The sequence below is a fragment of the Gouania willdenowi genome, chromosome 9, assembly GCF_900634775.1.
Source record: "Gouania willdenowi chromosome 9, fGouWil2.1, whole genome shotgun sequence".
Classification (NCBI taxonomy): Eukaryota; Metazoa; Chordata; class Actinopteri; order Blenniiformes; family Gobiesocidae; genus Gouania; species Gouania willdenowi.
In genome coordinates, this window is record NC_041052.1 from 4,523,865 (window position 1) to 4,737,494 (window position 213,630).

A 213,630-nucleotide genomic window follows, 5' to 3' on the forward strand; every position below is an offset into this window, starting at 1 on the left:
CACGGAATCCTTATTCAGTCTACACCAGACGTGGGTTGCTCCAAAATACACAATATTACAGAAAAATTATATAATTATAGCAACAACAAAAAACACGACGACAAAAGCACAAAAACATTACAGAAAAATATTAAAATACAACACAAATACAAAAAAATGACTCATCACACACAAGACAAATGCACAAAAAACACCCTAAAAAGACACAAACACTCCAAAAACACACAAAACGCCAACAAAAACATGCAAGATGACCGCAAAAAATAACAGAAGAATGAAAAAAAACAAAAAATAACTCATCACACACAAAACGACAAAAACACCCCCAAAGAGAGGCACAATTTTACTCGTATAACACCCAAGACTATGAAAAAATAACAGAAAAATATAAAAAGACGCAAATACAAAACAACAGGAAAAAATGCATAAAAACAGCAAAAAGACACAAAATTACTCCAAAATAGACAATTTTATAGAAAAATAGTCAAAAGGACAACAAAAAATGCACAAAATTAACAGAAAAATATAGACAACACAAATACAAAAAAATGACTTGTCACACACAAAACACCAAAATTACACAATAACACCTCAAAAAAACACAAAATAGACAATTTTATAGAAAAATATCCAAAAAGACACAAAATTACTGCTTAAACAAACACACAGGACTACAAAAAATAACTATATATATATGAATATATATATATATATATTCATATATTCCATGGACACAAAACGACAACAAAAAAGACTCCATAAACAGAATGATTCCAAAAAAACACAAAACAAACCCATTGTTTTTTCCTGTATTAATGCTAATGATCCTTGTGATCATTTTAAATTAATGTGAATCTTGATGTAATAATTAATATCTCTCCATCCTCAGGTGTGGAGTCTAGCGACTCAGTCTCTTCTCTTCACCTTCGCTAACGAACACGCCCGTCAGTCTCTGTTCAGGAACCTGGGCACGGGCGTGATGCAGGTCGAGGTGGGACCGACCAATCACGTGTTCTCCTGCGGCGCCGACGGCACCATGAAGATGAGGACCCTCCCCAACCGCTTCAGCGTTAACAACAACAATCCCCTTGGCAACATCAAGAACGACGTCAAGTTCTTCATTTAGAGCCGAAACAGTAACGCAACCTGAAGACTTTTACTTTCCTCCTGTTTTTACTTCCTGTTGTTGGAGCGTCACATGGAGGACATTTAAAGCACACTCACACTTTTTATTCATTGAAACGATGAATTTTGGATTTGCACAAAGCAGTTAAGCTAATTTCTACGACAAAGCCAGTGAAGAAGAAGAGGTAGAAGAAGGTTCAGGAGGCTCATATTTCACCTCGTGGCATCAAAGTGTCCTTAAAACTCGGAGAAGTAACGCTGCCAACGTAGGAGACGGAACGTGGACCACCTGATAAATCACATCCTGTTGCACAAAGTGATAATTATTCCAAACCCTTTGATAACTTTAAACCATTTGAGCTTCAGCGTCGATGAACCTTTCATTTTTCCACACGGACTGGGATCGATTGCTGCCTTTTTAAACGGAATTGACTCCTCCCACTTCTTCTTTGTTTTTCTTTTTTTTTTCACGAGTGACGAACTCCACCTCATGTGTTTATTTTGATTTCTTCCAGCGTGTCCACCTTCGCTACAGGCTGGGGGGGGCAAGTAATCTGAGTAAATGGACTTATTGATGCTTTTCCATGTGAATAAAAGAATCAATTAAACTAAATATATATATTTAGCAATAACATCCATTTATTAAGGAAAAGCTTCCTTTCATTATGAAGCAGCAGTAGATGAATTATATATATATATTTATGAATATTAGGGATGAACGATCAAACCAATGTGTTTTAGTGACGCCGACGTTTCCCACATAACACGATGGAGAATAAACAGTTGATTGGTTCTTCATCAGACTGTAGCTGATGATGATGATAATGCTGCAGTCGACACATCCAGTTACTGGTTTTTTTTCTTTACTTAGTTCAAATGTGAATTTGATTTATTATAATTTTATAAATGAAGATATGTAAAGTGATATAATTTATATAGAGAGAAACTGATGTAATAATAAAAGAGTGGTATACAGCCAGTGTTTGTTGTGGGTTTAAAGCAACTTTTAATCACTGCAAGGGCCAAAAAACTGTGATTGTAGCTCATCTGAAGGTCACATGATCAACATTAGATTAAAGACCAATCAAAACTTCAACAAAGACGAAGAAGAAAGGTTTGTGTCTATTTTTGTGGTGGTAATTTTCATTTTGTGTATTTCTGCTGTTGATTTGTATTTTTTGTTGTAATGTTTTTGTTTTTTTGTCGTCATTTTGTTGATTTTTTTTCCTTTGTAATTACTTTGTATTTTTATTGCTGATTTGTCATTTTTGTGTTTCTGTGAGTGATTTGTATTTTTGTTGTATTGTTTGTCTTCGTTGTAATATTTTTATAGTTATCGTGTGTTTTTAGAGTCACTTTTTATTTTTCCCATATTGTGTTTCTGTTTATTTGTATTTTTGTTGGAAATTTTGTTTATTTTTGAAGTCATTTTGTGTATTTTTGTTCAAAAATTTTAAACACCTGAAAGCAGAGGTAAGGCAAAACCAAAAATCACCCCAAATCGAAGGTAAAGCTTTAGTAAGGCATATTTTCCAAAAAAAAAAAAATTGAGTTAATACTATTAGACCCTGAAAACTGCTGAAAATATATTGCACTTACTTAAACAGGGCTAAGAAAGCAGTATGGGACAAAATATGACAAAAAACAAAAATCACCCAAAATCAGAAGTAAGGCTATAGTAAAGCATATTTTTCAAAAATTAAAAAAAAAAAAGAATTGAGTTAAGATTCCCATTATGCCCTAAAAACTACTACAAATGTAATGAACATACTTAAAATGGGCTACGAAAGTAGTAAGGCACAAAAAATTACGAAAATCAAAAATCACCAACAATCAGAGGTAAGGCTATAGTAAGGCATATTTTTCAAAACAAAAAAAAATTGAGTTAAGACCATCATTAGACCCTAAAAACTACTGCAAATATAATGCACATACTAAAACAGGGCTAAGAAAGCAGTTAGGGACAAAAAATGACAAAAAACAAAAATCACCCAAAATGGGAAGTAAGGTTATATAGTAAGGCATATTTCTCAAAAAATTCAAAAAAAAAAAAAAATTGAGTTAAGACCATCATTAGACCCTAAAAACTACTGCAAATATAATGCACATACTAAAACAGGGCTAAGAAAGCAGTTAGGGACAAAAAATGACAAAAAACAAAAATCACCCAAAATGGGAAGTAAGGTTATAGAAAGTCATATTTCTCAAAAAATTCAAAAAAAAAAAAAAATTGAGTTAAGACCATCATTAGACCCTAAAAACTACTGCAAATATAATGCACATACTAAAACAGGGCTAAGAAAGCAGTTAGGGACAAAAAACAAAAATCACCCAAAATGGGAAGTAAGGTTATAGTAAGGCATATTTCTCAAAAAATTCAAAAAAAAAAAAAAATTGAGTTAAGACCATCATTAGACCCTAAAAACTACTGCAAATATAATGCACATACTAAAACAGGGCTAAGAAAGCAGTAAGGCACAAAAAATGACAATAAACAAAAATCACCCAAAATGGGAAGTAAGGTTATAGTAAGGCATATTTCTCAAAAAATTCAAAAAAAAAAATAATTGAGTTAAGACCATCATTAGACCCTAAAAACTACTGCAAATATAATGCACATACTAAAACAGGGCTAAGAAAGCAGTTAGGGACAAAAAACAAAAATCACCCAAAATGGGAAGTAAGGTTATAGTAAGGCATATTTCTCAAAAAATTCAAAAAAAAAAAAAAATTGAGTTAAGACCATCATTACACCCTAAAAACTACTGCAAATATAATGCACGTACTAAAACAGGGCTAAGAAAGCAGTAAGGCACAAAAAATGACAAAAAACAAAAATCACCCAAAATGGGAAGTAAGGTTATAGTAAGGCATATTTCTCAAAATATTAAAAAAAAAAAAAAAATTGAGTTAAGACCATCATTAGACCCTAAAACCTACTGCAAATATAATGCACATACTAAAACAGGGCTAAGAAAGCAGTAAGGCACAAAAAATGACAAAAAACAAAAATCACACAAAATGGGAAGTAAGGTTATAGTAAGGCATATTTCTCAAAAAATTCAAAAAAAAAAAAAAATTGAGTTAAGACCATCATTAGACCCTAAAAACTACTGCAAATATAATGCACATACTAAAACAGGGCTAAGAAAGCAGTAAGGCACAAAAAATGACAAGAAACAAAAATCACCCAAAATGGGAAGTAAGGTTATAGTAAGGCATATTTCTCAAAAATTCAAAAAAAAAAAAAATTGAGTTAAGACCATCATTAGACCCTAAAAACTACTGCAAATATAATGCACATACTAAAACAGGGCTAAGAAAGCAGTTAGGGACAAAAAACAAAAATCACCCAAAATGGGAAGTAAGGTTATAGTAAGGCATATTTCTCAAAATATTCAAAAAAAAAAAAATAATTGAGTTAAGACCATCATTACACCCTAAAAACTACTGCAAATATAATGCACATACTAAAACAGGGCTAAGAAAGCAGTAAGGCACAAAAAAAAAACAAAAAAACAAAAATCACCCAAAATGGGAAGTAAGGTTATAGTAAGGCATATTTCTCAAAATATTCAAAAAAAAAAAAAAAATTGAGTTAAGACCATCATTACACCCTAAAAACTACTGTAAATATAATGCACATACTAAAACAGGGCTAAGAAAGCAGTAAGGCTCAAAAAATGACAAAAAACAAAAATCACCGAAATGGGATGTAAGGTTATAGTAAGGCATATTTCTCAAAAAATTCAAAAAAAAAAAAAATTGAGTTAAGACCATCATTAGACCCTAAAAACTACTGCAAATATAATGCACATACTAAAACAGGGCTAAGAAAGCAGTAAGGCACAAAAAATGACAAAAAACAAAAAACACCCAAAATGGGAAGTAAGGTTATAGTAAGGCATATTTCTCAAAAAATTAAAAAAAAAAAAAAAAATTGAGTTAAGACCATCATTAGACCCTAAAAACTACTGCAAATATAATGCACATACTAAAACAGGGCTAAGAAAGCAGTTAGGGACAAAAACAAAAATCACCCAAAATGGGAAGTAAGGTTATAGTAAGGCATATTTCTCAAAATATTCAAAAAAAAAAAAAAATTAAGTTAAGACCATCATTAGACCCTAAAAACTACTGCAAATATAATGCACATACTAAAACAGGGCTAAGAAAGCAGTTAGGGACAAAAAAACAAAAATCACCCAAAATGGGAAGTAAGGTTATAGTAAGGCATATTTCTCAAAAAATTCAAAAAAAAAAAAAATTGAGTTAGGACCATCATTAGACCCTAAAAACTACTGCAAATATAATGCACATACTAAAACAGGGCTAAGAAAGCAGTTAGGGACAAAAAATGACAAGAAACAAAAATCACCCAAAATGGGAAGTAAGGTTATAGTAAGGCATATTTCTCAAAAAATTCAAAAAAAAAAAAAATTGAGTTAAGACCATCATTAGACCCTAAAAACTACTGCAAATATAATGCACATACTAAAACAGGGCTAAGAAAGCAGTTAGGGACAAAAAATGACAAAAAACAAAAATCACCCAAAATGGGAAGTAAGGTTATAGTAAGGCATATTTCTCAAAATATTCAAAAAAAAAAAAAATTGAGTTAAGACCATCATTACACCCTAAAAACTACTGTAAATATAATGCACATACTAAAACAGGGCTAAGAAAGCAGTAAGGCTCAAAAAATGACAAAAAACAAAAATCACCGAAATGGGATGTAAGGTTATAGTAAGGCATATTTCTCAAAAAAATCAAAAAAAAAAAAAAAATTGAGTTAAGACCATCATTACACCCTAAAAACTACTGCAAATATAATGCACATACTAAAACAGGGCTAAGAAAGCAGTAAGGCACCAAAAATCACCCAAAATGGGAAGTAAGGTTATAGTAAGGCATATTTCTCAAAAAATTCATAAAAAAAAAAAATTGAGTTAAGACCATCATTAGACCCTAAAAACTACTGCAAATATAATGCACATACTAAAACAGGGCTAAGAAAGCAGTTAGGGACAAAAAATGACAAAAAACAAAAATCGCCCAAAATGGGAAGTAAGGTTATAGTAAGGCATATTTCTCAAAATATTCAAAAAAAAAAAAAAATTGAGTTAAGACCATCATTAGACCCTAAGAACTACTGCAAATATAATGCACATACTAAAACAGGGCTAAGAAAGCAGTAAGGCATAAAAAATGAAAAGAAACAAAAATCACCCAAAATGGGAAGTAAGGTTATAGTAAGGCATATTTCTCAAAAAATTCAAAAAAAAAAAAAAATTGAGTTAAGACCATCATTAGACCCTAAAAACTACTGCAAATATAATGCACATACTAAAACAGGGCTAAGAAAGCAGTTAGGGACAAAAAATGACAAAAAACAAAAATCACCCAAAATGGGAAGTAAGGTTATAGTAAGGCATATTTCTCAAAAAATTCAAAAAAAAAAAAAATTGAGTTAAGACCATCATTAGACCCTAAAAACTACTGCAAATATAATGCACATACTAAAACAGGGCTAAGAAAGCAGTTAGGGACAAAAAACAAAAATCACCCAAAATGGGAAGTAAGGTTATAGTAAGGCATATTTCTCATAAAAATTCAAAAAAAAAAGAAAATTGAGTTAAGACCATCATTAGACCCTAAAAACTACTGCAAATATAATGCACATACTAAAACAGGGCTAAGAAACCAGTTAGGGACAAAAAACAAAAATCACCCAAAATGGGAAGTAAGGTTATAGTAAGGCATATTTCTCAAAAAATTCAAAAAAAAAAAAAATTGAGTTAAGACCATCATTAGACCCTAAAAACTACTGCAAATATAATGCACATACTAAAACAGGGCTAAGAAAGCAGTAAGGCACAAAAAATGACAAAAAACAAAAATCACACAAAATGGGAAGTAAGGTTATATAGTAAGGCATATTTCTCAAAAAATTCAAAAAAAAAAAAAAATTGAGTTAAGACCATCATTAGACCCTAAAAACTACTGCAAATATAATGCACATACTAAAACAGGGCTAAGAAAGCAGTTAGGGACAAAAAATGACAAAAAACAAAAATCACCCAAAATGGGAAGTAAGGTTATAGTAAGGCATATTTCTCAAAATATTCAAAAAAAAAAAAAAATTGAGTTAAGACCATCATTAGACCCTAAAAACTACTGCAAATATAATGCACATACTAAAACAGGGCTAAGAAAGCAGTTAGGGACAAAAAATGACAAAAAACAAAAATCACCCAAAATGGGAAGTAAGGTTATAATAAGGCATATTTCTCAAAAATTTCAAAAAAAAAAAAAATTGAGTTAAGACCATCATTAGACCCTAAAAACTACTGCAAATATAATGCACATACTAAAACAGGGTTAAGAAAGCAGTTAGGGACAAAAAACAAAAATCACCCAAAATGGGAAGTAAGGTTATAGTAAGGCATATTTCTCAAAAAATTAAAAAAAAAAAATAATTGAGTTAAGACCATCATTACACCCTAAAAACTACTGCAAATATAATGCACATACTAAAACAGGGCTAAGAAAGCAGTTAGGGACAAAAAACAAAAATCACCCAAAATGGGAAGTAAGGTTATAGTAAGGCATATTTCTCAAAATATTCAAAAAAAAAAAAAAAAATTGAGTTAAGACCATCATTACACCCTAAAAACTACTGCAAATATAATGCACATACTAAAACAGGGCTAAGAAAGCAGTAAGGCACAAAAAATGACAAAAAAACAAAAATCACCCAAAATGGGAAGTAAGGTTATAGTAAGGCATATTTCTCAAAATATTCAAAAAAAAAAAAATTGAGTTAAGACCATCATTACACCCTAAAAACTACTGTAAATATAATGCACATACTAAAACAGGGCTAAGAAAGCAGTAAGGCTCAAAAAATGACAAAAAACAAAAATCACCGAAATGGGATGTAAGGTTATAGTAAGGCATATTTCTCAAAAAAATCAAAAAAAAAAAAAAATTGAGTTAAGACCATCATTAGACCCTAAAAACTACTGCAAATATAATGCACATACTAAAACAGGGCTAAGAAAGCAGTTAGGCACAAAAAATGACAAAAAACAAAAATCACCCAAAATGGGAAGTAAGGTTATAGTAAGGCATATTTCTCATAAAAATTCAAAAAAAAAAAAAAATTGAGTTAAGACCATCATTAGACCCTAAAAACTACTGCAAATATAATGCACATACTAAAACAGGGCTAAGAAACCAGTTAGGGACAAAAAACAAAAATCACCCAAAATGGGAAGTAAGGTTATAGTAAGGCATATTTCTCAAAATATTAAAAAAAAAAAAAAAAAATTGAGTTAAGACCATCATTAGACCCTAAAAACTACTGCAAATATAATGCACATACTAAAACAGGGCTAAGAAAGCAGTAAGGCACAAAAAATGACAAAAAACAAAAATCACCCAAAATGGGAAGTAAGGTTATAGTAAGGCATATTTCTCAAAAAATAAAAAAAAAAAAAAAATTGAGTTAAGACCATCATTAGACCCTAAAAACTACTGCAAATATAATGCACATACTAAAACAGGGCTAAGAAAGCAGTTAGGGACAAAAAACAAAAATCACCCAAAATGGGAAGTAAGGTTATAGTAAGGCATATTTCTCAAAATATTCAAAAAAAAAAAAAAATTAAGTTAAGACCATCATTAGACCCTAAAAACTACTGCAAATATAATGCACATACTAAAACAGGGCTAAGAAAGCAGTTAGGGACAAAAAACAAAAATCACCCAAAATGGGAAGTAAGGTTATAGTAAGGCATATTTCTCAAAAAATTCAAAAAAAAAAAAAATTGAGTTAAGACCATCATTAGACCCTAAAAACTACTGCAAATATAATGCACATACTAAAACAGGGCTAAGAAAGCAGTTAGGGACAAAAAATGACAAAAAACAAAAATCACCCAAAATGGGAAGTAAGGTTATAGTAAGGCATATTTCTCAAAAAATTAAAAAAAAAAAAAAAATTGAGTTAAGACCATCATTAGACCCTAAAAACTACTGCAAATATAATGCACATACTAAAACAGGGCTAAGAAAGCAGTAAGGCACAAAAAATGACAAAAAACAAAAATCACCCAAAATGGGAAGTAAGGTTATAGTAAGGCATATTTCTCAAAATATTCAAAAAAAAAAAGAAATTGAGTTAAGACCATCATTAGACCCTAAAAACTACTGCAAATATAATGCACATACTAAAACAGGGCTAAGAAAGCAGTTAGGGACAAAAAATGACAAAAAACAAAAATCACCCAAAATGGGAAGTAAGGTTATAGTAAGGCATATTTCTCAAAAAATTCAAAAAAAAAAAAAAATTGAGTTAAGACCATCATTAGACCCTAAAAACTACTGCAAATATAATGCACATACTAAAACAGGGCTAAGAAAGCAGTAAGGCACAAAAAATGACAAAAAACAAAAATCACCCAAAATGGGAAGTAAGGTTATAGTAAGGCATATTTCTCAAAAAATTCATTAAAAAAAAAAATTGAGTTAAGACCTTTATCAGACCCTAAAAACTACTGCAAATATAATGCACATACTAAAACAGGGCTAAGAAAGCAGTTAGGGACAAAAAACAAAAATCACCCAAAATGGGAAGTAAGGTATATATATGTAAGGCATATTTCTCTTACTATTGCCTTTTGTGTATTTGTCGCTTTTAGAAAAAAAAAAAAAATTTCTCATTTTTCATGGCTTACTGCATTTTCACCCCAGTTTAAGTGTGCACCTTTAATTTGCACTTAGGGTCTCGTGATGATCTTATCTCACAAAAAAAAAAAAAAAAATCAAGTTTTTCACAAGGATCTTGTGATAATCTTATTTAAAAAGTAAAAAATTTTTTAAAAATCCATTTTTTTAATATTTATGCCTTACCTCTGGTTTGGGGTTTTTGTCACTTTTTTCTCATTTTCCAATTTTTTTCAGATGTTCTATGTTTACTGCATCATATCCGCACTTGTATTTAGGGTCATGTGATAATCTTATCTCACAAAAAACAAAATAAATCCAAAGTTTTTCATTTTTTATGCCTTACTATAGCCTTACCTCCGTTTTGATGCGTGTTAAATTTTTTCGATGATTGTTATACCTTACCTTCGTTTTGAGGAGTTTGAAATTTTTCCTCCCGTATTTAAGCCTTACCATAGCCTTACCTCCGTTTTAAGGCGTTTGAAAATTTTCCGCCATTTTTTATGCCTTACCTCCGTTTTGATGCGTTTTAAACTTTTTCAACGATTTTTATGCCTTACCTCCGTTTTGATGCGTTTTAAATTTTTTCAACGATTTTTATGCCTTACCTCCGTTTCGATGCGTTTTAAATTTTTTCAACGATTTTTATGCCTTACCTCCGTTTTGATGTGTTTTAAATTTTTTCAACGATTTTTATGCCTTACCTGTTTTGAGGCGTTTTAAAAAAAATCTCCCCCGCCCTTGAGGCCTTACTAGAGCTTTACATCTGGAGGCATTTGAGATTTATTTGCCTTTTTTTTTTACACTTTACTATACCTACATTTTTTGACGTTTGAAATTTGTAATCCGTTTTTATGCCTTACTATAGTAATACCTCGTTATTCAGCGTTTAACATTTTTTTCTCCAGTTTTCATGTTTTTTATTGTTGTGTTTTTGGAGTTTTTGTTTTAAAAAAATTCTTTCATTTTTGTGTATTTTTTTTTATTGTTCTGTAATTCTTTCATTCTGTGTTTATGTTGTCATTTTGTGTATTTTTCTGCCTTTTTGGAGTTGTGTAGTGTAATACAAAAGATGACTACAAAAAATATAAATGACCAAACACTATAAATACTAAGACACACAATATAACTACAAAATTACACAAAGAATACAAATGCGCAACAAAAACAAAAAATTTAAAACAAAATTATATAAATAAAATGACTAAAAATACATATGATGACTACAAAAATACAAATGAACAAAAATACATAAAAAATGACTCTGGAATCATTGTGTATAAATTGTGTTTTCAAAGACATACAGAATTACTTCAAAAACAAAAAAAATGAGAACAAAATAAACAAAATATTGAAAATCAGGGTTTGGACTCTGTCACCTTGTGTTTCAGATTTTGAGGACAAAATAAAAACACTGACAATGTTCAGGAAAAAAGATCACAAATACACATTAATCAATCACTTTTTAATTGTTTTCCTCCTTTGAGCTTCATATCAAAAACATTCGTCCACACACTGTCAGTTTTTATTGATCAGATACAATGAAATGGTTTAAGAGGAGTTATCATGAGATTAAGATTGAATAATAATCCAGGTTTATTGTAAATGATTAAAATGATTCTCTCACTGATAGACAGGTCAACCCTGCCTTTGAATTAGAGTGTAAACAAACATCAGAATGTGTTAAAATTACAGATATTACTGAGTTTCAGCTCTTTGAATCATGAACTACATTTAATGTTAGTCTCACTGGAACATCTGAAATATTTTTTTGTGCAGATAGTTGCGATGGTTCTTCTATCTTCTGATTGGTCAGCTGAGTTCACAGCTTGGCATAGTCCTTGAGGATGACCTCCAGCTTCTGACTCAGCATGATGTTCCCTTTGACCTTCAGCTTCCCAGAAAAAAAAGCCTAAAAAAAAAACAACAAAGCAGAGACTCACACACTTGTTGATGTTGCTTTTTCTTCTTTTTAAAGCGTCTCTGAAAGTGTTTGTTTCACGTGTGTTGAGGAGAGACACAAAGACACTGAATCATCAAAAAAGACATGCACCTAAATAATGTAGAAAAAAGACATTGTCTCTATGAAATCAGACCCTCCAGAATAACAGCACAACACGACTCCAATAACGCACAAAAAGACAGGATAATACAGAAAACAAAGGCAAAGATACATAAAGTTAATCCAAAAACAGACAACTACAAATACTGAAAGAATTACTGAAAACTATACAAAAGATAAAACATTTACAAAAATGCCTCCAAAACACACAAAATCAGAGAAGATTTAACAAGATATGTTCAATATCACAAAACAAGAAATTGCAAAAAATGACTCCAATATGAATAGATTACACAAAGTGACTCCAAAAACACATAAAACAAGAAAGAAAGACACAAAATAACTCCAACAATACACAAAATAACTCAAATAATACACAAAATGACAACAAAACACACAAAATTAGAGAATATATAATGAAATGACTTAAAAATCACAAAGCAACAACAAATTACACAAAGTGACTCCAAAACAAGTACAAACTACACAATTGACTCCAGAAAACACACAAAACAATAAGAAATTACTTAAAGGAGACATATCATGCCTTTAAATTTTTCCTTTTTACATATAAATCATACAGTTGTGGTCTATATAAAGCGGAACTGCAATGCTTGGGTCTGAATTCCTCATTATTATAGCTCCACAGACCCCTTTTCTACCCCTTTTCTGATGTGCTTCTGAGAGCAACTCGTTTTGGTGCGGTCTCTTTAAATACACTTCATACCCCGCCCCCTCTCCAGGTTGCAGAGGTGACACTTGGTTCAACTCCACCCTGTTCGGCCATTTTTGTAGTTTGATAGAAGAGATACGATTGTCTAGCGGCAGAAACTTTTCATTCACACGTTATTTACAAAATGTCAACAACGAAAGACTTGTCCATCCAGCTTTACATGTTCGAGCCAGAGTCGGACCCGGCGGAGCGAGATGAAAATGAAGATGATGAACCTGCAGAACCCTAACAAGTGAGCTAACACAAGCATCGAGCTAACGCAAGCGCCAAGCTAACGTCATGAAATGCATTTTAATAGTCTTCAGAGACACAAACGGCAAAATGAAATGACTAATGAAAACTTTAGACTTAAATTAAATCGCGTAGGCCATATCATCAAGGATCTAAAACGAGCACACAGCGCTAACATATGAAGACGGTGCAACTGCTAATGCTAACAAAACAATGACAGGGACGTCTTATCATCACACTTTTTAGCGTTATTTACAGCTTACCAAAGTGCTCTGTTTGTCGTCTCCAAAGATAGAAGGAATTGAACCCTCAATCAGACAAAGTCTTTCGGAAAATCCTTCTTTATACTGGTGGAGGTTGATGAAGCAGTCATCCTTGAAGTGCTTCGCGCGCACAAAAATGTCCTTACACACAGATGTGGGTACATTTCCATGAAAAATAAAACTCAACCAGGCACTTTGAAAAGGTTCTGATGCTGGGAGACGGTGTAATGAAGCGTGTGGGTTACTACATCCAACAACCCAACATTTTGACTTATCCTCTCGTAACTTCGGCATCCTTGAGCTTGGACTACAAAATAAAAGCGAGAAATAAAAATGGCGGATTGCTCGAAGTGTTGGGCCTGGAGTCTGTGTCCTAATTTGGCAGTTCCGCTGCAAATACTGTGTATAAAAATGTAATAGAGAATAGAAAAATCAAAACAGATTGAAAATAATGACCAAAACAGAATATAAAGATATCTACAGAGCACCTGAAGAGACTAATTTGAACTTTTCTGTGCTTCTAAACACTCTAAATATACAATAAAATGCATTTAAGGGCTAAAAAAGTGAATTTAGCATGATATGTCCCCTTTAAATTGACTCCAGAAAACACACAAAATACCAACATTTCACAGTTTAGACTTTCTACAAAAACTGCATTTTTAGACACTGCACTGTGGAAAGAAGGAGAAAGTTATTTTCGATCTGTATTAGTTTGACCTTCTGAGGGTTGAGTTTTCCCTGAACGACCTCCATGAAGTCCTCGTCTGAGACGGTGAAGGTGACGTCTGCCGCTCCGCTGTAAGAACCTCTCTGTAAAGAACCAGCACCGTTCTTCAGATCTATGGCTGATAGAGAGGAAGAATAAAAGATGAACTCATGGATTTAATCTTTTGTTAAAATCTGTGTCTGAACTTAGAGAGCTGGTTGCATTACTTTTTTCTTTTTTTATAAATTCATTTTAAATTCTACATATGTAAAATATTCAAACTAGGGCTGGGACTAAATTATTTGTGTCGATTCAACATATTTAGCGATTCTAGTATTCAACTATTGAGGTTTCATTGTATCGATTATTGTGAATTTTATTTTACCATTTACTGCATCAAAAAAACTGAAATTGAATCATGCACGTCTAGAAAGTTCCAAAAAGTCACTACACAATATGTAGTATTAAGCTAGGACGACATGCACAGATATGAGGAAAATAAAAAATGCAATAATTTAAAAATAAATAAATAATGAAAGCATTCTGGAAGAAACATGGTTTTATAAAATGGTTGTAAAAAAACGTAAATGTTTTTCCCACAAATCTCCAGTGTAAACACTGTTATTGACTTCGTTGGGATGTGGAGTACTGTAGACGATGCATAAAAGTGTTTTTACTTCATTCTTACTGTGATTTCTTGGGACTCCACATCCCACAATGCAATGCAGGAAACTTTTCTGAAAACGTCAATAAGAGAGTGCTTACAGTGGAGATCAAAACAAACTTTTAAGCAGCAATTTCTACCTTTTACATCTTTTATTTCGAGTAAATGATCTTTGATTAAATTATCAATGAGGTCTACACTGTCTTTATCTGATTAAAAAAAGTATTATGTTCACTAGCTGTCAGGAAAATCGATTTTTCAAAACGCCATAACTTTTCCAGGAATTTCATGACTGTGGGGACCCTGAAATTTTGTAAAATTATGTTTTTCCAACAATGCAGCAGAAGTGTGGTTTTTTATGTTTATTTTTTGGTGAACTTACTCCACTGTGCAGCAGTTTTTCCGTCCTTGGTGATCTCCCAACCAAACACAGCGTTGACCTTTTTCACCAGCTCAGCTCCCATTTCTTTAATCCTCCGACTGATCTCTGCAAACACCAGCTCACTGTGAAGACCGCTCCCCTGCACACACACACACGCATAAACACACACACGCATACACCCACACAGTGAGCGGGTCGACACATTACAGCTTTAATTATAAGAAAATAAAGTTCAGATGTGAACTTTGCAGGGGTTGAATAAAGTTTTAATTGAATATTTTTCCAAATGTTGTTTTCTGATGGAGGTTTTTAATCCCAAACAAAATTCTTTGGGATTAATATTAATAATAAACATCTATAAAAGCAGTGTTTTTCAACTTGGTACATCTTTTCATTGAAAAAAAATCCCAAGTCACACCACAAACCAAAAAAAAACATAAAACTTTGTAGCCTTTATTAACAATAAGTGCAATTAACAATCTACAGTAATTCTTCTTAGTGTTTTTAATAGGAATCAAATGAACAACAACAAAATCTATAATGATTTTTTTCAAATAAAAAGTGCAAATAACAATATGCAGTCATTCTTATCAGAGTGTCTTGAATGCAACTCAAACAAACAAAAACATATTTTAATCAACTTTCATACATATTTTGCATAATTAATACACATCGTGGGAGGAATAAAAGTATGTTTAAAAAAACATTATCTATGATTAGAACTATAATTGAATTGTGTTCTGTTGAATATCATTTTGTTTTACATAATGTAATTTTTACATTATATTTATATAATATACAAATGTATAACAAAGGAAAAAACCTGCGTGGGGCTTTCTGGAGACGCCTCAGATGGTCCGTGTAAATCTACGTAGGCTCCGGCTAGCACGATGGCATCCGTCTCCTGGACCTGTAGGAACGCACACACACAGCTCATTTATAAACACACAGCGATGATGTCTCTGAATCACTATAATTCATTATAATCGTCACTTTGCACTGCAGGTGAACTCTGTTGCCTTCCTTCCACATCTCGGTCTGTAGAGACTGACCCGGAAACACCGGCTTCACGAAGCGAACCTGAAGGAAAACCAGATGGATTGTTGGAAATATTACACACATTTAATTTATAGCATTGGTAAAAAAAAACTTTTAAAGTCAAATCTTTATAAAAAGAATACCTATAGTGAATTTTAATCAAAAACACTATCAAAAGATCCAATATAAGAGTAGAGGCCACCATTTTGCTTGGGACTGTCGTAGTAGGTGTTGTAACACCATCTGTGACCCAGAAAAAGGTCATGTCATTTAAAAAAGTAGGAAGAATTTGTTTAAACTGGCAAATAATGGGCATGACAAATTGTGAATGTGGTTAAATTGGCAAACATAAGCATGAAGTATGGTGATAAGAGGTTAAAAGTGACAATAATGGGTCAACATATGTGACATGAGGTGAGAAAAGTGAGTTGTAGTAGGTGTTGTAACACAATCTGTGACCAAGAAAAATAGTTGTTCTAAGCCTTTGGGGTCGACAGACACTGAGAGGGGGTCGCAAAATTCCTTAAAGAACTAAGAATTTCATTTCTTTTAGCAATTTGCTTATTTTTACCTTTTTTCTGCATCTACACCAAACTTGCCATATTTCAACCTATTTTCATCACTTTTTTGCATTTTTTATACATTACTCCCATTTCTGCTACTTCTCCATCAAATTTCAATGCTTTTTCCTGCACATTTTCGGGCTTATAAACCCTTGTAAACCCTTTCTGCTGCTTTTCCACCTAATTTTGCATATGTTCACCCATTATTGTCACTTTTAACCTCTTTTCACCATATTTCATGCTTATTTTTGTCAACTTAACCACATTCACGATTTGTCATGCCCATTATTTGCCTGCTTAAAATAATTGTTCCTACTTTTTTTTTCCTGCCACTTTTAAGCCAATGTTGACACTTTGAACCCTTTTTACCACTTTTTCTTTCCATTTCTGCCCACTCCATAATTTGCAACTTTTAACCAATTTCGCTCATTTTTAAAATCCCATTTCACCAGCTTTTGCACCATTTTTGGTCACTTTTAACCCATCTTATTTCTGATCAAAACAAGGATTTACCGGTAGATAATTATGTACTATGGCACAAATAATGATAAACTTCATGGGTAACGGTGGATATTATTCAGATAAATAAATAAATGTGGTTATCACAGATGCATTTATTTATTTATTTAAGTAGGGACAGTATATATGATTACAAACATTCATAAAAATGTAAATATGCCAGAATTTCCATCTGTTGTCCCTAGACAGGCTGATGTAATAAAATGTCACACTTAACAATGAGACATGGTGAGACACAAAATATACAAAAGGATTACATACAGGACAAAGAACATAGGGATCATAAAATACAGTAACTTTTCATTTAAATGGAACACTGGGATCAGAACAACTACACTCTCACGAGAATAGACAGGATGCTGTAGGTGAAGAAAAGGACAGGGGAAAGAAAAGCAGTTCACTTCCACACACTCAGAGTTGGTCAGTCACAGGAGTGCAACAATAAATTTACATTATTGAGTTTCATTATCATAATAATTTATTCAAAGTGCCACTGTGCATTGCAAATAGCCCTGAATTGCCTTTTAAGAAAAAAAAGAATAATAACAACAAAAGTATATATATTTAAAGCGCTATAGTGCATTGCACACAGCCCTAACGTGCTTCCTTTTCCAGTTTTGTTTATTTATAGTGCATTGCACATAGAGAAAGAAGCACATTGGGGCTAAGATTTTTATTCAAAGTGCAACAGTGCATTGCACATAGCCCTAAGGTGCATTATAAAAATATTAGTTTAAATCACTTGTGGTCACAAGTCTGGGTTGATCTGAGCCACTCCTTTAAATGACTTTTAAAAGTGTTAAAGCTGGGGGTTCCCCGCACTGTGGTTGGTAAACTGTTCCACTGAATGCTGCCTTAGGGTTAGCCTAACCCTAACCCTAACCCTGTAGGACAGGGCGTTTTGACCAAAGGTAGTTTTTCTCACAGACACCTGACAGTCACCCCTGCTTATGGCTCTAGTGGTCCTCGAGGCAGTTGTTCTGTATTTAATGTAATTATTAAGAGGCAGTGGAGCCAACCCATGTAAGCTTACATTGTTCATAGAACAACGGACCATTACTTTGCTGACTTTATGGACGGGCCCACCTTCAGATACAGTGGGGTCCCCAGTCTCAGGAACCTTTATTTTGGGGGTTGCAGGTTGAAAAGATTGAGAACCACTCCTGTAAACCACCATTTTTCACACATTAGACATTAAACTGATACTATAAGCCATGATTTAATGACTGAACTAATTATACTTGGTTGTAAATATGAAACTATGTAGAATATTTCTCCGTGCTGGGATTGATGATGTATCGTGCACTCACTGATACAGGCGAGGATATGAGATTAGATTTGACTGTTGCAAAATTAGCAAAACACTTCCTTACAAAGTATATTAACTCATTAAATGTAGTTCCTTTTCTGATAAAAGCCGAATAACTACAACTCCCAAAATGTCAATTATACAGCAACAGTTTGTATTGGAGTGTTGAAACTATAATGAACTGCTTCCAAATGAGCAATTAAAATGAGTCGTGTGAAGCTATTTATATGAGCTTTCTCCCTTACAGCACTGGGCCGTTCTGTTACAGACACTCTGCTACAGTTAATGTAAATGGTTCATTAAAGGCTCTTAAATGGTCCAAAGGCTCCAATGTGTAGTGCGTGTTAACCCAGTAATAAAAAGCAACCATTTAAATATTTACAGCACAGATGGGTCACTTTTATCACAGCAGGGGCCACAAAACTGTGATTATCTGATTCAAGGGCCACATTATCAACGATCATGTCAGCATTTAGAATAATGTCCAATCTGAGCACCGACACAGGAAAGAAGAAAGAGTTCCTGTGAGTTCTTCATGTTTTGTGAGTTTTTGGAGTACCTTTGTATATCTTTGTAATTTTGTGTGTTTTCCTTGTTGTATCGTGTCTTCTTGAAAAAATGTTGTGTGTTTTTCGAGTCATAGTGTGCATTTTTGGAGTGATTTTATTTGCTTTGTTGCTGTTTTGTTCCATTTTGGAGTCTTTAAGTGTGTTTTTGTTGCCGCTTTGTGCATTTTTGGAGTCACTGTGTTTTTGTTGCCATTTTGTGTTTTTAGAGTCATAGAGCGTATTTTTGGAGTGATTTTGTTTGCTTTGTTGCAGTTTAGTGTGTTTTTTTGAGTCATTTTGTACATTTGTTCTTTTGTTTATTTTTCTGTCGTGTTGTGTGTATTTGGAGTCATGTGTGTTTTTGTTGCCGTTTTCTGCATTTTTGAGTCATTTTGTGTGTGTTTTTTGCTGTTTTGTGTGTTTTTTTAGTCATTTTGTGTATTTCTGTTATTTTGTTTAATTTTCTAACATTTTGTGTGTTTTTGGAGTGATTTAGTTTGCTTTTGTTGCTGTTTCATACATTTTCTGGTGTCATTTCTTGTGTTTCTGTTGTCATTACGTGTGTTTTTTTTTAGTTATTTTGGGTATTTTTGTCATTTTATTTATTTTTCTGTAATTTTTCATGTTTTTAAAGTGATTTTGTTAAAGATAGATAAAACTAATGAGGACATGAAATAATGACGTGAGAAGAAAATTGTTAGAAAAAAAAATATAAAGAAGAAAACCATAAAAAATGAAAAAAATTCAGTTCCATTTAATTTTGCACTAACAAGTTGCATCATGGTGGAGTTAACATTAGATCTGTCTGTGCACAGTGTGAGGGGCCAGATTTGATTGGACACTAAACACTTGCTCGTCATCCATGTGTGGACTCAAAAAACATGTGACAGGGTTTAAATCAGCACGGATGCTCACCTTGATGGCCTTGAACCTGGACGGGTCATTGTCAGCAAAGTGCTTGAGCACGTGTCTCGCAGCGAAGCCAAATGAGCACAACCCGTGCAGGATGGGCGTCTTAAAGCCTGAGCAGAAGGAACATTTTAAGTAATCTCACCCTTAATTAATGCTAAACGACTTAATCGTATCAACATTGAGGTTTTCACTACTGCGATAACCTAACCTCAGATGTTCAGGTTTTTTTCTTGTCTTCATAATTTGAGTGATATATATGTTCACCAATCAAAACTGCTGAGAACCGCCTTCCTGAGCTGCTGGCCAATCAGAGATAGTGAGAGAGAGACACAAGCTTGTATGCACTACAGCAAGTCTCAGTGAGTGCGCTAACAGCAACGACTAGGGCCCGATGAAATCCACGTTAATGGAATCGACTAATCAATCAATCAATCTTTTATTTGTATTGCGCCAAATCATAACCAATGGTATCTCAAGACACTTTACAGTAGAGCAGTCTTAAGGACGGACTCTTCATTTTATGGATACACACATATGCATATATAAGTATATACACATACATATGTATCCCACACCCAACATGAATTCATCATGGCGGCAAGGAAAACCTTCTGTTAAGCAGCAGGAACCTTGTGTGGATCCCATTCCTATGATGAACAGCCATCCACGTTATGCTGTGTTGGGTGTGTGAATGAAAACAGAATCCACTGTTGAACGCGAAAATGGACAGAATTGGACAGTGAGGCAAAGGAAGTTTTTTTTATGAGGAACTGTTTCTAGGGACCACTCATTAGGTGCACCGCCCTCCCCCCATCCCGTCCTGGCCGCTTCAAACACCGTCTAAACCACACGAAACACCGTCTAAACTGCCAAAAAAAAAACAACGCAAATCATCACTGACTGCTGCAGCGCTCCGTGACAACATGATCAGCTTTCATCTGCTCAGTGTTTAAACAACATCTAATCAGAGATACAGAAGATCCGCTTGAAAAGTTGCGTGTTGTTGTGGACGAGACCATCGATGTCAGGGATTGTAGAGTCTGAAACATTGTAGATAAATGATAACTTCTGATACTGTAAAATATTCTGACCTCTAGCGGTGAAATAACTGATGATTCTTGCGCCCATTTGTTTTTGTTTAATCATTACAGTCTGGAATGATGTCATCGAGATAATTTAAATCCACCGAATTTAAATTAAGTGGATCAAAACGTAATCAATAAACCTGCTCAGATTCAACAAACAATTGATCCCTGAGGGGATATTGGGTAACAATGCTGCTCTGATACATCTTTATATGACATATAAATAATTACAAAGGAACAGTCAGAATAATCCATGTCAGTACAACATATATACTCATTATTTTAAATTATATTTTTATTTTTAACATACATATTTGTTTAATTATAGTTTTCTTTTTTATTAGCATTTATTTTGTTTCCTCACAGGAGTTCAAAACAAAAGTTTTCTGAAAAAATGTATTTATATTTCTAAAAAAAACAAATTTTAAAAAATTAAAGTGGAAAACATGGAATTTGGGAAAAAATAAAACGCATATGCATTTAAATGTATAAAATATTTTTTAAAATCTTAAATCGAATCCCAATTGCAATATCTGTCGGAAAAAATAGCAATTCGTTTTTTTTTGGCAAAATTATGCAGCCCTACCCTTAATGTTAAAAAAAAGAACGTTTTCTTGGTGGTTGACGTGAACTCTGACCTCCCATGGCAGCAAAGCTCGGGTCTATATGAAGAGGGTTCCAGTCTCCACTCAGGCGGTACAGAGCAGCCTGTGAATGAAAGAGAAACCCTGAGTTTACATCAACATCTAACCCATAATAAACCATGAGCTTCTCTCAAATTAAATTCTTATGAAGGCAATTGAAGAGACACCTAAATTAAGAAGGTCTTTGAAGTGATGACGATTAAACAATAGCTGAAGGGATTTAATTCTGTTCTCTGCTCATTTTGATACTTCATCGCACACTCAGCATGTTTTATTTTATCTGAGACGGCATGAAAACCCCAGTCTAGCTGCAACTTCATCGGAAACTTTTACCTTTCTGAACCCCGGCAGATAAACACTCACTTGGTCTTTGGTGGTTGAATCGATCGCCACAAAGTCTGGAGCCCGTTTAGGAGGAGGCACAGGAGACTGAGGAGTGTTAAAGGCTCATAAAAATAAAGAAAACACACACAGGGTGAAGTGTTTGTGGACGTGGAAACCTACCTTGGCTTTCTCAGACGTTCTTTTACCTCCGAAGCCTCCGGCACCAACAACAAACACTGAAAACTGATTAAAACACACCAGCTCGTTGCCACTGTAGGTGTTTACTGTCAAAAAAAAAAACACCAATGGGGGGATTAAGGACAGATGTGTAGGATTTTACAGCACATGAAAAGACTAAACCTTTCAAAGATTGATTTATCATCGCCTGTCGACTATGGACTGATGACAGTACTGAAAATTAAAATAACAAAAAATATGAACACACTTGTCATTTATAACGGACATAAAAAACTGACATGCAGGGATCCACATGTGGCCCTCCATCCAATTTTTTGTGGCCCCCAAAGTAAACGCAGAAAATGACAGAAAAAAACACAAAATAACAGCAAAGGTACATAAATGGTAGACTAATACATATATACAAAAAAGAACTAAAACATACAAATCAATGTCAAAAACACAAAACAACAACATGAAACAGTAAAAATACACAAATGACTGCAAAAAACACACAAAACGACTATAAATATACACAAAACTGTAAATTAAACAAAATACACATAAATGTCTCCAAAAACACAAAATGACAACAAAAGCACACAAAACGACAACAAAAATACACAAAATAACTCCTAAAACACACAAAACAAAAAAATACACAAATGATTCCAAAAAACACACAAAACGACAACAAAAATGCACAAACAAGATGACTACAAATATACAAAAAACTGAAAAATCTACAAAACAATACCAAAATACACATGAATGACTACAAAAACCACAAATGACAACAAAAACACACAAAGCAACAACAAAAATTACACAAAATCACTCCCAAAACACAGAAATTCAGAGAACATTTTCTCTGCAATCCTGATACACTGTGAGTTCATGGTCATTATTATTGTAAAGAATAAATAAAAAGATTTGAGGAGGTCTTAAGTGTTCCATGTCTTGCATTGAAGCTGACTGATAATAATAACATTGTAATTAAATTTAATAACTAGTAGTAATTAACTAGCTATAACGATCAGGTGGGACAATAATCATCCTCTGGTACAACAGCAGCAGCTGTCAAATCTGTGTTTTAGAGCAAGCATGGGCTGGTTAATTATGCTCGGCCAGATAATCATCAAATAAACTGAGGTATTAAATAGTGATTAATGAACTTTCATAGAGCCTGTTTGTGAGTTATAGTGAATGTGTGAATTATTACAGCAGAACATGAATATGCAACATGGCAAAAATACACAAAATTATTCCCAAAATACACAAAACAACTACAAAAACACACAAAAATATCAAAAAAATATACAAAACGACAATAAAACTACACAAAACGCATCCAACAAACATACAAAATGAGACAAAACGGACATAAAAAAAACAAAAATAAATAAATGACAACAAAAGTTGCAGAAAAATATACAAAATGACAAATAAACTACTCCAAATACCTCCAAGAAACCTAAGATTAAACAAAAAATACAAAAAAGTTAACAAAACTACATAAACAACAACAAACATAAAAAGAAAAACGCAATGACAACGAAACTATGCAAAGTACCTCCAATAAATTCACAACACCACCAAAGTAAACAGAAAAATATACAAAAGACAACAAAACTATGCAAAATGCATCCGAAAAACATGCAAAATCAAATAAAACACAAAAAAATAACTTAAATAAACAAACAACATTAAAAAATATATAAAGAGAAATACAAAATGACAACAAAACTACACAAAATGCCTCCATAAAACATACAATATTTGAGAAACATACACAAAAAGACTACCACAGTAAACAGAAACATATACACAATGATAAAAAACTACCCAAAAAACATATAAAAATGACACAAAATTAATTCATAAAACATACAAAATTTCAGAAAAATGCACAAAACGACAACCACAATTACCAGAAATACAGAAAAATATTCAAAACAACAACAAAAACACATAAAATGACTTAAAACATAGAAATGCGGACAAAACCCTTTGTTCTTTGCCGAAATAATGCACTGATTGGTCATTATTCTAAATACATGAATATTGATAATGTGGCTCTAGGATCAGACAATGACACTTTTGTGGCCCCCTCTGTCATAATAGTTTCCCGTCTCTGCATTATTTTAGGACGGATTACCATCTTTTCTGATCCGTATCATCATTTAAACATCTTACGTCATGAGATCTTTGCACAAGACACAACCGTTCCCTTTCATTAACTCAATGCTGAAAAAAACTACTTTTATTAAAGGGAATAAACAAAAATATGAATATTTTACCGTCCAAAAGGAGGACAGCTCCGGATCCTTTGTCCAGAATATCTGCTATGCTGGCCTCAGAGACCAATTTACCTGTAAAAGAAGTTCACCCAAATGTAAACTTTCACTACATCACTCCCAATGCTTTATTTCAAAGAAGAGTTATAGAAAATTATATATGTATGTTAAACAAAAGGAAAATACAGAATATATTTTGCAAAAGCATAAAGGTGCTGCTAAACGACCTCCTGCATTTCTGATTCATACTGCTGTGACAAGAATATAAATATAAAACACGAGGCAGCGACTCATCCATACGAGAGCGTCTGTTTATGGACACAGCTGAAAACATCAAGCTGGCACAGTTTGTTTCTACACTGAATTAGCAATCCAATCCACACTAATCTCATTTATTTGTTTTGGTATGTGGAGGAAAATTAATCCAGAAGAAAGCGTTTTTATTGCATCTATAATAATATAAGCGCTGAGGTGACTGAATTGGGTTCTTTGGTGTGTGTGTGTGTGTGTGTTAAATACCTGAAGTTGGCAGTGGTTTGTACAGCTCCAGATACTGTTCTCCGTGCAACACCTGACAAAAAACAATCCAACAGATGTGATGAATAAACATACGGCTCATTAGCGACGTGTCTGCGGCTCATGCTCACTGTGCATGTGCACGACTGTGTGAAGAATACTCCGTACGGAGCCGGAGACACATTAACATATGAAGAAACTAATGATTGCAGCTGCTGTCTAACCTGTGTGAGATCTATGTTGAGTCCAGGCACTGAGCTCAGCCCACCATCCATTAGGACTGACTGGGAGGGAATGACCCCAAAGGTGGGGAGGCAGCTGAAGTCTTGGTCGCCTTCGTAGAGAAAACTAGAATAAAACAACGTAGGCATTGATTAGAGAAGAGAAATAATAAAATATCTATAGACTTCCACTCTGTTCAGTTCATGTCACACTGCACATTTAGATACCATAGGACAATGCTTCTCAAACTTTTTTGGGTGTTTCCCACTTTGAACGTACGTGAACTTTCAAGCCCCACCTGCGCCAACTGCAGCAGGGAACAAGCAATATTATATTTCATAATAAATCAAAGATTTTATTAAAGGCACACCGTGGACTTTTTGACCTAAAGAGTTGACCCATATGAGTTATTTTAAATGACTCCTCAGGCCAATATACAGCGCTTGACAGTATCAATGCTCCGAGCGGGGCTTCCCTCTTGAAATACGGACTATGTAAGTTTGGAGAGACGGACCGTCTTTGGCCAACGTTTCACTTTACTGCAGTCACGTGACCACAGGCTCGGATATATACAGTTCCCATGTGACGTCACAACATATGGGCATTTCCCGACCCGACGCCATTGCTGTGGACAGCTGAAACGAGTTAGCCTCTGTTTACAGCCAAAACAGCACAGTATGGTAGTTTCGTGTTGGGTTAATGGTGCACTAATCTCTGCAATAGTTCAGTTAAACATGGATTCTTTAGTAAGGGAAGTTGGCAAGTCAGATTCGTAACTCGCGGCTACAGTCTATGGCCTGGAGTATGCGCTGGAGGTGCAGCCTCCACCGCCACACTCCTCTCCCCGCCGCCGGAGACCCGGTGCTTGGCCTGCCTCGCGGCCCATACTCCAGCCCATAGACTGTAGCTGCGGTGTTAGCCCAGCCCCGCTTCGCACCCCAGCCCTTAGAACCAATCCTTATCACAAAGTTAAAGGTCAACTACTGTCTGCATACACAATCAAAAGACAAGGGAGGCTGGCCCGACTGACTGTTTGTTGATTTTTGCGACAGTGCTGCCACGCTTGTGACCACTAGGGGCACTTGATGTGAAAGCTACCATTCTAGCGCCCCTAGTGGCCAAAAGTTACACAGCGTGCCTTTAATTACCTGCATAGAAAAAACAAATGTAAAAGTGCAGTAGTCAAAAATACTGGAAAAAAAGAAACATTGCTTGCAATCTGTGCCAAAAAGCTTAAGAAAACAGAAAGGGAAATTATACATACATTACCCCTGCCCCAAACATTAGGGCAGGGGTTCCCAACCTTGGGGTCTTGACCCCATTTGGGGTCTCCAGACGCTGGGAGGGGGTCGCCAGATGCCTTCAAGAAACTAAAAATATTATAAATAATATAAAAACATATTTTGGTTTAGTAACGTTAACTGCCAAAAACATCTAAAGATGTTAAATGCGTTTTTCAACTGGGGTTGCAAGGAGACAGTGTGACAAAGCTCTCCTGTGAATATCGAGCTTGTATCATGATGTAGTGACCAACTGGTGCCATGTAGGTGGCAGCAGCGCACTTTTGGATGAGAGATCACCCATGTTGGGCAGAGCTCAGATGGAGAGGAAAGGAGTTTGCATGACAGAAAATGGCACTACGAGAGAAGCAGCTCACACTCAACCAGAGCATGTGTGGAACTAAGTGGATTATTGAGAGTGTCGTGATGGTGAAGGAAAACAATAAAAAAAAACGGGGCAAGCGGTGAGACTCGACATGTCCAGGATGAGGAGGAAGTTGCGTGTGGGGAGAGACTTGAAGGATGGCCAAATTACAGTAAGAAAACCATTCAATTCTGACCTAGACAGCAAAATAATAATAATTTTGTCATCAAAAGCCCAGTCTCAGTTTTTTTTATATAGTTTTATAGAAGGAAACCAATGTTGAGGTATCACTAAAGCAAAAAAAAAAATTGCTTCAAAGTCATTAATAATATTTTCCTCAGCTTTTTGTCACAAACTGGCAATTTGTGTGAAACTTGCCTCTATTCAACTGCTGATTACGGAAGAACAAAAGACAAGCTTGAAACAAAAATATTTTTTCTGATGAAACTAGAGAGTCTAATCATTGAGAATCTGGTGTCAGATTTCAGATTGTCATAGTACAAAATATTCTGTGGGTCTTAAAAAAAAAAATCAGGGAAAATCATCTAGACCGCCTGGCAATATGTGGTTGGCAGCTCTAAAAAGCGCTGGCAGTGAATGATTAAAGATCATTATATAAAGATGATTGTGGTTTTGACAGCTACGTGAAGCCGTAGAGAGATTCGCAGAGAGATCCGTCCTTGCTTAAACTCTCCTAATTAACACAGAAAGATGGAGATGCATACCGGAGATGGTCTGGATCCTTGGTGGACATGCCGACCCCCAACGCATATAGGATGCAGTGGGTGTGGTCAAAGGTGAAAGTGGATGGTGGCATTTTCTGTCCTACTGCCAGGGCCTGTGAAAAAAAGAGGAGCGAAGACTGAAAAGATTACAAACCTGTTACAAGCTAAGTCTTTGCTTTTAATTCTTCATATCAGAAATTAAAACATTTTTGAAAAAGCTTCCTCAAAGATTTCGTTCATAATGACATGACCATACGGTTCATTCAGAGTTGAGAGTTAAGAGTCATCCGACGATATCCACTCAATCAAAAGAGGGTTAAACTGCAGTTACTGCAGCCATTTGTTTCAGAAAGGCTGTGACATTTAAGTATTACTCAATGAATAGAAAGGGCTCCGAAATGGCCAACATAGTCTGTCTAGCCGCATCACATCATTACTGCTCACCGGTACCATTGGACAGGATGAAGCCCAGCTTAAATATCGTTCACAAACTGAATATCAGAGCATTGACCAGAGAATGTCACTTTCAGATCTCAGTTGCTTGATTTTGGTGAGCCTGTGCAAGCTGTAGCCTCAGTTCCCTTTTTAGCAGAAAAAGTACGATGCACCAGCAAAGATGGCTGAACGTGGAAGGCAGAAACAGATGGTTTCATCCACATCTTTGTTGCAAGTGTAGAATTTCAGTTGGTTTCTGTACCCTTTGACTGTATGATTTTGACAGTGTAGTTGCCTTAAATACCAGAGCTCAATGGAGAGCAAGCCAGATCAGACAGTTCTAGGCAGAGGTGTAATGAGTTCCAATACATCCTACTCGAGTTGAAGCAGGGCCGACCTTCCCGACAGGTAACTCAGGCGGCCGCCTAGGGCGCCATCTGCTATTGGTTCAAAGGTGTCCAACGTCAGATCTGTTTGGACTGCAATAATACTGTAGATAAATAATTTCATAAAATTGTCCACTGCCACTGGAGTGGAGCCACTAGAGTCACGTGCACATCAGAGCCAATCGCTGCACGCCGTAGCCACGTGCACGACAGAGCTAATCACTGGAGAGCCAACTCCCACTTCCTGGTTTTGAGCGGAGCAGCAATCCGCTGTGTGTGTGTATGTGTCTAGCGAGGCTCTGTGACGGGGTAGCAGAGCTGAGACAGGGGGGCTCGAGGAACGGTGCTTCACGGCCACCCCGTGGCGTCCCGGCTGGCAGAGCACCAACACTCCGCTGTTACTTCACTTTTGCAATAATAATAATAATTTAAAAAGGTATAATAAACGTGAAACACACCCTTTACAATCATTGTACAAGTTTTCTCTTAATTAAATATTAATATTAAACATTTGCAACTATACCAGCTGATCTTCTGCCCATCTGCCCATATTTATGCAGATTTGGTTATTTATTTTATTTTAATTCTTGTTCTATTCCATATAATTCTATTGTGTTGTTTGCACATTGTGATCTTTAGTTTACTAGTCAGTAACAAAAATCTTGAAACCAAACAGGTAAATAGAAATCTGCTTGCACTGAAATGTATATATTTTATTTTAACTTTTGATTGCACTGTTATGCATTTCTTTTAGATTTTGCACCATTGTTGTTGTTCCTTGCTGTTTTGGCACGGTTCATTACTTAATCCGGTTAATCGGCTATGATGTGATGCATTCGAATGTTGTCTGGTCATTTCATTTTTTGTAGTTTCACAATGTCTGCTGATCATTTCAAAACAAAAAATAATAATTTACTCAATAACGGTTGGGTGTAGAAATGTAACAAATTACTTTAATTCTCAGAAAACGTACTTAAGTACAAGTAGAATTACTGATTTAGAAATATACTCAAAAAAGTACAAGTACCCATAAAAGCAACTCAATTACAGTAACGTGAGTACTTGTAATCCGTTACTTTCACCTCTGGATATAGGTACAAAGGAGCCTAAGGTAGGTTATAACATAGGACACTAACAACTATTGTAGAAAAAAGGTTCTATACTGTAGTGGAATTAAGTTTTGGTTTGCAAAAACAAAAAGAACAATTTTTCCCTTAAAATGAACTAAATTACCAAAATACAGTCCTTTTCAGTGTGTGTAACCAGTCGGGCTACAAGCTACCAGTTTGCTTGACTCTCTGGGCTAGGGCTCATCATCTAGTACTGGAAAGATGATCCTTTGATCTCTGCACGTCTTCAACTTTTCAACTCCAATCCTACATGAAAAACCTGACCAATGCAGGGTAACAAATGCTAACTAGGCTACGGGGTCTCTCAGCACTCAGCATAAGGTAGAATGCTGAAACAACCGCATTCGTTTTCACAACCACACAAGTGAGGAGGTCTCTGGTTAGCGTCTAGATTAGATCATCCTTTATTTTATCCCACAGTGGGGAAAATCACACGCTACAGCAGCCAAAGACACAAAGAGCAAGCAAACAAGAAAGCTAAATACAAATACAGAAAGGAAAAATTAAGGCAAAAAATTAAAAATAAAATAAAATAAACCAAAATATTGGTCAAGATAACAGTACAGAAAAAAAAATCTATACTCAGTAATATTGCACATAGTAAGGCTCTGGAGGAACATTATTATTTACAGATGAGAGAAAAAAAAAAACTGAAAAATGATGGGAGAGTGAGCAATGCGAAGGGTGCACATGGGCGAGGGAGCATAACCTTGACCTCATTGGCTAATGTGACATCAGACCAAAGTGCTATTGATCGCTTAAGTCTGTCTTTTTAAACATACATATACATTTATGTTTAAATTATTTTATTTTCCAATATTTACATTTCCCATTGTAATTTTAACCAAGTGTCATCACTATTTTGTTTTTAACAAGTCTTTTACTTTGTGTTGTTTTTATATACTTTGAATTCCTCATTAGTCTCTATAAACCTTTGCGGTTCAAGAAAAACTAATTTCCCATTATAGAAATGCATCTAAATCCTTTTTTATTTACATTTTGATTCTTTGTTTGAATTTTAACAAGCCATCCTAAAATCGTCTCCAGGCTAAAGCACATAAGTGATTGTTAATTAGATGTTTAAGTTAATAAGCAGTTCTTCACAGATTTAGCATTGCAAATTAGCTTCGGCACACAAACAAATACAAACTATTAATCACACGTGCGTTTAATCGATCCTCTGATGAAACACTTTCTTTTTCATTACAGTGTTAACAAATACTACGTCATACGTAGGATGTGAAAATGATTCAAAGGAGGAATTCATTTTCCAAATGGTTCATAACTTCATTATTCAGGTGTCTTTTCCTCCATTTCTACTGCTTTGTTAAAAAGATCATCCCTGATTTGCTTTACTGTCACTTATAAATATTCATGCACAGACTGTTTCTATTCCAAAAATGCACTAAGACTCTTCTCTGAGGATAATATGATACTGCAGATATTAAACTGTATTTAATCAGATGGGCTATTTTATTGAATTGATGTCCACCATGGAAAACACTGTAGAGAAACAACACAATAGGAAATCTGTCCTGTGCCTGTTGTGGAGTTTTTGTCAGCATTTACCAAGATTCAAAATGTGTGTGATGCAACACAATGTCACATCAAGGTGTGTGCCCCAAGAAGTCGAGAGCAAAATGCCAAGTTTCAACTTTGTTTGTGATGGTGATCCGATGTGATACAAGGGAAGAATCCACCACGGAAAACATGGAACAGGTTCACAAAAGAAAATGAGTGACAACCACCTTCATCTGCAGTGAAAGCAGGGAAGACGAATGATAAAGGTTATCAGGCTAATGCGTTCTCAGAGAAGCTGTGGACACACATCAGGGGCAAACAAACTAAAAATAAGCAGGTGGATGTTAATAAAGAATAAGCCAATCTGATTAATATTGGTTTTGTTTTGGAATTTTCATAAACAGGCTCTACCTCAACCAAAACCACACGATGACAGAGTGTAGGCCTCATAGATCAATTGCTTGGAAAAAAACGTGAAATCGTCGCAATCAAGTTTGCTTTGATCTCTTCTGTAAACAGTCTCTTATCGACAGTAGCTGCGTTTCTGAAAGCACTTGAATTTTGAAAAAGCACGCTAAAAAGTTTTTACGCTTTCATGAGGAGGTTTTTCAGACGTTTCGATATTGAAATGTGTTGCAAAAGCACCATGAAAACATTTTTTCCGCAAATCCATGTCACAGAACTTGACCTTCCTGGTCACATGACCACTTCTCTCCGAGAAAACATGGCGCAGTACATGTGGACAGAAGAGGAGACCGGGACATTGCATAGCATTATACTTAAAATTATTACTGCCACATTAGACGTGAAACAACAAAGGAATACGAAGTGTAAGGAGGTTCTGAGCGTCCGTCTCTCTGCAGCAAAGTCTTGCGGGATGAGATTTCACAGGATAAATTAGCCTTCTGCCCAAAACAAAGTTCAATGAAAACACGTTCAAAGCGCAATTATACTTTGTCGACATTTAGAAATATCGCTTTTATTTGCAAAACCCAGCTATTGTCGGAAAAGTTTCATGCATTGCATTGTGGAATGTCGAGATAATTTTAACATTTTACATGCTGGGTCCTTTGATGTTTGTCTCCAGCCAATCAGAAGCTAGCAGAGGGAAATGACAGCCTTTGATGTTTGTCACAAGCCAATCAGGAGCTAGCAGAGGAAAATGCTCACCCCTGATTTTTTTTTTAGCAAATGATCTTTAATTTATTGATCTATGATATATGCATCTATTGAAGTTGGTTGCAACACGCCAATAATAAAGAAAGAAGAAAGAAAGCTTTAAGCCCAGAAGTTTCAACATGGAGGCACAAACCTGCAACTGAGCTTCAAACTAAGGGACTGATTCATTAAAAGGTCCATGTGCCTAAAAATTGTGTACAAATTTAATAGCATGCTCTAATACATGTTGCAGTGATATAAGGTCTGCGTCTGTCGAACGGGCAAAATAACACGAGCAATCTGGGATCTGGGCGACAATCTGGGCAACTCTGGCAGAAGATGCAAAAATATTGGTAGTAGGAGATTGATTTAGCAAAGCTGGAATGGATTGTGTATCTATTTAGTATGTTTGACAGGCAGTTCCTAAATGCCACAGCTTTATGCACAGAGGAAACAAAGGCAAAACGAAAGGTAACGGAGAGAAAATATATTTTCTTCTCTGTAAAAATTATTGAAATGAATGAATTACAAATAACTGAAAATCTCTCATTAACTACTCTTTCCTTTGTCGTTGCTGTTGTTCTTTGTTCTTGCTATCTTTTCCTGACTTTATCTGCTTTTCTTCTTCTTCTCCCCAGAGCATTAACTTCTTCTGTTTCTTATATTCCGATTTAAATAAAAACAATTTTAAATGAAGTATGTTTATTCGCTTCTTCCACTATCATTGTCATTATTTCATTTAGGACTTGCTGTTTGTCTGCTTGGCTACTATGTGATCCCACAACTATTTCAAATGGGGCGTTTCATTAACTTTTGCACCTGTTATTATTTGCGTTGGCAATCTTAGTAAATCACATGCAACGGGTGAACAAACAATGTGTGCAATCTATTTGCACTGGCACCTAATTTAAAAACATAGTTAAACTTAATAAATCAGGCTGTCCGTGTGAAAAAGTATTGATAATAGTATTTAAAAAATAAAATAAAATATGTATTGAAAGCATCAATTTGGTAAAACAGTTATAATATAAGCATTTTATTTTATTTTTTAAGAGTTGAGATAAAACATCATTAACACAAGTTAGTGTGTCGATGTTTAAAGAAAGAGACATTTAAAATAATATTACTGATGTTGCTTTACATGACTTAATCTTATCTTCATTCACGTTGTAAACAAACCTTTAAATGTGTACATTTTTTAAAATAATTTCAGGGTCATCAATAGCTGAAACTAACCTGAATCCATTTATACATTTGTGTTGCCATGGTTACTCCTCCAAGCTCTGTCAATACACTTCAAGGCTTTAAGTATGAATAATGGACAATAGCTTCAGCTTTTTAAAGTGAGGAGGGCCAAAATTTTATCCGATTGCATTTGAAGAAAAATGGAAATCTCAAACCGTCAGTAGTTTAACTTTGAAGAATTACCAGAAATCAGCAGGTAAGATGAGTATTCCAGGGCAAAGTCATATGGATGCACACAGACTTTTAGGAGCTCAGCATGTGTTTTAAACACATCTAAACTTTGACTCGTGGTCAGAAAGTGAGAAGCATATATAATTTGTAGAGTCACTACTGCAAACCAGTAGCTGAAAAACATTTTTCATAGCTCAGCGAGGTTAAGCCCTAAGCAGTGCTGAAATGTTTTACAACACTCTTTAATGGCAGCGCGAGTACGTTCAGCAAAACCTTCAGAAAACCCAAGCCTCCATTATAAATCTGCAATTATTAAATTGTTTTTAATGAGTCCACATATTAATCCTCCTTCTCGGGGTTTGTCAGATTTCTGACATCGAGTGGAAAATGTATCTAAATATCAATATCCAACAAAAAAATATGGAACAGTTTTTAATGAAAGTTCAATAGCAGGTTTATATATTTAATGTAAAGGTTAAATTAAAAATAACATTAAAATAAAATGTTTATAGGATTTAATAATAAAATGTTTCTATGGTTACAAACGTCTTGGCTCCATGGCAGCGGGAAGCTAAGTTTAGCTTTAGCAAACATTAATATCATTAAGCTTTCAGACAAAAGCAGCTACATGCTGCTGATTTGTTAGCTATGGTGTGGAGAGGGTAAAAATGGAGACAGGGAGCGATGACACTAAGAAAACATGTTATTTAGTGATTGTTTGTAAATTCCTATATTCATCTCATTTAAAACACAACAGCAATCTGATGAGCTCTCTGTCACACAGAGACGGTGAACCGAGTGGAAACTGGAGGTGACAGATACACTTGTTACGTTAATGTAAGTGCAATAAATGTAGTAAAAGTATTAAAAAAAAAGAGGATAAGCCACGAAAAAAAACTAGTGGTTATTTGAATCAAAATAATAATTTGAATCAAAAGATTCAGTCATGAGATAAAATTTTTCTTTAATCCCCAAATATGTAGTGTCTACAAATCTTAAGAAAATGTAAGTTTTCCATTTAGTATGCCTTCTCAATACAATAAAGATCAGTGCCTGTATCCTATGTGTTTACACAATGTAGCCAACCAGATATTTTTTTTCCATTCTACAACTTTTTGGCTTGATATAAAACTCTCAGCTTCCCCAGCACCAGTGTTAAAGTGAGACGTTGAGATGAGTTTTATTCTTGCATGTTGTAAGTCTTTTGTTCAAATATAATGAAAATTAACAACGATTATTGCATTGCATTTTTTCTCACAGGTCTTATTATTTTATCAAGAGTAATATGGAACATTCTTAGTTTAAATGACCCAACACAGTTAAAAATTACAGTATAATAATTACAGTCTACTATAAATACAGTATAACAAAACTATCTATTTTATCTTATTTTTTCAAACTAAAATGAGACTAAGACTAAAACTAATTTCCACATATTTAATTTGACCTTAAACAAAAGACTCAAATGTGACTTTAACTCAATCTAGTCTTTAGTGAGTAACTACGACTAAAACGACATGAAAAATTATTGCCAAGTAAATCAAAGTTGAGTACATGTACTCCAAATTTGAGTACCAGTAGAGCTCAATTTGTTTCGGCTTTGCATAGTTTATTACTGATGCTGAGATGAGCTGCTAGTGTAAAGCACTAAAAATGATACTACATTAACAGTGAAAAAAGTTTAAAAACACATGCAGACTTTTTTTTGGTTAGATTTCATGCATTTCTTAGTCATAGCATGACTTCTTCTGTAGCACAAATCTTGTGTTTATGATTGTGCAGGAAGTTGCTTTGCAGCCTTTACAGAGTGTAATAAAACTCGACAAGGCTAAAACATTAAGAGGCTGAGCTAAATAGAGCAGAAAAAAGGTGAAATATGCAGCTCAGGCAACTCCCAAAGTTAACATATTTAAATTACAATCGTTTTTTAAAAGAATATTCTGCTAAAAGATACCTTGTGGAGTATAAATATGCATCTATGGCAATGTTAGGAGTTGTAGGAGATATATTTCCTCTTCACAGCCCCTGTGCTCAGCTATTGTTCAGAGCAATAGTGCAGCATGGTGTGATTCACTCGCCGCATCACCTCCTCTCAGCTAGTGGCGAATCATCATAAAGCCGTCCCTCTGGAGGCTTATACTTAATTAAAAATGCATTTAAATGCAGGTGAGGGAAATATGAGATTTTCAGGAGCATTCGAATGCACTTTTATTGAGAATGTAATATAAAAAGGTCTCAGGTGTTCACCAAGTGATAAACGCTCCATTTTAGAGACTAAAAAAACCTGTGTTGTTAAATCTAAAACAGCTGTAATGAATCAAATAAGCCTTCACTCCTGCAAATGCTGGAAGAATTGAGATAGATTGTTTCATTCTGAAGTAATTAAAATTTCCTGCAAGCCACGAGAAAAGGTAAACTACTGTTTGTTTGTGTGCATCATCTGATTTACTGCCTTTAACCTGGTTCCTGTCCAAAGACTTTCATAAATACATTCACTTACAGTGAGTGTCGCTGCATTTTCTTCAATAATCAATACAAAAAGTATCCCATCATACCCGTTTATAATCACTAAACTACAGCACCACATGTATCTAAATGGACTTTGTTTCAATGTTCATCCTACCTTAAAGTAAAGTAATAATTTGGCATTTTATGTTGACTACAGAAAATGGAAACCAATAAAAGTTGATTACGCTGATTCGTATAATATCATTAGTTTTTACTAGCAAATACATTGAAGATCGTACACAGTAGTCAGTGGGGTAAAATATTTGGTAATGCTTGATGAGTTTGTTGGATTCCTGGCATATTAAATTGTTCCCATTTGGATCATTACTGTTAAGTTACCGATATAGAACAATGGATATAACATCCCAGAGAGCACCTTGTGAAACCGTTTAATTTCAGTGTCCAAAGAAACAGGAAAAACACGGAACATGTAGAAAAATGTCTTCAACCAGCAGCTTTCAGCAACAAAAGACAAGAAACACAGTTTTCACAATTTTTCCGCTGTTCTTTACAGCAGGGCAGACATTAGCAACGGGCGGCCCGAGGTCAAAATTTTGTACGGCCCCAAAACAAACAAACAAAATTACTCAAAAAACGTATGACAGAAATATAATGTACGCAACAAATATATAAGAAACTTATATAAAATCACAAAAAAGACACAAAATGACAAAAGAAAAACACAAAATTAATCAAAAAACGAATAAGATGACTCAAAATACACAAAAATAACAGAGACATTTTCAAAATGACAACTAAAATATATAGAATGAAAAATTTATATATACAAAATGATTCCAAAAATGATTTTTAAAAAATTACAGAAAAATAAAAACAAACAAATATAAAAAATGTCAACAGAAATACAAAAAAATTATCAAAAGTGGCACAAAACAACTAAAAATACACAGAAACAATAGAAGTATAAAAAAAAAAATAAAAAATGACACAAGACGAGTACAAAAACAACCAAAAAGTAAGTAAAACCATAAAACAAATACACAAAAATGACTCCAAAAACACACAAACCCTTTTCAAAATATGGTATCATTATTATGAGGCCATTATTGTCTAGTGTATAATGAACTTTGTCCGTCATCCCATCCCTAGACACCAACCATCCCTGTGAACCAGGGCGGCCATAGCTAAACTTTTGTTAATATGTTTTAAAATTCAATCACTATTTGACTCGACTGTCTCATTTTTAACCAACATGAGGAGAAAGGTTTTACAACTTTACAGAAGATGGTGGCTGTTTCAGGGAGATAACTTTTTCATGTCATGCAATTCTACATCTCGCTCAATGATTTATTCAGGAAGCTCAACCATACGTGAGCCGTTAACTAGTTCACTTTCAGTGACGGGGAACAGAGCGAAGGGAAGGAGCACCTATCCAGGGACTCGTAACAGTCCTGTTGTGCCCTGACATCTTTTGTACATCGCATTTCATATGCTAATTAAGGCAGGCGCTTGTCTAGTATGTCATCATTTCCTATTTACAGGAGACACGGAGTACTTATGTATGTTGAAGGGAGCTCTGCACAGGAAGTTATTATTGTCACACTGTGACAAACAGTGTGATGTATGAAAGAGTCATGAGTTGCCGTGTTTGAGAGTTTACAGTGCCATGCTTTCAAAAGTCATTATCAACCAACCATTACGGACGCTAGCGTGGTCTCAATGGGGCGTGAGATAGAGTGCAAGGAAATCAACTGGAAGCAAAACAGATAGATGCGAAGGAAAAATGTGTTGGCAGGTGGAGGCGAGTTACACTCATTCAGTTTAATATTTGCCGATATTAATAACACCTTCGTTTATTGCGGCTTGTAATCGGAGAATCGCCGGTTCGAGTCTCACCCGGACCAACACTGTGGAATGTTGATCAAGTCCCTTAACCCCAATCCAACTGATCCCCGGGAACCTGCAGTTGGCAGCCCACTGCTACCCCTCGGAGAAATGAGAAAAATTCAGAGAAGATTTCACTATGGTAACCAATAAAGGTTACATTATTAGCAATGGAATGGGAATTATCAGCTTGCAAAGGAAGATTAACAGCAACTTAGAGCACTTTAAAAAAGCAGCTCAAAAACAATGACTCTCAATAAGTTCAATAAACAAAGTGTCCACAAAAGGATGTGACTCTTCTATGGCTTTATGAGTTTTTCATTGAACATGAAGTAGACTGCATCTACTGAATAATTATTATATTAAATTTGGTCTCAGACAGAATTGTACTTTTATTGTATTTCTGCTTTTCACACCATCCACCAAGTCACATTCCTTGTATTGTTTTAAACTCTTCTTGGTCAATAAAACTATTCTGTTTGCTGTTGCCGTTCCTGTTCTTACCGACCACTGACTGGGTCATGATGACTTCCACTGCACAGAAGCGCAATGGTATCAAGTAGACACTCTGGTCCCAGCTTGACGACGTGGACTATGAGGATGATCTAGCTCTACTATCAAATCCCAAGAGCCGATGCAAGAAAAAAATCAGTGTATACAATACAAGTTGGGCCTGAATATTCATTGAAGGAAGGTCAAGGTCCTCAAGATGAACACATTTTCAGTGTTTTTGTGGTTGTATATATTGTTTTTGGAGTAATTTAAGTTGTCCTTTTCTGTATTTTTATTATTATGCATATTTTCTTAGTCATTTTGTGCATTTACTTTTGGGGGCCGAACCAAATTAGGAAGCGGGATGCCAGTTTCTTTTGTCTGGATTAGAGGTAAACATGTACAGTATATACTATGGGAGGTTGTTGAAGGCAACTGATCCTAAATATTTATGGGATAATACCAGTACTAGTGTACTAGAGTTTAATGATGAGCATTCGATTAACTGATTACTGTGTGAAGAAGTAATTTTTGGGTCAAGTTGGCATGTTTTTGATAAAATTATTTAAAAAAGAATTCTGCAGAAAGCCAAACATGGTTAACACAGGTTAGAGATAACAGAATTGTGTTTTGTAAGTAACAGAAATCCGTACAAGTTCATTATAAAACATTACTGTTGATAAAAGAAGGCAGTAAAAGGGGATTTACTTACAGGATTTATTCCTGAATCTGACGTCGCCATGGACGCTGTTGGATTGGCACCAACTTCTGTCTCTGACTCCACCTGAGACAACACGCTGACCATCGACTGCAGAGATTCTACACAGGAGAGGGAGAAGAAGTGGTGATAAGCTGTTCACCATGGAAACTATAAAGTCTAGTTTCACAACTAGTATTTTCACCCTATCAAAACCTCAAGCGACATGTGGAGATGAATACGTATACCATGTGTGCAGAGCTTGCACGCTGTCAAAGAAACAAGAGCGACACTCTCCAAATGAGGGCGAAAGCTCAGCCAATCATCGCCATCTCTCTGTGGCAGGCAGTTACAGAACAGAGGTAGCAACAAGTCTCTGTAATAAGCTACAAATGAGGAGGCACTACAAAGCCATGCAAATAAGACCAGCGAGAGCCCAGTGGGACAGCCACTCCCACTCAGTGCATGTTAACACTGCCGCCCTCTCTTCAAATGTACTGTACATCTGCAATATCACTGAGGATGGAGGAGGCAGTGAGAAATAGAAATCAACATTTTCTGCCTAACCACTTAGCAAGAGACCTTTCTCTGTACTTGTTCTTATTAGACACTATTCACCAAATATCATTTCCTCCACCTCACTCGCTTGATCTTTAACACCAACTGGTCCTTGCTCTTTGTTATTACAAAACTCAATATAAATACCAATGAGCTGATGATTTAAAGGCTTAATGCTAAAGGTGCGTTCACACTCACATGATTCCAGCAACTAGATCACACGATTGAGTCACCTGACAAGTTACTCAAACCTGAAAAATGTTAACTTTTCAAGAGCCTTCGAGTGACGCTGTGTCGCGACATCCAATTGGCAATGACTTTCCCCATACGTCACTCCCCCGGTCAAAGAAGGGTATGTCTGCAGAGCTGGAGGCTGCACTGACAGGGATGTAGACTTTCTCTACGGCCGCACGTTTACAGGCTTTTATATACTAAGTATATTTTGAGTGAACTCATCCTTTAGTAACGCCGTAAGTTTAGCATTTAAACTTAAGTACATGCCACTGTAGAAGAAGTGTGCAGCCCTCTCAGTGCAACTATAGTCGCTGAAGTCGCATTTGGTGTGAGTTTGACGTCAAAATGATTATGCAGTGCGTACACAAAAGTATGAAAAGATTGAGTACGCAACAAATACCTGGATGTATACTATATCGGGACATTTTTTTTTATATGGGACAACCGCCCCATGATGCATTGCAAGCAGAATGTAAAATCCAACATCACCTTTTCGTTTTTGTTGCCGTCTTGTCCTTGTTGGTCTTTTATATGTTTTTGCATTCATTATTTGGAGTTATTTTGTACGTTTCTGTTGCTGTTTTGTGCAGGAGTCAGTTTGTGTGTTTTTGTGGCCGTCTTGTTTCGATGTTTTGTGTTTTTGTAATTGTTTTGTTTATTTTTGGAGTCATTTTGTGCAATTGCTTTGTGGGCTGCACAAAATTAGACCGAGGGACGCATGTGGCCCCTATCTGCCCTGGGGGTTAAACAGAGACTCATCTCTCCTATTGGTCGAGAGGTGCAAAGTAATAACACTGGTGCAACTAATCTAAGACCAGTATATGAAAAATCTAATCATTATGTATTGTTTTCATTTTTCAGGTGTCATCTTTTGCAATTTTTTTTTATTTTCCATAACTGTATTATTATTATTTAACTGTATTATTTTAGTATTTCTTTTTTTGCATGTCCAATATAAACTTTTGTGTCCTGAGAATTCAAAAAACTCCACAGACACGAGAATATTAAGATTTGTGAAGTTACAGAAATCTAATAAAACAAAACCAAAATGTGTTTGTGCAGCAGGGAGTTGTATACACTCCTGTGTGCGCGCACGTGCGCAGTATCTCTCCCACAATAACTCTCACCTTGTATACCAACGGGCTTGGTGACTTGATTAAAATCACAGATTTTGTCCCAGTGGTCTCTGACAGCCTCAGGAGTCATGGGTTTGTTTTTTTGTCTCACAGTGTGGCCGTGTGTACGCTCCCAGCGCACTGCACACATGGACACACAAAAATAAAAGGGTCACTGCAGTGAAATTTAAGAAAACAACAATAATACATGCTTACAATTCAAGTGAACCAGCGACTAATGAATGTCACAAATGCAAAGAGACATTCCCTCAGGGGATGAAGCAAAAAATGTAAAAAAAAGTTTACTCACATTTACCAATCCAGCCTGCACCAACCTACAAGGAAAGAAGAGCAGTAGAGTAACACACAAAGGATTTAAAAAAATATTCTCTGAATGAAAACTGACTGAGTGTTGCCTTTCATCCTTCTTCATCATCAACATCCCAAAGGACAACATTATTACGAAATGTCCCCAAAGCGGGGGGGAGGGGGTCACGGACGGACGAGACTCAGTTTGTCTTAATGAGAAGAAAGAAGATTGATTTTTTTCCTGCCTACCTCAAACAGTCCTCCATTTTCTTGGCATTGTTCATGACAGAGCCAGAGGACCAAAGGGGCAACGTACTCAGGCTTCAGAGATGCGACAAGATCTAAACAAAACACAATTTATGCACATATATAAAGTACAGCTTCTTTTTCTGGCCCTGCATCTGTTCTAAAGTGTGAGAATGTCAGTGAACAACAAAATGTTGCAAGCTTGCTTTATTAATTTATAATGATAATAAGGAAAATGTCTGTTACATGAGTTGTCAAAAAGTTACCATTAAATGCATTTTTAGGCCCATTAGTGATGATATTTCACAATAAAAAGGCAATAAGGTACAATCAGAGACTGAGAGAGAAAAATTTCAGACAAAACCAGTTTAAAAATGCAGCCTAAATAAATTATATACAAGACAACAAGCAGGGTTAGGGTCAATTATAAGCATTATAATAATTACAATTATGGCGTAATTATAATAGTAAAAAAAAACAGTGTTTGTCTTAACAATTTAATTGTAATTGAGTTCAGATAACTGACTTCGTAATTGTAATTAACATGGACATTTTATAAAAATAATTCATTAGAATTCAATAAAACACAAACCAGGTGAAAACCATCTTACAGTTATCATTTTTCCAATTTAGAAAAAAATTAAATAAAGGGGTATACTGAGAAGAATAAAGCTCAGACCCCCACATTTTTTCCAATTCCAAGTAAATTCCAATTATTATTTTCCCCTGAAAGTCAATTTCAATTATTTTCTCAATTACAAAAATTCAATTAAAATTTTATTAACTTTTATTTATATAGTGCTTAAAAACAGCTCACACGGGACCTAAGAGCATCACTAATGATCTTATGTAGTATGTATTTTGGTAATAATAATATAATACATTTTATTTATAATACACTTTACATGTTTGTAACAAAATCTCAAAGTGAAACAATGGGTGCATAGGAATAAAAATGTTGGTATATGCTTGTCATTTATAGGGCTGTTGTGATTGTATGTGTGTGTATGGTGTCATCATTATACTTACATTTTAGCGCATTGCTTATAATATCTTATGTAAAAGCCCAACTAGGGACAAAAACAGTTGGAATTTAGCAATAACTATAAACTCTTTGTAACAAAATCTACAACAAAGTGACAAACTACAGGATTCTCTCCCAGACAATCAAAATATTAGAAAAATAAAAAACTGAAACACATTCCAGTCCTCAGGTCATTGTTGCTGGTTAAACTGGTGTTTTATTCACTCCTCCTCTCAGATGTTTCTATCAAAGAAGGAATACAACCTATAAATTTTGACTCCTAAAAAAAGAAAAAAAAGAAACTGTAAACTCCTTGTACTAAACATCAGATACATTTACGCTATTTGTACTATGTAAAAGTGTATGTTCCTAATTTCAATAAAATTATGAAGAATTTTCTTGGCAATTACAATTACAACAACAGATTTTTTTTTTTTTTCAATTACAATTAAGTCATAATTGTAATTAATAATCAATTATGCAATTACAATTATAATTGACCCCAACCCTGAAACTGACATGTTATCATAACAGATGCTAACAGAAAGCTAACACAAGAGTTACGTTTTTGGGGGTTTATTTATTCAAGGCTCAGTAATTGTGAATAATTATAAATGAACTTTAGTAATTGAGAATCTGACTGAAATTTACGGGGGCTCCATCGAAATTTACAATCAGGGGAAACATATTAATTTTTAAAAATACCCATCACCGTAATTGTATTTGAACATGGATAATTGAAGATGTAATTGAAAAATGTAAATGACTCCAAACCTGAAAAAAAGCGACACAAATAAGCACAGGTCATCCCCAGTGAAATCATTTTCTAAGACAATTTTACTGAGTCAGAATTTGCAGGCAGACGCTGAATATTTTTTTTTTTTTTTACTTTCCTCAATGAGCTGCTGAAGATTTAATGGCAGGTGCCAGCTGGGAGCTTAAAATATACGCACAACGGTAGAAAGACAAAAACAGTCTTTCTGCTTTGCTGCACTCACCTGTGTTTAGCACGAGGAGTTTTTACTGTTTGTCTCTAAAGAGTCTGAGTCACACTGAGATAACATATGGAAATGCAGCAGCGCTCGCTAAGGTGAGGCCGTCCTGTTACAGTCGGCACTGCTCAGCATGGCACAAACACAGTTCTTTGATTTGTCTCCAAACTCACAAGGCTGCAGTTACAAATAATCTAATGTTGACTTGGACAATGAATGGGATATACTGTATATATATATATATATATATATATATATATTTTTTTTTAATTTATTTTTTATTTATTTATTTATTTGGTTTTTTTGGTAGCCAGAACATCACCAAAATGTAATCAGCTGTTTCTTGTCCCATTATCAACATTTTCTGAAAATGTCATCAAAATCCGTTCATAACTTTTCAAGTTATCGTGTATTCAAACAGACAAACACACAAACAAACAAACTGATCGACATACTTTCGTAAGTAACGAAAACCGTTTTCCTTTACGAAAGTAATAAAGTTGAATTGAATTGAAAATGAATGGTTGAAACGAATGAAAAGACTTACTGTACCCTGTCCAGTTTACTGGACCCTGTCACAAAAACATCACCTTGTTCTTGTTTAAAGGGTCCATGTTAAGCTAAATCAACTTTTCTGTGCTTTAAACATGATAAAGGTCTATTAGGGCTTCATACAAATGCCCAAAGTGTTTTTTTAATTGATTTCCTCAATCGTTAGTTAGAGGGTGATTTGCTCCTTTGTTACTGCAGGGGGAGCCCAAACACCTCGCTACAATTTGATGACGCGTTCCCACTTTGATGATGAATTTTACGCGGCACTGAGCTGGAGAAGTCACGCCTCCAGGAAGCTCTCTGCCGTGATTGACACGTAAACAGACACACCCACAAAGGTGAGCATTTCAGCGTCCTTCGCGCAGTGCTATGTACTGTATGTATTTTCTACAGTCTATGTATGTACCAGCAAACGCCCCGCCCCCACGCTCTGTCTTTCATGTATGAACACAGTATTATTTTGTCACCGTAACTTGTTTCATGCACTGCTGCTTCACTTAACCAGGACACACTTGTAAAAGGGATTATTAATCTCAATGTGGTTCTCCAGGCTAATAAACAAAAAAAAAAACTATTTGGGTCAATGACGTAATTTAGGGCAAGCCAGGACTTTTATTATTTTTTCCATTTCAGTTCATTTGTTTGATACAGTCAAACAGTTTTTAGATTTAAAGTGCTCGTACCACACAGAACTACTTTTTTCTGCTGAAAACAAATGTACAGTATATGTTGATTCTTGTTCAACTCTTGACATTAGTCAAAGTATTTCAATTTGGCGTATTTTGTTGTAAAAATGTCAGTGTAACTGCAGTACATTTGTTTAAACCAGGAAATTTAAGATCTAATTTTGCAATTGACTGAGATTGGTGATTGGTGAAGTTTCAGGGGCTTCTTTTGTCAAGTTTAAAATCTACGATTGTCAGCCCTGACCTGTTCTGGAGTCCATTATCTGGATTAATTCACTCTAAACACACCTCAGACCACAGGATCATCTGATAGGATAATCTTATCAGACATAAAATAATTTGGCGTTTGCTGTCCTTGTTCAGGGAGCGGGAAAACAGGACGAAAACAGTCCGATTGTTTGTGTGTGTACATTGCCATTAATCTAACAATATGATTTATCATGTACTATCGCGATACTAAAAAATACGATATACATCGCAATATCAATAATTACAAATTTCACCTTCACAAGTACAAAATGGTATGAAATTAAATGTTTTTTTTAAAAAAAAAAAATTACTTTCGAGAACAATTAAATAATAAACTGAAATTCAAGTACTAATATCAAAAAATATAAAAAACAAGTGGTGTGTTTGTCAAACTGTATAATTACAGTAACTTTTGCTTCTACAACAGATTCTGATTCTGTTTTCTTAAAAATGATGTGGTTCACTGACACCTAGTGACCGGCGTTTACATGCATATGTTAGCGCAATTAAATGTTTTAATTTGTTAGAAAATATGATTTAAAAAATCGATTTGGACATTTTTTTTTTTTTTTAAATCTATAGGATAATCGTCGGTGAAATATTGCGATAAATCAGCAAAAAAAAAATTTTTAAGCCCTAAAACCTTAATTTAGGTTCAGTTATTGTTAACAATTAATGATGGTCCACAGTTGAGAACTACTGTGATACGCTAACATTTATACAGTAAATAACTATAACTACAGATTAATGCAGACACATCTTGTAAGCTAATTTATCTAGTGACTTTAAATCAATTAAGTTTGTAAAAGTATCAAACAAAAGATCTAAAGTCTGAATTAGTACCTGGATTCACTAATTAAGCCTTGATTAGCCTCTGGCCACTCTGTGTAATAAAGTCATTTTCTGCATTTGAATCTGCAGCCAATTTATATATACTCTGTAATCAATTCAAATGAGTAGCAAAATTACCAACTTGTGTGATTATTTGCAGGCGAAGCCTAACACTGAAGTGAGTTGAAAAGACAAGAGTTTTCCATTTAAATTCTGCTTCCATAACTAACACATCACAACTTGTAAAAAGCCTCACAGGGTGTACGAATTCATCACGGCTCTTAGAGAAGCGCAGAAACCAACCGTGCTTGCAATGTAGATGCAAAATTAGCATGTCAAAGAGTTGTGCTGTTGCCTCAAATTTTCTAACCCAAAATGACATGACCATCATTTTATGCAGCTGCTATAAAAAAAATAAAAAATGTCTGAGTAGAAATCCATCATGACGTTTAAAAACAAAGATGTGTTGTGTGTGGCGTGAGCCAAACTTCACATTACCTTAGATGATTTATGTGTCTATGACAATAATCTATGTTGTTGTTCGTTTGCTTTATGTACTCAGCTTACCCGGAGGCATGACGGTCTCTGTGAGGCGAGAGCCGGCGACGGGAGCAATAGTGTTGCAGTAAATGTTGTACTTGCGTCCCTCGATGGCCAGGGTGTTAGCCAGGCCCAGCATGCCCAGCTTGGCAGCGCTGTAGTTGGCCTGGCCAAAGTTTCCGTAGATGCCTGCGGCCGATGTCGTCATGATGATTCTGGTCGCAGTCGCATACAGACAAGGCAATTAATCAGTGGGAATGGAAAACTATGGCTTTGGATCAGTGTTGGGGTCAATACGTCTTCAATTATCCATGTTCAGTTACAATTCAATTACTATTACAGTGAATAGCATTTTTTTTTCAATTACAACTAAAATTATATTATCATTTTCCCTCTGAAAGTGACTAAAATAAAATCCCAAAGATGAAATTACAGATGTATACACAAAAGGACAACAAATATAACAGAAAGATGTGTAAAAAGACAACACAAATGAACAAAATGATGACTAAAAATACACAAACATCACAGAGAAATTTACAAAAATACACAAAATGACTCAAGAAAAAAAACATACAAAAAGAGAGAAAAATACACAAAGGGCCTGTACTACAAAGCTGGATTTACAATTACAATTAATCACAATTACTGAGCCTGAAATAAATTAGCCCATAAAACTTAACCTTCAGCGTGTGTTAGCTTTCTGTTAGCATCTGTTATGATAACGGGTCAGTTTTGACCCATGTCTTCAATCAGCTGTAAAATACACTAAAAATATTAACTTAACTATGAAAAAATTGGTATTAATATTTTTGCTATGGGCGTCTGAGCCTTTTGTCTGTCAGTATACCCCTAATTTTTAAAAATAATAATAAATCTCTTCTTTTTTTTTTCCATACACCCCTCAATTTTATTTTACTTTTTAATGCTGTAATGATCCTGAAAAGAAGTGGCAGGTAGTGGGAAAACTTGAAATGAAACATATTTTAATAATTATTAACTAATTGTGTGTGTGTGTGTGTGTAAGCCATAAAACTGTAACTGACAATTTTTAAAGCAATTTCCATGCCAATTACCAACTAAATTATCTGAACTCAATTACAATTAAATTATGATTAGAACAGCAACAGATCTTTTCCAATTAAAATTATGTCATATTGTAATTATTTACCAATTACACAATAACAATTATAATTGACCCCAGCCCTGCTTTGGATACAGATAAATAGATTCTCTTCCAACAGAACTTACAGTATGTGCAGCATGTGTGGCTGCATGAGGAAATAAACAGTTAACGTACCATCTGCCACTTATGCTATGCTATGCTAGTAGCACGCATAGTGTTGACTTCAGTGAGGCAGCATTAATGAGGTTAAACGTCATCTCTGCATTAAGCGCGGAAGACATCTGAGACGTTCCGTCATGCAGCTCATTAGAAAACACTGATCCGTGTCACTGCACGCACATACTCCGCACACTGCTGCATGCACCACGGGGGACTTTTTCAATGATGAAATATTTTCCAAATCAATAACTCTTATGCACTCAAACCTCTGGGTCGATCACCAAGGGAACCTTTCAGACCATGTGTTATCACGGAAAGCACTTCATCAGTTACACTAGATCGACACATGATGAATAGATAAGAGTGTGTGCATTTGTATGAGAGAGAGGAATATTAAGTGTGAAAGATGCTTTTATACAGTAATAAAAGGGAGCTGCTCTTTTTTCATTTCTTTATACTACAGCTTAGGGCTAGGCAAAAAATGGATTTCATCGATTTATCGAATTTGTAGATAAAAGGATTTTCTTAAAAAAAGATAATTTTTTATTTTATTTTTTTTATTTATTTTTTCCACCAGACTTTTTTGCGTTCCGTCCTTGTTGGTTACCGTATCGCAATGTGAGCCAGCCCCCGCTTTGTTTACATATGTTTACCCTTTGAGTAGGCTGTATGTGTGCCACAGGCATGTTTAATTTTTTATTCACACTATGCTGAGATGCTAAGGGAAGAGTTTATTATTATTTTAATTGTAATGTCACATGTTAGAAAACATGTAGTTATCTCATTTCATAATCAGAATACTTAACCTACAGTGAAGTTGCTGGTGCACTTTTGCTTAAACCTGGGTTAAAGCTTGAAATTGTTGAATGACAGAGCCTCATTTACTTTTTATTTTGGGATTGTTCTATGCATTTTAACTCTTGAGGACAATAAAGTTGCACTTATGACAATATATCTCATGTCTGCAGTCATTTTTAAGTGCATTGAAAAAAATAATCGAAAAAAAAAAAATCTATTTTTTTTTTTTTTGGGAAAATCGCCCAGCACTACTACAGCTTTACCTTTAAATGAACTATTAACTTTCATAAGCAGTTAATAAACACAACGATTCAAATATAAGTGCCTTCAGGCACTGGTAAACACATACAATTCAGTCCATATCTGAAATAATCATCTGTTTGACAAATCCAAACTGACTACAAATAAAATCTTAAATTATTGCAATAAAAGTATGCTTTAAAAATATTTTTTAAATCTGAATTTCTATGCCTTTGTGCAGTTTTGTTTAAACCATATATGAAAAATATTCAATTCCAGTTTTCCCACTCAAACACTGCCAATAGCATTTCCATAGACAGTCCTTAAAAGCCAAATGATGATGAGCATGTCAAACTGTTCAAACTTTACATGCAAAATTTCATTAGTTTATATTGTAAATTCTGTCTTTTTCCTTTTCAAATTGATGTTGCACTGTGGTTTGAATACATCAGGCAAGGGCAAAAGACAGCCTGGGAGCCATATGCGGTCCTCGGTCTAATTTTGTGGGGTCCTATAAGAAAACAAACAAAATGCTTTCTAAAAAAACCAAACAATCATAAAGTTACAGATGTATACACAAAAAGACAAACAAAAGTAATATAAACATGTATGACAGAAATAAAACAAAAAGACAACAGAAATAAACAGACAACAGAAAAAACAGACACCAGAAATACACATTACAGAAAATATACAAAAAGACAACAAAAATAAAAAAACAAATATATAAAATGACAACAAAAATACACAAAATTAACCAAAAGTTGCACAGACTTACTAAACTACACAATATTTAAAGGAAAATTCTACAAATGACAACAAAACCACACAATTTCCCCCAAAACAAAAAGACAACTGATTAATAATAAACCACAACACAAAAACATTTTTTAAAAATTACAAAAAAAAACCCCAAAAAAAACATAAAAAACAAAACTCTTTGTTCATTGTTGTCAAAAAAAAAATCACAGGAAAATACACAAAGACTTTAAAAACAAAACAAAAAATGACAACAAGAATACATAAGACAACATATAACATGCTCAAAATGAGAAAAATACACAAAATGGCCACAAACACACCAAAAAAAATACAAAATGACAACAATAACACACGCACAACAGCAACAAAAACACAAAAAAACAGACACAACCCTTTGTTCTTTGCTCTATAAATGCTCAGATTGCTCATTATTCTAAATACATGAATGTTAATGTGGTCAATTAATTAATTAATTTCTTCCTATAAACCCAAAAAATAAAAAAAAAAGTAAATTCTACCAACAGGCTTCTTCTTTGTGTTTTCTACCTGCCAAACTTTTGGTTTTTCATGTGATTCCAGGCAGCACGTGTCACGAGGAAGGAGCCCCTCAGGTGAACTCTGTGAATCAGGTCTGAAATATGAGACAACAGAGTAGGAAACTTGAGCAAATCACACTTTTTACTATTTAACACGGAACAAGGATCAGATCCAGCCAACAGACGGATATTTCTCCCACAGACAATCTGCTCTAGTGACACGAGACCCATACACATGGTGGAGAGCTAACGAGATGGACTCTGGATAAAGATTGAGACAGTCTTAGTGGAATTTTTTTTTTAAAACACAGAATTTGAAATAAATTGCTTTCATTACTTGTTACCTTGTTTTGACAATGCAAATTATGATCATATCAGCATCAGTTTTATTTGGATAAGACAAATAAAATCTATGGCATTAGAAGTCAATACAAAGTAAATGTGAAAGAAGTCGTTAAAGAATATTTTGGTGTTTTACAGTAAATTTGTGTCTTTTTGTTGTCCTTTTCTGCATTTTTCTTTCATTCTTTGTTTTTTGGGAGTCATTTTGTGTATCTTTGCTGTTTTGTGTATTTTTCCATCATTTTGTATGTTTTTCCATTCACATCATCATCAGTTAGATTTGACTGAGAAATAAAATCTACAGCAATAGACATTCATAAAAAGTATATAAAGAAGTAGTTAAAGAATCTGTTTCTGCCAACGTTTCTAATGTGTAAAGACAAAAGTTTGTCTGTTTATGTTGTCTATATGTGTTTTCAGACTAATTTATTGTATTTTTGTGTCATTTTATGCATAATTTTGGTGTCGTTTTGCATATCTTTATGTAGTGTTGTATATTATTTGTGTACATTTGTTTTTAGAGTAAAATTTGTGTCTTCTTGTTGTCCTTTTCTGCATCTTCTGTTTTTTGGGAGTCATTTTGTGTATCTTTGATGTCGTTTAGTGCATTGTTTCCATGAATTTGTAGTTTTTGCAGTCAGATCAGCGTCAGCTTGATTTGAATGAGACAAATAAATCCATGGCATTAGACGTCAATAGAAACTATTTCTGAAAACCTTCTAATGTAAATTATAAACATAATTAATGTTAAGAGCAGATGTGAGCTAATTACCCCAGTCCATATCACTTGTTCTGGCAAACGATCGGTCCCGAAGAATCCTTGGCAAAGAAAATAAGAAAATGTTCAGTGTTTTTCAGCCTATGAGCCAAAACGTATAGTTTTTATTATATTAGCAGATTAATGACTAAAAGCAAGGAATAGACATCACAAATAGCTGTGAAATCACTTACCCAGCATTGTTTGACAAGAACATCTGCAAAGAAAGACATCACAACATTAACACCACTGGCATTGACTAATCAGGACGCATGAATAATGCAGTGGGTGTGATATGAAGCACGGCTGCTGTCAACAGGACATCTGTGCAACAATACACACCTATTCTTCCAAACGCATCAAGTGCTGTCTGAATCAGCTTTTCTCCGTCTTCCACAGAATCTGTGAAGAAAAAAACTCATTTGTTTTGCTTTGACATTTCATTATGTGATTGATTTAAAAACCATTTCTTTCTAAAAAAAAACAAAACAAAACAAAAAAGATGTTATATCTGCAAGTTTCAGGTCCATTTACAACTCAGTCAGTTGTTTACAATATAATGGGAATCAGTGAAAGGTTTAGAGAATAAATATATTAAAAAGAAGGAAAAAGTTTCAGGATGAGAAATTATTTGTATTTTGGTGTCACAGTTTCCAACTAAAAATGTATCTGTCACGGTAAAGAATTACCAGCAAACTACTCCAGTCAAAGCTTTGTGTAGGGGCTACGATTTTCCGTTCAGGGTTTATTAATTTCTGCGTCACGTCTGCATTACATTACACTTTTTCGTTTGGTTCCCGTTTCATCATTTTTCCCTGTTTATTTTTGTATTATTTTTTCAAAACTCTTTATATTACACATTTTTGGCACTCAATTAACAACGTTTTCCACATTTGGTACAGTAATTACATGCATTAACAAAACAAAAAACAGGATCAGGGATAAACGAGAAAAAAGAAAACTAACAATAATAACAGTAGCAATGACAGTAATAGTAGGAATATTAGCAACAATAGTGTTAAACAAATGATTAAACAAAGCAAAGGAATGGGTATTGGATACCCGTAAGCTTAAAAATAAAATAAATAAACAAAGGTCCGGGGCTACAAGGAATCACAGTAGTAGCAGTAACAAAATTAAAATGTATGCATATTTATATAGACACACACATACCCAAAGATACAATATATGCACGTATACATGTAGAAATGAAATGAACAAAATATACAAAATAAATTGAAAGTTAAAAGATAAATACACCAGAATAGCATTACACACACATCATACAGATATTTAAAATAAAAATAAACAAATATAGTTTTATAATTAAAAAAAATTTCCCTATTTAAACGACTTATTAAACTTCCCCAAATCGCACCAAACAGTCAATTTGTGACTAGTTTCTAAACCTTCAATCACCTGCTTTCCATGGGAAAAAGCAGATAAATGCATTTAAGTAGTCCCAAAACATGCACGCAAGGCATTTTTGTGTTTTTAAATAAAGATTGAAAAAGAACAGGAATTAAGTTTTTTTTTTGTGCATTTTCCAGACAGTAAATTTTTTTCCCCCCAATATTTTGAAACATTACCAGTAGTGAGAGAGTCAGCCTATTGGTCTAAACTAAAGTAACATAAATAAAAACTTACAGGTTGAAAACCAAGTAATGGCAATAAAAACCATTAAAAAATGTGGAACTTCTCACCATAGTTGGCCACAGGCCTTGCCCCCCCTTGGCTTTTTATCTCATCCACCACCTTATCAGCTCCTGCAGAACTCTTTCCCACCGCCTTTGGTGTCTACCCCAAGGTCGTTCACTGCATGAAAAAGATAGAAATAGATTATAAATAATGGGGGCAGCTCCACTATTCTCCACTAGTGCTTAAGTGAAGAGAAAGTGCTGCCAAGAGGGATCTCTGCCTGAGTTTGAGAAAGTAGGAAATTACTGATTCTTGCCAACATCAGGGATTTTGTGTCTAAAGACTTCACAAAGACACACACCTTCCAGGTGGACCATGGGGGCCTGTGTCAGATTCACACTTGAAATCCACAAGAAAATTGAATGAAATTTCCATATTCTAGTTTTTGATTACTTCTATTATATAAAGCATTTGTATTGTATCAGAGTGTCTAAAAGTGCAACATAATTATACTTTTGCTTGCTTGTGCTGCATGTGTATGTATTTAAGGGTTTTTATGGAATATTTACAGCTCCTGTATTAATAACAGAATGTTATTTCTTTGAAAAATAAAAATGAAAACTTCTGCATGTGGGCTTCTACTATCAGACAAAGTGCCACAACAGCCAAGTTAACATTTAACATAATAGATTAGAGAGTACAATGTGTTCTGAACGAGATGGACTCTGGATAAAGAATGAGACAGTCTTTTAAAGAAATCACTTTCATGTTACCTTGTTTTGACACATTGCAATTAAGATCACATCGGTTTTACTTGGATGAGACAAATAAAATCTACGCCATTAGACGTCAATACAAAGCAAACGTGGAGGAAGTGATTAAAGAAACTGTTTCTGCCAACTTTTCTAATGTTGTAAAACAAAAAGTTTTGTCTGTTTTTGTTGCTCTTTGTGTGTTTTAAGACTAATGCATTGTATTTTTGGTTATTTTTGTTTAATTTATGCTTATTTTGGTGTCAGTTTGAGTATTTTTCATGTTGTTTTGTATATATTTCAGTTAATTTTGTGTACACTTGTTTTTAGAGTAAATCTATGTATTTTGTTGTCCTTTTTTGCATTTTCTTTCATTATTGAGTTTTGTCTGTTATTGTTGCTCTTTGCGTGTTTTTAGACTAATCTATTGTAGTGTTTGTGTGTATTTTGCATCATTTATGCACCAGTTTTGTATTTTTTGTCATTTTTCGTTTTCGTGTGTCGGTTACAGTTTAAAAACAACATGTAGGTTGTTTTATCGCAGCGGGGGCTACAAAAATGCGATTGTCTGATCCAAGGGCACATGATCAACATTAATGTCAGCATTTAGAATAACAACAAATCTGAGCATTCATATTTGGAAAAAAGATGAGTCTGTTTTTGTTGCTCTTTTGTGTGTCGTTGGACTAACTTATTGTCTTTTGTGTCATGCATAACTTTTTGCATTTCTCATGTTGTTTTGTATATTTTTCAGTTATTTTGTGTATATTTGTTGAGTTGAGTAAATGTGTGTATTTTTGGTGTCCTTTTCTGCATTTTTTCTTTCATTCTTTGTGTCTTTTTTTTAGTTTTTATTTTTTTGTCATTTTATGTACTTTTGCTGTCGTTTTGTGTATTTTTCCATCATTTTGTATTTTTAAGCAGTCATTTTGTGGGCTTAGCTAACTAAGGGAGCAGTACAACACTAATCCGGGCTCCATGCCAGTTGCCCAAGTCTGCTGTACAGAATAAAGCAAAGACCAACAATGAATGGATACGGGTTAAAAAGAAAATGTTATATTCACCCACTACTGAGGCTCCTCTCTCAGCAAAAGCCAGAGCATATTCTCTGCCAAGGCCTGTGAAGACAGAGAGAGAGAAAGTCAAGCTTAGGGTCAATTTAATCTCAGAAAAACCAGACCAGTGAGACCACTAAAACATTCCCATAAAGTCATATTCAGACACCACAAAATTCTGTACTGTTGCAGTGTAAAATACTCTGAGAATCTGTTTCTTTAATTATATTTTTAAAAAAAAAAGTTTATTATACACTGTATATAACGTTGACTGAATGAATAAAACAAACACAGTGCTGTGATGTTATGAATTGTGCCCTTTTCACACACATTCAGTGCAGTGACAACACTGTACTTTGCTCCATTCGCCCTTTAAAAGTAAGCCATAGTCAACCTTGTAGCTGTGTTGGTGATGTAATAATGACATGTTGACCAAGTTTGCAAATATATTAACAACCAATAAAATACTCTGGGAAGCTGGGTCCTCATGCAGTCACATTATTACGCTGTCTTAATCCGTTTTTCACTTCACAAGTTTTGTTTTTTACACAAACTCCACAGCTAGCAGGCTGAGCATTCGGAGCTAAAACAAATACATGCTATTAAAAGCGGGACATTACCTCCACCAGCCCCGGTGACAAGCACGACTCTGCCTTCAAAAGAAAGAGCCATATTCAGAGATATATTCCGTCTGTTATAAATCAGTACTGACACAAAGAAACACACTGGAGAAGATACACTGACAGCACAGCAGGCTGGAGCAAACTAACACTTCCGGGAATAGGGGGGACGTCTTCAGCGGTAGCCAATCAGAGAGCAGGAATTTATGGAAGTTTTAAAGACAGTGAAAGTGGATCAATCAAACTGTCAATTCCTAGAAAATAATTATAATAAATAAATCAATGTAATGTCTTAATGAAATGTAATACAATACAATACAATAACATGAAATAAAATAAATTAAAAACAAAAGTCCAGGGGTCAAAATGTTTTTAACTGCTAATTTTAATGTATTTACGGCTGATTGTAATGTTTTTACTGCTGATTTCAATGTTCTTATATGGTTAGTGGAATCAAATTTAATTGAAACGGCAATAACCTTTTTGAATGTGGGTAAATTATGTAAAAGAGAGGTATATTGGCAATCCAATGTGAATATTTATCATTTTAATTTATTTTTCTCTACTGAGTATGACTGAAAGGGAAATTCTTCATCATATAATTGTTGATTTTAACGTTTTTACTGTTTGTCTGCATATTCTGTTTGAAGGTCAACGCTACAAGAAGTTTAATCTTTTTGAAACCGCAATGCATTTACTGCTGATTTTATTGTTTTTTACTACTGAGTTTAAAGTTTTTTCCCTGACGATTTTAAATTTGATAATTTTGTAATGTTGTGCTTCTGATTTTAAATGTTTTACTGTTCATTTTAATGTTTCATACAGCAGATTTATGTTTTTACTTCTGATTTTAAATTGCTGATTTTAACATTTTTACTACTGCTGATTTTAAATTGCTGATTTTAAATTTTTCTGATTTTAAATGTTTTTACTGCAGATTTCAAATGTTTTTTTTACTGCTGATTTTAATGATTTTGCTGCTGATTTTAAATGTTCATACTGCAAATTTGAACGTTTTACTTCTGATTTTAAATTTGCTGAATATTTTCACTGCTTGATGTTGGCTGGGGTTGATTTGAAATGGGGGTTTTTCTGCTCATTTGAAATGTTTTTACTGCAGATATTAAATATTTATACTGCATATTTTAATATTTATACTGCATATTTTAAATATTTTTACTGCTGAGTTGAAATTGTTTTTACTGCAGATTTAAAATGTTTTTTACTGCTGATTTAAATGTTTTTTTACTCCTGATTTTAATGACGTAGGTTGCTGCAGATTTTAATGTTTTTACTGCTGATTTTAAAGTTCTTATTGGTTTTTAAGCTGTAAAAAATTTTGTTGCCTTTTATTCCTATTAAAGTATGGGTGTGTGAGTGAGAGAGAGAGAGAGAGAGAGAGAGAGAGAGAGAGAGGAGAGAGAGGAGAGAGAGAGAGAGAGAGAGAAGGGATGCTGATGCTGATGCTGATGCTCAGTAGACTCTCGGTGGAGCTGTGATGGAGACAGGATGTACCTTTGGATGTATTTCGGAGGAAGAGCATCTGGAGGATCATTTATCTGGTGGCTCTTCCACGGTCACAGGCTTATTATTCTGTATTTTTGAGGAAAGAGGACGTGTGTGTTACCTTCTGCTGTATGTAGTGTGAGGATTAAGGAACTCAATCATTGGGGACTGACGACACTCAAATCGGGGAAACCACGTTTTAGTCTTTCCACGCGTTTAAAGCAGGAAAGACTAAAGGCTTTATCTTTGAACAAAGGTTGGATTTCACATGTGAAAAGATGTGTGTGTGGGACTGTTTTGTGTCCTGGGTGATGGACTCAGATGGACCAGTGGACAGGAGCATCCGTGTGTCATCAGCATGAAACAATATTTGGACACAATCCTTCTTATTTCTGCTGTTCCGCTCCATTGCGCATGCCTGGTGGAGGGTATCGACTGCTGCCCGACGCCACTTGGCTCCGTCCTGGTCGTGATGTAGTCGGAGAGAGGTAAAATAGAAAAAGTGAAAGGAGGGAGTGGAGGAACCGACATCCAAAAATAAAAAAAATAAAAACACACAAAAATGAGAGCGGCAGCGTGGCGTGTGCACGATTCGAGCCGAAGATTTGAAGTGGACATCGGCACGGAGTGAAGAATATGTCCGGTTCACCACAGGCTGTGGCTGAAGGACAAGTCTCCAAAGGGAAAGTGAAGAAGGAGATCAAGACCATCGTGGAGAATCTGGAAAACATTCTGGGAGACCTCAAGGATGTGGCCAAAGAGCTCAAAGAGGTAACACACACTCACACTTACCTTCGGATGCACTTTCCACCTGTGCACGCACATACACCCACAAGTGTCTTTCACATAATCCTACCATAACTACCAATAAATAACAACAAGTTGACTTTTGTTTATTTATGTATTAGTTAATACACATTCATGAACATTTAAAGCATGGTTATTCAACCTTGGGGTCGGGATCCCATGTGGGGTCGCCTGGAATTCAAATGGAGTCCCCTGAAATGTTAACCTTGAATCCCTCCTAATCTCCTAGTATTATTCAATGTTTAATACATGCGATTAGTCTGGAAGCCATCACAAGGCTATGAGTTCTGGGGGCGGGACAAACACGTGCACAGTAACCAATCAAATGAAGAGCAGACGTGACACCAATAGTGACGACAATAGCCCGACAAGCGTAGATTTTTTTTCCCTAAACGGAGCCGGCAGAAGAAAATGGCATGTAGTACGGTACAGACTTAAGAATTAAAAATACTCGGGCGGACCCTGCCCACAATGGACTCATCGTGGACTGTCCGCTTTCCTCAGAGCATACATACTTGGGCGCACCGCCGCATAGTAGTTTCCATTAAAATCCTACATGTCCCATGATTCTTAGCTCTTCTCTGTAGTCCTTGTACTCCTGGGATGTGTTTTAAACTTTTCACTACTGTCGTAGATTGTCTGCCATTTTCTCCTCTAAACTCGTGTTCATCTTTCCAGATCTGTTTCACCATGAGGGTGAAAGGCAGGTCAGTGTTACATTTAATGCGGGTTGATACAATGCTGTGTGACACTAACTACACGGAGAAGTCAGCGCGGTCTTAAAATCTGAGCTTTGCATTTAATTGGCCCCGTGTACTCTGCGTGACTGCCCTTTTTAACTTGAAAAATGCACAATCAGATTTTGTTATTGGCTTAGAATGTTGCTTTGTGACGTTTTGGTGGCTTCCTATTAGGGGTGTCCCGATCTGATATTGATATCGGATATCGGTCCGATATCAGCCACAAAATGAATATCAGATTTGATCGGACTGCACTTACAATCTCCAATATATATTATATTATATTTATTGAATTGCAGAATACTGTAGATATTATGTTGAAGGTTAAAATTGATGTAACCAATAAATGGATCAGTTTTTCTCATCCCTACTGTTGCTGACTATTGTTCTCTGTTTGAGTAACATCACTTGATCAAACCTTTTCTAACATTCTACACTACAAAATTAGTAATAAAAGTATGTATGATTCGTACTGATATCGTATCGGATCAATATTGGTATCAGCCAATACGCAAGGCTGCAATATTGGTATCTTATCGGAAGTGAAAAATTTGTATCGGGACATCCCTACTTCTTACATCACGAACCAGCACTATTGGCCCCGCCCCTTCAATAAAGTTGGTTGGTTTATCTAATGAAAAGCAATTATTATTGTTTTTTTGTATGAAGTAGTGTTGTTGACTGATTCTATTACAACTGTTGATATTTTATTAAAAAATTAAAAAATTTGGTGTATTATTATTTTGTTGTAAAGATATAAGAGTGACTGCCCTCTTTTGTTTAAAACTTTACTATTGGCTGAGAATGGTGGTTTGTGACGTTTTGGTGACTTCTTACGTCACAAACCAGCACTATTGGCCCCGCCTCTTCTGTAATATAGGTTGGATTGAGATAATTGTGAATAATAGAGAGGTGTAGTGACACAAGTATTGCGTAGACTGTTAGCATAGCATAGATTGTTCTTTGGAAATTTTATATTGTAGACTGGCCGTGTCTTAACTGAATGTAAACATGTGAGATTGTAGCTTATGGTTCATTTTCATCTCTAGTCCCTTGGCAGGTTGATTTAAAACTGTAGGGACATTTAATAATTCAAAATATTAATGCAGACAAATACTTATAAGTACGTAAAATGTATTTGTGACTGTTGTCTGTGAGACGCGCTATACAAAGTGCTTCATAGTAGTAGTAGTTCTACTAGTAGTCGTAGTAAATAAATAAACAGATAAGTATAAGAGCATGTAATCATGTAAATAGTGTAAAGTCACAGTTAAATCAACATCATCAAATTAAGGGTGTACGAAAAAATCAATTTGGTGATATTTTGCAATATTTCAACTCATGATTATCATATCGATCCAAAAAATGTATTTTTTAAATGATGTTTTTTTAACGAAAAAAACAATGTAATTGCGCTAACATATGCATAGCACGGAAACTCCCAGTCACTTTTATAGATGTATGTGGTTACTTAAAAAAAACAAACTAATTTAGGAACTTAACAGAATCAGACTTTGTTGTAGAAGCAGAAGTTAAACTTTTTTTAAGAATGTAATTTGACAGTTTGATAAACACCATTAATGTTGTTGTTTTTTAAACTAACAAGTTACCATTACTTGTACTCGCAAGTTTAAAAAAATGAAATAAATTGTATTTCATACCATTTTGTACTTGTAAAGCTGAAATTTGTAATTATTGACATTGCGATATATTGTGATGTATATCATATTTTTTAGTATCGGGATATATCGTATTGTGACATGCAAATCGTGTATTGTATCGTCAGATTCATTGCAATGCAAACTTGGGTACAAGGTTTATCGATATTGAATCGCAATCGAGGTTTTGACTACTGCATTAACGTAACTTCAAGAGACTGAGGTGTTTTTCCTCTGAAGGGACTGTAACAGATAAAAAATCTGAGTTTCCAAAAAGCAGATACTAAAGTGTTTAGACAGGCGTGGGGCAATTTGAGGAAGAATATGTTGTTTGACAGTCTACAAGTAACATGACTTCCTTCACTTATCATTTTCCCAGTTTATACATTTAAATGTATCAAATATGAAAATCGCAAATCGAATCGCAATCTCAATATTGGTCCGAAAAATCTCAATTAGGTTTTTAGTCAAAATCGTGCAGCCCTAATGCAAACCTCTACTTCAAATACAGTCATGAAAATGCTGATACTCGTGCTTGTTATTACACATGTCCAAGGTACTAATATGAATTTTCCACTCTTTAAGTTTTCAACAAATATCCACATTAATTACCCATTAAGACCTAATAAGATTCACTCAAACAGAAATCAGATTTGTATTGTTTTGAAATAATAATATCGAACCATTGTTTGAAATTTAATTATGATAACATTTGGCACTAAAGTCATCAAGTTGCCACTTGAGCGTAATTCCTGTTTCACACCCCCTGCTTAAATGTGTCACACATGCTCCCCTCTCTCCCCTGCCCAATAATGATTATCAGCTTCAACATGAAAAGATGACAGACACAGGAGAGCGTAGGTTTGATATGACAGGCGCGCCTCGCTCACTTTGATGAAAGTGAGAAAAATTTAATCGTGGTTAATATTTAATAGACTTTTTTTTTTTCCTTTTTTTTTTCCTTTTTCAGGCAGACAGGTGGCATTTTGCATCATGTTTCATCATTTGAAAAGCTGACTGTTAGGAGTGATCTACAAATAATAGAAAGTTAAGCTTACACAGTAAATCCCTGGCAGTTTTTCATAAAATTCTTCCTAATCTTCTTCCTTTTTTTCACCACGTGTCTATACTTCTTGCAGTCTGTTATCCGTATCTTCTTGTCATCTGCTCGGCTCGAGGATGAACATTTTTTTCAAGTTTTTTCAAGTGAAACACAAGGATGCGAATGTGTTCTGGGTTTTCCTTTTCAGTCGTTGTCATTCTTTTCCTTTGTGCCAATCATTGAATCCTGGTTGTGCCTCATTTTTGATAAGGAACAGTCCTACCCTTCCTTTTTCTTTGTATTTAGCAGCCACTTGACAAACACCCCACTGTGCCCAACCACTAACCTTCCCATGAAAAGCTGTCACATAATAAATCTCTTCAGTTAGGCATTATGGGTAATCTAATCAGAATACATGGCCTCGATACTTTCTTTCTTTCAAAATATTTTTCTAATCTGAATTACACTTCTTTTCAGCAGTGTACGTCGTCCTCACAACAGCTATAGATACAATTGTTATTTGTCTACAGGATTTTTTTTCTTTCCCAGTAAAATGGCCTCTGTGTGCCATTCTTTTCTTTCTCGCTCGCAGGGAATTGTGTAGAAGATCAGTAATTCTGACACCGCACACACTAAACACGTACCTCGAGGGGTGTTACTACCAAAGCCAGTGTTTGGGGGTTTAATCCATTTGAAACACAGTTATCTGTTATAGCTCACACAGTCGGGGCTGGAGCCCAGTCTGGCTCTGCAGAGGAACCCTGTCCAGATGTTTGGCCCGGCCGCTGAACTAGCTTGGCCTACAGCTGTGGCTGCACGCGGAGAGGCTGGTGTTACCTCTTGCATGTGTCCTAACAAATTATCCATTGAAAGAAATCATGGAGAGTCAATTTCTCCCTCCTTTCTGTATCCGTGCCTGTTTATCTCTCCCACTCAGTCGTAACCTTTTCTTTATCTCCTCTTTGTTCCCTTTTTAAGCCACTGTTAGGACATGTTTTATGAACTCCAACACAAGTCTTTTTGCCTCATTTCATTTTAAATTGTGTCCTTATTATGTAATGCTTTTGGTTTTTTGTTTCAAAATTTTGCACAATTTAATTTCAGGGTTTACCCATTTCTACTTCATTTTACACTTTTCTGTAGGGCTGGGTGATATGGACCAAAACTCATATCTTCATATCTTATCTCAAAATAGCGATATATATGATATAAATCAATATTTTTAACTCAATAAAGTCTGATTTGCTAATGCGAAATACCACACAGGCACATTTATTAATAAACAGCTGCACAATATGTGGCACTTTTGGCTTTTTCTCCTCTAAGAGACAGCACATGTGACTAAGTTCTGAAGTGTGGCTGATATGATAGAGTTAATAGAGTCAACTACTGCTGTTATTAATTTTACATTAAAATTCTTCTTATGGCTGTGTTCAAAATGTCACACTCCGTACTATACACTACAAACTCAATGAGTATGTCTACTGTATACTATGAATATGATTAGGATGACCGTTCCCACTGAAGTAGACTTCCAAGTTTCCCAAGATGCATTTGGAACCTACAACTACAAAAACCTGAAGGCTAAATATCTCTGTTTATTCTCCACCTTTGAAAGTTCTGAAAGCAAAAGTGATCAAATAGAATATCAACATGTTCTCATTTGATCCATAAAACTAAAACCGACATTTTGGAGATTCCATATTGTCCGCCATTCACTAACTTCTGGTTAACTTCAAAACAAGAGCCCTATTTAAAGAAGACAAGAAGATATGCTTTTATTTTGAAAGGGGGACGTTCGATATTTAACTTGAAGCCGGTCCTAGGACCATTTTACATTCTGCTTGCAATGCATCATGGGGCAGTTGAGTATGACTAGCGTGCTCATATAGTATACATCTGGGTATTTCTTGCGTACTCAATCTTTTCATATTATCTGATGTGAACGCACTACATACTAATTTTGACATCAAACTTAGTATGAGTAGTACATTAGTGTGACATTTTGCATTTTTGTTACACTTAAATCACGCAAGACTACATTGCAAGAGCAATGTTAGCAACACTGCTAAATGTTGGGGTCCAATTTTAAATAACGAGAGAGAGGGAAGAAAATAAATCAATTTTTTCCCCATTTTAGAACATTAATTTCATTTTTTTCATTCATTTTCCGCGATCATGGAAAATTGGAAAGCCGTTATTGTTCCGAATCCGGTCTTTCAGCTCTGACATGATAGCTACTTAGCAAGCTAAGATGAACTCATATTGGATTTAATTCATATCAGATCATTAATAGCTTGACAAACTTTATTATGAATGTCCAACAGTCCTTTGGTTGCTGTCATCAAAAATGAGTATCAGTGGAGCCGCTTTTGGAATTTCCTTCAAAAACAGGCCGAGGAACAAAGACACTATTGTTACTGAATTCCAGGGTATTAGTTCCCAGCAGAGGTAATCTTGGATATTAATCTTGATCTGTCATGCCAATGATACCACAGATAGTGTTCATTACAAGGAGATGTAATGTATGTAACATGTTTCCAGCCAAAGAAGTGCAGACACAAACTTCATGAATGTGCCAACACTGTAAGTCATGGAGATCTTTGGTGGGAAAATTGTCAAAATGAACAAAGACAGAAAAGTGTCTAAACTGATTTTCCCCCCCATCATCTCCACTCCTTCTACCTGACTGACAGTCGTCATATATGTTTACATTTATAAGCTTTCCATCAAGTTTTACAAACTCAAGAAATTCAAAAAATCTACTGCTCATCGCCAGACTTCCATCTCACATCAATCCATTTCTTCCCATCATTGCCACTTCCAAATACAATACATTACTACTCACCTATAACCCATATATGAGCTGCTGTGTACTATGAAAACCCTTTCTATTAAGAACGCTACCTCACATGGTCGTTTATGTCTGGTCACAATAAAAGGCCACTCTAAAAATGTTCAGTTTAATCACACAGCACAATGCCACAGATGTTGCACGTTCTGAGGGAGTGTACAATTGGCATACTGACTGCAGGAATGTCCACCAGAGCTGTTGACCATACATTGAATGTTTATTTCTTTACCATAAGCCGTCTCCAAAGGCGTTTCAGATAATTTGGCAGTACATCCAATCGGTCTCACAACCGCAGACCACGTGTATCCACACCAGCCCAGGACCTCAACATCCAGCATATTCACCTCCAGGATCGTCTGAGACCAGCCACCCGGTCAGCTGCTGCAACGATCGGTTTGCATAACCAAAGAATTTCTGCACAAACTGTCAGACACCGTCTCAGGGAAGGGAAGCTCATCTGCATGCTCGTCATCCTCATTGGGGTCTCGACCTGACTTTGTCCTCGTAACCAACTTGAGTGGGCAAATGCTCACATTCAATGGCGTCTGGCATGTTGCAGAGGTGTTCTCTTCATGGATGAACCCCAGTTTTCACTGTTAGGGCAGATGGCAGACAGCGTGTGTGGCACTGTGAGGGTGAGTGGTTTGATGTCAACATTGTTGATGGAGTGGCCCATGGTGGCGGTGGGGTTATGGTATGGGCAAATCATGGCTATGTTATTACTGTGGAGTTTTGCCTCTTTTTGTTGTGTGTTTATTTAAACTCATTTATCAACCTTGAATGGAATCACAAAATGAAAAATACTAACATGTCTCTCAGCTTCTGTTTCCCACCACCATCAATCTTCCTTTTTTTTGCTGAGGTCGTCCTCTCGAGCTACGCTGACACATTTCTTGTTTTTTTCTGCGACCTCAGCTTGTCACCCTGACTTTGTGTCTTTTTGTCTCCAGGTTGTTCATGATATCGACACCTTGACTTGTGACCTGCAACTGGAGGAGGACGGGCTGACGGACAGCTCCAAGACAGACACGCTCAACTCCAGCTCCAGCTCCACCACCACCACCACTACGGCGTCCAGCCTGGACAAGATGAAGCTCTTTGCCGATTGCTGCATATTCAAACCCACCACCCCCCCAGTCCCTGTGAACCCTTCAGCAGTGTTGACGGTACTGAAGAAGCAACACCCGCCGTTACCTCCTCCGAGACTCACCCCGTCCAGATCCGAGGACCACAACATTAAGAATCTGCCTCATCCGACATTGGTGTTATCAGGGAACGTATCGAAGGCGAACGGGTCGCTCGTGAGGAACGGTGGGTATTTCCCGATTAAACACAACAGGGATTTATTCTCCTCGACGCCGTGCTTTATTTCTAATGATGGTGGGGTACCCGAGTCGGGGCTGGTTCCAACCTTACCCAGGCCTATGCCCCTTCTACGCCACGATAAGAACAAATGCCCCAAGGCGTCTGGGCGAGAGCGGGAACGAGTCCGTTTCAGCGAGAAGGTGCAATACCACGGCTACTGCCCAGACTGTGACCTCCAGTACGATGTCGACGACATGGAGCTGCATCTACAGGCCGAGCTGTGTGAGCTGAAGCTCAGCCCAGTGCACTGCTGCTCCTCCTCCTCCTCTTCCTCCCCTACTCCCATCCCTCACGCACTCTCTCACGAACTCATGTTGGAAAACGGCGGGCTCTCACTTAGCCACAGTTTTCCACCAACCACTAACACTTCTTTACCTTGCGTGCCTCCTCCTCACACACCCACCCTCAAACCCCAAAAAACTATTTTACGCAAGTCAACCACCACCACAGTTTGACACCAAACCTCTCATGTTTTGTCTAACTTCAACATTCCTGAATCATTCATAGTGTTTTCCACTTTATGAGCACTTGCTGAACTTTGGATTTTTCCAGAAGGAGGAAGGATTTGGCAAAAAAAAAAACAGGAAATGGATAAAGTGAGTGGAACAGAAAAAAGACATGGCCACGGGGGCTGAGACCTGCACAGAGGGGTGAGGTGAAAGCGGTAAGTGTTTGTGTGCACAGTGAAAGTGTGTTTGTCAGGAAAAGAGAAACATGGTGAGAGAGCAATCACACGTGTGCACATGAGTGTGTAATAGTCCATGCAAAAGTGAAAGTGTGCAGTTTGAATGAGGACAAGGGATGCACATTATTGGATTTGTGGCCAATATCTTATATGCTGATATTACATATACAGCTCATTTGGCCAGTAACCGATTATGGTATCCCCCCCCTTACCCTCCACACCTGCTTGCAGAGAGAATTATTCTGCAGACTCTTTATCATGTTTGCCCGCTGGCAAATACAGACACAAGATAAAGCTGAAAATTATGTAACATCAGTAATCATTCCTTGTGCACAATAAGAAAAAAATGCTTCAACTTGCATTGTTCTGTAAAACGTATATCATATTTATTCATAACAATGTTTTAAATCAAACAATGAAGATACTTACAGGCTATCCTACTTAAAACAGTTTCTTTCTTTCTTTCTTTTGTTCTTTCTTTATTTTCTTCTTCTTCTTTGTAAATCCCACTTTTCATGAGTAAGCAATCACCAAATTTTGCACATAGGTCCAGTACCATGCAAGAATGATCAAAAATTGAGCCTGCAGTGCCTCAAAATGTTTGACGTGCTATCAAGATATACAGTTTTTGTAAGAAAAAGAAAAAACTCAACTAATCTACATGAACAAGCATTAGCGACAGTGGGAAGAAACAACTCCCTTTTAACAGGAAGAAATCTCCAAAAGAACCAGGTTCAGAGGTGGACAAAAGAAAGAGAACAGAACGAGAGAGAGAGATAGGACATCAGAGTGTCTCAGATTAGTTGAGCCATTGCCATCTGTTTAATTAGACAGAAGAGGAGGAGCTTGGGTTGGGGTGGGTTGCGAGGCTGATGAAGCGTGTGGAAGTAGGCGTGTTTCCGGTGGTTTAAATACGCGCCGTGACTCATTCGAACCAATGGGAAGCATGGAACATGATCAGCTGGATGATTAACTGATTATGGAATTGCTACTGTCAGCTGGTGGGGCTGGCTAGCTTGACTTCCGTGCCTGCCTGAACTAACGCAATGCTCAATTATTAATGGTCGTTCAAAAAAAGACACCATTTTTAGGCGTGGTTGATGAAATATCAGAATTTTATCTCACAAACTGAATTTTTTTACTAAATTTTATACAAATGTTTCTCTCGTGTGAACATTTTTCAACTTATGGAGCCAATAAATCATTGTTAAAAACAAATTACCAACATCTCCATGCTGTCTAGATGTAATAGTGTATTTATGGATTTTTGTCTTGATAACTGAAATTTGAAATCTGCCTTTAAACGCTAACAGCTGCTGTCTTGTTTTGCCAAACATAGTCTGACCCTGACTTTTGCTGCACAAAATTTTTATGTTGGTGAAATGGCTGATATCCGATACTTTCTTTTGAAGCCGATATTGATAACGTAATACATTGCATTACTAATAGGACCATACGTTTTTCAGTGAGGATCGAGTACATACAGTGTCTCATACAAAGACACCTACGTATATGTAAGAAGCTCCAGATGAACTACTATGTAGTGCATACAGTATAGATACATCAAAGTCGTGGAAGACAAATGATAGAATCTACACTTCCAGAAACACATGCCAAAAAAAACGATAGAGATTGAGAGATAGACGAGTGAGTTCACACTCGTCTCTTTCTTCATCACCTCCCAAGTGGCATTTTGCTGACGTGTCAGACTTAGGATGAAACGAAGGGACAAAAATTGAAAAAAGGCGCAGTGGGCAGAAGAGATGAAGATGTGTTAGATGACACCACTGTCATTTGGATTTGTGTTGGCGGCTATAGCGTCACAGCCAGTTCTAATTGAAACATGTTGTGCTTCATTTTCTTATTAAATAAACAACCCGTCATAGAATACAGTCCTCAAATCCCACTTCCACCTACTTTATGTGACATCTTTTTAAAACATATAAACATGAAAGGTAATGACATCAGTTCTGCTTCAAAGACGAGAGAATAAGCAGACGGCTTAAAGTAGAAATATCAAATACACATTTTGTCATCCCATCCAGTTAAAGCTGCTGGAGACGATCATTTTTTAAAATCAGATAAAGACGTTGTAGATCAAAAAATCAAAGATAATTTTCTTAAAAATAAAAAAAGATCAAAATGGCAGCTCGAAAGTTTGTATTTACCTTAACTGTAAAAACTTCATTTGTTTAAATTGTCAGAAAAGTTTCTTGCATTGCATTGTGGGATGTGGAGTCCCATAGACCAGGGGTTCTCAACCTTGGAGTCAGGACCCCATTTAGGGTCACAAGACACTGGAAGGGGGTCGCCAGAGGCCTTCAAGAAACTAGGGATACTTTCTAAACAATTTAAGCCCATTTTTGATTATTTTTACCCTTTTTCTGCAACTACACCAAACTTCCCAGTTTTAACCTATCATCACTTTTTCTTGTCTTATTTTTGCTACATTACTCTCATTTCTGCCACTTCATCAAATTTTTTTTCCACTTTCAAGACATTTTCAGCACTTATAAACCCTTTCCACCACTTTTCCACATAAGGTCTCATATGTTGACCCATTATTGTCACTTTTAACCTTTTCAGCATATTTCATGCTTATTTTGGCCAGTTTAACCATGCTCACCATTTGTCATACCCATTCTTTGCCAGTTTAAACTAATTGTTCCTACTTTTTAAATTACATTACCCCAACCCCCCCTTCACCCATTTCTGCCACTTTTAAGCCACTTTTGGTCACTTTTAATCCATTTTATTTCTGATTAAAATATTATTGACATGCCAAAATAATAATAAACTTTCTAGATAACAGTGGATATTAATCAGATAAATAAATAAATGTGGTTATCACAGATTCATAGAACAATGGACCATCATTTTGCTGACTTAATGGATGGACCCCAAAAATCTCTCCCCTTTATTCCCCCTTAGAGATGGCCCTGTCGCCACATGACTGTTCTTGAATGTTCATGTTTGTGTTCAACCATCTTCAGGTACAATGGGGGTCCCCGGTCTCTGGAACCTTTATTATGGGGGTTGCAAGCTGAAAAGGTTGAAAACCACTGCCGTATACGGATAAATAGAATTGTTTTTATTTCATTTTTACTGGGATTTCTTGTGTTTTCCCCAAAAACTTCCTGACACATTTCTGGTGTTTTCATGAACTGAAAGCTGGGGAAAACAATGGTGGATGTTTCATTTTGGTGTTAAGTGAATCACTGTCCTCTTTGTTTGGTGAAGAAACACAAGAAACCCGTCTATGGGACTCCACATCCCATAATGTATTGTGTGAAACTTGTGTTTAAAGTGGTGATCAAAATAAACCTTTGCAGCATTTTCAACCTTTTACACCTTTTTCCACAAGCATTGGATTTATTGATCCATGAGGCTTACACATATTGTTTATTAACTTCTGTTTGAAAGCGTGTGATGCATGGCTAATTTTACATAGACTTATGTTTCCTTTTGTTCTTGCAAAAGACTTTGAGAGCAACGCGTTGATGCATTCTTGCAGGTGTTTGGGAAAGCAAACGTCAGATTGGCAGAGAGCGTACCCTGGAGATAGATGAAAATAGTAGCACCTCCCCTCCAGCAATGCGCTTAATTAGCTGGATTAGACTAGAGAAGATAACAGCACTGACTCAGAGAGCCTTTGTACTAACATTAGCCTTTACAAAACTTTGAACTGCTGCTGCTGCAGACATTTCAAGGATAAACAGAGGGGGAACAAGAAGGTGTTAAAAGTCTGTGCGGATAGAGTTTCAGGTTTTATTTGCACAATGATTATACTTAAGGCTAGCTACTTCAATGTCAAAATCAGCATCCTCTTAGACAGTAGATATTCAGTCATGAGACTGAACAATCCAATTCGGCCCACAGAAGAAAGTAAGAATGTCAGAAAAAACATAAATTATTGTGTAAATTATCAAATATTCTAGTTGTAAATGGATCAATTCAGCAATTTAATAAAACTCCACTCTATTTTTAGGGGTTTTCATGTTTCCTTTGTTCATACCACATGCATGCAGTCATTTTTAATTACAATTGTGGAAATAACTCTGAATTTTTCCACAAATCTTGCGATTTCTCACAAATAACGACTCAAAACTCCTCTAAATTAGACAAAAATTGGTGACAAAATCAAGAATTATTAAGTGAATTGAACTGATTTTTAAAACTAAGGCAGAATAATGTCAAAATGTTATTAATTCATTGAATTTTAATCGTGATCACAGTTCTGGTTGCCACGACTAAATTAATATGCATTTTTTTCTATTAGTCTTTGGAACATTTTAAATTCTTGGGTTAATTTTCTGAAATTTTTTTTGGGTATACTGTACACATCATTTATATAAAAGTATTGTGATAAAAACAGATTTTTTTTCCTAACATAATGAATAATTGTGATTATAATCATGATTACAATATTGAAATAATCGTGAATACATTTTTTACCATAATCGTGCAGCCCTACTTGAGATCAAACTGGTCCGTATTTGTAACTAAAATGAGTTTGATACCCCTGACATAGAGAGAGAAGAACTTATGGTGACCACAAAGAGAAAACGCTACTGGAAGAGCAAGAATGCCGTTAAGACATCGCTCAGTATGAGCGCATGCATATTTATCCTCTGGATGACTGCTTTGGTGTAGGATTTTTTAAAGTACATTTATTTTGTATAAAGGATTCAAAGGAGCTTGGCAGCAACAAGAGTCGACTCGCATTGTTTGTAGCTGAGCAGAATCAAAAGCTATCACCATTAGATGCTGCACTTGATGCTGCACTCTCCACCGAACAAAGGAAAACTGACTCAGCCCACTTGGCATCATATATTTAACTCAACACGCCATAAAGGTAGGAAAAGAAAACACTTTACTTCCTTTGTTCCCAAAGTGCTCTTCAAAATAAACTAAAGGTAGACCTCTGCTATTTTCAGCTTATTAGTGTATTTATCTCAGCAGTAGTGTTTCTGGGTTTTTGTTTAGCTTTTTTAATCAAGGATGTTCAACTTGGGGTGGCTTTATTTGTGCCCACGGGCGAATTTATTTCGCAGCGAAATAAAGACAGCTATTTTTATTCACTTTACTAACTAATGTGGCGACAAAGTAGACGGTAAAAATGCACAACTGCCAAAAGTTAAGACATCGAGACAAATCAGAGGAGGACATCATTAAACTAGAGCTCTTGTAGAGCGCAGCTCTCCGCTAAGTACAGCTCAGAGCGGAAGGTTATGTCTTGCGTCTGTCTGTTAGCAAGATAACTTGAAAGCTTATGAATGATGAAATTTTCAGGAAATGTTGATAATGGGACAAGGAACAGGTGATTAAATGTTGGTGATGTTCTGCATTACCATAAATGGGAAAAGACCAAAAAATAGGAAAATAGGAGCTGTGCCTGAGCCTGCACCTTTAAGCGTGGTGGCTTATGGGTAATGTAGTAGTGACATGCATTGTGTGTATGTCCCGCCCGGTACTCATGCTTCACACTTGGCGGAGGTAATAATAATTAAAACAAATCTACAGAAAACCCTACGGCTACTTGGTGAAACAGCGGTAACGCTACCAAAGACCTGACCAGAAATTACCTTGCAAATGTGGGCAACTGTTGGCTCAAGACACACATGCAGCCCTCGCTCTAATTTTGTGCGGCCTCTAAAGTAAATGCACAACATTTCTTCAAAAAACTTACAAAATTACTGATAGATACCCTCAACAACAAGAAAAAAAATACATAAAATCCCTCCAAAAACACACAACAAAATGAGATAAAATATGCAAAATGACAGAAATTTACAAAATGACAACAAAAACATACAAAAAGTCAACAAATACACACGAAAATGACAAATAGGGCTGCACAATATTGGGGGGAAACTGATTTTGCGATTTCAATACATATCGCAGTCTGAAAAAATTTTGGAATTTTCACCATATGACTTCAGTTGCACTTTATGTTATACTACACTGCGGTCATCTTGTGGGACAATTAACCTGTGCAGTGTTTGTATGTGCAAAAACATTGCTGGACGCACTACTTATAACACACAACAAAATCAAACAAAATGAAAGGAAAATACACAAAATGTCTTCAGAAACACATTAAATCACAACTACAATACACAAAACAACAAAAACACAAGAAATCATTGAAAAATACACAAAATTATACCAAAAACACACATTACGACAACAATAACACACAAAACAACAACGAAAACTGACTAAACTCTTTGTTGTTTCTTGTATTAATGCTGAAATTGGTCATTTTAAATGTTGACATGAATGTTGATAATGATTTTTGTGGCCCTCAAAGTTATAACAGTTGTACAACAAAACGAGATTAAGTATTCTTTCAACTTTCATTTTTTTAATTTTAACGTAGGTTAAAGTTTTTTTATGCAGGATTATTCCTGCTTCATTTATTCAATTGACAGGCAAACACTCCTTAGAGAAGAGAAATATATACTGTGCAATGCAAATGATCTAAATAACTCACAATGAAACTACAGCAATAGTTGCCGTAACAAATCTGTCTCCGTAGCGACCAGAGGAAGATGATGAAAGTGTTCGTATTAAATCTGAGAGTCAGGTGTTACAACTGTGAGAAATCTGCTTCCCGCACGATTACAGATATTGAATTTTATTTGCCACCAAGGATTTACACTGACTGGTAAGTAAAAAAGCACACAACTACTCGTAAAAATGTAAAAACAAAAACATTTTATCTTTGCGCTTTTACAATTTCTTAGTTTGTTGTCTGCAATAACCTTTGCTTCAGTGGCAAAGGTTAATAAGGTTAATAATCCAACAAATAATCAAGTTAATCAATAGTTTACCAGACGAGTGTCCGGTGTCAGATGTCTGGAATGTTTATAGTCAGAAGTTTAGATGTTATCACAGACCCACTTATGCTTAACTATATAATGTGAGGTGGTAAACCTTAAAGCTGCTTAACCACATAACTCATATTTTTAAATAATCTCCATGTTTATGTTTCAAAGTTTGTTCTCATAAATCCTCTGATAGGGACTCACAAATGCCAAAAGTAGAAATTCCTGCTCAAAAGTGTTTTTTATTGACTCAATCATAAACAAATAAGTTATTAATAAATGGTCATGTGACTTGAACTTCAGTAAAGTTCCGTGTGTTGCATTGTGGGATTTGGAATCCCGTAGAAGAATGTAAAGTATTTGTACTTCATTCTGACTGCAGTTAGTGCATTACAAATAAAATGAAAACTGCAAATAAAAACAAATAAGTGCTTTACAAATAAAATGTATTATTAATATTATCTCTGGGAAGTAGGTAAAATTTTCATCATCGTTTATTTATTTGTTTGTTTGTCTGTTAGCGGGATTACGTCAAAATTACTTAACAAATTTTGTCAAAATTCAATTCAAAGACCTTACGCCATGGAAGATTCCATTACATTTTGAAGGGGATCTGGATCTATCTGTTTATTCTGGATCAGTTTTTAAAAATGAAATGAATGCATCCCTCTACTCATTGGTGAAATTTAAAAAAAAATTAATATTTCAATTTATAATTGACCGATCTTTATGAAATTTGACTCAGTTAAATCGGGTTGGTTTTTCAATTATCCACAGATCAGATCCAGATTGCACATTTTATCGCAACGTTTAGAAAAAATGTGGTTGCCCGTACATTTGGACCTACTGTATGGTTATTGTTGGGGACATATATATTTCTTTCAAGCCTTTATGGTGTGAATGATCACGTACCATGACCACTATTTGGCAAAGAGGAGATTTGACGCTTGGTGTAGGTTTGTGCTCTCTGGTTGCTCTCGTTTATTGTGTTTCTTTTCCAAACAACGAGGACACTAATTCGCTTGGTGCTATCGATCGTATTTGGGTGTTTCCGTCAACATCCACCGTTTTGTCAACAACTTTCAATTCATGAATACAGCAGAAATGTCCCTCTGGCAGAGTTTTTGGGCTCCCACTGGCATCAGTAGTGGATGAGAACAACGTTTGGATGAAATCCAGGCACAGTTTTAAAAATGACAGCTTTAGGTGTTGTCATCGTTTGTTTGCTACTCCCTGTCTATACATCTACAGCCTTTTCTCAGTCCATGTAAGAAGAACAGCTCATCCATCCGTTGGTGTAGGAGGTCTTTTTTTTTTTTCACTGTCTAAAGTTTGAGCGCTTTAGGCTGTTGGAAGTTGTATTGGAAAGGGAGGAGGTGTATATTTACCGCCCCCATCATGAGTCAGGACTGAGTCAACTGCATTGGCCTACTCCCTACAGCTCAACACATTTAACTGAAAGCCTACCTCTCTCTCTCTCGCTCTCTCTCTCGCTCTCTCTCTCTCTCTCTCTTGATCATATATCGATACCTCACTTTCTGTTGAATGATGCTGCAGTCCTACGCCAGTGGTTCTCAACCTTTTCAGTCTGTGGCCCTCCAAATAAAGGTTCCAGAGACCAGGGACCCCCACTGTACCTGAAGGTGGTTGAACACAGACATGACCATTGAAGAACAGTCATGTGGAGACAGGACCATCTATAAGGGGGAATTAAGGGAAGAGCTTTTTGGGGGTCCATCCATGAAGTCAGCAAAATGATGGTCCATTGTTCTATGAATCTGTGAAAACCACATTTATTTATTTATCTGAATAATATCCATTGTTATTTAGGAAGTCTAATATTATTTGCACTATAGTATCCTAAAGATGGAAATCCTTGTTTTAATGAGAAATAAAATGGGTTTAAAGTGACCAATAATGGTCAATATTGGCTTAAAAGTGGCAGAAAGTAGTAGGAACAACTAGTTTAAACTGGCAAATAATGGACATGACAAATCGTGAATTTGTTTAAATTGTCAAAAAAAATAACCATGAAATATGGTGAAAAGAGGTTAAGAGTGTGAAAAGTGGCAGAAAGGGTTTATAAGTGCATTGTTTAAAAAACACTCTTAGTTTTTTTAAGGCATCTGGTAAGCCCCTCCCAGTGCCTCGGATCCCCATTGACCCCAAGGTTGAGAACCCATTCTCTAGTAAACTTAATAGTAGTACTACATTTTTGGGTGTACTATTAGTATGAGTGACACTTTTTACTTCACTAGTTAAGTATACTCATGCACTAGCAAATTGTGAATATGGTTAAATTGGCAAAAAATAGACATGAAATATGGTGAAAAGAGGTTAAAAGTGACAATAATGGGTCAACATATGTGACGTTGGGTGTGAAAACTGGCAGAAAGGGTTTATAAGTGCTGAAAATGTCTTGAAAGAGGAAAAAATGTGTAGAAAAGGCATTTAAATTTGATTGTGAAGTGAAAGAAATGAGAGTAATAGAACAAAAATGCATTAAAAGGAGCAAAAATGTGGCAAGAAAAAGTGATGAAAATAGGTTAAAATATGGCAAGTTTGGTGTAGTTGCAGAAAAAGGGTAAAAATAAGCAAAAATTGGCTCAAATTGTACAAAAAATATTCTTTGTTTCTTGAAGGAATCTGGCGACTCTGTCTCTTGTTACCCCAACCGGGGTCCTGATCCCAAGGTTGAGAACCCCTGTCCTAAGCAGCATTTCCCTATCTGGACATGCATCTCCACTCTGTCACTCTTCATAGAGCAAACAGGTTTTTTTTCATCTTATTGGTTTTGAGCTGCAGCAGCTTTGTAACTTTGTCATTCTCACTAATGTGTTGTGAACAACCTTGAAGTGATTGCAATATGGACTTCCTTTGTGTATATTATTTCCAGTATACCACCCTTATTCATAGTGAATGTGTTTCATCTGACGTCATTGGTGCATTATTGTGTCTAATATAGTAAATGAGCAAACCTGCTGCACCACTAATGTATTCAGAACCTCTCAGATCTGAAAGCATTGATCGCTACAGTTACAACAAAAACCTGTTACTCCGACAGTGCCGCGCTTACATTTGTGCTTAAAGTGTCTCCACAATCCCTGTGTTTTCTTTGTCCCAATTTTCAAACCTGGCGAGCACACGGCGTGCAAACATAAACGTGTCAGAGTAAGATGCACATTTGCAACTGAATATTAATCAACTGTTGTTCTCCTGTCTGAATTGTTGGCGCTGATCGTTCGCCAAGAGCCAGAGCTGTCTGTTTGCTCACTCCTTGTTCTGCATGCTTCGTTTGCTTTGATTTCAGTTTCCCTCAGTCAACAGCATCTTATTATGATGATCGTTGTAAATGAAAATGTTTGCAGGAAAGCATTCAACGAAATGAAGAGCAATCATTGCAGTGTTTTGTTCCACCTGCATTACATCTGTAATAAAGATAATGTAGGCAGAGTTCATTGGAATACAAAGTAGACCTGACCTACATTGGCAAACACCACAGCACAGTGAAGTGAAGCTGGCACAGGCTCGTCTTGAATAATGGCTGATCTTGGAACTTTTTAAGCCAGTGACTCAGACAAAGTCATAATGTGGGAAAGTGTGTGGGCATATGTGTTTGTGTTCTGCACGTTGATCACGATGGATGTGCTGCGTTTCTGGTATTTTAAAAAATCAACATTCCTGTGTTTTAAGATAAAGAGTCAAAAGTCAGGAGATGGTTCAGTGCCTGTCAGTTAGCTTTGGAGCTAAAGCTAAATTAAAAAGTAACTAAACTCTGAGGTTTTGCGGACGTGTCTAGGACAGAGGTTCTCAACCTTGGGGTCTCCAGATGCCTTTAAGAAACTAAGAATATTTTCTGAACAATTTGAGCCAATTTTTGCTTATTTTTACCCTTTTTCTGCAACTACACCAAACTTGTCATATTTTACCTTTTTTAATCACTTTTTCATGCCATATTTTTTACCCTTTTATTGCATTTTTGCTACATCACTCCTATTTCTGCTCATTTTTTCCACTTTCAAAGACATTTTCAACACTTGTTAACCCTTTCCACCACTTTTCCCACCTAATGTTGTATATGTTGAGAAAACAAAAACATGCACATGGTAGTTGCACTCTTATTTTTACTGCACTTGTGCGTATTGTGTGTACTTTCTTTCTTTCTTATTTATTTCTATCATTTATTTCTGTTGTTTTATGTTTATATTGCACTATATATTTCGGTTAATATTTATTTTCTTCTTCCTTTCTTGTCTGCGAGAAACAGATTACATTTTTATGGTAGCATGAAAATGACAATAAAAAACCATGAACCCTGATTATTGCCACTTTTAAACTATTTTCACCATAATTCATGCTTATTTTTTGCCAATTTAACTACTCTCACCATGTGTCATGTTCAATATTTGCCAGTTTAAACTAATTGTTCTGACTTTTTAAATGACATATTACCAAGCTACCAGGTACAGGTATTTTGGTGGTGAAAAGGTTGAGAACCATTGGTCTAGGACGTCAAAAAATGTTTTGAGTATGAGCCGTGCACCTAAAGCAGTTAAGACTAGGGAGTGAACTGAAATAAAGATTCTTGGCAAAGATCAATAATGTTAAGAGTTGGACATGAATCAATTAACAAATGTGTTTGTTTACAGCAGAAACAGGTGGTTTCTCTGTCTTTTAGTTCCTCTTTAAATTAATAATGTAATGCTCTTTTATAAGTTGTTCAGGCAGCGGCACCTGGCTAAGAAAAGGTAAACAAAATTGCAATAACTGAAATGGGATCTTTAAAGCCACTTTGGCCCAGATGGGCTCCTGTGCTCATTGAAGTGTTCAGTATACCAGAAAATGGTTAGCTATTTAAGGAATTACACAAGGCAAGGCAATTTACAAAAGATTTTTTTAATCCTCTGAGGATATGCAACAGATGGTTCAGGCCTATTAACTATGATGACTTGTGTATGTGTGTGTATGCGCGCGTGAGTTGTGCCGGGTGCAATAATACCTTGGCATATTTTCATTTGGCTCAATGAGAAGCTATTGTCAGCGGTGGGATTGCTTTGTCAAGTGGTTCTACTCTGAGCGCTCACATTCTCACACTAATACCGCCTCTCTTTCCTCTGCAGGCCTCGTTGAAGATACTCGTGATACGTGTGAGGGGCAATGCCCACTTCTTACACTAATCCGACGAAAAGGGAGGAGCTAATACGGAGGTCCGTCATCAGCCTAATGGCTTCCAACCCAATGCAAAAATTACTGCTTTGACTCTTCGGCGCTACATCATAACCTTCATGCACAGCTGTGTGTGAAATGATGAGTTTATAGCTGTGGGTTGTTTTTTTTTTTTTTTTTTTAGTGGTCGTTTGGATCTGAACACAAGGTTGAGGAGTGAGTGGCGTTGAAGCGTTACAGGATGAGGTGAAACGATGTCAGCTAGGATTTGATTTGATGTCTAAAGCAGACTTTACGCTCCACTAAGGTGGAAATCAATAGTCCAGCTCGAGCGTAGGAATTTGCCTTTTTAAAAAGTGTAATTGATTGCTTTTGTCTGTAGAGCCCAACAGGTTTGTCTGCTCTGCTGGATCCCAGATTAAAGGGAGAATCACACAGTGTGCCATATATGCACGACGATATGGGGGACGGCATACAGTACTTTGAGCATTTAGCTCACTAGCCTCACATTTAGCTCATTTAAGATTTTCATTTGGGACAAATTCATGTAAAACTATGGAAGCGTGTTGCATTCACTTGAAAAAAAGAGAAAAAAATTCTGAATAATTTTTTTGGGGTATGTTTTTTGGGCAATTTTGTTCTGTTTTTCTGACCATTTTCTCTTTCTTCTGTTTTTCAGAGTAGTTTTTTTCTGTTTTTCTGAGTAATTTTTTCTGTTTTTCTGAGTAATTTTTTCAGTTTTTCATGCATTTTTTTTTGGAATTGTCAAGATATTTGGACACACCGCGAGAACATGTTTTCCCTCAACAAAAGAAATAAAAGCATTTGTTGTTTCAAATGCCCTATAAGCTCAGAAAAAAAACTGTCCGAAAAGCAGGGGAAAAAATTAGCAAGAAAAACAGAAAAAAATCAGACCAAAAAACAGAACAAATTTGCGTGGGAAAAAAAAAAAAAAACTCAAAAAACAGAAGAAAAAACTTCTCCAAAAACAAGAAAAAAAAGCCGAAAAACCAACTAATGGAAATAAATTATTCAGAAAAAAAAAGATTTTTTTTTTTTAATGCAATACGTTTCTGTATAAAAGAGCATGTTCTATATTATTGTTAAAAAAGTGTAAACTAAATCTAGATGTAAAATGTTAAATATAAATGTTAAATCTAAATATAAATGTTCAGAAATTATACAAAGTGGGCAGATTCACATTTAGATGTATTTTTTTTTATAGAATAATGATATAGAACGTACTGTTTTACATGAACTTATGTTTCAAATGAAAGAAAAATGAGCTTAATATGTCAGCTATGAAAAAGTGACCAAGTTTCTACATTCGGCCCCCCATACAATGACCACGATTGAGAAGACCAATGTTTCAACGTTGCTATCACTTTTGTCTGTTTCCAGACATGCATCATCATTGTCTGTCAAAGTGTGTCTCTCCAATGGATGCCGTGCAAGTTATTGTACGTCGTTTTTTTGTATTCAGAGGTTACGTCCACAGTGGCAGACGCAAAGCTTTAAAGGTGTATCGAAGAAGAATTAATTTGCATCAAATTTTCTTTGAATACAAATATACATGTACATGTTTAATATATTGTTATATTTCAGGCATTTTTCTACTACAGAGACTTTAACATTTAAAGAGAGGATATTTTTGATATTTGTGTTGAATGATTGAGGAAAAGTGACATTCCCTCAAGCTGCGTGTGTGTGTGTATTTCAGATATGGCATTTACAGTTCAGTGTTTATGAGTTTAAAACACCATCGCACCAATAAAAAAACACTTGACGGCAGAGGCAGAGCTGAGAGAAGCCAGATGTGTGAGGAAAGGTGTCGCTAACCAAATACCACGTCGTGCTTTATCAGACAGAAATATGAATGCACGACTGATTCCCTTTGTCCTGCCATCGCTGTGTGTTTCTATGCATTTGTGTCGGGGAGAATGTTGGATATGCAGGGGGCTTTGTTTTCAATAACACACAGAAAAGTCAAGCTCCGTTTTTTCTTTTATTATTCTGTCCTTCACTCTTAACCAGGTTAGACTTTAACTTCTTTAGTAAATTATTATTTCCAAAACCTAAGGCCGTAAAAATTTGATGTCAGTGATATCAACCATAGTTGAGTTCTACTAGTACAGGGGTTCTCAACCTTGGGGTCAGGGCCCCATTTCACAAGACACTGGGACGGGGTTGCCAGATACGTTCAAGAAAAAAAGAATATTTTTTAACAATTTGAGCCCATTTTTGCTGTACATTTTTTCCTCTTCCAAGACATTTTCAGCACCTTTCCTCCACTTTTCCCACCTAATTAACCCATTATTGTCACTTTTAACCTCTTATCCAAACATAAATCTAGTTAATAATAATATTAATCATAATGATAATAAAATGCAGTTAAAAAAAACCCTGAGCTAATGCTGGCTACTCTGTATTTGTAATACAGTATAACAAGCATGATCAAAAAGTAATTCTCACCATCCAAAAAAGGTTGGGAACCACTGAAGTAGAGTTTGTGTAGAGCTTAACTATGGTTGATATCACATCTCTGCTTAAATTGTTTTCCATAAAAACAAACATTAATAAATGTTGAATGAATAATGTAAATCACTTATTTACTACACACTACTTCTCATCATTCTCGATCAGAGACACCACACTGCTGTGATATCCATGTTTTTTTATTCATTTTTCCCCGTCACAGGCCACTGATACTGAAGGAAGTAATTGCAAAAATTCTGAATCAATGAATAAAGACATTTTCTGATGTCTCCACAACATGCTTTTGTTAATGTGTGACCACAAATTGTTCAGAAAAATGTGAGAAGTAAAGAGTTTGCACCTGATTTCAGTGTTGTGTGTGTGCATTTATCTCTTCTTGTAGATTTAATTTCCACAAGGCCAAGCCCATGAGTCAAAGAAAGGACATGATATTGAGTGCACGTGTCAACAACTGATTAGCCAAAGCAGCACGGGGCTAACGGTAGAAATAGGAAAAAATGCATGAAATGGCATCATAAATGGCATCAGTTAATTAAAGATCAGTGTGACCAGATAGCACAAAGCTCAAGGTGCCTCAGGCGATCTGCTGTCAGAAAAAAAAGGGTTTTGTATGAATTCATGGGGGCTTGTCATGGTCATACGTGCAGTGATGCAGCAGCAGCAGCAGCTCCATAAAAGTGAAGGACATGGTCACAGCAATGGCCCAGAGCTGTGATTTTCCAACACACCTCGTGCATTGAAAAGACTCCCATTAAAAAAGAAAAAGACTAAATATAGTATAAATATAACATTAGTCACTTGATATGTGTCAATTGAGTGAGTGTGAAAGCTGTGGGTTGCTTTGACAACCTCCTGTATTAAAAACCTTTTTTTCTATTGTTATTTTGAACTTGAAAAAGTGAAAAATTGTAGAATAAAAGGTTGGGGTCGTGACCCGAAGTGGAGTCGCCTGGAAATAAAATCGGGTCGCCTGAAAAGTCTAGCAATAATAGAATAAAATGAATTACCGATTTATTTATTTATTTTTTATTGTATTTATTTATATTTATCTATTTTGCACAAATACAAAAACAATACATAACATATTCTTTGTTTTGATTTTGTGCATTAATGTGAATTTGCTTATTTTCGTATTTATTCTATTATTGTTTTATATGTTTTCTTGTCATTTTTTGCATTATTAGTTGTTTTGTTTGTTTTGTGTATTTTTTTTATTGCCGTTAAGTGTCGGTCATTTTATGTTTTTTCTCTCTCATTTTATGTTTTTGTTGCTGTTTTGTGTGTTGTTAGAGTCCTCTTGTGCATTTTTGCTTATACGCTTATTTTTGTTGTCATTTTGTGTGTTTTTATTTTACTAGTTTATTTTGTTAGGACAGTGCATCTTAATGAACATGCAGTACACAAATGTAACATTGTGTACATATGCTAGATTTAACTTAAAGCTCATTTCTATTTTATAGTCCCACAACATAAATGGACATACATGAACATAAAAAAATAAACTTACATAAAAGTGAACAATATAAAAACAACAAATAAACAAAATACAGTCAAATACATTTTCAATAGAAACAATAAGAAAATAAGAGACCGTTTACAATCGTCAAGTAATTTTTGCATTTTTGTTGTTTTGTTTATTTTTGAAGATAATTAAAAAAAAACAAAAGACACTGAATATGTCTCGAATGATTGAATGGGTGTGAAAGCCGTGGGGTGCTTTGACCTCCTGTATTCAAGACTCTTATTTTTCTTGTTATTTTGAACTTGGGAAAAGTAAAATATTGTGAAATAAAAGGATGCAAATTTAACCCCAAACCAGGGTTTCTCAACCTTGGGGTCATGACCCCATGTGGGGTCACCTGGAAATAAAATGGGGTCATCTGAAACATCTAGTAATAATGCCAATTAGAAAAACAATACATAACATGACAGAACTAGATATACAGTGCAGGAAGTTAAATACCACACACTATCTCAAACAACTGTATTCAATACTTTCACTCTCAAATGTAAATCTAGTTCAAATAAAATGCAGTATAAAAATATCTGAGGTGATGCACACATTTTTAAATCTAATTTTAGAGAAAAAAAAAGTCTGTAAAAATGGGGTCATGATTTGAAAAAGATTGGGAATCACTGCTTTAACTCATATAAACTTGAGGAGAAGGTGAAAGTTAAACCTCCAACAAACCTAATCTGTGTTAAGGCCCAGTTTGAAATCATCTCAGTTTGTCTTTCCTGCTCCACTTGTCCTTAATTAGGTTGATTATCATATTTATCTTACCAGTGCCACCCACTGGAGCATTTAATTACCTGTCACTGCAAACTTTAAATAAATGACTTTCTTCAATATCAAAATAAGTGGCAATTAAATGAATAAGTCATTAAAATCAATGTGTCCACTCAGCCATTGAACACTCCACAACCTAAAATAAGTCTAATGTAAAATTCAACTTTTTGAAAAAATGTGCAGTATTTATGTCAAATGACTATAGAACATTCCTTGATCACAAAAAGGTGTGTTCTCATATTGTGTAGGATCTCAAAAGTTGTTGTTAGAGCATAGAGAACATTTATCTTAAATAATACAAATATGGAAAGAATAAACAATGTAAAATATACAGTTACATACAACAAGTCAAGTAAACCTGAACCAGATCTGTAATTAATGTCTAATGGAACTTCTATCCTTTACATCAGACATGGGCAACTGGTGGCCCAGGGGCCACATGTGGCCCTTGGTCTAGTTTTGTGCGGCCCACAAGGTAAACGTACAAGATTACTACAAGAATACACAGAATTATTCCCAAAACACATAAAACGACTACAAGAACACACAAAACTTACACATAAGTGAACCAATATAAAAACAATTTCATTAACAAAATTACCGTATAATACATTTTCAATAGAATTAATAAGAAATTAGGAGACCATTTACAAATTTTGATAGTTTTTCTTTTTTCTCATTTCATTTACTTTTTTGCCATTTTGTGTGTGTTTGGAGTCATTTTTCTGTATTTTATTGTTGTATTGTGTGCATTAGGAGTCATTTTGTACACCATTCTCTGACTGAATGTGTTTTTGATGTCATTTTGTGTGCTGTTTGAGTCCCTTTTTTTTATTTTTGTTGTATTTTGTATGCATTTAAATCATCTTTTGTATTTTTGTTGTATTTTGAGTCATTTTGGTATTTTATTGTGATTTGGAGTGATTTTCTGTAGTTTAGTGGTTATTTTAAGTGTGTTTTCAGTCATTTTTTAAATTTTATTGTCTTTTTTTGTGCGTTTAGAGCCATTTTCTGTATTTTTCTTGTAGTTTTTGGATATTTTTGTGTATATTTGTGAATTCTGCAGCTGTAAAACTGGAGTCAGTGTAGATTACATTTCAGCTAGGAACACTAAGTTAAAACTCTGTGAGAAAAGAACAAAAATACTGCTGTAGATCAGATGTGAGGACGTGGTTTTCTCATACAGCTGCAGCAAAGTCTCCCCAAGGACACTTACAGGGTACGCTTCTTTTTATTACCTGCGTGTCTCCACTATAAATACTTCCGTTGCATTTCTAATCCCGCCCAACAAACCTGTCCCGGTACAACTCAACAAGCGTCCTACTAGTCACGTGACCACAGAAGAAAATGCAGCGAAAGAAAAGAAGAGAAGAAAAAGTCGGAAACTGAACCAAGAATGGCTGGAAAACGACATGAGACGAGGTAAAAAGCTTCTCCTAAAGGTATCTCCGTGTTTACGTGTTTCCCATTGTTACTGTCCCAGTTATTTAAGATTAACAGAGGGCTTTGTGTGCACAAACTCTGCTTGATGATGGACGTGTACGCTAGTGTAATGGGTCGAATGGTGACCAATTTACCTGGTGACCTATTTCTTACGTCTGTTAACGTTAGTTGTTAATCCATGTATAACAGTGGTTATCTTTACTATAAACGCTGTTTTGTCAGTCCAAAATAAGACACTATGCATGTACTTTACCTAAAATGTGTATTTAAATGTCTCTATTCATGTTTAGCTGTAGTAAGCTATTGCAGTCACGTTCCGTTCGGGTTTATTTTCGTAAGCTTTATTAGTCACAAAGTTAGTCATGGCGACCAATCCCCAACATAAATGAAACCACTTCTTTCTAAGACTAAGAAATTAATGTTAGTTTCTAATTTTATTGCCCTCTGTCACGAGATAAAATGCTCACCAATTTACCTGGTGACCTACTTCAGAAGCTTTAGCTGTTAATCCATGTATAACACTTGTTATCTTTACCATAAACGCTGTTTTATTGGTCAAAAAGAAGACATTAAGCATGTAATTTACCTAAAATATGTATTTAAAGGTTTCTAATTATGTTTAATACCCACAGTAACAATTTCCGTCACGTTTAAGTTTATTTTTGTAAGCTTTTTTTAGTCATAAATTAGTCATAGCGACTAATCCCCAATATAATTTAAACCACCTATTTCTAAGACTAAGGAAAAAGTCTTGGTTTCTAATTGTATTCCCCTCTGTCACGAGATAAAATGGTCACCAGTTGAACTGAAACACCTGTCCTCAGGCAAACGAAAGTAGCCTCAGTGGATGATTGATGTGTGTATTTTCCTAAATCAGGTCCTGTTAATGTGCTGATGTGTCAAATGAGTCTGAATCATAAGAGCAAACATGATGACCAGCTTCCTGAAGGGGCGGGGCCAAATCAGCTAATCTGCTGGACAAACACAACAACACACACACACACTCATGACCGACTTGGCCTATTTTACTGGACATCTAACCAGTGCGTAACCCTTACAAAGTCTGTTTTTCATAGTCTATATTTGTAGGTGATGAAGAGTGGAATGTAGGACACCTCCAGATGTGATGGAAACCAAAGGGCTGAATATTCTCTGGTAATAAAATAAACAAGTAAGTAAACAGTGGCTTAATTTGCAACAATTTGTTGGAAATTTGATGTGTTTCTTTAGTTGTGTTTGTCTAGCTTGGAGATTTTTTCTACTTTTTGTTGCTTTAAGTCTTTTCCTAAATGTCTTGGATTATTCTTTTATTATTCTTGGTTTATTGACATTGTGAAAAACTTTAGCATGTTGCATTGTGGGATGTGGAGTCCTGTAGACCAGGGATTCTCAACCTTGGGGTTGCTAGACGCCTTTAAGAAACTATGAATATTTTTTGTACAATTTAAGCCAATTGTTGCTCATTTTTACCCCTTTTTTTGCTACTTCACCAAACTTGTGATATTCTAACCTATTTTCATCACTTTTTCTTGGCATATTTTTGCTCCTTTTGATGCATTTTTGCTGCATTACTACAATTTCTACCACTTTTTTGTCAATGTATAAACCATTTCCACCACTTTTCCACCTAATGTCACATATGTTGACCCATTATTGGTACTTTTAACCCTTTTTATCATTTTTTGCCTATTTAACCACATTCACAATTTGTCTTGCTCATTATTTGCAAGTTAAAACTAATTGTTTTTACTACTTTTCAGTTTTGTTTGTTTTTTTGGCCACTTTTTCTGTCTGTTTTTGGCTGATTTGTAACTTTTAACCAAAATCTGTGGTTTTTAAAATCCCATTTCACCACCTTTTCCACCATTTTTGGTCACTTTTAACCCATTTTATTTCTGATAAAACAAGGATTTATTTTTAGGATGACTATATATTAGGACACAAATAAAAAATATTTTTCCTGGATAACAGTGGATATTATTCAGATAAATACATCTGGATAATATGGTACCTTTATTTTGGGGGTCGCGGGCTGAAAGAGTTGAGAATCGCAGCCATAGAGGATGTTTCTTGTGTTAGAAATTGTGAGTTGAAGCCTCGCCTGATGTAAAATGCGCATTGGAATGCCAGCGTGTTTTTAATTTTTCTTTCTCTGTTTCTTGCTCTGAATTGCTTAATTTTGCCCAAAATTTGCTTGGCCCCCGACCATTGATGCACAGCCACTATAATGTTTAGTGTGTAACCTGGTGGTGAAACTTGGGAGATAAAATCATAAATACATTGTTGTATCTTTCTTCAGTATCTTCGGTGAAAAAGATGAAGCTGAACGAACGCAGCGTGGCGCATTACGCCACCTGTGACTCCCCGCCGGACAAAACAGGCTTCCTCTTCAAAAAGGGCGAACGCAACACGTCGTACCATCGACGCTGGTTCGTACTGAAGGGAAACATGCTTTTCTACTTCGAGGAGCGTGACAGCAGGGAGCCGATTGGCGTCATCGTCCTGGAGGGCTGCACCGTGGAGCTGTGTGAGTCCGCAGAGGAGTTCGCCTTCGCCGTCAAGTTCGACTGCGCCAAAGCCCGCGTGTACAAGATGGCGGCGGAGAGCCACGCGGCCATGGAGTCGTGGGTGAAAGCGTTGTCCAGGGCCAGCTTTGACTACATGAGGTTGGTGGTGAAGGAACTCGAGGACCAGCTGGAGGAGCTGCAGCAGGCGGTGGCCGGAGCAGCAGCTGGAGGCTCACAGGCAAGCCTTAAGTCCACCAGGAGGAGTCAGCGAGCGCAATCCAGATCTGACGCATCATCATCATCATCATCTATCACATCCATCACCATGCCTTCCCAGAGGAGCCAGCACGGTGAAGTCCAGCTGAGCTCTGGCTCTTCCAGGGAAAACGGCGTCGCGTGGAGCAAAGCAGCTGCTACAGCGGCTCTAGCCAACGGCTACACAGACGTAGCGTCGCCGTGCGTGGCGTGGAAAGGCAAAGCAGACTCTGATGGAGCAGCTCCTCCTCCTCCGGTACCGCCGCGGAGACAAGGAGCGTCTCTGGAAAGCACTGTGTCCCCAGGAACAGACTGTTTCTATAAACTACACCAGTGGTACGGCAGAGATGTGGAGGAGCTGAGGGAGCAGTGGCTGCAGGGACAGTAAACAAACACACACACACACACACACACCTGCCAACTTTCCTCTGTTTGCTTTTCTCAGCCTCGGAGAAATGCAGGAAACAAAAAAAAAAAGGAGTTTTTATGACCAATCAACAAAAAGATCCAAAAAACAGTGTTTATTTCAAAGCACAACGCTACATGCTTTGTGTTTATTTGTCCTAAAACAGAAAGAAGTGCAGCTTCTCTGTTATTCCAGTGTATTTTTTGTTTTTTTTAAAAAAAATTTTTTAACCTTGTCAAGCGTCTAAAATTAGAGCAATGCTTTTGGCTCCTGTATTAAAGCTGCAGTTTTTCCTTCTTTTTTTGCTTCATTTGCTCAAATCATAATAACCTTCGAGCGTATTGTAATTCAAAGTGTTCTGAGAGGAAACTGGAATTTTGCTCCTTCTCTTGGCTCTGTATAAGACCTTAAGAAATCCAGAATAGTGACGTGACCCATCAGCCAATCAGAGAGGGAGGAAACCAAACTTTATCAACTTTGAATGAGACTAAAGGAATGTATAGCACTGTAGCAAAACCATTATGAAGTGAATGTTTCATAATACTGCCCCTTTAAAGTCCCAAACATACTCGGAAAGTATGGACCACTTTGCGTCCTCACGGATCTCCGTGACTGCACATGGTCTGCCCTACATAATGGCTTCAGAGGAAGAGTGAGAACAGATGGGATAAATCGTGTGTAAACCTAAGAGAGGCTTATCCAAGGTGGAGAGAACATGCACAATTGATTTTACCGTCTGGATGTGGAATGATGGTTGTTACTCTGCTATGACCTACAGCTGGGGTCACAGTCGCCTTGGGAACGAGCTGATGGCCAGTAACTACAGAGTAGTACAAGCTTTAATGTCCGAGTCTCTGAAACACCAGAAAACTCTCCAATCACCAACCAGAGGTGGCAAAAGTGCAAGTCTTCGGTACTTAAATAAAAGTATAGATACTCAAATTAAAAATGACTCAAGAGTATTGCAGTTGCTCTCTTACTTGAGTAAAAGTAAAAAAAAAGTACATGCTACTAAATGTACTCAAGTAAAAACAAATGTCCCTTCAATAAGAAGACAGGGTTTTTAAACCAGCAAATTCCATTTTTTTTTTTTTTTTTAAGAATTTGTAGAAAACTGGTACATTGAAATAAATTAAATCTGTTACCCTTTATGAACACCTGGATAATCACTTAAACCCAGAGCACCTTTGAATTTAACAGTTTTAAAAATTTGAAAATGTAGGCATCTTCTTCAGAAGTCTTAAAAGTAACGAGCTCATTTTTTTCAAATGTAAGGTGTAGAAAGTACAGATATTTGTTTAAAAAAGTAAGGAGTAAAAATAAAACGTCGCCAAAAAAATAAATGCTGAAGTAAACTACAGATACCAAAAAACTCCTTAAGGACAGTAACGAAATATTTGTATTTTGTTACTTGTCACCTCTGCCAACAACACTAGATAAAGTCCCTACATTTGTCACTAATGCTGCGTTCACACCGGAGGCGTCACAAAATGTTTGCGCGACCAAATTACATACAAAGTAAATGTGATAGACGCGGTGAGCGGCGCGGTTTGATCCGCTCGGCTAGAGCGTTGGCCACGACATGCACGCTCCCGATTTTCCGTAACGTTCATCATTTGCCTGAGTTGAAAATGACGTCAGGCCGTCAACACGGACACTGGTCTTTTCACCCATTTCAGCGTAGAGGAGAAAATAATAATCGTGGCGGTGTGTGACAAACCAGGAGCTCTACGACACGGCCAGTTTTTTTACCGGGACCGGACCAGAAAAGATTTGGTGCTGCTCCTGGAGAAAACAGTGAATCTCACTGAGGTGGATGCGTTGCTGGTTAACCTGGTGAATCCAGGAACGCCGGCGTCAAGCGTTTTGACGGCACTTAAGCTTCCACAGAAGGTAAAGATCAGCGATTTTATTGGGGTCCACCATAGTTGATGGCGAAAAGAAAGGGAGTCTGGTTAACGGCGCTTTTATATTCGCTTCAGATGCGCATATGAAGCAAATATGGGGAACACATTTTTTGATCCGTTTTTTGTGCCGCGTCCAGTGTGAACGCAGCATCAGCGCTCCACAGTTGTGCACGTTCACGAGGGACAATAGGTTTTGAAACGGGGAGGGTGGAGCGTGGTTGTTTATATACAGGTCTCACAATTCTACATACTGCAGCATTAGCATTTATAAACAGTTATTTATCACAGTTTTAGCTGATTGTATATTTACATTCACATACTGTTAATGCTGCCAACAGGTGAGAATGAATCAGTGAGATGATGGAGGAACACGAGATAAATGTGTCACACTAACAGAAGCAGAAGGGATGAATCACGCTCCTTGAAAAAAAAAAAAAACACATTTGAAGCCGATTTCAGCAAATATGTGAATAATGTAGGATTTAATTTATTCTATAAATACTGTCTATATTACCAGAGGAACTCAGTCCTCGTCTTTAATTCTTTAATGATGGCGAGAACTTTAAAAGATGAATCCAGGTTCTCCTGTGTGGTTACTGATGTTTCTGACACTCACAGGGGATTGTGGGAGGAGCTTAATGTTTCAGCTACACACACACTCACACTCCTTTTTTATTTTTAGTGCTTTTTATCCAGCAGGCAGATGAGGCTGCCTCATACGAGCGCTCGTCACTTCTGTTTTAACTCTTGGATTTCGTTAGAAGAGGCTTTTTTTTAATCATCCATGTGTGTTTACTTTGTGTATCCAATTATTGTTGTGATTTTAGTGTTTTGGTTCACCTGATTAACCAGACTGAATATAGCCGTGATAGGTCGGTACTGTAAGTGTAAACTTCTAACCAAGAGCCGCGCTCTAATTTTAAGTTGTAGTACAAAACAACAAAAAAAAGCAAAATTATTTCTGAAACACACAATATGACAAAAAACACAGAATAACATAACCTATACAAAATAACAGACATACACAAAAATGACTTCAAAAACATTTTAAAAATAAACAAAATGACTTCAAAAACATTAAAGTACATGGAAACATAACTGAAATACGCAAATATGACTAAAAAACACAACACAAACATTAAAAAAATCAACGAGAATACACAAAATGACTCAAACAGCATAAAAAAACAAATACAAAAAATAGATAATGTGCAAAATGACAATTGAAATACAATATAATGATTCAGAAATATACGGAATTATATTAAAATGCAGAAAATGACTTCATAAAACATACAGAATTACAGAAAAACACAAAAAGGATATTACTGATTACTACAGTAGTATCACAAATATACTGTACAAAAGGACAACAAAAATACACTGAATGACTCAAAATATCTAAAACAATAATTGAAATACATAAAAATGACTTCAGAAATATACAGAATTACATAAAAATACAGAACATGACTCCATTAAACATAATTACAGGAAAAAAACCTGCACAAGGGTAAAAGACCAAAATGACTAGATTACCAAATTACACAAAAATTGCATTTAAAACTACAGTTATACATGAGATTACACAAAATGACTTCATAAAACACACAAATCTACATAAAACACAAAAATGAAATGGCTGTTAAAGTATCCAAAAAAAAAAAAAATACAAAATGACAATGAAAATACACATAAAATGACTGAAAAATATATAAAATGACAACAAAAATACTGATGAACAGATAAAGCAGTCAAAACCATTGATCTTTCCTGTATTAATGCTCTGATGCCTAAAATCTGCTATAACTGTTTTAATATTGAATGTTGAATCAAACACACTCTTCTCTTATTTAAATGATTGCTTTATTTTTGCACCTTTCACAGTTGTTTACATATGCTCAATGTGTGTCTTTGTGATTTTTTTTTTTTAATTATTTTTAATACTGTGGTGGCATCTAACGTCTGTGGTGGAAATGACTGACTGACTTTCTTTCTAATGTTGCTGCTGCTGCTGCTCTTTTCTTTTTGTTGCCAAAGGCTCGTCACAGAACGTCACTTTTGGACATTAGCTCAGTTCCTTCAGTTCCTTCAGTCTGCATCATTGCACAGAACCGTCATTACTCCTGCACTCTAGGCTTTACATCAATATGGAGAGAAAACATGACAGTGGGGGATGTGTTTTCGTTTTTATTTAAAATTAGTTTGAAATGTTGCTCTGTTGGCTAATAATATTAAAAATTCCAATAATGGTTGAAAGAACTAAAAATAAGTGTCTGCGTGATTTACAGGCCGTGAGACTGTGTTATGATGCAGAATTACATTTATAGATTATTTTTAATACATTTTTGTATCATTCCATGACCTTTTCCAACTTCATTGCTCAGAATAATTACTGTTATGGTACAACTTTATTGTGAAACGCTCAATAAAAAGTGTTCATATATAACATTACTATGTGTTTAATTATTGTGTGGTTCATTACACTGCACGGTATTTATTCCAGAAAGAAAAGAAAAGTGCACTGAAGAGGAGAAAATACAATCACATTTTAGTCAGTTTTTGAACCCTCTAGCTCTAAACAGTGTTTTAATTTTCTCTGAAGTGATTTTGATTATTGAAGGGAGAAAAAAAATAATTTTTGTAATGGTTTATTTTTCACAAGCACATAATTTTACATGGGAAAAAATGAAGTTTGACAATGTTTGAAAAAAATAAATAGTTGTGTGCAGTGTTAATTTTAACAGCAAAGTTTATTTAGTTTTAACCATTGTTTTGACTAAAACACAATGTAGTTTTAGTCCAAATTTAGTCATCAGGACTATTTCAGTTCCTAATAAACTAATAAATTACATTAATATTGTAGTCGACTAAATATGGTACAGATATAGTCGACTAAAGTTTTAAGCAAAACAGTTTATGCATTTTTAAAGCTTATGTTCCCATTGATCTACCACCTGATATTGTAAGTAAGTAAGTAAGTAAAGTTTATTTACTTACTTACAGTTTATTTATATAGCGCTATATATAGCGCTATATATATATATATATATTGGATGGTATTAATGTTCGTAAATACACAGACATTTGATGTGATCAATGCATAAAAACACATGATCACATGAGTTCCGATTGGAGTTCATCTCACGACTAAACATTACAGTCTTGCTTTTATTAGTATAATATAAATATATTTTGATGCAGTTTTCGTTCCCTTTTTTTTGTGGAAAATTAGTCATAGTTTAGTTATTGTCACTCAAAAAAAATGTAGTCAACTAAAACTATAACGGAAATGTTTTGTCGACAAAATTAACACTGATGATGTGGTACTTTTGTACACATTTATTTGTAGAAAAAATCCAGAAATGAATTGCACTTACAGGGATACATTTTATTAAAATATTTGTACTAAGTGAAATTTGTTTTGGTTACTGTTCTATTGTTTCTGAATAAAAAGGTTTATCATGATGATTAAATATTTTATAGTCACCTACATACTCTCCCCTAACTTTTAACAAAACAATCCAAAGTAAAATGACTCCATGTAAACATACAAAATGACAAAAAAAAAAAAAAAAAATACACAGAAGACAACTAAAATATTCACAATTACTCCAAAAACAAAACAGAAAAATATACAAAAATGTACAAAGATGAGAACAAAAATACCAAAAACCTTTTGTTTTATGTTGTATAATTGCTCAGATTGGTCTCTACTGTTCATTAAGGCTCCAGTTAACACAAAATAAATGTTTATAGGATTAAAACAAGTGTAAAAAGCAGTTTTTAGCTACTGTAGTGCACTTTTTTCGCCATGAATGATGATTTTCTGTGTGAATTCCAATGACGCACTCCTGGTGTTGTACACCATACATGTCGCCAGGGGGCGTTGTTCGACGGGGCATTGGAAAATCATCTGAATTATCACAGAAATTGAGCTTTTTTTTTTTTTTTTTTTTTAATGTATATCAGATTTCATAGAGATGCTTTAAAAAATAAAACTGGTAATCTCAGATCGATTGGAAGTGTAGTGACGCACAAATATTTGAGTAAAGTGTAAGAATAGACGTAGTGCTAGTGAATTAAGTAAACTCAGCATCTCAGGACAGTTTGGACAGCATGTCTATGTACGTGACCAGGACTGGACAGGTAAAATATCAAGACCCTAAAAAGAAGTTGAAACCATTAAAATGTAAAGATCCTCTCTGTCAACATTATTAATGAGTAATTATAACGACTTTGTGGGTTTAAAACCGCCCAGAAGAAGAGGGGAACAGTCCCGCCTGGCAACGCTGATCCAGGAGACCCTCATCAGTCAATAAAACAACACACGGACTACCTGTTCCTCTCTGGGATTTACAAAATAAGACAATACGAAAAAAAAAAATATATATATATATATATGAGTTTATCGAACAAAACGTATCAGAAAATGATACAAAATGACAGTGAAAATGGTCAAAAGGACTACCAAAATGTAAAATTTACAAAAAAGCTCAGGTTTGACATTTGCAATTTGCTAAGGTTTTATTTTTTAAACTCTAAAATAATAAATAAACTAAGTTTGTGTCAGTGTGTAAATTGCGTATTATATTCTTAACGTTTTGTAAATATTTGTGGTACTTTTGAGTCGTCTTGTGCCACTTTTGGTTAATTTTGTGTTTTACTGTTGTTATTATTACTATGTACAATACATCACTGTTTTTACTTTAACCTGTGTGTGTGTGTGTGTGTGTGTGTGTGTGTGTGTGTGTGTGTGTGTGTGTGTGTGTGTGTGTGTGTGTGTGTGTGTACATGGTGTGGTTTTAACAATGTAAAGCACCTTAAGTTGCATTTTGTATGAAAAGCGCTTTACAAATAAAGTTTGATTGATTGATTAAATAATATATTAGTGGACATGTTTTTGTAGTTTATTGACCTGTTCTGTATTTTCATGTAATATTGTAGGGGTTTTTTTTTAGTCCTTTTGGCCAACTTTTCTGGTATATTTGTGTATTTTCTGTAATTTTGTCTTCTTTTGAGTCATTTTGTGTAATGTTGTTGTAATTTTGTAAATGTTTCTGTTGTTTTGGGGGTGTTGTCTTGTTTTAAACTCTAAAATTAAGATAAAATAAGTTTGTATGAGGTGGTATAAAGATATTTGACCCAAAGGGAGAATGTCAATAAATATCTACTTCTAATTGGCGGATGTTTTATCTCGCTCACTGTAATTTGGTCTGTGTCATATTTTAGTAAACTCTAAAATAAAACTAAAATAAATTTGTAACAGATTGTATATTGAGTACATTTGTTATAATTTTGTAAATATTTCTGGTATTTTTGTGTCGTCTAGTTTAACTTTTGGTTAATTTTATGTTTTACTGTTGTCATAGATAGATAGATAGCTTTATTTCAGACTCGGCATTCATAAAAACCAAACAAACAAACAAATTATAAGCATTAGTATTAGTATAAATACATTAAATAATGTATTAGTGAATTTTGATGTCTTTTCTTGTCCTTTTGCACATTTTTATGTAATATTGTATGTTTTTTTAGTCGTTTTGTAAAATGTTCTGGTATATCTATAACTTTTGGTTAATTATCTGTGATAGTTATTATATAATAATAATAATAATAATAATAATAATAATAATAATAATAATAATAATAATAATAATAATAATAATAATTCTTTAAAAAAAAAGTTTGTACCGGTGTGGATATGCTATCATTTTTGTAAATTTGTCTGGTGTTTTTGTGTTGTCTTGCTCAACTTTTTGTTAATTATCTATGATAGTTACTGAAATAAAAAACATAGTTTGTATCAGGCGGTAGAGCCTTCAATTTGCCCCAACGGGCGACTGTCAATAAATATCTACATCTTGATTGGCGGATGTTTTATCCCTCACTGTAACTTGTCCCGTATCTTATTTTGGTGAACGAAAACCGGATGTAGATATCGCAGTTCGTGTCCGGCTGACTCGTGAGGTCCGTGACACTTTTTTTGACAGCGGAAATAAGGATTCGTCTCATTTTTTTCCCCCGTCAACTTTGCTCCTGTCTGAAAGTGTTGCTGTTTTTTTTAGCAGAAGTGTTGCACTAGTCCTAGTGAGTGAGAACCGCTAACTTTAATAAGGCTGTGACGCTGCTGCCTGTGCTTCGGACTTCACTTTCAGACGCACATCAACACATTTCCGTTATGCGAAGTCCAACTCGGAGGCTGAACGTCGGAGATAACGGAGAACGTGAGTAAATGCTGTGAAAACACCTTCTGCTTCTCAAACTACGTTCGAACCCCATCTTTAACTCACACTGTAAACACACAGAAACTCGCTGAAAACGCAAAAAATGCTCCAGTGTTGACAAAGAGTTCAATTAAAGTACATTTTTGTCCTTTTAATTGTCGTCGGAAAATGTGCTCAGGGTGAGCCTTTAATTAAAGGGTCTCTTTCTCTCTGGCGCAGATATTGTGAAAAAAAAAAAAAAATGCAGTTTAATTTACATCCAGCGGTATTTTTTAGTCCCATATAGGATTATAAAAGCTTCAAACTGTGCATATAACGCGTTTTTACGTGTTTTATTTCGATGTGGAGTGTGTTTTCGTGCATTTAAGTGACTTTTCTGCAGCTATTTGGCACAATTCTGGCTGCGATGGTCGCTATGGTGATGACGCAATACTGAGCCCATCTTAATAGAGGTGTATTAATTATTGCAAGTGTTTTAAAGCAGAGATATGTGTATTATTAACTGTTATTAGCAGTTTGTAGAGGTGATGCTGGTTGAGGAACACTTTGTGTGAACATTTTTTCACTTGTAGCTGTAGTTTTTTGATTGATTTCGCCTTTTTTTTTCCTTCTTTATTTTGTCCAGACATTAGTGGAGATCAGACATTTTGTAAAAGTTTTCTGGTATTTTTGTGCTGTCTTGTGCAACTTTTCATTAGTTTTGTGCATTATTTTCAATTTGTATTTTATAATCTGTGTATTATTGTCATCTTATATAATAGTTTTATTTTTCTTTAGTTGTCTTGTTTTGTATGCTGATTTGATTCACTTTGTGTTTATTTGTTGTCATTTTGTAAACGTTTCTGACATTTTTTGTATCATCTTGTGCCACTTTTGGTTAATTTTGTGTAATACCATTGTCATTAAACAATACATTAGTTATTTTCTAATTATTTTTTTTGTCCTACTGTGTATTTTTTTTTTTTTTGTAATATTTTATGTTCTTTGAGACATTTAGTAAAATTTTCTGGTATTTTTGTGTCATTTTGTGTAGGGATCGACCATATGGATTTTTAGGGCCGATGCCGATACCGATGTTTTTCCCATCCACCTTAGATCAACATGGACCGCCGATTTTCTAGAGCTGATATTTGGAGTCGATACCACTTTTGCTCCCTCAATTTGCATCATAAAAATTACGCAATGATGAATGGTGCAGTCTCAATTTTTAAAATAGGAACATTTATTGAAATTAACAAAGGTGAGGTAGAACGACAACAAGTAAAACATATTTAACAAATATTAAAAACAGGTGACGATTTTGTATTTGTTTGTGGTCCTTTTGTGTAGTTTTGTTGTTGTATTGTATTTTGTTATCATTTTTTTTGTTGTTTTCTGTCATTTTGTGTGTTAATGGAGTTATTTTGTGTGTTTTTGTTGTCATTTTGTGTAACTATGGAGCCATTATATGTGCTATTAGAATGATGTGTTTTTCCTGTGTTGTACCGTAATGTTGTGTATTAGTCCGTCATTGTGTTTTTGTTGTCTCGTTAGTTTATTGAGGCATTTTGTGTGTATTTTTAGAATAATTTTTGTTGTCTAAGAATGTAGACAATTCACTAAGGATCTTTTTTTTTGCTTTACAACCATAGCAAAGCGTCGCCTACAGTGTCTATTTGACATGTGGAGTGCAATCTACTAATTAACAGTAATTAGATCTAAACAGAGGAGTTGACGTGCCTCCCTACATTGCATCATAATGTCATCATTTGGCCACACCGTCACATTACTGGAGCTTTTAGAAGAAAAAAAGAAAAGTAATCCTGCTGAGGTTTGCATGCTTGTGTGATTCAGTCATTTAGATATGATTGTTTTCTCTGTCGTCACTAGAACGCACACACGCACGCACACGCACACACACACACACAAAGATCCCCTAAGGGTAGATAATCTTATGTTAAATGTACTCAGTCTACTTAGTACCGTAGTAATGTGATTTTATATCTACATTTTTTCTTGTCTTTTTGTTTATTTATATTTTTTGTGATGCAACTTTGGGTTAATTTTGTGTAATATTGTCATTTTAAATAGTTTTATTTTTCTGTATTTTTCTGTAATTTTGCTTGTTGTTTTGATTAAATGCGTGTATATTTGTTGCCATTTTGTAAATGTTTGTTAGTTTTGTGTCGTCCTGTGCAATTTTTGGTTAATATTTTGTAGTGCTGTTGTCATTAAATGTTACTATTATTAATAGAATAAATCAGTGGATTTTTTTTCTAGTTTTTTTTTGTCCTTTTGTGTAATTTTCTGGTATTTTTTTTTTTTTACTATTTTTGTGTATTTTCTGTAGTTTTTTTTTTTTTTTTTTTTTTTTTACTGTTCTTTTAAGCCATTTTGTGGATTTTTGTAAAATTCCTTTTTTGTGTGTTTTAAAAAAAAAAGTCATCTTGTTTTATAAATGTTTCTCTAATGTTTGGTCTCCTTTTGTGTATTTTTCTGTAATATTGTACATTCTTTGAGACATTTTGTACATTTTTCTGCTATGTTTGTATTTTTTTTGTAGTTTTTTTTAATATCTTCTTTTGATTAATTGAGTGTTTTTTGTTGTCTTGTTTTATAAATGTTTCTGTAATTTTTGTTGTCCTTTTGTGTATATTTCTATAATTTCATATGGTTTTTTTTCCACCTTCGTCAGCTTCAGGCAAAAGTCAGTCAAATTTTTAAAACATTTTACCGTAATTTGTGTCCAGATAGTTGAGCACTGTTACTTTTAAACTTTAATCTCTTCCTGTGTGTAAATATTGTGGCGTTCAATAAAAGTGGTTTTTTTCACCACTGAGGAAGCGTTGGGCTTAGTGTGACACTTGATCAGCATGATTGTACCAGCATTCTTTCCAGAGTGCTATAATGGGTTAGTCTGGGTGGTGCTGTATGTGGACACTGGTCGTAGTTACAGAGACAAACTCATCGTTGTGAGCTCCACATCAGACAATGTCATGGTTCAATGTTTGTTAACTCAGATTCTTTCCTCTGGGCTTCTAAGAAATGTTTCTGATAAGACCACGAGAGAGGTTTGACCTGGAGGAGGAGGAGGAAGAGGAATGAGCTGTGGGAGATAAGTTGGCAGACGGACAGGAGAAGGATTTTAGAAAGAGAGACGATTACATAGCACACGGCAGATATGTCAAAAAGATGTTCACTTCTGGAAGAAAGCATGAAAATTTGTACATGGGTTTTTTTAGTATGCTAAATCCATTTTTAAAGGATCCACGCTGGCAAACCAACTGTCAGTGCCCGATCCTTTCACAGGCCTGATCCTTTCAGATCCTGGGACGTGATATTTGAATGTATACCGACCATATGACGTTTGTTAAATATTTTAAGAATACATATGTAAATATGCGACTGTTTTTGTGGTGTTTTTAATTAGGGATGTCCCAATACAACTTTTTCACTTCCAATGCGATACCGATATTGCAGCCATGGATATTGGCCAATACCGATTGGGGTGTCCCGATCCGATATTAGCCTGAAAACGAATATCGGATATCGGATAAAAATTTCCGGATTTAAAAAATAATTTTATTCTTATTTCAATTCATTTTTTATTTATTTTATTAAATTGTAGAATACTGTAGATATTATGTTGAAGGTTAAAATTTATTTAACCAATTGATTAATAAAAATTAACAAAACTCCAAAATAAGTAATAAAAGTATGTATGAGTCGTGCTGATATCATATCGGATCAATATCGGTATCGGTCGATACCCAAGGCTACAATATCGGTATCATATTGGAAATGAAAACGTTGTATTGGGACATCCCTACTTATTTTGTAGTGTGGAATGCTAGAAAAGACTTGATTAAGTGATGTTACTCAAACAGTGAACAATAGTCAGCAACAGTAGGCATGAGAAAAACTGACCAATTTGTTATTAACCAATTGGTTACATACATTTTAATGTTCAAAATAATATCTACAGTATTCTACAATTGAATAAATATAATATAATATATATTAGAGATTTTAGATGCAGTCCGATAAAATCCGATTTTCGTTTTCTGGCTGATATCGGACTGATATCAATATCGGATCGGGATACCCCTATTTTTAATTGTTAACTTAAAAAAGACCGAAAGATGATATATACAAAAACGGATCACGACAATACACCACATTGACAATCAAAAACCAAACAGAAAAATAAAATAAAAAACAAAATAAATTGGAATTCACTGAAAACATTTTTAAATAGCAGGGTTTTTCCAACCTTTTAAATAGTACATAAACCGCCCTGAAACCGGCCGACCGGATGTAGACGTGTTTGGCTCTAGGGCTGGGCATTATGGACCACAATTCATATCTCAATATTTTTTCTCAAAATGAAGATATACGATATAAAACTCAATATTTTTAACTCAATAGAATTAACACATCTTCAATTTTCTGATTCAAAATGCCCCACAGGCACATTTTTTACCAGCTGCACAATATGAGCCACTTTTGTCTTTTTCTTTTATAAGGGACAGCACGTGTGAGTGAGTTCTGTAGTGTGACTTGTTTGGGTTAGGACAAACTCAGCAATCCATCCAACTGCTTGAAGTAGCACAAACAGTTCATTTTGTCTTCTTTTTTAAATAATATATTAAGGTTTCATTTATTCAGACAAACTTTTTTCAGAAAATTTACTTTGATCTTCTAAAACTAGTATTTTGATGCAAAATCAGCTATAAAATAACAACTCAGATATCTACATCTAAAATTTGATCTGGAGTTTAATCATTGTACATGTTGGAAAGTGCTGCAACATAAACATCAGATTAATGCTTATGCATGAATGCACCTTCATGCATGTACTCTTCCTGAGAGATAAATGAAAATATTTATAATAATTCATATTTTTATGGGGATTTAAATCAAATCGTTAACCTTTTAAAAGTCGTCTTTGTCATACATCGCAGTTTCACTCTTTCCAATGCGTAAAGTGTTGTGGTAGCCATCTTATATCTTGCATCGCTGGATGCAATTTACAGTATTTCAAGCTATTGTATGACAATCCCTGTCCCCAAAAACCTACATTTTGCCACAGAACCGAAGTTATGGTAAGATTAATGGTGGCCATCGTGGATTTTGTTCTGAGCACAATTTACAATAATTTAAGATATAATATTGAATTCCTTGACCCTGAAAACCTATGATTCTCCACTGAGATTAGTGGTGTCCCGATCCGATATTGATATCGGATATTGGTCCGATATCAGCCAGAATACGCATATCAGATTTTTATCAGGTTGCATCTAAAATCTCCGATATCAATATCAGATTGGGACACCCCTATAGAATACTGTAGATATTATGTTGAAGGTTAAAATATATGTAACCAATCGGTTAATAATAAATGGGTCAGTTTTTCTCATACCTACTGTTGTTGACTATTGTTCTCTGTTTAACATCACTTTATCAAACCTTTTCTAACATTCCACACTACAAAATAAGTAATAAAGGATGTATGATTCATGCTGATATTGTATCGGCTTAAATATCGGTATCGGCCAATACGAAAGGATGCAATATCGGTATCGCATTGAAAGTGAAAAAGTTGTATCGGGACATCCCTAACAGAGATCATGCTTCTATGTCAAATAGAACCAAAGTTATGACAAAATATCCAAATTGGCAATATGGATTGTAGCCATCTTGGATTTCTTGATTTTGAGTGGGAACCGTTGGTTTTCCAGCATGTATCCCATTAAAAATTGATTCAACATACTCAAAAACCCCCCATGTACAATTTTAATGATTTCTTCTAGAAGTGAACATCTTAGCCTAATATAGAGACATATCTGTCAGGCTAAGTCAGATCTCTGCGCTTCAAAGAGATCAAAGACGTTGTGTGCAAAAACATCAGTGACGTGCCGTCAGGGTAGGCAAGGTAGGCAGTGCCTACCCAAGGGTGAATTGATATTTTGATTATTTAATTATGATTTTTTTTTTCAATTATCATATAATTATAAATTATTTATTTTTCATTTCCAATAGCCTACAGTACCTATAAGTTTGAAAGTGTCCGCATTTTGTGCGTTTCATAGCCCAAATTACTAAACAGCGCTATTTCCTGGAACAGCTCTCTTTTTTTTTTTTTTTTTCGCTCCGCTGTAAGGCAGAGGGAGGCCACGCCCCCTCCCAAAGGCACGTTGCTCCTCTGCCTCCGTTCTCATTGCGTGATTTTACGTGTTTGCGCATGCGCAGTCAGGTCCCCAAGATGAAAACCATTTACGTACAAAGGCAGTGTAGAGAGCTGCCTTTAGACGCAACCGCGCTATGCTAAATGCTATACGTAAGTTCACAGTACATTAGTGAATAGATACCACGTGACCGCTGCTGCTACGTTCTCTAGCTAGTGGGTGGGATAACGCTACAGTGTGGATGACAGCGCTAGAGACAATTGAGAAACTTTGTTTTGAGGAAAAACGACAGCTTTTAAAAGATGGGAGACCAACACCTGAGCTACCAGAGCTTCAGCTAAGGTAAGGTCAGAACATGTTTCATACTTTTCACAGTGAATGGAACAAAAGGAAGGATTGACTTTGTGGATGCTCCATGTTTCTGTGTTTCCAACACAAACAACAGATGTGCTGCCGTGTCATGAGATATATGTTGTTGGGAGAGTATGGAGGCTATAATAAATAATTGTTTATGTTTCTTTAATGGTGTTTATGATGTTGATTTTGTTAGATGGCTAAATGCTTGTTCATGTGAATCTTACTGGGTTTTTTCTTTCTTATTATGAATTTTATATTTTGATAAGCGCATTGAGATTGCTTGTTGGAAATTGCTTTATACAAATAAAATTGATTTGAATCGAATTAACACTTGACAGCAGAAACATATGAAATTGTCATTGGTGGTCTCGGTTTGCAACGTGCCTACCCAACCCTAGTGGTCACGGCACGTCACTGAAAAACATCATCATACAAATGCAGATCTTTGAGGTCTAACTTGTGTTCTTGTTTGGGTTAATGCTCCATCATTGCATAAATTCATTTATGCACTAATTGTTCTAATTATCCACGATACGGATCCTGCTCTTATGAATGAACTGTTTTAAATTTACTCAAGCAAAACTCTTGAAGGAAAAGCAATAGTTTGTGTTTTTTTGTCATTAACTCTTCCTCCGGATTTCAGGAGTGTTGCAATTTTTTATACTGTTGGTCTGTGGTCAGCACCAGAAAACAAAACGGATACCCCTCTCACGTAATTATCAAATAAATATATTCCAAAAAAATGTTGTATGTCATGTTTGATATAAAAAATGACGACAACGATGACACATCTTCAATAAAACAATTTGAGTTGCTTTGAAACCTATTTTGGCCGTCAGATGACAAAAAGTGACAAAATAATATAATATATAACTTTGGAAATAATTTTGCACAATATTTTCCATAACAGAGTATTGTTTAAGGTCTTAAAATCATCCTAGTTCATTCTAAATTTCGGTTAATTTTAAAATTAAAGGGTAATGTTAGTTAGGGCAGGGTTTTTTAACCACTGTGCCACGGCACACTTACCGTAATGTGCCGTGAGAGATCATCAGGTGTGCTGCAGGAAATTAATCACTTTCTCCTAAAAGGTCTCAAAAACTTTTAAACTAATTCATCATTGTATGCAAATATGATATTATGCATTGCCATTGTAATATATTTATACATTATATAAATATAATGTAAAATTATATAATACATAAAAAATACATTGTATAACGAAACAATATTTAAGAGAATAGAGTTCAGTTGTAGTTCTAATCATATTTAATGTTTTTTTTAAACTTTTATCCATCCCATATCATGGATCAGATTATACAGTAATTATTTCATAATAATTACTATATATTGTTAACTGCACTTTTTTTTATTTGAAAAAGAATCATAAATCATAATAGATTTTTTTGTTGTTCATTTAATTCCTATTAAAAACACCTATAGGAATCCCTGCAGATTGTTACTTTTTATTAGAAAGACAATATATTGTTAAAATAGGCTGTAAAACATTTTTACATTTTCAGTTGGTGGTGTGCCTTGGGATTTTTTTCAATGAAAAGATATACTTAGACTCAAAAAAGGTTGGAAGCCACTGAGTAAGGGGACTATATTCACAATTATTGTTTCTTCTTGCCAAAAGTTTTAATTTTATGAGCTTGGGGAATGGACTGGGATGATTTTAAGACCCTAAACAATACTCTGCTGTGTATATTGACGATGTTAAGGACAATTTTGCGCAAAATAATTCCCTAAGTCAAAATATTTTTAACTGTTATTTTGTCACTTTTTGTCATCTGATGGCCAAAATAGATTTAGAAACGACCCAAATTGTTTTGTTGAAGATGTGTCACATCATTGTTGACGCTTTGGTACCAACTATGACATAAACAAATGTTTTGAAGTAAATTTATTTGACAATTATGTGTTTTTCATCAATCGCAAAGATCTTCCTCAGGGTATATCACTAAAATGTGCTCAAAAACTAAATTTCCGGTGTTCATAAGAATAATTTTCTTACTTCCTATATATCATACTTTGAAAAAAAATAATACAGTTGTGTTTTGTTCTACCATGGGGAGGGGTATCACCCAAATAATGCCCTTTTGAGATATGGCTGTTAACTTGTTGGTGATCAAATGAGCAGCTGCACCTTCAACTATTTTCAGCCCACTTTAAAGCAAACATGTCTAAATATATCCTAACATACACCTCCGCAATACTTATCATCTGTTATACTTCACCTTTGGGCTCGTACGTGTATGTGATCCGTTTGTTTGGGAGAAAATACGAGTCTGATATATAGGTCAAATCTCCTCGTTTCTGCAAGAAAACGCTGAATGCACAAGCAGAGTTTTTTATGAACTGTAGAAAAACTAGAGATATCTGGAAGAGTTTTTCCTTTGCAACAATGAGATGGTTTGCATGTGTTTTAGTGTGAAAAGTCAGCTGGCTCCCAGATTGTCCTGATGTGGAAAGGTATTCAACTCCAGAATTAGCTTTAGCTTTCCAAGAAGTCAGATGCCTCAGCAGATGATTCACAGCCGATGAGAAAGAATGAACACACACATAGACACGCGCACACACACACACATTAGAGCATCACACGTTCCAGTATAATGACACGTGTATTCATCATTTCACAATGAATCACATCCACATTGAAAGCACGTCTGAATCATTCATGAAGTATAAGTGGAGTTCATCGACTGTCGTGTACTTTCCAAATGAAACAAAGTCGTCTTAAAGTGGCAGCGTTTTATCGATCAGATCAATCTTTTTGCTTTTGGTTCAAGTAACAAACTGATGGTAGCAGAGATAATTTATTAAAGTTTTCCATCACGAGGCCTTGTTCTTTAACATTGCGCAATCGCAGATGAATAACACTCACACGGACACAGATATACACAATTTATGCTATAATTCCTCCAATACGTTTTTTCAAGTAGAATAAGACAGTTTAATAATAATACTGTAATCACAAATTGACAGACTGTTTTTTTCATCACGGTTCTTTTAAATGGGTCATTCACAGTCTTTCGTATGGCTTTATTATTGCAAAAACAAGCTTAAACAATAACAGAATATTAGGATTTTTATTAAATGTCACATCTGCAGTGCTGCAGGATGGCATTAAACAAGGTTAGGGGTTCTCGTCATTTCTCTTTTTTACTGTTTTTTTATTAAGAAAAGGCAACATGTTGACATGCTCTGGGTTCAGCCTGGTCTGTTAATCGTTAGTTGACATGATAATGGAGACTAAGGGTGTAAGAAAATAAATTTCAATGTGCAGTTATCGCATCCATCCCAAAAAATGTCCAAATCCATTTTTTTAACTATGTTTTTTTTAATGAAAAAAACATTTAATTGCACTAACATATGCATAGCACGTAAACGCCCTGTCACTAGGTGTCAGTGAACCACATCAGACCTTGTTAAACTACCTCACTTTTCAATGCATTTAAAGTAATTTAAAAACTTAACAGAATCAGAATCTGTCGTAGAAGCGAAAGTTTTTTTAAAAAAATGGAATTTGACAGTTTGATACCATTTTGTACTGAAATACGTAGTCATTGATATTGTGATGTATCGAGTTGTATATCATATTATTTAGTATTTGGATATATCGTATTGTGACAAGCAAATCGTGTATTGTATTGTCAGATTCATGGCAATGCATACCCCAAATAGGGATGCCCCAGCGCCCACTACTAACCTAACGTGGAAAAGAGTGGTAGTCTAGAAATCTGGCAAGTTTTGGTTTTTTTTAAGTAGGGGAGGGCCCAAATCTGCCCCCACATAGATGGTGCAAACACACACACTAGAATTTGTCTTCCTGACCTGCTTTAGACTTATTTGCGCATTCACACGGACCAGAATTTCCCAGGCAAACAAATCCTGGAGTGTTTTTACCACTTTAAGATTTATCAGTGTGAACTCACCTTTAGTGATATTTTGGGAGGAATCCAAACTTTGTCTGCCCAAACCAAAAACCTGTCTTGACAAAGAAGAACAGTGGGTTTTTGGCCAAAATCTTGTATCAAATATTGTATTGTCAAGCTTGTTTAGAACAACCAAAACAAAGTCTTTGTCTTGTGTAAACTATTCCTGGAAATGAAATTAAAAAATGGTGCTTCATTTGTGAGCGTGACCTTAAAGTTTCTAAATTGCCAGCAATGCCAATTCAACAAACAAGAGCTCACTGAGAAGTTTAAGGACCAATCACTGCCAGAACAGTCGGGGACTTTCCCCCTATGCTGCTCAATCTCCTGGGCGTAGTCACACACTCCTGTGGGATGTTACTCAAGATCCCATAGATTTTTGGAAAAAGACTAAAGACTTGACTTAACCTGATTACCGTAGTTATTGGGTATAACAATGTTGTCACTCACTCTTTATCATATCAGCAGCATATATACTGTAGAAGGTTACCCTTCATCTCAATGTGGATAAAGCCAGAAACATGGCTAAGGATGAGGATTTTATTACAAAGACAAATTGGACAAATGGGTCAGATGAGCACCTCTAAAACATGTCATCATTGGACAGTTTCTATCAAAAGGAAGGAAATGCAGTGAACTGATGTTAATTCGCAATGCTTGACTTGCTCTTGAGAGTTTACGTGGCTAAAAATGGTAAAGAAGTTTTAGTTCAGGAAGAAAGAAGTCAAAATATAAAGAGTTTAGCATATGGTGCACCTGGACAGTAATGTAGGCTTTCAAAATGTTTAGATTAGTGAATGTTTCCCACATAACCAGTATTATTGATAGATTCTGCCTGACACTTTGCATGTGAAGGATGTCTGCTACATAAAGTACTCCCCCATGCATGATCATCTGTGCAAGTCTCACTTCCCCTTTCTTAGTGGTTCACTTCACAAAAAATCTAAGGATGAGATTAAAGCACAGTCAAAGGTTAGCTTGCAAACGTATAAACAGGAAATTATATTTCTCATCCTCCACCCACTTAAAAAAAGTCAGTTTCCTCTTATTTATGCTAAAATGTTTAATGGTTTTTAGCTCTTGTAGTATTTAGGATTCCTTGTGAGTTACTAATTATACTGGAAAGAACTCTGGTCCTTGTTTTTCTAAAGCACATATGTCAAACTCAAGGCCCAGGGGCCAAATCAGGCCTTTTGGACTCGGAACATCCAATTCGGCCCACAGGAGAAAGCAAAAATGACAGAGAAAACATGAATTATTGTGTAAATGAAACAACAATATTTTCAGGGGCTCCCAGTTTCCACAGTGCTTATATCGCATTTTTAATGTTAAATTGTTGAAAAAAACCCCTCAAAATTCTTACAAAATCTTTTAATTTCCCTCAAATTATTACATAAAATTGAACAAAAATTGGTCACAAATCTAAGAAATGTAAAGTGAAGACCCTGTTGGGCCTGATATTCATCACTTATTGCTTATTATTGTTGATTACATATTAATATAAGTGTAAACTAGTACACAATAATGTTGAAATTACTTGTTTTCCAGCGTAATATCTGTGGCCCTCTTGAGATTAAACTGGTCTGTACTTGGCCCCTGAACTTAAATGAGTTTGACACCCCTGTTCTAAAGGGTTATACAGTTATTTAAGGGTTTCATAAATTGATTCATTTAAAGACAGCATGCTGGACAATGTGGTTTTAAAATGCAAAGTGAACTTCAGAAAACTACAAATGTCATTATCACTGTGTTTAATTGCAATATTAGATTTTGACTCAATGTTTGGGCATTAAACTTAAACGCAATGCTGGCTTTGCTCCAGCTCTTGAAGTTGCTTTTCCAACTTGCTTTTGTCTCTACGTTCACAGACTGGAGGAAACAGCCGGAGAGTGGCTCGGCTTTTATTTCTGTGTGTTTTAAGAATAGCTGCATTGTGTAATTGTTGTGGGAATGTCGGAAAAGGCTCGAACCCAAACAAAAACCACATGTACTCAATAGTTTGTCCCAAGAATTACTAGAAAAAATATTTAGTTTTGCGTATTTTTCCGCTATTTGCCACTTCTTGTTTTGTGTCCTTTTAGAGTTACTTGACAGTTTCGGAGAATGTTTGATGTTTTTAAGCAATTCTTTCTGTTTCCAGAAGCTACACTGGGAATTTTAGCCTTGAATACCACACACTGAGTGCTAATCACTTCCCATGCCTAGTTCCTTTTTTCTATAATCTAGCCCTCAGAGTTTTGACAAATACCAAATATAAAGCCCCTCGATTTTCCGTTTCAAAATTTCTCCAATTCCATTTTGGAGTTCACTTTTTTTCCATTTTGTTTCCATTTCAACGGCTTTTTGTAATCAGATGTCATTACAGGCTAATAAACATCCTAAAATCATGCCAAAAATATGCTTAACATGGTTAATATAGTTGCCTATTGTCATTAAATTCATTTTTATACACAACAGAAATATGCTAAAACAAGCATGTGAGATTTTGCTTGGGATTTGACATCCATCTACACTTGCTATTCAGTTTCATATTGATTTTGATTTTGTAAAAAAAAAAAAAAAGAATAAATAATGATTTCCTTTACGTTTTTTATCTCCATTTTCCGCGATTATGAAAAATCGGAGGTCGTACTCTAATTAACAAAAAATGATTAAGAGCGCCACAGATTATTTATTTTAGCTGCACAAATATTGATGCTTGTTTTCTGACATTTTGATCATGTTGCGCATAATGAATTTTAATTGCAATTCATCATCAGTCCTTGTAAGCAGCCAAAGGTACTAAATATCTCCTCCGTCGGCAAGGCTAGATCATTTTATGGCCACCTTTCCGCTCAAATCTTGAGATCGAGCAAGACTATGGAGTCTCATGAGATTAAAGCCTGGTCTGATGCCTCATGTGTTCCAAACACTTGCTAACCACCTGCATAATGGGGAAATATGGTGAAAATGTGTAATTTTGTGATTTCCGTCCGTTTTCCATAATCATTCAGTTACGCTCATTTCATCAGAGTTACTACAAGCTAAAGTATATGTTTTACTTCTACGTACCCAAAATCAACCACTCTACATCACATTTGGCTGAAAATGGCTGCCCGAGTTTTGTCCCAAAGAATAAAATTGCCTTACTTTATTTAAAAATAAATGTGCAAGAATTATGTACCATAAATACATAATGCGTAAAACTTAAAGGAAGAAAAAGAATTGGTTAAAAACTTTTTTTTAACCTCACTTTTTGGTTAAAACACACAAGTTTAGATACCCCAATGTTGTCTATAAACTGTATTAGAACACTGTTACAACATTAGCCTATTGGCAAAACCTTGCAATAGTAAAAGCTACCAGAAAAACCTAATTTGCATCTATTTTTTAAGTATTTACTTTGACAGAGAAAAAGTCTTTGCAATTGATATTTTTGTCCTTGTTACTTCTCAGATGTATTACTGTAGGCGTGTGTGTGCGTGCGTGCGCGTGCGTGCCTGCGTACATTGTCTACACATGTTTCACTGGTCTCTGCTCACTAGGGCAGGGCTTCCTGGTGGTAATTGAAGGCTGTGCAGAGATCGAAGATCCTTCAGCGTGTCTCACTCTAGCACCTTGACCTGTACGCACTAATGCAGTATTCTAGTGTGCCTCCCCCCTCCTCACCTCTCCCCTGCCTTACTTCCTGCCTGCCCTCTCATTATCCCTTATCTCTACTTTTCTCTGTCCGTGTCATCTTGCTTTCTCGGTCTCCTCCTTTTGCTTTTCTTCTCTGACGCTCCCTCACTTCCTTCTCACCCCCTCTTTCTCTCTCTCTCTCTGTCTGTCTTTCTAATAACTATCATGTCTTTGCTTCTTACTCCAACACCTTTTTATGTAGTCAGTCATTCACATTGGGGGAAATTTCAGGGTTGTTAGAAAATGAAAATGTGTTTTTTATTCCAGATCCTTGGATGCACAGTGCACACATTGCATTTTGCTGTTCCAACGAATGTTTTCCTGGAAACGTTGGATGGAGTGTTTGATGTCTCAATGAGCTTTGATGCCATGCAGATTAATTGAGTCATAAGATGGGATGCGTCCGATTGCCAGGGCTACATAAAGGGCAGACGGATGTGGGTTTTTGTAAATTACATTTTACCTAATGACGATGACAATTAGGAGCAAGGGCTATTTCAGGGGTAGGAGGCACTTGAAGGTGCACGTGTGTGCACATTCTCAGACGAGTCGCTCATGGGACACGCATGTGCACAGCTGTTATTGTGTGTGTGTGTGGGGGGGAGGAAGAGTAGAGCTCATCCTCGCTCAGCAGTGAACCATGAGGGCATGGCTCAGTTTGACTGTACAAACACACAAAGGTCATGTCTAGGCATGCATAGTTTGCTTCAAGGGAAGCTTTAAAAAATTATCTTCACAATGTCCGGTTTGTGTCCACTTTTGTTTAGAGAAAATACAACTTTGGCTGGAATGTGTTTAGGCAATTATTAGTGTCTGATTCAGTTAATTTAAGATTTTTTTTAGACCTTCCACATCTAACAAAAATCTGAAACATTCATACTAAATGTTTTGTCAATTTTGAGACTGGATAACCTAAAAATAACTGAGGTGACTCATGCACCCACGGGCAGAATGTATGAACACTGCAGAGTGAGATCCACATCCTAATGGTGTAAGGCAGGAATGATACCAACACAACAGTCCATGATAGGAAATGTAATATGAAATATGAAAAATGCATGATAACATTTTTTTTATCTATAGTTTCTAATTTCTTAAAGTCATGCATAACACAAATCTTCATCCACTAAACAGTCTGCTTACACCAGTGTTTTTCAATTTAAATGGGATCACCTGAAATGTCTAGTAATTTATAAAATGAATTATTGAATAGAAAAAAAATATTAAATTTCGAAAAAAAATATTTAACACACAATGTTAAACAACTGTATTTTGTACTTTCACTTTCTCAAAAATATAAATCTAGTTTAAATAAAATGCAATACAGAGAAAAGAAGAAGAAGAGAAAGAAAATATATAAAATACAGTGTGAAAATATCTGAGCTGGCATATCTTGTGAGTTTTTGCACCACTCCTGGTACTCTGTATTTGTAACACAGTATAACAAACATGATTAAAAACTAATTAAAAAAAAAGTTTTTTGGGGGGTTGCCAGAAATTTGTGATATAAAAATGGGGTCACAATCCAAAAAAGTTTGGAAACCAATGGCTTTTGCCCTTTATAAGCTGTCGGTAATTCAGGGTGAACCCAAATGGAGACATGTTATTTAATCAGGGTGTCCTGATCTGATATCGTGCATCGGTCCGATATCAGCAAAAAAGTATCAGATTTATATTGGCCTGCTTCTAAAATCTCCACTACAAGCCGGCGCCGTCCATTCCAGACTTTTTTAAAATCATATTTTATCATTCTGTTGCTGACTATTGTTCTCTGCCTGAGTAATATTACTTGATCGATACTTTTTCAACATCCCACACTACAAAATAAGTATTTAAAATATGTATGATTCATGGTGGTATTGAATCAGCTCAATACCGATATCGGACAATTTTTAAAGTTGCAATATCGGTGTCATATTACATCTTAGAAGTGTAAAAGTTGTATCAGGACACCCTTAATATTTACTTATTTTGGTAGTTTAGGGTTCAGTGTTAACATTCATGTTTTCAGACATCTAGAGAAAGAATAATGAATGCGAGCTCATAGAATTCATGTTGCTGTGTGAAGCCAAGTCAACAACCTTTATATGGTTTTTATTAACTTTTTCTTGTGTACTATTAAGCCACTTAAACCATTCTGGGGAAATTTACCACCTACTTGAGATAAAACAGATTAAAAAAGCAAAGTAGGAGCATTATTTTTTTACCATCTCAGCACAGACTATGGGTAGTATAGAAAAAAAAATGAGAATGCATTGTTTGGCAACAGTCATGGAACTGATTAATGCAGGACATTATATCAGAATAAATCTGCACAAGAATGTGACAGACAATTAATAAAATAATAGAAAGTTCATCAACATGCAAGTGTGTTTACAGCAAATTGTGAATTTGGAGCACCGTAGTGAGTCAGTGTTCCAAGGCATCATGTGTTCGAAGTGACGGCAATAAATATTTACTGAGACACACAATTTGTTATGTAAAAAGGAAAAAAATAATTCTAAGTTTAACTTCAATTTATCAGATAGTAATTCACAAATATTTGTTATAGGAGCTGTACTAAGACAAGATAGATGGTGGTGATGTGGTTACGAACAACCGTCTTATCAGCATTCAGTTAAATTTGTGCAAGTTGGGATTGAATTATATCAAATGCAGACAGTTGGTATTCATAAATTTATGAGATTACGTACAATAAAGAGATAACGCCCCCTGACATCAGCACAATGCCTGGGGGCATGATGTATTTTGATAAGATGTCAAAATAATTTGGATTTTGACTTTTTAGAGTAGGTATGTACAGTATATTGCATTGAGGAGTATTAAAAATATTTAATCATTGCCTCTCACAAAAGACTAAACCAGTGTGTCTGAGTTGCAAAAATCCACTTCTTTGTCATTGGTTCTGCTCAGGTAATAACATTTTATGTCCATCACCTTGTGGTCCTGATGCATAGTGCACGTTTACTCCCGCTGTGATTCGTGATCTTAAGACCATTTTTTTGTGCGTGCCAAATGCATGAAACAAACTGTTCCAAATTGGGATAACCGAGACCGCACAGTAGTGTGTGTGAGCTGATACCAGTCACTGTAGATATAAATAGGGCCTCCCTCTCTAGTCAGGTTTAAACCAGCGAGACTGATTGTTATCTATGTTTTGTGTAAGCTTAAAGGTCATCACAAGTTTAACTTCTAATGTTTGCACCACAAAAAAAAAGCGATATATGTGATATTTAAATCAGATTTCTACCAAACCATGTTGAGCAGACTACAGCTGATGCCACTTAACTGCTCAACATACTTCATTGTTGACATTATTTGAAGGGAGTAGTAAGTAACACACATGGACATTATGTCAAAATGTTTTGTGCTTTTATTCAAGGATGCTTGTTACAAATGAACTGGCTGAGCTGACATGAGTCATGGGACTACTGGTGCTGAAAAGATCAATTCACGAGTGTGTTTCACACATCCTGTTTCCTTCCTGTTCGATTAAAATCAATTTCAGTTCATTCTCATTGAAAAAGAGGGGTTTAGTTCCACTTTTCGACTCACAAAGGCATAAAGTAAAGGTAGGAGCTGTGATGGTGGCCTTAATTCTTCTACTTTTGTAATGTTTTATAATTTACAATGTAGACTGGCTTGTAGATATGTAGATTTTTTTTCTTAAATTCAACAAATACATTTTATGTATAAATGCAATATCAGAATCAGAAGTACTTTATTTATCCCTGGGGGAAATTACTTGTGTCACAGAGGCTCGAGAAATATTACAAATAAAATGCATAAACACTAAAAAGGACAGAAAAAAACTGTTAATTAAATAAGGATTAAATACAAGTGCACACATTACAGTAGGAAAATAAAACAATAATAATTATACAAATGTACTATACAGTATATATACTGTAAATAAATAGTATAAAAGCATGACTAGACATCATAAGAGACCTAATGGGTACATTTTTCATGGCCTCTTGGCAACTCTTTTGTTAGATAATTGTGCAAAAATCCAAAAATGTTCTATTTGTTAATACGCTGCAGGTTTGGAGATCTCTATTTAGCTTTAAAAAAATCTCTTTATAATAGGGCTTACCGTCTAAAGTAGTAAACATTGCTGTTTCCCAAAAAAATATGAGCTTTTAATAACATTTGCTTTGTTCTACTGACAGAAAAGCTGCAAAAACTGTCAGTGCAGGAGCAGCTTTTGCCAGATTCCTGCCTGTACGACACAAGAAACAGAGAAAAACACAATCAACGGCCCAGTGTGTCGCAGAGAAGAAGAATGTCGGCATTGTATGGGAAATGTTAGCCTGAGAGATGATGAGTAAGATGAGGAAAGAAAGCAGAACAGGAATGCAGGAAGTTGTTGAATGTGTGAGTGTTTTTGATTTCCAGCCTGGTGTGCTTGAGTTGGCCTTCACCTCTGCTCTCCTGCTGCGAGTCTTCCCCTAGCACAATGATAATAGAATAACTTTGCAAAATGAAAGAACAAAACTTTTTAGAATTTCTTAAATGGCCCTCGCTGCTGGTGAAAGTAAAGAAAGGAAGCCGGAATCACAAAAACATCCGTCCGTCCTCGGCCGGCCGAGCTGGCGGACGGAGAGGACAAACAGAAAGATGAGACCCTGGGAAAACAGACGACCAAACCCCCCTGAGGAAGTGCGTGTCTGTCTGTCTGTCTGTATGTGTGTGCATGTTTTGTAGGCAGTCAATGCTGAGTCATTGCTGAGCTGGCCACGCAGATAGAAACAGACTGCTGTGGGGGGGGCAGCTGGAGGGGCAGGAGTGGGGGCACACACTGAGCATGCTCCATAAAGCACAGGAAGAGAATGAGTTGCGACAGGAAACTCAGGTATTTTTGTCGCATTCATTGTCGTTCAAACCCAAACCCCCATCGACCCCTGACCCCCACCACCTTGAGCAGAAAACTACTTATTAAGTGTCACGACTGTCACAATGGAGCGCGTCAGTTCAGCACATGGAGGATGGCGTGAGATGCATATCAACAGATAGCGGACGAGTCGCTCCATGTTGCCTCCCCACTGCTAACATCTCCCCCATTGGTTGGACAACCATAACACACACATACATTCTTACTTCCTGTACAGCCTTGTCTTCTACTCTGGAGCAGTGGTTCTCCAAGCTTTTGGGCTCAAGTACCTCTCTCTTATTTCTGATTTCAAGTACCGCCTTTGTACCATCTATTTCTCTCAGAATACAATGAAAAAATATCTATAGAGCGTAATGATGGAAAGAATGAGTGATAACACATTTTAAAGGATCTCATGAATGAAACAGTATTTATTGTCTCATGAATAGATTTATCTCTTTAGTTCTTATTATTTATGGTCATCTCCCGCCTATTGTGGGACCAAAACTGACAAGATCAATATCATCATCATTATTATAAATAGAATTTTTAACTAAAAATAAACCAAAACCACATATTCTTAATGCTTTAATTTGCTAATCCTTCGTGCTTTGCCTAACCCTAGAGGTACACGTACCCCCATTTGAGAAACACTGCTCCAGAAGATAAATTTTGGAGTTTAAACACTTACGAATATTCCATTAAGTTTTAGAGAGGATCCGGATCAATATATTGATTTTGGATCAGTTTAAAAAATTAATAAAATCCCCATCTCTCATCATTGGTGAAATTTGAAAAAAGCCTATCTTGGTTTGTAAGTTACTGATCTTTATGAAATTGGACTGTTATGTTGGGTTGATTCCTCAATTACCCGACAGAGTTTCATCTAGATCAGATTGCACATTTAATTGCCAATTTTCAAAAAAAAAAAAAAAAAATGGGGATGTGCATACATTTGGACATACTGTATGCTTATTAATGGTGACATAAATGTCTTCCAAGCCTTTTAAAGTGTGAATGATAATAGTACCATGATTAGGATCATTGATCCAGATAACTAGACATTATCTGGCAAAGAGGAGATATAGCGCTTGGCAGAGGTTTGGTTCTCCGCTTTTGTTTTAATTCAGTAGTGTTTTCCTTCTTTGTTTTGAAACATATTTTGGGTTTTATAAGAATTTGTGTTCATGTACATGACATCAATGTTCATATTTCATATATTGGTCAATAAATCAGATGATATATCGGCTTTTTAAAACCCTAATATCAGTGTCGGCATCAGCCCCCAAAATACCATATCGGTCAGGCTCTAGAATAAACCCTAATCTATCCACATCAGCCACTCCCTCATTGTCATAGTGTGACCAGGACACTTTTCCTCTTGTTGTTAGGACATCAGTTGCCTTCAAGTTCTTATTTTTACACATTCAGAAGCCAGTGGAATCACTCCCAGCTGCTCCGATTGCATAATGCAGTCCTGCAAACTACGGTAGTTTTAGGAGCCTGTACTCTTGCTACAAATATTTATTTCAACTAATGGTTTATTTATAACAGCAGTAGTGATTTGTTGGATGTGTTGACTGAGCCAGAGCATGTTTCCAGTTGTTCAGAGTAACAACACAAACTCAAGGCACACAAGAAAAGTCTTTCTAAAAAGCATGTTTTCCACCTGAGTGAGAAAATAATTAGACCAACCCTCTGTTCACTTGGAGATTAACTCTGACTGTTAGATTGTATCAATTTAGTTCAGTTCTAAAGCACAACGCACACAGAGCAGACCGTCAGAACTGACGCGATACAAAATAGTAAAATCCTGCTCACTTTTAAGTTTCATTTTGCGATGTTACGATCCAAGAACTATCCAAATAAACTGACAAACAACAGATGTTGGAAGAGTTTTGATGAATTACTTTTACAAAAACAATAACTAGGGATGTAACGATTCACTCAACTCCCGATACGATTCGATTCACGATACTGGGTTCACGATACGATTCTCTCACGATTTATTTTACAAAATGGGACTGTACATAAATTACTGAAAAATATTCCTTTATTTTTTTTTGGGAAATTCTGTACTATTTTCTTTTTATTTTTCATTGTCAAAAGAATCCCTTGATAAACTATTCAAAACAATGCAATTTAACTAAAAATAAATCTTGAATGAAATAAATAAAGGAATAATACAAATGAAGAAGAAGCCTATTAATTTAAATTCTGGTTCTATAGTAAACAATACAAAACTGCATAATAGTTATTTTTCTTTTTAAAAGTGCAACTGAAAATGTATTTTGTGCCTTAACAATTAGACTTTAAAAAAAAAAAACAGTCTGCACTGTATTTGCGTCAGATATTTGTTTGGACCAGCAGAGGGTGCTGGTAACCCAGTGGTCGGTTGGCATGCAGATATCTTGCAGTGAAGAAGAGATGCTACACTAGCAGACAGAGCTAATAGAAAAACATGACTTTTACAGATATTCACGTAATATTACAGATATTCTTTCGGTGCTAAAGGGGTAAGGAATCATTTATGAACATGTTTAAGAGTAGAAGGCGGCCAGAAAGAAAGTAGTAGCAGATTCCGCACGCCGCCAACACTTCTGGATAGCGCCCTCTGCTGTTTAAAAAAAGTACTGCATTTCAATTTTCACAGCATCGATGTGAATCGTGATACCTATGAATCAATTTTTAACTGCCTTATGATTAATCGTTACATCCCTAACAATTACACAGCTTTTGTGAGTACAGTGAAAAAAAAATTCCCATATGTTAATAGGTAGCGTTACCAATGTAACACACACGGAAGTTGATCACAAGTTGATACATAACATAAGGAACTCTGGTTCCTTTATTCAGATATGTTTAAGTGTTTGTCGTAATCTTCAAATTTTTTAAATTTATTCTTTAATAAATTTGTAACATTCCACCAGTCATGTGACTTTATGCATTGCTCCTATTGGCCAGCGAGCTATACTGATATCCGAATCCGTCCGGAATGGACCTTGACCAAACGGGCAAGAATGTTCCGGTACCATCCTTGATCAGACATCAGAAAATCAGTCCTAAAAAAATCAATATTTAAGGAGAAAACATGCTCAGAGGTAAACAAATCCTATCCACTTATCACATGCTGAGTGGACACTCTGCCCTGTTCTGTTCTGCGTGTAACGGCCTTTAGATATCATCCCAACTTAGCAGACTTTTGTTTGTGTTTTACTACTACTTAAACTAGCTGTCATTTAAACAACTTTATTTTAGTAGTTTTGCTTTTCTCTTTGGTTTGAATGACAATGCCAGTGGATAACAGTTATAGTTTGATCATAAAAGTTTTTTCTGTAAATAATAACCTGAACTGTAACAATACCAGGCAGAAAATTTGTTTTATCTATGACAATTTGCTTCCTACCATGGCTTATTTATATGTATTTCTCAGTAACAGAAAAAGCAGAAGCGTTGAAGCATGTCACGTGTAAACAAACACCCACTCGGATGTCCAAGCAGCCAGTGCAATTCACTGAGAAAATTGCTAACCATACTTCCTCTATTCGTGACTCATTCATTGTCTCTTTTCATTCCACCGACGACTAAAAATCTCAGTCACTCCGTTTAGTGTAGTTTAGAAATGATTCATTTTGTCTTTAAATGAGTTCATCTCACTGTCGTCATCCACACTGTATAATAAAAACACATCGTCCACATGTTGTCTAGTGTGTATTGGTCCGATTCAGTTCACTTTCCCCGCAGTCTGAATAGTAACTCCCTGTCTTATAAGATAATGGCGGCCATTGTTGTCTGATGATATTGCAGTAGGCGTTTATTACCACATATTGCCTGTGTAATTCAAATGTGTGCAAAGATGAATGTAACTTTTGACCATGTTTTCAAAGCTTTAAGCAGTTTGGAATATTTTCTCCTTGAAGCTGCTACCCATGATAATTATTTAGCAAATAAAATTATACAACATCTGCATTGTAAATTTCATCTTCAATCCTGGTGTCAAAATTAGTATGTAGTGTGTTCACATTAGCATGCAAAGATTGAGTATATGAGAAATAGCTGGATATATACTATGGGCACATTTTTTAAGTATGCACGGTGGACACACTGGTCATACTCAATCGCCCCATGATGCATTGCGAGCGGAATGTAAAATGGTCCTGGGACCAGCATCAACCTAAAAATCAATCATCCCTTTTTTAAAACAAAAGCGTCTCTTTTTGTCTTCCATTAGTTTTTAAGTAAACCTGAAGTTTTGTCAGTAGCACAATGGAGGGTCTTTGAAAATCTCCGAAATGTTGGAATGAAATGTGTTTTTCCCGTGAGTTTTATGGATCAAATGACCACATGTTGATATTCTATTTGGTCACTTTCTCAATTAAAATGCTCTCAGAACTTTCAAAGGTGGATAATTAACAGAGATTTAGACTCAGTGTGCTTCAGGTTTTTGTTGTAGGTTTAAAATGCATCTTGGGAAACTTGGAAGTATGCTTCAGTGGGAACGGTCATCATCCTAATCATACTTATAGGATATAGTACAGTATGTAGTATTTATTATTGAATTTGTAGTGTATAGTATGTATGGAGTGTGCCATTTCAAACACACGTGTAGGCCTCATAGATCAATTAATACTTTTCTCCAAAAAAAAAAAGGTTGTATTGCTGCTTGAAAGTAGTAAATATTGAGATTTTGGGAGAAGTTTTACGCATTGCATTGTGGGATGTGGGGTCCCGTAGACGGTTGCCTAGAAGTGTTTATTACTTAGTTTTTAGTGTGATTTCTTGTGTTTGCCCCAAAGAATTCTGCCAAAGTGAACTCCCAACACATTTCTGGTGTTTCTATTTATTGAAGGTTGTGGCAAAATAATGGGGGATGTCTATTTTTGGGCTTACAAGGAAAGATGCTATTCTGGCCAAAATGGAATGTCCCGCAGATTGAGGCGATATCACTGGGAATACCAGGAACAAACTAGAACATTTCTAGCTTTTTCCTTTCATTTTGGAGTCAATGTTTGTTTCACTATAATTTAATTTAATCAAAATATTATCCTGGGTAGCATTTTCAATCTTCATAATATCTTCATACCTGTACATTTTTATGTCTCTCAATCTGTCATGTTTTGAAATCAACTCTTAAATCCTGTCTTTTTCCAACCCCTCTTTTGTGTTTTTGTAGAAGTGATTCTCAGCCAGTCTGGTTACTGCAATGAATGGTAACACTATCCATCCAGCCAACACCACAACAGCTGGAGGAGGCCCGGCGTTAGCGGCGCCCCCAAGAGGCTGGAGAGAATTCTGCGAGTTGCATGCAATTGCTGCAGCCCGACAGCTGGCCGGACACTACCGAAGTTTTGCTAGAGAGTGGCCACAACACGATGTGCTCCCACCGGAGACCTTCTCCAAGCAATTCACAGACCTCTTCCAGCACCATTTCTGCTGCGAGGTTGATAAAGATGGTGTCCCGCTCATCCAGACCACATACTCCTCCACCTCAGGTCTCCCCTCATCCACAACCACCCTGGCCTCCGCTCTCTCTTCACAGACTGTCATTGGTCGATTAAGGATTACGTCTTGGCCCGAGGTACAGGATTATCGGGAAGCAGGGCGGCCAAGCGGGGGAGCTGCTCCATTGGCGGTGTCGCAAAAAGTGGAACCGGTGCATGTGAGTCGAGAGGTGGAGCAGCCACTTCGGTGCGCCGCAGGAAACTCTTTTTCGTGTTCTCGCAGCATTGCTGGCGAGTCGCTGCGGATCCGTAGCTGTAGCAGTGAGGACGTTTCCGGTACTGCTCGTCGTCGCGTGTCTGAAAGATACTCCTTGGACTCGTCATCCTCGAATTCTACACACGCCGACGTGACACACTTCTCCGTCAGTCAAATCCAGCAAAGTGTGAAACGGATTTTAAAAAAAGGGCCTGTCCCCAGCCCGCGCACATCCCTGGACCTTTCTCCTCCCACCAACCCCACCAACAACAACAACCCCCTAAATATTAGCCACAGACTAGGTGGAATATCCCTCACCACTGACGAGGGCTCATCGTCTTCCTCCTCCTCCTCATCGCACGCTTCTACGTGTCTAAATTCTGAAGCCACACCCCCAGCGGCCTCACAGTGGCCCGTGCCTGGAGTAGTGTCTCAGTTCCTCGAGCGGTTTCGATGGTTACGCAGCCGAAGCTTAAGGCAGAGGCGCTCCGAGGTGAGTGGATGCTGTAAGGAAGGCCAACTGAGGTACTTTCCAGTGGACGACACTATCTCAGACTCTCAGCCTCGCTGGCAACGCTGCCGCCTGCTGGTCAGGAGGATCAGGGACACGCAAGAAGGAATAGGAGGATCGAGACGAGGAGTGGAGAGGTATCAGCTAGAGCTCTATGATCCTCCAAAGGTAAAAACCCTCACTCACATATACGATCTTTTTTGTTTTAACATATTCTTTGTTCTTAATTCATTACCTTACCTTATTGTTCTGATTATCATCAGTGGCTACAAATTTATTTGGAAAATTTTGCAGAGGCAAAGATGCTTGAAATTTAAAAAAACTTTTTGTTTTTATTTGCAAATATTGTGAGAGGCAATGCACTTTCCTCATTGTCTGTGTTAGAAACACAAGAAATCATGGTAAGAATGACGAAAAAACACGTGTCTATAGTTGAGATGAAAACTAACTTTTGAGCGGAAATTAAGCTTTTTATGTTAAAGTTTTCATTGTTGTTAATTCATAAAAAATAAAAAAAAAACACTGTCGTTGCTTTACAACCTAAATAGACAAAATAATTCTGATTATCGACTTGAGTCAGTGGCAACGATTGTATTTGGAACATTTTTGCAGCGGTAAAGAAGCTTGAAATTTCCAAAACCCTAACCCTGCAAATATTGTCAGAGGAAATACTCTTTTCACTATAGTTGCATGTTTACAGTACTACTACTCCTTGTAAATTAATGGAAAAATTACTTCAGAGCAAACTTTCAAATACGTGTATGTGCACAAAATCCATGTGTCAATAAGGTGGAGACCTACTGTAGCCTTTTCAGGGACGCTTGGTTACTGTGTTTGCCAAGCAGTTTCATAAACCTTAAGTTGGCAGGCATACACAAACAAACTCAAAGGCACAACATCATTTCCTGTTTCCAGCTGTTGCAGACGCAGGGGTTTCCCCCCTCGATATCTCTTCATCATCTCCTTTTTTCCTTTCTTAAGATGTTTTTTGCACCACTTCTAAGCAGCTCTTTCTTGTTCTCTGTACTCACCACTTGACAAAACATTACAGAAGCTCAACATGATAAGACACGGGATGCTCTTGCATTGCAACGATAGGGCATCATGGGCTTCTTTAAAGGCTGCTTCCCTCAAAGCTGCTTTGTGCTTATTCATTGATCTACTGAACTGTGTTCGTCATTTATTCATTTGGTTTAAAACGAACTAGCAGATTACATTATGTTTTTAAATTGTGAAAATAAACTGTCTTAGTGACACGGTTACATGATTTTCGTTTTTAATTTGGAATTAAAGTATTCTGCTTTGTGTTTACATGGAAATAGTAATTCTATGGAAAAGCACATTTATTCGCCTTGATTTAAATTCCGCTTTAGTTGGGAAGGGTCCTGATTGGACAGGGGACGAACATGACGTATTCACGTCTACAGGAAAAAAACACAAAACCATACTTTGCTTTTTGGCTACAATGTAAAAAGACCTCTTATTTAATAAATAGTCTTAGCTCTAGTCAAACGCTCGCTTCGGGCGGCCATCTTTGATTTATGTTGTCACCAGCATGTCATCGCGACAGAGCGAGCATGCGCAAAATTACTGGAATTAATTCAAAGCAGAATGAACGTTTGCAAGATCGAGGAATTATTCAATTCAGAATTAAAATCGAAATGAATCAGTCACTTAATTTGCATTTAAGTTTAATTAGAAATTGCAATTTTTATTTGAAATTAGGTGTTTACGAGGTGATTTTTTAAATTTTTTTAAACATGATTTAACTTTAGTTCTCAATTAAATGGGAATTAAAGCTGTCATGTAAACGTAGCAATGGGCTACACAGTTAATCAAATTTTGATCGTGATCACGATTTTGGTTGCCACGATTAAATTAATCTGATCATCTGCAATATTGATATTTAAAACACGGGCTCTGCACTTTATTTATATTTATTTCATTAGCCTTTGGTACATTTTAAATTCTTGAGGTTTTTTTTAATTAATTATTTTCTTAGTATAATTCTTATTTAAAAACTTAATTTTGCACTGTAAACTGTACACATATTTGTTTAAAAGTGTAATAAAAACAGATTTTTTAACCCTAACATGATAAATAATTGTGAATATAATCATGATTAATATATTGATCAAAATAATTGTGTTTATCATTTTAGGCATAATTGTGCAACCCTACATCATGTTGCTTTTTTTTTTTTTTTACTGCTCTGAGCCAAAATGACACAAACAACACCAGAAAACTCTGAGAAATATTGAAGCAAGGGGAGAACATGCAAACCCACACTCTGAAAGGGTCTCTCAGCACGAGTTTTGTGCATTCATGTCATGTCGTCACAACCGAATAGATTCTCATTCACCATTTCCTGTTGAACATTTGGTTCGTCTCAAACTCTATGGAATTCACCTTCTACCAAGATCAACTCCTTCACTCAGTAATCGAGGGATCTTCATTTGTTTACTGGTTTTTAAATCAGGAGCCCAATATTACTTTACATTGATTTTGCTCCTTTGATTGAGATTATTTTAATTATTTTGTCTGATGACCCAGCAAGGCACCATGTCTTTCTTCTAGTTGGAATTTTAAAAAACAAAAAAAAAAAAACAAAGAAACATACTCAGCTGTCTACAAAAGCTCATGGCATGAAACCCTGGAGTAATTCCCAGATGGAAGCAGCTGCAAGCATGTGCATGTGTGTTTGTTTGTACACCATGTCCTCCTTTAAGAGCCACAATCCAGCAAATCAGAACAGCAACATTCTGAGCTGTGTGTGCGTGTGTGTAGCCCTCACCATGTGCTTGAGCTTACTTGTGATGGGTATTATTTGCATGTAAGGTTTTCAATGGTGTTGGCAGGGCCTCTGAGGGTGGTGGTTACTGCACTCTATTCGCAGCGCTGCATTCATGATTTCAAATGGTCTCCCTCTTGTGGATGTGTGTGTTTGTGCATGTGTGTGTAATCTTGGCAGGACAGAGAGCTCAGTCCCCGAGAATGGCCTTAAAAGGAAGGAGAATGTTGAGTTTGCATGCTCAGCGCCATACAGCACATTGGTTTAAAGGCAAAAGGAGTTTAAAACATCGGTGTGTGTAATGTTCGACATTGTTATGATGCTAATTCCTTTTTTGTGGATGTTGAGTGTTTGTAACATTAACAGTCCTGTTTTTAACTGCATGTATGTTCCAGCTAATATTTAGCTGAGCTTTTCTTTGCTGCAAATGAAAGAAATCCGTGGAAGAGTGGACGTGGATGCGTTTTTATCTCATGCCTTTATTTGCTTATTGTCTTTTTTATGTGAGAAATACAAGTAATACCAATGAGCTCATTTAGAATAAAGGGGCAAGTTGCATGGAAGCTGATAATAATGCATTTGCCCAACTTATTATCAAGGTAGGGTGGCTTGAAAAGTGCAAAAAGCCTTGAAGAAATAAAGTTTATAGATTGTAAAATGTGTTTTCTTTTTAATAGTGTAGGTTTTTGTTCAAATAAAGCTTAAAGGGTAAAGAGTTTCACATTTCACCTTTTTTTTTAGCGAGATTCACAACAATTTAACTTCCACTTCATCGGAAGTTCAGTTGAAGAAGTTAAGGAAGTTCTGCATTACCTCTGAAATGGATCTATTGAGAAAGCTGCCTTATACAATTTATAGAAACCAGGAACGGGTGTCGTGGTATTTTTGGTTTTTGGTAAGACAAGAAATGTGAAATCAAGTTTAGTGCACTTCTGTTTGAAGTTTATTCTTTTTACTTTTTCCAAAGGCTTAGTAGTATACTTGGGAGACTTAAACTGTTTCCAACAGGTTTTATATCCAGAATAACAAAGCAGAGTCCACGCAACTCGGTTTTCATTTGCAGAAGTGATTCTTGTCTCGTCAGCTGAAAAGAGCAGAAGTTTCCAGTGTTGTCTGAGGCTTTATCCTCACATTCTTCATCTTGTCTCTGCTCATGATACCAGTTTCTAGTAGCCTGATTGGACAAAGTGACACTGCAGCTTTGTAGTATGTAATTTAAAACAAACGGGAAAAAACAACAAATTCATGTTCTAAAAAAATTGTTAAAGCTATTCTTTTATTTAATTTCTGTTTTTATTTAAAATTGGGCCCCAAAATAAACACCGAAATGCCTCACATGCATGTTTTGGGACAAAAGCACGCATTTACACCCTTCTAGAATCTAGATATGGTGACAGACACAAATGTCCAATAATGCTGTTAAAAAAAACTTGCTTTAATGTTCAAGTAGTGACCATGTTATCCTGTGATTGTAGAGCAGGGGTGTCAAACTCATTTTAGTTCAGGGGCCAAATACAGAGCCACAGCTTTTATGCTGGAAAACAAATCATTTCAACATTATTGTGCTTTTTACACTTACATTAAAAATCGACAATAATAAGCACTAAGTGACAGATATCAGCCCCAACAGGGTGTTCACGTTACATTTTCTACATTTGTGACCATTTTGTATTCAATTAAGGAACATTTTATGTAAGGGTGTGCGATCTGACAATATTAGATCGTTAAGGATTACAACATGACAACGATCTCCTAAATCACGGAGATTGTAGAACCGTCTGTAGTTCACATTTTAACCCTTGCGGTGCCGTGTCTGCGTCATACGTCTGTCGTCCATACACAGAACATCCAATGGTTTTTTTCTCTGCCAAATCACACCATTTGCTAGTCAGCATGTCAGCATAACAGACATTACAGATATTAAGAGCTTAAACAGAGCAGAAATACGCTCCGCTCCCCCTCCCCCCAGTGCACGGACACACACAGTTAGCTGTGCTGCATCCTACGTGCTCGCGGCTTGTCCTGTCAGAGGCTCAGTGCAGATGTCTGTCTGTCTGTAAAACTTTGTCAGTTCTGAGTGTTGAAGCACTGAAATATGTGCTCTGCATGTGTTTCTCTTCTCTAACTAACTCTCTGTCGCTGCGCTGTAGCAGAGATCTGCTGTAGCTCACGGAGCTGTTTCCATATTCTTAAAGAGACAGTGTCCTGAATGTGATTTACTTTAAAAACGACGTTCAGCTGCCCTGAAAAAAGCAACACTACATAATTTAATCACATTTCAGCCTTAATGAAGGAAAAAGTCAAAAGTGATTCAAAATGTTGATATTGTGCTGTTAGTGATTAATAAAAAGGTCTCTGTGGCATTTTTCTCCAATGACTTTGACCTGTTATTGTTTTTCTTGTAAATCTTTTGAAAAAAATAAATAAATAAATAAATGGAGTTTATATCACCTATTGCCATTTTGAGGAAAAATATAGAGATATGAATATTGGTCCATGTCACCCAGGCCTAATGTAACCAAAGCAGTAACGTTTTATCTTGTAAACGATATAGTAAGTAGGTGATTTGGTTTGTTTTATTGGTAAATAACTTTAAAATAGTCTAAATGATTTGAATGAAAAAAATCGTGATAAAATCACGATCGTGATTTCACAAAGAAAAAATCGTGATATATTTTTCCCATATTGCCCACCCCTAATTTTATGTAATAATTTGAAGAAAATAAAAATATTTTGTAAGAATTTTGAGTTTTTTTCAACAGTTTAACATTAAAAATGACAGCCATCATGCAATATAAGTACCGGGAAAACTGTGAGCCCCTGCAAATACTATTGAGTTTCATTTACCCAATGATTCATGTTTTCTCTGTCGTTTTTGGATACTCCAAAGAGCCCAATTTGGCCCCCGGGCCTTGAGTTTGACACGTGATGTAGAGCTTCATCTGAAGTGTTTTTAATGTGTTGTGCCTAACAAGAGATTCAGATTATATTTTATGACTGTATTCAAATGTCAAAAGGCTCTGGTACAAAGACCGGGTCAGCTGACGGTGTATTAGCTGAACTGGTGGTGAGTTTAACTGGTGATACTTAACAGCAGAAGAAGCATTGCAACTCTAAGCACATGGCTGCACGGGATTTTGTGCAAAACGTGAGGGTAATTCGCCGGTTGGGATCATATCACACGGAAAACAAACGGATTTTGGGAAATTTTGAAATGTAAAATCAGAGGCCCTATTACCTGGATCTGGATTTATTTCATTTTTTTTTACTCTTCTTCTATTTCTACCACACAGCTGCTGCAAGGCCAAGTGTTCCTTTGATGTGATGTTTACTAATCAAGGTGTGCAGGATGAGAGGTTTACCAGGAAAACAAAGGTTCTCTGCCATCGAGAGCGAGTCCTTTCAGACTTCCTGTTAATTTACCCTAATCATATACCCTTTTGATCTCAGTGCAGATGTGCACATATGAGTGTTTGTTACAGTTTCTCTTCCCTTCCAGAACAACAAATACTCATCATACTATGCCTTTATTTGATAATATTTAGTTTTTTTAATCCTTTGTTTCCTAATTGTCAGTTAGTAAAATTAATGGAAAACGCCTTTTTTACAGCTGGGCCCTGATGTCCATATGTTCTACGTTAGTAGCTGTGCTTCAGACTCGTATGGCAACATGCAGCGTTATTTGGCTCTTGTTCTATACCACATCTGAAGCCATGGGTCTGAGTCATCTTGACAGGAAATAGAAAATGTTAACAAGCAGAATGTTAGACGAAACAGCAGGAGTTTTAGTTGAAAGCAAAACTGGTAACGAGATCTGCCACTTTGAAGATAATATTTACCAACAGTATATATGTATCTATCAGAGGTTGTATCAGATTTAAATGAGTTCAATCCAGGAAGTGCAGGTATTTATCTTATTTAGAATATAAATTATGTAAGTCCTTGTTTTAATCAGAAATAGAATGGGTTAAAAGTGACCAAAAATAGTTGAAAAGGTGGTGAAATGGGATTTTAAAAACCACAGAAATTGGTAAAAGTTGAAAATTAGAGAGGCTAAAAAAATGGGCATGGCAAATCATGAATGTGGTTAACATGGCAAAAATAAAGCATGAAATATGGTGAAAAGAGGTTAAAAGTGATAATAATGGGTCAACATATGCAACATTTGGTGGGAAATGTTGTGGAAAGAGTTCATAAGTGCTTGTATGTCTTGAAAGTGGAAAAAATGTGCAGAAAAGGCATTGAAATTTGATGGAGAAGTGGCAGAAATGGGAGTAATGTAGTAAAAATACATTAAAGGAAAAAAAATATGGCAAGAAAGAGTAATAAACAGATTAATCGTGTTGCCCAGATCCTGAACAATCTTGGCTCAGAGTCTTGGCATCCAGCAAATAGCAAAATGGCATAAATAGTCAGGAAAATGTACATAAATAGTCAGAAAGTACAAGTATAGATAAGAAAGCATAAACACTAATAAGAAAATGTAAATGCAATAATATTGGTATATAAATACAGATGTTCTTAAAAAAAAAAAAAGGTACAAGGAGTGCCGGGCTGGGGGAGGTAATTCAGGGAAACACTGTCCATGTATGTGTCAGGTACTTTTTGTGTTCGGCTGCACACTAAAGTGCTACAAGTTCATTATTTCATTCTCCAGAAACTAAAGCCTTATTCTGTTTGAATGATAATTTGTATTTGTCTCGTGTTGCCATTTACCGCGCTTGCCTTTTGGTTACTATGACTTTTGACCTAATGCCATCGTGCAACGGCTGAGTCAGGTTGGTCTAATCAAATACTTGATTTCCTCTAGCTGACTCAGGACTATCCAGTTTCTCAAAAGGTTTCATTTCACATCACATCAGTTTTCATATCTTACCCACAAAGTGAATGTTTTGCCTCTATTCAGAGATTGACTGTCAGAAAACCTAGAAATAATGTTTCAAATTGACTCAGCATGTCATATAACAATGTGTAGGTGGACATGAGATATCGTGCATTCATTCACTGAATACGTGTTCATCACCACACGCGTATAGTTCTCCTGTAAGATAGATAGATAATGGACATATTTCAATACTACAGTAAAAACCACAAAATTATGACTGTCTAACAGAGGGACACATTATCTGAATTTAGAATGACCAACATGATTAATAATGAATACAGAGAACAATAAAGGGTGTAGTTGGTCCTTGGTCTGGTCTTGTAAATTTCAGTCATTTTGTGTATATTTCTCATATTTTGTGTGTTTGTGTGTGTTGTTGTAGTCTTATGTGCATTTTTGTTGTCATTATCCCCGTCAAGGAGATACTATTTTCATGTGTAAAAACATGTGTTTATTTTGTTTATTTACTTGTTTGTCTGTAAGCAAAATAATGTCAAAAGTACTTAATGGTTTTTGACAAAATTCCATTAAATTTGAGAGGGAATTTTAATCAATATAGATTCTGGTTCAGTTTTTAAAAAATCTGCTCTTAGTGCTTTTTTTTGTATATTTTTCTGTATATTGGTTGTGTTTCTTTTGGGTTAAATTTGTATATTTTACTTTTGTGTAGCTTTGTTTTCCCTCTGTGCAACTGTTTGTAATTTTGTGCATTTTTATTTTCCCTTTGTGCAATTTAGTATGGTTTTTCTCTCAGTAATGTGTGTATTTTTGCTCTTTAGTGTGTTTTTGGAGTAATTTGGTGCGTTTAGGTACTCCGGACAAAACTAAACCAAGGACCGCATGTGGCTCATCAAGTCCTGAAGGGTTGTTTATAGATTAATAATATTAAGGTAAACGGCAGCAACAATTTTTTTCTTTTGGCTGCAAGATTAAAAAGTATTAATAACAGTCCTCTGTGCGTACGTGTGAATTTGATTCAATCTTGAGAAAGCTAAGTCTGAAAGTGACCGTGACGTGCCAAACATCGAAACTATGAAATCAACAGAAATAACAAGGAAATCCATATTGCAAAAAAATCTTTCCTTTGGGCCATTGTTTCACTCAATTTAAAACAAGTAAAATCCCCATGAAAGATTTTCCATTTGTTTTTAACTCTCAGCCACACAGAAATTGGTTTTGCCCCATAAGTGTCAGCCTTTTTGTACATTTTATTGTCAGCCATCACAAAGTTATGAATAACCGCAGGACAAAAAGCAAATTGCAGTTGTTTGGTACCAATACTGGCTTTAGCAGGAGCAGCCATAGTTTGACAATCATCTTGAATAAAGGGGTCTTAAAAAGCATAAAGTAATGCCATGACGGCTCAAAAAAGGAAACCTTTTTCACTGGAATATCTCAAACCATGTTCGATTTGTCTTTGGTTGCAGCAAGAAAAGATATTTTACAAAAAGTACTTCAGTCAATTGACTTTAATGTGAAAATAAAGGCTTTTCCCGAGTTACTGGATTGTTCTGCAAAATGTTTTAGCTTCTGCTTGTGGTTTTCATTACATTTTCCCCCATCTGTAATTTTCTCTCTCATTACAAGTCATCTGTGCATTAACATGAAATGTGGTCGGCTGAGTTGATGAGCTGACAGTTAGTAAGCAGTTGGATATTTTTAAAGCATAAAGGTGACATGAGATCTGACAGGCCCTGAAACCATTAAAGATAAGATAAGATACATCTTTGTTGTCATTGCATAATCATACAAAGTACGACATACAACGAAATTGGACTATAGTCATACATACACACAATATATAAATAAATAATATTATTTAAACTGACTAAACCCATTCCGAATTTGAGTTGATCTAAGTTATCTAAGTCGATGTGTCATTTAATTAATGTTACTAGAGCCACTGGGTCTCATTTTTGCTTTTTGACACCGCTATTGAACTGTTGACATGGTTGCCCAAAGAGATATGGTCGTCTCCGTTAAGTGCCAGCTAACTAGCACCGACAGTTTACCAAAAATTAAAAAGGCCTCAAGTTTCAGGTGTGGGACTGCTACACGCCTCCTTATATGTTAAGTTTATGTATGTTTAGGGAGGAGAACATTTGTTTTACTTCAACTTAGTACTGTGGTTGTGTTTATTAAAAAGCTGTGTTGCTTATTAGTCCTTTACTTAAGTAGTAAGACAGTACCTAATAATTTGAAAGGTCTTGTTAGATTCATGTATGTTTTTTTGTGCAATAAAACAAGCTCAAAGTGATTTAATTAAGATTAAGGAGCAGAAACACTGCAAAACGTGATTAATCGGTAAAAAATAATAATAGATTAATTGATTAAAGAATAGTTTAATGCAGTACTACTTTAAAGTAATATATAAAAATACTAAAACAAAGAGAGTATTTTTTAAATTTATAGCAGGTCCCGATTTACTGGTTTACAGGTCCAGAGTGGAAAATTATCACTGTGACGATTAAACGTGCATGTTTGCCGAAAGTGCGCTTTCACTCAGTGAAAATCTAGAGTAACATCTAAAGGAAGTGGAGTGGTTAGAGTCATGTGGTGAAGACGTTTGTCTGATCTCGCGCCCTGGTTTTTCTCATTTGGTTGCTTCTTTTCTCCTTTTTTTTTTTTGCAGAAAAGTTTCTCACCGTATGTAATAATAATGTTCTGGTGAACTTTTTGGACAACATTTAGCAAATTGTCAATGATCTTTAAGTATGTGATTTTACTCTCAGTGACAGTTGGTCCCTTTTTTTGGTTCTCTTTAGTGTATATGTTGGCTTTTGGGTGTGTTACCTATAACCAAAGTGCACATGACCTTCACTGTGTGTGCTGCTCAAGGGGGTTTCCAACATCGTCACCCAACAATTTTTATCTGTAGCCGTTTGCTTTTCTACATTAACATGATCCTACCAGCCTTTCACTCTCACGCCGAGACAAGCACAGATGCTTCTGTGTAACCATTGGCCATAGTGTCATTATTGCAGTCAACATACTGTAGTTCCTACATTGGAGAGTTACAAATTCCCTATACAGAGAAATAGCATGCAGATGCTTTTCTTCCCAAATCAGAGAAGGGGCCACAAAAAGACATTTTTATGCATTGCATAAAAATGCAATGCATTGAAAGAAGAGATTTGATCTGAGTAACACAGGCATATTTTCCTGTCATTTTGCTATATTTTGTTTTTTGCATGTGCTTGCTATTTTGTGTATATTTTAATCATTTTTTTTTAAACTATTTTAAGGCCTATTTCTCTCAAATATTTTTCACAAATCTGTCTGATCTGTGTTAGTGAGCACATTACCTTTGCAGAGATAATCCATCCTACCTCACAGATGTGGCATATCAAGATGAATGATTATTGCACAGGTGTGCCTTAGGCTGGCTACAATAAAAGGCCACTCTAAAAATGTTCAGTTTAATCACACAGCACAATGCCACAGATGTCGCAAGTTCTGAGGGAGCGTGCAATTAGCATGTTGACTGCAGGAATGTCCACCAGAGCATTTGCCCGTGAATTTAATGTTCATTTCTCTACCATAAGCCGTCGCCAAAGGCGTTTCAGATAATTTGGCAGTACATCCAACCGACCTCACATCCGCAGACCACGTGTAACCACACTAGCCCAGCACCTCCACATCCAGCATGTTCACCTCCAGGATCGTCTGAGACCAGCCACTTGGACAGCTGCTGCAACGATCGGTTTGCATACCCAAAGAATTTCTGCGCAAACTGTCAGAAACGGATTCTGGAAAGCTCATCTGCATACACGTTGTCCTCATCGAGGTCTCGACCTGACTGCAGTTTGTCGTCGTAACCGACTTGAGTGGGCAAATGCTCACATTCAATGGTGTCTGGCACGTTGGAGAGATGTTCTCATCACGGATGAATCCTGTTTGTTCAGGGCAGATGGCAGACAGCGTGTGTGGCGTCGTGCGGGTGAGCGGTTTGTTGATGTCAATGTTGTGGCTGGAGTGGCCCATGGTGGCAGTGGGGTTATGGTATGGGCAGGTGTTTGTTATGGACAACGAACACAGGTGCATTTTATTGATGGCATTTTGAACGCACAGAGATACCGTGACTAGATCCTGAGGCCCATTGTTGTGCCATTTATCCGCGACCATCACCTCATGTGGCAGCATGATAATGCACGGCCCCATGTTGCAAGGATCTGTACACAATTCCTGGAAGCTGAAAACATCCAAGCCAGCATACTCGCCGGACATGCGACCCATTGACCATGTTTGGGATGCTCTCAATCAGCATATTTGACAGTATGTTCTAGTTCCGGCCAATATCCAGTAACTTGGCACAGGCATTGAAGAGGAGTGGACCAACATTCCACAGGCCACAATCAACAATCTGATCAACTCTTTGCCAAGGAGATGTGTTGCACTGCGTGAGGCAAATGGTGGTCACACCAGATACTGACTGTCATGCTGTCTAATCAGCATCTTGATATGCTACACCTGTGAGGTGGGATGGAATATTTCTGCAAAGGAGACATGCTCACTAACACAGATGGAGACACATTAGTGAACAACAATTAGTGAAACTTTTGTGTAGATTGCAAATGTTTTAGATCTTTGGGTTCAGCTCATGAAAAATGGGAGCAAAAACAAAAGTGTTGCATTATTGAGGATTGCATTTGGTAGTGGTACATACAATCTCATGCAAAATGTGCTTTCAGAAATTTTGGTTGGATTATATCAGTTTGAGTTCCATGAGCAAAGGAATTAAGGTGTGCACAAACTCTTTTAGTTTTTCTTTTCAAAGAACTGCACCCAGTTCAGTGAATGTGGGGTGTGCTGTCTTAACGTCTTCACATATATCAGTATTTCTGAGAACTTTGCAAGGAGGGCAGCACGATGAGGTGACACATTTATTCATTACTGATGACTTCCTCTCTGCTGACAGGTTTCCAAGAACACTCGTCTCTATCGATGTGTTTGTGGATGACGTGTTGTGTGCATGTGTGTGTGTGCTTGCGCGTTTCCCGTTTCCTCCACAATGTCACAGATCAGGTCAATTATAAACGTGATCAAGAAAAAAGCACCTTTTTCAGTCTTTCAATATCAAATTCCATCCTCACTTGGTTTAAGACCTGCACATAAACAGTTAAAGAATCAGAATGTTTATGTTACTGTCCTAAAGGATGGGACAGTGTCATCCACTGTTGCAAGTAACAGGTGGAGAAGTTTGGCAGAAAGGAGTAAAAGGGGAACGTATAATGGAAAAATAAGGAGATATTTTTTGTCTTTTATCAATGTATCAAGGTTGTTCACAGTAGCAAATTCTGCCTTTGTTCCTGTGTGCTACTGGGAGAGAGCAGAGATAAATTGGAACCATATAGAGAGAGAAATTGCATATTGTTCTAAATAAAATGATAAATACACAAAGACTAAGCACGACCTGTATTCGTAAGGCGAATACATATTTGGCTATTGAAAATTGGCAAAAATGACAACCTGTATCTGGATTTGTTGACAAGTTTGTTGTTTTTACTAATGAAATTGAAAGTACTGACAGAAGACTGACCTTGAGCGAAGGTTATGGTCACACATTGAAAGGAAAAGTTGTTCAATGGTACCAGTCTGAGCACTGTATCTCAATTTGTGGCCAAGTTATTGGGAAAAATCTCTTCCCGTTTAGCGACTTTAAGGTCTGTAAATGCGACCGTTTATAGACAAGCCCATGTCCGCTCCAGTAGTTAGGTTTTGATATGATTCAGTCCTGTTTATGCGGACTGTAAATTATAACCAGCTACATCAGAATTTAATTATCTTCCTGTTTATTAAACAAGTAAATGCAACCGTTTACCGACGAACCCATGTCCGCTCTAGCGGTTAGGTTATGTTATGATTCAGTCCTATGAGAACAGTATATTTGGCAATTCTCAACTGCAAAATACAGTGACTTGTATAGTGATACAGCGTGGACAGACCTGATAAAAATGGTGGGATAGAGTTATATTGTAGTAATTATGTATATGTTATTCTTTTTTTTGGTATTATTAATTTATTGAAGAGTGCAACTTTAGACCATCCCAAATGTTCCAACAAAGTGAAGATATTAGTACTTCCTCAACTCACTAATTTCGTAATGTTTCTCTGCCAACATCCCCCCACCTCCACCCCTTCCCGTGAACTACAAAAAATAAAATAAAATAAAAACATGATAATTCAAATAAATAAATAAATAAATAAATGGGCAACAAAAAAAGAAAATAATGATAAAATAAAAGATGAATTAAATAAATGTGCTAAAATATAATAAATAAAAAATACATATTATCGGGGGTAAAGAAGATAAAAGATGTAGCATAAATATATTTTTAAAAGGAGCTCAAAAATAGTTTTGTTAACTTCTATTCAGTCTGTAAAATTGATAGAATTGAAATATGTAAAAAATATGTAAAAAAAAGCGTCTTTGAATTGCTTTTTAGCTCCTCTCCTATTTTTTTTAATGAATTATTTTATTTGTTTTGGTAAATATTGTACATTACATTAAATACAAATTGTACTGAAAAAAATCTAAATCAAAAAAGGAATAGGCAAGAAGCAAAAGCTTAAACATATACCGAATATTTATATATATATATATATACTGTATATATATATATATATATATAAAGAAAAATTTTGAAACATTATATCAACATAATATTCATGAATAATTATATACTTCAGAAATTGTTTTAGTTTCTTAAAGGAAGTAAACAACTAAAATTAATCACTGAGATCATTGCATAACATACTCAGATACACATCGAGGTTTCACATTCACTAAAAAATGATGAATACCTCTTGAATTATATTTACTCTCTTACTTTAAAAAAAAAAAAAGAGTTGAATACTATTCGGAACAATATTATTTTTATGTAAAACATTACATCCTGAAGCCACTGACAGACGGGTGGGACTTTACCTAACTTCCATTGTAGTAAAAGTCTTGCTAACAGTGATGAATAGCAAGGGTTATTTATTATTGGCGGGTTGGTGGGTGTTAATTTAAAGCTCTGTATTACTAAATGTATTATATGACAAACTATCGTGTTATGTGTGTGGGACCGTCCTTGGACTCATCAGATTGATACAATAAAATTAAAATGTTCTTATGCTACAAACAGGAGGAAGAAAACGTGACTGAACTTGACCTAAAAAGGGGAAGTAACAGATGTATGTGTTTGCTCGGTGTGAGGTCATGGACTCCCTGCATGCATTCATGTGTGTGTTAGTTAGTGTGTGTGTGTCACAGTGTGTACCCCGGATGATCTTGGCTGGGCTGACCCTCGGGAGGAATGAAGGAATGTTGAGTGTCAGTATGTTGCCATGGTGACGGCCTTGAGAAAGGGACCCTGGGAAGATCGTTTGGACTCCAAACATCCTGTGTGTGTGTGCACTCACACTGTAGTTGTGTTTTTAACCCCGGGTGTTGAGAAGTTACACCTTTGCTTTTGCTGTTGTGTGTGTATGTTTGTGTGTTGTTGTGACCCATGTGTATAACCTCACATCTCTCATGTGACCCTCAAATCAAATATAATCACATTTTGTGGTCCCCCACTGTGATAAACTTTGGCCATTTTTCTGCCAAACGGGCCACATGGTCTACTCAATTCACATCTTCAACCTGAACCCTTTAAGAGCTATACAAAATACATTTTAATACAGTTTCCCTTTCAGTGTTTTTTTTAAAATACACACCTGGAAAATTATTTTTACGACTGATTTTTTTAAACGTGAGATAAAACAGAGTGCACCAGTCACACAGTCTATTTCTCTTGCTCTCTCTCTCTCTGTGTGTGCGTGTGCGTGTGCGTGTGCGTGTTTGCCATTCAGAGGATTTTAAAGTTGGAAATGTGAATGATTTTCTAATCATTTTTGAGGAACTGTGCGTCTGTGAAGTAAAAAAGAAGAAGAAGAAAAGGCACAGCAGATGTCTGAGGGGTTGAGCAACAGCACAACAGACCTGATTTCTGTGAATCAACTTCATCGAGTGCTCAATTCAAAGTTCACGGCACATTACTGAAAACTCTCGTCTGTATTTGGCCCCTAAGGGGACGCTCACAGTCAATTTTCCTCTTCTTTGATTGCCTAAGCTGCTAAATTTGCCCTTAGGTTTTTTTCCAACATTAAAAGTAAAAAACTAAAATCGAACAAAATGAAAAAAACATGAAAGAACGTTTGTAAATCTGAACTTGTAAAATGTAGTGGTCTTCAGATGAGATTCCTTCATTTTAACAATAATATGCAGTGACCTTATACCAGTACTTAATAATAAATTAGACTGGCAGCCTGTTTTAATTTTGTGTGTACAGAAAAATACACAAAATAACAAAAATTACTTAAAAACATAAATCAACAGAAATGACAGGATGTATAAAACGACAACACAAATACATTTAGAATAATGACCAATCTGTGCATTAACTGGAAACAAATGTATTTTTTATATTTATCTGTCACTTTACTATATTTTGTTTTTGGAGTTATTTTTCTTGTTTTGGGTGTGTTTTTGGAGTTATTTTCTATGATTCTGTATATTTCTCTGTCATTTTATGTCATTCTATACTAATTTTGTGTATTTTTCTCTCATTTAATGTGCTTTTGTAGTCATTTTATACTGTTATATTTTTCTGTTATTTAGTTTTAATTTTGTTAGTCGTTTTGTATTTTTTTCTGTATTTTATTTCCATTTTCATAGTCGCTTTGTGTATTTCTCTGTATTTTGGAGTCAATTTGTGTATAGTCTTTGTGATTTTGTATTTTCTTCTGGTTTTTGTATTCGTTCTGTGTATTTTTTTTATATCTTTGTGTGGTTTTGTGTGAACTTTTTTTTTGACATAATACGGAATGTCACGTTAGTTCCAGGAATGTGGGGAAAGTTCACTTAGAAATCCTGATTCAGAAACACAACCACATTTTTCTGTGAACAACCATGGCAATGTTTTGTCGTGACTTCACTTTTTATCGGTTCCTCTTTCACCGACTAATGATCTCACTCCAGGAGTCGCAGCGTTGGTTTGTTGAGGTTAAAATGTGAAGCTTAAGGAGTTTTTTTGTGCTCCTGTGCATGTATGTGTATTTAAGGATTAACACCAACATTCCTCCGGCTCACACACAGTCACAGAGACTCAGAGTCATCCAGTTGCACAAAGCCCTGGAATCTGGTCCCCATCGCTCCCGTTCTCCCTTCTAATGCCCTTCCTTTCATCGTCTAGTCTGTTTCCTTTTGCTGCCTCTGCTCTCTTCTGGTGTGTGTGTGCGTGCGTGTGCGTGTGCGTGTGTTGTTTTTGCTTTGTTCTGCTCATTCCCTTGAATTTTTCCTTCAGGATTGGTATGTTGTTTTATACAGTGTTAAATTCAGGGTTAACTGGAGTCAGATAATTGCTACTGGATAAGACATGTGGTTCCTCTGCTCTACCCTGTGCTGGTTAATCATGGAGTAAAAAAAAAAAGTAGCTGTGCTGAGTGGAAGCTAATGAGGTTAGGAGTTTAATTTAATCTGATACACTGTAGGTGGTGTTTCATATTAACCTAGTGGGGTTATTTTTGGAGCAATGAAATCAATCTGAACTGAAAATTACACTATTAAGTAAAGTATTAAGTATTGTTTTGGGGTGTCTAGTTACTCTTTAAATCATTTTGACGTAATCCTGCTAACAGACAAACTAACAACACTTTCATACTGTCATCCATAAACGGAATATATTTTAGTCATCCTACCCATTGATCACTAATGATCTCGGCATTGACTTTACTGACTAATAAACTTCCCGAAATCGTACCAACCTGCTAAATAGGGTTAATAGAGTCAACTACTGTTATTATTTTACATTTACATGCTTCAGATGATTTACTAAATCAGGATAATTACACTGAAATCTGAGATTACCTTGCAAGAGAGACATTAGTCACACTGCTAACCCTTAGCTGCCTATTTAACGGGAAAAATCCCATGGAAATGTGTGATATGGTCCCAACATTATTTGTGAAACCTTTAATTACCGACAACCAGCGAATCCTCGTCACGTTTTGCACAAAACGGCTGTTTGATTGGAAATGCTTCTGTTATAACGTGTCACCAGGTAAAATGATCACCAGCTTGGCTAATACGCCATCAGCTAAACCTAAGCCTTTTCACATTTCTAGACATTCAATCACCTGTTTTCTGATGAAAAGAAGCATGTAAATGCATGATATTGTCCCAATAAATGCATGTTACACATTTCTGTTTCATGTCAGGGCCTGGTTTTAAATAAAGTAAGAAGGGGAAAAAACAGGCTAGATTTTTTTAAATCCAAAAACATGAATTTAGTTTTTTGTCCGCCGATTTTCCGTGAAAACAGTAAACCCTGGAGGCCCTACAAATTGTAGTTTTTCACCATAATTTTTTTTCTTTTATTAAATTGGTCTAATACGGTCATAAAAAAGATAAAAAAACTGCCCTCTGTATATTGAGACTATCTGACTATTTTACTAATTATTTAAATTTGTTTTAAAAATTGTAAATTTGTGGTGGCATTTGTAAAAATGTTTTGCTATTTGTCTTTTTTTTTAGCTAATTATGTAAATTTGTTTTCAAAATTGTACACCGTACTATTGGGTGAAATTGATAAATTTCCCATGGCACACCTGATGATCTCTCATGGCACACAAGTGTGCACAGTGTTTGAAAAACCCTGGTCTACTATGTACTAACTAACAGTGGTCGCCAACCCGTAGATCGCAATCGACTGGTAGATCTCTGAAACATTCCCTGTAGATCACTTCTCCCATGTATGAAAGTGTGTGATTGCTGGGACACCTCATCCACACAGTTGCTCCAGTCAGAGAGCACACAGCCACAGCATGACAACAGTGATGAACTGTTCATTAGTTCACTGATGTAAAGGATAAACGATGTGATGAGATGGTATTTTCGTCATGAGCGCCAAACATTTGAGGGATATAACCCTGGATTTCCACTAAATGCGTATTTGCACCAAAACTGCTCTGCTGCTTGACTTCAGTGCAATTTGCAGTCCAGCAATCCCCACCACCTCAGGTTTTGCTGCGCATCTGTTGCAGCAAGGACTCAGGAGATCCCGCTAATTCACGTGTAATCGCGCGATACGTGTGTGATTTAACCATACAATACGATTTTAAAAGTGCTCGGATCGGGCCAACCATGGTATCAACAAAAAGGTCTGGTTCGCCCGAGTCCGAATATGTGCTTTTTGGGTAGAGTCCGAAGTGTGTCCGCTAGAGCCGAAACGCACAATTTCATCGCCGAAAGAAAAGTGTTCATTTTTTCGAAAATGTGGTTTCAGCGGACAGGTTTTATTCCCCTGAGTCCGAATATGTGCTTGGTTTTCGGATAGAGCCCGAATTGAGCCCAACCCTGGTAGATGCTGACACATACTGATCTTCTGCTTGGTTTTAGGTTCTCTTTAATTGCAATTGGCTGCACCTGTGTGTGTGTGTTGCTACTTTGCGCTTCAGGCCAAGCTCCCGTCAAGTTTCTTTTCGCTTTCTTAAAATGCAGTTTTTCCTGGTGAGGTCAGAAATGGAGCTAAAACCACCACCACCACAGTTCCCATCATGCTCCACCTCCCAGTCTCTCACTGCCTGTAGTTAGAACGGCAGGATTTCCACTCAAAGACGCATTTACGGAAATTACACACACACCGAGCATTCACACACACACACGGTCCTCTTGTTTCCAGGATCATCTGCTTCACATTAGTTTGGTTCTAACTCAGTGTGTCACAGCGTCTGTGGTGCATATGTTTGTTCCTCTGGAATCCATTTGTGTTGGTTGTTTGCTTGACTACTTAAAGTATGCACAGTCACACACTTAATGGTTGACTCCTCCCACTTTATGGTTTTATGTTGTTGCATTTAAGCTGTCTCTGAACTAATGAGCTCGAGATGATAACTTTTATTAATCAGATAAAGACATAGTTTAGGTCTCATGGATCAATAATCAAAGATAATTTGCTTGAAAAAATATGTTCAGTCTTGGATGAAAGTGTGGAATTTTTCCAGAAAATACACAATTTCTCCCAGAAATATTTGCAGTTACAAATATTTGCAGTTACAAATATTTTTGGTATACACACATTTATTTCCTTATGTGCATTGAATAAACATTTACATAAAATCAAAAAATGGACCGGCCAGGATTCTCGGCACCCTTTTTAAAACATTTTATTTCAAGCATGTGATGTTAGTTTAAAACAGGTGCTGTCAATATAGAAATCACACCTGAAGCCAGTTACTAGGTGTAGGAGTTGACTCAAAGGGTGCCAACAGTTTTGTTTGGTTCAATTTTTTTTATACTTTGTGTAAACTCATGTAAATTTGAGCATTTTTCTTTAGCTATAGTGTTTTTTCAATGCATATAAAAGAAATAAATGGGTGTATACCAAAAACATTTGTTATTGCAACTATTTCTGGGAGAAATTGTGTAATTTCAGGAAAAATTCCAGGGGTTCCAATACTTTCGTCCATGACTGTAAAAGGTTGAAATTGCCACTCAACGTTTGTTTTGATCTCTGCTGTAAACACTCTTTTATTCATAGACAAACGTAGATGCTGCATTGACTGCTGCTGCCCACTAGAGCGGTGTGTCTACAGGGCAGCCATCTTGGAACGGTGGCAATCGCTTCTACAGTGCATTAAATCTATAGAGGAATGATGTGCTCACACAATTAAAGTTGTCATAAATCGCTCAATTCTCAAGCAATTTTCACAGGGTTTAATTGTAATAAACGTCAGACATGATTGATAGATAGAACAAAAGGAACCCAGAAAACATTCAGATGTGCTCAGGTTTTTATTGAAAATGTTGCTTAAGGCTATACATTGCATTTGACAATTACAATTATTGTACAATTGTACTACTATTGTATTATTTTTATTGCTATTCTTATAATTATTATCATATCATGTAATTTTATTATTATTATTGATATTTTCATTATAGTATTATTATTGCTATCATTATATTCTTTTTTTTTATCTTATTATTGTTATTATTGCTATTATTAATGCTATATTATATTCTTATATCACCTTATTATTAACTATTGTTTATTATGAATTTTTATTTTGTTATTGCTATTATTATTATTATTATAATAACCATTACTATTAATCTATACATTATAGCAATGTAGCCAGAGATAGAGAATTGTTTGCAACAAAAAATAATTCCATCATTAAGTAGGGCTATTATTAGCTCTAATAGATGCTATATTGAATTTCTAACCCATCAATTATTGCAGTAAGTGTTTTTTCTCTGTGTAACAGGCTGTTGCTAAGAACACTAGATTCATAACATTGAGGGTTCTGTCTGTCCTGTTGGCATTTATTTCACTATAGCTATAACAACCTGCTAACAATATATTATCTCTTACATACATCTCCCACGAGATCTCGTTTCTAAACAACGCTCATTAGAGCATCTGTCTGCTGCACACTGCATAAACTGTGCTACAGTCAGAGGCAGAGAGAGCATTTTAAATATATCCAAGCACCTTGTATCATAGCTACATGTGACGTTTTTTTAAAAAATCAAACAGTTTGGAAATTGGTTCAAAATTCAACGAATAAATCTATTTAGAGATTGAGGAGTACCTCTTTCTGTTGTAATGTCCACGCAATGCTGCCTCCGCCACCACCGTTTCAAGATGGTGGTGCTGTAGGCACGTCCCTAAACAGGCGATGCGGTCTCTACGTATATTATGTCTATGCTCTTATTGACGTTGTCAGAAAAGTTTTTCGCATTGCATTGTGGGATGTGGAGTCTTGTAGACAGAAGTGTTTTACTTCATTCTTACTGTGATTTATTTTGTTTCCTCGTCCGATAAGGACTATAGTGATTCGCTTGAAACTTTTTTGTTGTAGTTTGTTTTCGGTATTCCCAGTGAAATCAGCATAAAGTAAAAACATTTCTATGCATCCGTCTACGGGACTTCACATCCCACAATGCAATGAACAAAATTTTTCCAACAATGTTAATAAACAGTGAAACTGTTTCATATCTTTTTTTCTAGTAAATGTTTTTTTACAGCTTTAATTTGGACATTGTGACTGTGTTTACTCTGTGAGTATCTGTCTGTTGTAAAAAAAAAAAAAAAAAAAAAACCTATAACTGTAACATAAACCCTAGGTTTCCTAAGTGGGGTACGGGTACCCCCTGGGGGGCACGTGAAAAGAAAAAAATTTAAATTAACAGTGTGACAACATTGAAAACTAGAATAAAATAGAGCAGCAGTCAGGAGCCTCTATGTATTGCCACAAATTACACATTGGCCTCTGTCAAACTGCCCTCTAGTGGTTACAGAGAAACAATCTCATCAAAAAAAGAGCAACTATGGGGAGAGCTACATTGTTTTACGCTAGCCAAACGTGCTTCAAAACCTTGTCAAACAGGACAACTAAATATAGAACAAGACTTTACGTGGAGAACGATTTAAAACTCAGACTTTCTGAAATTCAGCCAAACATTGCAGAGTTATGTTCATCCTCTCAACCTCACCCTCATTAAGGTTGTAGTGAGTTGTATTTCACTTTCAGGGTGAGTAATAGATGTATGCAAGTATTACTGCTATATGTTCGATCAACAAATGTTTGGTAGATTTGTTTTTCCAAAATTAAAGAGATCTGTTTGACTGACAATGCCAGTAGGCTAATTAATTAAATAAATGAAATGATAATTCTGAATAAGATGTTTTATTGTGTGTTTACAGATTATTATTCTTTGTTTTATTATATATTATTCCTCAACAGGATAGGTAGAATTTAGGGAAACATTTTCACTGTAGGGCGAGGAGTAGGGGGAACGTGACTTTAGGTGAAATGGTTGAAGGGGTACGAGACTGTGAGTAGTTTGAGAACCACTGAAACTATTGCTGGTGGACGGATTGCTTTGTTCTGTTCCGTTCATGCCGCTGGAAATGATGGATTTTCTTTTTAAATACTGTATATTTTTCAAACGTTTTATGTGCACTTTATCAACAGACTCAACAAAACCTTGATCTTCTCTTTTGATTTCATCTCTTTTCCACTTTATTGTTAGATTTCCATTGTAGCTAACTAAATATTAAAGATATTTTCCTATGATTTTACAGGCGTCCAGCCCTAAGCTGACCACTCACTGCTCAGACATTCAAGAAGTGCGTCGCTGCAACAGACTGGAGATGCCCGACAACTTGAACACGTTTGTTTTAAAGGTAAACACGAATAAATAGATAAATAAATGACCCTGCTTTCTTTTAGCGTGCAGATATTACACGTGTCTCTCTGCAGGTTCATCGGGGAAGTCTGATATTTGAGACGGACAACGACCAGCAGGTTAGCTCCTGGACTACAGAGCTCAAAGAATGTATCAGTAACAGGTGAGAGCCACTAAAACACCACATCAGAGACTAAAAAAAAAACCATAGAAACGAATCAGTTTCCACTTCCATTTTCAATTAAATTAACAAACCAAACCGAAATGTGTTCTTTGAAAATGTGTTCAGATGAGTTGAATTAGATTTTATTTACAGCTGAGATGGGCAACATTAAGCAAAGCGTCAAAAAATGTGATCTGTGTATCTGATCCAAAGGTCACATGATCAAAATTCAGTTTTTAGAATAATAAGCATTAATACAGTAAATAAGAAAAGGTTTGTGTCTGTATTTCTGTTTTGGGAGTTATTTTGTATTATTTTCTCTGATTTTATACGTTTTTGTTGTCGTTTTGCATATTTTTCTGACACTATTATTGTCAGTTTTAGTATTTTTGTTAACCTTTAGTGAGTTTCTGTAATTTTTAATGTTTTTTGGAGTCATTTATTATTATTTTCTGCGTTTTTTGTTTTCGTTTTGTTAATTTTTCTGAGACTTTTGTTCATGTTTTTTGGAGTTATTTGTGTATGATAACTAAGTTACTGCTTTTTTAATGTTTACTAATAAAGATTATAGGTAGAATGAAATTCACAAACCCAAAGAATTACGTGCGGCGCTGCTTTACATATCAAAGCTACACTCAAGGTCACTGTGTCACTGGAAGGAAGTGAGTGGGAGGTTTGAAACTTGGGAAATCTCAGAACCTTTTTCATTTCTGCAGATGTCTGAAAACACACGTACACACACACACAAACACACACGCCCCTACATCCACACAGGGAAGGCACGTTTGTGCTGCTTTAATCGAAAGAACTGATGCTAATTTGAGCTAAAGTTCGTACAAATGTAACCAAATCTGTTTTAAATCCACCTTATACTGAACTTAGGCAGGTCTCCTCATTCATTATTATTATTTTATTTTCATTTCTGGTTATAATGAAGTTTAGATAATGATATCCAGACTTTTTAATAGAAAACTGATTTAATTTGATCAAATGTAAAGTTTTAGATTGTGTTTATCACCAAACTGTGTGAAACTGAACGCACACACACACACACTTTCAGTCATTGGGACGCATTGGAAAGGAAGTGAGCCTTTTAACTCTAAAGACTGAAGTAGCAGCTGTTGCGGTCACGTGTGCTGATAAATCACGCGGTGACGTATGAGCGGCTTCGGGAGCACCAGGGATGGTTCTTCTGATATCGACGAGCGTTGAGCTACATATTATTAACCAGTGACAAAAATGTTCTCCGCACAGTCCAGCCTTTGAGAACACATTTTTTAACACAGATTATGAGATTTGTCCTGCTGTTTAACACTTGGAGTCCAAGCAAGGAACCTTGTCGTGAGACAGTTTTTGACATTTGAGCTCTAAACAAATACATTTACCATCTCAGAGCAGCAGCTATATCTCAAAGGGAACCAAAACATTTATATTTATTTTTACAGCTTTCAAATTGTTCCTGATTTGTTTCACATACATGCATGTGACTTCTGCTCACGTCTGTAACACATGACAATACACTAGTGTTGTACTACAGGCAAGACCGAGACTTGTGAGAGTTGACTTTTAAAGCATAACAGGCATAAATCTCACATCTTCACACATTTGTTCAACTAAATTCTTGGAACAATCGTATGTATTTAAAGCCACTGATAAATCCAGAATGATCTTTAATATGTGAAAATCAGATGTTTATTATTTATGTCGACCGTGGCTCAGGTGGTGGAGGGTCGTCTTTTGATCGAGAGGTTGGGGGTCGATCCCAGTACCTGACTATGTGTCGAAGTGTCCTTGGGCAAGACACTGAACCCTAAGTTGCTCCCAATGGTCGACTAGCGCCTTACATGGCAGTCCTGTCCCACTGGTGTGTGAATGTGAGAGTGATTGGGTGAATGAGCTGATATGTAAAGCGCTTTGGGACTGCTTCAGTGTGGTTATAAGGCGCTATATAAATCTAGTCCATTTACCATGTCAAACTCAATATTATCAGTGCCGTACATATTTTCTTATTTATTTATATGTGGATGTGCAAACTAGAGCACATTAATGACTACAATACTATTTTTCCTTATCTAAAATCTGCGGCACACTTAAGGTGAACTGCTCCATATTTGGCCCCTGAACTACTTGTCCCCATTTTAAATAAAATAAACTTAAACTCAAACAACAATTAGACAACCATTTGATCCTTGGAATCAAAATTTGCTTTTAAACTTTTTAACCTTTTCCAAGTATTGCATTTTGTTATTAATGTTTAACAGTTTTTTCTAAACAAGGTTTTCCACTTTTCTTTTATTCTAATTTTAACTAGCCTGCCACTCTATGCATACGCAGCGCCCCTCATTGGCCAGTTTAGGTCACGTGACAGGTGCACCACATGACAAAGATGTATTTTAGCTCATATTTATTTTTAGCTACCCCGCTAAACCTTTTATTTTAGCCCTAACCCTAACCCAGGAAATACCCTAAAATGTTTATTTTTGTTGTATATGTATTTTTAAAGGTGGAATTTGCCCTGTTAAATATGTTAAAATGAAAAAATATATATGTCAAAAGTGGGATTCAAATCCACGGCAGCTGAGGGAAGAATCCTTGAGTCAGGCGCATTAGACCACTTGGCCATCCGGACACGGTGAAAACACAGGCACATTACACTTATGTAGAAAAGATCCGGAAAAGGTCCGTCAACATCATCGGTCGTACCCATAGTGCCGGGGGCTATGGCTACGTTTAACGTATCTCTAGACACTTTCTTTTAACTACACAGTTAACTTGGCACTTGAAATAAGCGCAATAAATCTTTAAATTCAACAAGTACATTAAACCCATCAACATTCCTTAAATTGCCTATTTAACAATTTATAACAATTTTTAAACTTTACAAATAAATGAACAAGAAATGCATTCAACTTAAGTGCCCAGACTAAACAATGTTTAAGTTTCTCGAGTTTTACTTTTGAAAGAATTGTCCAAGGAACAGAAGTTTATATGAAACCCGTGGTTATATTTGGAGGTTCTTACCATGAGTTGCTCAATGTTCATCCAAACATGTAAAAAGAGTCTTTGCTTCAAAGTTCAGCCCAATTGAGGAGAAAGAACTCTATCCTCTGTAGCTGCTAAGCTAGCACTGCCATTGCTCCAGTTCACCCACAGTGACGAGTTAATGTCATTAAAAGAATCAGGTGTCAACAATCACAAGTGGGAGGGGCTTCCACCTGGCCCCTCCCCTGCTTAGCAGGAAGGAGGGAGTTAGCTCACAGGGTCTTTCCTATCTACTTTCCTTAACCCATGGATGACATCACAGGGTTAAGAAAAGGTGTTAAGAGATTTCCTAAAGGGGTTAGGGAAAGGCCATCACGTTGCTTTGGCAATCAGACACATTTCTCTAGATGATGTCATAAATCAGACGACAGTGAAGGTTAGTGACGTCTGCCGTGGCGAAAAAACTACAAATTTCCGAAAATGGACTAAAAGCACAATAGTAACACTCTCCGCTGTGCCTCTAATCGCTGATATAATTTCAAATATCACAAGGTTTGAATGTAAATCAAAGGAAAAGAGGCTACGAGGAACAAAAATGAAACTAAAAACGTCACACTGAGAATGGTTGCTCACACTCACAGATCAACATTAATCCAAAATAAGTAGGTTTTTATGAAATAGTTCCATAACATTGTAGGCATACACCACACAAAACATTCCTCGTGAATGAAATATGTTGAAAAAAACATAATGTGGTTAAAATTGTCTCTGATCCCTCTGATGCTCTGTTTTTAGTCATCGTGAGTTTACGTGAACGTTCTGATGAGCGGGTCCCTTTAAATGTTGACGCCGCAAGGAATTGTGGGGCAGATTATCTGGTCTTCTTTGCTTAAGGATGCATCAGTGTTTCCTAGGCTAAAGGAGGTTATAAAGGAAGTATTGAGCGTCCTTTCCTTGGCTTTTAGAGAATTGGAACGCTCCTTATCATGGCCACCACTTAAACACTTCCGTGGGTTAAGGAAAAGTGGATAGGAAAGGAGATAGGAGGGAATATTCAGACGCACACAAGTTCTTTTGAACTCAAGAACAGCACAAGATTAGGATAGAATTGATAAAAGCACTTTACAATATCAGCTTATTCCCACTGTCATTCACACACCAATGGAACTGAGCTGCCCTACCAGCCACTAGTCAACCAATGGGAGCAACTTCAGTGTCTTGCCTCAGCACATTTCACTGGGATTGGACCCTCAACCTCTCGATCAGAAGACAACGCTTGTGCTCGTGTGTCTTTTTTAACGTCTGTCTCGTCCTGCAGGTCAGTCAGTATGGACTGGGAGCCCCTCCCCTCCTCAGTTGACAGCTCTGCTCCAGCCAATCACAGAGGGAGCTCTGAGTCAGCAAGTCAGAGTAAGTCACGTGACACGTTCTCAGCAGTGATTGGCTGTGATGAAAATGTCACACTAGCGTACTATACACTACAAACTCAATGAGTAAATACTGTATACTATTAGTATGAGTAGGATGATGAGCGTTCCCACTCAAGTACACTTTCAAGTTTCCCAAGATGCATTTGGAACCAACAACGACAAAAAACCTTGTTCACACTGAGGCTAAATATCTCTGTTGATTCTCCACCTTTGAAAGTTCTGAAAACATTTAAGTGAGAATATCAACATGTGCTCATTTAAAACTCTCTACTGACAAAACTTCATTTTAACTTCAAAACAAGAGATGCTTTTATTTTGAAAAGGGGATGCGGCTCATTCCATGTCATTTCAACAAATTTTACTTTTCACTCGCAATGCATCATGGGGCGTTTGAGTATGACATCCTGGTATTTCTCACATACTCAATCTTTTCATATTATCTAATGTGAACGCACAGTGTATTAACCACAATGAGAAAATGATAATAAAAATAAAAAATCTAAACAAAGCAAAGACAGAATAAATGGTTACAAAATCCTGCAAGTGAAGCCTGTACATGTTCGAAAATTTTTATAATGTACACCTATTTACACTATAAAATAAGACATAATTCATTGATATATATCTATATAATTATACAATTCATGTAATCCACATTCATCTGTCCTGTATATACACACCTGTTTATATTTTTAACCCTTTAACACCTATGCTTTGAGAACAATTTCATGTATTTATTTTCTCATTTCCACACACAAACTGTTCCACAAGCTGGTACCGCTTAGTGACACATTAAAGCTTTTTTTTAGTTGTCCGTGCATGCAGTTTAAACACTATTTGACTTGTTTGAAAAGCTGTAGTGTGTGTGTGTGTGTGTGTGTACTCTGTATTACACTATGGTAGTGTTGTCCTGTTGTTTTGATAAAACACTTTTTAAAATAAAAACCTTGTGTTTCCTTTCCTCAGACTTACATTTAATCAACCAACAGCACAACGTTCTGGTAAACACCCCAGCAGCTCCTTTCACTCTCCCAGATCAGGTGACCCAGAAGGCAGACCACTACCTGTTCTCCTACCCCTGGTTCCATGGGCCCATCTCTAGAGTGAAGGCGGCTCACCTGGTCCAGAGCTCTGGAGCTCAAGGACACGGAGTGTTCCTGGTCCGACAGAGCGAGACACGCAGAGGAGACTACGTCCTCACCTTCAACTATCAGGGAAAAGCTAAGGTACTGATTAGTTATGATGGTCAGACCTTTCCTATCTCCTTTCCTATCCACTGTTCATTCACACCTGGGAAGTGTTTAAGTGGTGGCCATGATAAAGAATGTTCAAGTTCACTTTAAGCCGAGGAAAGGAGGGTCAATGCTTCCTTTATAACATCCTTTAGCCTAGGAAACACTGATGCATCCTTTACCAAAGGAGACCAGATAATGTTGACCCACAATTCCTTGCGGCAACAACATTTAAAGAGACACGCACACCTGAGTGCTCACGGAAACTCACAATGACTGACAAGTAATGGAGATCATGTAAGTTACCAATGCAATGATATGCCTTGAACAACTTTAAATAAATAATCCAAAACCCATATTTTATTATATGTAAGACATATTATCAGATTATAACTTATAACTGACATAAAACAGACACTCAAGATTATCCACATATTTTATTGAACATAATTCATATTTCTAAGTAGAAGGTGAGTGCGAGCAACCATTCTCAATGTGACGTTCTTTTAGTTTCACTTTTGTTCCTTGTAGCCTAGTAACCTCTTTTCCTTTGATTTACATTCAAACCTTTTGATTTTTGAGATTATATCAACGGAAAGTGTTATGAATGAGCTCTTAGTCCATTTTTGGAAATTTGTAGTTTTTTTCATCACGGCAGATGTCACTAATTGTCACCGCCGTCGGATTATTACCTCACCTAGTTGAAGTGCGTCAAAAAACAAACGTAATCGCCCTTTCCTAACTTCTCTCCTAACACCTTTCCATAAGCCCGTGACGTCATCCACGGGGGTTAAGGAAAAGTGGATAGGAAAGGAGATAGGAGGGACTATTCGGACGCAGCCCAGGGGTTCTCAACTTTCGGGTCACGAGACACCATTTTTCATGCTTATTGCCATTTTAACCACATTCATGATTTGCCATGCCCATTATTTACGAGTTTAAACTAATTGTTCCTACTTTTTAAATGACATTACCCCCAAATGACTCCTCTTTCCCCATGTCTGCCATTTTTAAGCCAATATTGAGACTTTGAACCCTTTTTACCACTTTTTCTGTCTGTTTTTGGCCACTCTAATTTGCAACTTTTAGCCAATTTTTGTGGTTTTTAAAATCCAATTTCACCATCTTTGATGACTTTTAATCTATTTTATTTCTGATTAAAACAAGTATTTGTTAAACGTTGAGGACCACTGGGTCAGACGATGATACAGAAATGTTAACTCTGTGTGTGTGTGTGTGTCCTCTCTCTCTCTCTCTGCAGCACCTGCGTCTCTCTCTGACAGAGTGGGGTCAGTGCCGGGTGCAGCACCTGCGTTTCCCCTCCGTCATGGACATGCTCAGTCACTTCCGTCTCCTCCCCATCCCTCTGGAGTGCGGGGCAGCTGGAGCCGTCACCCTGTCCAGCTTCGTGGTTGCCGGCTCTAGTCTTCCATCACAAGGTGAGAAACACAGATGAACTAATGACAAGCTAAAGATCAGAGGAACTTTGTCGACGTCATCATGGATGTATGATCTTTAGCTTCATTCAGGGAAGGCACACGCACTACAGCTCTGCCCAAAAGATATTGTAATGAAGTGACTCGAGCCGTTGTCACAGTTTTATAGGCTTTAGTGGAGGTCGTAGTAACACGCCAAAAATAAACAAACACTCCAAGAATTGTCTTACGCTGTCATACACTCACTACCGTGGGAACAAAATTGTTCCCTGCACGTAACCATGATGCCTTCTCGGCCATGGGAAATCTCAGCATCAGTTAACCACTGAATACACACAAGTGGAACATAACCAGAACATAGAACCTAGTCCGTTACAGTACGCAGACCAGACCGGGCGGCCCATGTGGCAACAGCAAGTGAGGAATGAGCAAAATCAGCAAATAATATTCAGTGACTGTGAACGCTGAACAACAAAACACAACGCCGTCAATATCCCGTCCCACTACAAGCAGAAATCACTTTGGAAATTATACCACAAAAATATAGAAGTTTTTGTGTTTATTAAAAAGTAAAAATTAATGTAATAGAGAATAAAAAATTAAAAAAAAGTTAAAAATGAAGCCTAAGAATCTAAACTCTAATTGGAACGCCCCTCCAAACCTGACTCACTGAGACTAAACTCCTTAGATCAGATGTGGCAGTGAACCCCAAAGTAAATGCACAAAATGACTTAAAAGAACATACAATATTACCCAGAAACTCAAAGTATTAACATAAAAACACAAAATGAGAATGAATATACACAAAAATCAATACAAAACATATATACACAAAACGGGCTTAAAAAAAAAATTCTAGAAAAGTACACAAAGGACAACAAAAGTAGACAAACTGATTTAAAAAAAAAACACACAAAAATAACAGAAAAAAATATAAAAAAGGACAAAAATTCACAGGCTCTAAAAACACACAATTCCAACATACTGTAAATAATTAAAATGACCACAAAAACCACACAAAGCAACAACAACAAAATCAGACTTAACGTTCTTTTCTGTATTACTGCTCTGATTGGTCATTATTCTATGGGTCATGTGACCATCCTCCTCCTTGCACAGGTCAGCTCCAGGGGGCTCTCCTGGTTCCGTTCTCCCTCCATCGGTGGAGTTCAGAGCCCAGTTTGGCCCAGTGCAGCCTGTCACACATCTCCAGTTCACCCACTGCCTCCTGCTCCAGCAGCACCCCCATCTCCGCTCCACGTACGGGGAATCGCACCAACAACCCTGGCCCTGCACCCGCTCCCGTAGCCCCGCCTCCTGTTCGCCGCAGCGAATCAGTGGGAAGGAGGCCCCACCCCCAAACTCCCCTCATCCCCCAGAGGGACTCGGACTACGAGCTGGAACCAGAACAAGGACGAAAGAGAGCCATAGACAACCAGTACATGTTACTCTGACACGCACACACAGTTACTGATGAACAGTGAGACGACCAATCAGGGCTTTGACGTTGCATCGTCCTCTTCTTTGATTATTTTATTTCACTTTGGAAACATTGTGTAGTTTTTTTATCCACAAAGTCCAGTTTTTGTAGAAAAGTTTTTAGAAATGGTGACAAAAAAAATGATAAGAGCAGCACTCGTACAAATCCAGATCAACATTTCTGTTTCCTTTGAACCCCAAAGCTAAGGTTTGTGTGTATGTATGTGTGTGTGTGTGTGTGTGTGTGTGTGTGTGTGTGTGTGTGTGTGTGTGTGTGTGTGAGAGAGAAAAATCATATCTTCTCCAGTTCTGCAGAGCAAAAAAAAAAAAAACACAATTACGTGTGAGACTTCACGTCTTCAACCTCAGATTTAAACAAAAACAAAACCAGCTCAGGATTTATTTCAGAAAGTTCATTTAGTCTTTTTGAAAAATGTATTAAGGTTTCATTTATTCAGACAAACCTTTTTTTTTATTCGGAAAAAAAGTATTTCTTAGAAAACTTTGTCTAGTTGGCCACGCCCAGAAATAGCTCATAAGGACACATCAAAGCGATCAGCAGATGCCTCTGAGGATGACTGACAGTTGGCAGTCGAAACATGTCAGGAGATCAAAGTACATTTCTAGAATAAACAAAGTAGTCTGAATAAATGAAGCCTTAACATAAAACAGCTCAGGATTTTGTTTTACTTGATCAACATCTATGATGTAATTTAACACCTGGCTCTCAAATGACTGAGAAAGTGTAAAGTTTGGGCTCCACAGCACTGGACTCATCACATTCAACCCAATAGTGTAGCACCACCTAGAGGACAGAAGGTGACTTACAGACTATAGAGTCAGTTAAACCCAAGTAGTTTTTTAATATTTTATTCTAAGAAATGAGCTTCATTTCAAACTAAAACTACATTTCAGACCCTCACATCCAGCATTAAACCCTCCATTAACATTTCTATTTTTACATTTACACGCTCAGCATTAAATCGTGTTTCGTGTGTTCCTCACCTTGAGCTAAAAAGGCCAAAAACGGCACGTGAACCATAGTTTTCTACACTATCTGCTGCTTTAAATACATGTGTGTTTGAGTCTCAATAAAACACCAGCAAACAAACAGGAAGCTAAAAAAACCAAACTGAGGATTCACCAGCAGGCCCTCGTTCCCCCGCCAAAGGGTCACATGACTTCATATTGTCATTAAAACAAACGTGACTGAAACCAAAGCACAGTCAGCATTCATCGTCTAACTCGGCTTAAACACTAACTTTACATGTTGTGAGTCAACGCTCGTCTTTGTGTGTGTGCGCCATGTGCCAAAGGAACGTGTGTGTGTGTGTGTGTGTGTACAATGGTTGTGTAGTTCTCCAGTATTGCCACAAAAAGACGTTTAATGGCTAAACTACGGTTGGTGTTCCTGCAGTTTTTTCTTCAGAAAAGGAAATAAAAATAAATAAAATCAGCGGTTATTAAATTTTCATCTTTAAAATTACCAAATTAAGATTGAAATTCAAAACATTTTTTTTGGGTCTTTTTCTGTAAACAAAGAGATGTAATGTAAAAGACTGAAACTTGTACGACAGGAAGTTGCCGTTTTCAAAGTAAGAGAGCCAAAGTGTGGGTGGAAAAGGTTTTTCTGCAGTCACGTCTCTCTTGTTTTTAAAAACAACAAACTGATCAACTTGTTACACAGCAACACCAAAATCTTACTTTGAAAACTGCCACTTCCTGCCACACCATCATATGAAAAAAAGTTTAAATTTAATGTTTTTAGAAAAAGAAAATCAACCTGTTTTTAAAGTTTTGTTTATCCCTTCTTTGACCAGGATAAAGAAAAAACGCCTGGAATTTCAATCTTAATTTTTGAATTTTAAGATGAAAATCAAATAACCAGTATTTATTAGTTTTTTAAAAATATCATTTTCTGAACAAACTTTTTTATCAGGGTCGTGAAGGGATACACAGAACTTTAATTGATATTGATTTTAATTTTCTATTTCTGAAAACAAAGTCATACGACAGAAACTTGTGCGACAGGAAGTTGCCGTTTTCAAAGTAAGAGGGCCAGTGTCTTCTCTTGTTTAAAAAAACAACAAACTGATCCAAGTCCATCAACTTGTTACACAGCAGCACCAACATTATCTCTCCTGCACAGCATGGTCCTCAAATGAGTTTTTACTTTGAAAAGTGTCACTTCCTGCCACACCATCATATGAAAAAACTGTTTTTGTTTGTTTCTGTGTAACATTTTATTTTTTGTTTTAAGAAACAGTTCTTTGACCCTGATGAATAAATATACCTTGAATTTCAATCTTAATTTTTGAATTATAAGCTGAAAATCAAATAGCCAGTCTTTTATTTTTATATATATATCCTTTTCTGAACAAACCAAAACAGCTTTGATGTTTTCACAGAATAATTGTGCCTTTGCCCTAAAGCTGCTGCTGTTCTTATTTTCCTCCATTAACCAAAGCTCCAGGTACAACCGTGTAGTGCAATTCCTTCAACTCTTTGCTTCTTCTTCTTCAGAGGCTAGTTTTGCACCTGCTACAAACTAAACTTTCTCCTCACGTCATGGCGACGTCCACTCGTTAAACCACTTTATTTTCCTGTGTGTGTTTGTGAGAGAATGTGTGAGAGTTCTTTTTTTCAGAGAAAGTTGAGTTGATGACGTGTTCTCGATACTGTTAATCCCGTTTGTTACCTTAGCACTGTAAACATTCCAGTTCATCCACAGCCAATGAAAAAACCCACACCAACTAAAAACTGCTTTGTTAACTGGACATTGTCTGCGTTCCCAGTTACACTCATTTAAATTATATTGGGTATATAACAACTGTACATGTGCCTTTTTACAATAAACTTAACCTGAAAAACCTCCAACCTTTTTGTGTTTGTTCATTTCTGACCTTTTCACAAACGTGGGAAGATATTTTTCATTACCATTTCCCACTGGTCACAAACAGAAACGCTCCGACATGGTTTGTTTGGTTTATTCAATAAAAGAGACTCAAAGATGTGATAATATCTGAGCTGACAGTTGCCCATGTCTGCTCTACAGTGCAGGTTTTTTTTTCTTCACTGTCCACATTATGCAGATTCTGACCTCCGATTGAAAATGTACTCGTTCATAATTCCTGGTTTCATTCCCTAGTATTGAACCACCAAGGAGTTTTTTCCAAGAGGACTCTTACTTTGAAAAGAACCACGTTTAATTGTGACCAGTGCAGTGAGGGTCTAAACTGTCATTCATCCCTGTTATGATGAGTTACTAATAAAAGCCCATTACGACAGTGATGAATCTATAATTATGGTCTGTATAAAATCAGCGACTCCCATAAAGAAACAGTTCGACTCCAAAGTTCAGTTTTTAAAACTTTTTTTTATTGTTTTTTGTTTTTTTTTTCCTCTTTTTTAAATTATTTATATTATCTACAAAGTAAAAGTTTTTAACTTAAAAGTTACATAAGGGTCAGGAGAGACGTGGGATCAGATTTCCTAGCGTCTCCTCTTTGTTGCCGTGGCGACTTCGTTTCACAGGAAGTTTCTGGTCACGTTTGGTTTTAGTTTGGTTAGAAACGTGTCGTGGAGTCCGGAAACGACGCAGCCCAAAGCAGCAGCGATGAACAGTAACATTAATACTGTCAGAAAGAGTTGCTTTTTTTCTTCCTCATCATCATCATCATCATCACAAGGTGCAGATAAAATACGAGTTCCAGTTTAGTTTGTCTTTCCTCTTCACTCGGATTCCTCTGGTCATTGCTCACATCTCACCTGGTACGCTGATTAGGGACGTGTGTGTGTGTGTGTGTGTGTGTGTTACTGGTATCTCTAGTTGTGGAGGGGGAGAAGCTGATGTGAAGAATGTTCTGGTGAGGATGAGGATTCTCTTCTTCATCGCCTGCTAATGGAGGAGCACAGCAGGACGGCGGGGGGGCCCTGGGCTCGTTAGCGCCCCCTACCTACAGCTGCTGCTGGTGATGAGCTTGCACTGCACAGTAGAAAATAAAGCAAACAAAAATGAAAAAGAGAAAAACAGTTATCTGAATAAATGATCCTGGTTATGGCATCATTGATCATCCACACTTTAAAGCAGTGTTTTTCAACCTTGGCGTCACATGAAATGTGTTAAAAAAATATATATGTGTATATATATATATATATATATATATATATATATAAGTAGGGATGAGAAAAACTGACCCTTTTATTAGAATGCAGGCTGTCGTTACTAAAAGTCAGACTGTGAATGAGACTAAATCTTAAATTAATGGAATAAAAATCTTTGTTCTGGAACGTTTAAAATGAGGGAAAAACTTGTTTTTTTTTTAGCTACATATGCTATCAAAGGTTAACACAATATGTAGTGCAATATTTTAGTGGAAAGTCAAATGAGTTGAATGTTTTAAAGTGAGAAGTGAAGGTTTCATGATCTTCAACAGCAGGTTTGTGGCTAAAAGTAAAACTGGATTGTTTAACGCTGACAGATTGAATCTTCGCTGCTTATTATCACCTTGTGGATGTGCCAGGTAGGAGAAATGTGTGGCTGAAGAAACAGGGATGGGGTTTAGGGCCGTCTGACCCATCTGGGGCTGAGGACCACCTGGTGGCCCCTGGGCCGCCATCAGCATCATGGGGGGGTGGGCGTTGCCAGGGTGATGGGTCTGCACCAGGCCAGACTGCATGTGAGCCTGAAACAGAAAGGAACCAACAATGAGACACAAAAATAGAAGCAAATGTTTAACTTTCAGTTAAAGTTCTTTTTTCCCCTTTATTTAATTAATTAATGTTTTTATTGTTGATTTAATGTTTTTATTGTTGATTTAATGTTTTTATTGTTAATTAATATTTCTATTGTTAATAAAATGATGTAATGTTTGTCACACTGACTACTTCCTGTTTGTTGCTATGGATACCTGCTGCACGTGGGCCATGTGGTTGTGGTTGTAGCCGTGCTGAACTTGCTGAGGGTGGATGTAAACGGTTTGCTGGGCGGTGGGAAACGACGCCTGTGGAGACTGAGGGTTGGGACCTGGAGTCATGGAGGGGGGGGTGTGGGCCAGAGCTGCGTACATCTGCTGGGGGGCCTGGTTAGCCATGTGGAGCGCCTGGGCCGCCGCCTGAGCTGCAGCTACAACACACACACACACACACAGTGAGTGCACACACACACACACACACGTGCGCACACAGTTACACACCTGCCGCTGCCTGCTGGTGCTGGACTGGACTGGCTGCAGGGTGGTTGGGGGGACCTCCGTGCTGGGGCGGGGCCCCCTGCTGGCCTTGACCTGTGGGCGTGGCAGAAGGCTGAGGGTGCTGAGGGTGCGGGTGTAAGGTGGCGCTGGGGTGGGGGTACTGCTGAGGCATCGGCCCTGGAGACACTGGAACACACCAGAACATGTCAGACTTGTTGAAATATTTGGAAGAAAACTAGGAAATATTTCTGCTTTAACCCACGTGTAATGTATTATATTTTATAACAATATTTCTCTTTGTACTTTTATTTATTTGCACTTTGTTAACGTATTCTATCACTTTATGGATCGATTTACGCGGTTCAATAAAGGTAACATAAAAATACTGTTTTAAAAAACACTCTTTTTAGAAGAAAATTCAATTTTCCATTTAAAAGTTTCCAGGAATTTATTTCAGAGCTTATCATCTCTGTATCAGTTCAGCCATTCCTGTTGTAGTTTCATCATCTTTCCCTGTGTGGATGACTTTACAGTCTATTAAACTTCCTGAAATCATATAAAACATGCTGAACAGCATTAACAGTCAACTACTACTGATTCATTTTATATTTATATGCTTCAGATGACTCACAGAAGCTGGAGAGTTACAGTAAAATCACACTAGATTACATTGTCAGAAATTTGACATGTTCATTCGTTTTCACTTCTTGGACATCCAGTTGTTCAGTTTAAGGGAAAAACAAAATACCGTGGAAATGTGTGATATTGTCTCAAAATATGCAGATAATCCCACATATCTGGTCCTTGTTTTTCTTTCATTGCTTTGTTAAAGTAATACATTTGTGGCTGAAATTTGCTCAGATCTGCTATTGTTCAAATCTGATTGTTACTATCTGTCAATCACAACACAATACGGATACAGCTTAACAATTTTAGAAAACGGAATAAGTTAGAAAATTGTGTTTAAAAATGTACCAATTGTCTACTTTGACACAAACTAAACTTACCTGCATGTTTTTTGGGGTTTTTTGTTGGAACTAATTTTTGATTTCAAAGTTATTTCCATTTAATTTTAGATGAAATCTTGTGCAGTCGTAGAGATTTTAAACCAGATTATAAAATTTGACATTTGGTAAAGTATACAGACATTCAGTTACTAATTTTCATTGGATAAATAGTGAGTAAATGTGGGATATGAACTTTTTTTTTTTTTTTTTTTTCACCTTGTTTGCACATGCTGTTGAAGGTTAACACTACAAGAAGTGCAATCTTTTAACAGCAATGCATATTTTATTATTGCAATTAAATAAATGAATTTATTTCATTGCATAATTGTGACCATCACCAGCCCTCCCTAGGGAAGGGTAAATACTTTATTAAAGGGAGGATGTAAAAGAGAGAGGGCAGTGTTACACCAGGGTGAGGGGGGTGGGGGGGGGGAGTTAACAGGGAGGAGGGATACAAGATAGGAAAACGAATGGGTGGGGAATAATCAATAAGTTTCAAGTGATGTGATGTGAAATTGTGGTTGTGTATATTGTGCTTATTGTTGTGTTATCAAGCCAGTCTGGTGACCAGTGTGCGGCTTAGGAATAATGATGGTGGCTGTGAGCAGAGGAGGAAGTGAGTGGAAGTTACATAAAACAGGTATTTGGGAACAACGTGTCTATGGTTGAGCCCAGTATGAGTGTTATCCCACAGCCCGAGGCCAGTGCGTCCATGACAAATGTGATTCCAAGAGCCGCTACTGCAAAACCCATAAGCCGCCCCCGGGCCCGAAGAAGCAGTCGGGCCAGCAGAAAGAGCGAGAGATCTAGGGGCCCCCGGCGACCACCCCACGGCCAAGCAGCCCCCCGAACGCCCCCAAGGTCCCAAGCCGAGAGGCTGCCATTGCCCCCCCCATACACACCCGAAAAGCCCCCAAGGAGCCAAGGACCCAGCGCACCACGCCACCGACTCCAACCCCCAACCCCCAGGCCCCCCAGCCCCCCACCCCCCCACCACCACCCACACCCCCGCGCCCAGCCCCCCGAGGGGAGGGCCCAGAGAGCCCCCCGCCCGAGACCCCAGCGGAGGAGCCAAAGCCCACGCCCAGCAGACGACCAGAGCCACGCCGAACGGGCAGCCGGCGGGCCCCCGCCGGTGAGCCCAGAGCCAGCAAGGACCCGACCCCAGGCCAGGAGGACCCGGAATGGATGCAGCACCAGGAGCAGCCCGCCCAGGGCGAACGACCACACCCCAAGCCGCATAAGGCACCAGGGGGCCGCTGGGAGTCCCCCCGCCGGTCCCGAGGCACCCCAACCTAGCCCCCCCGGGCGCCCCAGATGCCGATGCCGCCCGCGCCACGAGCTTCAGTTCTTTAAAGCCAGGGCCCCCTCCAGAGGCCAAGCCAGACCGCCCCGCCGGGATGTGGGATATGAACTTAAAGATGCAGCTGAGGTATATCCGTGTCATATTAGGACCTGACTTTTAACTCGTTGACTGCCAAAGACGTCTATAAACGTTAATTGTGTTTTTTAGCTGGGGTTGCTAGGAGACAGTGTGACGAAGCTCTCCTGTGAATATCTAACTTGTACAATGATGTAATGACCAACTGGTGACATGTATGAGATATCACCCGTGATGGGCAGAGCTCCGATGGAGAGGAAAAGAGTTCACAGGACAAAAAAATGGCACAACGAGAGTTGATGCTGAATCTCCCAGCAGCTCACACGCGAACAGAGCACATGTGGAACTAAGTGGATTATTGAGTGTCATGGTGGTGAGAGAAAACGATCAAAAAACAGGGCAAGTGGTGAGACTCGGCATGTCCGGGATGAGGAGGAAGTTGCGTGTGGGGAGACTGACGGGGGGAGAGACTTGGAGGAATGCCAAAATACAGAAAGAAAACCATTCAATTCTGACCCAGATAGCAAAATAATAATAATGTTGCCATCAAAAGCCCAGTCTATGTTGTTTTTGTAGTTTTATAGAAGGAACCCAAAGTCACTAATAAAATTTTTCAGAAAAATAAATCTTTTTTCAGCTATTTGTCACAAACTGGCGATTTGTGAGAAACGTGCCTCTATTCAACTGCTGATTACGGAAGAACGAAACAAGCTACATACAAAATTATTTTTTCTGATGAAACTAGAGTTTGATTTCAGATCGTCATAGTACAAAATATTCTTAAAAAAAAAAAATCAGTGAAAATCAGCTAAAACGCCTGGCAATATGGGGCTGGCAGCTCTGAAATGAAAAAAGAGAAGAAAAAAAGCGTTGGATTGCCTTTTCCATTTCAGAACGTGAACTCCATGTTTCCTGCGATCACGTCTTGTGATTGAGAGGTTGGGGGTTCAAACCCTATACCTGTGTGAATGTGCCGATATTGTAATGCACTGTGCAACTACTTCGGTGTTCAAAATATCTTTTATCAGTTACCATCGAGGTAACGTGTAGTCCAGGATTCAGATACTGACAGAGTGAAACATCAACGTACCGTACATAGTGTGCGTTTGCTCCGGGTACTGAGAGGTGGAGGAGGAGACGAGGCTGGCCTGGCCGTGTGTTGGAGGCGCCATCATCCTGGCCCCGCCCTGCATCACTGGGCTGAACACGTGTTGAGCCTGAACAATCATTAGAATCAGTGTGAGCGAAGAACCAAAAACACGTCTCACGGGGCAGAAAAAGGTTATTAGTATCACTGAATATTAAAAAAAAAAAAATATTGAAAAAAAAAAAAAAAAAAAAAAAGAGGAATAAACTTGCTTGTACAATATTTGCTAAATAATTTCTTCATGGAAATGTGTAACTTTATATTAATCTTCTGGGAGGTTCTTTCAGGAACTTTTAAACATTTATCAAAAAAACATTTATTATTACCGGTACACAAAACAGTAAAAAATAAATAAAAGCAGCATAAGACAACAAAGCTGCTTTCTAATCTGGTCATTGTGTTAGTTTGTAAAAGCAGTTAACTATGTGTTAGTTTTCACAGTAAACTATGTGTTAGTTTTCACAGTAAACTATGTGTTATTTGAAAAAAACAAAATAAAAAAACAGCAGAGAAATCTATCAGTCTTTAATCAAACTACATCAGAGAGTAGGCCTGTGATGACAAATTCTGTTAGATGACAAATTGTACCACGAATTATTGCAAATATTGTAAAAAAAATAAAACAGACCAAATTATGTTATGACAATATAACATCATAATCCAAGTAAACCTTTTCAAATACAATAAACTCAGTTGTAGAAATGTGACCTGTGACTGGTAATGAGCCATCTGCTGGACCAGAGGCTGACTAGCGAACTGCTGAGGGCTGCATGTGAAGTACTGAGCAGAGTAGGCGGGGCTCTGGGCTACGATGGGGGGTCCTGCAGCTGTAGCTGGATGCATCATGGTGGGGGTGCCCTGGGGATGGTGTGGGTCTGACCTCTGCTGGGGCATGTTGGGAACTGAGACAGTGGAGACAGAAAAGATGGTTTTGGAAGGATGCAGATACCTTCATCCAGATCACTGTAGATAAATCACATTTTATATTTATTAAAGAAGCCTCACCATTAGCTGCAAAAACTGTTTTCATATCAAACCATGTTGACACAAAAAACAACTGCACATGTTGAACAATCGTAATTTTACAATTTGACATTTTAGGCGAATCTTCTTCAATGGAGAAATATTTTTAATTATTCATATTTCTAATAAATAAATAAAGATCTTAAAGCACTCTGGCCCACATGCGTCAAACTCGAGGCTCGTGTTCCAAATCAGGCACTTCATAGAATTCAATCCATAAAAATCCATAAAAATGACAAATGATTGCGTGCCTTCACTGCCTTGCACTTTTGAACGTCAGTTATTCTCCGGCGCCGCCATCTTTGTTTTGGTCGGACGACGCATCAACGCGCACATTTTGCCTTGACGTATTTTCTGCGTCGACGTCATCGATTACGTCGATGCGTTGTCCCGGCCTTAACATACTGTATGCACAAACTAGGCCACATGTTCCCGCTTATATTCTGCGGAACACTTGAGATCAAACTGGTTCGTATTTGGCCTCTGAACTAAAAGGAGTTTGACACCCCTGCTTTAAATGGTGACTAGTGACCAGAAGTGTCTCTTCTGCAATTATACATCAACACGACTCCAGACAGAATCGCTCTTTGCATCTGATAATCAATACTACACGCTAGAGGTGTCCTGATCCGATATTGATGTCGGATATCGGTCCGATATCAGCCAGAAAAAGAATAACAGATTTTATTGGACTGCATCTAAAATCACCAATATAAGCTCTCCGATAAAAAAAATTTGACTATGATTTTGATTATTACACCCAATGATTACAAAAATAACATAACCGAGAAAAACAATTATTCAAAAAATATATATATGTATTTTATTTCATATTTGATAATGAGTTACATTAAGTTATGATTGATAAATAACTATGATTTTCTATAATGAAACCAGATCAAGCTGATGATTTAATCATTCAGTATATTTAGGTGTAATAATCTCAATAAGTTTTATTAGTTTAATGGGACCAGCTTTGTCTGTGAACACGTGAAATATAATTGAAAAATATTGCACTTCACAAGTTGGGACGAATGAATAGTGACATTAATATTTATGCTAACATTTATTTCACACAATGTGTGACATGTTTAGCTTTTATCTTTTTATAAAGTGTTAAATCTGACCATAAACAAATCTGTGGCTCTCTGTGGTTTTATGACAGTAAGACGTGTTCTTTTTACTTGGTCTATTCCTTATATGGCGTGGTTAGCGTTAGCTCTTAGCCCAGTCTGTGTTGTGTGTTAGCTTAGCATAGTTAGCTTTAGTTGAGTTTCCAGTTCATAATCTTTGCTGTGGGTTCATCTCTGTACCCGTGTTTGTGGAACTTCGGGTGGATCTGACGGAGGAACTTGAATTGGTTCACTTTGTTGAATGGTTATCTGTTCTTAACCAAGTAGCGGTCCGTGTTGTACCGCAGCACGGCAGCCGTGACTATCACCTCAGAAAAACGGCGGTGTGTGAGGAGGATGGTGGTGGTGCACACTGTGGAGCTTCCGTAACAGAGTTCCGCTCCAGAGAATAATAAGTTGACAACAAACAGGGGTAGTTTTTGGTCACACATTTTTTGGGCATTCTTGGCTAAATTGAGGGACAAATGGCCCGTGGCCCTCGCTAATTTCCGACATGGGAATTCATCATTTATATCGTGGGATGATATATTCTTACCGGTGAGAATGTTTTTTGACGATAAAATATCGCGCATTCCTACTACACGCATTATATCAACAGTGTGGCAAAAGATTAAAAAGGGCTTACCTTTACCCTGTCTGTATTGTTTGGACGGGCCAACAGTCATGTGAGGCATCTGAACCTGGTACATAGCCGGAGACTGAAACAAGAGAGAGTAAAACATTTATTTTATTCTGGAAAGCTAAGTACCTTAAAGAAGAAAGTCATTTCTTGGATCAACTGTGAGCGACTCCTTTGAGCATCTATGGAGCTTCAAATAGTCGCTTTCTATCACATCTTACCTCGGACCACATGCAATGTCTGTCCCTGATAATGATGGGGCAAAATAATAAACCTCTCTTTTTTTTTTCTTAAATATTCAATGTGTTCAACCATGCATTTCTAATATTGCAAACAGAACTGCAGCGAAAATAAACAAAAGCTAAAGAGAAAGTCCTATTAGCTTCCAGCCATTTGTTAAGTAAAACAGATGAAGCCAATAGAAACAAGATAAGAGTCCATCTGTGAGGAAAGTTCAAAATGAATTGCAATAAGAAGTTGGCAAACCAACATCTGATGGCATTAAGTCAACAAGCAAGCAAAACATCTCAGTAGGACAAAAACAAAAATGTTTCAAAAATAGAAATCTTAGAAAAAAAATCCACAAACCTTCCATATTATGCTTTTCTAATGGAGCGAGAGACAGAGAGAGTAGGAGGGAAAAGGGGAAAAAGAACCGCTTTAGTTGTTATCGTTTGCACGAGTCTGATGTTGGAGCACCAAGTTTTTCTTAAAGCAACACAATGAAAAACAAGACTTCATATTATACCAGAACTCTTTGACACAACCTAAAGGATTTAATAAACAAAGAATATTCTACAACCCATTTGTAAAAAATTAAATAAAAATAATGCACCTTTTTTAAAATAATTATTTAAAACAGTAACCATGTGTTCATTACAAACAGTAACAGTTTCTGATGTGGCAAAGGAAATAAAATAAAAAAGTGAATGTGTGCAGGGCCTCCGATTTTCCGTGGAAAATTAAAGCAATTACGGAATGTATTTCTTGAAACGGAAATCGTTCCGACATGGAATTTATGTTTCAAATGTTTCTTTTTTTTCTCCACTGTAAACACTCAATGAAATCACGGTAAGAATGAAGTAAAAACACTTCTATGGATTCGTTTATAGGACTCCACATCCCACAATGAAATGCAGGAAACTTTCACAACAATGTCTTAATCTGATAAAATAATTATCTCTAACAGCTTTAAGCATACCGTTTATTTTTGAAGAATAGGAAAATAAATTATTTGCAAGATTTAAATTAATACCATTTACGCATTTTTGTTAGCATTTGCATCAAAGTAGGGATAGCCAATAAAACATACAGTAAATGGCTGTAGCCTGTCACGAATACTTGAAAAATGTGAATCGGAAAAGTCAGAGGTCGTGCACATCTTATTTATTTGTGGATGTTTATGAGATGCATGTGAGAGCAAAATACTTAGTAATGACTTGCGTGAAAGTTGAACTGAAACTCTAAAAGATGTGAGGACATGGCTAATCTGAGTGAGTGTTCTGCATGTCTCATTAGTGATATTTTTAGTTCTATTGTTGTTAAAAATGCACATCTCACCTGCACTCCAGGATACATTTGGGGGAAACAGACCGTCTGACCGTAGACTGTCTGTGGCTGTTGCACCACGATGGAGGGGCTGGGCTGGCCTTGAGGCCGAGGGGGCGTTGGCGTATTAGCTGGTTTAGGCTGAAGAAGAACAGAGTGCAATAATCAGTAAAGAAACAAACCAAGTGTGCAATGTTAAGTTTGCGACAGCAGGGCAAACTGACCTGTGCATTAAACCTTGGTTTGAACTCGTTGGCATTTGGATTCAGCGTTGATTTTTTTACTTGGCTGCAGGAAAACAAATTAAGGATTATTGGTTTCTTTGTTTTTATCAATAAAATTGTTACTTTAATCCTCTTTAAGATCCTTTCACTCACTCTTGCACTGCTTCCTTTTTCTCCTCCTTATCTTCATGCTTAGGTCCACCAAACGTGGCCGTGGCCGTCGTCTGAACCGCCTGTGACGTCACGTCTAGCCCCGTTCTCTTCTGGTCAGAAGCTGAAGGCGATGGGGACAATGCAGCGGGGCTAGCAGGCTTGCTAGCATTTGTATTGGTAGCAGACGGAGCCGTAGCTATGTTGCCAGCACCGCCGTCCTCCGTGGACAGCTTGTCCTGGGGGAGGTCCTTCTGCTTGTCAGCAGAATCTCTGGGAGGCTTGGTCATCATCGGATCAAAGGCTGGGTCTGAGTTTGAACTAGACTGCAACTGGAAGTCAGTAGATCATAAATTACAACAATCCCATTAAGTAAAAAATGTGTTCAAGGGGCCTCATTTATAAACGCAGCCTACGTACAAGAGAGTGTACGTCACTCGTGAGCAACGTTTGGGACTTCAAAAAAAACAAACTTGGTGTGATAATGTTTCCACCTCCATAACAGATCTGATGTTGCCGTACGCACAAAATCAGGAGAAACCAGAAACCCCAACAGGAGAGGGATAAAATGAAAGACAACTATGTGAAATCAATACATTGTTGTGAAATAATTGAATATTGCACATTTCACAACATCATTTATGATGGATATATTTGCAAAAATGAAAAGGAAAAAAATTTATACTGATGCGCCAGGGAGTAAGTGAAGTGCACTACATTTATAGTTTGACATTAAAAATTACTGAAATTAATATGAAAGGATTATTGCGCAAACTGCTGATCAATTGCCTGTTACGTATGTAGCTGTTATAAAAAGGCACACGCAATTACTCTCTCCTCAACAATTAATACCTCCACTTCGCATTGAGTGAAATGTGTTTTCTTCACTTGTTTTCCCTCTTGGTCCATCGTTAAATTGAATATTCATCAAGGGCATTCACCTGACCTTTTATAGGCACCATATAGGTGGAGCAAGGTGTTTTCTCACGTACAACAACTCTAGAGTTGATTGTGACTTAGATTGACACAGGTGTAGAACGTCCAAAAGTTTTTTTGTGTATGCATTCCTGTGTTTTAGTGTACGCCAGCTGAAGCGATCTTACCAAAGCACAGTTTTATAAATGAGGCCCCAGAATTCCGCATTAAGTGAAAGAAAAACTTACTCTAAAATCAACACTAAATTTTTTCAAATTATCTATTTGTTTCCTGTGGTCTGGTGCCATAGAAGAAGGTCCTGCAGACAGAGAGAAGAAAATTTAAAAAAAAAATGTATCACTTATTCTAGTTTTTATTTTGTTTAACAGTATCTTGACATAATGGATAAAGATGACATTTTAGGAGATGAAAGCTTGGTTAAATACCTTTACACACTGGTCTAATGATACTGGCTGAGCTATCCACAGGCTTGATATTCTCCTTGTTTGCAGTGGGGGATGTTTGTCTCGTCTCCTGGACACGACAGTCTTTTGCTAAAAAACAAAACAAATAAAAAAAACAGCCTGTCATGATTGAAAGATGATATTCAAAATCAGCTTCCGTTTCCCTTGATCTCTTACAGATTACCGACTATACTTACCATCCGCTGATGAAGAACCGACCAGGTTGGGGGCGGGGCTAGCAGCAGTAGGAGAAGCAGCTGATGTGGGTGTAACAGTTTCTGTAGTTGTTCCCGTCTGAAGGGAAGGAAGTGATGAAGAGGTGGGGGACGTTCCACTCACGCTGTTCTGACGAGGGGAGCGAGGTCTGTGTGCTGGTGGCAGAGGACCATAAGACCTTAGTGAGCACCAAGTCTCACTTAAAAAAGGTAACATTGTAAGGGTGTAACGATTCATCCATTAGATCAATGAATCGATTTATATATAGTAAGTTGTCCTTCCCCATGACATTAATCGATCTAAAAAAATTTAGAAAAGGCAATCAATCAATTGTATCAATAAAATGAAATAATGCATTGGATTTAAGCACGACAGACTTTAATATTAAAAGAGCTAAAACACACCCGGCCGACTGTCGCATCAGGCTTCACAATCAAGTTAAAATGAAAAAGATCAGGTTCAACCATTGCTCCTGAGCAGAGCTTGGTTGCACTTCATCTTTTTATATTATTATTGTATTATTTCTATTTAAAAAACCTAATATGTATTTTTATTGAAAATGTATTGAGTATTGAAAATAAAAGCAGAAAAGTTAACATCCTGTTAATTTTAACGTAAGTGTTGGTCGGACTTTATTCAAATAAAATGTGAAAACATTTGCCATTAGATGTTGTTTACTTGTTTGTTTATATCTATAATCAATTCATAGATGATTCACTTACAAGAAATGACAGGAATCCATGAAAGCTCACCTGCTCTGTATAGTATACAGACATTCATTTTAATCACACTGGTTAATTATTATTTTGGCTAAAATTTTACTCAATCTATTTCAAGTCACTGAATTAGTTTTGAATTGAATTGTTCTAAATAAACCAATTTTGGCCTTGAATCGAATTGGCAACAACAAATCATTGCTAAAAAGAATCGTTACACCTCTTGTAACAGCATTGTAAAAGTGGTGTTACCTCCTCCTATAACAACTGAGGACCACGTTCCTCCAGAGGAGCTACTCCTAGTCGGAAGAGCTGCAGGGACATCTCCAGCAGCGTTGTGAGAAATCAACTCAACTCCTGGTGGAACCCCACTCCCCCGGCCGGGCGGCACTCTGTGAGAACGAGGGGTCCGCTGAGATTTCGGAGACATCCGAGGTGGACCTGTGGATGAAGACGAACAGATAGGTGTACAGGACTCCAAAAACAAGAGACACAACATGAGCGTGAAAAGAAAGCAACGTGTGGTTTCTTTTGACCTTCAGCAGTGAGATTTTCTTATGATTTTAACACCCGTATCCCAAAATAAGTTGTTCAGTCACTTCAAACAACATGGCTACTTGGTGGCATGCGTGTTAAAGTGAATCAAAGACACCACACATTTTTAACAGGAACCATGTGATGTCAAAAACCAGAAAAGGGAAATGTGGTAAAGACAAGTGCAAAAAGGTGTTTAGTAAAGAATTTGCTGTCCACTTGGAAAAACACAAACAGCTTCGAGAAAAACTTTAATAATTAAAATGTAGAGTATTGTGTAAACTATAACAAGTATTTAATCAATCTTCTTGTACTACCTCATCTTACACTAAAATGTAACCAAATATAGTATTGTTGTGCATCAAATTACACTTGCTGTGGTGTCATCAGATCATGTGATCCAATACCGTGAGAGATGCTGAAATCTGAGCTTAATAGTCTTATATTTCTAAAAGAAGTGAATTTCATAAAATGAGTTTCTACCGTGTACAGGGGGGCAATGGGGGAGCACTGTAGAGTAGTAGGAAGTAATAACTAATCACATTATTGATTAAACAAACATGTAAGGAGTATAGATATAATATGAATTCATAAATATCAAGTTATTTTTGTGGCTTTAGCTTAAGTTAGCTTATATAGCTAAATCCTCTTTGTTTCGGAGTTAAAAATGAGAATTTCTGTCAGAGAAAGCAGTACGCCATCAAGTTTTTTTTGTAGCTATCCAAACTTTGATACAATTTCAAGGATAATTTTGTGTACTGTGATGGAGATATGGTCATTAAAAAAGTTGATTAATTGTGAATTTTGGCTTCTGTAAAAAAAAAAAAAAAAAAAGAGACCTATGTATCCGTTTTTGTGCCGTTATCCAACTTTTTCACAATTTCAGACAGAATTATGTCAGTGCAAGTCTGCGTTTTCCCATCACTTCCAAACATGGCGCAAAGACTAAAGGTCTATAAACATCCAGGCAGAACGCTGCATATAGTAAAACTTAGAGCCATTAAATAGAGACAGCTTGAATAAGTTGCTAGAAAATGAAGCCCTGGGGGGAGGTAATTTGCTCAGAGGATTTTCATTATTCCATTTACTCAAATTACATGATGATTTGTTTCAACCTCAATCAGAGGCAGCTAAAGAATTTATCAAAGTCAAAAATATTACCGTGCATAAATCAAGAACAGAACAGCCTGACAGTAATGAATCACGTCTTCTTTAGCTAAACTTCAGGATGGAGGACATAAAATGTGAAACTATCTTTTTTAATGACAATTAAGGGGCCATGTGCAAAAGAACTTTTCTATTGCAGTAACAAAGACAACTTAAGGACTTGTGTGTTCTGCACTAATATTGTATCTTTTAAAGAGCAATGGGATTGTGTGATCCGAGGGCCACATGTTGAGAATTCACGTCAGCATTTACAATATAACCTGTCTGAACATTGTCATTTTTTGTTGTTTTGTGTGTTTTAGTGTCATTTGTGCGTTTTTTCTCTCATTTTATGTATTTTTGTTGTTGCTTTTGTGTTCTGCCCATTTTGTGTGATTTGTTGTCATTTTGCGTCATATGTTTTCTCTCATTAGTTTTTGTCATCATTTGGTTTATTTTACTTTTATTTTTGTGTATTGTTGTAGTCATCCTGTGTATTTTTCCCATCGTTTTTAAAGTTTACTTTTGGATGCTGCGCGAAATTATGCGGAAGGCAACCTGTGGCCCCCGGCCCATGTATTATTTAAATAGTCAAGTTGCTTACTGCTAAAGACACAGAACAGGTCAGGGGAGCTTTTCAAACAAACATATATACAGCATATGTGGCCTATAAAGGACATTGGTTAAGCTGGTAGAGATTCAATTCATTGGATTTTCAACACAGTCACTACAGAATGACACTTTGAAAAGTAATCCAAAATAAAACTATTTTGGTTCATTTCAAAAGTTATCCACTGTAGTGCAAACATGGGCCAGCTGTTTATTCAATGCTGGAAAGTTGTGTCATGTGTTTTGTAGCGTTAAAAGCAAAAAGCACAGCACACACACACACCGTGGCACACCCACATGCTAAGGTAAAAATACCTGATGCATTGACAGGGTATCAGATTTGATCGTTCACATTAAGTTACTTTTGTGAACAAATCAAAACTAACCCAAAATCAGCATGAACAAGTAGTTTTACCTTTTTGTTTCAAACTAGACCTGGGCAAGATTATCATTTATAGGAGCTGCTTCCTGATAAAACTACTTTTCTTAACAATTACGGATTGATTGACCGTGATGGTTATGTCTTTGCCCAGGTCTACTCCACAGTGATGTGGGTACCTTCTGAAGACATGCGTTTTGGCAAAGTGGAGGCTGGCGACGTGGGACCATGGTGGGAAAAGGAAGATGAAGGGGAAGAATAGGAAGGATGGGATGAATGAGAAGGAGGCCTTGAAGGTCGAGAGGGGGGTCTGGAGGGTGGTCTGGTGGGCGTGGTAGCCCGAGGAGGCAGAGAGGAGGGCCCTGACGGGTAACGTGAAGGGGGGCGGGGAGCGGGAGACGGACAGGGAGAGGAGGGCCAATGGGAGGAACCTAAAAAGAGGCAAGGACAAATGATCAAGGATGACAAACTGCAGGTAAAACAGATTAAAGCTGCTGCAGACGATTGTTTATAATCAGATAAATACAGTGTAGGCCTCAATGATTAAGAAATCAAAGAAAAAAAGGAAATGTAAGGTTGAAATTGTCACTCAAAAGTTCTCACTGTAAACACTCAGGAATCACATTAAATTTGTCTGAAATGCTCATGCATTGCATTGTGAGATATCGAGTCCTGTAGAAGTGTTTTAAGAATTCTTACTGGGATTTTTTTTTAGTTTCTTCACCAGACAAGAAGGAAAATGATTGGTATGACCACATTTTTGGGGGGCAGCGAATCGGGATCTTTCCTTGTAAGCCCCAAAATAAACATCCGCCACTGTTTTGCCTCAGCTTTCGGTGAAAACACCAGAAATGCGTTCGGAAGTAGGGTTGGGTGATATAAACCAAAACTCTTTTATATTAATCTATATCTTTAACTCAATTAAGTCTTACCAAAAAGACAATTATTGGTTTAATTTGCTAATTAACAAACAGCTGCACAATATGTTCCACTTTTGGCTTTTTCTTCTGTAACAGCACGTGTGAGTGAGTTTAGGGGAAGTTCTGGGTTGATCCATCCAACTGTGCTTTTCATGCTGTTCTGAGAAGTAGTGAAAACAGCAACTCCTTACACAAGTATTTTAACACATTGGCTGCCAGCCATTTTCAGAACAGCTACCTCCCTGACTGTCAGCCATTTTAGAGCATTTTGCCTGATCTTTGAAGAGCCACAGAATATTTTGTACTATGACTATATAAAATCTGAAACCAGATTCTGAAAGCATAGACTACTTTCATCAGAATTTTTTTTTGTTTCTAGCTTGTTTTGTTCTTCCATAATCAGTTGAATATAGGTAAGTTTCAGACAAAATGCCAGTTTCTGAGCAAAAAGCTGAAAAAACAGCCTTTTGGTGAAAAAACTATTTTTTGCTTTAGTGACATCCCAAACGTCTGAACATTTCCTTCAATAAAACAAGAACAACACTGAGACCGGGCTTTTGATGGAAAATTAATATTTTGCTATCTGGGTCAGAATTGTATGGTTTCCTTACAGTATATATAAAGTAAGCTATAAATTAATATTTTGTTATAGGCCATATTGTAATATTCTGTATCGCCAGAATAGAAATCTTGATACAACTTAAATCTTGACATACTGCCCAGGCCTGTTGGGAAGTCACTTGGGCTGAGTTTTCAGGAGCAAACAAGAAATCACAGAAAGAATGAAGTAAACACTTCTATGCATCAGCCTACGAGAATCCACATCCCACAATGCAATGCATGAAACTTTTTGAAAGATTTTAATAGGAGAGAGTTTACAGTAGAAATCAAAAGAAACATTCAAGCAGCAATTTTAACCTTCTACAACTTTTTCCCAAGAAAATGATCTTGGATTTATTGATCTATGAGGCCTACATTAGGTCTTAATCTGATTAAAAAAAAGATTGTCTCCAGTCGCTTTAAGTGGAGAAAAAGTAGAGCTGGCACAGAAAGAACGAGGAAATTAATTTTAAATTAAGAATGGGAGACAGGAACAACATAACTGACATGATAAATGGAATGGGGGGGGTGGGGACACACGCGATCCATTCGACGAATAAATTTAATAAAACCGATGAGACGCAAACATACCTCCGTTCACTACGCGCTGGTCCGATCCAGAGCTGGGACTGTAGTCGTGAGGTCCTTGTCGAGGAGCTGAAGGTCCAGCTGAACTCTGACCCAGACGGGGGGAATTCTGTCTTCCTGAGCCCCATGACATGGCCTCCCTGTTCCTCTGTCCAGGAGGAATGTATTTATTCTCCCTGTAGACAGAAGCAGTTCAGCCAAGTGTTCGTCTACAGTCAATAACATGTCATAAGCCAAACAGAGTCGTCTTCCTTTTACCAACTTTGCTTGAATTCTGATGATTGGTGCGTTTACTACAGCTGCCTGGTCTCCACTTTCTGGCTGTAAAATGCTGAATCCTCTCGTTTCTGAGAACCCTTGTCCCTGTTTACTATGAATACTAAAAGGTGCTGGGAAATTTTGACATTTTGGTCCATAAACAACAATTTGACAGATATTGCAGATGTACATTACCCAAATCTAGGCCTGCTTTATTAATTTGGAAGCCACTGGAGTACAGTGAAATTATTATGTGCAAGAAATCTGTTTATTTGAGGTTTGTGACATTTTATCTTGCCAAAGGTAATCATCAAAAGTGGGATAACTGTGATAATCCTTGCTAGGGAAAAATACTGGGTATGCTCTGGAGTTTAAACCTTCCTTTATACTAAGAGGCCAAACCTTTTTCAAATATTCCTGTATGATTGCTCAGGTTTACCATTTTTAGGAGTAGAAATGCTATGGTTTGGTATTTTCCTGCTGAACTCTCAAGGTTCAACATGGTCTAAAGTCAAAGTTGGAGGATAAAAAGTAATTATAGAAAATTGTGTTATTTTTGTATTACAAATAGAGCCTGTCTGATTTTTGGGGCTGATAGCGATGTTTAGGGCTTAAAAGAAAAAAGGCAATATTTGATTGACCGTGAACCGAAATATCGGCCGATATATGAAATCTGAGCATTAATATTTGCAGAATATATGCATTAAATGGACACAAATTCTTATAACACCAAAAATATGATTAAAGAAAAAAAGGCAGAACACTAAATTCAAATAATGACCTTTAATCAGTATCACTAGCTGTGTTTCCATTACAGTTTCTCACAAAATAAAAGCAATTTTTCAAACATTTCGAGAAAAGTATAATTGCGCTTTGAACGCATTTCCATTGAAGGTGGTTTGGGAGCCTCGTAACTCTTGTAAAATCTGATCCCGCGAGACTTTGCTGCAGGAAGATGGACCCCCAAAACCTTCTTATTACACTCTGCATTGCTTTAATTTTGTGCTCTCTAATGTGGTAGTAACATTTTTCTCAGGCATTATGCTCCTCTTCTGTCCACCTGTAGCGCACCATGTTTGCTCAGAGAGAAGTGGTCATGTGACCAGGTACGTCACGTCCTGTGATCCACTCTTCAGTGTGAATAAAACAAATCTCAACACAGGAACTTTGATACAATGTACAAAATGATTTAAAGAGCCAAAGCAATTAGTGAAAATTTCAATTCTTTTTGGGAGATTCTGTGTTTTATGTGACAGTTTTCCCTTCACAGAATACCTTATAAAGATACTGCACACTTCAGCAATGCTTTCTGAAATTGTGATAATTTGCCTTTCACAGTGTCATGTTTGTCTTTAAGCTGTTTCTCTTTAGGCTGCAGAGAACAGAAATTTGACAATAAAATCCCTTGTTCCTTGGTTGTGTTCTGGTGCTCCATGTTTTAAATAATAGCAAGGCCTCCAAACTTTAAATATGTTTGTAGTTGTTTTAAAATGTCATCTTGAAATGGATAATGAGATTGCTTGAAATATGTTAGCGACTTTACAGATTTTTTTATACACATCTCTGCTGGTTAATCAATGATAAGTGCTAAAAGATGCTAAATGATTACCATTTTACAAATCTAAAGGCAGTGTTACCATATTGATCAATGCAGAATCAATTAGTCATGGCTGCATATTCAAAATTAAGCGTTTATTGAAAACATTTACAAGCATGAACAAAATTCCACAACATAAGAGCAACTGGTGAATAGTGAGGCTTCTCCGTTTTCAAGAAGCTGGCTCTTATGCACTGAGCCAATTTACCTATAATGAAAATCAAGATTTTCTTAAAAATGTTGGCTGAAAACAATGTCTACGTTTATATTAGTATAGTATGAAAATGCGCACTACCACAAGAAAAGAAGTTGAAAAGCAAATAAGGAATGATTGGTTTTTGTAGCTGTTGGACTCACCTGCTGAGTGTGTGAGGCTCTCGTTCCCCACGCACCACAGCCGTGTATTTTTCCTCCTCGGTGCGCTCGTCGTTCTCCAAGGCCACGCGGGCTTTGTATGTGGAGCTGGCTTCGATCTCCTCAGCGAGCTGGGCAGCGCGTGCTTCTCTCTTCAGGAACTCTTCTGAGTCATCCCGCTCTAAAGGGACCCTGGAAGAGTAAAATTTCTACTCAGACAAAGGTTCATCTAAGAATTTCACATTTGCATTTTGGTAATGTAAGATTTCTGTAACCAGGTCATAAATTTATATATTTTCAATAATTTTTAATATAATACAAAGTATAATTAAAGAAAATATAACATCTTCTCTTAAGCTATTATTATTAAGTATATAAAATATTATTTTGTACCACCGTCACTAACACATGAAGTTACTACCAACTATATATGAGCAGTTTGGGCTTCATTGGTAAGTGCTTGGTTAATGATGTAACAGACGAGGCAGTGTTGCTAAACTATAACTCTTCTTCTGATTCCAGCTTTGGAACACTGGAATATTATAAATGGATGTATTTCTGATTTTATGTATGGATGTGTCAATTTAGTAGCAGACTAAAGATAAGCGCTACATTAACTGCTCATAGTATACAACCGGATAGGAGTTTTCCTAAGCTACTAGATATTAACTTTGCCTGATGATGCGCTTATGAAAATAATTTTGAATGAATTGACTGTGCACAGAAAATAAGGGAAATTCATTAAAAGTTGCCTTGTTTTAGACAAGCCCGGTTTTTATAAGACGGCTTAAAATCTACGGATCACAGAATGGTGAGCTACCCAAGGAGACGTCTCTAAATCCACCAAACTTCAGGCCTACCAGGGCAGGAAGACCAACAACAAGTTATAGATTTTTTTTTTACAGTGGAACTCTCTAGGCTGTTGATTTATGTTTAATATTTATTTAATAAATCTATGGTACCTTTTTTTTTTCTATAAAAGCAAAGTGTATGTCAGCTTTCTGCACATCATAGTAATCATTGTCAACCTGCAAGTGAATCGAGACACTTGAGCACAGCCCATGATACCAAACATTTGGCTACATTTCACTAATAGAATACTAATCAGACCAAAATGTCTGTGCCTTCCATTTTAAAGTTACAAAAATAATGACAGATATTAGTATAACAACATGAATATCTCCAAATTCTGTAACGTACGTATAAGTTGAAAGGCTGCTGTCGTATGTAGACAAGACTCCGTACTTCTCTTCGTTGTACTTAAACATGTCATTAGGATCCCACCCATTTGACTGATGAAAAGGCAAAGAGAAACGAAGTCCAAATAGTTATTAAATTTGTATTCAAAAGCATATTGCGGTTTAGCATTGCATAAACTTGTTGTTTTGCTCACCACATCTGTGTCCAGAGACTCAAGGCTGTCAGAGTTGTGGGTTTCTCCTCCGTCCCAGGGTTCCAGATCCTTCTCTTTGTGCTCACCGTTGATCCTGACGCCCACTGCTGCATCAGTGAAATTGTCTGAAACATACACAAAAAACATTCAGTCCATGTAAAGAATTTGTTTATTATTTATGACAACATCTGGTCAAATGGCTGCCAAAGCACTGTTTATGCAAGGCAGCTCATGCTTTAAGGGCTTCTGGGAATTGAACCAAACTAGAGATTCTGGTGGCCTGTTCGGCACACTTAGCGATGTGGCATACTCCCACTGGACTGGGGGTAAAATCCTTGAGATGGCCTTGGTAAGGCTCAAACTGTCAGAGCGTTTAAACAAATCACTACAGGTGTGGACAGTATTCCATGGTGACTTAAGTCTGAGATCTCTTTAAATCTCATATCACAGTTGAACATACGGGCCAGGTTTTATTACTTTTCCTAGAATTGCTGGCATGCTTTGTACAAACTGCTCAAAAGGCAAAAAAAAATAAAAAAAACCAAGGGGGCATTACAGAATTAAATGCAGGCCTGGTGAGGGGGTAAGCAGACATGCACAGTGGCTGCAATCCATGAAAGGACTTCAAAACAAACAAAACTTTTAAACACGTCTTAGTGAGAAAGTTTACTGCCAATGCTCTTACCAAAAGATAAAAAATTAAATCACTAAATGAGATTCATTGCTGGCATGCTTAATACAGGCCACAGTGGTGCTTGAGGCTAAAACTGAACGAAATGCGTCAAAACCAGGTTAAAAACCAGAGGTGACGATGCCTGTTGAGTGGTAGCGCTGGAAACTTTTAAATCTACCTAAAAACCTACTTTTACTCTTTAGCTTTTAAATCACTTTGAGTTATATAGTCTGTTTCATTGTCCTTATCCTTGTTTGAATTTTTATTGTTATCTATTGATTGTTTTTAAAATGTGCTACATAAAGTAGATTGGAAAACTGAGCTTGGTTCTTACATTGGCTAATAATAATACAGCCAACAGTACTCAGATGACTTATAAACTATGTGATGGCAGTAATATACAGTATTGTGTTATGAATCCCCTCACTTGTCCTCATGGAAGTCCACTTTAACCCGTTGTCAAATGTTAAACAAAAGATTCAACTAAACAATGCAAAACCGATTCAGCAAGCAGCAGTGGCTTGTTAGCATCACTGCTACATGTTAGCTATGAAAGTAGATATATTGTAAAATGTGAGAGCTTGTAGAATGTGATGTGAAGTTGTAAAATGTGATGTGAGAGCTTGTAGAATGTGATGTGAGCTTGTGTATAAAAAAATCCACACGTGAAATAAATTTAATGTCACAAATGATGAGACAAAATGTATTGACTGATATTTACACATAAAATTACAGCTGCAAACTAGCGGTAGATTCCAGAAGTTCTAACTGCTGAGTTGTGGTTGTAAATGATCATTTACGCAAGTAATTAAAAAACATGTGAATAAATGTTGGATTACAAGTTTGCAGCTGTAATTTTATGTGTAAATATCGGTCTTTACAATTTTTCGCATCATTTGTGACATTAAATTTATTTCATGTGTGTGTATTTTTTTATACACAAGCTCACATCACATTCTACGAGCTCTCACATTTTGCAACATGTCTACCTTCATATTAGCTCGTTTTAGGCTCATGTTAGGCTACGTACAGAGATGCATGACAAAATAAAACTGACAAATTACCTGTGTCAGAGGAGACTAGACCATTAGAAAGGAAAGATACACATATGACAAAACATCAGAACAAATTGATAAACAGATGATAGAAAAAAAACAGTCCTTCTCCCACTAAATATAATAAAAACGTGGATTAAAGTGCAAATCTTACCCCATTAAAATATCAACCTTTTTCAAAGAGAAAACATACAAGAATTGTTTTACCAGACTTTGGCAATGTGTGAATAGAAGATCTCGCCATCACAAGACAATCCTTGAAACCGCTGGATTATGGCTGTCACTACTAATGATCAGTGTCTCCAAATCAATATTTAAAATCTTAAGAGCTCATGAAACTCTTTCTCACTGCATTTTTTTTTTTGGCTTAAAGTTTAGGAGGAAATTACAGATTGCAAATTAAAAAGAACTCTTTAATTTGTCTTGATGTCTTCGCGGTGCTAAAGCAACATACGTTCAGTCAATTGATTAAATCGAGAATTGATGAAGAATTGTCTGTGTGTTTACTCACTAGCTCACTATAGCATCTGTATTCCATTAAGATTCTGACCCAACTTACGGCTAATCCATTTCTAAATGTATCGTAAAAGTGAGGTTAAAAAAAATTAGGAACTTCAAAAGATTCGGGATAAATTGTCTTTGTAAATGTTCCCAGTACCTTTTCTGGCAAAATTCAGGTCTACATCTTTGAAGGTCACCACTACGACGTCGGAGGCCTTGAAAACGATGCTTTCTACGATGTCTTCTTTCCTGGGGCCGACGTTTGGCTCTGCACTTTTCCGGTGAGCTGCATCCAACACCAGATCACACTGGAGTAGAGAGAGAAGTGGAAATTACAAGAAAACACAAAAATGCAGCAAAATGTAAACCATCAAAAATAAAATAAAACCAAGTAGAGATGAAGAAATAAGACTGTGAAGCATTGGAATATTTTTTAAACTGCCAAAATATCTGACCAACTATAATATAGACCCAATTAAGAGGCACTTTATGTACACCTTTATTTAAACAATGACTGATCAGGCAAAATGAAACCAATAATCTAGCATATTGAAAGGAATCCTCCTGGGTCCAAGAAAGAAAAAAAATAACTAAGTTTAAAAGCTGTAGACTACAGATACACTTTAATAAATGGTATACAATGATCATTAAACGGTGTGACCCTTACCTCTGGACCATAAGTCTTGAACACCCCTTCATAAACAGCTCCATTCTTTACTTTTAGCTCGCACCTGGATCCCTATAAATTAAAAGACCAGATGTTATTCTGTGCATTCAAAAAATAAGTTATTGCTGATTACAAAGTCAAAAAATGAGCCCAGAATACCATCTTTAAGAAAAACAGAATGTTCAACTAGTGCTGGTATGACCAAAAACTTATTACAGTTACTTTTTGGATTATAATGGTTTCACGTTATATGGCAGTATTTTTTTTCCTCCCAAGCGTGACATTTTCAAATGATTTATAAAATATTTACTGCAATAAATGGACTTAGAATGATCTATTTGACTGTGATATGGAGTGAATATTGTAGAAACACGATAACAAAGTCTATTAAAAATTATGAAGATTTCAAGCAAAGACCGAGCTGCCAGCGAGTGCTGTGAGATGGGGGCGAGGCTCATTGTGGCCCTCGCAACGTTGTGCACCCTACGTACACACCAGTATAGTGCCCAGCACTACATTTAATCTTAAAAATGCTTTGCAAACAATTTGCTGCGTTTTTAAAAACATTGGAAACAAGTTGTCATAATGGACTTGCGCCAGTAAATACTACTAACTGTTATTCCATTATAGTGAGCAGGATTCCTATACCATTCTAACTATGTATCTTTGTACATCTTGGGGAATACGTCATAAATTCCAATAGAATAAATCACCTAAACATAACAGTAAAAATATATCAGTGTACGTACCACCACTGAAGTCAAGACATGGACCATCCTTGTGTTTGCATATACCCCATTGAAAAGTACCTAAAAGGAAAAAAGAAAAATAATTAAGTCTACAATTGAACATTTGCAGATTAAATCCGGTAAATGCGTCTCGGATGACTTACTGTAGCAGGACCTTTACCACCATATCTCCCCCTGAAAGGTAAAGAAACATGTTGGTGAAACACAGACTGATACTAAGCATACCGATTACTGCTCAAAGTTGCATTCAGATGGATGCACATAAATTTTAAGAGGTTCAGGTGTTATATCCATGATACATTTCTATAGCCACTCATTCCAGCACTCAGGTTTCATGGGGGGGATAGTTCCTATCCTTCCTTCAGCTCACAAAATATAGGACATGAGGTACACCCTGAACAGGATGTCAGTCTGCCACAGGGCCAACACAAAGACCAACAACCATTCACACCTACAGAAAGCACAGAGAGAACATTAAACTGAGAAAATAAAAGTTCCAGGAAAATTTCCTGAACGGTAGGGGTTTAACGATTCAACAATTAGATCAATAAATCCATTTATATTCCTACAATCCAACTACATTGATCTGTTCTTGGCAAGTTGGCCTTCCGGATGACATTATCGTTTAAAGACGTTACGGCAGACTGACTGTCAACTTCCTGTGACGATAACCATCATGCTAAAAGGAAATGTATCAGGTTCAACCACTGCTCATTTGACCTGGACAGGTCTGGGTTGCATTTCATTTTGTATATTATTGTATTATTATGTTGAAAAAAACAAGTATAAGAGTCAGGTAAACCTAATATGTATGTTTATTGAAAACTTATTGAATACTGAAAATGAGAGCAGAAAAGTTAAAAGGGACATATTGTGAAAAATCCTCTTTTGCAGTTTTTTTTTTTTAACACATGAGGTAACTTGAGTGTCCACCGGCACACCAAATGTGAAATAAATCCATCCAGTCCTTTGTTTGTGGTCTGTGCAAGTCTTACATCACAGAGAAAAGTGTTCTGTTTCAAACTTTGAGTTTGTGACGTCACAAGCCAAACTCCGCTGGTGACAGGGGAGAGAGAGAGGGCTGATCACTTCCTCTCCGGCCGTATGTGATTGTTTACAGCACTTATCATAGACGGCGCCGCATTTACAGTTTACATGATCAACTTACAAAGTCACTTAAGGAGGAGTTCACTCAGAATGTAGGCTTATTCAAGAAGTTAACTGCTTTACTTTTACCCCCGTAAATTGAGGAAGTGTACTCCAAGGACACACCCCCAAAACGGAGAGCTCTCAAACAGCTGGATTATACAGGGTATTAAACCTCGTCTGTTGCTTGACCCGTGTTATGTTTTTACCAAACACTAGCAAATATATGTAATTTAGACCGTGGGGAACTGTTTTACAAGATGAAAAATTGGTTATAGAGGGTTTTCAAGGCGCGTTGTCAACCCAGAAGTCGTCATTTTGGCGATATTGCAACAGCAATACAAACTGCACGCACACAAGCAAATCCTGAATTTTGAGAGGAAATGGTGAATTATTGCCGTGTTTTTGGCTGTACCAATCAGTCAGACAGTAAAAAACATTGTGAGTTTTATAGGCTGTCAAAAGTTATAACAAATCAGGGAGAACAATGTCAAAAATTATCAGAGGAAAAAAGGTGCATGTGGTTAGCAGAGTTAAACCAGGATCTACAAGGCAAACATCTGGACAACATCCAAATTTGTTCATCCCCTTTTCTTGTCAGGTAAGTAAATTGTTGATTGCAGTGGCTCTTAACTAATTTTCTAGTGTGATAAGAATATAATTAATATCAAATCATATCATATTTGGCGGTATTGACTTAATATAATCACATTTAATAACCTGCTACAGTAGCAACACAGTTCTTAAAATGTAGAGCTAAAAGGTGCTGTATTTCTCATTGTAATCCAGGTAAAAGGTCTGAACTTTTCTATTGTTACTGCATTACTTACTTTGGCCTTCACATCACATCTGTCAATGACTTGATCCACACGCCATCTGGTTATAGGCCTCAAAACTTTGATAAGATTTAAGGTCTTCTGCTGCATATGGGGTTGGCATAAACTAGGAAGTTGATGATATGAGGATACATAATAGAAGAAATACTCTCAGGATCGTCCAAGACGAGGGAGCTAACTCGTATGGATCTGCACCACCAATAAAGCGTAACGTGCCCCTTCCTGCGGACCAAGTCCTTCCCTCTATGTCTTTGCATCTTTAATACATTTTGAGGAGCTTTTCTGTGGTTTATCAACCGCAAAAATTCACCATTTCATCTCAAAATTCGGGATTTGCTTGTGTGCGTGCAGTTTGTTTTGCTGCTGCTTATCACCAAAAAGGCGACTTCCGGGTTGATGACGCGCCGTGAAAACCCTCTATAATATGTCCCCGTTAACATCCTGCTAATTTAAACTGTAGTGTTGGTTGGACTTTATTCAAATAAAATGTGAATACATTTACCCTTAAATGTTGTTTACTTACGTTTATGTTCATGATTAATTCATAGACGATTCCCTTACAAGAAACATCAGGACTATATGAAAGCTCACCTGCACTGTACAGTATTTAGGGATATATTTCAGTCACATTGATTAAATTATTATTTTGGCTAAAAAGTTACTGAATCGATTTTAAGTCTCTGAATGGTTTCGCATTAAATCGTTCTAAATTAACCAATATCGTCCTTGAATCAAATCGTGAATTGAATTGTTGCTAAAACTCATCATTATGCCACTACTGAACCGGAATCAAACCCAGGCATTCTTGCTGAGAGGAAGGAGTGCTAACCTGCAGATACAAATGACTACAATGATGCCTGAACATAAAAATGAGGGGTTAGAAATGCCAGGTTTTAGTAAAATCAAACTATTATAATGAAACTTTGAACCCCTGCATTAAGGATAGATTGTGGACAATCCAGGAGAATTTAATTGGGAGGATGAAGTTGAAGCGGCAGTAAGACAAACACTCAGTACACTACATTTTTTTTCCTCCAGGCTTGTCCTAAAATGCACCTTGCTCAGCAGCTGGCACATAGCCAGCCATTCACACTGGATTCATTGCAGGCAATGGCCATTTCTTTATGCTCCGTATCTCATACGATGAATCGGTTGGCTCGCATCGCAGCGTAGATTCCAATCCAGCCATTAAAGAGGGACATTAAGTCACTCAGTCCACTGAATGACTGAAATGTTTCAAATTATGAGGCTGTGACAAAGGCTTAAAGAGAGGAAAGTACGCAGTAGTCAGTGATTAGAGGCAAATTAAAACACGGACAAAGGATAAATAATATCACCTTGTGCTCGCTTCCCTTTACACCAGCGCACACAGTTAGCTTTATGTTTGGGACAACGTGTACGGAAAAAGTCACCCTTCAAGGGCACTATTTCTCACGAGCAGCAACGTCAAGGTTGTAAGTGGTCTCTGTTTAAAGCCCCTTCTTGTCTCCACGCCCGCCCACACACACACACACACACACTGAAGATCAATTTCTGCAACGATGCAGCAACGTCCCAAGAAGACAGCCACATGCAAACATACGCAGATGTTTTATCCCAACGTGTCGCTTGTAATGTGTTGTCCCGTTAGCATTCCGGCTTTAGCTACAGCTCTGAATCACAAGCATGGACTGTCATGCGTCTAATTAACAGCAGCTAAATAGACACAAAGCTAATAAGAGAACAAATAGTAAACTGCTGTGCAAGATTTAGCGACGTAGTCTTTGATTTGCAAACGCAAAATAACTTGTAATGCAGTCAAACATATACAAATTCGTTCAGATAAAGTAAATGTTGTGGTTTAATAGGCGTATATGAGAGTGACGTTTCGTAAAAGTTATGTCAGTCCACGAACAGGCGACGGGCCTAGTAAAAGCTCCACTGCACGAGTGACCGACCAACGCGTCAAAGGCCCACACATCGTTCACTAAAACACACTACACATGGATGTCACCCCTTCAAAGTGCGGCTGCTGAAAGCACCCACTCCCACAGACCCAACATCCACTAACATCGTGTATCAGTGCTGTTTTTTTTTACCGTGCCAAATGCCATTTATAAAAAGTCACAGACCTGCCCAGGTTCTGTCTTCCACCGCCGCTTCCTCCAGCTCCAGAGGCGGCCGCACCAGCGGTGTTCCCACCGCCAGGCTTGCTTCGATTTCCACCGGCCTTCATTGACATGGTGATCCCATAAAAGACGGTATTAAAAGATCACTTGGGCACTGAGGAAACACTGTGCTGAGGCGTGACAGCTAATGTTAGCGTTCAGTGTAGATATGGGTGGCTAAAGCCAGGCTAACATTAACGTGCCCCTAGCTAACAGGCTAACGGTTGCTAGCTGTTAGCAACCGTGTGTGCAATTCCTCTTAAAACAGAAAGAAAAATAAATGTTAAAACAATAACACGCTTTAGTAACACGTCCAAAGTTAAGGTTAGTGTTACACCGCCTGTTAACCGTATTATAATGCTGACACAATTGTTTTTTGTCTCAATATAAGGTTTAGCGATATCTCGGCTTCGTTCCGTTGCTAACAGCGAAAGGAGACCAAAACAGTCTGAAGGGGGACAAAAAATTGCGGAGGGATATATCACAGTGAAACAGCTCGGGACAAAAAACTCATTTTTCACAAGCGTTATTTTCTGACAACGATTACAATATTAAACTACATGCACACACTATTGTTTAGTTTGGGCTGCATGGAAGAATTCCACGTTTAACTGTTTGTTTAGAGAGAAAAAAGTAACCACGGTGGTACTATTTTCCGGAAGTCCGTGGATGCACAGAGGCTGTTTTGTGGCATCCACGTGAGCCGGCGAGCGAACACATGTGCGGCTGTATACGTGAGCCGTCATTGCTGATACATTAAACTGTTAAATGTGAATTTATCATGCTTTACAATTTCAAACATATACGAGATACATTTTATGAAAATAGGAAAATATCTCCTCGATGGAAGGCCTTTTGTAAAAAAAAATATTTTGACAAACATTGATGGATTGATTTTATTTTCTCTACTGTAATGTGTGCACTTGTATTTAATCCTTATTCAATTAACATTATTTTACTTAATTCTATACGTTTTATTTCTTTTTTCTTTCTTTCTTTTTTAGTGTTTATTACTTTCATTTGTAATACTGTAAAATCCCCCCTGGGATAAATAAAGTACTTCTGATTGGCCTGGACATTACCTTATAAATTATTAATATTCATTCAAATGGTATTTGGGCTCAAATTAATTTTTTTTTTTTTTCACAGCGCAGAATATAATAACATTCATTTTCATTGTTAATGTATTATTATGCACTTTGCACATAAAAAAAATATAATGTTGATTTCATTGGTAACCTGTTCATTTTATATGGTAAATTGTACATACACATTACAAGTGTACATTCAACAAGTCTTCTCCCTTATTTGTGAGTTTTCTTTGTGAATTTAAAGAATATACCAAGACAAGACTATGTATGTATGATTTTTGTTTGCTTATTCCCTTTCTATGTTGTTTGAATGTAGTACACTTCTAATTTGTTGTAGATGTGCACCCCCCCCACACACACACACACACACACCAAAAAATAAATAAAAAAGTTTATCATCATTTCATCATGTCAAGTATTTCACATGTTAAGTAAACATAGCCGATAGACTGTCATAATGTTGCAGATGTGTTTTATTTGGCTAATGTAAGTGACCTTTCTCATTTTAAAAACATGATATACATATTGGCACTATTATTACATATGATGACAAATGAAAGCATATGACTAGCTTTACATTCAAACATGCACTTACATTTCTACATATTTACCAGAAAAGTATATGTTACAAACAAAAATAAGCAAATAAAAAACTAAGGCAGTAAACACCAAGTAATAAACCCCCCCCCCCCCCAAAAAAAAACCCCCATTTCTGTCCCTTCTGAAAATCATGGCTTTCAAAATATTCTACAATGGAATAGAACAGTGTTTGTCAGGAATTCAATTGGGGTCGTCTAGAGTGTCTAGTCATTGATAAAAAAAAATTTATTACTGATTAAAATGTTATTTAATTATTACTCTTTTTAAAATTAAAAACCACACTTTGTATCAAATAACTGTATTCTAAACTTTCACTTTGTCGAATAAATAAATACATGTACTAAAAATTAAAATAGAAATCAGTAAAAAAAAATATTTGAGCTGGTGCATCTCGTCGCTTTGTACACAAATTTGGCTGCTTGTGACACAGTATAACAAACATGATCAAAAAGTAATTCACCAGAAAATTGTGATACCAAAATGGGGTCACGACCCAAAAAAGTCTGGGACCCACTGGAATAGGATAAATAAATAAAAAATCTGAAGAACCATAACTATTCAAGTTCCCTTAAGTTTTATTTGTTTAGTTTTTTACTGGTTGTATTCAGTTCTGTCAGCTGCAGGATAAAAGTGCTGGAGCAGTGTCTTAAATGGACTAATGTGATTATATCTGAGATTTCAGAAGCAGGCCGATATCATCCGACACAATATTTTTTGCTGGTATCGGTCTGATTTCTGATATCAATATTGGATTGGGACACCCCTAGTTTTCATCACACTATCCTGAGTTAAAGACAAACCTTTCCTGGCTCTTGTCTAAGTTGTGATGTCATCAGATATAAACCTTTATCATCTAATCACCAGAATGCAGCATCGTAAAAACAAAAGAAAGAAGAGCAACTTGCTGGCGTATTCCTATGTTGGCCCTTGTCAGCTGCAGATCTGTTATCGTTGGTTTTATTCTGCAACATTATACAGTATAAATTATATAATTCATAAAGGTATCACAGGCCCTTGTATTTGAAGCATGCTTTTACACTTGAACAGCAGTAGGATAGGACTTGCTATCAGCTGGACTCTCTTGATCAACCCCAGTAAGTGGCACTCTGTCACTTTTAAAGGGACCCTCCATTATTTTTTTTACAAGTTTGACCTAAAAGCTTCTAAAGGTACTTTTTAGACAATCTGTGCTGGAAAAAAAATGTCCAACAAGGACCTATAATCCTTTTATTGCCATTTAAAGATGAGTTGTATTTACAATTAAAGAGCCAAGGGGTCACCATCTTGAACAGCTTTGTTCACACAGAGGTCAAGTGGCACAACAGTGTGCAGATTGTTTTTATACTTTTTATCATCTCTGAGGAAATCCAGCAGGGCTTGTAATAATGAATGTAAGATGAAATCATCGTGTTTATGGTAAATAAGGTGTTCAGTTGTGAGTTTCTGATTTCTTATATTTCAAAACCTTGACCAACTTTTTTTAATGTGTTTCTTGAATGAAAAGCTGGAATCTAAGGCGATCCCTAGATACGTGACATCGTTGACAGGTTTTTGTGTTTGTCCATTCATATGTATGTTGGAGGCACCAACAACTTGCTTGGCTTGCTGAACTACATTGACAACATTTGAGCTTGATCCATGTGTAAATAAAACTATTGAAATGTATGGGCGCTGACATTTTCTTTTTTTAAAAATTGTAATGAATTGTGCAATTCAGATCTGATCTGTATGAAACTCTGTGAGGTAATTGATGAACTGATCCAACATAACTGAGTGAAATTTAATAAAGTGCAGTCAATAACAAACTAAGATACATTTTTTTTTTTAATTTTGTCAATGACGAGAGATGGGATTTTTAGATTTTTTAAAACTGATCCAGAATCAGTATATCTTCCAAAATTCAATGTAATGTCCCCTGGTGTAATATCTGTCTTTGGTTAGAATTTTGTCAACATCCATTAAGGACTTTAAAGTAATTCTGCTAACAGACAAACAAACATGTGAACATATTGTGTCTTTGGTGGAAGTAATGTAAATAATCTGCAAAAGCAGGGTTGATGTTTTGTTCCTTATTTGACCAGATTGGGAGTAATGACTTAAATATGATTGATTGGAACAGGTTAGCTAAATAAAACAAACTTGTGAGTTACGTTTTGGGTGGATCTGCTTTCATAAAACAGGATTTGGGCTAAATTTACCCAAGACTATGTAAAATCATTGTAATCTATCTTGGCTTTGAGAAATACATATTTGATCAGTCTAATACAGTGGTTCTCAAACTTGTTTTGCTTAAGTACCCCCCTTTCTCTTATTTTGGAATCCAAGTACCCACTTTGTCCGAATACAACGTTTTACTCAGAATATTATTAAAAAAAAAAACAACAACAACTATATAGCATAGTGATAAAATAAATGAGTTATAACACATATTGTAAATAATCAGAATGAAACAGAATTAGCGCCTTATGAAGAGATTTATTTCTATAGTTTTTATAATTTCCACCATCTCCTGCCTGGTGTGGAACCAAGTCTGAACCCTATCAGTTCATGTTCTAATCATTTCCATCATTCCAACTGTGAATTTCTCTTGGAGATGAATAAAGTATCTATCTATCTATCTATCTATTATTATTTTTAACTAAAAATAAACATTGTAAAATATAAATAGTTTTTATGCTATTTGTTTATTTTCCACTCTCTCAGGTACCCCTTGTAGTGCCAATGGGAAACACTGATCTAATATATACAATAATGCTGACCAACCTGACTGATATGATCAGGATTGTTATGAACCCTTTAACCCTTACAGCCACAATTAAACAAGGGTCCTAATCAGGACCAATGTGTTTGTGTCCTTTGTTTGAAAGTGGTTTAAACGATACTCCAGTCCACACCATTTAAACAAACAAACAAACTTGTATTAACAAGCCTATACATTATAATAATTTGTGTTATAACACTATTAACGACACTGATTTGCTGCTACATATTTTTAAACAAAGTGGTGATTTTTAATCAGGCAATCTGCGCGGACTGCTCCTGCGTATCTCCGTGGATCTTTGACTTCATGAAGCCGTGAGATTAACCAAAAACACGGAGTCTGTCCGCGGCCAGTCCCGGACGAGCACACCCCGTTATTAACCGGCTTCCTTACCCAGACGGAGTTGTATTCTGTCAGCTCTGGGTGATAAAAAAAAAAGGGCTGCTTCTGAACGACTGTAACAGCAGCTCGGACACTAGCCTGGCACAGCTAGCTCGGCTAAACTAAAATACACCGGGGGATAACGCAGCGTGCTCTCCGTGTCACTTCATAGGCTGCCTCCGACTGGCCTTTATCTCTACCCACGGGCATTGTTGTGTAGTAATCACCGGCCGTGACATGGAGTATCCGCGGTGGTGTGACTGCTAACGCTACTCGGCTCCTCCGGTGTGTGTTTTTTGTGTGTGGAGCTGAGCTCAGTCAACCGTGGCGAACTTGTCCAAACCGGACTCTGAATCTCTTGTGATCTTGCTGGAGTTTGACCCTCTACATGGTCTCTACAGCGAACCTGAGACGACTGGAAGAGAGAGCTGGGCCCCGAGGTACTGAGCCGGGCTGGGCTGATCTGGTCGGCTGCTTGGCTTCCAGTCACCGGCTGAGGCTGACCGGTGGTCCCCATGGCCTTAGACCGCACAAGGTGGTAATATAACAAGGCTCGGACCCCCAGAGGCTCTCTGTTCTCTATAACCACTGTCTGAAATAACGGACTGACTGACGGACGGTCTGTCCAGCGCACAGCACCATGTCGGACGATAACAATGGAGACAAGTTTATTAAGGTAATCAGAGTTTTTTTTTAACCTGTGTTTTTATTTTATTTTATTTTATTATTGCCAATTACTAGACATTTCAGGTGACCCCCATTTGAATTCTATATGGGGTCCAGACCCCAAGTTGGAAAAACACTGAGCTATATATTGGAAACTACTTCTGCCAATTAATATTAAGCAAGTATTAAAAAAAACAAAAAAAACCCTAACAAATATTTTTAATATAGAAAATGAAAACAAGCGTGACAAACATTTATCTTATAAATTGCTAATGTGATTCTAACGCATTCCTCTATCAGTGGTTCTCAAACTGGGGTCTGAACCCTAGCTTTGGGGGTCTGTAAAATAACAATGATTTAAAAAAAAAAAAAAACAGCTAATTTTCATGTGCTATCATTGCAAAAGTGTGTAACTATATATGGGGACCAAAGCACCGTTAAAACAAACACTTTACATGAACAGTATGTGGATACTGGACATAATGCACTGCTGTATCAGTGAAGTGCCTCAATGGCTTTTGTTTAAAATCACAAATAAAAGCACTATTTTTCAAATAAATGTGGATAAATTGTATTTATTGCTAAATGCTAATACATTAAAAGACTAGTTGGTACTCCAGAGTTCATTTCTACTGCAAATATCAGGAATATTTAAGTTTAAACATTCAAAGAATAAATCTTCACGATAATAAAAAATAAGGGCTACAAATTGTGTTTAATTGACGTGAGGATTATGAAGGGTCTCCCCTGCTCTATATTGTCTTAACCCTGCTTATAAATGATTATTACAACAGAATTTATTGACAAACATTTTCCCAATGGCATCATTGCTGTAACTCCTTAGTTAATTATTGTATAAAACACTAATGGTGTTGATAAGTTAGCTGGCTAATTATAGACTTCCTTCGTTTTTGAAAAAACGTCTGAGTCAACTGGACTCTCATCCCTGAATCATTCATGTTGACTGTATCTGTGTGTTTTGTAATTAGTTTGTTAGTGACTGAAATGTACCTTAGCTTTATACAGAAACAACCTTAAATCACATTTTTATTTATCTATCTAGCATTATCTATTTTTTACTTGTCAGAAGATTTTAGAGGCACTCAAGTTTACTGATGTCCCCAATATTTTAACCCTGTGAACAACTGTGTCTTATTAATAGTTAAAAACCTCCAAAAGTTTGTGTTGGAAAGTTTCACTCCTGAGTTTCGAGCTCTGCTTATTAACAGCAATATTTAGAGAGGTATTCCTATCCTATGCCTCTCAGGGTGTCACTGCCTGGGCATCTGCCAGCAGTAAAATGTGATCTCCAGTGACCTCAGTACCAGCTCTGTCATTTGGGCTGGATACGGTACCTGAGAGCCAGATCTCACACCAGCTGAACTGTTAATATTCATAGGTAATTTCACCGGGGGTGGGTTATTATACTTAAATTAGGATTAGCTCATAATCTTTAGTCAACACCGTGCAAGTGTTAAAATCAACAAATTAATACATTTTCCATAGTTTTCCACAGAACAGACATAATCCAGAGGGGTTGAGTAGAGGTTTTTTTTAGAATGATAGTTATACATCAATAAACTGTTACACAGTGTACTTTTGTGTTGCAATGGTTGTATTGACAGAGGGAGCTTCTTTATTTTGAGGTTTCTCTTTGCTGTGTTTTATTTAGGCCATTTTTAAAGCTTTTACTTAAAAAAAAAAAAAAAAAATATATATATATATATTTTTACATTTACAATATTTATAAAACTACATGGTGTTGATTCACGCTTGTTTTTGTATTTGAACAGGTTAAAAGAAAGAAAATCAAATGAATAAATTATACAAAGTCCTCAGGCAAAAATGAGAGACAACTCTATAACATAGATAATCAAACCTTGTTCTGGTTCTTGTTTTTCTTTTCTTTTCCCCCCTTTCTCTGTCTTTTTTCTTTGATTTATCCTCACCTGGTTGCCACTATGAATATCATTGCTTTGTTAAAGTAATGTATTTGCTTTTGTTAAAATCTGATTGTCACTATCTGTCGATCGCAACACAATATGAATACAGCTGTAAGAATTTTAGAAAATGTAATAAGTTAGAAAATTGTGTTTGAAAGTGTACCAGTTGTCTACTTTAAAATAAAAAATACGTTCTAAAAAAAAAAAAAACAGTGCAGGATTAAGTTAATAAAACTCATCTAGTCTCCATTGTTGCTTTTCCTTTTTTTCCCCTTATTTTAATCAGTCAAAGCCAATGTTGGAAAACTAAAAAGAAAATAGTGTATCAGAAAAATGCACATTGCTCATCTCTATGAGCTCATTTTTCCATTTCTCTCTCCTATCCATTCAGAATGTGGTTTGTAAAAATGTGTTTGCAGCAGCTGTTCCATAGATGAACTCCTTTGATTGATGGACACTGTAGTGTGTTTTTGTGTCACATATTTCCCTGAAATTGTGTTTGTTTTCCCTTGTTTGAAACAGCCTTTGAATGCCCTTTGGTAACTGATTCTGATTTGCATTGGGCAAAAGTTAAGTTGTTTTGAGGTCGACCAAATCATTGAATTTTAGTGCTTTTATTTAATAATAAGTGGGTTGGATGGTTCTCTCCATGTGCTTTTAATTACAGTTTTTATTGTTTTGCAGTTTTTATTGGGTCAGTTAGCAAATTGAGGCTTTTCCTTAATAAAAATCTTATTGTACCTATAGTTTGGCTGGATTTACTTTCTGCAGTCCCATGCTGTGGGCTTGAAGTAGTCCATACACTTCTGGTCAGAGGACATTACTGAACCTGTTTGACCAGGAGAACTGTATTGAAACTGCTAGATCCACTTTGCTCTCATAACAGAGTTGTATGCTATTGCAAATTAAGCTAAGTGGATTTAAGTGCATTATTGTGTCCTTTCTCTTCCACAACAGCTCCCCAAGTGCTTCTAATAGTGTTGGACTTTTTGCCAAAGGCTTTAAAGTGGACAATCATGGTGTCTATTTTAAGTATAAGCTGTTTTACTGTGGCTAGTACACATAAGAACAAATGTAGAAGATTCCAAAACAGGAAGAGCTTTACTTTGAAAACCTTTGAGTGAATCTTCCTGTATTTCAAGTATTTATTAACCTCTAGTCATGTTTATAGTTTATGTGGCTTGGCTAAATGTATACATGTTATATAGCCTGTTTTTTTTACATAATCTGATATCTGGTTTGCTTTTAAACAGGAGTCTTCTATTCTGGAGGAGTACAACATAAACTGGACACAGAAGTTGGGAGCTGGTATCAGTGGGCCTGTTAGGTAAGTGTTTAATTATTTTATCTACTATTATTATGTTATACAATCTTATCTTATGTTTGGCAATATGGTCTTAGAGGAAAATAGTTGTTTCCCTTTTCACAAAAATAAGATTTGAACCTTTATTTACTGTGATGCTGTCAACTTGAATTCAAGGGCCTTTTCTCGTTGTTTTAGTATTCCTAATTGTTTTAAAGTGTCCCTAGCACGTTTACACATGATAATGTGTGACTCAACAAGATTGTCTGTAATTTAAAAAAAAAAATATGAATTGGATGTAAAACTACATTTCAGTTAGATCCAAACGTCATTTTGGAAAAATAAATGCCTCCAAAATCTCCTAAATGTCATTGAAGAAAGACAAAATGTTCACAGGTGTCGTATGAAGGCAGACATAGACAACTGGGGCCCTTGGTCTGATTTTGTGCGGCTTCCAACATAAATGTATAAAATGACAAAAAAATACACAAATTTATTCCCAAAAGAATCAAAATCCCTACAAAACACACAAACATAACAGAACGATAACTTGAATACACAAATTATTCTAAAAACATACAAAATTACAGAAAAATACGAGGAAAAAACTCCAAAAAGGACTACAAAATTATTAGAAAATATATAAAATGACAACAAAAATACACAAATTAACTCCAAAACATACAGAAACAAAAGAAATATACAAAAGACTACTTTAAAAATGAACAAAAATAACAAAAAAACATACAAAATGACCATAAAAACGAAGAAAAAAACAACATAAAACACATGCAAATTAAAAGAAAAACATACAAAAAGACAAACCCATTGTTTTTTCCAGTATATTAATGCTCAGATTGTCATTTTAAATTCTGACATGAATGTTGTTAATATTGCCCTTGGATCAGAAACAATCAGTTTTGTGGCCCCCACTGTGATAAAGGTTGCCCATCTCTGTGTTAAGGATTGTGTGTTTATGACCACAGCTGTCAGGTGGATGCGTACATATTTTTAGTTGGTGTTGTGTAAAATGTTACTTTTGAGTGCAAACTAAAGCATGTAGTATTGTTGGAGTTATTGGATCCATTACATATCGTCTGCCTTCGATTCCCCATTATGTTCTTTTTTTAGTACTTTTCTGTAGCACTGATTCTAGCTAAATACGTCCAGGGTTACATCAGTGTGTGTCTCACTCTGCTTTTTTGATTTCAAAGCTGTCAAAAGTGTGAATCAGAGGAGAGCAACCTGTTATTTCCTCATGTGTTCAGTTTTAGCCTGGAGTGACTCGTATACTGAGAAACTGACTCATCATCAGTGCTGCCTGTAAACACAATCCATGATTCATGCTGTGTGCGTTTCAGCTCATTCTCTCGTTCATCCAATCTTCTGTTTTTTTCCTCCAACTACTTTCTCTCTCTCTACATTTTGTCCGCCTGCCGTACATTGTCTATCATGTGTACGTCTAATGCCACACCAGGTGTCGTCATGTCCCCCGTCTGTGTGATTCATTAGGGCTGTCTCAGTGTCTCTGCAGTTAAGTGAGCTTTGGCTGAACCCCTGAACGTTTCGTGTGGCATTGCTTTAATCGTGTAATCTGAGTTCAGAGCCAACAGGTTAAAGTTTCCAAGCGTCACTGTTGGCATTTAAATTTGTTCTTCCTAGAATTTGGTTTAGACAAATATACTGTGATTCACACTTATGACAAAAAACATGAGATTATCATCTTTTTGTTTTGGCACAGAAATGTTTTGACTAGGGATGCACCGAAATGAAAGTTCTTGGCTGAAACCGAAAACCGAAACTGAAAAAAAAACCAAGGCCCAAAACGGAAACACTGAAATAAATTATAATGCAAATTATTATTCCCATTACCATTATGAGTATAAAATAGGGCTGGGCGATGTGCTATCTTTCATATCAATTGACATTGATAATTATTGATTGGGGTTTTTTTGTGGGTGTATTACCTTTCTTTTGTTTAAGGTTTACAGTTGTACTTTAAGGTTTAATTTTTTCATAAAACTATTTTCCAGGAAATTTATTTTGATCTCCTGACATGTTTCGACTGTCAACTGCCAGTCTTCTTCAGAGGCATCTGCTGATCACTTTGATGTCAACTGTTCAGAATATTTACTTCAGTAAATCTCCTGAAAAACAATCTGAATAAATGTAACCATAACATATTATTCAAAAAGGAGACAAAAGGAACCTGTTGGAATTATTACGCGGAAGTCAAGGAAACATCAAAGCAATCAGCAGACGCCTGGCAGGAGATAGTCGAAACATGTCAGGAGATCAAAGTAACTTTCCTGAAAAACAAATTTCTGAATAATTGAAACCATTCAAAAAGAACTTGGGTTTACAGTGGTAGTCGCAAAAGTGTTCGTATTCCTTGAACATTTCCAAATGTTGTCACGGTACAATCACAAAAGCAAATGCTTTCTACTGGGTTTGTTTGTTCTAGACCAACACAATGTGTTGCCTGATTGTAAAATGGTACTTTGGGATTCGACTCTACTGGCTTAGCACATCTACACACTGGACGTTGGACCCATTCTTTTTTGTACAATAGTTTCAACTCAGTCAGATTGAATGGACAATGCCTATTAACGGCAAATTTCAAGTCTTGCCAGAGATTTTCAGTCTGGACTTTGACTGGGTCGTTCTAAATTCTAACACATGGTTATGGCCTGACCTATTTTAAACCCTTCCATTGTGGCTGGAAATGCACAATGTATAAAGGCTTATCTATTGCTGCATTTTATTTATGACTAAAATATGACAAATGTTGTTTAAATGTAGATGCCATACTTTCCTAGCATTGATGATAGCGTTTAGAAACACTGGTCACCAGTATCTTAAAAGTTCTAGTGTCAATAAGAACCTGAATAACCATGCGTATGTTCCGTCATTTACACCTGATTATTATATGTATGATTGTAAAGTATGTTAGAATATAAAATATGTGGGTACATTAAACCTGTCAAAACAGCTATGAGATAAGTTGTTTATCATCATGTATCTGCATCAATCACTGATGTGTTAAAGTTTAAAAGTGACATGGGCAACTGGTGGCTCATGAGCCACATGCAGCCCTCGGCCTAATTTCATGTGGCTCGTGAATAAATGCACCAGATGACTCCAAAAATACACAAAATGACAGAAAAATATGCAAAAAACTGCTTAAGTACACAAATAGTAAATAGACAAAAGGACAACAATGATCAACAAAAGGAAAACAAAGTCACAACAAATACACAATTACTCAATAAGCACATAAAATGACTACAAACAGTAAATAACGGAGAAATATACAGACAACAAAAATACACAAAATGACTAAAATCACACAAAAAGAACAACAAACATGCAAAAATAGAGGAAAATATAAAATCTAAAATACAAAAAATCACACTCAATATAAAACACAAAACCTTTATTCTGTCCTGTATTAATTCTCAGATTGTTCATTGTTCTAAATGCAGGCAGAATGTTGATAATGTGATCCTCAGATCAGATAAAATCACATTTTTGTGGCCTTTGGTTTAAAGGATAAACTGTCACATACTAACTTTATTTCCTGACTAAAACTATATATATACAGTATATACACACCGTATATAATATAAAAGTTTGGTTTCAGAGCATTCAGCTGGAGCTCGTTTTTCTTTATCCTTTAAACAAGGGTTATGATGATAAAGCCTGGCTTTATATTTTGTACACAGACATTGTGTGACAGGAACTCAGATAAGCACACAGTGACTGGCAAACAGACAAAGATCCTAAACATCAAAATCTAAACCAATCCCTGTGAAAACTTAGAACACTATGTTTTATGTTTTCCTCACGCCTTCCCTTCTCTCCTGCTAGATGCTTTATTCCTGCTTTACGTGAGCTGTTTGTTGACCATTGTTTACTTCTTCTTCCTCAGAGTTTGTGTGAAGAAATCCACTCAGGAACGCCTCGCCCTCAAGATTCTTATTGATCGCCCCAAGGCAAGAAATGAGGTTAGAGGAAGCACTTCTAAAGATTGTTTGCAACTTCACATTCGTTGTACCTCCATTTCAGATAGATGGGATTGTTTTACATGAAAAATGTTTATTGCAACTAAAGTGGCTGATATTTACACAGCAAATGAGTTTCATACACTAGGCTGGTATTTAAACACTGTGTGGAACTATGTGTATTAATGGGGTACATGTCATGTGTTCACGAATTACTGATCAATGTTGGATTTACTGCAACAATCCAACAAGTTAGTTGCTTTAAAACAGAACCACAATTAATTGAGTATTAATTACAGTAGGTTTTGCTTTGTTTAAATCTAAGCATCTTTTTAGGAATAAAAGATTCACTGGTTCAGTTGTGCAGTATTTTTTTCTCTGGGTCATTTTGCCTATTATTGTATGGAAGTTCAGGCAATAATCGCATCAGTAAAGAGAAGAGTCTTATGGAATCTGATTTTCCGTGAAAAAAAGGAATTCACATTTTTAAATGGTTTAGATGCGGAAACATTAGACATGACACGGAAACCTCTTGCATGTATTTTGTGGGACATCATCATGAATTTATTGGTCGGTACACATTCAATCACTGTTTTTCATAGAAAATCAGTGATTGAATGTCTAAACAAGTTCTTATGAACTACGGCCGGGCCCGCAGAACGTCTCCACGCGTTGTGAAATGTTCTATTCATCCTTCCCATCCTTCATCAGCAGTAAAAACACTATTGGAGTTATTTGTGCTTTTCATGTGATTTTTTATTTCATTTTATTTTTTAGAAATAATTTAATTTCAAGTGAGGAAAGAAATAAATTGCATACATTAACAATGAGTGATCCACATGCACAAATATACAGCTATTCCATAAGGAACCTGTTCACACTAAGTTGTGAATGTTTTTATTTATTTTTATGTATAGTTTTTATTTATCGTGATTTTCATCGTTATCGTGATAATACCAGAAATTATCAGGATAATTTTTTTCGTCAATATCGCCCATCCCTAGGCCCCATTCATATATTGGTACATGTCAATGATTCAGTACCACCAACTGTCGCAATATTTGATTCACAAATAAATGAGAAAACGACTTTAATGGAAATTGCAGAAAAAAGGGGGATGGGCCCCTCGGGGCCCTAATCGAATTATAATCTACTTTGAATTACCTTTGAAACAATATATCACATGACTACGTTGCCATAAATTTGGAAATTTCCGGAAATGGGGGATGGGCCCCATTTCAAAAAAAGGGCTCAGAGCGTCTCATCATATTCATTCATAGAGCATTCATACCAAACTGTATTCCGCTCTAACGAGGAGTAGTCATTTTAAAAATGGCTTAATAAGCAGTAAATTCATTTAAACAGGGAAAGATAAGGAAACAAAGTGTAATTGGATGCAGAAATGGATAAAGCCTGGAACAGAATTTGGGAAATTTTGAAATGGAAAATCTGAGTCTGTAGAGTTTTTTTTTTTTGCCATCCTTTTACTGCCAATGTTTGGCTAAGTTGGGCCAACATGGATATATCTTCCCATTGTCGTCTCCTATTTATGCTTCCCTCCATCTTGGTCAAATTATTTATTTTTTTAATGTGAACTCAAAACATCTTACACAAAGTTAGGCTGCACAACTCTGAGCTCTCACTGATGCACACTCTGACTACACACTATTAAAAAAACACCAACAACATGCTAATCAGGCTCATTTGTTATACTCTCTAATGAGAGGCTGCCTGTCTGTCGTGCACTCTGCAATTATAGTGGGTGGTTGTGTATGTGTGTATGTGTGTGTGCACAACAGTTTGAGCTGCATTAATTTTGGCTCGGGAAAGGTAACACTTTTCTATCCGTGTTGCTAATTGCTGCTGCTTTGGCTGCCGCTGCATAATTAGATTTATTCTAATTACTTGGAAGAAATCTGAGTTGTGAGCTGCATCCTTTGTAGTTAGATTTGTACAATCTGTTGGCTTTGTTCTGTGTGTATAAATAAGTACGAGACGAGTTCACTCAAACCAACCTTTGCTTGTTTAAAAAGTATTGTCACTACAGGTTCTCCAGTACTGAAGCGTTAAATGGATTTGAAAGATTTTTACACTCGTATTGGTTTGAAATTCAGCCACAGGAAATGACTAGCTAAGCTTTGGTTACAACAAACACGAGGTAAAATGTGGTTAGTATCCTTTTTTTTTAACTGAGAATTGTTGAAATTGGAGAAAAATAGCAGTTTCATTTAGTCAATAATGTCAACAAGCACTCAAAACTATAACATCAGCAGAAAAAAATGTAAGTTATGTCTTCAGATCTTCAAATGTAGAAATAACTTTCTGTAAGCAAGCTGAGAACTCTAAAAAGCCTCTGAATTTGACATATTTGTTTCATTTGCCAAACTCTCTAGATATTCAATAATCCGTTTTTGGTGAAAAAACCTGTAAAATATGGGATATTGTGCCAATAAATGCACGTGAGGTGAGGTTTGATCTGATTTTAAATAACAGACGGGAACAAAAAAGAAATGGCTCGGATTGTTTTTTCCATGTCAATGATTTATCTATCTCAGAACGTGAATTCCATTTTTTCCTCCTGTTTTTCGCAATCATGGAAAATCAGTTTCCCAGTATTGTTTTTTCTTTTAAATGCAGGTGCGTCTTCACATGATGTGCGCCGACCACCCAAACATCGTGCAAATCCTGGAGGTTTACGCCAACAGTGTCCAGTTTCCTCATGAGTCCAGCTCCAGGTAAAGACCTCAGCGTGCGTGTGTGTTCTGATCGTGTCTTTGCCTGGTTTTCATCCATTCGCTGCTTCACAGAGCGAGACTTCTGATTGTCATGGAGATGATGGAGGGCGGGGAGCTGTTCCACAGAATCAGTCAGCACAGGCACTTTACAGAAAAGATGGCCAGTCAGGTCACTAAACAGGTCAGAGACGGAATGTTGAAAAGCAACAATAACTGTTGGTGGTAAAGCTTGTTTTGTATGTTGGTTACATTCTCCATGACTTTATCAGCCTTGAAGGATTCATGTTTAATGTCTTTCTGCAGATCAGCCAAGCTTTGGAACATTGTCACTCTCTTAATATTGCACATCGTGACCTGAAGCCGGAGAACCTGCTCTTCAAAGATAATTCTCTGGTGTGTTGCTTTTTTTTCTTTTTACCATCCAGGGATTTTTGAGCTTTCTGTGTTATAACAACAACTCTGTAATTTTATGGACTTAAAGACTTTAAAAGTTGTCTCTCTTGTTGAGACTCTGACAAGATTATTTTTGCTGTTTTTTTTTTTTTTTTGCTATAGCTCCAACATCGTCTGCGTCACTGTGGGAAAATTATTCTCCCCTTCTTACAGCAGTTTCAACATCCCTGAACTCTTGCCACCCTCATCCTCTGCTTTTATTATTTTCCCAGGATGCACCTGTGAAGTTATGTGACTTTGGATTTGCCAAAATTGATCAAGGAGACCTGATGACCCCACAGTTCACTCCTTATTACGTAGCACCTCAGGTAAACAACGGCCTTAAAGGGATCCTTCACTGATTTTACAAATGTGGCCTAAAATATTTGAATTGTACTAATTGGAATATCTATGCCTAACAAACACATTATTTTGCACAATACTAGTTTTATTGTTTTTTAAAAATGGGGCTACTTTAGTGTTTTAGAGCCTGTGTTCTGCCATTTTGAAATCCTTTAATTGATGAAGTCACATGGCCCCACTCCCTTTAAACATTCCATTGTTTTCTATTTGAGTGAAGCATTCAGCCTGCTTTTTAGATTATTTAGCAGCTTCTTAGATCAAAATGTCAACTTGTGCTGCTGTTGTTGCTCTAAATAATCAGGAAAAGTTAAAGATGTCGATGTAACCCTTTTATTTACAGAAAGAGGATAAAAACAGTTGTGACCTCAAAAAAATCTGTAAACCACAGGGGCGAGAGTTCTAACACTGAGGTTTGGTAGTAGACAATGCAGCAGAAAAGATGAGCTCTCCTAAGGGGCCTTAACTTCCTCTTAAACAGTGCTCAGCTGATGCTCTAATTACTGGAGTTATTGAGTGATCGGACTGTTGAAGGACTTCCACCCTAAAGGACTAATATTGTCAGGGTTTGTGTGTCTTCAACAGTCCGTGATTACTCGTGAACCTCAGCACTAGAGCGTCAGCCGCTCATTACGGGGAAGTTAAGACCCCTTAGAAAAGCTCTTCTTCTTTGCTACCAAACCGTAGAACTGGAACTGTCGCCCCCTGTGGTCACAGATCTTTTCATATCACAACTCTTTTTATCCTCTTTTGGTAAACAAAAGCCGGTTACATTGGAATCTGTAACTTTTCCTGGTTGTTAAGAACAACTAAAAGCAGCATAAAATTTCATTTGGACTAAAAAATCTGCTAAATCAGGCTGAATGTTTCACTACGATAGATGTTTACAGGCAGTGGGGCTGTGTGACATCATCAATCACGTGATTTCAAAATGGCGGAACACAGTCTCTTAAACTGTAAAAATGTCCCATTTTATGTGCAAAATAATGTGTTTTGTGAGGCATAGATCTTCTAATAAAAACATCTCAAAGGTTTTAGGTCATATTTGTAAAAAAAAGTGGAGAATCTCTCTACACATTAGCGTAAACGAGGAGTGATGGAGTCGTGATGGAGTCTTTTCTTTTCTTTCTGCTCAGGTACTTGAGGCTCAAAGAAGACACCAGAAAGAAAAGTCTGGCATTATACCTACCTCACCTACTCCTTACACCTACAATAAGGCAGGACTTCTACTTCTTTTTTCTAAACTAGTATTTGAGTCCACACTCACTGTGCTTGTTTCGACTCATCACTGTCTCTGGTTCTGTTTCTACAGAGCTGTGATTTGTGGTCTTTGGGCGTCATTATCTATGTGATGCTTTGTGGCTATCCTCCGTTCTACTCCAAGCACCACAGCCGCACCATCCCAAAGGACATGAGGAAGAAGATCATGACTGGAAGCTTTGACTTTCCTGAAGATGAATGGAGCCAAATCTCCGAGATGGCCAAGGACATAGTACGCAAGTAAGTTTGGTTTCCCTCAATAATTTCCCTTAATTAAAGAACGATTCAGAGATTTTGACAAGAAGTATAAGAATATTCTGGCCTGTTTTTTGCTGTCCCAGCAGAATTTTTCCATTTGCTGTTTCATCATGTAATTAAAAATAAACCCTCATCTGTTTTTAATCCTTGTTTAAAGTCTTTTCTTGTTTCTCTCTCATTCAGGCTCCTCAAAGTGAAGCCTGAGGAGAGACTGACTATTGAAGGAGTGCTGGCTCATCCATGGCTCAACTGTACAGAGGCCCTGGACAATGTCCTGCCCTCAGCCCAGATGATGATGGACAAGGTCAGTACCAGCAGTAAACTCATTATAAACATATACATATAGTTCTTTAATGTTAAAGTGGCTTTGATGATGTAATACGACAAAAACCTGAAGCACAGAGGATAAATATCTGTCGATTCTCTACCTTTGAAAGTTCTGAAAGCATAACCGATTGTATGTAACGAAGTTGTTTAACTGCTAACACAAACATTTGTTGCCTTGTTTTTTAACCACATCCAGTTAGCAATTTTTCACTGTATCTGCCCCCCTTACATTTCTTTCTTCAATCATTATTACTGTAACCCTAATGTGAATTTCCATCTTCAAACATGCACGTACTGACTGATCCAGAAAGCACAAGTGTGGGGTCAGCCCTATTGTCTGTGCTGTGCCCACAGGCTGTTGTCGCAGGTATCCAGCAGGCCCACGCTGAGCAGCTGGCAAACATGAGAATCCAGGATCTGAATGTGAGCCTGAAGCCTCTAAACTCTGTCAATAACCCAATCCTCAGGAAAAGAAAACTCCTCGGGTATTGCATTGCTTCATTTACGTCATTTAAAGTGCTATTTGTACTTTATTGTTCGTGGGTGATGAAGAAATACTGATTCAGACCTTTGCTCTTTGTTCTTCTTTTCAGTCCAAAGCCCAGTGACGGTTTCTTCATTCATGATCCAGAAAACGGAGGAGAGGACTCCAATGTAGCACTGGAGAAACTACGAGATGTCATTGCACAGTGTATTCTCCCACAAGCTGGTCAGTGTAGCCTTATTTACTGTACATGCTGCATTCCAACACACCACAGCAGACGGTTTACTGCATGGTTTTGAGAAATGTGTGAATAATTACGCTAACAAACACTGAGCAAGTTGTCTACGTCGGCTTTGATGTTTGATTCATATTATCTTTGAAAGTTGGCAGCTAGGAAAAGTGTCTCAGGAGAATGACTTTGTCTGTCCAGGCGAGAACGAGGACGAGAAGCTGAACGAGGTGATGCACGAGGCCTGGAGGTTCAACAGAGACTGTAAGCTGCTCAGAGACGGCCTGCAGGGACTCAGCTGGGACGGTCAGTACACGTTCACCTGCACTTTAAGGACACCACAATGTCTACTGTGCACATTTCAACTTTAAAAAAAATGGTAGAAATACATTTTGCAGACTGAAAATATAATGATCTGTAAGTAAAACGTGGGCATATTAAAGAAAAGTTTGCTCATTCCTGGGTGCTACATGTAGTAAAGCATTATTAGAGCCTAAAGATGTTTAACCACATCAAACTACCTGTTTTTCATCTAAAAGTTGTTTGGATTAAAAGTTGTTGACAAAACAATGGCAGATGTTATTATTTTGGCTTCTATAGAAACACGCAAATACAGCTGAGCGACGTTGGTTAAGCAGGAAAAGAAAAATGGCATTGAGCCAATCACTGTCCTCCTTGTCTGGTGGATAAATTAAGTGAAATCACGTCTTAAAGAAACCTTTCCACTTTGGCGCTGTCTTTGGATTCCTCTACAGCAGGCTGTCAAACTCATTTTAGTTCAGGGGCCAAATACGGACTGGTTTGATCTCAAGTGGGACAGAGACTTTTGGCAGAGAAAACGAGTCATTTGAACCTCAAAGCAGAACTCAGTAGCTTGCGCCTAGCGCTCCCCCTAAAGGTCCCTTTTGGTTATGTCACTGTCATAAAAACTCTGCACCCCTCCGCCGCCTGCCCCACCCCACAGCTACATGAACACCTTTGCTCTCCCAAGACGGTAGCAACCGATCACTGAAAAATCCTAATACAACAGTGACACTAACACTGGATGCGGCTCCACTGCGTTACGTCACCGCCGCGTCACCGGAGCTGATAGGTTTCCATTTTAGTCTGTGTGTTAATTTCCACCGGGTCCGCTGCGGTGCGTCTGCTCCTTCCCAGCTGCGGTAGTCCGATGCCCTCCGCCAGATATACGCAGGGCTTCTATTTCTGGCGGATACCGGAGCACGACGCATCAATCAGCATAGAGCAAATGAAGCTAAACAGGAAATTAAGCACGTACTCCGCAATAAAATATCGGGTTACTTTTCAAAATAAAACACTTCAGATTATATTTAGCGGTACGTCTTGCCACCGGGTCGGAGGTAGGAAAGTTGCAAGTGCGGTTTTCTGGCCAGAGACAGCAGGGGGAGATGAAAGACCCCCCCCCCAAAATCCCCTAACCCTGATTCATAGTTTGTCATTTTAAATTTCTCCGCCTGGCCAAATTGAATGTTCTAGAGGGTCGGATTTGGCCCCCGGGCCTTGAGTTTGACACGTGTGCTATATAGGATTCCAAATCCCAGAATGCAACGTGCAAACCTTTTCCGAAGTTCAAGTTTTATGACCATTTGACAACAACATGTTTGTTTACGGTGGAGACAAAAAACAAACTTTTGAGTGGCGGTTAAGCAGCTTTAATCCAATGAGACTGTAAAGGATTCTCAATTACCACATATGAGCTCCGTCTTTTTTAATAAATACTTGTGGATAGGGTTGCATACAGTAGAATCAATCTTGTAATCTTTGATTCTTGATCTGTTTCTGCAGGACGAACCTTCTCCGACAAAGTGGACCGCTTGAAGTTGGCAGAAATAGTCAAACAGGCGATCGAAGAAAAGACAAATCTCCAGGAGGCGCACTAGCAGTTGCTGTCTTTCTACATTTTTATGTGGTTTGTTATGATCCTTTTTAACACACATGTAAAGAGGCTTTTTTTTATGTCAACAATGCGCAAAACATTTCTTTTCTCCCGTTAATCTCACTTGCAAACTCTCTTGTTGACTATTGTAAGCGCTAAAATGTACAGCTGTAAATAGATTTCCAAAAAGGACTCGTTGGTCCAAAATAACCTTTTTAAACGGACATGTGGAAAGAACACAAATCATTTTTTTTTATTTTGCAAAAAAAGGAAGACAAAAAAAACAAGATAAAAGAATGGAAAGAAATTATTTTCCGGGTGGGATTTTTTATAAACTGCCTTTGACAGTTTTCACTTGTTTTTCCCAACATTTCAACATTTAAAAGTAATTATTTTACCCTTTCTAATGATTATTTATTTAAACAAAGAGATTTGTTTAAAGCTGACCTGTAGCTTTGATGGTGGAGTGAAAAACTGTCTCTAACGTGCTTCCAAACATTCTCTGATCCGCGGATTACAGGTGAAATGTTTTTGTTGTCTTGAAGCCTTTTTTTGACATTTTTTTTTTGGCGTTCAAGAAGCAAAAGAGGGTGTCATAAAAAGAAAAATCATGGGTTCCATTTGTTTATTTTTCTGAAATTCAGACCTAAGAGAAATAAAAACAAAATGGCTAAATATTTTGGGGGACTTGCTTAGGTTTCACACATTTCCCTCACCTTTTTGTAGATGAGCCTTCAACATCTTGAGCTGATTTTTTTTTTTTTAGAGGAAATCAAGACTAAAATCAAACCAAAATCCTCATAAAGTGATAAATCTTTTCAGTTATTTGCAAATCAAGTCGATCTGAGCCTTTAACATAAACTGTTGAGAGTTCAGACCTGCTTGGTTAATAATTTATTTTTGCTACACAGCATGAACATTTCGCAACTCGAGCAAACGAAAAAAACTAAAAACCGACAGGTATTTAATAAGCATTTTATTTAAAAATATGTAGTCAGTTCCCTCAGCGTTCTATTAAATATGCAAATAGGGCCATCATTTCTTCCCATTTTAATACGCTAAGATTTCATTTATTCAAACAACTTTTTTTTCAGGACATTTACTTTGATCTCCTGACATGTTTTGACTGTCAACTGCCAGTTCTTCAGAGGCGTCTGCTGATTGCTTTGATGTGTCCTTGACTTCCGTATAATAATTTTTATTAATTAATAAAAACTAATACATTTTGAATTAATTAAATAAAAAACAATTAAAAATTTCAAATTAAATACATAATACACATATACATTTTAAATTACATTATTTTTTTTAATACATTATAAGTTAAATAAATAAAAATTAATCATTAATTTTAAAGATTCATAAAATTGGATACATTTATACAAATGTATAAATTTTGAATAAATTCATAATTAATACATTTTAAATTAAATAAATGTATACAAATTATACATTTTAAATTTAATACATTGATACTAATTATACATTTTAAATTAATAAAAATGTATAGATTTGTATTTAAATTAATACAAATGATTGAAAACAGTTGTCTGAATAAATTAAACCTTAAATAATTCAAAAAAGACAAAAAGAACTTGCTGGAATTATTCCTGTTTTCCCAACGCTTGAATATAAACTGTGGTGAGAGTTGGTTTAAAACTCTTCCTTTGTCCTTTCAATCGTGTGAATTACAACTAATGTGCCTCTATTTGCATATTCTCATCTTCTCCTGTGAAATTTAGTCCCACACTCTGGTTATTTCAGTAATCTGCACTACTTTTGTTAAACTGTCCTTCAATGAAATCTTTCCCTGAGGCTACATTCCTGTTAAAATGAAGTTTTCCTTCTTCAATATATTACCTGCAGTCTGTATGTTTTTATAATGTGCAGTTAAACTGATGAAATCAATGTTTGACTTTTAAAGATTTTTTTCCTGATGTTATTGTTGTGAGCTAATGTTTCTCAGATCGAGTCTTCCTTCTTACGTCTGTATTTCATTTTCATGTTTTGCTGGTTAAACTGGGTCAACGTTCACTTGGAAATGGTCCCTTTAATGCTTGATGATTACGACTGTTTGTGTCTGAAAAGCCTTATTATTCTGTAGCCTGCATCTGAAGATCAAACGTGCCTTGTTTCAACGGGCAGCATCTCTCGACACGTCAGAAGGAAAGAAGGAAGGAAAGAAGGGGAATTTCCAAGTTTTACTGCTCCCAATGTTTGGAACATGTACACTTTATCTCTGCTAATAATTCAAATCAGCAAAAGGTGTATAGAATCAACCAATTATCATTCTTATCTTGATGTTTTCAAGGGTGCTATCAGGATATGCTGCCTGTGCAACTTCTTATTCCACATAATAAATATTTTAACATGGACTCAGTCTCTAAATGTCAGGAAATGCAAACTCACCATCAGTGGAGACTCACTGACATGTAGAAAAATGACCAATTTCCAGCAGAATCGAAGGCTATTGACCGTCAACCTTTTTTTGGCCTTCAGATGAGATAGAAATAAAAAATATCACTGCAATATGTTTCTGTTCCCAAGCAGCTGCATCTAGGCCTTACATCATCAGGTGCAAAACAAAGCACACCTACCACCATGTCACATCAGGAAAGGACTGTGATGTACATTTGGTTTTTGAGTGTAAGGCTGTGTTCGAAATCACTAACGTACTACAAACTCAGTGAATACTGTCTAATATATACTATAAGTATGAGTAGGATGATGAGGGTTCCCACTAAAGTACACTTCCAAGTTTCCCAAGATGCATTTGGAACCTACAGCAATTAAAAACCTGAAGCACACTGTGGCTAAATATCTCTGTTGATTCTCCACCTTTGAAAGTTCTGAAAACATTTTAAGTGAGAAAGTGACCAAATAGAATATCAACGTGTGCTCATTTGATCCATAAAACTCACGTAGACACATTTCATTCAAAGAGTTGCAGAGACCCTCCATTATGTTACTGACAAAACTTCCTGTTTGTTAAAAGCGTTTAAAACTAATGGACAAAAGGAGGATTGATTTTTAGCCTGAAGCCCGTCCCAGGACCATAATACATTCCGCTCGCAATGCATCATGGGCCAGTTGAGTACGACGAGTGTACCCACCGTGCATATGTAAAAAGTTTCCCCATATGGTATACAGTACAATCGGGTATTTCTCGCATAACGTTTTGACGTCAGACTTAGTATGAGTAGTACATTAGTATGACATTTACAACATCCTAAGGCTGGGTTTCAGTTCTAGTTAAATAATGCTTTCATGATTGGACGATCTCATGCTCCCAACTTTGTGGGAAATGTCAACGAGGAGAGGTTGAGCCTCAACGTCTGACCCCAATGACATAAGTCTTTAAATACTGGTCAGAAACTTTCAAAAATATGATCTTTAAACTTGTAAAAAGAGCTGAAACTGTCAGTTGAATGGTTTGTTCCATTGGAATGAATAAGTATTATTTAAAATAATGTGTGTAAATACACATGTGTGACCCTTTCTACTTTGCTCTGCTTGTCGCTCTTTTAAATCACTCCCAGGAGACAGGATAGATGAAACATATGGCACTGTTTATTCTGAAACATGGAACACAAATAAAAATCTTCTCAGTTGGTCACCAGTTCACTCCAGCATTAACACCAGCAGACATCACACAGACTGCGCCAACTCAAGCAATGCGTGATCGTATAGTGATACTTTTTAAACAAAAGAAAATATGTTCATAACTAAACATGAATTATCAATCTGCCATTATATACGATTTAAATGGATAGAAATAAAACAAAATGAACATTTTGTTCTCCAAATAATCAATTTACAATGTATAATACACACAAAATCAACAGACTTCAACAAAACATACCTGAAACATGGAACACAAATAAAAATCTTCTCAGTTGGTCACCAGTTCACTCCAGCATTAACTAAAAATAGAGTCAGACATTAGCAAATAAGGCTACAGTGTGCACATCAATGCCTGCATCTCAGCTAATTAGCGGTTAGCTTCCGTTAGCATTGAATAGGCTAATAGCTCAGTTTCCAAGCTCACTATTACATATTAAGGAAACACAGCAACTCAAACTGCATATTAACTTCGCCATAAACACTGTGTTATTAACCGTCATTGTTTCATGATTCTCTATAGACTATAAAACACATGTTTTAACAGGAATGTGACTGGTGAACAGGAGACCAACTTACCACCAGCAGACATCACACAGACTGCGCCAACTCAAGCAATGCGCAGCATTAACCTCCGCTGGGCTTTTCAAAATAAAACAACATAAATAATAATATTTGCGTCCCAAACTTTACAGTAATTTAATAACTTATTTACTCCGTTACACACACCCCCCTAAATTCTGTCAAACTTTGGGCGAGCACCGAACAACATCAAAACAACGGAGAGAGTAGAAGAGAAAGAAAAAAAATTACAATCCGTCCACAAAAAGCGAAACAGGAGCACAGATGTAAACCACAGTCAATCCAGGGATCCTCCCTTAAGGAGTGCAAAAGAACAGGGTGGCACCATACCCCACACTCGTTGCAGACAGAAAGAAGATGCCATATACACCTCCCAAACATCCAAAACAACTCCCAACACATGTTCAAAATACATTCCAAGGATACAAACAAACAAAAAAATACAAGAATATCAAACTCACTCCATCAAAAACAACTCGGAATAGAGTTCAGAAGGAGAAAAAAAAAAAAAAAAAAAAAACAAGGCTACTTAGACCCCAAAAATTCCCTTCAGGAATGAAACAAAAGGTCCTGAAACCGAAACAACATCCCCAACTGTCTGTGTTGACATCTCAACTATCAACCTATTGGGTGGCCTGACATGTCTACCAAATCTAGTAGTGACTGCATCAGTACGTACTGTACCCAAAACCTGAGGTTGAGCGCAAACCACAGCATCTTCGTCCACATCTACTCTGGAAGGCAAGGGACACACCCTAACTGAGTCCAGGGCCGGTACACTTGGCACAAGAACGGGGCCTAAAGCCAAGTCAGGGGTTGTGTTGCCTGCAGCTAGACCAGATGGCAGAGTTGTCTTTACTTGGTCTGAGTCAAGGGCGAGTACAACCAAAGATGGATCTGGATCAGGGGGAGAACTTGAGACCGAATCTGAATCAATAGCAGGTTCTGGGCCTTGTAGGACACAACCAGGGACAGCGGTAGCTTGGTCCAGCATCATTCTGCCATCTTCCCAAACAGGAGTGTTGGCAACATCATCATCAGAAAAAGAATCACTGAGTACATCAGCCAACAAATCGTCATTCTCATCATCCTTACCGACAGAGATCACAATGTCAGGAGTTTGCATAAGCCAATCCATGGTCTGTGTGAAACGATCACCTTTCTTCACCATTGAGTCCCCATGACTTCCACAAGCCACATCGTTTGCATCTGAGTCAACATGAGAGGCTTCATCAGCAGCCGAGTTGAGGAAATCAATAGGAAGAAGGAAGTTCCTGTGCACAACTCTCTCTCTGCCAGTTTGAACATTCTTAATCCTGTACACGTTCAACTCTGGCCGCACAGACACGACATCATAGGGAGCTGAGTCCCATTTGTCAGCGAGTTTTCTCTTGCCTTTCTCACCGCGATTGGCCTGTAGCACTCGATCGCCCACAGCCAATGGGGATCCCTTGACTCTTCTGTTGTAGAGTCTGGCATGGCGAGCTTGTTCCTGGCGACTTTGCTCCCGAGCAATACGTGATGCTTCAGACAGGTCTTTCCTCAGTTGAGTGACAAATTCATTACGGCTGACTACCTTGTCATCTTGGAGGACATGTTGGAACATAATGTCAATGGGAAGGCGTGGTACTCGGCCAAACATGAGGAAAAATGGAGCAAAGCCGGTAGTTTCATGCACCGTACAGTTGTAACTGAAGGTCAATGTCTGTAGCATTTGTGGCCATTTTGCTTTCGCTGTCGGGGGAAGCACTCTCAACATGTTTCCAAGAGTCCTGTTAAACCGTTCCACAACACCATTACCCATTGGGTGGTACGGGGTGGTGTGCGATTTCTCCACTCCAGCCATTTCCAAAAGATCTCTCATCAGCCTACTTTCAAAATTGGCCCCTTGGTCGGAATGGATCCTCTTTGGAAACCCATACACACAAAAGAAGTCATCCCACAGCCGACGAGCAACATGTCTTGCAGACTGACTACGACAGGGGAATGCGTGTGCCATCTTGGAAAAATGATCTGTGACAACCAAGACGTCAACTGTTTTGCTGCCACCCAGTTCAGCAGTCCAGAAATCTATGCACACTAATTCCATTGGTTCTGAAGTCTGAATATTTTCAAGGGGTGCACGGGCTTCAGGCTCAGGTGTTTTGCCAACAACGCATCTCTCACAGCGGCGAACATAGTTCACAACATCTCTTTTCATTCCAACCCAAAAGAATCTTTCTCTGGCTAGAGAGAAAGTCCGTGCACGGCCTTGATGGCCAGCATTATCATGTAGGCCAACCATAATCTGGTGCTTGAGGCTATCCGGCACGATGAACTGGAAGACTTTTTTGTTGAACTTGCTGTCTTTAGTCACTCTGTACAGAACACCGTTTTGTACCCTTAACTTTTCCCAGTGTCTGAGGAGCCTTTTGGTGCAATTTGGCTCAGATGCCGCTTCCCGCCTGGTAGGTCTCTTATGTCTTTGCATGTAGAATAAGGCTCTGCTTATGGCTGGATCCTGCTCCTGAAGACTCAAAAGCCGACTCTGAGGGACGACAGTCGAAGGATCTTCGACCTGCAGCTGGGATAATGGTGGGCTAGCACTTGGCAGTCTAACCAGCATGCCATCACTATGGGCACTCAACACGGCTGACACCTCCTCAGAACTGATGGGGCCCTCACCAGGATGGGAACCAGCCCCAGCAGTAGAACTTGATGAACCAGGTTCTCCTTCTTGAACAGCCAGACAGTTGTTTGTGAATCGAAATGCATCCTGCACCGTACCCCTGACAACACCATTTACTTCATCTAACAGTGCTATGTAAGGCTCCTTCATCAGGCGATGACTCACGCATGACTTTACAAATGGTTCACGGCTCAGAGCATCTGCAACTATGTTCTTAGCACCTGGGACGAATTTGAGATCAAAGTCATATGCTGCAAGCTTCGCCACCCACCGCTGCTCACAGGCGTCAAGACGAGGCTTTGTGAGTATGTAGGACAAGGGGTTGTTGTCTGTCCAAGCAGTGAAGTGCCTCCCCTTGAGCCAATGACTAAATTTGTCGCAAACAGCCCATTTCAATGCCAGGAATTCTAACCTGTGCACAGGGTAATTCATCTGTGAGCGGGAAAGTGTCTTGCTGGCGAAGGCCACGGGCCGTGCCACGGTCTCACCAGGTGGCACTTGGGACAAGACAGCCCCAATACCATCAAACGAAGCATCGACTGCCAAGATGAAGGGCTCATCGAAGTTAGGATGAGCTAAAATGACACCACTAACCAGATCAGTCTTAAGGGCCTGGAAAGAGTCTCGACATGCAGCTGTCCAGTCTGATGGAGTGAGTGCTGGTGCAGTTGGAGATCTTTTCTTGGGTTTTCTTCCTCTCATATTCGTAGACTTGACTTGTTGACCTGAGAGGAGCCTGAACAAGGGTTTGGCTTTGGCAGAGCAGTCAGCGATGAAATGTTGATAATAAAACACCATCCCAAGAAAAGATTTGATCTTCTTCCAGGAAGGTGTGGTGCCATCACCTTCCATCAGATCAGCCTCGCCTACATCCATTATGACTTGCATTTTGTCAGGATCTTTCCTCACCCCGTCCTCCGAGATGATGTGACCCAGGAACTTAACTGTCCTTCTCAGCAGGTGACATTTTTTTGGAGCAAGTTTGAGCTTATGCTGCTGCAGGCGTGAGAACACCATCTCCAAACGTTGAAGGGCCAGCTGCTCACTGGGGGCAAAAACCATCAGGTCATCCAAATAGCAGAGTAAGCTGCTAAAATTTTCATCTCCAAAGATTGACATCATCATTCTCATGAATGTTGCAGGACTGTTTGACAATCCTTGAGGCATTCTGTTATACTCGTGGAGACCGAAAGGTGAGGAAAAGGCTGTGTACTTCTTGTGTTCCTCAAAGACCGGCACATTGTAGAAGCCGGAGGTTAAGTCCATGGTGGAAAAGAAGACGTTGCCTCCAAGCGCAGCGAGGGCATCTGCCTGATGAGGGAGGGGATGTGCGTCTTTTACCGTCTTTGCATTTAGCCATCTAAAGTCAGTACAAATGCGCAGAGAGCCATCTTTCTTCCAAACCAGGACCAGGGGAGACGCGTACTCACTGTGTGACTTCCTTATAATGCCTCTTTCCTCCATCTCATTGAGAGCAGTTCTAAGCTTCTCATATTGACTTGGTGGCACTCTACGGTAGGGCAGGCGAAACGGTTTTTCATCCAACAGGTGTATTTTATGTACAAAGTCTGAAGCTTTCCCGCAATCCATCCTATCACGTGAGAAGACAACCTCATATTTCTCAACAAGTTGCAGAAGTCTGTCCTTCCACTGATTGGAGACTTCGCAGATGCTAAGATTCAAATCTTCCAACCCAAGCTGTTTCAGAGCATCTACCATCTGCTTGGGAGACCTTGTAGAAGCAGAGTCCTGAGTGACACTTTGCATGTTTACTTGGATTTTATCTGGTGGAGACAGCTCCTCCACTGCGACACATGGGGAAACATCTGCAATCTTGCAGTTTCTCTTCAGGGTAACATTCACACTACTTGGATTAATCAGTTTCAGGGGGACCCATCTGTCTCCCCAAAGAGGTGAAATAACACGCCCCACCAATACATTTCTGGGTCTTGATCTTGACTGTGTTGGTTCAACAATGACAGTGCTCCCGGCGGACACAGGT

The 213,630-nt window shown here is 36.7% G+C and overlaps 7 protein-coding genes across 19 annotated transcripts in view; 5 read left to right on the plus strand and 2 right to left on the minus strand.

Annotated features, from left to right (window-relative positions):
- Positions 1-1,738, plus strand: part of dmxl1 (Dmx like 1) — a 70,001-nt gene extending 68,263 nt beyond the window's left edge. For 3 of the 5 annotated variants that reach the window (XM_028458037.1, XM_028458039.1, XM_028458038.1), the window contains one exon: positions 890-1,126. In XM_028458037.1, the coding sequence (XP_028313838.1) occupies positions 890-1,126 (237 nt within the window). Of the gene's footprint in view, positions 1-889 lie in introns of all 5 variants that reach the window. The other 2 variants (XM_028458035.1, XM_028458040.1) reach the window with 1 other exon arrangement.
- A 9,563-nt stretch (positions 1,739-11,301) lies between these two features.
- On the minus strand, positions 11,302-55,292 carry hsd17b4 (hydroxysteroid (17-beta) dehydrogenase 4). Its single transcript, XM_028458042.1, is given in 26 exon segments — positions 11,302-11,767; positions 13,865-13,992; positions 14,900-15,038; positions 15,723-15,809; positions 15,893-15,979; positions 19,792-19,898; positions 21,512-21,581; positions 21,881-21,946; positions 22,022-22,125; positions 24,319-24,390; positions 24,835-24,886; positions 25,056-25,179; positions 27,423-27,535; positions 39,026-39,132; positions 40,930-41,058; positions 41,228-41,252; positions 41,476-41,567; positions 46,374-46,561; positions 49,978-50,062; positions 51,082-51,128; positions 51,261-51,283; positions 51,407-51,468; positions 52,770-52,848; positions 52,850-52,881; positions 54,521-54,574; positions 55,132-55,292. Coding segments are annotated over 26 exon segments (2,214 nt in total). The 5' UTR covers positions 55,184-55,292; the 3' UTR covers positions 11,302-11,677.
- A 1,331-nt stretch (positions 55,293-56,623) lies between these two features.
- On the plus strand, positions 56,624-78,392 carry prr16 (proline rich 16). The gene is made up of 3 exons (XM_028457852.1): positions 56,624-57,408; positions 64,689-65,767; positions 77,739-78,392. The coding sequence occupies exons 1-2, from the start codon at positions 57,274-57,276 to the stop codon at positions 65,556-65,558; spliced, it is 1,005 nt and encodes a 334-aa protein (XP_028313653.1). The 5' UTR covers positions 56,624-57,273; the 3' UTR covers positions 65,559-65,767; positions 77,739-78,392.
- A 5,500-nt stretch (positions 78,393-83,892) lies between these two features.
- LOC114469779 (sesquipedalian-1) lies at positions 83,893-97,222 on the plus strand. 3 transcript variants are annotated; one of them, XM_028457581.1, is made up of 4 exons: positions 83,893-83,992; positions 85,090-85,184; positions 86,313-87,188; positions 97,201-97,222. In XM_028457581.1, the coding sequence occupies exon 3, from the start codon at positions 86,330-86,332 to the stop codon at positions 87,161-87,163; it is 834 nt and encodes a 277-aa protein (XP_028313382.1). In that variant the 5' UTR covers positions 83,893-83,992; positions 85,090-85,184; positions 86,313-86,329; the 3' UTR covers positions 87,164-87,188; positions 97,201-97,222. The 3 variants fall into 3 exon arrangements, with proteins under 3 accessions (XP_028313382.1, XP_028313383.1, XP_028313384.1); XM_028457582.1 differs by lacking the exon at positions 97,201-97,222 and having other exon boundaries at positions 86,313-87,279; XM_028457583.1 differs by lacking the exon at positions 83,893-83,992 and having other exon boundaries at positions 84,007-85,184.
- On the plus strand, positions 95,028-152,626 carry sh2b3 (SH2B adaptor protein 3). The gene is made up of 8 exons (XM_028457580.1): positions 95,028-95,315; positions 119,484-120,686; positions 143,314-143,415; positions 143,492-143,580; positions 147,881-147,972; positions 148,959-149,218; positions 150,486-150,663; positions 151,780-152,626. The coding sequence occupies exons 2-8, from the start codon at positions 119,514-119,516 to the stop codon at positions 152,112-152,114; spliced, it is 2,229 nt and encodes a 742-aa protein (XP_028313381.1). The 5' UTR covers positions 95,028-95,315; positions 119,484-119,513; the 3' UTR covers positions 152,115-152,626.
- A 2,917-nt stretch (positions 152,627-155,543) lies between these two features.
- atxn2 (ataxin 2) lies at positions 155,544-184,493 on the minus strand. Of its 7 annotated transcripts, none has more exons than XM_028457236.1 (26): positions 183,991-184,493; positions 180,041-180,071; positions 179,898-179,957; positions 179,149-179,220; positions 178,639-178,789; positions 177,990-178,004; positions 176,253-176,377; positions 176,060-176,151; positions 174,863-175,051; positions 172,654-172,826; positions 170,722-170,973; positions 168,127-168,315; positions 167,140-167,313; positions 166,925-167,032; positions 166,727-166,797; positions 165,567-165,895; positions 165,414-165,477; positions 165,202-165,330; positions 164,230-164,247; positions 163,654-163,720; positions 161,575-161,768; positions 160,810-160,936; positions 157,335-157,517; positions 157,050-157,264; positions 156,647-156,824; positions 155,544-156,124 (listed from the first exon to the last, which is right to left on the minus strand). In XM_028457236.1, the coding sequence occupies exons 1-26, from the start codon at positions 184,098-184,100 to the stop codon at positions 156,096-156,098; spliced, it is 3,345 nt and encodes a 1,114-aa protein (XP_028313037.1). In that variant the 5' UTR covers positions 184,101-184,493; the 3' UTR covers positions 155,544-156,095. The 7 variants fall into 7 exon arrangements, with proteins under 7 accessions (XP_028313037.1, XP_028313036.1, XP_028313038.1 ...); XM_028457235.1 differs by having other exon boundaries at positions 163,648-163,720; positions 183,991-184,100; XM_028457237.1 differs by lacking the exon at positions 177,990-178,004 and having other exon boundaries at positions 163,648-163,720.
- Positions 184,494-188,752: 4,259 nt separating this feature from the next.
- Positions 188,753-205,939, plus strand: mapkapk5 (MAPK activated protein kinase 5). Its single transcript, XM_028458307.1, has 14 exons — positions 188,753-189,535; positions 192,722-192,795; positions 196,703-196,778; positions 199,413-199,510; positions 199,583-199,691; positions 199,814-199,903; positions 200,176-200,271; positions 201,439-201,519; positions 201,615-201,802; positions 202,004-202,124; positions 202,502-202,632; positions 202,741-202,856; positions 203,062-203,166; positions 204,667-205,939. The coding sequence occupies exons 1-14, from the start codon at positions 189,500-189,502 to the stop codon at positions 204,759-204,761; spliced, it is 1,416 nt and encodes a 471-aa protein (XP_028314108.1). The 5' UTR covers positions 188,753-189,499; the 3' UTR covers positions 204,762-205,939.
- The last annotated feature ends 7,691 nt before the right edge of the window (positions 205,940-213,630 follow it).

Excerpts from the sequence above, each read along its gene's own strand:
- LOC114469779 (XM_028457581.1), top strand. The coding sequence starts at position 86,330 with ATGAAGCTGAACGAACGCAGCGTGGCGCATTACGCCACCTGTGACTCC.
- prr16 (XM_028457852.1), top strand. The coding sequence starts at position 57,274 with ATGTCCGGTTCACCACAGGCTGTGGCTGAAGGACAAGTCTCCAAAGGG. Across the intron at positions 57,409-64,688 it reads TGGCCAAAGAGCTCAAAGAG|GTTGTTCATGATATCGACAC; the intron begins GTAACACACACT and ends TTTTGTCTCCAG.
- mapkapk5 (XM_028458307.1), top strand. The coding sequence starts at position 189,500 with ATGTCGGACGATAACAATGGAGACAAGTTTATTAAG. Across the intron at positions 192,796-196,702 it reads GGTATCAGTGGGCCTGTTAG|AGTTTGTGTGAAGAAATCCA; the intron begins GTAAGTGTTTAA and ends CTTCTTCCTCAG. Across the intron at positions 200,272-201,438 it reads CTTATTACGTAGCACCTCAG|GTACTTGAGGCTCAAAGAAG; the intron begins GTAAACAACGGC and ends CTTTCTGCTCAG.
- atxn2 (XM_028457235.1), bottom strand. The coding sequence starts at position 184,100 with ATGTCAATGAAGGCCGGTGGAAATCGAAGCAAGCCTGGCGGTGGGAAC. Across the intron at positions 178,790-179,148 it reads TCAAGACTTATGGTCCAGAG|TGTGATCTGGTGTTGGATGC; the intron begins GTAAGGGTCACA and ends TCTCTACTCCAG. Across the intron at positions 160,937-161,574 it reads TGGCTCATTACCAGTCACAG|GCTCAACACGTGTTCAGCCC; the intron begins GTCACATTTCTA and ends ATGATTGTTCAG.
- sh2b3 (XM_028457580.1), top strand. The coding sequence starts at position 119,514 with ATGAATGGTAACACTATCCATCCAGCCAACACCACAACAGCTGGAGGA. Across the intron at positions 147,973-148,958 it reads CTCTGAGTCAGCAAGTCAGA|ACTTACATTTAATCAACCAA; the intron begins GTAAGTCACGTG and ends TCCTTTCCTCAG. Across the intron at positions 149,219-150,485 it reads ACTATCAGGGAAAAGCTAAG|CACCTGCGTCTCTCTCTGAC; the intron begins GTACTGATTAGT and ends CTCTCTCTGCAG.